The sequence below is a fragment of the Cricetulus griseus genome, chromosome 2, assembly GCF_003668045.3.
Source record: "Cricetulus griseus strain 17A/GY chromosome 2, alternate assembly CriGri-PICRH-1.0, whole genome shotgun sequence".
In the NCBI taxonomy this organism is placed as follows: domain Eukaryota; kingdom Metazoa; phylum Chordata; class Mammalia; order Rodentia; family Cricetidae; genus Cricetulus; species Cricetulus griseus.
Window position 1 is genome coordinate 257,611,941 of NC_048595.1, and position 216,328 is coordinate 257,828,268.

Below are 216,328 nucleotides of genomic sequence, written 5' to 3' on the forward strand. Positions count from 1 at the left end.
AGCCAAGGTTTCTGCTAGTAATTATTTCTAAAGCCACGTGGATAGTATTGGGTCCTCATTTTAATGTCTGCAAACTTCCTCAACGTTGTGTACTCCAGGGAGGCTTATATGCAGAAGGTTCTCAGGACAAGTCCATGCTCAGGCTGCCCCACGTCCAGGCGCTGTGATGGACTCTTCACAAAACAATACAACTTCGACCTTCACTCCCCGACTCTATCACCTACTGAATTTATTCCCAGGCTTGTTTTGAGTGTCCTTTTGTTTTCATTGCATCATCAGGGAATGAAATTTGCTACACAGTTTTCTAAATGAGAATTCTGGGTATGTAAGGCCAGAAGAGACTTAGTTATTAAGTACATGTGCCTCCAAGAACATGACTGCAGGGGCATCTAAAGCTGCCTTTCAGGGTGCAAGTGCGTCTGTAATATCCTAGATGAGCTGTGCTTTGTACCTCCTTGCGTTGTGCACTTGTTTGCTGTAGTAAATTATAAACCCCATTTGTGCCACATACTGCCTTCCTCACTCTGTGTCCTCCCCCATATTTCCTAGGTTGATGCCTGTTTATTAAATCTACTCAATCAGAATACAATCTCAGGTAGATAGTGGTGATGTCCCACACTAGATGCAGAGATGGAAATTTAATGCATGTGTCAGATTTCAGGTTAAACGGAGCTCGGCTCAAATCCAGACTATACGGTTTCATGAAAGCGGGTCATTTAACATCTTCGGATTCCACTTTCTTCATTGATGGAATTCTGATATTCATTTTTATCCTGTTTCTTGAAGGAATAAGCAGGCCATTGCATATGAAGTTCCAAGCAAGAAGTCATAATTCAGTAATAGCTGTTTATAACCATGGCATAAGATGGACCTAAGACTGTAAGCAAACAACATCCGTTAGAGTCATGTTGTGTAGACTAGAACATTCCTGGGGCTTGAGATGCTACATCTGATCCAAAGCAAGGAAAGTTACATTCCACCTCTCACAACATTGCTAAAAGTAGTTGAGATCAGGCCAGTTTTGAACTAATGATAGGATTCCAATCAAAACTCTGGGATTTTGTGCTGAATTAGATAGTAGTAAGGATTGGCCCTAGCATTATAAATTTATAATAGACTCAATATGTGATCTATAATAGAATTAATATACAATGGAACTGTCACTGCTGGCTACATAGTGGATGGCAAAAATCATGCCAGTGCTGTCTTGCCCTTTAAACTCCTGGGTTAAGTCTTTTGAGGATGAAGCTTGGTAAACCAACTTGCTTTTGAAGACCCCAGATGCCAGGTTCTCCAGCAGGTAGGGCTTGTGAAGGGCCAGTCCAGGCAGACTCTTCGCGGGGCTGAGCAGGATGGAGAGTGTCGACCACCCAGACCCCCTCCTAGTCACTTCTGCTGTAAGTTAATAACTGTATATTGTGAAGGGTTTTTATTTTCTGATACATTTTTTGTAACACCCCCCCAACTAAAACCCTACCTATCACATATCCTTTCTTCTATTCTTCCCCTGACTCAACCTTTCTGCTCCCTCATGACCTCTGCATCCTTCCTCTTCTTCCCTTCTCATTCTCATAGCTCCCTTCCCCCTCTTCCCATGCTCTCAATTTGCTCAGGGGATATTGACCCTTTCCCCATCTCTAGGGGACCATGTATATCTCTTTTAGGGTCCTCCTTGCTTACTAGCTTCTCTGGCAGTGTGGATTGTAGGCTGGTAATCCTTTACTCTATATCTGAAATCCACATATGAGTGAGTACATACCATGTTTGTCTTTTTGTGACTGGGTTACCTCATTCAGAATGGTTTCTTCTAGTTCCATCCATTTTCCTGCAAATTTCAAGATTCCATTGTTTTTTTTCTGCTGAGTAGTACTCCATTGTGTAAATGTAAATCTCTATTTCTTTTCTTTTTTCTTTCTTTCTTTCTTTTCTTTTTCCTTTTTTTTTGTTTTTTGTTTTGTTTTGTTTTTTGTTTTTTTGAGACAGGGTTTCTCTGTGTAGCTTTGGAACCTGTCCTGGTACTCGCTCTGTAGATCAAGCTGGCCTCGAACTCACAGAGATCCACCTACCTCTGCCTCCCGAGTGCTGGGATTAAAGGCATGTGCCACCAAGGCATGTGCCATCAATGCCCGGTATTTTCTTTTTATAAGGGAATAGAATGCAAGCGCATGGGAAGAATACAAGTTGCCACTGCAGTAGCAACAGTGTTGCATTTGTCAGCTGATGATATCATGTCCTATTGCTGCTGGGTCCCTGAGGGCAGGCTGGTGAAAATGTCTGAATGCTAACAGTGGCAATGTATAAGAATCAAATGCTTACTCATGATGTATGGTATGGCGCCCTTCATGTAACATTGCTGAACTTAAATGTCTCATTTCCCCACTGAGATTTGGGCATTAGTGAACACACACTTAAGACCACTGTCTTCCATAAATTCTGTCCCATCTCATCCATCCATTCTCCAAACCTGTCATTTAAAAACTTTATCAAACGTTCATTGTTTTATCAAGGCTCAACATTTCTTGCCATTAGACAAAAAGACTAATGTTAGATAGCAGATTTCCTATGTATAGTGAGAAGATTAATATCATGGTGTGATTAGTCAACGATTTGTTATGTATTACATATAAAGATTATGAAAATATAAACTGTTTTTTGTTTAGCCGTTACATATATAACAACTGTTATGAAGTAGAAATAGAATGTAGTCTACAACAATCTTAGAATCTTTAATTTCTCAACCCACACTCCTCCTCTTAGGTACAAACTGGGCAAGTTGACTGGAGGCTCCCAAAAGATGCATTCTTACAGTCATGGTGCCTGAATCTCTTTTGTGCTGATAGAGCAAAATATCCGAGACTGGGCACCACGGGATACAGAAAGGAAAGTTCTCTGGAATATCATTCTATACATTCAAGAGTGCTGTGTCTGCATCTGCTGAACTCTGGAGAGGCCACCAGGAACTTCTGCAGAAGAGAAAGGACACATGACATGACAGGAAGCAAGAGACATAGGAGGACCTTGACTCACACTATGTGCAGGAACCCGTTTTCTCTGGAATTAACTTTTGCAAGACTCAGTCTACAAGGTGGTGGCCCCAGTCATCTAAGTATGTTCCATTAGGCCCCATTTCTTTCTTTCTTCTTTTCCCCCCCTTGGTTTTTTGAGATGGGGTTTCTCTGTGTCTGTCTTGGAATTCACTCTGTAGACCAGGCTGGCCTCAAACTCAGAGATCCACCTGCCTCTGCCTCTCTCAGGTGCTAGGATGAAAGGACTGTGCCACCACTGCCAGGCTTAGACCACATTTCTTAAAGAACCCCTTGCCTCAGCACAGCTGTACTAGGGACCAAGCATCCAGCAGGTGAACCTTTGGGACAGGGTCAAAATATGTCCCACCTGTAACAACAGGAATTGTGCTGTAATTGGATGTTACTGAGAATGACTATGTTTTAGCCTAAGAGAACTTTCTTACATGCTAACTGATGTCACTCTGTAGGGAAAATGAACAACACCAACACTTAGAAGCATGGATTGCTGAGAACATCATGTATTTGCAGAGAAAGGAAGGTGCCACAGAGTCCTGGTCAGCAACAGTATTGAAGAACTCTCACCTGTTTCCTTTTACCTGTGCCACCTGCCTTTGTGCTGTTTTGAAATCAAAGATCTGTACCATAGTTCCTCCTTTGGGTACTGAAGAACAGGACTAACTATTGGGTGACTCTGATCTGTCAGCTGCTGCTCGAAGAAATGTAAAACTAGGCAAAGAAATTCTAAATGGCACTAATAGTAAAAGTGCTGATTGTATACAGGAAATGGAACCTATATCACTATAACTGTCAAAATAAAATTAAAAGTAAGAGGAAGGCCATACTTATTTCATGTGTATTCTTATGTACCCAATGTGCAAGCATGAGTGTGTGTGTGTGTGTGTGTGATGGGGGAAGTGCTCCTTCTGTGGTCTTTGATGGACTTGAAGACAGATAGTTATGGTTATAGTTTTCTCCAGTTATTATAAAAGATAAGTTACCCTTCTTTTTATTTAGACAGAAAAGAGGAGATGATGGGGGAGGTCGCTCTGTGTATATGTTTATCTTATTGGTTGTTGAAAAAAGTACTATAGGCCAATAGGAAAGCAAGATAGGCAGGACTAGGAGTCAAGGAGGATTCTGGGAAATGTAGTAAAGAAGTGGTGATCCAGGCAGGAAGTGACATAGCAGGGAAACTCATATATAAACAAGGGCAAGAAGGAAGTCGTTCCCTTTTCACTTTTCCTCCTGCTCTCTGCTCAGAGTCACCCTGTGAGCCCAGGAAGACAGGATGCTTGTCACTGGCATCCAATAAGATAAGTCTTATAACATATATAGATTTATGATAATTAAGACTGAACTAGAGGCTGAGAAATCCTAGTCATTGGCCAAGCAGCATTTGTACCTAATATAAGTCTCTGTGTGTTACTTGGGACCTTAATGTGGCAGTGGGTGGAACTCTGGCAGCCTAGCCAAAAGTGCCTACATGGCGGCAGGGTTGGGGTGGCTTTGGAGTAAAGACTTATTGTTACATGTGTGTACATGCACGCACGTGGGTGCCTGTGAGTAGATCCACAGTTAATGCCAGGTGGTTTGATCATTGGCCACCTTACTTTTTTTAGAAGACTATCTTAATGATCGTTGAGCAGGGGGATTAGCTAGACTAGCTGGTCATCAATCCCCAGGGTCCTTCCTGTCTCTGCCTTCCCATTGTTTGGATTAAAGGCATATGCCCCACACCCCACTTTCTTACGTGGGTCCTGCAAATATGAACTCAGGTCCTTATCCTTAAGTGGCCAACACTCTTCTCATTGATCCATCTCCCCAGCCCTAATATTTAGATTTGATTATGATGACTGGCAATGAAATTCGTAAGATTTCGTATCACTACCCTCTTCAGAACACAGTTCAAACAAAAGGTAGGCCACACAATCTCAGAAAGAAGCATACTACACATTCTCCCTTATATGGGGATCCTATCCTATAATGTCTATATTTACATATCAATATACATATGTAAACAAATGCACATGTGGGGACAGTATAACACACAGAAAGGAGAACAAAAATGAGTAAACAGGTGATGAGGAAAGACTGATGCAAGTCATGGATGCTTGAGTTATAAAAAAAAATATAAAGCAAATTAATTTTCGAGTCTTAATTATGTAATGGATTTGGAGAATTGTTTTTGGGTTTTGTTTGTGTGGTGGGTGCATAAAAATATTTGATAATGAGAGTGTAAAATCTAATGTGAAGCTCTGCAGCTTCAGAATGGTTGTTCAAACAGCACAAATGTTCTTTGAGATATACAGACTTTGAGTCTGGCCAACCACTGTTTAATATTTTTATCTGCAAGTTATTTAGAATAAAGTTTCATTAAATATGTTAAAAATTAAAATTAAAACAAGCACCTGGGTGATGGTAGTGCATACCTTTGATACCAGCACTTGGGAGGCAGAGGCAGGTGGATCTCTGTGAGTTCAAGGCCAGTCTGTTCTACAGAGTGAGTTCCAGGCAGGGCAGCCAAGGCTGCACAAAGAGACCCTTTCTCAAAAACAAAACAAAACAAAACAAAAATAATAAAAAATTAAAACTAGCAAACCACCAAACTAGTATGTAAGCTGTGGGAACAGGGAGTTCTATACAAATACTTGTATATAAAGTGTTGTCCAGTTTATCACAAAACCAAAGAACTATTATGCTAATAACCTAGTTCATTTCTGACATTCCTTTCTGGCGATGTCCTTCAGGCCTCTATTAAGCTATAAATTAAAATGGTTGGGTAGATCATACATACATAACACACACACAAACACCACTTTAACAAAGTTTATGTCTATATTTTCTACTGTTGTCTTATTTCATTAAAAGAAAATTAGTCAGGCAGTGGTGATGCATGCCTTTAGTTCCAACACTCAGGAGGGAGAGTCAGGTGGATTTCTGTGAGTTTGAGGCCAGCCTGGTCTACAAAGCAAGTTCTGGTACAGCCAGAGTTGTTATACAAAGAAACCCTGTCTCAAAAGCAAACAAACAAACAAATAAAAAGAAAGATTATGATCAACTACATCAGCTTCAAAACCCACCAATAAATTGCACCTTGACACTTAGAGAAGCATTTTGCTATTGTTATAATATATGTTATTATATATATTCAGAGTCTCTGTGTTTACTTTGAAAGTTCAAAGTGTAGACCTCTGAGAAGTATAAAAGATGTCTTGATGTTTTTGCCAAACAAGAGACCAAAGTAGAGACAATTGTGCTTAAAATCAAACTCTGCAACATTTAGAGGCATTGTAAGATTTGCAGAAAGAGATAGAGAATAGATATAATATAAAACCTAGGGGGCTGGAGAGATGGCTCAGGGGTTAAGAGCACTGGTTGTTCTTCTAGAAAACCCAGTTTCAATTCCCAGCACCCACATGATGGTTCACAGTCATCTGTAACTCCAGCTCTAGAGGATATGATACCCTCTATTCTCCTAGTTTCCGGGTCTCCTAAAACACTAGGATACATGTGGTATGCAGACATACATGCAGGCAAAATATCCATATACATAATTTTTTTAAAAAATGTAAGACCTAGATAAGATGTGCTGTACTTTCCCAGGACACACAGATATTCTATCACAAAGATCATGTGTTCACAAAATAGACTAGAAGTTTTACAGTTGTTGATATGGTCATGCTCAGGGCATTCACCACAGGCCAGAAGCCATTTGCTCCTTAATAAGAAGGCCTATCTGAGCCAGGTGGGGAGGCATGGTGCACACTTTTAATTCCAGCACTCAGGAAGCAGAGGCAGACAGAAGCCAGCTTCTATGGGCAGTCTATAGAGTGAGAACCAGGACAGCCAGAGCTGTTAACACAGAGAAACTCTATCTTTTAAAACAAAACAAAGAAGACCTATCTTGTTGGTGAGAAGTCAGCATCTCTGAGTTTTAGTCATGTGTACATTCACACATACATGAGTAGATGGATGCATGCATGGAGGGATGAATGAATAATTGGAAAAGACACTATCTCCTGCTTCTGGGAAGGAAAGCATGCCCCCAAACTACATTTTCCAGGCCATGCTCACTGTATTTTATTACCAGTTCATCTTGGATTTTTAATGATGAAAGACAGAACTTTTCTCTACATTTATAAAAAAGCAGCACTGTGGTGTCCAGGGTAGCTTGGGCTGGAGACTGCTCTTTAATTTTAATTTTTATTAATTTCTTTTGAAAGAATGAAGATCATCACCCTGGAGACCGATGGTCAAAAACAATCAACAGAAGTAAACAATTCCCACAAGTGATGAGGGAAAGAAAGCCATGTGCAGAACTTTTTGCTGCCCTGGAGACAGGGCTTTGAGGCCAGGCAAGGATGCTTGTGTCACAGTGAAGATTTAGCAAGACAGTAGTAAATGGTGGAAACCGGAAGGCATTCTTACGACCTGATCCTATGAAATTTTGATAACAGATTTGTTCACTTCTTCTTATTTGCCTCAGGGCATTGTGGTTTATTAGTAACTTGGATTAACTTAATTACTCTCAGTAAATTCTTTTGACAGTTCAGCCTTACCCTGGAGAATACAGAAGAAAATGTATCCAACTTGGGAAAGCAGTCAGAGATGCTTCTCCGACTCCTTCCCCTCTCTCCCTCCTTTCCCCCTCCTTCTCTCCTTCTCTCTCTGTCTCTATCTCTCTTTCTCTGTCTCTGTCTCTGTCTCTCTCTCTCTCTGTCTGTCTGTCTCTCTCTCTCTCTCTCTCTCTCTCTCACACACACACATTTTTTTTGGCTAAAAGCTAAAAAGTGATCTGAAATAAGCAAGACTGTGTTGATGTCATTTAAGAAAAAATAAATAAATAAGACAAAATAATGACTTGTTTTTGTGGCTGCAGAAGCCAGGGAGTGGGAGTGGCTTGATCTTTTTGAAAAATGAAGGAGAAAGAGGAGCAGGAACATTGCTTGGTGGTGCCAGAACAAACAGGGTGGCAGTAAACAGCAGGGCATTAGTGAACTTCCTAAGTTGACACTGTTCAATTAAGTAGAATTATTTTTAAATCTTGCTTTGGAAAGACATTCCTTGTGGAGTCAAAACTAGTAATTAGTATGAGGTGGTGAAAAGGGGAGGCATCTGCTGAGGTGCTGGAACATGGCTGTTTGGTGAAGAATTTGGAAGTCCTAGCTGTGCAATCCAAATCGGGTGAGCAGAGACTTGCCTAGGGGCTGTCAGCAATGAGTCTTTCATGCCCAGGACTGTGGGAACCCTGAACACTGTGTGGCTACTAAAGCCAACCGTGGGCATCATGGAAGAGACAGGCTCCATCAAGACAAGGATCCAAGGCTATTCAGGGACATTCTTGCTCTACTATTAACCCATGGAAGATTTCTGAGTTTAAGACCAGCCTGGGCTACAGAGCTAGTTCCAAAACAGCTAGGGCTACACAGAGAAACCCTGCCTTGAAAAAAAATTCTTTTTATCCAATGTGAGAAAAATACTACTCATCCTTGAGATAGGAGGGAAGCTCCTAAGCCTCTTTCTCATCTGAGAGTTCTGAATGAACTTTTAGAAGGCCATTTGTTTGGCAAGTTCATGAGTTTCCTAGCTACAAGTGTAGGAAGGACTCAATTCTGAGTAGCCTACACTAAATGTTGTCTTTCTTACTTAAAAGGAAGGTTACATTTTAAAAATACTACATCGCAGTATCATTAGCACTACAGATATAGGTGTATATTTGATTCTAGAAAATGGAGTTACATCACTCAGAAGAAGAAAACATACACACACACACACACACACACACACACACACACACACACACACACACATATATATCTTAATGCCTTTCACATCTGCTCTACAGATTTGAGGATGAGGTTATTCTATGCATCTTAGTTCACCTCATAAGGACAGATTTAGAGTGTGGCTAATACTTCCTAAAATTTAAACAATTACCAAATTACTTTACCCCAGCCATTAAAGTTCCCACACAGCCCTCAATCTCTACCGACAAGCTCTGATCAAAAGAAACAGTTACAAAATAGACCCAGGTTTCTTCATGTCACAATGACTAGGGCCCATTGGTTGCAGCCTGTCTTAGTTACTTTTCTGTTGCTGTGCTAATACACCATGACCGCAGCAATTTATAGAATAAAGAGTTTATTTGGGTTTAAGGTTTCGAAGGATGAGTCAATGACCATCATGGTAGGGAGTGTAGCAGCAGGCAGGCATGGTCCTACACAGTAGCTGAGAGCTTACATCTTGATCCACAAGCACCAGGCAGAGAGAGAGAGAGAGAGAGAGAGAGAGAGAGAGAGAGAGGGGGGGGGAGAGGGGAGAGGGGAGAGGGGAGGAGAGAGAGAGAGAGAGAGAGAGAGAGAGAGAGAGAGAGAGAGAGAGAGAGAGCACTAATTGGGAATGGCTTGGGCTTTTGAAACCTCAAAGACCCTCCCTAGCAACACACCTCTTTCAACAAGGCCGTATCTCCTAGTCATTCCCAAAGATGTTCCATCTACTGGGGACTAATCATTTATATCTATGTTTATGGGGGCCATTCTCATTCAAACCACCATAGTGCAAGTTAGATCTAGGTTCAAAATATTTGTGTAGCATGACTCCAGGGAAGGTATTCAGCCTCCCGTGTTTTAGCTTTTTGACCATATTAATACCCATGTTTCGAGACTGTGTGAATGGGAGATGAAGAATGTAGCATGTCAGGCATGATGCCAAACAGAGTAAATGCCCAACTGCAGATGTTACAGTTAAAATGAAGTTTATTTAAATACCTTAACGAGAAACATTTATCAAATTTTCTGAAAGTCAAGTGTGTCGTCATGATGGTGTTTATTCCAGGGAACTCTCCATGACACAAACAGATTTATTTGGAAGACTACAAAGGAAAATATCCCTGAATTTTCCACCCACTGTTACCTAACACTCCACCACCCTGAGCAGTCCTCTCATTTCTCCGGAGAAAAAGTAGAACATAAAGTTCCTTCTGAACCACAACTCTGAGGTCAACATCAGTTCATTTGGAAAAAAATGCCCGTCATTGTTTATATACCCGGACCCACACATAAATGTACACAACCATATACATACACATTTACACATAAAACACATGGGCACACACATAGGTGTGTATTTGAACTAAATATTAGAAAAACCTTAATGTTAGCATTTAGATAACATAAATGAGTGATGTAGTGGAAAAGAAACATTTATGAGGAGACTTGTTCTTCCTGTTAGTGCTTAACCTCAGTTCTTGATAGACTTTTCTAATGGACATATGTCATACTATACATATGTATAGGATTCGGGGACACACACACACACACACACACACACACACACACACACACACACACACACACACACACACACAGGGGTGGGGTGAGTCAATGTGAGAGGCCATGGATGATGTGTGTGTGACTCAGGCTGGCAAGCTGAGTCAGTTTGGTGAAGCCATTTTTTGTGTGTGCCCAGCACTCTTCTAGACTTCCCCTAAGGGTAGTGATTTCCCTGCCAGGCATGTTATTGGAGTGAGTGGAGTCCCAGCCATGACTAATATTTTCTTCTTGGCCCTTTAACTTCTTTAGCACAAATGTCTGAGGTTAGGGTGACTTTGAGCAAGCTCCTAACAGCATCCTAAAATTCCTGGTTGTTTTGTTGATTTGTTTTTTTTTTTTTTTCTATCAATCAATCCTCAGTGTTTACGACTAACCTCAAGTGCTGCTGCCCTCTGCTCCATTTAGCACTAAAGGTGGATTTTAAGCCATTGGGCCTTTTAGAATCACTGTTCAAGCACTGATACCTCCATGCAGAGCAACGAAATTAGAGCCAAGAGCCTGCACAAGTGAGAACCACACTGAGAGGGTCTTCCGAGGCAGGCTTGTCATCATGGCAGAGACCCTTGGGTTTGGGAGACAGTTGTGTTCAAAAGAAGACCTGGTGCCCAGGAGTCATTTCACATGAACTGGCCATGAGTAGCAGGACAAGTCAAAGCCTGAAAGGTTGTGCTACATGTAGTAGCTGACCAGAGGGAAGTGCCATTTGGTAAGGCACCAGCCTTTACAGCTCCTACCTCCATGGATGCATAAACAACTGAAATCAGGAAATGGTGTATTTCCAGGTACAGGCACCCAACTGTAACCTCAGCGCTCAAAAGACTGAGGCAGGGGAATTGCAGGTTCAAAGGAAGTGACACACAGACACACTCTCTCTCTCATCTCAGGAAGATGGGAAGGAGGAGACAAGAGAAAGAGGGGAGGAGGAGAGCAAGGGAGAGGGCAGAGGACAGGGAAGGAGAGTGAGGGAGGGAGAGGGGAGAAAGAGAGATTATTGAGCAAGGAGACTTTATCTTTTCTGAAATGATCTGCAGAGGCTGAGATGAACTTTGGAGGCCGATAAAAGCTCAGAGTAACGAGGATATTATCCATATGTATGAACATCAGATGATGGAACTTAAGGTTTCCATCACTACACAGTGCCAGTGTGGAGCAGGAAACCTAGACAAGTGTGATACAAGGCAATGACAACACCCCAGGTTCAAGCCAGGTCAAGATAACTATTCCACAAGGACTCATCACCAGTCACAGTTGTTGAGGAAGCGTTGTGATTACAAAACCTAAATTCACACAAAATTGTCTGACTAGCATATGCAAGGACTTTGGGTGTGCTAATAATCTAAGAAGGCTGAAGTGCCTCTTCTTTCCTTTTAGATTTTCATGTATTAAAAATTTAAGTGTGACGTCATTTTGATGTCACATGTATGTACACTAAGCACTGTTCACGTTACTCCTCACCATCTCCCCTCACCTACCTGCTACTCCTGATGACCTGATGACTCCCTGTTCTTCTCAGTTTCCCTCCTACTTTCATGGCTGTTTTCTTGCTGAATCAAATTAGGGTTTCTTGTATGACTGTGGATGGGGTTATTCTCCTAGACCATGAGGCTACATCACAGGAGAAAGTAAAACCCTTCCCCTGGCAGCCATTCATTTCCAGAAGCTCCTGGAGGAAGGGTGTGGCCTCATAAACCCTCAACCATCCATGATGGAATGCTAGAGAGCCCAATTTCAAGTAGATCTCAGGTAGCTATCCATAACTGCTAGAGTGTTTATAATTGCAGTGACTGTGTCATATCCATAAGCTAGTAATTCACAGTATTCCTCCCCATCCTCTGGCTCTTACATTCTCTCCAGTGCCTCTTCTACATTGCTCCTGGGTCTTGGGAGTGTGATATAGATGCCCCGTTTAGGGCTGAGCACTGAACAGTCAGCATTTTGACCAAGTATGAGTCTCTGTATTAGCCACCAACCACAGGAAAAAGATGCTCTCTGAGCAAGGCTGAGAGCCGAAGTTGTCTACAAACACCAGTTAAGTAAAAGGCAGTTTGTCTATACAGCCACTTAGCAAAACAGTAGATTTCTGCCGAGTGAGAGACCTTTTTTCTTTTCTTTATTTTTTTCTCCTTTGTTGAACACTACTAAACATTTCAGAATGCACCTTACTGTTCTATAACAAGGTAAAAATAATGAAGTTAATACATTATAAATTAGCATAATACCTCACAATGTCATTCTGATAGATTTAGTGGCTAAAATACATCACAATCTGCTACAAAAATGGTTCTTAAGAATTTAAATGCCAGGTTACCACATCATTATCACATTTCCTAAGTGAAGAACACTTAGGAAGTTTGAGCGTGTGAGGATGGCACAGCGGGCGGGCGTGTTTTCACTTCCCTCAGGCTGCAAACAGACCCCTTGTTTCTTGGCTCTCTGGCACTGCAATGGTTAATCCACTGCTGCCAAGAGAGCTGGGTGCTAGGCCAGCCACACCAGGTCAGATGACTTCTGCTAAGGAGCTCTGAGCTTCAGAGGAAGGAAAGCATTTTGCACTTTTGTTATAGGAAGTTCTGAATGGTGCTATGTGGAGGAAAGGACAGACAAGAAACAAAGCCCTGGTAAACCAAGGTGTTCTGCTAAGCCCTCGGTAGATAGAGCATTGACATAAATCCAATCAGGTAGCTGTGCACAGAGGGACATTGTTTTCTGAGTCTACACATTCTCTACATAAGACAAAACAGTTCGGAACAGAGACTGGGATATCTCCTAAAGCAGGACTCAGCTCCCCATTGAAACCAGATAATATGCTAGGGACATCGTCCGGTCCAAAATCCTGAAAAAGTCTTAAGAGCTATTTTCTAATAGTGTTGTGAGGCGGGCTTCACCCTGTGCCCCTGGCTGGCCAGGAACTCACTCTGTGAACCAGGGTGGCCCTAAACTGGTGGTAATCCCCCTGACTCTGCTTCCTGAGTATGAGGACTGTAGGCACAGCTACCATGGTTTCCTTTTTGTTTGTTTCTTGAAGTAAAGTTGTACAGTGGTGTTTACATTAATGACCATATATATGTAGGGCACAGCTTATTTTGAGAATAAGCAATGAAGGCTTGGGATTTAGAGAGTCATATCCTCTGCTGTTTAAGGAACTATGTAGGTGGAGTTTTCTTTCCCAGCCACTGGTCCCAAAAGAAACAACACAGAGCAGAACTATACTGAACATCGTATTCCCCCAGTGTTTGACTCTTGGGTTCTTGGTTCATTCAGTGAATAGATACAGTATCAGTGAGTCTTTGTATTATTAATAGGTGAATACTTCCTACTCATGACATTTTTGGAGAATATTTTGGCAGGACTTTATAATCCCTCAAATGCTAAATTTGATTTCCAGGTTGATTTTATATAGAGTTTTCTGAAGTCAGCATTTGTAATATAAAAAGAATGACTTTTCGAATGGTGCTTATTTATAAGGTGTTTACACCCAGAGAAGTATGCAGGTTCCAGAAAATAAAGACCATATTGCAACAGCCTTTATACTATTCTTCACTACATCTTATTTTTAAAAGGAATACACAATTCCTCATCAGTTTGCAATCATGTATGTTACTATCCTATTCTCTTAAAACAGAAATCACTTTATGAAATAGAGAAAATAAAATAAAATGAGAATTAATTTTGATCGGGGTTAATTGCTCTCTTTATAAAAATTGAAAGCAGGTTGGTTTTCTGATATTGGTTCCCTCCCACCCACTCACTCCCACTGGCTGGTTTTGTGTGTCAACTTACTTGACACAAGCTAAAATCATCAGAGGAAGGAGCCTCAGTTGAGGAAATGCCTCAATGAAATCTAGCTTAACATATTTCTCATTTGGTAATCAATGGGGGAGGCACAGTCCATGATGGGTGGTGCCATCCCTGGGCTTCTGGTTCTGGGTTTTAAAAGAAATGGGTTGAGCAAGCCATGGGAAGTAAGCAGCTCCGCTCCATGGCCTCTGCATCAGTCCCTGCCTCTGGGATCCTGCCCTGTTTGAGTTCCTGCGCTGACTTCCTTCAGTGATGAACAGCAATACTGAAGTGTAAGCCAAATAAACTCTTTCCTCCCCAGCTTGCTTTTTGGTCATGGTGTTTCTTCACAGCAATAGAAATCCTAGCTAAGACAAATTGGTACAAGTGTGTTTGGTTACAACACCCAGCTCACCCATGCATGATCCAGAAATCCCTATTCCTGTCTCTGCAAATCCCTCCCACTCAGAGTCTCTAAACAAAGGAAAGGTGCCAAAAAGCCCAGTTCCACATTCTTGGAGGCTACTACAACTTTCTTCCTGAATTTGCCACCCAAGTCTCTGCCTAAAGTGCTGAGCTTTTGGCTATACTTGGGCACAAACCTAGCTTGTATCTCATCATCACGCCTCACCTACAACTTATAAAATATCCCTGCTTTTGTTTATGGGTCTAACTTCTCTGGCCTCAATCTCTGGGACTAGAGAACCTGCCTGGGATTGCATTGCTCAATAAACCTGTAATTACACTTTTCAATTTGGCTTCATCTGGCAGAGAAACCTATTATGGGGGGAGGGGTAGAAAACCTATTACAGAGTGGTGGAGCATTGCTGTGACAGACTTGACCAAGTTTTGGGGAGGATTGTGGAAGGACTTTGGAACTTTGGGCTAGAAAACATTGAGTTTTGAGACCTAAGTGTCATGTTCTGTGGGAACTTGAGAGATAAGAGTATTGAGATAAGTGCAGAGGGTGGAGGCCTGACTTGCAAAGGTTCTCGAGGAAGTTTAAAGACTCTATCAGGGCCATCTGTCATTTTGAACTAAGATCCCGTGATTCTGGTGAGCTGGGGCTGAAGAATCAACTGTGATTAACAGATACCAGAACTACTAAAGCAAAATTTTGGTTGGCTGGGATACTTGATGCTGGTTGGCGGGAGCTGAGAAATTAGTGGTGATGAAGAAGGGACCAGTGTCACTGAGGTGAAATCTTCTGGGAAGTGTTTCCTGAGAGTACAGAGAAGCTGTTTTCCAGAGGTGACCAAGGTTGTACCTCATGCTGGCAGCCAGACCTGGTAAAGTGTAAGCGTCACCCAGATGGAGAGCAGCTGAGGCCTGGCACTGAGAGAGGCCAGGGGAAGTCACTGGTGAAGATGCAGTTTCAGTGGCACCTGAAGGCCCAGGAGTGAAGGGGTCGTGCAGAGAAGTTGAGGCTTTAGACCATGACAAGAACCTATGTGCAGCAAGGGACCCCAGCATTTTGGAGATGCCAGTAGCATAGAAAGACCACCAAGAACAGCAGCAGCAGTGGAGTGGAGCCAGCTGGAGCCCAGAAGATCAACTGTGTTGCAGAGGGCAGAGCTGGAGAAGTGACCCAAGCCTTTTGGAGGAGCCCAGAAGATCATGAATAATGATAAACAACCCAGATAATTGGACATTGTGTTTTTTATGCTGTTGGAGTTTTGTTTTGCTTGGTTCAGATTGTGACAGTGTCCTGGTTCTTCCCAACTGAAGAAGGTTTTTAGTTTTGATTTTTAAAGAAGCCCACAGATGAAAGACTTGAACTTTTAAAAGAGATTGGTATTTTAAAGAGACTGGAATTTTAAAGTGTAAAGACTTATAAAATTATGGTTTTAATGTGAGACCTTGAGGAAAATGAGAAAGGAAGGGGCATAACTTAATAGTGATGTGTTTGTGTGTCAAGTTGACCAGGGGTCTATTATACTGGTTGGTTTTATCTGTCAACTTGACACAACTAGAGGCATCAGAGAGGAAGGAGCCTCAGTTGAGGAAATGCCTGATGAGATCCAGCTGTAGGGCATTTCCTCAATTAGTGATCAGTGGGGGAGGGCCCAGCCTATGGTGGGTGGTGCCATCTCCCAGCTGCTTGTCCTGGAGTCTGTACGAAGGTGGGTTGTGCAAGCCAGGAGAAGCAAGCCAGTAAGCAGCACCCTTCCTTTACCTCTGCATCAGCCCCTGCCTCTGGGATTCTGCTTCGAGTTCCTGTCTTGACTTCCTTCAGTGATGGACAGCAATAGTGAAGTGTAAGCCTAATAAACCCTTTCTCCCCTCATGGGGTTTCATCACAGCAATAGAAACCCTAAGACACCCCCAACTCCTCCCAGATTCTCTCCACCCCCACCTACCCGAATTCACATTCTTTCTTACTTTATCTCATTAGAAAACAAGCAGGTATCTAAAGAAGGAGGAGGGAGATGATGAAAGAAGAAAAAGGAGTATTAATAAAATAAGATAAACTAAAAACTAGCAAACCGTAATAGGACAAAGCAAACAAATGAACAGAAAAAGAGTCAAACAAAAAGCAAAAATAACATGTATAGACAGAGACACACGTTGACATGACACTCAGAAATCCCCTAAAAACATAAAATATAAAACCATAATACATAAGCAAAAGACCTGTAGGATAAGGAACAACAACAAAAACAAAAGCAAACAAGAAAAAAAAACCCACCCAGATAAAGTATTATGAGAACCCCCCCCCCAAAAAAAAAGCATTATTTAGTTCTTGCCCTGCTCCCAACTGTGGTAACAGAACCTAACCCTCAGTCTCATGCATGCAAGGCCAGAATGGCCAACAGAACTGTATCCTTAGCCCTATTTAGATGATCCTTTACAAGTGTCATGCCTACCAGGGTTAGGGAGATGTCGAGGTGGGTAAAGTGTTTGCTGTAGAAGCTCGAGACACCACATAAAAGCTGTGTGCTGTCTGTAATACCAGAGCTGAGAAGAGTGGAGCAGAGACAGGCACTTCCTAAGGGCTCAGAGGACAGTCAGTCTAGCTGATATGGTGAGTCCTAGGTTCAATGACACCCCGTCCCCCAAAATAAAGTGAAAGAGTGATAGACACCTAAACTTGATCTCTGGCCTCCACAGTCCCACACATGGGCAATTGTACCCCCAATACTTGAGCACACATACACTTACTTATAATCACAGAAATTAAAAAAATTCAAATGATACATAAAATCATGAGACGCATTTAGTGTAAAATTCATTCTTTATGAAATAATAGGTAAGCATAGAGCTTTTGGTTATGGCCAAGTGATGAAGATGAGGAATTGTCTTTCAATAGCACATTTAAAGCTACTAAAATAGACAAGAATAATTTTAGCACTCTGAAAAGAAATAACATGCAGCAATCTGAGAAGTATTTAGGTTGGAAAAGCTGCTGAGTGAACTTATTAAAAGTAAGAATCTATGACATTCTGGCCCAAAGCTACTCTCACACATTCCTCCTGCTATCTTAGTAAGGACAGGTTTTGCAGAAGTGGAACAAGCTGAGACTGGCAGCCTCTCTTCCTTAGGCATGTGAGACAGTGACTTCCTTCCCTTCAGCATCATTGACGGAAGTGATAATCTCTGAGGTGTCGAGCAGAGAACACAGCTGAAAGATACTGAAAAAGAGAAAAGCTAGTTCGTCATTTCCCATTCAGTCCTAGAGCTGTGTGCTGTGAGGCTGGAACACATTGGAGGAAAAACATGGACTTTCTATGTGTAACCTCCGTGACTGACACAGAGATCCATTGCAGCAGACAGAAGTTTCACTATCTCTAAGTTTTTTAGCTCAAACTTCGTGTAATTACTCAATGAACTCATGGGTAGGTGGATCCATGGAAAGGGTCTCTCACTGAAGCCGGAGCTGGCTGACTGGTTGCACCGCCTAGCCAGTGAGCACTGGTTCACTGCTCCAGGATTACAGATGTCCACCACTAGGCCTGGCTCTTTAAGTGCTGGGGATTTAACTCAAACCATGATCCTTGCACAGCAGACACTTTACAATTGAGCCTACTCCCCAGCTTTGTTTATTATTTATCAAACTAACTGTGATATTTACAAAGAAATGAGACGATTCAGTCCATATTGGATGGAGAAGGGGACTCAATAGAAACACTCTCTATTTGTTCCCAAAACTTAGATTTTTAAAAATTATTTAAAGAATTAGATATAGTGGCGCATACCCTTAATCCCAGCACTTGGGAGGCAGAGGCAGGCAGATCTCTGCGTTTGAGACCAGCCTGGTTTACAAGAGCTAGTTCCAGGACAGCCTCCAAAGCCACAGAGAAACCCTGTCTCAGAAAACAAAATAAATAAATAAATAAAAAATAAAGAACTAAAGATAACAAATTTAAGTATTTTACAAAACTGCTACTCTAAGAACCAACCAATGGAAACCCTCAATAAGGAGACAGATGCTGGGGTGGGATGGGGAATAACAACTATGAGCACAAATTTGAATTTAAAAACAAATGAAAAACTCACCAGAAGGGTTCAATCACAAATTCAAGATGACAAGGAATAACTGAGGAACTCAGGTGTAGATCAGCAGGAATTGCTGAACTGAAGACCAGGGAGACCGGTGGGACACTGCATATGCTGATATGTATACATCATGGGAGTTCAAGGGTAGTCAGGAGAGAGAAAAGAGCAGAAAAATAGTGTAAGAAATAGGATGGAGAATTTAACAACTTTGATTAGAAACATTAATTTGCACACACAAGAAACTCAAAGAGCAGCAGGTAGCTAATTAAACCCCCTGAAAATCCCCTGGGCATTTTGTGAGTGTCTCTCTCATTGGTCCCCTCATCTCTTTGGCTAGTCTGTGATTTCATTTCTCAAAGGGAGGAAAAATTTTTTCTTGGTGTGTTTTCAAATACCATGTAACTCAGATCTTCCTCTATGCTGCGGGTCTCAGGTAGAAATTTAATGCACTTTCAGACACCATCAGTAAAGGGACTCACAATTTACAGCTTGGCTTCTATGCCTCCCCTACCTGACTAATAACTTAAATAGCTCTGTGGATGTTTTCCTACCATGCTTGGTGTAGATTAGCCATTGTTCCATTGGTCAGTAGCAGTTGAACCAAGCAAGGATGAGCAGTAGCAGATCAAATCTCAGAGGCTTGACATTTCCTGTCCCTTGGCTTCCCTCCGAAGTGGCAGTGCTGCAGGCCAGTGTCTCCTTCCTGTTCATTTCTGGGATTTCATGACCTGCTCACCTGATGGTTCCGAGAGCAGTGATTAGCTCTTGATTTCCTTCTTTTAATCCATCCATAACTGTTTTTTATCAATTCTTTGTTAGTTAAATTTATTCTTTTATTTTACATCCTGACCAAAGTTTCCCCTCCCTCCTCTTCTCCCAATCTCTCCTACTACCCGCCCCCGCCCCCACCACTCCTCCTGTTTTCTGTTCAGAAGGGGCAGGCCTCCATGGGTATCAACAAAGCATGGTATATCAAGTTGCCTTAGGACTAAGCATTTCCCCTTGTACTAAGGCTGGGCAAGGTGACCCAATATGAGGAATAGATTCCCAAAAGCCAGCCGAAGCACCGTAATACAGTTTTTACAGTCCTAAGCACAGTGCACAGTTAATAACAATGAAAAAAAGATTTCATAGCTTTGTATGGCTGATAAAAATAAAACTTGAAATTCTTAGGAAAAGATTCCTCCCCCCCCAGCTGTATTTACCACTTTCCTTGACCAGCACAAATTTCAATTGTGAAAGAAATCTGGAGATTGTTTTCAATCCAACTGAAATAAACCACGAGGCATACATAAAAAAAGAAAAAAATGGCCAAGAGGAGGCTTTTTCTTGTGGGTGGAAACATGTCCCCTAACAACTTGTAAATGTTCTAAGAATTAACATTATGTAAGTTTTTGGAAGCCTAGAGTGGCCACATCAGCTCCAGGGGATGAAAAGTTCCGGACACGTGGCCATGGAATATGGCGAGCAGATGGACAGGCCGGGGGTGGAGCGGCTGCCCCCTGGACTGTTCCAGCAGTTCGAGGCTAGAAGATAAACTGACGTGATCTTCCCAACAGGAGCCTACTGCCCATAAACAGATACAGATGAACGGGACTTCTAGCACACTCGGAGGAGGCAAGCAGAGACTGGGGCAGGACTACAGGCGTGTTCCATTTAGTTGTTTGAAGCCATGGAAGAGCTTGCAGTTCCCCAGAGGATGTCTTCGCAAGCCCTCAGAGGTCCGGAGACCCCTGATGACAGGAATCTAGGGAGTTCTGACAAACCCGCAGTTGGTGGCTTTGTTTGTATACGCATGCCGTTTGTTGCGTGTACAGAGCTCAGCCAGAGAGTGGAAAGCACTCTGAACATTCTACAGCTTTGCTCATGGAATAAGCTGTGTGGAAGTTGCAAATCAGGTAACAAGCATCCTGCCGCTAGTTGGTGTGGGTCCAATTCTGTAGCTCAGCCTCCCTCTCTCAGTGTGTCCATTCAGTCTATGAATTGCAATGAGTTTTGAATACATAGCACTCAAATTCATGAAGGAAGGATAGTGACTCAAGATAAAGAGCAGGAACAGGAACTAGTCAGAACAGAAAATAGAGATACAAAAACAAAAACCTCTAGTTACAGCAAAGAAATTATCAAGTTTCTTCTCTCTGCTGTCAGTCCCTGTACCAGTCAGAATCAAAGCAACTGAAATTTCTGTCCTATTTTCTAAAGCCATAATCTTTTTAATTATCCCAAATTTCATATTACTTCCCCTTCTCTCAAACCCGCCAAGGGCACTATTACATGCAGAAATGCAAAGTCTAGGTAAGTCAGTGACTCAGGGGCAGCAGCTTATGTCATCACCAGACTCTGCTGGGTGTGGTGCATTTCCACCACCAAACCAGTAAGTTAGTAACATGCACACCCTTTAAAAGACTCCTCTGGCCCGGTAGTGGTGGCACACACCTTTAATCCCAGCACTCAGGAGCCTGGGGTAGGCAGATCTCTGTGAGTTCAAGACCAGCCTGGTCTACAAAGTAGTTCCAGGACAGTCAGATCTACACAAAGAAACCCTGTCTCAGACAACCAATAAATATAAATAAATAAATAAATAAATAAATAAGGAAAAGATTCCTCTGGACATCATGGCGCTCTCTCTCTCTCTCTCTCTCTCTCTCTCTCTCTCTCTCTCTCTGTCTTTTTCTGTCTTGTTCATTCTGTCTGTCTGTCTCTGTCTCCCTTCTCCCTGCCCCCGCAATAAACCTCTTGCTTTAGATGTATTTCGTCTCTTAGTAGCTCACCTTGGCCCCTCACCTGCCAAAGGTACCTTTTCGAAGTTTTATCCTAACAGCAAGATCAATATTTTCGAAAGAAAGGACAGGAACTTAATCTAAAATAAAAACCCAGATGTTTGAACACAGTGTAATTATAGGGACTGAAATTGATATTTTTTTCTTTAAAATGTGCCAGCAAAGTACACATATTACTCAGGTAGTAACGTAGTAACACTAGTTTTAAAATAATGCTTATTTGTCGCATAACATTTAGAAATTATGACTATTATGCTTAGATAAGCAAGACTTGCAAAAATTCACTCCAATATATTGTTTAACACTGTGGCTTGTATAACATTCTCGCATTCCACTCTAGACTATCTAGGTCAGAGAAAGCCTTTTCAAGAAAATTTAACATTACAAGACATATATTTTTAAAGTTCCTTTCTAAAGCAGTTTTATTTTATGGTATGATCAAATATAACCAGAATAAAAGTCTTCCCAGATTCTAAAGCAACTGATATCTGATTCTAAGTATATAGCAAAGACACTAAAATGGGAAGCATGATTCCAAGAGAGACACTTATACCTAGTGGTTGTTGAAGTTTACAGGAGGAATTATTTTAGTTTGGCACTGCATTTAGGTCCAGACTAAACCCAAATAGCCATCCATGGTAAGTGCTTGAAAGATCATACTGGACAATTCAGGAAGCAAGTAGATCCTCCAACAGTTGGGATTACCTGAAAACAGAGTCACAGTGGACAACCAGAAGGAGCCCAGCCTTCTACAGCCTGGTAAAGACATCCCTGATGCCATGACCTTCATGACCTTGGGGAGCCCTATTCTAGCCAATTGGCTTCTTTAAAAATATTATTATGATAATTCCTTGTTCCCACCTCACAAAAACCAAAGGCTCTGTCGTGCCCACTGCACACTGTTTCATTTTAAAGAAGAAGTAGTGGCCCTTGCTGGAGTCATAAAAAACTGATTAAACTAAACTTGTCAGAAATGGTCACTCCTTCTCAGAAGGAGTGCAGGCGGAAGGAAAGGAAGTAATTGCTTCCCAAAGAGCAATATCTTTTGTGGTATCTGGGCAGAGTGTGCATTAAGAGAACAACAAGAATAACCTCAGATGGAAAAAAGTAAGCCCACCTAACTGTAGGGGTGTGGGACACATTTCTTTTCTCTGCCCTTTAAAGAGTTAAATGGCAGGAAGGAAGTATTGCTGGAATTTTGGGGGTATCCCAGGAGAGCCATTGTATGATACCTCAGACACCAGGGTCTCCTCTTTGGAGTTCTTGGTCCCATCAATAAAAGATTTTAAGAACGGAAATAATCTGAAAGCTTGAGGGCAATTTATTAGAGTTTAAAAGGCAAACCTCAAGGCAGGCTAGCTGCAAATCTCACAGCTGCCAGGGAGGGAGAGGGAGAAGGGAGGAGACAAGGAAGAAAAGCTCTGAGGAAGAGATAATGCTGCAAGGAGGTCATCCCTGGGTATGCAGTCACTAAGCACCGAGGAATTCAGTTTAGAGACAGAGTAAGGACCCCAGTGCATAAGCTAGGGAGCTTAAAGGCATAGCTATGCATGCTCTGGCCAGCACCCTAAGGAAAAAGACAGAAGAGGGCAAAAGCACTAGTGATTCCTTTCTGAGTCAGGCCTCAGAAGGATGGACAGACACAGCCAAACCCCACGCTGGCTCTGAGGGACTTCGGTAGGAGGCAGGGATTCTGAGAAGGCAGAGTACATTATCTTAAGGTGAACCTGCTTTCTAGAGTAGTACCCTAGCCGGGTTCCTGACATCTTCCACCGACACCCCTGCCCAGGATTAACCCTTACAGGAGGAGGCAAGGGCCTGTCTCCACACGGAGGTTCTTTACCAGTTGTCTTTAATTTACTGGAAAGTAGCAGCAAGAGCTTTGACACTTTCTTTCTGTGGGTTGGTGTGAGAACCTACAAACTCCACATCAGGATGGTAAGGTCGAAAAGTGTAGTTATTCATCCAGTCCACAACTGTGTGTGAGGCTGAGGACATGAAGCCACAAAGTTAGGAGTTTGTCCTCAAGAACATTAGGATCTATCTACCAGTGGGGACAAATGTGCAAACAGACTAAAACAATGATCATTAAGTAAAAAGAATATGGAGAGAGAGAGAGAGAGAGAGAGAGAGAGAGAGAGAGAGAGAGAGAGAGAGCAGCTGAGATATGGATGAATATAGCAAAGAGGACAGAAGTATTTTGTAAATTGTTTCATTGTAAGAGGCAAAGAATCAAATAATGCAGTTCCAATGATATTTAAAAATTTATGGAAAGATAAATTTACAAACTAAAATAAAGTATATCTTTAAAGAATACAATTTTGTAAATTATTTGGGGAAAGATGCAGGGTCAAGAATGAGAAGAGCCTGCCTTAACTGAATTTTCTGCTTTAGTAGACCCTGGAATTTTTAAACATTTTAACTTTCCGCAGCCTTGCTCTCCTCATTTGTGAACTAGAAATTGTGTGCATCACTAAAAGCAGTTAGTACAGAAGCAACAGCCACAAAAGCAAGCAAATACATAAATGAAGGAAATCCCTGCAGAAGCAATGGGAAGCAGAAGGCAGCCTGCAAAGGTCACCATAGCAACCAGGAATAGACACTTTCTTGTTGCCCTATTTCAGCCAAGATAGACCTGCAGACCTAATTGTGAACTTCTAGCAACTTTGACAGGCGAAGGGTTTGACAGCTCTTCCCTGATTGGTCCTGGTTTTCACCTTATTTGCATAGACATATTCATTGTTCAGTCATCACCCCAATCCCTTTGTTTAATGAGTTTCCCCAGCTTAGAAGCCAGGACTGCTGCTTGACCAATAGAGGCAGCAGAAAAGGAAGGCTTCAAGACCCACGGTCCACCTGCAGGTTCTTCTTTTGCTCTGCTTGAAGAAGCCAGAAGAGTCTGAGCCTAGCAGCCAGCTGACTTGCTCATTAAAGGAGGAAGACTGACTGCCTTCACAACTGCTGAGGACAGACATGACTGAGGCTGCCTCCACCTGAGCTGGCTGGATCAGTCTCCAGGACTCACCAGCACCAGTAGGTGGAAGAACTTCCTACCTCAGCCTCTCAGACTCACAACTTGGTTGGGCTAAAGGCAATCCAAGCCTACATCTGCTTCCAGCCTCTGAGACCCACTACGTCTGAGACCATTGACTCCAGACTACCTGCTACACTCATGACTCCATCCTTTGAGATCTGCTGGACACAAGAGGCCCGTTCTGCTGTTCTTGGTCACCACTCAGAAGCCCTCTGATAGCTTTTTTGCTCTACCCCTTCTCAGAGCTGTGACAGCTCTCTGGCATCCTACAGGTACTGCTAATAGTTCAAACCCATTTTATTTTAACCCTGCTGGGCAATCTATTTCAAGTTTTATCCCTATTAAAGGTTGTTAACCCTGTATTGACAATAAAACACTCCCAGTGTGAACTCTTCCCTGCATGCTCTCTTCATTCTTGGAGAAGGGTTAGAAACTGGTTAGAGACATGGTCTCCAACAGCCACATCACCTAGATGGAAAAATGTTAAAGCACTTCCCAAAGCCAAACTTAAGCCAAAAAAGTCATGTAGTGGTGGCCTGCTGCCAGTCCTGCCCACTACAGATTTCTTTTCTTTTCTTCTTTTTGGTTTTTCAAGACAGGGTTTCTCTGTATAGCCCTGGCTATCCTGGGACTTGCTCTGTAGAGTAGCCTTGAACACTGCTGTTTTCTGAGTACCTGCATAAGCATTAAATCCGAGTGGCATGGGTGGGATGCAATGAAAACTGCAACACTTGCAAGCAAGAACTGGCTAACACAGGGCTCAATCCATAACAATGCTCAGTTTAGCATAACCAACAATTAAATAGCTAAATTAACTGACTTGTCAAATTTTGCCTCAACCACCATATTCACCAACCATTTACCAACATCTACTTCTTCAAACATCTTAACAACTTTGCAGAGAAAACACTTCCACACCTTTAAGATGCAGAAAATGCTTTTCAAGAGATCATAAAATGTCAAAGAATTTATTTCTGCACTATTATAATAAACAAGTATTTCTCATTGCAAAAAAACGTAGTGATTGTAATTATTCCTAGTTTGATTAATAAAAAAATGTGTTTTAGTGTCATTTTGATGATTTAAAATCCACAATCCAATACTGGGATTCCTTTTGCACTACTATAATTAAATTGTATTTGTAAATTGCATTTCCTTGATTACAGAAACAAAACAAAACAAACATGTTTCAAATTTTTTTGTCATTTCAGGTATTACTGCATGCATGAGTGTGTGTGTGTGTGTGTGTGTGTGTGTGTGTGTGTGTGTGTGTGTATGCCTCCTCATGTCTCTTGCCTATTTTTCATTGGGTTGTCTTGCATATTTTGTATGTGCATTAGAGACAGTACCTACATAATACAGTTTTTTATCCTATAGCTTGATTTATCTTTGTTAATTAAAGAAACCTTGATAAATAGAAATTCTGAATTTTAACAACCATGATTACTAGTCTTTGGCTCTGTTCTTGGTCCTGTCTGTGTTTTGCTTCATGTGAACATAATCTGCTTCTAAGTCCATCTTGTTACGAATTTTGGTTGCTTTGACCCTTTTCTCTATTCTCACCCCAGTGCTACAGTCTTTAATCTTCATGAAGAAAGACACATCGATTAACATCTAACACAGGAAATTCTTTTTACTGTTTACTTCCTACTCAAGGCTACATTGTTTATATCTAATTTGCTAGATTTTTTACATATTTTCAGTATTTTTTAAAAGTTCATCCTTTTTCTCCTCTTGCTGTCTCCTTTCTCTCTCTCCACACCCACCCACAGGATACACACAACACGCAAACATACACACATATAAAATAACTGGTATTTGAATTGTATTAGTTCTTAAAGTTTACTTTAAGGAAAATAACATTTTTAAAATTTTCAATTCTTCCAGTGTGCCAACATAATACAGACTTTCACTTATTTGTGCTTTGTTTCTCTAAAATGTCTAAAATGTTTTCTGTTTCTTTCACAACTTGAACACATTTATTCTTCAGTTTTAAACATTTTTCCTTTTAGTATAATTTTCCCACTTTATCTTTTCATCATAGAAATGAAATTTTAAAAATCCACGGAGAGTAGCTGGTTAAAGGTGCTTCCTGGTCTTTGGAAGACTCCCCCCCCCCCCCCCCGTTCAGTTCCTAACAGCAGTATCAGCTAACTCATAATCACCTGTAAGTCCAGTTCTAGGGGATCTGGTACCTCCTTCTGTCCTGCAAGGATCTTCTCACACATATGCCAGACATTTACATATACACACAAAGAAAATATAGGGGAAAAATCCATGGATAATTACTAGAATTAAGTGGGTTAATAGGCAAAGTTACTGGAAACAACCTTACTAAGTCAACTTGAAATCCTATGTATAGAACTTCTGATATTCTCTATATGCATTACCATATCAGGTTTTTATTTATTTGTTCTTTTATTTATTTATTTTCTTACTATATTAACTAGGGCATAAATAAAGGTTCCCTAAAAGTGCTGATGCTACCATGTTTCTCTTATTTCTGATCACAGAAAGAAAGCTTTCAGTATTTCTATTGTCTGCTGTTGGTGTTTTGTAACTAGCTATCTTGTAGTAGATGAAAGAAGATGGCTCAGCCAGTAAGGACAATTGCTGCCAAGCCTGATGACCTTAATTCCATCCCTGGGACCCATGTGATAGAAGGAGAGAACTGACTTCTGCAAGTTGTCCTCAGAGCTCCACACATGGGCCATGAAACACGCTAAATAATTAAATGCAAGAAATAAAGATGTTTCTTCTATTCTTAGTTTGCCAAAATATAGTGTTGTAACAAGAGATTCTTGGCCTGCCAGCCTGGTCCTACTGCTGCCTCAACCCCAAATAAACACACAAATGCTATATTAATTATAAAACTGTTGGTCGGTGTCTTAGGTTTCTTATTGGCTAGCTCTGTCTTAATTATTAACCCATTTCTATTAATCTATGTATTTCTATATGGCCTTATCCTACAGGAGAACATCTAGTGCGTCCTACCCTCCCCAGCTCCACATGGTTACTCCTCCTGGCCTACCTTTCCCAAAATTCTCCTCTTCTCCTCGTCCCTCCTATCTCCCTGCCTCTATTGGCCACAGAGTTTTATTCATCAACCAATAAGAGAAACATATATACAGAAGGACTTCCCCCATCATAGTGTTTTCCTCATATAGAGATATTTTGAACCAATTGCTTTTCTGCATTTAGTAAGATAATAACATGGTTTTCTTTTCTTTCTTACTTTGTTAGTGCAATAAGCAACTGTGCTTGCTTGTGGCATACAATCCTTTAAACACATTGTTTGTCTTGGCATTTGCTCATGGTTTCAGTTGCCCTGATGTGTTTTCCTAAACTTTACTGTTTATGTTTTGATATCACTGTTAGGCTGGCCTCATAAATTCAAGTGGAAATTTTTCTACATTATTCTTTTTCTAAAAAGGTATAAGATTAGGGCATTTGCAAAAATAGATAATAGTGGAAGAAACATAAAACTACATCAGGCTGAGTTTATTGATACGGGGCGGCTGAGGGGAGATTGTTAGTTTGATATAGAATCTTGAACAGTTAAACACGGTGTTAAAAGTTTGTTAATTGGTTGGCTGAAGCATTTGTCAAAAGATGTCCTACTTAAAGGAACTGGAGATGTCTGATATTACTTGGCTAAGTGTTGATGACGTGTTTTAAGACTCAGGGAGCCGGGCGCTGGTGGCGCACGCCTTTAATCCCAGCACCAGGGAGGCAGAGACAGGCAGATCTCTGTGAGTTCGAGGCCAGCCTGGTCTCCAGAGCGAGTGCCAGGATAGGATCCAAAGCTACACAGAAACACCCTGTCTCGAAACCCCCCCCCAAAAAAAAAGACTCAGGGAAATTGCAATGCTAGAAGGGTATGCTGTGTAAATCCTGGTTCTTCACAGTGGACACACCCTTCACAAATCCTGTAAGATGGTGAGGAGCACCAGCACATTTGAAGGACTTTATCATCACTCTTTTCTTTATGCCAGACTTTAGACTTGGAGTGCTGTATTTAATTTAGATGAATTAAATGCCATGGGTTTAATTGGGCTCTGGAGTATCAGAGACCAGGTGTCAGCACTGAATAGCCAAACACAAGGTGGTTGTAGTTATCACAATGGGCAGTATACGCAAGCAATCTTTATAATGGCCTGAGCAGTGAAGGGCAGCACATGATGGCATGACTTGTATGGACCTTAGGTACTGGCTAATCAGTCGTCGTGTTTCCAAGCATGAAATAAATTAGAAACCTATTGTATTTTTGTTGTTGTTGTTGTTGTTTCAAAACAGGGTTTCTCTGTGCAGCTTTGGAACCTATCCCGGCACTCGCTCTGGAGACCAGGTTGGCCTCAAACTCACAGAGATCCACCTGCCTCTGCCTCCCGAGTGCTGGGATTAAAGGCCTATTACTTTTTTTGTTTGATTTGTATAAGCAGAAAAATTCTCAAACAAGCGAAAGGTTACACTGATTGGATCATGGCAAAAGGGAATCTTGGCCTGTGAACCAACTTCCAGACTTAAGCCAGTTTACAGACCCAGACCCCTAGAATGAAGGGAAGCCAGGTTTCCTGAGGAAGAACCTTGCATATATATCTAAGAATTTTACTATTAGCTTTTCTCCAGTCCAGCCCCACAGGGACCTACAGCCTTTTACAAGGTAACTGTACACAGGGGGCAATGGAAGCAATCAGATACTTGTTCTGAACTGATGTTGCTGATTCCAGGAGACCTCAAGAACATGGTGGCCTTCCAGTTAAAGCAGGGGCTTATGGAGGTCAGGTAATTAAAGCTCAGTCCAACTCACAGTGGATCCCCAAACTCATCCTGTGGTTATTTTCCCAGTCCTAGAATGTGTATCTTAGAAGTTGGCAGGATTCCCAAATTTGTCCCCTGACTTGTGGAGTGAGGGTTATTATGGTTGGAAAGGCTTAATGGAAGTCTTTAGGGTTGCTTCTTCCAGGGATGATAGTGAATCAAAAACAGTATCACATCCGGAGCAATTGCAGATAGTAGTGCTACCATCAAAGACTTGAAAGATACAGGGGAGGTAGTTCCCATTGTATCACATTTAACTTACCTATCTAGTAGAATTACAGTTGACCATTGCAAGCTTAACCAAGTAGTGACTCCAATTGCAACTCCTATACCACGTGTAGTGTCCTAGCTTGAGCAGATTAACGTCTCCTGGTACATGGTCTGCAGCTATTGACTTAGAAAATGCCTTTCTTGGTACCTGTCCATAAGGATCACCAGAAGCAATTTGCTTTCCCCCAAGATGACCAGACAGCAACCTGATGGCAGGTTGACTATGTTGGACCTCTTCCTCCATGGGAAGGACAACACTTGTCCTTTCTGGAGCAGATACATATTCTGATTATGGATTCACTTTTCTTGCATGTAATGCTTCTGCCAAAACTACAACTGTCCACTGATGGAGAGCCTTATCCACCACCATAGTATTCCACACAGTATTGCTGTTGACCAAGAAACTTACTTTAGAGCCAGAGAAATGTGACAGCGGGCTTATAAACATGGAATACACTGGTTCTACCACAGCCCCCACTAGCCTTAAGCACCTGGTCTAATAGAACAGTAGAATGGCCTCTTGAAGATACAGTTATAATGTCAATTAGGTGGCAGCAGCCTGCAGGCCTGGGGAAGGGTTCTTAGAAGGCAGTATATGCTTTGATTCAGTGTCCAACGTATGGTACTGTTTCTCCCATATGGGTCCAGGAGTCAGGAAGTAAAAAAAAAAAAAAAAGGAGGGGGGGAATGGTTCCATTTTTTGTCATCCTTAGTAACCTGTTAGGAAATTTTTTGCTTCCTTTTCCTAGGACCTGAAATTCTGCTGGCCTATAAGTTTTGGTTCCAGAGTGAGTAGTGCTCCTACCAGGAGACACAACAAACATTCCACTGAAGTTCAGGAAGTGTAGACTTCTCCCTGGTTACTTCTGCTGCCCTAAAGTCAACAAGCTAAGAAAGGAATAACGATAGGAAGGTAATTGATTGAGATCACCAAGGTGAAATTGGATTACTTCTTCACAGTGGAGGTAAGGATTATGTCTGGAGTGCAGGGGGCCCTTTAGGGTTTCTCATGCTGCCACCATGATTTACAATTAAAGTCAATCAGAAGCTACAACCTAATCCAGGCAGGATGACAAAGGGTGCAGACCCTTCAGGCATGAAAGCATGGGTCACTTCTACAGGAAAAGAACCAAGACTAGCTGTGGTGCTTGTGAGAGTGGAGGAAATACAGTTTGGATAGTAGAGAAAGGGATTTCTAAATACCAGCTAAGTTCATGTGACCAGTAGCAGAAACAGGACTATAACTGACACAAGGGCTTCCGTCATATTTTGTTAAGAATGTGTTTGTACAGATATGTGTGTTCTCTTTTCTCCATTTCTTCATCTTGCAATGTTCCATCAATTGAGATATCGGTATTTATCACATTAAGTTTTGAGACACTAAAAAATGTCCCTGAAAGGACATTGCCACCTATTCTAAAATATATAATGTGTTTGTGGTTGTACATGGGACAGTTACATCATGTTAGGTGTAATTATGACCTGGTTTTCATTTGGAAATTAAGAATGACATAAGAAGATACAATTATGTGTCAAGGTGACAAGGGGTGGATTTGTGATGGCTATTCTTGGTTGTCAACTTGAGTACTTCTGGTAGTAACTACACAGTTCAAGATGCTGGGAACATCTGTGAAAGATTTTTAGTTAATTGGATTATTTGAGGAAGGAAGGTCTACCTTAAATCTAGATCACTTGAGATCTGCCTTAAATCTGAATCTTGTGAGATGGGAAGACCCACCCTAATCTGGGCCACACCTTCTGCTGAAAGCCTCTAAGGACCAGAAGAAAGAAGCTTTTGATCTTTGCCTGCTTGCCATCACTCTGGTTAGCAAGATCTTTCCCTCACTGGCATTAGAGTCTACTACTTCAGGATTCTGGTGTATAGTAAAGACTGTCTGAGACATCCAGCCTGGTGGTCTAAACAAATATTGAATTCTCAAATGTTCTGTTGGGAGACAGCCATTGTTGTACTACCTGGACCACAGCCTTTAAGCCACTCTAATAAATCCCCTTTAATATAGAGAGATTCGCTCTAATCCATTGTGTTCCTCTAGTGGACCCTGACTGATACAGCCCAGGATGCTTGTATTGATGGAAACCAGCTAGGCTTTGATCAGCTGAATAGAGTATGCAAATACAGTGAAAAAAGGGGGCTACCAGGCAGTGGTGGCACACACTTTTAATCATAGCACTGGGGGTGGGGGGTGAAGGGGTTGCGGGAGGAAGGTGGATCTCTGAGTTCAGGGCCAGTCTGGTCTACAGAGAGAGTTGCAAAACAGCCAGGGCTACACAGAGAAAATCCCCATCCCCACCACCAAAAAAGAAAAGAAGAAGATTGGACCAAACAGAGGACAGATGCCAAGCACAGTGAGGAAGGGAAGAAACCCTAGCCTTCCAAAACGTGGCAAAAATTCGAAATCAGCTCCACAGGTCTCTGCCTCTACAGTGATGAGAAAAGCCAGCTAACTTGTTGAAGAGCTCTGCCACTCCTGGAGCTAATGCTGTTCAGCTGGGAGTTTAGGTTTTATCAGCTAAGGCTTTTCAGTTTGTTTTTGTGGCCTCTTTCCTCTCAGAGTCTAAGCCTGCTGGCTTTCAGAAAGCTCTGTTTGAGGGAAGGAGGGACACCTACCCCTACTGTAATCATGCTAAAAAATTATTTCCATAAAAATGGAAAAAAGTTGAGGTTCAATACATTTTTATAATTTTTGGAAAGGTGAGAAAAATCCTTCTGTATTGGTACACTGTGATCAATAATTCCATTATGGTTTCTGGTTTGGTTAACTTCTGCAAATTAGTTGATGGACTGGTCAAATTGAATTTTACATACTCATGGGAATCTATATAGTCAGCATATCATCTCCTGCTCATAAATGAGTAAATAAGTTTTGTTGATTTTAATTCCAAGTTTCTTTTACAGGAAGAGATAGAAAAATTTAAAATAAGTTTACTGGAGAGCCACAGTAATCCCAGTTAGCAACAAATGCCACAAGTTATTATAGTGTCTAGTACTTTGTGTCTTTAGGATCAGTTCTAGCAGCTTTTAGATATTTCCACTGTTGAAAATTTTTCCTGAAGTAATATGTCTTAGTTTGGGTTTTTATTACTGTCAAGAGACACCATGACCACAGAAATTCTTATAAAAAAAATCATTTAATTGGGATGACTCACCCATAGTTCAGAGTTTCAGTATTATCATCATGGTGGGGGGAGCATGGCGGCACGCAGGCTGGAGTGGTAGCTGAGAGTCCTACATCTCGAAGGCAACAGGAATTTGATTGAGACACTGGGCAGTATCCTGAGCATAGGAAACCTCAAAGCCCGCCCGCCCCCACAGTGTCACACTTCCTCTAACAGGCCGTACCCACTCCAACAAAGCCACACCTCCTAATAATGCCACTCCCTATCATATTCTGGGGACCAATTACATTCAAACTACCACACAATGTCAACAAAATTTCATTGCAAATTTCTTTAGGAACTGGTAAAATTCTCCAGAGCTTGAAATAGCTGTGAATGATTAAGTTCAGTGCAGGCTCATTCCACATCTCCAATCCCTGTGCCTCTCTATAAGCCAGTGTTTAAATATAGACACAGAATAAATAATTGCAGTGTAGTGACTATCAAAATGAAATGACTCAATTGTTTATTCTCGAAATAAGCAAGTGTCTGGGAGTGAACTTTCTTTCCATGCAGAACATAATATTTGTTATAGAATGAGCACTGATTTTAGAAGATGGTGGTATTCGTATTGAGTATGGCTGCCAACTTAGTAATTGCCTCAGTTGTCCAGCACTTATGCCTACAAAAGTTTGGCTTTTGCTTCTTTTTCAAAGTGGAGTAGCACCAGCAAAGTTACAGAACTTTTGTTGTGTAGTGGTGCAAAAACTCAGACTAACAAACCACCTTTTATTATTATTAGTTTGGGGGAGGGGTGTAAGGGGCTTCTTCATGCATGACAAGTGCTCTGACACTGAATTATAGCCCCAGCTACTTTTCAGTTTTCTATACTCCAAGCTCCCCTCTGTCTGTTCGAGGGGTGAGTGATGCCTACTGTCCCATCCTCAGCATACCACTTGCTGGGTGACAAGAGGAATCAACAAACTCTCTTTCTTCCAAGCTGCAGGCCCAGTCCTCTTCTGAAATCAAGGAAGTCCGAGTCATTTTAAGAATGATAAGTGGCTTGTTGATTTATTTCTGGAAACACTCATAAAACAGACAAGTTACACACATACCCCACTGCTTTCCCTGGGCTTGCTTACAAGAGTCCTTACACAACCCTCATTTTTGGCCTGTAGATGGGAGCAGTGGGTGCTGCAGCTCACTCTGACAAAGTGGGATGGGCAGCCAACTAACTGAGAAGGTAAGTTTTAAGATCGCACACATCTCAGCCGCACCACTCGAAGTGCATCCTGGGAGTTGAAATATCAACTTGCTCACTGTGTGAACACAAAATCTGAGAAATTTAATTAAGGTTGGGGTGATTCATAACATGATTCTTAGCACATTGTACCCATGTGGAATTTCTGGTTAATCAGTTTTTTAAAAGGCAAAAATAATCTACGGTCAGCTATTTCAAACTTCCAGTACTCTTATGGATGTCACATAACAAGATGTAACAAGTAAAATTATTGGGGAAATCATCTCAAATCCTTCTAATATCTGACTTCCCATTAGCTGAAATTATTGTGCCCGGTGTATTCTTTGTGCCCATTGACAAATCTGGTCAATGGAATGGAGTTATGCCTTTCTAAATAATGACAAAATAAATAGGAGAAATAGCGATTAGCTGCTTCCTGTTTGGTTTTGTTGATGGGCTGATGCTCCCTCCTGCTGCAGCAACCGAGGACGTTTGTATTGTTACCCTCTGTAGAGAAGCAGGAAAGAGCCTGAACTTTAAAGTTGTGGTGTGTTTGATGGCTACTCTGGCCTCCACGCAGAATTCAATGCCCAGAGGAAAAGATCTGAACTCACACCAAAAGCAGGAACAACAGGACTGGGGGGACAGGTATTTAGCACTTGTTGTCTGTAGGTTTGCTTGCATAATTAAAGAACAAATTCTGTCTCTCAAAATCAGGGACTAAAGTATGTTATAATAGATTTTTTGAAAACTAAGCAAAAAGACCAATGAATAAAGTAGGACAGCAATAATGGGTGCATTGATAAGAAACTGCATTTTTGACTCAATCAGCTATTATGAGATTGCTTTGTAGTCTCAACTCCACATATCCTGTAATCCAGAGTGTCCCCTGGAAACCAGGTCTGGTTCTTCCAGCATGTCATCTACTCAAAGTCCTGACAATGCACCATCTTGCAAACCCACCTTTTCTGGAAGGTAGAAAGATTGTTTAGAGTGAAAGTTCTGGCCTCTCCAGGTCACAGCTGGGGTCTCTGAAGTTTAATCTGATAGGTGTTCTTTAACTCAACCCCACTTTCCCTTACTTATGGTTCACTCGATAATAGCAAAGAGGGAAGAATACACGAAACATCTGCTTAAACTTTCCACTAGGACATAATCTGGTTAAGCCTGGGCTCACTGCTGTTTGTGCCTCAAGGGCCAGAGCTTCTTCCGTGGTGGGCTATGTACTGAGTGATGGAGATAAACCAGGCTGCCTTGGTGAAGGAAGGAACTGCACAAGCTGCAGGGACCTGTCCACTTTTCTGTTTCTTTTTGTTCATTTTCCTCGTGTTTACTACATTTACCAGAATCTTCAGACTATACATTTTTTTCTTTACAGAAACCCATCTATTTTTATTGAAGTTAGTAGGCCTATGCAGGAGGCCTATATAATTGAAAATCATATAAATGACTCCCAATATCATCTGTGTGAACATCATGAGAATCTAATGCATGACTAATGGCCTATTTGAAGAGTTTATTTAGGGCTGTATTTTAGTTTGGCTTCTCTCCATCTACTTTTTCCCCCTCACACACACTTTCCCCATTTAGACTATGACACATTTTACTTTTCTTTCCATTAAGTCTTCACCTAAATCTCTGCAGCTCAGTACCTTTTCAAGGACTGCCCAACAGGCTTACATTTGATGAATAAAGAGAGAACCTCCCAGTTTCTTGGCCAAATGAAGGAGGCCCTGAGTCTGACTAAAGTGAGTCAGGACTTGGCTGCCTCAGCATCCACCCTGAAGACACAGGTTGCCACGACACTAAACGAAGGCACAGGCAGTGCAGAGACTGATGGCCACCGGTACCATGAGGGCATCCTTTAACTTTATTGGCAGGATACTGTAACACTGTTGGTACAAGCAGCCTGTTTGATAGGTGTGTGTGTGTGTGTGTGTGTGTGTGTGTGTGTGTGTGTGTGTGTTCTCAAAGGAGGAACTAGGAGGTGGAGACACTTACCTCATATTTCCTTCTCTTTTTCACAGCCTCTGACTCCTTGGGCTTTCTGCCTTTCTCTTACTAAATATCTAGGATGAGGCCTATCTCCTGGGTACCACGGTGATAGACACAGAAATTAATTTTAAAAAGTATAAATGGATTATATGTTGAGGAAGCAGCATTATGAAATAGATAGAAGTCTTTAGGCAAAAGACAGTTCCACAACGTGAATCAGAGCGTGACCAAGTCTGAAGATTTGAACACTGCAAGAGACCGTCTGCACACCCTACACAGAATATTAAGTTTTGTGTAAAAAGCAGCAGATGAAAAGTACAAGACGACAAACAGCACATTGCTTTATGTAGTTGCTCTAATCTAAAAGAGAGGAACTAAGCCTATTGCTGAAGCCTGCCCCTGGACTAAAGGGATGCTGAGTCCTCTCAGGTCACCGTTTGCAGATGCACTGACCCAGGATGAGGATGCACAATACAACTTGCACTTGTGCACAAGTGCTGTGCTTGTACTAGTGGTGTTCTGGGTGTACAAGTAGTGCACATGTGGTGTGCATTATTTGAAATCATCCTGACCACGCCCCACACCTGCTGAAACAATGTTTCAAAGTGAGGCCTCGGAAATTGCCTTACTCAACTGGACTTGTTCTTTGTACAAAATCCAAAACCTCTTTACATTGAGGACTCTGACATCTGGGAAATGCCTCTGATGCTACCAAACATAATCCTGGGCTAGCAGAAACCAGGATTTCTTCTCTTCCTTGGGTGAGTTTCTTTGGTTAAACTCTACTTCCAAATCGCACAGCATTAAATTTGCTCTCCAACTACCACGCAAAGGAGTCCTGATTATTCTTCATTGGTGTCCTGTGGTACAAATATAAATTGGGATCAACTGAGGGAAAACTAAAAGCAGGGAAGTAGCAGCGTGTACACAACAATTTTGGCAAAATGAATGGACAGCTCTGACCCCCAGAAGGGTGATTTGACATCCAAAGGGAAGAGAGAAGAGCAGTGAGTATCAAATGTTGAAATCTCAGCTTGTTTTCTTCAGGCTGTTTGAATACCAATGAGAGGGGACCAAGGGCCCTGGGGCCCACCTGGTGGTCGTCTGCTACTGGCACTTCCCCAAGCCAGGTTCTCCTTGTGTTTTACACACATTGCTCACAATCCTCAGACACTCATACAGGCCAGAGCTATGTGACCTCTTCCCAACCTGCTACTTGGACGCAGCTGTGTTTACCCTGCCTTTTGAGCACAGCTCAGAAAAGTCACAGAATCAATTCCAGCAGCTATAAAAGGGGGCGGGGTGAGGGTTCCACCTGAGACTGCTCAACTTTGTTGTAACCAGTCTAAACCACCAGCTCCCATTAGCTAATAAGACAGACAAGGGAAAGAAAGCAAAATATCTTTGTCTCGGGATCCTGCATGCTGTTGCATGTGTCTTGGCTTCAAGCCCAAAATTAAAGAAAATCCATCTACCTGACAAAGCAATGTATTAAAGTCACATCAAAGTGGTCACAGAATTAGCAGGAAAGGGTAACAGCAGACAGCTCTGAGACCTGTGTTTCCTGTGTAATTGGGAAGACATTCCGTGAGGTCCTAGAGCAACAGGGAGGAGAGCTCTCAACTGTTGAATTCAGATTCCCTCAAGTGGGTAAGCCTTTTGCTTCACGATTCGCTTCTGGGGGTTATTAATGAGACTCAGCTTTGCTGTGTGGGGCGTGGAAACAACATGGGGCCCAGAAAGAAGGAATGAGCCAGTCAAATCAGCCACTAAAAATAGCTACTCCTTAGAGAAGCTCGTGGAGATAAATTGGGACAGAGTGAGATGTGAGAGGCAGACCAAGAAATGAGTCCCAGGGAAGAAGGCATTATAGTCACACACTTTCTGACAAAGGACACTGTGTATTTCCCCTCATGGAAAGCTCACCCAAAACTACAGCTTGCCACCAACTTGCACTTCTCTTGGTATACGAGTTTTTTTTTTTTTTTTCAAATTGAAAGCTGTGCTTTTTGTAAGTTTCCCATTATTTTTGTAAGTTTCCCACTATTTTTGTAAGTTTCTCATTATTTTAAGTCTATTTTAAATAGATTTTAATGCTTCAGAATATTTTAATATTTTGTACTGTTCACTACAAATGAAACACCACTATGTTTAGAAGCAAAATGAATGGAATGGATTATAATAATATAAGTTTTGGAAACTGATGAAAATAAGCACATTTTGTACAACTTGCACAAGTCAGTTCTCTCCTCCTACCCTGCGGGTCCCAGGGACTGAACTCAAGGGTCAGGACTGACAGCAATCACCTTTACCCACTGAGCCATCTCTCTTGCCACTCTCTTTGCTTTTTTGTTATTACATTTGATTTATTTATTTTGTGTGTATGTATGCATGTGAATGCATGTGACACAGTGCATGCATGCAAATCGGAACACATCCCATGGAAGCTGGTTCTTTCTAGCCACTTTGTGGGTCCAGAGACTGAACTCAGAACTTCATGTTGATGGCAAGAACCTTTACCTGCTGAGCTAGATCTACAGCTCCCCATCTTGTTTTTTGAGACAGTGGCTCTCCCTGGATTGAAGCACACCAAGTAGGCCAGGCTGGACAGTGACCACCAGGTGTTTGCCTGCCTCTAGCTTCCCAGAGCTGGAGTTTTCAAGTGTGTGCACTGTGATTTTATTTATGTGTACAGGTGCTCTATCTCCATGGAGAACTGTGCACCATGTGCATGTCCGATGCCTGTGCAGGCTAGAGGAGGGCATCAGATCTGCTGGAGCTGGAGTTACAGATGGTTTTGAGTGACCATGTAAATTTTGGGAATCAAACCTGGGTCCTCTGGATGAGTGACCAGGGCTCAACCACTGTACAATTGCTCCGGTCCCACCCCTGGCTTTTTTTTTTTTAATTAATTCTAAAGATTGAAGTCAGTCCTCATGTGTGCACAGCAAGCATTACTTAGTATTTCCACAGCTTGAATAAGAATATTGGAAAACAAACAAATATATATATATATATATAATATATATATATATATATGTCATATATATATACATATATATATGATACCCATATCATAGAGCTATAGTTTCTTGGCTACATTTATAGTGAAGAAATATTTATTATCAAGTGTGGCATAACTGCACCTTAGGGTAGGTCTATTTCTAGCTTTTTTGGGGAACTGCCACACTGATTTCCTTAATGGCTGCACTGTTTTTCACTTCTACCAGCATTGAAGAGTTCTACTTTCTCCACATCCATGATGTCAGCGTTTTCTGTCATTTGTTTTTCCTGTCTTAGCCATTCAGACTGAGGTAAGCTGAAATAGCAAACTAGTTATAAATTTGCATATTCCTGATGGCTCAGGGTGTTGAACAATTTAAAAAATGTTTCTTGACCATACAGTCGTGGTGCATGCTTTTAATCCCAGTACTTAGGAGGCAGAGGCAGGTGGATCTCTGTGAGTTTGAGGCAAGCCTGGTCTACAGAGAGAGTTCTAGTACATCCAGAGCTATACAGAGAAACCCTGTCTCAATAAATAAATAAATAAATAAAATACATAAATAAATATAAAAATAAAAAATATTTCTTGGTCATTTGTGTTTCATCTTTTGAGATATCTCTGGTTTTTTGTTTTTAATTTGGGTTGTTTGCTTTCTTGATGTTTAGTTTTGTTCGGTTTTTTCTTTATTTTCTTTTTTGAGAATCAGCAACTTCTGGACACAGATGTGTACTTGTACATATGAACTCATAACAGTCCTGACAGCATACACAAGATCTTTGCAAGCTTGAGGCAGACAAAATCCTACCTGGAGAAAGAAGTCTGTTTTCTTTAAAAGTATAATCCCTAGTGGGCCAACCATTCTCCAATGGAAGGCCACACATCCAAGATTATATGCATCACAAATTGGACTTGATGGGTTAAAGATAAACTAAGCTTTAAAAGGAGACAAAATTGGATGGGTTGGAAAGGGAGGTGGATCTGGGAGGAGAGGAAAAAAGGGTGAATATGATTAAAATACATTGTCTGAAATTCTCCAAGAGCTAATTAAAAATGAGAGCAAGTATTTATGAGATGCATCATTCTTATTGCATTCTTTCTTTTTTTTCTGGATGATTGAGTATTAGTTTTACTACCTAGTTAGAAAGAGAGGCATCCAAATTAGTTGCCCACATAATGGTACAATGATTTACTGTGATTGGATATATCCCTCCAAGATCAGGACCTCCTACTGTATCAATAATACGGCCTTACCAGCAAGTGGGAAAGGATGCGCTTTTATGTTTCAGATCTGGCTAACACCTGACAAGTACTGTCACATTACAAGGTAAATGGAAAGAAAAGTTTCCACTGACTTCTTTGAAAAACACTGCAAATGCCGGGCGTTGGTGGTGCACGCCTTTAATCCCAGCACTCGGGAGGCAGAGGCAGGCAGATCTCTGTGAGTTCAAGGCCAGCCTGGTCTCCAGAGGGAGTGCCAGGATAGGCTCCAAAGCTACACAGAGAAACCCTGTCTCAAAAAAACCAAGAAACCAAACCAAACCAAACAAACAAACAAAAAAACCACTTCAAACTGGAGACTATAAGCAAATATTAAAACTATGGATTTGATACTCAAATTTCAGCAAGGTAAAGGCTCCCATGAACACTCTCTTACATCTCCATTGTGCCTTTCCTGGAGGATCCTTTATCTATTCTCAAGGTTCAGTCACTTCCTGCAGGTAGTCAGGCAAGGACTCTTCACAGCCAAGAAGCAGAAGTGCCCTCTCCAAGGTGTACCGAATAACAGTCAAATCTTAGATGCTAGCTTTCTGCAACCTCCTTCTGCAGTTTCTCCTCTTTTGCACAGTCTCTCTTTTCTTTCTAGATTAGGACATGCATCCGGTTATGTTTTAACAGGAGCTACCATCACTGCAATTGCCATCTCTATTCCAAACTTTCATGTAAACGCATTGGTAGTTGAGAAATAGGAGACTTGTTCCTATATGAAAAATGTCAGGTGTTATCACATGATGTTTTAGAAGGACAAGCAGAGTCCTAAAAATCATCCTGAGTTTATGTAAATGTTTCCAAAAGTGAATCTTATTGAATGAGGGTGGGGGGATGAATTACTGTTTCATTCTTGAGCATGGTGGAAAGGGTGTGTCCCACCTTTCTACTTCCTCTGGAAAGCCAACTGAAGCCCATAGACAGAAGCTACATTTAGCAGAGTTGCCTTAAAGCCCCAGCTGCTGAACTCTGAAATATGGCTGCTCCCAGTCAATGGCTGTGTGTGGTGATATATTGTTTATGATCTAATAAAGCCACTGGGGATCGGAATGCAAAGCCAGCCACACTAGTTAGTTATAGAAGCTTGGCAGTGGTGGCACATGCCTTTAATCCCAGGACTCAGGAGACAGAGGCAGATGGATCTCTGTGAGTTCAAGACCACCCAGGGCTACAGGAAAGTGAATCAGTCCAAAAGAGAAATAGAGCTCATGTCTTTAATCCCAGAATTAGAGAGTGTATAAGGGGCTCAGTGTAGTCTCAGGGAGCAGTCTAGGATCCTGAGGTTTGGTGGAGAACACTTCAGTCTGGAGATGCTATCTGAGGTTTGGTGGTTGACCCCTTCAGTGTAAGTATTGGTAGAGGTCAGAACTGTCCAGTGGCTGGCTGCTTTGCTTCTCTGACCTTCAGCTTGAACCTCAATATGTGTTTCTGGGCTTTTATTATTTGTGTTACAGTGTGTGCAGGGACACGAAAGTAGGTTCATTCCTGTGAGACAAGGGATTCTAATCAGAGACTGGCTTAAGAACCACTGAAAACCCTTGACTAACTTTTCATAGAGCCAAGCAACATCTTCAAACACAACTATCACTCTACCGTGTTGCTGTCATTTTCTTCTTAGGATATCAGAATAGTGGCATCACTTCTTAGGTGCCTAGTTATCATATTCTTTGCAGACACATAACAGAGAATTCAGATATAGGGTCAAATCTACAAAATGGTTAAACCACTGATTTTCAGTCGTATATATTGCTAGTAGCTTGTTGTCATTCTGCAGTGAGGTCTCTTGAAGGGACACAGGTTGTTTCTATGTACTGTTTGGGATCAGCTGACTACATCTCTGTGAAAAGATCTATGAACCCATCCATAAGCTGAAGTCAGAACAAACCACACTCTGTTTTCTGCCTTCCTCCTGGTTTCCAGGCTCAATCTGAACTCTTCAGGGTAAATTTCAAAGACTTATACAACAAAGTGGGTTATTGAGACAGATAAGCTTTCAGCACTGACTCTCCACTTTACATCTGAGTTCAGTTCAGCTGGGAGTTTTAGGACAAAACTTCAGGATTTTGAATTCACAAAATACAAGGGAGCAACAGACATTGTCAGCAACCTCTGAGCCATGGCTTGGAAAGGCAGCAGCATGACATAATGCTTCAGGATCTGGGGTCAGATAATAACCTCTAGCCAGCTCCCAGTTGTATCCCTTTCCAAGCATCACTAAGTTGATCTCAACCTCATTTATTCAGTGTTAACATCCCATCTAGCTGTACTAGATTCTCTTCTAGAATTATACTACTGAACAAAACAAATGAACATTTATGCCTTCAGGATATTAAAATTCTGCAACATGGAGACAGACAAAACTACACATGCATGTGTAGTTTCATCTGCATAATAAATAAGGAACTGTTTATTAGGTGGTAAGATCATAGGCAGAGAGAATCAGAGTATGAGGGACTTAGCAGCATGTGTGCATGTTGGATATTCTTCCTTGGAAGAACTGTGAAGATTAGATACATTTTACATGTTTGGAATGGCATTTCCCATATTAAGCTTAGTGTCATATTGAGAAAGCTACTGTATCTACAAAAATGGTGGAATCTTCCAAAGTAACCCTAAGAGTAAGGAAGTGAGCTACATCGAGAATTTTTGTTTTGTTTTGTTTTGTTTTGAGACAGGGTTTTTTTTTGTGTGTGGCTTTGGAGGCTGTCCTGGAACTAGTTCTTGTAGACCAGGCTGGTCTCAAACTCACAGAGATCCACCTGCCTCTGCCTCCTGAGTGCTGGGATTAAAGGCATGAACCACCATTGCCTGGCTCTGCATCCAGAATTTTAATCACATGTCCACATTCAATTTACTTTTAGAAGAACTTCCATGTGGGCCAGAAGGCAGATAGCACAAAGATGCCATAGCCTGCCTCTGGTACACATTCCTGTACTTGAATGTACTGTACATCAGAAACAAATATTTTAAATGGAACTTGACTTAACATTCCTAAGCATAGATCAGATAAAATGCAAACTGATCTTGCCTGTAGCTCCAGTCAATTCCTGGAGCATTTTTCTATAATAGCCTTCATATAATAACTGATGTCCATTTACATCATATTAGACAAGCAATGACTTAAAAAGCATAAAATAGTTCTACATAGTGAAGTCTTACAGGATTTAGTAAGATAAGCAATCACTAAGTGCATATGTTGTCAATGATTCCATGTGCTCAGCTTCTTGGGAAATTGAGTGGAAAGAACACTTGAGCCCAGAAGCTTGAGGACTGCTTGGGAAACAGGAAGTCACCATCTCAGGAGTAATCATCACATTTTCTCTCAATGGGCTGAGAATACAGCATGATGACAGTACTTGACCAGCCTGAGCAAGGCTCTGCGACCACTAGTACTTTTTCCTTAACCAAAATAACATTATCTTATAAAAATGCAAACCCAACCACACTTAGGTCAGAGGGGGATTTTTAAAGTCTTTTAATTAAAAAAAAAAAGGAATTCAGGAAACTTATCAGAAGTCAAGAAAGCGATAACTGAAGAGAGTTCAGCCAAAGTCCTAGAGATTTCCACATTATTCTTCTAGCCATTTATCAGAATGACTATTTGTTTGGGCTATAAGTAACAGTAAGGTTAAAACACATACAATGGGACCAAGTTCAAATTTGTTCCCATGACCTCCTAGTCTAGAAAACCCCAAATTAATTAAGAAGGAAATCTGAGGTTGAGGGGTTGGGATTTAGCTCAGTGGGAGAGCATTTGCCTGTAAAACACAAGGCCTTCAGTTAAATCTGGAGCACTTGAAAGAAAGAAAGGAAAACCAAGAGAAAAAAAATGGAGAGAGGCAGAAGCAGGTGGATCTCTGCGAGTTTGAGACCAGCCTGGTTTATAGAGTGAGTTCCAGGACAGCCAACAATACACAGTGAAACCTGTCTTGAAAAACCAACCAACCAAACAAACAAACAAAACCCAAGATAAATAAAAAAGAAAACAATGTAAACAACAGAGGACATTGAAAATAAGATGAAAAGAGTGCAAGCTCTATGAGCTTTCCTTATGGTGTTCCTCTTCTTAGAAGAGAGACAGAATTCAATATAAGCATATGAGGCTATAATTTTGGATAATTATAGTGAAAATACAGAACAATGAAGCAAGGGAAGAGATTAGCAAGTGAAGGGGTAGAGAAGACACCTTAAAGGGCATGTTGAAGAGCTCGGTGGGCGTATGAGTTCTGAAGGGAAGAAGACTGTAGGCAGAGGAGAAGCTGTGGGCAGAGGAGAAGGTGGTACAAAGGCCCCAAGTAAGGAACATAAACGGTCAGATCAGGTGTTACTCTGCAGCATCTTATTTTCATTTTATTATAGAGACAGTGCATGGCAATCTTTGTTATGCACCTATAGGTGCATCTTATTCTATGATTTTCATGTTCTGTGGTCTTTCATGTACTAGTCTTCTATTGATAAAGATATTAGGCTTTTTCCTGCAGAAAGTAAAGGACAATGAAGAGTCAGCAACTACAGCATGGTGCATTCAAACTATCAGAGCCAGAAACAACTCATTTTCTTTCTTTCCTTGAATCACATCCATCTCTTTGTTATTGACTATTTAAGCCCTAGAGACAACGTGGAAAACAGCGTGGTCAAAGTGGTGGATTTTGCAATAACCATAAATTCTAACTGAATGTCCCAAGGCCTAGACAAAATGAAATAAAAAGAAAACAAACAAAAGCAATTTTGGTACAGAGAAATTCCTACCAAATGAGTTAGAATTAAGTAATGTCTTCGGTTTCTAATATGTCTTAGTTATGCTGGTTCTTGACAAATAACATACATGCATACAATATTTCAATGGGAATATATATTTTCCTTTCCTCTGATTTCATATACACACCCTCTACTACACAGTAAAGGTTACATAGTCTTTCCTTCAGTAAAATATCCCCTGAAATACTGGGGGCAGTGTAGTGAGATATCCACCCCTCCCGCACCCGTAGCACTTACCACACCTGTTTGGGCATGGTCACAGGTGAGGATGTGGTGACTGACTGTCCAGGTAGCCTGCTGTTTTTGTCTTCAATGCACCTTTTTGAAGTTGCTCGCCTACACTTCCTGCCTACCCTAGTATTGTTATCCTCCTTCTCAAGTCTTTGATGGGGTTCAAGATTAGACTGTCACAATTATTGCTCTCTCTTCCTAGATAGAAATATTAGGATTAGATATGTAGTTCTTGCCTTTTGCTCTAGTTGCTTCACTGGCAATAGGTTCTAAGTGTGTTTGTTCTTACTTTTCCTTCTCCTAGAGCACACTTGATATTTGCTATCTTTGTATATAGTTTTGTATCAAGCCTAAATCTTTTTTCTTTAGACTAAAAGGGGAATTGTAGTGAGATATCTACCCTGCCTGTACCTGTAGCACTGCCCATGCCCCTTTGGGCGTGGTCATAGGGTCATAGGTGAGGACATGACTGGGAGTGAGGTTAGGTCTGGGGTCCCGGCAGGTGGCTCTCTCTTGCATCGGGTGGGGGGTCCCGGGGAGCAGCCTGTACGGATCCTTAGAGTGGGAACCTGTGGCGGCCATCTGCTTCTTGTGTAAGTGACTTCTCCCTGAAATAAATTATATTTAACCTGTATTTAAACCTAGTCCCATGAATCATTATCAGTGCCTCCACAGGACAGGACACGGAGGGACAAGGGTTAGGTAGATAAATATTCTCAATAAAAGATAAGCTGGCGTAAAATTAAAAGGTAGAGATCAAATCTCCACTCATATTAAACTCTATATGGCCAATAGAAGACGTATTATTCTTAATTTATTAACAACACATCACTGAGCATTTTCTTCCCTGTTTTAGTATCCATTGTTTCCTGGCTCATGTTCACATAAAATGTACAGATGAATGTATATTTATTTTCAGAGTAAGTTTTCCATAGCTATATACACTCAGCATCTTTTCTAAGAAACTCTCTTAAAGCACCGGTATCCATGCTGAGGACAGAGCAGGCAGATAGGACAAGTATGCAATATTTCCTTGATTTACTCTGTGTCAGATGCCAGAGTAAGTTTGTCATAAGCTTAAGCAGAGATACATTATATTCAGTGAATGACTGAGATGGTCACAGATTCTGCCTCATTTACTTAGGAAACCTGGATTAATAGTCCACTGGTCAGTCAACGTCTTGGGGAGAGGGAGACAAAGCACACAGATGATGCCTTCAGCCCCCATGATGCAGTAGGAATGAGAGCCATTAGCAAACCAATAGAAGACACAGTACCAACTCCAACATTCTAGCTCTAGGCTATGTATTAGTCCAAGCAGGTGGCCACATCCAAAGCCATAAACTGGGTAGCTTAAAAACATAAATGTATTTTTTTATAGTTCTGGAGAATGGGAAGACCAATCAAGGTGCCAGTGGTTTGCTTCTGTTGAGACTATTGACGCTGAGGGTTATCAATGCACAGCGTTTGTTGATTTCTGTTACTTTGTTGTTATGGTGTCCTCCCCCCTCCCACCCCAATGCGCTTTTCTGATTTGCTGGTCTGGGATTTATTCCCTTTTTCCTGGGTATGCTAATCCTCTTGAGTTTGAAGTTTTTCTTCTAGCTCCTTCTATGGATCTGGATTTGTAAGTTGGATTTGTTGTGGAGTGTTTAATCTGTTGTCTTGCTAGTTTTGTTGGGTCTAGTAATACAGGCACGTAGAAATGAATGTAAGGGAAAGTGAGTGCACACACACACACACACACACACACACACACACACACACACACTCACACACACACACATACCCACACACACACTCACACACACACACATCACACACACACACACACACATACACACACACACACACACCACACACACACACACACACACACACACATACCCACACACACACTCACACATACACACACTCACACACACACACACACTCACACACACACATACACACACTCACACACACACACACACACACACACACACACACACACACACTGTCTTCTAAGCTTGCTATCAGTGGATTTGTGTATTAATCTACTCTTCCCCCTTTTGTTGATTCTTTGTGAATTTCACATTGTGCATTCCATCCTCACTTATCTCCCGGTCTCCTCAGATCTGTCCTCTGCCCTTGCAACCCCCCGCAACTTAAAACAAAACTAACAAAACAAATAAAAACAAAACAAAACAAAAACAGAAAAAAAAGAAGAATCTTGTTGTCACACAGATTACCCTTTAGTCCATTCATCTTTACTTGCAAATGTTCACTACGACAAGTCAGAGGCCTGACTGAAGGCCTCTGGTTTCTGCTACACCACCAATAATGGGCTCTCAATGGGGCTCACCTTGCATATCCTGCTGTTGTCCAGTATCACGGAGATTCTGCTGTTTTAGATCCATAGTCCCCTTTACATGCTCCAACAGTTCATAGATGAGGTAGGTATTGGGCTGGGCTCACTCATAGTCCTAGTTCTGGGCCTGGGTGGTAGGAGGGTTGGGCAGCACATTGCTTTCCCTCATCATCACTACCCAGCTCTCCAGCACTGTCTTGGCTAGCTCACCCAATGTAGCCTACAGCAAGGAGTAAGGGCAGTTCTCCTTCTCTTGGTTCCTCAGATCGGGTCCCCCCTCACTTGTATCTCCAGGGCCAGCTCTACTCTTTTGCCCAGGCGAGGTGCAGGTCCTCTCTCCTGATTGCTGTAGGGGAATATAAAAGGGTGGTGGAGTGAACTCTCCTGTTCTCATGGCTTCAGGGCTGGCTCACCCGTGCCCCTGACAGGGTCAGCTCTAGTGTGCTGCCCAGGAGGGGTGCAGGGTCCGGTGTCTTGTGTGCTACAGTTGGTGTGGGGCGAGGCTAGTTCTCTCACTCTCTTCCACCTTCCACCCTGTGCTCTCTCACAATGGTGCCTAACCACCCAGTGCCAGGGCTCTTAGTTGGGCCACAGGTGGTGCTTGGTTGAGCGCTGCCCATTCCAGCCACAGGAATGGTGGAGTTGTTGCCTTTCCTCCTCTCTCTGATGCCTGGGCCTAGACACCTCAGGCAGCACTCGGTAGGTTGGTACCTGATCATCTGGTGCCCGGCAGGCTGCTTGCTGATTGTGAACTCCCCAGACCAAGTCCGGGGGAGCCCCATTTGTGTCCTCTGTTAATTAAGCCCTAAGTAGCGCCAGCGGCTCCTGGTTGATTGTGCCCACCCCCAGACCAAAAAGATCGGAAGAGTGCCATCAGTATCCTCCTCCAATTCAGGCCTGGATCACATTAATCTGCTTTAAATAATTAAGTGCATATATTTTAAGAATAAAGAAATTTTATTTTGTTTTTGTTACTTTGTTGCTGTGTTTTGTGTTTTGGTTTTTTAAGACAGGGTTTCTCTATGTAGCAGCCCTGGCTGTCCTGGAATTTGCTCTGTTGACCAGGTTGGCTTTGAATTTAGAGATCTGTTTGCCTTTGCCTCCTGAGTCTGGGATTAAAGGCATGAACCACCGCCACCCAGCAGAAATTCTGTTTTGTAAGAACTGGATAGTTATCAGATGCAGGGGTGTTGGATTTTGTGAAAGGATTCTTCAACATCTAATGAGATGATCATGTGATTTTTTTTTTCTTTCAGTTTGTTTATATGGTGGATTACACTGACAGGTTTTTGCATGTTGAAACATCCCTGTATCTCTGGGATGATGCCTACTTGGATTTGGTTTGTGAGTATTTTATTTAGTATTTTTGCATGTACACACATGAGGGAAATTGGCCTGTAACTGTAAAGTACTTTGTTGAGTCTGTGTGTGGATTAGGTATCAGGGTGATCGTGGCCTCATAAAATGAATTTAGCAATGTTCCTTCTGTTTCTATTTTGTGGAATAATTTGCAGAATATTGGTTGTTAACTATTCTTTGGAAGTCTGGTAGAATTCTGTACTAAAACCTTCTGAACCAGGGCTCTTTTTGGTTGGGGGGACTTTTGATTACTGCTTCGATTTCTTTAGGGGCTATAGATTTATTTAAATTCCTTATCTGATCTTGATTTAACTTTGGTAATTGATATCTGTCAAGAAATTGTCCATTTCTTTTAGATTTTACCAATTTTGTGGAGTACAGGTTTTTAAAGCATGACCTAATGCTTCCTTGGATTTCCTCAGTGTCTGTTGTACATTGTCCTTTTTGTTTCTGATTTTGTTGATTTGTATATTCTCTCTCTTTTAGTCAGCTTAGATAAGGGTTTGTCTACCTTGCTGAATTTCTCAGAGAACCAACTCTGCTTCATTGATTCTTTATAATTGTTTTGTCTTTATTTTGATTTTTAGCCACAAGTTTGATTATTTCCTGCCACCTACTGTTCTTGGGTGTGCTTATTCTTTTGGTTCTAGAGCTATCAGGTGTGCTGTTAAGTTGCTAGTATGAGATTTCTCCAAATTCTTTATTCAGGCTCTTAGTGTTGTGAACTTTCCTCTTAGCACTGTTTTCATTGAGTCCAGTAAGTTTGAGTATGTTGTGCATTCATCTTCATTGAATTCTAGGAAGTCTTTAATTTCTTTATTTCTGTCTTAATTCAGGTGCAATTCATTAGGGAGTTTTTCAGCTTCTATGTATTTGTAGACTTTCAGTTGTTTCTGTTGTTTTTGAAATCCACCTGTGGTGGTCTGTTAGAATGCAGGGGGTTGTTTCCATTTTTCTTTTGTATCTATTGAGACTTGCTTTGTGACTCAGTATGTGGTTAATTTTGGAGAAAGTTCTGTGAGGTGCTGAGAAAAAGTATATTCTTTTGTGTTTGGGTGAAATGTTCTGTAGATATCTGTTAGGTCTATTTTGTTTATAATGTCTGTTAGATCCAGTATTTCTCTGTTTAGTTTCTGGCTGGATGGGATGTCCATTGGTGAGAGTGGGGTATTGAAGTACCCCATTATCAAAGTGTGAGGGTTCATGTGTGGTCTAAGCTGTAGTAATATTTCTTTTACAAATGTAGGTCTCTTGCGTTTAGGGCATAGATGTTGAGAATTGAAACATCATTTTGGTGAATTTTTCCTTTATGAGTATGAAGTGTCCTTCCCCCTATCTTTTGATTAATTTCTGGTTTGAAGCCTATTTTGTTAGGTATTAGAATGACTACACCAGCTTGCTTCTTAGGTCCATTTACTTGGAAAATCTTTTTCAACCCTTTACTCTGGGGTAATGTCTATCTTTGATATTGAGGTGTGTTTCTTGTATGCAGAAGAATGATGGATCCTGTTTTCACATCCATTTTATTGGTCTATGTCTTCTTATTGGGGAATTGAGTCCATTGATACTGAGAGATATCAATGACCAATGATAATTAATTCATGTTATTTTGTTGTTATTGGTTGTTGTTGTTGTTGTGGTGGTGGTGGTGGTGGTGTGTGTGTGTGTGTACAGTGTGCTTCCCTTCTTTTGGTTTTGCTAATGTAAGATTATTTATTTCCTATGTTTCCATGAATATAGTTAAACTCCCAGAGTTGGAGTTTTCCTTCTAGTACTTTCTGTAGGGCTGGGTTTGTAGATAGTTTAAATTTGACTTTATTATGGAATATCTTGTTTTCTCCTTCTATGGTGATTGAAAGTTTTGCTAGGTATAGTAGTCTGTGCTGGCATCTGTTGTCTTTTAGATTCTGCAGCCTATCTGTCCAGCCCTTCTGGATTTTGCAGTCTCTCTGTGAAGTTGAGTGTAATTCTAATAGGTCTTCCTTTATATATTACTTTCTATTTTTCCCTTGCAGTTTTAATATTCTTTTTTATTCTGTATGTTTAGTGTTTTGATTATTATGTGATTAGTGGACTTTCTTTTCTGTTCCAACCTATTTGGTGTTCTGTATGTTTCTTGTATCTTTATAGGCATCTCATTTAGGTTAGAAAATTTTCTTTGATGGTTTTGTTGAAAATATTTTCTAAGTCTTTGAGCTGGGATTCTTCTCCTTCTTCTATTCCTATTATTCATAGGTTTGGTCCTTTCATAGTGTCCCAGATTTTCTGCATATTTTGTGTTAAAAAATTGTTAGAGTTAATATTTTCTTTGACCAATTTATCTATTTCTTCTATCATAAGCTCAACACCTGAGACTCTTTCTTCCTTCTCTTGTATTCTGTTGGTGATGCTTACATCTGTCATTCCCATTTGCTTATCAAGATTTTCAACGTTTAGGATTTCTTCCGTTTTAGATTTCTTTATTGCTTATATTTCCATTTTCAGGTCTTGAATCGGTTTTATTCATTTCCTTCAACTTTTTTGGCTTTCTTTAAGGTATATATTCATTTCTCTCAGTTTTTTGTCTTTTCCTTGATTTATTTAAGCAATTTATTCACATCTTCTTTAAGGGCCTTTATCACCTATCTCCATAATATTGGTTTTAAGGTCTTTTTCTTATGCTTCAGCTGTGTTGGAACACTCAGGGCTTGCTATAGTAAGACAGCTGGTGGTGACATACTGCCCTGGATATTGCTATTGTTGATTGTGTTCTTACTCTGTCATCTAGGCATCAGGTCTGTGATGATTATAGGTCTGGGTGCCAGTTTCTGGCTTTGTCTTTGTTGGACGGGTGTTTGCTCCTTGGTTTCTGTTTCTTCTCTAATCTTCTAGCCTGTATAGTCCGTGGTTGAGTGTAACAATAAGTCTTTCCTTCATCCACCAGAGCCCCGCCACCACTTTTGGCCAGGCTGCCAGAGTTCCACCTGCCACCACGTTAATGTCCCAAGTAACACACAGAGACTTATATTTGGTACAAATGCTGCTTGGCCAATGACTAGGATTTCTCATCTGCTAGCTCAGTCTTAATTATTATAAATCTATATATTTTATAAGACTTATCTTATTGGACACCAGCAGAAGCATCCTGTCTTCCCAGGCTCACATGGCGACTTTGTGCTTTCTCCTACCTTTCCCAGAATCCTCCTTGACTCCTAGTCCCACCTATCTTGTTTTCCTATTGGCCAACAGTACTTTATTTATCAACCAATAAGACAATCATAGACACAGAAGGACCTCCCCCATCAGTTGAGCAGTTGGTGTCTGGAGTTCTGGTGGCCTGTGTGACTTCTGATCTGAGTTGAAGACTGGTCTTCTGGTAGGTGTGGTCTGTGGTTGGGCTGGGAGTGTATGCCTGAGGGAACCAAGAGAGTTGGGGAGGATTGCAGGACTGACCTACCTAGTCTTCTGTTGATTCATCTTTTATTCATCCATTCAAGAAGTATACAATGATCATTTTATAAAGTGCCAGACTAGATTACATGAGATACAATTCCATTATCAGAAATAATCTGTGTCCTCACTTAGTTTGTAATTTAATAAGAAAGGTATCAAAAAACTACAGTTATAGTAAGGACTAAAAAGAAGGGTATGATATGCACTGCAAATGTATAAAAAGCAGAAGGGTCTAGCCCAGTATAATCACTCAAGGGTATCCTAGGGAATGTCACTTTCAAGTTGAGATAAGTTGGCTAGTAAGACTGAACTGGGGAAAGGGGTACTAGCATAGAGAAGTTCAGCAAAACAAACTGTATAAAAAGAGCCAAGGAGACTTGCAGAATATAGAATCTAAAGCTTAACAGTGGCCAGAGGAGAGGAAAAAAGAACAAAGTTGATCTCAGAGAACTGTCTTCTTTATCCAAAAGCATCAGTCAGCCACCAAGGGGATTTTAATCTTAACCAACAGTACTTATCTGATTACTCCAGCCATGGTGTAATGGAGGGATGGGAGGCTCAAGAGTAACTGAGAATGAACTAAAGATAAAACAGGTCTTAAGAGATAACACAGGAGATGACATGAGCAGGAATGCTCTCCCTGCCTATCACACAGTGGGCTACATAGTCTGGATTCATAGGAGTGAGGTCAGGGCTTCCAGAAAGCCCTAGCCATGTTCAACGGGAGGAACAAGAGTTTCCCAGTAGGTCCTCAGAACTTTCACCTGTGGAGATGAGGCTGCCCAAGCCCATTCTCTTTCCCTCTCTGCAACCCTACACACACATGCTGACTGCATCAGAATCTACCACCACTCTACTACCCAGAATCCTCTGTCTCTTGGGGCATTTTTAAATTTTTATATCTGACTAGTATCCAAATTAAAGTCACATCAGAAACAATTTTGCTTCTTAGGTAGTTGCCTATAAATGCTATCAATTAAGCTGGAGGAAGAATGGCTGTGAAATTGTATGAAAAGTGTGATCATATGTTATTGTATATAAATGACTCCACTGGTACCCAGCAGAATTTATCTTGGCATCCTTCTGTAGGGGACAGTGTAAGTCATGCCTGCTAGAAGCTGGGTACAGGTGTGACTGACCATGTCTGTCAGGGCGTGGTCAAGATGAGGTCAGGATGACGCATGATAGGTTTTTAAGGGGCTGCAAGGCACATGGGAGCCCCTTCTCTCTGGCCTACATGCCTTGCTGCCCCTGGCATGCTCTGGCTTGTGTTTGGCTGGTGTTTATCTAAATAAATATGGATCTTCTCCTAATATCCTTCCATACTCCAAGGCTTCTCTGCTGCCTGATGGCACAAGGAACACTGCCAGGATTCATTCTTGAGCAGAATTTTTTCCTGACTGAAATTCTATGCTAAAAGTAGTAAAGGAAACTTGTTCCCATTCATTTATTTTGGACTTAGATGCACAGACTGGGGGAGGGAGGAGAACAATAGTTCTTTACACTTACTTCAGTAAGCTGGTGAAAGGCTAAACAATTCTCCACTTGACTTCTTGGTCTGAACTAGAATAGTCAAGAAGATAATTATGCAAAGCAAATCTTCAGCAGGAGAGGAAGGTAACAATGTGTCAGAAAGCACTTTAGGACATTGCCAAATATTATGCATGATCCTCAAAATTCTAAAAATTCTCAACTCCTCACTATTGTGGAGTGCTATCAATAAAGGCAATAGAATTATATATGCAGAAGTTAAAGTAAATTGTACAGTTGACACAGGCTTTTCTTTAATTTTGGCATTTATATGAATGCCCAAATATGGTAGGAAATGAATATCACATTCCTAAAGATTATTTAATATTTCAGAAATAGTAGCAGCCATGCAAAATGCACTACTTGATACACACTATCCCAATGGCTTTCTTATTCCTCTTATTGGGACTTTGGATCCTGCAGTGCTATGGTACCCTCTGAAAGTATAAGCCCGATGCTCAGAGCTACATACTAAGAGCAGAAAGTCCCTCATGCAAGACCAGGAGGTCTGTCCTTGATTACTCTCTCCTGTGGCAAGTAACTTCCCAAACATTTGCACATCTTTCTGGAAGACTTTATAAATAATTCCTAAATTAAAATAAATGATCAGTGGATCACCAGTTTACTAAAATTTCGCAACTTTATTTCCGTTTAACATTGCAAATTATCCTTGACCAAAACACTAGTAACCTTAGAAAACAGGGCGATGCTTTAGGCCACACTTTATTTTTTCAAGCTTAATTCACAGTCTAGAATTAGTCACTTTGATATTAATTTTTTATTGGGGGTGCTGAAGAGATGGTTATCAGTTAAAAAGCATTTGCTGTTCTTGCAAAGGACCTGGGCTCAGTTCTCAGTACCTACATGGTGGTTCCCATTCATCATTAACTCCAGTTCTCCGGGAGCTGATGCCTCTTTTGACCTTTATAGGCACCAGACATGCATGTGATGCACACATATGTATGCAGGTAACACACTCACACACATAAAAGAAAATACATCTAAAAAGTTTTGGATTTTTTAGTTTAGTGGTTTGTGTGTGTGTGTGTGTGTGTGTGTGTGTGTGTGTGTGTGTGTGTGTGTGCATGATGTGTGAATGCAGGCATGTGTGTGCCATGGCATGCATCTGAAGGCCAGAGGACATTGGACTTGGTTTTCTCCTTTCACCCCCTCAAAAGTTTCAGGGACTCAACAAAGGTCACCGGGCTGAGAGGCAAATGTGTTTACACCTCTAGGCTGTCTCACCGGATTTAATCAGAGTAACTTTTAATAATATGCATGCCAAGATTAGTTTATCCCTAATTCTCTCGGGTAAGAAACAAAAAGATGCCATAGTTTCTTTGAAGTTTTGGAGCTATTATTGGGTGAAGTTGAATGCAGAAGAAGCCCCCCCCCAACTATGTCACTACCCCTTTACCTCCATCACCACTTCTTAGCTTCACTTTTATCTTGACCCTAACCTGTATTTCTACATGTATCTAACATGAACCTAATCACTCCATACACAAACATGTTTGGATTGTGCTTTCCATTGATACAAGCCACCCACCCATATTCTTCAGTAACATAGACACACACCACTTGTGATGGCTGCTTTGGATCCGAGATTCAGTAACAGAGAAAAGCTTTAGATAAAAAAGAACATCTCTGAGGATTTCAGCAGGTTAGGTTTTCTGTTTGTTCATATCTTCCTCCTAAAATTCCCACTTACACATCAAAAACTATCTCCATAACATTAGCACATTAGCCGCACCGTGGTTGTACCTGCCTTTAGCAGAGGCAGAGGGCATAGGCAGGCTAATCTCTGAATTTGGGACCATCCTGATTGAGCTACATGGAGAGTTTCGGGATGATCAGGGCTACACAGAGAAACCCTGTCTTAAAAACAAAACACAAGAGCCCACAAGCAAATAAAACCAAACAACAATGAAGCCATGAGCACACATGCATGTAACTAGAGTGCATATGCATGTAAGCAGAGCTGACATACTTGTAACGATACTTAAAACTCTGCTCAATTTTCTGCCTGTTCTCATGGCTGGCAAGTGTGACATACATTTCTTTTGCTTTTTTTTATTCTTACTCTGATCCCTATTAGAGTCAAGAGTTCAAGCAAGAGGAACTTCTAAAGGGAAGACTACAGCACTGATCCAGGTTGCTTTATACTCTTAAAATTCATGGGCCACAAGAACCAAGTACTTTCTGTTTATATTAGTCCTAAAATGTATGAGCTCAAATTCTATAAAAACCAAAGTCAAGATTCTTTCCCCCACTGCCTGTCTGCGTCCCTCCCTCACTCCCTCCCTCCCTCATTCCCTCCCTCCCTCACTCCCTCCCTCCCTTCCTCCCTCCCTCCCTCCCTCCCTCTCTCCCTCCCTCCCTCCTTTCCTTCTCTTAGAAACTTCTCAGGGTTAAGTGTTGACTTACATTTCTAGTTTACCATACCTTTGGGCACTTTATGCTCACGGTTTCTAAAGATATAAGTACAGTGAATTGGTTCAATTTTTGTCAAAACCAGAAGAGGGAGAAACTTCACACTGCTCCTCAGGAGTGAGACCTCTCTTTTCCTGGGGAGCATAAACGGCACACAACTATATTAGTGAGGCCTAACTTCTCTGTCTCTCTTGCAAATGAAATTTTGTCCCTGGCATGATGGTGGGCATGCTCATTCACTTTCTAAGCTTCCCCTTCCCCGCTATACTTATTACTTGGCATGTGCTGCCTGCCTCGTGCAGACTGATGCTATCCTGGGAAGAGTAAACCTCGGGAGAATCATTCTCATGTTCAGTTTGTTTCCAAACTAGGAAGGATAAATAAATCAGATAATGAAGAACTCGAAACAAAATCAAATAAAAGAAATATCACAACAGATGTGTAAGCAATACCTAAGGCTTAAAAAAGAGAATATATCTTGACAGTGTTTCTTTTTTCTTTTCAATTTGGTGTTCAATGAATGGGTAGAGGAGGAAAGGGCTCTCAATTTTCTCTGGATCATTTGGAAAAATACAAAAAGATCCAATGTTTCATTGGAGAACTGAAATAGCATGAGATAAAAGTATTGTATGAATATTATAAATGTAATACTTATTAAATGTTTTTTATATTTTGTTATTGGCAATTGCTATAACAAGTTAAAACAAATTTAGTAACTTAGAACAACACAAATTCATCATCATACAGCTGTGAGATCAGAAGTCCAGAAGGGTTTCCCTGGACTGAACTGGAGACATTCATCATCAGGGTTTCCTTTCTTCAGGGCCTCTGGGTGAAGGCATTCCCTTGATCTCTCCAGCTCCTGCTAGCTGATGGCATTCCTTGACTAATGGTGCCTTCCTCCCTCTTCAAAGGCAGCAATGGAAGGTTGGATTCTTTACCTATTGCAACACTCTGACCCTGTCTGCCAGCCTCTTCTACTTTAAAGGCTCTTTGCAATACATCATTGGGCCCACCGGAATAGCCCCACTTCAAAGTCAGCTGATTAGTGACCTTAGTTCCATCTGCAACTTTAGTTCCCTGTGAAGGTAACATTTTCACAGGTTATTAGGGTTAGGTCATTTATGCCTTTGGGAGGAGCGAGAGGAACACTATTCTATTTTGCCTACCCTTCTTGGAATGTGATGAGTTTCCTGATTACTCTCTACATGCACTGTGGGCCTGTTAAGGGTGGGAGCGGCTTCTTTTATGCTGTAGTTGTCAACATTTACACTCATCAAGGAGTTGCTGAAAATGCTCCTGGTTTTAGGATACCTCAGAGGAGAATGAGGGAAGGATTTGTTATTCAAGAAGTTGTCTTTTTGTTTGAGGATGGAGCCAAAATGAGATGTTGAGATTTGCAATCAGCTTCTGATTTTAGAGCTATTCTGATATAGTTTATTTTTTCATATCCATTTACAAATATATCTACCATTCCAAGATACCCTATCTCCTCAATCTTTTCAAGAACCATATGAAGGGCTTTTGGGTCCTCTTTAATGCTATCATTAATATGCCTACACCCCAGAGTTCAATAAAAAACCTGCTTTGTAGGTTATTCAAGTTATTTACACTAACATATGACCATAGGGACATTTCTATTTTAAAAGGAATCTGTTGGCACCAATAAAAATACAGTTCACAAATTATTTTTAACTTGGCTAATAGTTAACATTTTTGGCTAATTTTAACACTAGGCCTTTTATATAAACTTCCATATGCTAAATTTACTTAAAATAGGCATTTTCAATAATTATGAGATAATTATTAGTTTGCATATTTTAAAATATACTTAGATTAAAAGGAATAATATCAAATATACCATCAAGGCAGTGTCTAATTCATTTATTAAAGCAAGTACCATGCTCCATAACATGAGTCCTACTACTACAAATTAAAATTTTGACTGAATTTTAGTTGTTTACATCACTGTTCAAACTGTTACTGATATTTTATCAGTTGTTTTAATATTTTTCTTAAGCCTTTTGTTATTGCCCATCGTGTTCCTAAAGATCCCCCCACTGATGCTGCCTAGATTTTTAGAAGCATTCCGAAACTGATATATCCACTTTTAATTATACAACCTTCCGTATGATGATTCATTTTGTTTCCTGACTCAATTCATGTAACTTTACTTTAAATCCTACCTACCTCAATACTCTAACAGCCACAGGACTGATAAAGGCATTTATAATCATTATATTTAGCCCACTATCATTTAACACACACATTATAACAGCATAACAGAAAAGGTTCTTAACTGTCACATCCCATTTTGCTGAAAGCATTGCACCCAAGAAATGACCCTGTCTTTACCTTTCAGGCTGGCTCTACTCCTGCTTGTGATTTGGTTTTTATATTAAGGGTATTTTGTCAGCCTAGAATTTGTTTGACTTCCTTTTCCTGTTATAATCTTATTTTTTTTAAGTTAGGATTTATCTCAAATTTATCTTCCCTTGAATCCTAAGACAGTTCTATTATCAATTACAATCATAGAAACTCCCTCCTCTGCCTACCCAAAGTCCTTTGCTTTTATCTCTTGGTGCATTTATCATGTGGTGTTTCAATTATTTATTTCTCTATCTTCTCCACAGTGCCATACATCCCCAGTGAACACATACTCAGTATCCTGTATGCAGTAAGAATTAACAAATGTTTTGAATTTATCGTGTCTGGAAAGAACAAATGGCATGTGCCTCTAGTCTTGGGTGTTACTGTAATCGGAGGCAGAGCTTTTCTTTTGTCCTGACAGCCTGGTCTCAAATAAACACACAGAAGTTTACATTAATTACAATATTCTCTGTCTATAGCTCAGACTTATTACTAACTAGCTCTTACAACTTAAACCCATTTCTATTAGTCTACATTTTGCTACATGGTTGATGGCTTTACTCATCCTCTAGGAAGTCTTGTTCCTCTGGAGGCTGTCCTGCATCTCTTTCTTGACTCTAGGTATGGGAGGGTGCCTCAATCTAGAAAAAAAGAAAAAAAAAACCCTCCATAAGATAGGGCTGTAGACAAGCCTGTAGAGCATTTTCTTATGTAGTGATTGATGAGAAAAGATCCAGTCCATTGTGGGTGGAGCCACCCTGGGCTGGTGATCCTGGGTTCTATAAGAAAGAAGGGTGAGCAAGCCATGAGGAGCAAGCCAGTAAGCAGCACCCCTCCATGGCCTCTGCATCAGCTCCTGCCTCCAGGTTCCTGCAGTACTTGAGTTCCTGTACTGACTTCTTCCACGATAGACTGCAATGGATGTGGAAGCATAAGCCAAATAAACCCTTCCTTCCCAACTTTCCTTTGGTTATGATATTTCATCTTAGCAATAGAAACCCTAACTAGGAAAACGACAAATCATTCATTCAATCAATGAAGACAACATTGCTTATGGATCCTTAGGGTGCTATTATTCAAGATACAGATCCTGGAAAATGTCATTAGAAAACTGCAGCAGTTACTCCCAGGTTCCTATATGTTGCCTAATTATTTCAAGAAATCAGAAAAGCAATATGATATAGCAGAAAGAGCTCTGAGGTCAGGTAAACCTATGTTTCACTACGAATTAGTTAACATAACATACAGAAGCACATTCATCTTTACAACAAAGTGAATTACTTCTAGCCATGGATACATTTAGCATAGTGCATATTATTTGGCAAAAGTTCAATAATTATGAAGCTTTCTACTGATAACTGGAGGAATGAATGATGGTCTCTTTCCAAATCAGCCTTCGTGTTCGAAATAGGCATGCATAGAATGTTTGCTTACAAACCAAAGGAAGTTACAATGTAATCTTAGAGCCAATGATTTCACAAGGCAGAGTTTTCACATGAAGAGTTACGACAACTGAGGTATTAAATTAGATATCAAAATATTAGCTTTTTCATATTGAATTAATTTTTATTTGAAAAATGAATGACCTTGATGAACTTTCCTTTAAAACAGAAGGGCTCTTTGTTTTTATTTATTTATTTTTGTTTTTGTTTTAGTTATAAAGGTCTGGTTGTTTTAAAAAGGTTCTTTGACTCTGGAACTGTACTTATATTTTTGAAAGTTGCTAGTATTTTTGTAAGATTATATATGAGGTCTAGAGTTTTAATGAATGGTAACTAACACAAATTCATGGAACAATCTTTAAAGGGTTTTGCCTATTCATTTATGCCCCATATAGAGAAAATACTCAGAAAGATTTTACCTTGTATGAAATTTCTGAGCCTTGGGATTTGGAATGTTTCAAATACAAAAGCCATATTTATGAAGTGGCCTCCCTATTAAACTCAGGTATCAAGCCATCTAAATCTCTATGTTTCATAGTGACTTTAAAATACTTATATAATGTGCAAATGTTTTTTTAAATTACTTTACATTATTACTTTACAAAAATATAGTGGGTATCCGTGAATAACCATTTATTTTTTTAATTTTATAAATAGTTTAATATTCAAATTTTGCAAGTGACATGTCCAGCATTGCTGCATTTAGCTTCATTCTTCTTTCTGGAGTTTTTGTAATATATTTTACATCTGTGAGTTTCTTAGTGACAGTGCATAACATTTGGATCATCGTTTTTATTTTATTTTTATATTCCCTGCAGTTTCCTTTCCCTCCTTTCCTACCAGTCTCCCCTGCCTCCCCTCTGCTTCCCCCATGCACTCCTCTTGTTTCTGTCCAGAAAAGGGCAGGCCTCCCATGGATATCAATGAAAACATGGGATATCAAATTGCAGTAAGACTAGGCATCTTCCCTCATACTAAGGCAACCCAGGATGAGGAAAAGGGTCTCAAAGCCCAGCAAGGAGTCTTAGTTAGGGTCACACTTATAGATTCCTGGGAATTTCCATTGCCTTAGGTTTCTAGCTAGTCTCCCAACTCCAGTTGTCTTTCCTCACACCTGATCTCTCCTGTCCCTATCCCCACCTCCCCAGCCAACACCAGCTATCCATCTGAGACGTTGGATCATTTTTTTGATATTATGTGAGGCAGTAAGTACTTCTAGTAATATTGTCCTTTTCAATAAAGAATCCCATTGTTCTGTCTCTATAAAGCATTTATAAGTTGTATCCCTGCTGTTTCTTTGTTCACTGTTTAATTCTAGCAAACCTACTTTCCTTCTACATGATGCTGGATCTAGAAAACTGTCCAATCAAACTGCCCCACAATGGAATGTTGTGTGCTCTTCAGTTTAGCAGCCACCACTCAGATGTTGCCATTCAGCCCCTTAAAGGAAGTGAGAGTGACTGATGAGCTAAGTTTTTATTTCTCTTTGATTGACATAAAAATAAAAGCCACTCGGGGGTGGTGGCTATTCTATCAGACGGATGTAGAATCAACAATGAACAGCTGGCGTCATGTGCAAACGTGCCTCCTGTGTTCCCAGCATCCACCTCTCTCCAGCTGGTCAGCCCTTATCCAAAGTGGGAACCCAGTCAAAGTCCATTTCCTCCATGAAGCATACACTGAATACTCTCATCTGCATGGATGACTTTGTCTTTGAACTTCATGCCCTTAACGCTCTATAGGACATCATTAAGTCGGTCTATAAAACTGTCATTAAAATGTGTGTAAGCTTCAGCATAAGATAAAAGTAATATTGCTAATTGAAATCTTATAATTTTAAATACTTTATACATCATTTTTTATTTTATTCATCTTGTGTCATCTTCATATTAGGGTTCTAAAATAGGAATGATGATTTCCTTTTTAAGTATAAACATTCCTTTAATATCACTGATTTGTTGATTGTGTGTGTGTGTGTGTGTGTGTGTGTGTGTGTGTGTGTGTGTGTGTGTGTTGGTCAGAGGACAACTTGAAGGAATCATTTTCTTTCTTCCCTGTTGGTCTTGGGGATTAAACTCATCCATAGACTAGGTGGCAAGCACCTTTCCCTGCTGAGCCATCTTGCTAGCCCATAATTTCTTTTTTATTAGGAAAACGTGGCCTAGAGAGGTGAGGTGACTTGTCCAGGTCAAATAGCCAATGAATGATGGAGCTAGAATTTGAACCAAGTCCATGACCGGGGGGACCTTGTCAGACTAGGCAGAACCAAATGGTACACTTCAGTCTGATGGTTACTGGAAAATCAAAATAAAACTAATCCTGTCTAAAATGCATCTTTAAACAATCATAGTTTAGTGGGAATAAAAATTGTGGGTCAATTTACAAGAATCCAGTTCTAGCATAGGCCCATTATCACTTTCTAAAGGACAAGTGGCTCCCTCTAGTGAGAGTTGATGGGAATAACATAGGTAACAAATATTTAAAAGTGAAAATATGTTTCCTAGTGTGGAAGAAATAAAGGGCAGTATGTTTGTGTGTGTCTTTCTTTCTTTCTTTCTTTCCTCCTCCTCCTCCTCCTCCTCCTCCTCTTCTTCTTCTTCTTTTTTTGGCCAGAACTTCACAGAAACTGGATTACAATTTCAGAAGATCTGGTCAGGCTTAATCTACAGTGACTTATGTGAAAAGCATAACTTTCTGACTACGCCGTTCATCACACAGCAAGCCGGCGACTCCCTTGCCATATTAAAATCGCCATTACAGTGACCTTTATGGTAATATTGTTATATTTTTATACTTATGTGTGCAGCTAGGTTATATTGTCTATGAACTTCACAGCAAGAAGGTAAATAATGTTTTGGAAATATTTGTTATACAAAAAGATGACATTTGTTCTGATAGTTTTGACAAAATACTGAATTTGAGGACCAGGCAATACTACCTGCTTTTTCTCAAAACAGAAAGTGTTAGACCCCCGAAAGTATCCGGGGTCTCAGGCCAGGTTCGCGGTCACCCCAATCACCAGGCGGATTCGAGAGCTTGCTGCAAACTGCACGAGGCTTTATTGTAATTTAACGAGCTAACCCCATGTTAGCTCGGGTCTTTTACCCACCCGCCATGGCGGACAGCTAGAAAAAGACGGCTCCTAAGGTCTCCCCAAAGATCTTATAGGGCAGCGTAAGGGGAGTGTCTAGGGGTACGCACAGGCTCATGATTGGTGTGCCTCCAGGCTTGGAGGGCTTGCCCTGTGTTGATTGGTCAACTGGTTGTTATGGCTCATAGGCCCTCCCAGGGTGGTTGCTATGCTCTCTACGTCATTGCTGTGCGCTTGTCCGTAAAGCACACCCAGGGTCGTAAAGCATAGCGCCACCAGCTAACTTCTGATTGGTTCCTTGTCACAAGACAGGCATCTGACCTCTAAGTGACCAAGGCAGGTATATGGCAAGCACATGTTCGGCTGTTATGGCTGCCAAAAGGGAAGCCGGTTCCTTCATTCCCCCATTTTCTTTTTTGTAAATTCCAATCATGGAATTGCTGTCTCTCTAGCATCCCCATCAGGGAGTGATAGATACTGTCATCCCCATGCAAGGGAGTTCCTTTTGACTTAGCATTTTAACCAGGGAAAATGGACGGCGAAATTCTTTTCCAAACTGCTTCCTGCTGACTTTGGGACGAAGTTAGGGACCCCAGAAGGTTGAAATGCTAGTCAAAAGCAAAAAGGAATTTAGGCAATGGGGAATTCATCAGGGGCTTCTGGTTAGCAGACACTGTTGCAGAGACAGGGGGTGTCCATATCAGCTGGACTGGTTCACATCCACAGCAAGTCCAGGGCTCGCAGTCTACTTAGAACAGCCTGTAGTTAGCAACTGATACTCAGATGTCAGCCAGAAGCAGAAACCTGTTTAAGACATGTTTAAACTAGGAACAGAGGTTAAAACTTATTTACTGAAGCCCACAGTGCAGAAAAAGCAGATATCTGGATATCTGTTTAAACAGCAGGAACATACTTAGCAAAAACTACAGATTTGGGCTATAAGCATGTACATTTTTCTTCTGTCCAGAGTGCCAGGTATGGATTGGACAGAGGTGCCTTTGGCCTGATGAAAAGCCCTTTAAGTTTGTACTTAGATGACAACCAAAATAAACTTAAAAACTTTGAACTTGTGCCTGAACAGTAGATAGTTACTATTTTATTAGCTAACATACTGACTAGTCTATAGTGGATCTGACTGCCCGATGCTGTCAAGCTGACAACCAGTAATATTTCAGAGATCTGAGAAGGGTATACTTTATTCGAATCTACTAAAAAGTGACAGAAGCCAGTTAGAAGCCAGTCCATACCCAAGTTTCTCCATTACCGCTGGAGGCAGGTGTCTCAAAGACCAGCAATCTTCGCCAGGCCTATACTGTGAGAGTTTTTTTCCTCTCTGTGGAAGAGGGACATGGAAAAGACTGACCTTGTTTTGTCTAGGCAAAGGGGTACAATCAATTTTCCAGTGTCCAGCAGCTTTGTCCACATTCTCGGCCAGGTTCTGGCAGGCGGCAGGTTTCACATCTGAGCATCTCGCTCACTGGTCCAGGTGCAGGAACTGAGGTGCCTCGTAATCTTCTTTGGAGACTTTGGGTCACTGTCCGGATCTGGCAGTCTGTCTGACATTATAAACTTTAAAGATAACAATTTAAATGTCATATTCTGAAGATCTCTGAAGCATTAGAGGTCTGTTTGTCTGTTTTAGTTACTTGCCTTAAGCACACATTAAGCATACAGGTGGCTAGGTAAGGTCTTATTTCTGTAAATGATTTAGTCTGACTGTAACTGGTTTTAACTTAGTAAAATGTTTGAAACAGCACAGCTGAACTTAAAACTGTATAGAGCTACCTTATATTTCTTAAACAGTAGCTTAACTTCTTTCTGAGGCAGGGTTTTTCTGTGACTTTGGAGCCTGTTCTGGAATTCGATCTGCCGGACCAGGCAGGCCTTGAACTCATAAAGATCCATCTGCCTCTTCCTCCCGAATGGTGGGATTAAAGGCGTGTGCCATCTACACCCTGAGCTTAAAGGTGTGTGCTATCAACATCCTAAACTTAACTTCTGAAAACACAAACTGTAACAGATTAGCATCTTTTATAAAACAAGAACTTTACATTGTCAGGCTTTGCTTAGAAATAATTCTAAATTGAAGCTCTTTAAGTACAAACATTAATAAAAACAAACATTTGAAAACTGGTTTTAAAAAGAAATTTAAATTCCCTTAAGGTCTTTCTGTAATATATAGAAGCATTAACATTTTAAATCTTAACTGAAAACTTGTTTCTAAGATGGTACCTCTAATTTCCATGTGGTCACCTTTAGTCAAGATGGCGGTTTAAGTATTCTTTTTTTAACTTTAGCAAAATGGCGACCAGTCAAGTCATGTGACCAGTTACAAAATGGCCGTAACTTGCTTTGCTTAACATGCTTAAGTTTATACCAGGAAATAGAACATTTTTAAAACAAGTATATATAATTTACTTGAGAAATAAAGAGGACTTTTTAAAACAGAATTAGCTTAATATGGTTAAAATTTTAACTTATATTATTATTTTTAAAATTTATTTGTAGACATGAGAAACCATAGCACAGTTTACATTTTTTTTAATTTGTAACAACCTTTTCTCTGACCTTCGACAACTTTTCTCTGACCTTCTACAACTTATTTTAACCCTCTATAACTTTTACCATTTGCTTTAACTCTTTTTAATCTTTTATTTTATTTTTTTGACTTTCTTAGACATTTTTAGACAATTTTTTTTCTTTATTACTTAAGTCTTTTACATTTTTTTTTATTTTTTAGTTAACATAAAAATTTTGTCAAAGTCCCTTTTATAGTCCTTAATAACTTTAAGGCCATTTAGATGTCCGGATCAGGCCAGATAAGTTTATACGCTCGAGCTCCATGTGCTCAAGGCAGAGAGACCTGGGGTAGGGGTGCTGCTGGTAACCCCAGACCCTAGGCCAATCCAGGGGTGGGAAAAAGACTCCTGCGGCCCCCCTGCATACCATGTGTGTAGAGCACAAAGAATGCCGGGCAGCTAGGCAAATGGCAGGGACCCACGGGACCGGCAAGTGGGGATAGGGAAAGACTCACCTACATGGGCCAGGCTCAGCTGTAAGGGCTGCAGCAGTGGTTCGAGTTCAGAAAAGCAGCATCGGGGGACTCCAACATAACACATTCTAACCCGTGACACATGGCAGAACTCCTTTCCCGTGCCATGTGCTTAGGGCAACAAGAAAAGACCCCTGACCCATGCATGCCACGTGCATGGGCAATGTGGGACAGAAAGAGATGCTTAAGAAACACATAACACAAATGACAGCACATTAGACAGCACAAACATTAGACAGGACAAACCGCGGCAAAGAAATGGTGCCCCAAACCAAAATTACAACCAAACCTTGGACTTTCATCCAGGGTGGAACCAAGGGTCTCACAAGTCTGCTTACCCTATGGTTCAATTACAAATTCTGCGCAGATCAAATACAAATTACAAATTCTTCGCAGATCAAATCAAGCAACCCTCGGACTTTCATCCAGGGCAGGACTTCAGGGTCTTCCCCAGAAGTCCGAATTACAAATACAAATTCTGCGCAGATCAAATACAAATCATGGCACCAAACCAACACAGCAAGAGACAAAACAAGAAACATAGAACATTGAACATATATAAATTGCGAGCTCTAATCATCTTACCTCCAAGATCGAATCCACTCAGGTGAAGGGTGGTCGCAAATCCAGGACGAGCCCCCAAAATGTTAGACCCCCGAAAACTCAAGTATCCGGGGTCTCAGGCCAGGTTCGCGGTCACCCCAATCACCAGGCGGATTCGAGAGCTTGCTGCAAACTGCACGAGGCTTTATTGTAATTTAACGAGCTAACCCCATGTTAGCTCGGGTCTTTTACCCACCCGCCATGGCGGACAGCTAGAAAAAGACGGCTCCTAAGGTCTCCCCAAAGATCTTATAGGGCAGCGTAAGGGGAGTGTCTAGGGGTACGCACAGGCTCATGATTGGTGTGCCTCCAGGCTTGGAGGGCTTGCCCTGTGTTGATTGGTCAACTGGTTGTTATGGCTCATAGGCCCTCCCAGGGTGGTTGCTATGCTCTCTACGTCATTGCTGTGCGCTTGTCCGTAAAGCACACCCAGGGTCGTAAAGCATAGCGCCACCAGCTAACTTCTGATTGGTTCCTTGTCACAAGACAGGCATCTGACCTCTAAGTGACCAAGGCAGGTATATGCCAAGCACATGTTCGGCTGTTATGGCTGCCAAAAGGGAAGCCGGTTCCTTCAAAAGGAACTGAATGTTCTGTGTTGATGTGTAAATTGTTAGTAGGTTTGTGGACGAGGTGGGGGGGGCACATGAATCAACTTGACATGGGCTATGCGTTTATGCTTTTGTGTGACAGTGAGGTCACATCCTGTTCAGAGACCACCAGAGACCAATCTCTTGGGCTCTGATCTGCCATTCTCTATGGGATTTGGTGAGCGGCTCAGTTTCTGCCCGCCTCAGCTCCACGGGGGGGGGGGGTAAAATGGATGTGGTGTTTATCCAGTGAGAGCAATCATTAGTTACAACCGCAAACATCCTCCAGAAAACAGCAATTCCTCCACAAGCTCACAGAGCCTTGTCCCCCAGGAACGTCGGGGGCTAGAAGTGAATTGTGTTTTTACTATTGTTTCGAGACGACCGCGGCTCCCCGGGTAGCCCAGGTTAGCCCAGAGGGTCGGCAGTTTTCGCTCCTGGCTTTTTCGGAGGCCAGGAGGTATTTTTACCTTTGCACGTAACCGGAAAGCGGATGCACTTGTCGGCCGACCTTGGGCAGTCGGCAGTGTAAAGGACCGTGCGGCCGCCGAGAAGCCTGCAAAGTCCTGCAAGGACGTCCGCCTACCATGACCGCCCAGCCGGGCGCCGCAAACTCTCGCGAGAGTCGCGGGCTGCGGCTCTGACGTCACCGCCCCGGAGACGGGGAAGGGGCGTAGCGGGAGCTGCGTGGGCTCACTCGGAGGGGAGACGCGTGTGCCTCGAGGGTGACGCGGCCGGACCCGACATGGACGGCCCGCAGCGGGACGAGGGGACCCCTGTGCCCCGCAGCCGCGGCCTGCGCGAGGCTGACAGTGTCCCGGCGAGCTCGGCGCCCGGGGCGACAGGTGAGGGCCGCGCGCGGACCGCGGCCAGCCCGGCGTCCCCGGGTGTCGTGGGGCCTGAGCCCCGGGTGCGGGTGACAGCCGCCGGGCGGGGAGCGGCTCCGCCTCCCGCCGAGGGTCCCGCGTCGGTGGCTCCGGAAGAAACTCGGGGCGCAGAGATCGAGGCCGCCGGCGTGGGGGCCGAGCAGGGTGCGGTCGCGGTAGCCGCTGAAGACGAGCCGTGTCCAGTGGCGGCGGAAGGAGAGGAGGCGGCGATGGAGGAGGAGCGGCAGCCCGCGGGTGAGGACATGGAGATGCTAGAGGAGGAGGCCGGGCCCTGGCATCTGGGCATCAATCTCCGCATGAACCCCCTGGAGGCCATCCAGCAGGAACTGGACACTGTGAACGCTCAGGCCGACAGGGCCTTCCAACATCTGGAACAGAAGTTTGGGCGGATGCGGCGACACTACCTGGAACGGAGGAACTACATCATTCAGAACATCCCAGGCTTCTGGATGACTGCCTTCCGGAACCACCCGCAGCTGTCCTCCATGATTAGGGGTCAGGATGCAGAGATGCTAAGGTACGTCACCAACCTAGAGGTGAAGGAACTCAGACACCCGAAGACTGGCTGCAAATTCAAGTTCTTCTTTCGAAGGAACCCCTACTTCCGAAACAAGCTGATCGTCAAGGAATATGAAGTTCGATCATCCGGTCGAGTGGTGTCCCTTTCCACTCCAATCGTATGGCGGAGGGGACATGAGCCTCAGTCCTTCATTCGCAGAAACCAGAACCTCATCTGCAGCTTCTTCACCTGGTTTTCAGACCACAGCCTTCCAGAATCCGACAGAATTGCTGAGATCATCAAAGAGGACCTGTGGCCAAACCCACTGCAATACTACCTGTCACGTGACGGAATCCGCAGACCCAGACGTCGCCCAGTAAGAGAGCCAGTGGAGATTCCCAGGCCCTTTGGCTTCCAGTCAGGCTAACCTCTGCCTTTGAAAATACAGCTGGAGCAGGCCTCTTCTCACCTGTGCTTGAGCAAAGGCAACGGTATGCAGTGTTCTTGGTGTTTCTTTCCTTGTGGCTTCTGCATCTGCTGTTTGAATAGTCTCTCTTGCCCTCAAGATGAAGACTGTGGACATGCTGCTGCTGTCATATGACCTCTACGCTGTTCTGTATTAGTGTCTGCTGCCTCGTCGTGGTTCAGACCCTTTCTAAGCTTAACACGCGATCCTGAAGATCACACTGCTTTTACAGTGCTTGGACCCTGTTGTTTTCAGTCTGTTAGCTATTTGCTGCCACCTTTGTCTAGGGAGCCCGTTCTATTTACCTGTTGAGCATGTGGCAGTATGGACATCAAGTTTGCAGACAATTGCTGGGAATTAATGATATTGCGGGAGAACAGAAGTGGGCCACCTTCTGTGTGGTTTTTGTGACTCTTTCTGCACCACCTTCTAATACTGCTTGCTGTTGCATATACCAAGCTCCATTGGCGCTTGTCAAGGTTCCTCACCCTCTTCCACCTTCTTGTTATTTTAAATAAAAAGAAGTAGTTCCGGAACATCTGCAAGATCAGCATTTGTAGTCCATTTAGACTGGTAGCATTTCCAGAGAGGATGCTCTGCCAGAGAGGCTGCAGAACTCTGGCTGCCTCTTCTCTTTTTCCCAACCCCCCAGCCAGGTTAACAAGGCCTAACAGGATAATAGAGAGATGGAGCTAGGTGGAAACAGGTGAGATCTTCCTTATAATGTATGGAAGAACTAAAGAGATTGTGATGGGTACCCTAAGCAGGGAAAGTGAACTGAAATGGATTAGGACCAGATTAAGTCAGATAAAAATTGGGCTGAAGATGAAGACAAGGTTGACTAAGAGCTTTCAAGTCCAATGGTGATGTAAAGAGAAATACTTTCTCAGGATTGCAACAGAAAAATTATAGGGAGTTTTGAGTACTAAATGTTGCCTAGATAATGGTTCTTTAAAGAAATGGTACAAGTTTGGGTTATTTTCTTCTTTTTATATGTGACCTGATGTATCTGAAAGAGTAATATTGTGCCCATATTTTACCAACATTTAGTAAAATGCTACTTGTTTCTATTTACTAGGAAAGTTAAATTACTTTCTTTTGCATTTATTTGAAACCATTTGGAAGAACAATAGTCTTGACACTATTGAGACAAATGAGTATTCATGAAAATTTTCAATGTTAATCTAAATTCTTAGAAACGTAGTTTAGATAATTTGGTCTTTATCAAGTTTGTCCAATTACTGTTGTCATGGAAAAATAGATATGTGACTTGATATTCTTGGTAGCCTCTTAAATTACACAATAGTTGTAAAAGTGCTCTGTCATATTAGAACTGTACTATGAAGATATTTGTTGCCCTTTATATGTAAGATGGTGAATAAAAGCATAGCACTCTCTTCGATGTTTTATTTTTCACCCTGACCATTAAGTGCCTTAATAGGTTTGTATAATTGACAAGATTATGGAATTACAAAATTTCTTAAATGGACACAACATTATCCCAGAGGTCTGACAAGAGAGCGCAATACTGTATCTTCCAGGATACAAGCATAGTTGCTACTGTCATTGATTTGTTGTGTTAAAATGTTGACAGTTAACAAGTGCTTACTGAGATGTCAACTTTTTTCCACAAAATTTGTGCAGCACCACCAAACCCCTCACTTCCTTGGGAGTCATAATTTCTGTTGACGTCCATGGCTCCTGATGACACCAGAATCAGAGATTGGGCTGCACAGAGTTGGCCTTGCCCCTCACTGTCTGTAACCCTAGGGAGAACTGGTCTGGCCTCTCTCTCACTGGCTGAAGCACACAGGAGAGAGGGCCCTACATCTCACCTGACCCTGTTCACAGGGGCATAGACAAGCTGGCCCTGAGGGTGCAAGGTCATGCCCCTCTCATCTGCCTGTTGTAGTGTGGGTGAGAGAAAGGTGCCCTCCTCCCCTTGCCCCTCAACACCTGCAGCAGGTGGGGGACCTGACCCTCCCCCCCACCAGCTGCAGCACTCAGGAGAACAGGCCCTGTGCTTCATTGGAGCAGCACAGAGTTGAGTGAGCCAGCCCTGAGGACGTGAGAGGGGCATAGCTGGTACCACCTCCCTCATGTGTGGTGTGGTGGCTGGGGCAAAGGAAAGATGCTCTCCCACCTTGCCCATACTGCCTCCAGCTGGCAAGGCAGGTGGCCCTCCCCCTTACCAGCTGCAGCCCTGGGGAAAGTGGGCCCTACACTGGAGCCAGCCCTGTTGACATGGGCACAGGTATGCTTGCCTAAGAACGTGAACATGGGAGAACTAGATCCACCCCTCTTCTGCAGTATGGCAGCATGGGTAGGGAAGAGATGCACCCCCCCCCCCCATCAATGGCTGAGGTAGGTAAGAATTGGCCCTGAAGTCATAATAGCAGGATCAGCTGCAGCACTCGGGAAAGCAGGCCCTGTTCCTTGCCTGGATAGCACAGTCGAATCTACCCTGTTGGCAGAGGTGCAGATGAGTTAGCCCTGAGGGTGTGAGAGTGGGATAGCTGGCCACACCTCCCTTCTCTGCCATGTGGTGGTGAAGGTGAGGGAAAGATGCCCCCCATTTACCCTGTCATCTGTGGTGGGTGAGGCAGCTGACCCTCCCTCTTACCAACTGCAGCACTAGGGAAAGTGGCCCCTGCACCTTGCCTGGGCATCCCAACAGAGCTGACCCTGTCTGCGAAGGTGTGGATGAGGCAGCCCTGAAGTTGTGAGCATGGGAGAGCTGTGCCCATTACTCATCTGTCAGGTGATGGCATGGGCAAGGAGAGATGAGCCCCCACTCCTGCTTGCCCCCTCCTGCCCCCTACCCATTAACACCTGAGGCAGGTGAGAGAGCTGGCCCTGAGGCCATTAAGAGCAGGAGAGCTGTCCCTGCCCCTCATCAGCGGCAGCACTCGGGAGAATGCCACGCCTGGGCAACACAGTAGAGCTGGCCCTGAAGGTCTAAGTATGGGAGAACCTACTCTGAGAATGTGAAATCAGGAGAAATGGTCCCGCCCCTTGCTCATCATTACAAGGGATGAACTAGCTAGGGCAATGCTGGAGAGCTCACCTTGGTGGTGAAGATGGGATGGGGGGCGGGGAGCCGGCCAGCTTACCATCCTTGCAACTACCCAGGCCCAGAACCAGGGTTCTGCATTGGCCCACTCCAACACCTACCCCATCTGCTGGAACACAGAGGGGCTGGGGGGTGGGCAAGGATCTGGTCCTGTGGACCCAGGGCCGAGTGATCTCCATGACACAAGGCAGCAATGGGATGGACAGGAAGAGTCCCAGTGAGGGCCCAGCACCCACTATGTAGCAGACACCAGGGACCTCAAACCAGACCCATGATTCTTTGCTATGAGCGATTGCATGTAAAGATATGTGGGTAAAGGGGTTTACTGTGTGATTCATTGTGTCACACTACGGCTTCCATGAAACCTTCCCCCCCTTTTTTTCTCTTAAATTTTATTTTGTTTTATTGGGGAGGGCGTGGAGGTGGGTGGGATTGTGATATATGATGTGAAAGACAGAGAGAATAAATAAGAAAGTTTTAAAAAAGATAAAAGAACCAGAGAAATAATAGTTGTTTAAGCTTTTAAATTTTCATTTGTTAGTACCAGGCCAAAACTGACCTTACTGAAGAGTATTTTCACTTACAAATTAAGAGATTGCAATCACCTGGTCATTGTCATAAGGCCTGCTCAGGGTCCTCTGCCTTGTAAATAGTATTGGTTTACTCATATGTACTTTCCCTAGGGGACTGCCAAGAATGTGGGTCTTCCTTTCCATTTCTGAGCATTGCAATGTTTACAAGACAGCTCCCTGACATCTTCAGCTCCAATCTGTTTCTATCACCCTAAAGCAATGATTTTTTTTTTTTTTTTTTTTTTTGGTTTTTTGAAACAGGTTTCTCTGTATTGCTTTGGAGGTTGTCCTGGAACTCACTCTGTAGATCAGGCTGGCCTCGAACTCACAGAAATCCTTCTGCCTCTGACTCCTGAGTGCTGGGAAAAGCAGTACATTTTTAAGGGTAGCTCCAGGCTAGCAGTATGAATAGTGTATGGATCTTACTAGAAATGTCCCATTCTAGGCTGAAAGAGAAACTCATGTTTGCTCATGCTCTAGGTTTGAGATGTTCAACTATTTTGGCTTCTCTGGGTCATATTAGACAGAAATTAGCATTTTGGGGGGACAGGGTTTTTCTGTAGCTTTTGAGCCTGTCCTGGAACTCACTTTGTAGACCAGGGTGGCCTTGAACTCACAGAGATCAGACTGCCTCTGCTTCCTGAGTTCTGGAACCAAAGGTGTGTGCCACCACTACCCAGCTTTAAGAATTATCTTAAATTGACTGTTAGATTGAAGATTTATATGTTTCCTTTGAAAATTGTACATATTTTATGTTGATTAAAAATAGAGTTGTAAATTTACCAAAATACAATTTCCCTAGAAATTTTGAAATCTGTTTTCAAGCTATATCAAACTGAAAAGCAAGGCTACATGTTTTTTTTATTGTGCACAGAACTGTTCAGCCAATGTGTTGAAATACATAAAATTTTCTTAATTTGAGCTTGTCATAATTCCAGTTTCATTTGTATTTCTATTATAATTAGAAACATTGCATTGATGAGTTAGTTTTCATTTGAATACACAGACTTAACCCACTTAAGTATAAAAATATTAAATCTCTAAGCTAGCTTTTATTATTAAAAAGTCTTTAAGCCAGTATTCATATTATTGTTATTATTATTATTATTACCTGGCACAAATTTAGCTTTTGCTTCCAAAAACAACTTGATAACATGTCCTAAACCATAAAATATTTTCAGTATTTGGTCTTAACTTGGCCATCTTACTTTTGACAAGATGTCTCCAAAGTCAACCTCAACACTTTAGAGGAATTCCTGAATTGGTTCTGATTAGTTCCTTGGCTCTTATAAGATTCACAAGTTGGTAACAATATACTTGTTCAAACAAGAATTTGAGAAAGTGGTTGTACTGTCTTCTGTTACATTACAACCCCGCTCCTTTATCTATTGTCTCCAAGGCATTATCAGTGACTATACTAGATATGTTGACAATGGACAAAGAAAATCCCTTTAACTTGTTTTTTACTGCTTGGTATAAAATCTTTTGAACTAGTTGAAAAGCTGTTTCTTCAGGAACATGATGGTCATAAATACCTTTAACCACAGTGGCAAGGTGAACTGTGTTTGTGGCATCAGTGTGGCAGCCAACATTAAAGCACAAAATGTAAAATTTACTTCTCATAGTTAATTCCACCCAGTTTCCTAAAATTGCATGTTTATAGTCTGGTGAGACAAACTGATTTTAGAAATATTACTCTTAGAGGGGATATCAAACCATGTTTCATTCATGATTTAATAAACTTACCACCCACCAGTAGATGGTTCTGATATTTTGCCAATAAATATGCTAACACATAAATAGATTTTGTAATTGAATCCATCTGAGCTGCTACTTAAACAAATTTTCTGCTGAAAACACAGATTTATTTTTTCAGTTCAGTGGAACACAGTGAATTTGATGGCTTGTTTTTGCACACAGTGTCTGTCTTCTCAAATTAAGTCTTTAAAAACTTGTACAAAATTCCCTGCAATTGAAGCTGAGTGCCTTGAATTCATCTTTTTAATTTTTTGTAACAATCCTCCTTTGTCCATAATTTTTATTTTTCGATATTGTAGGGGCTGTGTGGGAATTGAAAAATAATCGACAAGAGATTGTATTTGCTTATATCATGAAAAGTAATTGATGAGAAAATAGGAAGGGTTGGACCCTTTCACATCTCACATGTGGGTGTGGCCTGAAGCAAAGGGCTGACTGTAGTGCATGATGGGTGGGTGATGGGTAGATTTCAGTGAGGCGCCAGAACCCCTGATAAACATAGGAGAATATCTTCAGTGAGGTGCCAGAACCCCTAATTAATAAACATATGAGAATATCTTCAGTGAGGTGCCAGAACCCCTAGTAAACATATGAGAATATCTTCCTTTCTTCTAAACAGCTCTAGATGCCTATTGTTTACACTAATATTGATAACTACTGTTGTGTCACTCACCAAGTCACTAGGGGCACATGTGACATATGATGGTACCACTTCAACTGTCTGCACATACAAGATACCATAACTGGAAATGCACAGCACCATAAAACTGAAACCATTCTAATCACATTCGTAGCTGTATTAACAATTTACTGTATGCTCTTATTTTGTAATTCCATTATTTCCGTGTCATTATTTCCATATATAGGCTCATATTTTCAATATAGGTTCGGCAAAAAAGTGTATGTATTACCCAAGATGTGAGGAACAGAGGCTGTATTCATTTTCATTTCAAGCTAAGACACTTGTATTCTATTGTGGCAGCTTCTAATTTTGCCATAAAATATATCTGAAATTCTAAATATGTATAGTCTGATCTTAGTTGAATGTCTTTCCCAATCTGCTTATGATTACATTTTTAAAAGGGGATTATGTTTATAAAGAAAATAGAGTGTCTCCAGATCCTAGAAGACTGTAACTGTTTCTTGTCATTACAAATGTAACTTCTGGTGTTTACTGGGCAGATGAAGTTGCTTGGCTGCACTTTCCCTAACTTATACTTTAACATGAATAAGCTGTCCACTAAGAAATGCAGACTAGAGCTGGTCATGGTGGCACATGCCTTTAATCCCAGCAGAGGCAGGTGGGTCTCTGAGTTCAAGGCCAGCCTGGTCTAAAGGTAAGTTCCAGGACAGTCAGAGCTGCACAGAGAAATCCTATCTGGAAACAACAAAAACAAAAGGAAATGTAAAATGTGTACATTTTTGGTTTTAATCAATGGAATGATAACTTTTTTAAAACATAATTTTTATTGACTATTTTGATATTTCACATTACATACCCCAATTCTGCTCATTTCCCAGTACTTCCATATCCATATCCACCCCGAATCCTTGGAGCCTCCTTCCCGCCTAAACACCCCTCTGGGCAATGACCTGCCCCTGTATCAGCTGCATCATTTTGGAGTTCCTGCATCTCCATCACACATTTTTTCATTGTAGTGGCATTCCAAGTTGCCAAGTACCACATATGTATCACATATACTTTTGCCCAATCAGCTTTTCTTTCAAATATTTATTGCAATTAGTCATTAGGCTAGTTCAAGGCCTTTGGCTTCTGCTACAACATCAATACTGGACCCTCAGAGAAACTCTCAGATACCCTACTGTAGCACTGAGGCATGGAATGATCCTACATTATGGATTGGTAGGGCTGGTCCCTTTACTTGCTGTAACAGTTCCTCAATGGGGAATATGTCGGGTGGGCCAGCTCAAAGCTCTGAATCTGGGCCTGGATGGCAGTTAAATTGGTCAGCCTGCCAGGTCTCCCTCATTCACACTACCAGAGCCAGCTCCCCTTCTGCCAGGTGAGGGGTGGGGCCAGCTCTCCCATGCCATGTCATAGGGGCTGGCTCTCCAGTGTCTCCACCAAGGCCAGTTCTCCCACACTGCCCAGAGGAGGGGCAAAACCATCTTTTCAGCCAGTAGCATCAACAAGAGATGGGGCCAGCTGTCCTGGGTCCTAAGGCCTGCTTTGCTGCCCAGGTGAGGGACAGGCCCTGCTCTTCCAAGTAGGTCAGTTAAAGAGGTGGGGGCAGCTCACCCACATCCAAGCAGTTGAAGCCAGCTCTCCTGTGTCACCCATGCGAGGGGCAGGGTTGGCTCTCCTGCACCCATGCTGTTGGGCCAACTCTCCCAAGCCCATGTCACTGTTGGTACCACTGTGTGCTAGTGCATGGAACGATGTTAAAAAAAAAACAACAAAAAAAACAAACAAACATTTTAGTTCCAACAATGAAGCCGTTTCTTCCTAATTAGCCAGAAATCACACGTGTCTGGAATCATTGGTAAACAATCAATGAGAAAGGAGTATTGTGGCTAAGTACTTTGGTTTCTAATCTTTGATCATTTAACTTGCATTCTTGGTGAAACTCAACTCTTTTCTTTCCCAAGTTTTCACTTATTTTCTTCATTCTATACACTGCTATAGCCTGTAGTTGTTGTATAATAGAATTTGATATTTGTACTGCCTGCAATATAGTCTATTTACTATAGGTATTCTTAGTATAAAAATAACGAAAATGGCCCAGTTGTCTTTTGCATATCTCAGTTCAGGTACCTTTTTCCTTCTTTATGATAGTTCTGTATGTAAATGTTATTTTGTTCATTTTATACAAGGGTACTGTGGCTTTGTCAAGTGAAACAACTTACCCACTCCAACCAATTTGTTAACCAGCACAACTAGGACTTGACTCCACAGTTTATGTTTTGGACTGGGGTCCTGGCGCAGTGGTAGAGAGCTTGTCTCACTTACTTGTGGTCCTGAGTTCAAATCCCAGTGCGACCACTACCACCGAAATAACAATTAAAAAAATCAAAATAACAGAGTGTATTTGCATAACCAATCCAGGTGTGAGAGGGAGGTCATCCAGTCAGGTCTTTTTCTCTTTCATTCTTTCTTTCTTTCTTTCTTTCTTTCTTTCTTTCTTTCTTTCTTTCTTTCTATGCATTGGAGAAAGCAAGGGCACATGAGTTTTGTTTTATTATTTTTAATGGAAAATATCACAGGGAACTATCATAAATACAAAAGTCTAAGAAAAAATTTTAATAGTTATAGGTTAAGTAGAATAAGGACTATATAGTTTAGCCTTTATAGTAGAATTTAAATACTGAATTTATGCTGAAAAGACATGCCACAGTTATGTCAATGAACTTATGATCTAAAATTGCCATAAATATTTTCTTCAGAATAGAGAAAATTCTACGTCAAATGCTGACAAACTAGAGCTAGATTTTTTCTCAAATTTTTGATTTAAGTTAGAAACAAGATTGTTTTACATGTCAATCCCCTCCCCTCCTCCCCTTCCCCCCACTAACACCCTACCTATCCCATACCATTTCTGCTCCCCAGGGAGGGTGAGGCCTTCCATGTGGGATCTTCAGAGTCTATCATATCCTTTGGGACAGGGCTCCCCTGTGTGTCTAGGATGAGGGAGTATCCCTCTATGTGGAATGGGCTCCCAAAGTCCATTCCTATACTAGGGATAAGTACTGATTTACTACAAGGGGCCCCATAGATTTCCAAGGCCTGCTCACTGACACTCACATTCATGGGGTCTGGATCAGTTCCATGCTGTTTCCCCAGCTATCAGTCTGGGGGCCAAGAGTTCCCCCTTGTTCAGGTCACCTATTTCTGTGGGTTTCACCAGCCTGGTTTTGACTCCTTTGCTCATCAATCCTCCTCTGCAACTGGATTCCAGTTCAGTTCAGTGTTAAGCTGTGGGTGCCTGCCTCTACTTCCATCAGCTGCTAGATAAAGCTCCTGGATGGCATATAAGTTAGTTATCAATCTCATTATCAGGAGAGGGCATTTAAGGTAGTCTCTCCATTGGTGCTTAGATTGTTAGTTGGTGTCATCCCTGTAGATCTCTGGACATTTCCCTAGTGCCTGATTTCTCTTTAAACATATAATGGCTCCCTCTCTTATGGTATCTCTTATTTTGCTCTTCTCTATTCTTCCCCCTATACAACCTTCCTGGTCCCTTATGTCCTCCTCACCCCTCTTCTTCTCCCTTTCTCATTCTCCTAGTTCCCACTCCCCTCCTCCATGCTCCCAATTTGCTCAGGAGATCTTGTCCCTTTCCCCTTCCCCGGGAAAGGACATGTATGTCTCTCGTAGAGTCTTCCTTGTTGCCTAGCTTCTCTGGTGGTTTTGATTATAGGCTGGAAATCCTTTGCTCTATGTGTAAAATCCATATGTCAGAGAGTGCATAGCATGTTTGTCTTTTTGTGACTGGGTTACCTCGCTCAGGATGGTTTCTTCTAGTTCCATCCATTTGCCTGCAATTTTCAAGATGCCATTGTTTTTTTTTTTCTGCTGAGTAGTACTCCATTGTGTAAATGTACCACATTTTCTGTATCCATTCTTCAGTTGAGGGGCATCTAGGTTGCTTCCAGGTTCTGGCTATTACAAACAATGCTGCTATGAACATAGTTGAACAGATGTCCTTGTTGTATGAATGTGCATCTTTTGTGTATATGCCTAAGAGTGGAATTGCTGGATCTTGTAGTAGACTGATTCCCATTTTCCTGAGGAATTGCCATACTGATTTCCAAAGTTAGAGCCAGATTTTTAATATTATCTTAAAGGCTGATTCCTCCCAGCTAGGGACCAGGAATGGAAATAGCTTATGTACAAGTGTTAAAACAAACAAACAAAAAACAAAACCAGAATGTGTGTTTACCACTTCTTAGTTGTGGGACTAATTATGGTTATTACAGTAAGTGTGTGTGGGCATTTATAGGAACTTCAGGGATGCTTGTCACTGAGACCATTCCTTCTATAAAATTATCACCCAGTGTTAAGCCTTCCCATTGACAAGACGTTTTCAGGCATGCACAGCACTTTGCACATGAAGCCAGAAATGACACTGTTTGAATATATGGCACATTTAGAATAATTTCCTGATTCATCTACACTAACACCATCGATGGTGAAACACACTGTATGTGAAACTAATCTTGTTTGCGCATTTTTATTTTATTTGGACAATTGATTTATTTTCTAGCAGGAAGAGGTCAATCTGAATATCCTGTCTTTGAGTAGGGACAGTTAACTTTGGATTAAAAAGAAAAAAATCAAACTGAATGATATTCCGTTCATTGTTCACCAGAGACTTTGTCATCACTTTCCAGTCTTAGTTGAACCAAGTACCACCACTTTCCTCACTAGAGTTCTTGGGGGAATGCTATTTTTCTTTAAACTCTTATTTCCAGAGTTGTATTTGAGCATAACCATACTCTGGGGGAGAGTCAATTAATCCCCCAATGTAAAGAGCTTGTTCTAATAGGAATTGAAACATTAAATATGCAGAATTTTAACAAACTAAGAGACAGTGTGATTACAAATAAATTCTCTAAGTTGACTTAAATGCATGACCTTTCTTTTTTTTTTTAAGTAGCTACTTTAAAGAGACAATAATTCAGCTGTCAAAAAAAGTGATAATTGTTTCTACTATTACAAAAGCAAATTTGGGCAAATGTTTGTTGGCTTCATATCCATGAAGCAGAAACTAAGATTATAACCCAAGACAAAGGAGCATTAATATGCATCGTTTTAGAAATTAAAGTCCTCTGAGATTGTATTTCCTCCAGAAATACCTAAGGGCTAAATTTGTGCATATGGCATTCGTGTGGCCACCTGTAAATAAGGAGCAGTTTAAACTATTCGTTTAAAAGTGAATAAATATCCAATTGCTTCATAAACGTTGGTCAATGTATACAAACATCAAAATGGTTACAGAAATTGAAATGTATCTTTTGACTGTCTTGTTTGCATGAAAATGGAAACAGTAACGACACTTCCTTTTCAAAATCAGATTCTGCGCAATTCCTCAGTAACCGCCATGACTCTGTGTCCCAAATAAGGAAGGCCTATGAGATGGTGAATTCGCTTTTCTATTTCTGAGGAGCTCGATGAGATCTGATTTTATTAGACAATAGCTCCTATTTTTTAATTTATTGCGTTTAGGTACTGTCGAAATTAATTCAGAGATTTACGAATACACATTAATATAATTCTGCATCCATTTATGTAAATGAACGCAATGTCCCAGAGAAGATTAAATTTACAGCATCTTATAAAAAGACAAAAAGAATACACTTGATTGACAAGCATAATTACCTGGGTAGCGAATTCTCGCGCTACAGTTAGCCGCAGCTGCTACTCTGACGTCACAGGTTGCCATGGTAGCAGCAGCCCTGAAGGAAAAGGGGTGGAGCTAAACACTCACTGCGGTGCTGCGCTGCGTCTGCAGAGGACAAGGAAGGCTCCTCTGCAGGGCTGACATCTTCCAAAATGAGCGGCCTGGATGAGGGCAATGAGCTCCCTCTCACTAACACCACGACCCCTGCCCCTGCCCGGGAAGATCTGGATCTGAATCAGGATCAGGGGCTCTGCGAGGAAACTGACGCAGCAGCGCGGGCGATGGAGGCTGCAGGTGAGGCCGGTGCGGAGGGAGGCGCGCCCCCGGATTCCGAGCACTGCGGACCTGCGCTTTGCCCTGCAGTGTCTGAGAATCATGGTGCTGAGGCGGCCGGAGAGGGGCTGGAGGATGCTCTGTCTCCATCAAAGGGCGGGGATGGAGCCTCAGCCCCTGCGGCAGTTGATGACAGCAATAAAAATGGCTGTCAGCTTGGAGGGCCGCGCAGCCCTGCTGGGCCGAAAGCTCTGGAAGCCTGTGGTGCCGTGGGCCTGGGGTCTCAGATGATGCCGGGGGTGAAGAAGACCAAGGAAATGATGGCGACGAAGTGCGCCATCTCTGCGCCCGCGGGAAAGGAGGGAGAAGCAGGGGCGGCGATGCCGGAAAAGAAGGGGGTACCGAAAGAAAAAAAGGTAGCTGGAGGAGGGAAGGAGGAGAATCGTCCTAGGCCCCCGAAGATCAATAATTGCATGGACTCGCTGGAGGCCATCGATCAAGAGCTGTCAAATGTAAATGCGCAGGCCGACAGGGCCTTCCTCCAGCTGGAACGCAAATTCGGGCGGATGAGAAGGCTGCACATGCAGCGCCGAAGTTTCATCATCCAAAATATCCCAGGTTTCTGGGTCACCGCTTTTCGGAACCACCCCCAGCTGTCACCAATGATCAGTGGCCAAGATGAAGACATGATGAGATACATGATCAATTTAGAGGTGGAGGAGCTTAAGCACCCAAGAGCAGGCTGCAAGTTTAAGTTCATCTTTCAAAGCAACCCCTACTTCCGAAACGAGGGGCTGGTCAAGGAATATGAGCGCAGATCCTCCGGTCGAGTGGTGTCGCTCTCTACTCCAATCCGCTGGCACCGGGGCCAAGAACCCCAGGCCCATATCCACAGGAATCGTGAGGGGAACACGATTCCCAGTTTCTTCAATTGGTTCTCAGACCACAGCCTCCTAGAATTCGACAGAATAGCTGAAATTATCAAAGGGGAGCTATGGTCCAATCCCCTGCAATACTATCTGATGGGCGATGGGCCACGCAGAGGAGTTCGAGTCCCACCAAGACAGCCAGTGGAGAGTCCCAGGTCCTTCAGGTTCCAGTCTGGCTAAACTCTGCCCTTTCAAGAAGCTCCTGCAGGAGAGTCCTACCATCTCCTCGGCTTGGCTAGCAGCATGCAGCCTTCTGTCTGCTTTCTCTTCCTGTTGGATTGTGTCCTTTGGTTCTTCTAAGTCTCCAGTAGTTTCAAGACTGTGGCTTCCAAGTCTGTGCTCTTCTTTCTCTAGGCCATCATGACATTCTGCATAGTGTTAATGGTGTTCCAAGTGCATGGCCTCCGAACTGCTTCTATGCCAAGCTCACAGTGCTGTAGTGTGTACTGCCTTCCTTTGCATGGCTTGGTTCCTGTCTGTGACCATGTCTTCTTCCAGTTTTGAAAAGTGGTTCTCTACCACAAGAAAGCTTGACACATCCTTACCAAGAACTAGCCAGGTTTCATACTGTGTCCCTGATGTCTATGTACTGTGATGAAGTGTGACTTTCACCACTGCAAGATGGAACTGTATCCCAACCCAGCCGTCAGCCCAACAGGACATTCCAACTGATTCTAGCTGTCTTCTTGGGCCTTTGCTCTTTGCCCTGCTTGTTATTAGTATAAAGGCTGGTGGGTGACTACTAGTCATGAGTGAAGTAACAGTCGAGGAGTGTTTTATGTTTCCACATTGGTCTTGTACCTTTGGTTACTGTGCATCGTGATCAGCTACTGGTGAGTATGAAGACCTGTGCAATTGCCCACCAGTTCTCTTCTGGTTGAGCTTTGCACAGGCCAACACTGTTCCTCAGGAACTAATGACCTAAGCTCCTAGGCAGCACACAGGATCACTTACAGTATGTAGCATTGCTCACGACTCAGTTGGCTATTGGGCAGGATGTGTAGTCACATGTGGCAGTGCCCAAGGCAAACTGGAGTGGCTCCCTTCTAGCAGTTAGTTTCTTCTGAGCCCTAGCCAATAAATTATTCCGAATCCAGGCAACTTTGTTAGGTAACCCCCCTCTTCCTTCGTCCACACCCACTCTGATTAAGTCCAAGCTGCCTAGGTCAGGGTGGTTAGAAATCATTTGTGGCACACAGGGTTTGCTGTGTCTTTCTCTCACTGACTCTTCTCTCTTTTTTTTTTCCCTGTTCTTTTCTCTTTGAAGCAGTTACAGCCAGAGACAGAAAAAACTGGCAGCAGGGTTTTTTTTTTCCTCCCTCCCCCATTGTTCACAGGCAGAAAAAAAAGGTACTGTAGTGTCCAAATCTCTTGCTGCCCTCACTATTTCACACTTCTCTTAGCAACATTTGAAAATGTCAAGGGAGACAACCTCCACTCTTCCCTCCTAACCCTTTCTACCATACGCTGTGTATTTCTTAAGCTCTAGTTTGAGAATCTGGGAGAAGAGAAAGAACACTTTCAATGACAGACTGTACCTCCGTGTTGCAGAATGTGAACGAACCAGCTATGACTGCACCTGTTTCTAAAGCCGCCTGGTCTTTGGGCCTCAGCCTGTAGAATGATCAGAGAGCAGCCATGTGTGTCATTCCTGTTCAGTTTGTCCGACCTTGGCCCTTCTTTATCAGTTTTTGAATTTCCTTCCTTGTTTCCATCCTAACAAAGGAGGGAGTGGGCTGTAGAGTGCATTGTGGGAGACTCCAAGCCTCTTCTGAGGGATGGGGGATGTGAGGAGTCTGGGTTTACAGGACATGCTCCAGTAGGTACACAGCAGTGACAGAGGCTCCTAGTTCTGAGCCTGCAGCTGTCACCCTCATCCATTCCCTTTCTGCCTTAAAGGACTTGTCGGAAGCTCCTCCAGGTCTCAGGAGATCTGGATACCTTCGTGGAGGCTGGGAATTTAAGCAGAGGACTAGAGGGAAAGGGAGCATGTTACAGAGTGAGTTCTAGGCCGGCTGTGATGACTTGCAGGAGCAGGGTTGGGGGCAGGGTTCCCTGAGGCACATTCCAGGGCGGAATGGGGAGATCAGATGGGTTGGGATTTAAAAGGGATGCTTGGAGGATTTTCCTATAGCTTTTCCTAATTCTCAACTGCACCAATAGATCTTTTAAAAACAGATGTAAGTCTGGGTGGTTTTTCCCTTCAGATTCCAGGAGTGACCTTTGTCTGTGGGAGATCAATGGTGTGCACTCCTTATCCCATTATGCTTGACCAAACCCTATTACTCCCTGTCAGCTGACTGGCAGAATTGATGTTTACAAGCCTGCCTTTTGCTTATAATTGAAACAAGTGCAAACATTTGAATTTCTGTCCTTTGCAGTATGAAGATTCCTGTGAATATTCATTACTAGATTAACTTATTCTGGTGTCTGTCCATCTATAGCTGTATTCTTAGAAACACAATCCGCACAATGTGATCTTTGACGTCTGAAGATTTTGAAAACTGTTGCTGTGTCTTGTAAAAGTGATTTCAAAAGGAAAAATGTAACTTGTCCTACTGGTATTTCTTGCTGTAGTAATACTTGACATTATGTTCTTAACCAGTGTGGGGACTAGAATTGCTATCACAGTAAATGAGAATCTTAGTCCTTTGTCTTTTCCTGTGTGCTTGAAGGAAAACTATGTTACTGTTATGTTTCTTGTCTTCACCAAAAAGAAATAAATGAATAAAGATGAATAAAAGGCTCTGTGCTGTCTGGGCTAATACAGGCTGGGCAGTGATGAAGGTCTTCACTTCTGTTCACTGGGCAACATGAACTGAGCAGACCAAAATTATTATTATTTTTTGGCCAGCAGGTGGGAGACTATCTGAACTCATTTTGAGGCTGCACAGAGAATAACTAGGGGAACTGGGTGTGGCAGCACACATCTGTGACTGCAGCTCTGGGGAGCCTGAGGAAGGAGGAGCTGGAATATGAGGCCAGCTTGGGCTACAAAGCAACTCACAGGCAGCTGGGCTGATTATATATATATATATATATATATATATATATATATATATCCTTTTATATAGCCTTAATACAAGATGTATATATGGTATATACATGGCACTCATCTATCATCTATGACCTATCTATCTATCTATCTATCTATCTATCTATCTATCTATCTATCTATCTAGTATTAAGACTGTATCAAAAGAAGGAAATTAAGACCTAAAACTGAGCAAGAAAAAAATAAATTCAAGGGAATGGAGCAGGGGAAGGGCTGTAGGAATGAACCGGCTGTTTGGCAAGTGACGTAGATAGGATGTCAGAGTCTAAATTTCACAATAGATTAAGCAGAGCAGAAGCCATGTTACCCTGCAGCGAGGGAGTGGCGCTGTCTCATCAAAAGAAGGAATACCTTTGTTAGACTAAAGCTGAAAATAAAGGAATGGCAGTGTACAGTGGTATGCTCTGGTTACATCTAGGATAGGAAAAAGGCAGAGGCTGCAACAGATGGTTAACCTGCAAGAGAAACCGCAGCTCTCTTCCCAAGCCCAGGAATCAATGTCAGCAACACCTGCATGTAGGAAATGGGCCAGGTGCCAGCAAGTTCAGACTATCCAGCTACTTGATAGTTTTTAACTAAGCAGAAATCTTGGTCCATTTGTCAATTTTTTTGCTTAGATGGCTAAAATATTTGGTTATTCATTTTCATAAACCATTTAGCATACATACCTTTCTTAACACAGATAATGCAGACGTGTTTAGCCTCTAAACCTTTATGGAATAGTGGCTGGGAAAACCATCACTCATAACTGAAGTTATGAAATATTTTAAGTGTGTCTAGATATATTCAGTCACATGCTTATATTTTGGGTGTTCCTATTAACCATTTTGTCCTTTGAGATGGTGTCACCATGTGTGTAGTCCAGGCTGGTTTCTGGCTCTTGATCGTCCTGCTTCTGTCCCCCTAAGTGGCAGGATTACAGGTATGTAGCACAGAGCACTTCTTTCAAAGCAGCACACTGTTTAGGGAGATTATTTGGCACTCACAGACCCCATGATGTTTCTTACAGAGGCTATTTTAAGCCCCATAAGACTCAGACCGAGGGAGGAGCTGTTAGCATAAATGGAAGCAAGGGTGGCTCACAAAGAGTATCTTTCCAATGACAACCATATTATAAGTGATAAAAATCAGTATAGGTCCTAAGCCGGGCATTGGTGGCGCATGCCTTTTAATCCCAGCACTCGGGAGGCAGAGGCAGGCGGATCTCTGTGAGTTCGAGGCCAGCCTGGTCTCCAGAGAGAGTGCCAGGATAGGCTCCAAAGCTACACAGAGAAACCCTGTCTTGAAAAACCAAAAAAAAAAAAAAAAAAAAAATCAGTATAGGTCCTTAAGTTATCATAAAAAACACACTGGTTATGTTAGAAAGTTCCATGCTTTTTAGTATATATAACTATGAAGGAAGAAACACGGGCTGGAAAGATAGCTCAGTGGTTAAGAGCACTGTGGCTCTTGTAGAGGACTCCAGTTTGGTTCCTGGCACACACATCTAGTGGCTCACATTTATAATCCAGCCTCAGGGAATCTAATGCTTTCTTCTGGCTTCCATGGCAGTTACATACATCTTCACATACAGATAAGCAGGCACACACATAGATAACAATGATATCATAGAAATGATAAACAGCTTTTTGTTAATATTCAAAAAAGACTTAATCATTTTATGTGTGGGTGCCTGGTGCCTATAGAGACCAGGAGGCCAGAAGAGGGCTTCAGACCCCTTGGAACTGGAGTTACAAGACAGGTCTTCTGCAAGAGCAGCAAGTACTCTTAAACTTGGAGCCACCCACCTCTCCAGCTCCCTCTTTTTAATTTATGTGATACTATTTAATGTAATATTTTTATCATTGTGTGTATCTGGGCATGTGTGACACAGCATACGTGGAGGGATGACAGAACATGGAAGTGGGGCCGGTTCTTTCTTTCCACCTTTTCTTGGGTTTCAGGTGATCAGACTTGGGCAGTAAGCACTTTTACCCACAAAGCCATCTTGTCAGCCCCATGTTTATCTTCCTTATTCAGTTAGAAACACTGGCACTTTGTATGAACCAGGACATAAAATCTAAATGTAGCTTAATAAGGAAGCACTCACTAGAGTCAGCAGTGACAAGCCGGTGGGTGTGTTACAAGGGGAAAGGTGCTCCAAATTCTGACTCCTCTGTAAGATGGAAAAGGAGAGGTCAGATAAGCTGCTGGTGCCTCGTCAAGGTCTTCAAGTGGGAACTGGGAAAGGACTTTCCACCTGAAATTACTTTCGTCATATTCTTCAGTGGTCTAAAAAAGTATTTTTAAAATTTGGGCTTCTCAATTCTTATATCAACAATCATTTATAAGCAATGAAACACATATTTTTGGGCACTTACCCCAAGTGTGATGACCTGAGTTTAATCCCTGGGACATGCATGTAGAGGGAAAGAAACACACACACACACACACACACAGACACACACACACACACACAAATGCAATAAGCATTCTTGTCCAGTAACACAAGAAACTCCCATAGGGAAAAATAGCTTTATTTTAAAGCAAAGTGAAATTTCTACTTAAAGCATACAATAGACAGCATCTTTTATTTGGCCCTAAGCTTGATTGTGAGTGCTCAGTATAACACTCAAATGACATTTTGGATATCAAATACATCACTGTGTATGTATACTTATTGACCAACATCAGAGATATGGATGATAAGAAAAAAAGTTATCCTTTTAATTACCCTGAGACATGCATCCTCATAGTACACTTGGGATCTATCTGAACATTTACAAATTTTTAAAAAATAGTTTTTCAGTGCATATGTTAATATGCTAAATTCTAAGAAAACATAACAGTAATGTTTTCTAGTCCTGTCTATTATGGAGAGTGAGGTTAACAGGCAAAAGGGGGCCAGGAACTTACAAACGTCAACTGAATCCAAACATCTTGTGTGAACATGATCTGATGCAAATGGTACTAATGTAACTAACTGAACCTACAGAGGACACACCTACCCTGACCTGGAGTGGACTGATAACACTCCACAGAGTGCTTCTTTAAGCCACTTAGTATTCTCTCTTCCCAAGGACAAAGCTGAAACTGAGTTTAATAGGTAAAAATTCAACTTCTTCCTAATGGGAAAAATTGATACTAAGGGATAAGGCTATATTATCTCAAGAAATCGTGTCTCTTTATTTGTGCATTTTGAGAAAAAAAGAAATAGCAAAAAGTTCAATATCTTGGGAAAAAAAAGGAGTTTTACTAGACTCGTGTTTGGCTATCAATTCTGGTTAAACTTTTCGATATGAACATAGGAAAGATATGAATATTCAGCTGTATTTATCCATACAAATCTATTTTATAGCACAGGGTGTACTCACTAGGTCTCAATCACAGTTGAGAACCACATTCAATGGTAGGCTAGTTCAAAAGCCATTGCTGGGCCCTGCTCCTGAAACTTCTGATTCAGGAAGTTTGGAACACAGCACTCAAATGTGCATTTTGAAGATCTATGTTGCTCTGCTGGTTTGTGGACCAGGCTTGGAAACTGTTGGACTAAGGAGATGTATAAATATATGCTTGCATATGTGTTAGTTATCATCTAGGGAGAATCCTCAAAACTACTATATAGAAAATATTAATCATGTTCTTTTCTAGTTTAGGTTACTAAAATTTTTACTATAACAAGAACTGTTAAACATTAAAGTGATTTATATAAAATGATACATGTTTTTAAAAAGACAGATTAACAAGTACCCATTTGGTCAATTTTCATTGAAAAATTGTTCCTATAAAACACCTGTAGTTTTTGAAAATTAACATTTTCAACAGTATGTCTGTTGCACGTACGGTTGGTTCATTTTTCAGTAAATACTATTTTACTGTCTGTGTCTTGAGAATACAAGGTATAATGAACCAATGGATAGTAACCAGCTGTTTTTGAACTGTTTGTAGAGAATCTTGTAAATTTGTAGTCCAGGGGTAACTCTGTGAAGGAGGGAAGGAAAAAAAATGAATGTTTTATAAGCTCCAAAGTCCTTCCATAAATACAAACAGATTAAAATTCAGCATTTCATGAGCAGAACAAGGACAACAATAATAGTTACATTAAAGTGAATGGGAAAATGACCCTGAAGCTTCCACACTACACAAAGAACTGCAGATAACAGGGAATGCTGGGAGTGGGAGGCACTGGGAGGTACTGAGAGGCTCTTCCCTGGCAGTGCCCAGGGAAGAGCACAGCACTTATTATCCAGTGCCCAACTGTTAACCTTGAAAACAGGTACATACAAGCAGCATTATGCAGACAGAGTAGTTTGTAGTTATGTATTTAGGAATATATATGTAGATACATATATGGATGTTACAGCAATTAATGAAAAAGGCCATGTTTCTGAAAGAGCAAGGAGGGATACATGGGAGAATTTGGAAGGAGGAAAAGGAAGGGGAAATGATGTAATTATAGTGTCAAAACAAAAGTCGTAGTAAAACTATTCATTGTTTCTATTTTATCGGTAATTTTGAAACCTGTGCTACAGACAGCTTGGCACCAAGGTTATAGAGTATAGGGTAAGTATTAAAATTTACAATATGATGTTTGCCAAATCACATTTACATATACTACATATAATCCCCAGAACTCTGCCCAAATTGTACTTTCTATTAGGTGCTACAGAGAGGCATCAAGGCTCAAGCAGTTAATCTTTATCAGATAAAAACTACCACTGGATATGAAGAGCAAACATTGCTTTCTTGATGTCAGAGAAAGCCACGTTTACTGTGAACAGGAAAACCTGTAACACAGTAAACATCATTTACCCTGGATTCTGGGTATTTAAATATGAATGACATTAACTAAGTAACATGCAAAACAGCAATGCTACTTATAGTAACAACAAAGCTTTGTTATTATTAAGAAATATGGAGGTGCTAGGTGGTGGTGACACACACCTTTAATCCCAGCACTCGGGAGGCAGAGGCAGGTGGATCTCTGTGAGACCAGCCTGGTCTACAGATCAAGTTCCAGGACAGCCAGGGCAACAGAGAGAAACCCTGTCTTGAAAAACAAAAATAAAGACAAACAAAAAATATGGGGGCTTGGGTTGGAGAGATGGCTCAGAGGTTAAGAGCATGGGTTGTTCTTCCAAAGATTCTGAGTTCAATTTCCAACAACCACATGGTGGCTCACAACCATCAGTAATGAGATCTGGTGCCCTCTTCTGGCCTGCAGAGATACATGCAGGCAGAACACTGTATCCACAATAAATAAATCTTTTTTTTTTTTTTTTTTTTTAAAGAAATATGGGGGCTGGAATGGTGGCTCCACAATTAAAAGCTGCTCTTCCTGAGGATTTGGATTTGCTTCCCGGCATCCACATAATGTCATTCACAAACACCTGGGTCTCCAGTTTCAGGGGTCTGATGCCCTCTTCTGCCCTGCCCCCCATCATCTTAAAAAGTGGGGTTGGTTGGAGATAGCTCAGTGGTTAGGAACAAATACTGCTCTCACAGAGGACCCCAGGCTAGCCAACTGGTCAGCAGGCTAGAGAGCTGTCTATACCTGGCCTCCCCTTCCCAGAATCCACATCAAATGGCTCACACTGATGTAACTGCAGCTCCAAGAGGATCTGATGCCTATGTGGACACCTGCATGCCAGTGCACATCCAAGCAGACACAGATATACACAGACACACATATTTAAATTAATAAAAACAAATCTCAAAGAAGGAGAAGAACTAGAAAAAGAAAAGAAATCAGGGAGCTGGCGAGATGACACAGGGGTTAACACTGCTTGCTGCTTCATCAAGAGGATCAGAGTTCAGATCCCAACATTAATGTTAGGCAGCTCACCAACACCTATGCCTTTGACTTCCATGGTATCTAAAGCCCTCTTCTGGCCTGTATGGGACTTACACATATGTGTGTACACATAGTTATACACAATGCACTAAAAAGAATAGAAAATAAAAAAAAATATTAACCCAAGGTTGGGGAGGTGGCTCTGAGTTGGATCCCCACAACCCACATTGAAACCCCACTGCTGGGGACGTGGGTATAGACAGCTCTCTGGCTTGCTGACCAGCTAGCTAGCCCACCCTACTTGGTTACTTGGTGAGATCCAGGCCTGTGAAGGAGAAAAGTGAAAGTGGATGTGCGCGCGCACACACGTATAGAAGAGGTAAACTAAGGTTAAAGTTAAAGATCACCAAATTAGGGATTCATGAGAAAATTGCATCAGCAAGAAGGAAACAGTTACATGTGCTGTAGGAAGTCACTGATGGCAGCTGACTCTCAGAACAAAATGGCAAAGAACTCCCTTCTCCTGATCTTGCTTACTGTAGCAACCTTCTCTTCAATTCTGCCACGAATACACAATATCAGCCATACTATCCCAATTATGGAGTGATTAAATGAAGTGAACCAAAATGTATACATTCCCACCCTGTAAAGCAACACAGAGAAACAGAATGGCTCCTGGGACTTCCACAGATATCAGCAGGATTTGAATCCTAAAGGATTTTGCCTTTCGCATGTGTAAATTCACGGCCATCACACTTTTTCTTCGAGCTGCCTTTCTTATTCTGAGGTAAGTAATGCAATGGTGTCTAACTACCCAGTCTGTGGCTGACATAATCAAGCCAGGGGTGTGTAGGAGACACAACTTATTCCCAAGAATGTGATTACCATGCTACATTGTGAGGAAGTGTCTCCCACATCAGAACAAATAAGGTACAACCCCTGCCCCCCTTCCCAGCCATGAAACAGGGCTTTTTTCAGTTTTGTTTGACAAGAGCATTAGCTCTTCTGAGAGAAGCCAGCCCTGTGGAGTTCTCTCCTAGGGTGTAGAGAGAAAGCATAAGAAAGGCAGGCCTGAAGAGATAGATGCTGAGCTTCAGTCCCTGTGAAAATGTGGTCTCTGCCTTAATTCATTACAGCAGAGACTGACTGCAGGAGTTGGCCAGGCCCATTATCTCTTCCAGTTCCTACCTTAGAAGGTACAGGAGTTACTGAAAAGTTTACCCAACCTCAGTGGACTCTTTGGGGGAAAGCAGCCCAAAGCCATGTTCATCTTACCGGGCTTCCTAAGCATCTTGTCCTGGTGATTCTCCCAACTTGTATCCAATTTTTTCAAACAGATTTTTTTTTGTAGTTGGGTCCAGAAAGGAGTGTGTGTGTCAGGCTGCCATATTTAGAAGCTCTTTCCCCTAAAAATAACTCAGTATACAGACTGAGTAGGATATATTTAGGAGTGTGTGTGTGTGTGTGTGTGTGTGTGTGTGTGTGTGTGTGTGTATAACAATTAATGAAAAAAGAGGCCATGAATTTGAAAGAGAACAAGGAGGGGTGTATGAGAGGGTTTGGAGGAAGGAAAGGAAAGGGAAGTGAGAAATGACGTAATTAAATTATAATCTCAAATATAAAGGAAAAACCAACAATGTCTTGGAAGACTCCTCCTTTTGAGACAACACAGTTAGGATTTAACAGCTACTACCTTTGACAGGGAGGCTTCCCAGGTATCCTGCATTACCTGCAATTGCTTCGAGGCTCGGAATTGCAATGGTGCTGTAGGTGCTGATTCTCCTAGAGGACCACGTATAAACCAAAGAGTCTTCTGCATTCCCTCGTCTTGAGACTGAGTCAATAAAATAGGAGCCCCATTTATTAGATAAGGAGTTTAGAGGCTTAACCTTTGGTGGCTGGAAGAGAAAGAACAACTGTGATTAGAATGGGATTTTGCCGTGAACTGGTCTTGTAAGTGTTTTCAGTCACTAAACAGAAGTAGGGAAATGCTATAGGAACACATGAGCCCAGTTTGGGAACATAATACATTTTTGCAAAGAAAGTAATAGTCCCTTATTATGAGGGCCTTTTAATGTGACCCAGAATTGGCTCTTTAGATGGTCAATTGTCACAATCTGAAGACTATCCTTAAGTATATAAGATATTTTCCCTATGATTAAAATAATTCCAATTTACCTATCATTATTACTAGTATTATTGAAGGATAATTAAAAAATCTATTTTAATAGAGAGCCACTATGGGCTTAGAGAGAAACCTGTGCTATAGTAACTCCCAAGAATCCACAAAGAGGACCCCAACACAGACTCCTAGCAATAGTGTAGAGGATGCCTGAACTGGCCTACCCCTGTAATCAAATTGATGAATACCCCAATTATCATCATAGAGTCCTCATCCAGTAACTGATGGAATGAGTCATAGAGATCCACAACCAAGAACCAGGCCAAGTTCTGGAAATCCAGGTGAAGAGAGGGAGGAGGGAATATATGAGCAAGGGAGGTCAAGATCATGAGGGAGAAATCTACAGAGACAGCTGAACCAAGATCATGGAAACTCATGAACTCTAGACCAACAACTATGGAGACTCCAGGGGACTGAACTAGGCCCTCCATATGTGGCAGACAGTTGTGAAGCTTGGACTATCAGAGAGGCCCTGGCAGTAGGAACATGATACAAGTCAGGTACATGAGCTAGCTTGTTGGAGCCCATTCCCTATGGTGGGATGCCATGCTCAGCCTTTATGCATGGGAGAGGGGCCTGGCCCTGCCCCAAACTATTGTGCCAGACTATGTTGGGTCCTCATGGGAACTCTTACCTGTGAGGAGGAGTGGACTGTGGGTGGACTAGGGGGGTGGGGTGAGGAGGGGACTGTGGGTGGACTGGGGGGGTGGGGTGGGAGGGGACTGTGGGTGGACTTGGGGGGGGTGGGGTGAGGAGGGGACTGTGGGTGGACTAGGGGGTGGGGTGAGGAGGGGACTGTGGGTGGACTGGGGGTGGGGTGAGGAGGGGACTGTGGGTGGACTGGGGGGGAGGGGGACTGTGGGTGGAGGGGGGTGAGGAGGGGACTGTGGTGGACTGGAGGAGGGGACTGTGGGTGGACTGGGGGGTGGGGTGAGGAGGGGACTGTGGGTGGACTGGGGGGGTGGGGTGGGAGGGGACTGTGGGGGTTGGATGGGGTGGGTGGAGGGGACTGTGGGTGGACTGGGGGGTGGGGTGAGAAGGGGACTGTGGGTGGACTAGGGGGTGGGGTGGGAGGGGACTGTGGGTGGACTGGGGGGTGGGTGAGGAGGGGACTGTGGAGGACTAGGGGGGTAGACTGGGGGGTGGGTGAGGAGAGGACTGTGGGTGGACTGGGGGGGTGGGGTGAGGAGGGACTGTGGGTGGAACTGGGGGGGTGGGGTGAGGAGAGGACTGTGGGTGGACTGGGGGGGTGGGGTGAGGAGGGGACTTGTGGGTGGACTGGGGGTGGGTGAGGAGACTGACTGGGGGGGTGGACTGTGGGTGGACTGGGGTGGGGTGAGGAGGGACTGTGGGTGACTGGGGGGTGGGGTGAGGAGGGGACTGTGGGGTGGACTGTGGGGTGAGGAGGGGACTGTGGGTGACTGGGGTGGGTGAGGAGGGGACTGTGGGTGGACTGGGGGGGTGGGTGAGGAGGGACTGTGGGTGGACTGGGGGGTGGGGTGGGAGGGAGAACTGTGGTTGGAATGTAAAATGAAATAAAAAAATAGAAAAAATAAAAAAATACAACTTCATTGGAATTTTCTCATTTAGTATTTGCTTTTTAGAAGAGTGAGGACATGAAGACTTATTTATTGCTTTCAATATATTTGAGACATGAAGCCAGTATATCAATAAAGGTTTAAATTATTATTATTTATTTATTTATTTTAGATAGGCAGTCTCACTGTGTATTCCTGCTGGCCTGGAACTTACTCTGTAGACCAGGTTGGCTTCAGACTCACAGAGATCCGAGTGCCTCTGCCTCCCCAGTGCTGGGATTAAATGCATGCATTACCATGCCTGGGTTACTCCTTTGTTTTTTTCTAAAAGAGTATTTTCTAGCCTTCTCTGAGAATACTAGAGATAATATGCCCATTTCTAAGGCTAACCACAGACTCTTTCTTTCACAGGTAGACTGTGTATGGATTTCCCAAAGGGTAGGTATTTACATCTGTGTGTGGATATGTGTGTTCAGGACAGACGTCGAGGTTGAGCATCTTACTGGAATGGCTCGGTCTAACCCTTACTTTTTGAAACAGGTTCATTGTGAACATTGTGCTCACTGATTTAGCTAAAGCAGCTGGACAGCAAGCCCTGTGGATCCTCCTGTTTCCACTCCATACCCCCCCATAGGTATTACAAACAAGTGGCCTCAAATCTAGCTGTTTAAAAACATGGGTGCTGAGGACTGAACTCAGTCAGGTCCTTATGATTTTGAGGGAAGCACTTTACTGACTGAGCCAGTTTTCCCCGGCTCTGTTTCTTCTTCTTATCATTCCTTACAATGAGGTGACTGTCTTAGCTGCTTTTCTATTGATGTGATGAGACACCACGACCATGACAATTTACAGACGAATGCACTGGGGGCTTACAGTTAGGGTTAGAGTCCAGGAGCATCATGGTGGGAGCATGAGAGCAGGCATGAGGCTGCAGCAGCAGCTAAGAGCTTACATTCCTGTCTTCAAGCAGGACACAGAAAGCTAACTGTGAATGGCTTTGGCCCTTGAAACTTCAACGCCCACCTGTAGTGACATACTTCCTCTAACAAGGCCACACCTCTTTATCTTTCTCACATAGTTCCAGCAGCTTGGGGTTAGGTATTCAACCGATGGGGATCATTCTCATTCAAACCACTAAAATTAGAAAAATATATTCAAACTTTTCTTCAATAAACATGACATGTGTTTTACTTTCTGGTCTATAATCCCTCCAGAGGTTATTTTTATGTAAAGAATGAGGAAGGAGTTCAAAGTATTTTTCTCCTCCTTTCACTCCTGACTGGAATGTTCTGTTGGCTCCTGCATGTGTGATAAGTGGCCTTGTTTGGCTGCTGTTCTCTATTTACAACATTCCTCTTGACATCCCGGGACCAGGAGGTTACTTGGATTTTAGAATTTTTCAGTATTGAAAAATCCATCATCTGAAAATTCAGAATTCAAAGACTCCAGACACTGGAATTTTTTGAACAACATCATATTGGTGTTAAAAAATTTCAGAAACTGGCCAGGTATGGTGATTCATCCATATACTCCCAGAATTCAAGAGGATGAAGCAAGAGAACTTCAAGCTTGAGGCAAGCCTGGGCTACATAGTGAGGCTCAGACTCAAAAAACAAAAGTGTTCACAGATAGAATTCTGGGTTAGGTATGCTCACTTGGTACCAAGTCATGAGTTTGAGAGCGAAAAATTAGTACAGCTTTGTAATGTGGCTAAAAATCCCCATTTCCTTACCCATTTCATTTTCTTGGTCTTATGAGTGTTGACTCTTCTGTCTAAATACTGAAAACCTGCCCAAATCCTCCCAGGACTTTGCATAGCATCACATCAATTTTGTAAATAAACCCTACCATACCCTATTAAGTATATTTCTTACATTATGTAGGCTTGTATTTAAAAACTTTAACAGAAGCTTGCTTAAATTTTACAGATGTGTTTGGTGGGTTACTTCTTATGTGATGGGTGGGCTACTTCTTACAGTTGTTCACTTTGTTGTCTGTGTAGATAATTTGCCTCTCTCTACAGCTGTGACTATGATTGCTGTAGAGAATAGCTGTTGGCTCCAGCATTCTGACTGAACTTTCCTATTAATCTTGGTACCTTGGTGATTCTCTGCTAATGGTCACATAACTGTAAAATATGACAATTTGCTAAACTGCCTTTTAATTTTATTCCACATTATTTTTTTTTTTGTAATCAATAAGAGGTATACTCAATAAGAGGTATCCTTGTCTAGCTTAGAACCTGGAAGGAGACCTTACTGAGACCTGCCTGGGTCTCTCTCTCTCTCTCTCTCTCTCTCTCTCTCTCTCTCTCTCTCCACACCCCCCCAACCCCCACACCCACATTTTTCCTCTTCCTTCATTTTCTTCAAATATCTTACATTCCTACTGTGGATTTAGTGGACAGCCTTTCCTTAGTTAAAGGATAGTATCTTCTTTTTCTTACTTGTTAAAAATGTTCGCAAAGCAAATTATTTTTAACCTAATTTATAGATACAATATTCTAGGAAGTATGCAATTTCTTTTTGTTTTTAGTTAAAACAAGGAATAAAATTATAACAGTGACAAAGGAAGCCATAGGAGAGAGCTCCTCATCCCTTCAATACAAGGCTAACTGTATGGCACAGAGACTCTCCAAGTAAAAATCCCAGTCTCAGGAACAGACCTTTGGCCAGGCGTTGGTGATGCATGCCTTTAATCCCAGCACTGGGGAGGCAGAGGCAGGCGGAGCTCTGTGAGTTCGAGGCCAGCCTGGTCTACAGAGCGAGTGCCAGGATAGGTTCCAAAGCTACACAGAGAAACCCTGACTCGAAAGAAAAAAACAAACAAACAAAAACAAACAAACAACCCCCCCCCCCAAAAAAAATCCAGACCTTTGACTGGCTGATTGTTTATGATATATAAAGTAAAGAAACTTATTCCTCGGTCACTCTAATAGCCTTGCTAGTCACTAACATGTACCACTTTTCCTCATCTGTCACCAAGCTCTAACAGAAGAGTGGATAATCAGCTTATGTATCAAGATTATAGAAGAGAACTTTTGTACAAAAGCTTGTCAAGTTCCTTCCATTTGAGATGTCCCTGGACCTTATGCTTCCTGTCACAAATCCAGGGAGGAAAAAGTTGTTATTGTTTGATGCAGCTTTAGGCAATAAAACATGAACCACAGAACTCAACAAAACCCACGTGGAGTTTATTGGGAAAGGGAGTGAAGGGAGGGGTAGGTGTTGTCGGACCAGGAGAGGAAATTGAAAGCGAGAGAACCGGCTGGAGGCCCTTGCTTAAAAGGGAAAGCTTGCACACGCATACAGAGTCCTTACGCAGCCACTTAAGGCATAAGTAACGCAGGGCCCTTTGAACTGTCTAAGCATCTGCCTGAATGCTGATGTGCATACCCTGCCAGTTGTCAGGGGGCAGGGCCAGCATAATGCCAGGATATCAAACAAAGTGATCTTCACATTCCAGGTGGACTTTACTTAGTTTGGAAAGTATTGCAAAGCATCGCAGAAAATGAGTTCAAACAGCAAAACAAAAATTGGATGGAATGATGATGGCACATACTGGGTTCTTAAAAGCAGATGATGCAACTAAGTTGGCTATAGCTATCTGCTTAGTCGGATAATAGTGACTCAAACATAAACTACAGAAACATGGAAGTATTCAGTCAGACCCTGTTTTTTGAAACAGGGTCTCATGAAGCCAAGGCTGGGGTAAAACTCATTATGTAGCCAAGGCTAGCCCCCAGATTCTGATCTTCTTGTTCCATTTATCATGTGGTGGACTACAGGCATATGACACCATTCCTAGCTCATTCTAAAGTCAGGTAGCATAAGGAGACTTCAGCTTTAAACACCCAAGAAAAGGCTAGATGGGATCCTTACCTCGTATTTTCCTCTCTTCTCCAGAGGCTCTGCTTCTTCAGCCTTCACTTCTTGCCCTCGAAGCTCCTCGAGAATGAGGACTGTCTCCCAGTTACTATAGTGATGAGCTGGGAAAATGTCTGAGTGCATGCTGTCACCAAAGTAAACGACCTGTGATTCAGACAGAGAACTCTGGATGAGTCATGGGCATGAGACTGGTGGCCACTGCACAGAAAATGAAAAAAAAAAATGCCAACAGAGGAGGAGAACTAAAAGTGGCATAAGCGACTTAAACATCCATAAATAATTTCATGGATGACCAATTATCTGTCCTATTAGATTCATAGGTTTGTGGAAGGAGGTAGAAGAAACATTTTTATTTGATTTTCCTAATGAAGAAGTGAGCCTGTATGTTTTCATGTTTATAATTAAATCTGCCTCTAAAAATGAAAACTGATAACTTATAGGGATTACTTATTATTAAGAACACATACCATTGTGGTGATACATTATTTATGATATATTAAAGCTTGCCTGAGGATTCAGAAAAGCAAAGCCAGCCTCAAGCTATAAAGGTCAGGCAGTGGTGATATACACTTTAATCCCAGCAACCAGAAACTAGGAGGTGGTGGTACACACCTTTAATCCTAGGACTGAGGATTAAGAGGATCTGTGAGTCAATGGCCACCCAGATCTACACAAGATTGACCCAGTCCTAAAGAGAAACAGCTCACACAAAGATGATCTCAGCACCTTGGATCACACACCTTTAATCCCAGCACTAGAAGGGTATAAAAGTTAGGAACAGGGTCTTCAGTAGTCAGTATCAGGCATTCATTCTCCAGCCACATTGAGTATAGGAAGACAATGAAGTCTCAGGATTCTCCAGCTACGCGAGGAGAGGTTACAGGATGAGGTTTGGTGGAGTCAGGATCACCTTCCATTCTGAGGTAGAGTAAGAGCTAGTGACCAGCTTTGCTTTTCTGATCTTCAGCTTGAAGTTTGAACCTCAATATCAGTCTCTGGATCTTTTATTTTTCCTGTTACACACCCTGAGAGCTCACTCTGGATCTGCTGAAACAGAACTCATGAATGTATAGCTCCAGCATGTAAAGTCTGCTGATCCAGACCACATCTCTCAATTCACAAAAGAGTTATGAGGTTAAGGGGTAAGAACCGAGGCTCCTCCCTTATCCAGGTCTGGTGTCCAGTGAACCCCCGACCAGTTCTCAGGAGGCTAAGGAAGCAGGTACCAACGGACCAGGGCTCAGCTACCCAGTGATCTCTCCTGCTCTTTGGGCTTATGGTATACATCATGCAGAGGAAAGGATTTTGAGTAAACACATACCAATGTCCAACTTTGACAATGTGACCAAGATGCAAGCAATACTTTAAGGGAAAGCTGGTAAGCCACTGTCATTTCAGTCACTGCTTACTTTCCATATAAAATAGTCTTTGATTATTAAAGCACCATGTTTCAGGCATCCCATGTCTGAATTATGTACTTCCTAAATCTGTGGCCTCTTTGGAATTCTTGTTTTTCTCTGTCACAGAAAAAGACCAAGTATCTACCTAAAGTCAGAAGGAGAAGGAGGAAGAAGAGGAAGAAGAGGAGGAGGAGGAGGAGGAGGAGGAGGAAGAGGAGGAGGAAGAGAGATACAGCAGGTTCTCAGATGCATATAACCCACCAAGATACTGAATCGTAACGATTTACAGACACGGTTTTGTTCACAACCATTTGTGTCTGCAGGCGGACATCAAAGACTCTGCCTCAATCAGAAATTACCTTGGGTTCAGGCTTGTTAGTCATTTTCTTCAGAAGCTCATAGAGGTGGGCAGCATTGCCTTGGGAGTACCAGCCAGGTTTATCCAGAGAGGGCAGCTCCTCCTGCTCCTCATCGTTCTCTGCAAACATGGTGGACAACCACTCTTTAGTTGGACTACACTCAGGGCCATATATAGACCATGTACAGAAGGAAATCATGTGGGAAGATGCATGCACTTAGTAAGCTCTGTGTTTGTGTGTATGTGTGTTCACATGTATGTATTCATATATATATATATACATATATGTATATACACATATTTATGTATATATATGCATGGTATGTATATATGTATATATATGCATGGTGCATGCATGTATGGTGCACATTTGGAGATCAGAGAACAAATTTCAGGAGTTGGCTCTGTCCTTCAACTCTAGGGTTCTATGGATTAAACTCAGGTTGTTGGGTCCTCTGTCTTGGCAGGAAGTACCCTTACCTGCTGAGCCATCTTGCTACCCTGCTTCTGCTTAATAAAATGGTTCACATAGTGAACATCATAATGGAAACCCAATTAAATCCTGTCTTTTGGGAGAGGAAACAGACTGTTATCAGTGACCTGCTAAATCCAGGCTTAAAATTTGCATCCTGTTCTAGCACTGAGAGGCGGAGGTGGACATGGGTCCCACCCCTACCAAAGAAGCTATCTGCAACTCCTACCTGCTTGCAAAGGAAAAAATGGATACAGGCTGGGAGTTGAAGATAATCTGCCTGTTTAATAATGTTTAAAGAAAAAGATGATATGTCATCAAAGACTCCGGAAGCCATTAGAACAGTTTTGGAAACTACATGAGAGGAAGAAGCCCACTTTCCCAGGAATGCAATGACTTTAGATTTCAAAACAGTTGACTTGGTCTTTCCTGTGGTTTTTGTTACCTTTGGCCTCTTTGCTGTTTCAAGAATAGTTTCAATGAGACACAGCTACATGCTATATACAAAGGGCCTTCTTTTAGAGAATGAATACCAAATTGTCATCGTCTCTACTGGGATCTGAGAAGGATAACTGAGGGGTTCCTAAAGCTTAAGTTTTGTTAGCTTTGCTATAAAATTAACCTTGGAACAGGACAAGAGCTTATACAGAAGGGGAAAAGCTATGTAAGTCAGGTATTAAAACCACATCTCTAATACTGCGAAATACCTTAAGCTAAAATTTAATTTCTATATGTAAAAGTCATAAGCAGGCTCCCCAGATGTGTTCTCAGCTTGTAATACAAATCACCTCATATGTGTATTGGTAGACTAAATGATGGTCACTGCAGCTAAATGGGAAGTAATTTATTAACTTTACAATGACAAATGAAATTTACATCACTCTAACATGAGGAAAATGTGTATCCAATCTAAACTATTTTGGACAATTCTGAAAGTACAAGTATAGATGATTAAAGCTGCATATACAACTGGCAGCTTATGGTCAAGGACTCTTGCTGTCATTCTAGAATCTCTTTTTCGAATTTTTCTGCACAATCCAATGAAAATCCTACTTTCCAAAGAACAGCTTGAAGATCAGACCATCTAGCAGCCAAACATTAAACCCTAAGAAGATTTAACCTGTCTCTTGGAGATGTATACCAGAGTGATCACTTCTCTCATCTATTTTTATTTAGTATGTCTTACTTTGTATATAATGTAGGCTTGTGGACAAGTGGTAAATACAGTGGTATTTTTGGAAGTGGACTTATATTTGACATGTAAATACTCACTTCTCAAAGTCAGTGGAAATCTTTCTGGTGCTTATGAAGTACAAAAAGTCTATAGAATTATGGTTTCTGAAATGTTGCATGCCATGTACATCGCTCAGTGGTAGAGTACTTGCTCAGCATGGATAAGGTTCTGGATTGATTTCTTGCCCAGAAAAAAATTTCCTGATTCAAATGGTGAGACCCAGTCATCTAAAAAATGTGAGATAAGAGAGCAATTGATTTCTGCTTCCATTTCAGATTCTAATTCATTCCAAGGGTATGAAAAATCTATTTGTAGCCTTTTCCTTGTAAAAGTGGAGGATTGGGATATGTATTTATAAAAGTAGCAGGATAAAATTATAGTTAGTATGTATCAAATGTTTTTAATAAGCAAGTCTGCAGAATACCATGAGGATTGTGCTTATATTTGAAAGGTAGAGGTCATGATGGATGTGTAGTCAGCCTGCAAAGACTCATATTTCCTGAACCTCCCCTTCTCCTTTGCACTGAATAGCCAGCCAATTATGGCAGATTATGAAATCAATCTCCAGCCAATGGGATGAGATACAGTCACTGCCCAGGCAAGGATAAAGGATGGGACCCATCCCAAGAGCTACCCAAGTGCTTGTTAGCCTGCTTTGAGCCATAACATACCCCTTTTACATAGATATTTTATCTTGATCATGTGTTCCTTTGTGTAACACTGAGATTACCCTTCCTCTATCTCTATAATACTAAGTGATGGATTATGATTTTAAACCTAGTTGGAAGTCTCACCGTTTCTAGGATTCCTTCCTATATGTGAGCCTTGATGAAGTTCCTACTGAGTTTCATATAACTTTGCCACAATGTGAGCTAGAACCCTTCTACATCCATTGTACATTTTCATAAGTCTATGTATATTTCTTCTTGCCATGAAGGGGAATGAAAAAGTTCAAGCAAAATATCTATTAAATGCTAATTTGTGTTGGAAGTAATGATAGAACAACTATCCTACTAATGGCTCCATTTCTAAAGTGACATGGCTATTGCCTTTGAATCCTTAGCAGCTGTGGGTATCATTAAGAGACAGGAGACGTGCAGAAGATTGGGTCCATTAACTGTCCTTTTTCTGGGGGAGGGGCTCATGTAGTCCTACCCCTTCCTGAGTATAGGTAGTTAGCTATTTAACTGATGAAATAATTTTTTTCTTTTAGTGGTTTACTTACAGTAGGGCTCCTTTCTATAAGTACTCCTAATTAGCTCACTAAATCATTGCTACAATTATTTCTTCATTTCTGTTGCCATCCTGACTAGAGTAAGTAGATTTTTACTTATGTGTTCTCACAAAAAGTTCACAAAACAGGGGGTATACCGGGAAAACTATACTATTAAAGAAAACAAACAGCTTGCTAGTAAGTTGGAGCAAATTCAAAAGAACAGAAACAGGAAGAGGGCCTGGGGAGATGGCTTACTATAAAAAATGCTTCCTGAAGGACCTTACTTGGGTCCCCAGAGCCCACACAAGGCCCAATGTGGTAAGCACATATCTGCAATCCCACTGTGCTTAAGGAACTGTAACTGTTATGACAGATTCAGTCACTTTCATTCATTAATGTTGCAATGTTATGAGCACAGTGCTAAGGACAGCTTTCTAAACACAGCTGCTTCCCACAAGAGGCACATCTCAGTGGGAGACAAACCTCAGCAGGCAAGGCCCCTATGATGCTGAGGAGGGAACTGCTAAGGAGCTCCAGGGAAGGACCAGAAAGGTGTGACCTGTGAGTGCCTCAAAGCAGGGGTAGGGAGTCACCAGGTAGAGGAGGGGATGCTTCCCCTGTATTGCCTTATCTCTGAGAGTGTCACCTTCTGAGCTTAGAAAGGCTTCACAGTGCCCAATGAACCAGTCTCCATTTTAACAAGAGCCATAGGTGGTTCTATATATACATTAGTCTCAGAAGCAGTGAGAGAGAGCAGCCAGGACAAAAACCTGGATGAGGGGTAAAAGGCCATGTTTTCAGCAGAGATACTGTGATCAGTACTCATTAGGCAAGGGAAGGAAATCTTACTAGCCAAAGGATGCTTATATGGAGTGGGAGCCTTCATTGATTGTGTAACTGTGATTAATATATACTGTGCCTGCCAATAATTGAGAAACTGGAAAGACACTGCCCTGCTTAACAGCAGACAACAAATTGATGCTAATGTAAATGAAAAGCATTAGAAGAGAGGTGGAAGAGTTAGAAAGAGAGCAGCAGGGAGAGAGATTACATAAGAATTGCGCAGCGATGGGACAGGGTGAAGTTAAGGGGCTCTGGTAATTTCATGGTTAAGTCGGCATGGCAACCACACAAGGTTATTTGATTCATCAGCATGCTTGGTTGTCTTTGTTTTCTAGGTGGAAGGAAAACAAATGTTTAAACCACCCAGTGCTGTGCAGAAGAAAAATATACGTGAGAGTCAGGAAAGGAGACTCAGCTAGGGAAAGATGGCGGAGTCCATATGTTGACAAGAGCAGAGGCCGAGAGACCAGAGATGTATGTTGAATTTACGTAATGGGGCGGGGAGTGAGTTGGCAGTGCAGTGGTCACACAGGAACTGAGTCCGTCTGAAATTTATTATCTTGTAAGGCAGAGATCCTCCTTCTCCCCCAAACTTGGGCACTGGTAAGGGCTGGGGTCTCCCTTTGCATAGTGTGGGGAAAAGGATGCAGGGAGAATGCAGATTCTGCCCACGTGATGCTTCTCGCCCCCACACTTTTCTTAAGGTCAGCAGGGATCGGGCTGAAGGAGTTGCTGGACCCCCATTGGCCACAGCAGCATCAGCTCTTCTTAAGTTACCATGACAACCACTGACGTCAAGCACATGCCACACACTGAATACAGAGATTGTCTCCTGGGATTTTCTATTTCAGCAAGGTCACTGTCTTCATTTTATTTCTCTGCCTTTAACTGTTTGGAACAAAGATTTAATTTACTTTTGTCTATTACAGCAGAGGCCTGATCTGATGGGCGTCATTAACATGGAGTGTGGTTTAAGGGTTGCGCAAAGCTGATGTGGGCTGGAGCTCGGTGACTGAGTACAGTGACTCAAGAATACTGCAGTGCTGCGTCAAATCACATGAAAGAAAATGAGGGCAGAGGTAGGAAGATAGTGGCAAGCGGAAGGACACGTGTAGAGCACGGTGACAGAGAATGACTGCGTTTTCATTATTTTCATAAGATCTGTGACTCGCAAAATGCCTAAGAAATTATGGACTGGCTAAGTGGCAGGGGGCTGATGAGCTCCTATGAGCACCCCAGGTTTCCAGACCTCCTCTGGGGTGTGGAAACTGTAAAAGACAAGCTACATCTCTGTACTTTAGAGAACAAGAAATTGGAACCCATCAATGAGTAAGTGACAGCAAAAGCATCCACAGAGCCGGAGGCCCACAGAGAAAGGAGATCGGCACACACAGAAGGCTGGGATCGTTAGCATGAAAATGGGAACCGGAGAAGCGGGGTGCACTGACACAGATGGTGGGCTGGAGAGAGCAGAGATTACAGGAAATAAATTCAGCAGCAGGGCAAGAGCCGCAGGCTCTCCAGGAAGGGCAATGCCATGCTCTGTTCGCCATTCCTTCTCTTGCACTCCCAGGCATCTCTCTGAGTTAAATCTCCAGACTTCAGGGTTCTTTGTATCTCCCATTTAAATGTTTTATATCAGAAGTCCAGAAAATAAGGCACCAAAGAACCTTGGCCACCCTCGGACAATGGGGCATTTCTAAACATCTCGTGGTATAATTTATAATTGAGGTACCTAGGCATGTTATAGAAGTCACAACAGGGCTCAGTTCAATACCAATCTAGACTTTGAAACAGTAGAATAGAATTACAAGCAAGTTTCCTAAGACTTTTCTGAATTCCAAAACCAGAGCTAATAAAAGTAAAAATGGATAAAGGGTTACATCACACTAAAAAGCTGCCTTCTACACAGCAAAAGAAAGTCAGTGGAGTAAAAAGACAATGTATAGGAGGAGAATACATCTGCAAACCCCAAATAAGGGGTTAATATACAAAATACGTAAGTGTTGGAACACATTCTGGGAATGGAGCTGTGTGAAGGACTTTGAGAGCTTGTGAGAAAACTCCAAGAAAACGAGAGTCTTGTGACCTCAGTTTTTTCCAAACATGGAGTTGTTCTTGGAATGTGTTTCTGTGTTCCTCCCAGGTATAGTGGATAGGAGTGGGTTTACTTCAGATTATTCATTATCGCTTGCTGTTATTATTCAATTAAATGTTTACACTATCCATCATATTCTTTGGAAAAACATGTTTTGCCACCTATGACCTGTTCTTGTGATTGTATAGGGATCGAACTTATAAGAACTTTACTCACATGATTCTTCTTAACCCTCAGAATGTAAACTGTCTAAGGCTCTGAATAAGGTTGGCTATTGCATTCATTATTTATGTAGTCCACCTCATTTTTAGGCTTAATTTTCCCAGTTCCCACTGCCATTAGAGTGGCAAACAGGTAGTGCCACAGATCAGGGCCCTGCAGTCATCTGTGAGATAAGACAATGGGAAGAGTGAGCATAGTGGGGCCGAAACCAGGGAAGGCTTTGCCTTATGTTCAGCTAGGGCATCTTTTTTGAAAGAAAGAAGAACACAAATATTAAAATCACAACTATTAGATTACTTGCAAGTTGCTTATAATTACAATGCCTGGTTTCCAGAAGAAGGAACTTTAGACGTAAAAGTATGGGATAGAGTCCAAAATAATACTGAAAAGGCATATAAACTAGAAGAGATCCCTGTTCAATTTTGGGTCACTTAGGGGTTAATTCAGACTGCTATCCAAATATTTAAGGGCGATAAGGAAGACATTAATCAGGAGGGAGAGATGGTTAATTCTTAGAATGAATATAAACTAGATGATCAAACTTCAAAATTGGTAAAACTTTCCTCATTCAGGCCGAATCACAAGTAAAAACAGTTCCATCGGTAGCTGTGCTGGTGACAGCTCCCTCAGTTCCTTCACTGGAGCCCCCTTTAAATAAGTGTCCTCCACTGCCTGAGAATTTCCCTGAAGCACAGGGTGAGGAATTCGATAAGCTACTTTTTGATGAGGACTTAGAGAGCCTATGAAAAAGCTAACTTTACAACCTAGACAAGCTAGGGCATGGCAGGGAAATGGAATTCTTTTACCAATTCCTCCAGCCTCATGAATTGTGCTTGGTATTTCTAATCTATTTACAACTCTCGGAGAGGTGGCTTTGGACAGTCTTTGCATGAGAGGCAAGAACAGAATGACAGCTATTTGAATCCAGTCTAAAAGAGGCATTTGTGTATTGTGTGGACCCTTCACTGCCTTTAAACTTATTTTCTCCACTGAATTGTCTCCTACAGAGATAATAGCACAAGAGTATAGACCTTTGGGATGGATTTATTTATGTCACAAGGGCCATAAAATACTAACTGCTTCCCTTCCTCCAACCTTCTCCTATCCCACAGGCAGACACTCAAGTGTATTGATGGTTCACCTAAGGGTATAGGAGGAATTCATGGTTCAGATACTCATCAAACTATTGGAACTGGTTGTTCTGATTCGCTTATGGTTAATTCATAAATGCTTAAATACTGTTTCAGATTCTGCTATGTTGCAGGATTATTTCTAGCTATAGACTCAGTCCTGCACATTCCAACCTCCCTGTTTTTTTTCCCCCAAGAAGGAAATACGAAAACTGACACATTAACCTGCCCTATGTTTACTTCTCCAGAAGAAGCTTGGGAAGGAGCATGCATCTGTCATTGCAGACGGATCAACTGCAACATTATGGATTCCTCTCTGGCTCCGCTGGCCCTGGGCCATCAAGGACAATGACGGAGGTGGAGGAGACGGTGGAAGTCACCAGAAAGATAGCAAAGTTTGCCTATCTGGGGCCAAGCCAAGGCCCTATGCATCAAGGAAGAAGCAAACCCACAGAGCCTATGTCACTTGAGAACCACTTTCTGACAATGCTAGCTGCTGGGACCTGTGCTTCTGCAGTGAGAGCCTCTGAGCACAAGCACTGGTCTCACGCTTCTCATTCCCCGTTGCTTCCACTTGTAGATTGGATGGATCTAGCTCCTGTTACCTTTCCTGATGACTAAGTGTTTAAAACTTGACCTTGGGGCTATCTGTAACAGACTCATTCGTTCTGGAGAAGGTCCTGCATTTAATTTTTCTTGGGATTTAAATAATTTATTTGCATAGGCCACCACAACATTTGTGTTTCTATTAAAGGCAAACATGGGCTTACATTCTACAAGATACCAGAGCTAATCATATGGGTCTCTTTTCAAGTTATTCTCTACATTTTTCCAATCAATATAATAATGTAATCAATAGTACTGGACATAGTTTGGACCCCTGTTCTTGGTGGCAGAGTGTTAGACACAATGTTTTCACTGATCTACTGTTTGGAATTTGCTTGCTTACAGGATACGCATGCATTGAATGATAACTAGATTTATCTGCAACATCTCAAATCAAAACTGCTATGGAATCCTGCATTTAAACAACAAAAAAGGAAGAGATGTTGGAACGTGGTCTAGGAATGCAGCCATGTGAGGAGAATTCTGACTGCTTATGAGGAAACTCCAAGAAAACAAGACAAGGGTCTTGTGACCTTAGTTTCTTCAAAACACAGAATTGTTCTTGGAATGTGTTTTTTTGTGCTCCTCTCAGGTGTAGTGGATAGGAGTGAGTTTACTTCAGATTAATCATTATTGCTTGCTGCTGTTATTTCATTAAATGTTTATACTATGCTTTATATGCTTCTATGGAAAAACATGTTTTTGCCATGTGTGGCCTCTCTGTGTGATTGTATACAGGTTGAACTTTGGAGAACTTTGCTCATGTGATTCTCCTTAATTTCCAGAGTATAAATTGTCTGATGCCCTGAATAAAATTGGCTATTGCATGAGACTTTAGTCTACCCCGTTTTTAGGCTCCCAAGTTCCACCACCAGACCAGTAAACACATAAGGAGCCCAGTATAAAAGTAACAACCTGAGTGACACAAAGGACCTACATAAGCATTTCTCTAAAGACATAAACATGCCCAATAAATCTATGAAAAATTAATCATCATTAGTCAATAAGAGAAAGCAAATCAAAGGTATCACTTCTATAAAGTTTTTTTTTTTTTTTTTTTTTAATACTAGAGTGACTTCATCCGGCAACCAATGGGAACAGATGCAGAATCCCACAGCCAAATATTAGACAGAGCTTGGGGAGTCCTGCAGAGTAGGGGAAGGAAGGATTGGAGGAAGAGGAGGGAAAAGGGACACCATGAGAACATGGCCCACAGAACTCTTGGCTGCTTGTGAGAGCCTTTTCCTCCTACTGGGTCACCTTGTCCAGCCTTGATATGGTGGTATATGCCTGGTTATTTTTGTAGCATTTTATGCCATATTTGGTTGATGTCCTGGGGAGGCCCACTCTTTTCTGAGGGGAGATGGTGTTGGGGGCTGGAACTGGGTGAGAGGGGAAGTGGCGAATGAGAGACTAGGAGGAGAGGAGAGAGGTGAAACTGTGGTTGGGATGTGACACGAGAGAATACTAATAATAAAAAAAGAACTTCACAAACAGTACCTGTTAGGGCAAAGGGAATTCCTGCATACCATTTCGTAAAATAAAACTACTATAGCATAGAGGTTCTTCCAAAAGTTCAAAATAGGGCTGGGGCACCAGTGAGCTTAGCATTATGAAGGCTGGGGTCTGATATGTGACGCTGCTAAACACTGAATTACCATATGATCCAGCAATCGCACCACTGAATACATATTCACAGAATAGAGATATCTACATTCCCATATTCATTTCAGCATTTTCCTAACAGCCAAGATGCAAAGCCAGCCCACATCAATGAAGGAGTTAGGAAAAACATATATAGATATTTATCCTTTGGCATTCACAGGAGGCTAGTTCCAGAGCCACCCCCAGAGTCCCCAGCATAAAACACCATGTATTTGCAAATCATCCATATCTGTCTACTTTCATATATCTTTTCTAGTTACTTATATTACTTAATGTTTTGTAAAGGTAACATGAATAGTTTTATAATGTGTTATCTAGAGAATGACAACAAAAAATCTGCACATGTTGTGTTTGGTGCTTATGTAATTTCTTTGACTAGTTTAGACCTGAGGCTGACTGAATCAACAGGTATGGTAGGTCAGACATACACACAATGAAATACTGCTCAGCCTTAGGAAGAAAGAAATCTTATTTGTAACAGTATCAATGAACCTAGAGGATATAAGGCAAAGTGTGATAAGCCAGGCACAGGCAGACTAATGCTATATGATTGCACATATATGTAGAATAAAAAAAACAAAACAAAACAAAACTGATCTGGCAACAGACTAAAGTCATGGCTAAAAGAGGCTGGGTGAGGGGGAGATTGGAGAGATGTCAGACAAAGATGAAATGTAGGAAGGATGAGAGCAAGGGATCCACCAAATCGCCTGATGACCCGCCTTAATGAGAATGTAATGTACATTTGAAAAGCAGGTTTTAAGTACGATAAAATGTATATTAAACTGCCTGAGTTGTCCATTACACAATGCAGACATATCTTAAAGTACCAATGTGTATAACATAAATATATAATTTCAGCTGTTAATACATAAAATAAAACTACAGTTAGGGGAAGTATAATGTTTTTTAAAAAAGTTTTTATAGAACCACAAATATGATAACTTTGAAAAGTGTTATATTTAGGCATGAACAGCACTATAAAGTTAAGTCTATCCTGTTCTACTGTTTGAGTTCCAGAGCAACCAGGGCTACGTAACGTGTCTCTACTTAAAAAATAAAACACACATATTGTTATGACTTAATTATGTGCACCACCTGCATGCAGTGCCCAGAGACGCCAGAAGAGGGTGTTGGACCCCCTGGAACTGGTGGTGTCAGCAGCAATGAGCCTGGGGAATTGAACCTAGTCCTCAGTAAGAGCAGCAAGTGTTCTTAACTACAGAGCCACCTCTCTAGGCCCAGTTTATGTATATTTAGGATCTGTAATACCTTCATACATATGTTTCATGAAGAAGACGCTGAAGTCCCTTGATAAACATAACTGAAAGCACAGTTCATGTTATCATTTTTATCACACCAGGCTGCAAATCCAATGGTACCATAGAACTAGAGAAGACACCCCAGCGAAGTCCCACCAGGAGAGCTTCTACAGAACAGCTTTTAAACAGTCTCACTTTTATCTCTGGATACTCAGCAGTTAAGCAGAGTGACTGAAAGTCTCCCAAAAGTTAGTATGCCACCAAATATTATGGTGTGGATATTAAATGCTACCAACAGCTTGTGGTGAAGACTTGGTTATAGCTAGTCATGCTACTAGGAAGCAAGGTTTTTGGAGGTGGGGCTTGGAACAATCAGACCCTTGAAAATTACATTAGGACTCCATAATGGTGGTTTTTTTTTTTTTTTTTTTTTGGTTACTTCCATAACTGTCTACTTTGTTATAGGCCCAAAATAACAAGGCTGAGTGACTTGGGCTGCAATCTCTGAAACTATCTCTTTTTAAGATTTTGTCAGAGACCTACAATAGAAAAAATATCATTAAAATGATCCCTAATGATATTCTGCTACACTCAGATCAGTGCCTAGTCCAATGGTCATCAGAGAGGCTTCCTCTGGCAGCATATGGAATGGGTACAGAGACCTACAGCAAAACAGTAGGCAAGAGAGAGCCCAAATTGGAGATCTCTATCAGGTTCCTCTCCTTGGAGACTGGGAGGAAGAATTGTAGGAGCCAGAGGAGTCAAGGACACCAGAAGAACATGGCTCACAGTATCAATTAAGCAGGGGTCAGAGGGGCTCACAGAAACCGAGAAAGCAATCGCAGAGCCTGTGTGGGTCTGTGCTAGGTCCTCTGCATATATGTTATGCTTGTTTGTTTGGCGCTTTTGTGGGTCTCCTAACAGTGGGAGTGGGTATATCTCTGACTCTTTCACCTGCTCTTGGGACCTTTTCCTCTTACTGGGTTGCCTCTCTCAGCTTGATATGAGTGTTTGAATGTAGTCTTATTGTAACTTGTTATATAGTGTTTGGTTGATATATGTGGGGGGCCTGCTCTTTTCTGAGGGCAAATGGAGGAACAGTGATCTGGGGGAGAAAGGATGAGGGGGACTGAGAGAAGAGGAAGAAGGGGAAACTGTGGTCAGAATTAAAAATAAAAAAGATTTTGTCACAGAGATAAAAATCTAAGTAACACATTTTACTCTCTTGAGATCTAGACAAATAACAGACACAGAGATGACAATAAAACTTTCTGCCATTCACCTTGCTCAGTCCTGTTGCTCCTCTATCCTGACCACCTGTGAGGGGACAGCTCACGTCCATCATGCTTTCTCCACACTATCAGGGACAGCTCACATCCATCATGCTTTCTCCACACTATCAGGGGCAGCTCACGTCCATCATGCTTTCTCCACACTATCAGGGACAGCTCACATCCATCATGCTTTCTTCACACTATGAGGGGCAGCTCACGTCCATCACTCTTTCTCCACACAATCAGGGGCAGCTCACGTCCATTGTGCTTTCTTCACACTATCAGGGGCAGCTCACGTCCATCACTCTTTCTCCACACTATGAGGGGCAGCTCACGTCCATCATGCTTTTTCAACTGCAGAGTGTCTGTTCTTTTCATGCCACCTTGTTTCTTCAATCTCTTTCTATACCACTGTGATAATTCTCACTAACCTTCTCTGAAGGCTTGGCCTGTGGTAGAGAAAGCCTTTGTCGGTGTGCATGTATATATGAGTTTATATGTCTGTGTCTGTGTGTGTGTGTGTGTGTGTGTGTATGCATATACGCCTGTGTTGTTTTGATCTTTGTGAATTCTGTAGGGACTTCTGCTCCCCAAATGGTTGACTGACTTATTAACTTATTCCCTCAAGCACTTACAGTGTATTACTTATACCATAAAATTTCAGGTGAGATCCATGCCCTTTGTCACTGAAAAGAGGGAGAGGCTGACATGTAAACAAATGATTACCATATGAAGTGAGATAGAAAAGAAAGCTAAGTAAAGTTTAGTGTAAATAGGTTTATATTTTGCTTCCCTTCTCGAGGAGACAGGATGCTCCCTATATAACATAGTGTTTTGCACTTGGTGTTAGTCAAAGATACAAATGAGAAACAGCAAAACACAACTTACCGAGTGTGTGGAAAGGCCTCTGGCTTGGGAAATGTGAGAAGAATCCAGGTTTTAATGCATTTGTAATCACAATGTCAAAAAGGTCTGCGAAATCCTTCCTAAAAAGTAAAGTAAATTTCCCTTATGGAATTAGAAAAGTTCCATAGAAAACAGAACTTAATCGTTGCCTGTGCATTTGATTACAGCATCAATGTTCATCTTTTGATCAACTCTTACATAATTTGTACTTATCTTATACACTTTAAGTTGGAAGCTACGATGGAAAGAGAAGGTGGTTGGGTACTTGCTAATTCTTCTGAACATATGACAATTACTAAAAGAACAAATATGACAAAGAAAAGCAACTAAAGAAGAAAGAATAGGAGAGAGAGGGAGGGAGAGAGGAAGGGAGGAAGGCAAGAACACAGAAGCAGTGCTGACCTAGATGTGGAACTCACTCTCTTGTGAAAACACCTTGGCAAGCAAGAGACTCTCTAGCAGCCCGAAATAGCCCATGTTTTCAAACACGAATTCATCTGTACTTATTGTCTGAAGAGTCAATAGATTTGGTTCTATACAGGTCCCACAGAATGCAGCATTATATTGAGCCCAGTGGCAGTTTTTAGAGTACTCAAAACATGAGGAAGTTACTTTATTTTGAAAACCAGTGAAGTCCTGTAACAATTTTTAGATGACAACATCAGTGTGTATAGAGTGCTGTGCTAAGGCCTATCTGATGAATGGTGGCTCTCTCCAGGGCTCACCGGTACCCTGGAGGACAGTGCTTTGAGATGTGTCAACAATGAAATGTACCGACAGAAATTAATATGAGAAGCAGGATTTCAGTTATCCATGCTGGTGGCAACTGAAAGCCCTGTGTGTTCCAATGCACGGTCCTATACCAGGGTTGCCAAGGTCTCTCAAAGAAGTGCCCTCCCCAGGACCCCTGGACGCCAGCTTTAATTCACTGCAAGGACAGCTGCCTACATATTTTTCAGGAAGCAGAAAACCAATCCCCAGCTAAAGATGCCACAGAATAGACTAAATCCGCACACATGCCAAAGAACACAGAAATTCTGGGCCTAAAGATTATTGATGGAGGTAAGGGGAGGGCTACAGCTTGGTTCACACTCAGGGCAAGTGTGTTTGCTGCGACTGGAAATCTTAGAGGAAATCTAACAACTCTCTGTGGAATCCTGCTTTGACTATGGGCCTTCCTTGGTGCTGCCAAGAATGACATGTATTAATTTACCAATCATTAAAGTTTACCAGCTATTCTGCCCAATATGTATGGGTAGCATGTACTGTACTATTTAAATATTCCCTTATATTAATAAAGAAGTGTTGTCCAAGTTTAAGACAATAAAATTAAGGCTCAAAGAAGTTATAAACTGTACCCCAGGGCACACAGATTGTTGTGAAGGAGGGCCTGAGTCATCTTGATCCCTTTTCAAAATCTACTGCCCTGATTTTATGTTAATCCACCCCTGGCTTTGCTAAATGGCACAATGCATATATCTGCAGTAAAATGGATACAGGGGCTACACCCTACAATCTGTCAGGGAATATATTCTTTTTTTCTTCTTTTTAAGACAAATTTGAAGCAAATTTATTAAATACTGGTCAGGATGATGGACACTGGCTAGGTATGGACACTGGCTGGGATTCCCAGAGAATGGCTGTGAATTAAGTTTGTCAGCATAAAGGCAAAACCCACAAGGCTACCTACTTTGCCCAACTGGGGACAAGCATACATCCTGACATACTTCCTGCCTACACAGCTCCTGTCTATGTGTGACCAAGCACGATCTGTGAAGGTGGGGCAGCCAACCTTGTTATAGAAGCATTCCAGAAGATATCCTAAAGCAGAGCAATGCAATCCATGAAGAACAGCTGGTTACTTACCCAAGGATATAAGTGCCAAGAAGTTTACAGTAATCACTGTGAGAACTGGTGATCAACATGGTAATTTTTCCAGCATCCTTCAGCTGGCGAAGCCACCTTTTCACAGACTCAGGACAGCGGTGCACATACTTGCCTAGATTTCTCTTTATTTCTGGAAAGAAGAATCCACAATTTTCTGAAAAGTAAAAACAGAAAGGCAATATCTTCAATAAAAATGTTTTTAAAGTTAAACTCAGACAAGCACATGTCTTCAAAGCTGCAGAAAACTAAAAGGCATAAAGACTAGGTTCAAACAATCTAGCCATTATGTCAATACTAACTACTTTTTGTTTGTTTGCTTGTTTTTGGAGACAGGATCTCTTTGAGTCCTGGCTATTCTGAACTCACAGAGATTTGCCTATCTATGCCTCCCAGTGTGGGGATTAAAGGCATGTACCGACTGGCCTAATTACTTTTAAAAGCAGTATTTCTGGGGCTATTGAGATGTCTAAGTTGTTAAAGAGTGTGGAATGCTCTTGCAGAGGACTTGAGTGCAGCCATCAACTGTTAGGCTGTCAGGCAGCTCACGAACTGCCTATAATTCCAGCTCTAGGGGCCCAATGTCTTCTGTTGTCCTCAGTGTCTTCACTCAGCTACAGATATCCCACACAGACATAGACAGACACAAACAAAATGGAAAATAAAAATAAATCTTTAAAAAACATTATTTGTTTACTTAAAAATCATGATAATTGATAATGCTATTTCATGAGAATCAATATGCTATTAAAATAATAAAATACAGTATTATCAACATTTCAAAACAGAGAAAACTTAGTGTATTTTAAGTGAGCTGGTTAGTTAATGTGGAACAAATACTTACTGAAAGCAGATAAGAACCAAACATTCAGATAGTACACCGTCTTTGTCATGAAGCAACTATCCAGCCATCTGTGTCCTTCAGAGGCACAGTTGTGTCATTTCAGATGGAATACAAACCTCTATTGCTTGATTACAGCCACTTAAAGGTGCCAGAGCAAAGCTGCCACAGAAGGCAAAAGGCTGGAGTGTTATAGTGGAGCTGCTGGCCCTCGCCCTCATAGCATTGGGCAACTGTAGATTTTGTTGAAAGGCTACCAATTCAAGGGGCATTTTAGAAAGACTGTTTTCTAAGCATGGCAGTACTACCAATCAGAGAAGGAAATCTAAGTTCTTAATTTCTTAAACGTTAGAAGAACAATGCAAAGACAAAACAAGATGTTAAACTGTACTGACTCCGTAAGTATGGGCTGCCCCTGCAACTCAGTCCACAGCAAGGCACATAAAATAGCAGGAATGGAGATTATATTTTAAGAATATCAGGACACCAGGTTAGAAGAGTCTCTATGTGAAACAAACAAACAAAATGAAGCCTGGGGCTGGAGAAATGGCTCAGAGGTTAAGAGCACTGACTGCTCTTCCAGAGGTCCTGAGTTCAATTCCCAGCAACCATATGGTGGCTCACAACCATCTGTAATGAGACCTGGTGCCCTCTTCTGGTGTGTAGATATACATGGAAGCAGAATGTTGTACACATAATAAGTAAATAAAATCTTTAAAAAAAAATGAAGCCTGAAACAGTAGAGGATAGCTCAGGTCCACTTCACTTCTTTGCTTGAGAATACTATAGTTTGTAAGAAGTTTCATTTTTCCTGTCAGGGGCCCTGGATACCCAGCAGAATCTCCGTGTCTCTGTCCACACACACAATAAGAATTCCCCCCACTTATCAGTGACTTTCTTAGAGATGTGCAGAGCCCCATTTGTGCCAAATAAGTGCCAAGGAAAGCAACACAGGGGAGGGGACGCTGGAGCACTGCATACACTGAGAACAGGGTGAATAGCCTTCACCCACTACTCAACTTTGCCATGACTTCAAATCCTACTTAGATTTGTAGGATTTGACACAAAGAACAAGACAGGGATGGGAGGAAAGAAACATGAGGGACCCTTGGACTCCTGATGACATTAGTGGGCCTCAGGGAAGCCACTGAGTTAACAACCCTCTAGATGAAATTTGCTTCGGTGAAAGAAACTCAATTTAGTAACAGCCTACACATTAAGAACACCTGTTATGAGCAGCCCTAAGCATACTGATGAGGAAAACAATACATTGTTAGGATGTCACAACCAGACTAGACCGTAGCGTAAGAGTGGTCTACATCACAATGAGAAACCTGTCAGATAGCAGAAGACCCAACGTAAAGACAGTTCTTTCCACAGTTCTCTTCGTATTTGGTCCCACAAGGACACATGTGCAATTCTCTAGATGACAAACATTTCACCAGCTACTCAATGATCCTTAAAAATTAAAATATATTTTCTGTCCTTCAGTGAAGAGAAAGTTCTGGTAATAGAAGGATGTTAAGGGAAACAACAAATGCAAATGGCTAGGAACACAACAGTTTAACAAGTATTGTCACATTAAAAGTGGCATGTACTTTTGTAATCTGGGAAACAGACTTGTTTCATGCATGATACTGAAAGTATTTACAGACAATCTTTTCTGTATTTAGAAACTATTTTTCTTGGCCATGTGTGCCTACTGCCCTCTAGCGATCAAAATACAAACTGCTATTAAAATTAGTGTTAATTACAAAGGGGTAGAAAAAACACTGTGTAATTACAAAGGGGTAGGAAAAAAACTATATATATAGATATATACCACAATTTAAATTCATTGTCTAGATTAATTTTATTAGTAACTCTTAGGAAGTCTAATCCAAGAAGACAAGTATACTAACTTAATCAGGAAGGTCATTAACACTGGGATAACACTTTTATAAGCCACTGAATAGAACAGATTAAAAAACACAACACCGTTTGAACAGATGCCAATGGTAGATTTCAAGTTGCATGTACTATAAAAGATCACAGACTGACATACCTATGTAACCTCAAAAAAGTGTGTGTGTGTGTGTGTGTGTGTGTGTGTGTGTGTGTGTGTGTGTGTATTCAGAAGCCAGAAGACAACCTCAGATACATTTTCAGCATCATTCACTGGCCTGAAGATCTACAAGTAGGTTAGGTTGGTGGCCAGTGATCCCCAGGGATCCACTTGTATGCACTTCCTCACTGCTGCAATTATAAGCAGGCATCCCTGTGTCTGGCTTTTTGTGTAGGGCATGGGGTGGGAGGCAGGGATGGAACTCAGGTTCTTGCAAGGCAAGGATTTACCAAACCATCTCTGTAGGCCCCTCAAATCACACCATTCAACACATTTTAAAATTACATTCATTTATTATATGTTATCACACACTTATCATGGCACACATGTAGTGGTTGGAGGACAGATCAGGGGAATTCTCTCCTTCCACAGCTGATTCCTAGGAACTGAACTTGTCAGCACTGATGACTAAAGCCATATCTGCCCAGCCCTCTCTACAGTCCTCAAACCATATTCTGATTAAGAGAGAATTATAGTTTTCTTATTAAATGATTTCCCCAAGAGACTGAACTTTGAAGACAAGAAATTTACCCTTCTGCTTGGCATGAAGCTGACAACCAATGCACGAATGCCGGATTAGTGTAGAAGAAAATACAAGAACATTTAAGTCTTTATATTCAAAGTAATATAACTAGGGGTATGCTGCCAAACTGTGCATAACAAATAATGTCTATATTCACTATGAGCTGTCACAATCATTTGTATCTGAAGTACTGGTTCTCACCATTATAAGATTACATATAATACAATACCAACTGATCACCACTAATTGGACAAGACAGGGAATTCAGATCTAAGGTGGAAAGCAAAGGTCTTGTTTATTCTGAACTTGCAAAGAAGTCTGCCTTTTTGCTTAAGCCCTGAGAGAATTCTGTTTCACTGCCACTTTCTGTAACTTATTTTCCTGGCTTTTCCACCACCCCTCTTAGCCCAAGATGCTGTTTTCTGTGTCCAGATGGAAAGAAAAGTAAATTTCAAAAAGTGGACTTTAAAGAATAAAAGTTTAGCTGAATCGTGTTAAAGATTTGGTTGACACAGTGTCATGGGAAAGCCACAATGCAGAGAGAGTCTGCTGGGCACAGAAGACAGCCTGCAGGAATCAGGCAGAGTTGGGAGACCTCTTGTGGCCAGAGAAAACTAGTACAACTCAAACACTGAAAACTGTCAGTTCCACAGACTTGGGCCATATCCTATCATCCCTGAGTAACAGCACCTTATTCTATCTCTGTAATTTAACTCATATACCTATGTCTCATTCCCAAGACCTGACTCAATTGGCCTGGGCTGTCATGTAGTATGTCTGAAGACCCTGGAGTATTTAGGCTAAGCAGTACTGCTCTGAATATGCACACTCAGGGTCTTTCTGCGATTATCTGTGTGTTTTGCATGTGCCACTGGAAATCACAGGCTCTCTGAGCAAGGGCATTTTAATTTGAAAGTAACTTTATAGGCTAAAGTATACCTCTGCTTATGACAAAGGAAGCACACACATATTAACTGCTACTTATTACGTTTTGTATGTCTTATTTATTTGGCACATAGGGTGCAAATGCTACAGAAAGGCCAACCTGTGGGAGTCAGTTCTTTCCTTCCACCAAATGGGTTCTGGGAACCGAACTCAGGGTTATCAGGTGTGGTAGCAAGTATCTAATTTATGAAATATCGAGCTATCTTGCTGGCCCAGCTGTTGATTATATGAAATGTTATTGTGGCTAGCTATCTTTAAAATGTTTACTCTTATACACATTAGCATGACATTCTTTGTTTAATTGGGTATTCCTATTTGTTATCTAAAACTGGAGAATCCCTGGGGTAAAAAAGGCTGTCACAGGGTTCCTTTAGAAAAATTATTGATATAGTTCAAATGAATTCACTGATAAGCCAAAGATACTCCTTTATGTCACCAGAGCTGCTGCCTTAGGTTTCATTCTATTGCTGTGATGAAACACCATGACCAAAAGCTACTTGGGGAGGAAAGGGTTTATTTCAGTAATCCATCTGGAAGAGAAGTCATGGCAGAAACTCAATGTAGGACCCTGGAGGCAGGAAGTAGAGCAGAGGCCATGCAAGAACAAAGCAGTTCACTGCTTCACTCCCTCCTCTCATGGCCATACCTTCTGCAGACCTCCCAGGACCACCTACCCAAGGTAGGCACCACCCACCGTGTGCTGGGCTTCTCACACCAATCACTGATCAAGAAAGCAGCCCACAGGCTTGTCTACAAGCCAATCAGGTGGAGGCGTTTTCTCAATTAGATTTCCTCTTCCCAGATGACTCCAGCTTGTGTCAAGTTGACAAAAGACCTAACCGGCACAGCTACCAAAGGGTTAGAAAGTCTACACATTATACGCATGATTTATAAGCCCTTGAGCTTCAGTGTTTGGGTAGGGTTACATGTTCTCTGATAGCTCACCACAGCCTCTGCAATACCTATGAGCTTCACTTGACCTAGGCAATTCACTTGTTAGCACTGGAGTTTACAGCCTGTGTCTCCCATGACGACAAGACGAGTTTTTGTAGAAGGACAGGGTTTGCTCCTTCTGGTATGTTTACTGTACAGATACTGAAATTCTCGGAGGAGAAAAAATATGAATCAAGGTTTAGCTGACTTAGATGACATTGTTTTGTGATAACCTGATTTTCTACAAGGTAATATGTATGTCTTCATGTGTAGAATCCCAGGCACACTGCTACCGTCCCTCCACTGTCTCTGGTCTCATCTTTTCAATAGTATACTCTGTGGTTCAGGAATAGTCACTTCACTCTGCCACTTTCTGAAACATGTATGGAATTTTAAAATGATATATCTAATTTTGCCTTCTCTGTGCCTTCAGAATTCTTATATACTTTACTTTTCAGGTTCACTTGGTGCTCTTGGTAATAAATAACGGGAGCTGCAGCAAGAAAATGTCATCTCAGGGCTAAAGAGCTGACAGCTGGCAATATTTCCCTTGCTAACGTCAGAGGAAGTGGGAAGCTCCAGACAGCCCATGTTGACATCATTAGAAGGATGTAGAGAGCTCCACTGCTATGAATAAAGTCTTTTCTGCTTAAATACCACCTATATCATACCTGTACAAGAAACAGGGCCCCCAATAACTCCAGAACAATGGTCTAATGATGCAGAACAAAAAATGGGACAGGTTTGGGGGCTGGCCTCAAGAGCTCTATGGGTTTCATGCCCAACAGTTTTCCTTTACAAGACACAAAACACCCTGGAGGGTGTTGTTTTCAACAGAAGTTGCCCACTGACTGATTATCCTGATTTGAAACCTACCAGGTCCTTCAGAAGAAATGATCTAGAAAAAAAAATAAAAAAAAAAAAAACAGGTGAACTGTAGCGAAGTGCCTCTGGCACAGTGGATTCAAGTGTGCTAATTCTATTCCCCCCAAAAAAGAGTCAAGTTAATTTCTTCAGCTCTGGGGCACAAAAAAAAATCAGAAACAATAACAGGGACAAAGAATCACATTCTAGATATTACAGTTCACTTACTGTAAATTTTCAAAGGAAATTTGCCTCCCACTGAGGACTCAAGGGCTCAATTATTTAACCAACAAGAGTCCTGAACAGTACAATCACTGTGGATTTTACAACCCTTTTCTTCTGGAGTTTGTAGACCAAGACAGCCTCTTGGTAAAATGTGAGAACTAAAGCCCTCAGAGAACATAAACAACAAAAATGGACCCACCAGCAGCACCTAGTCTACAGTCTACACTGATCGCGTGTGAAGCACAGAGGAGAGAACCCAGGGGTAATGGGGGTGGCCATAGCTTTTGCCTTTACAAACCCAGTAGCTTTATTGTCTGTTAGCACAGCTCAGAGCCTGACAAGCCTCAGCTAGAAACGGCAGGCACCTCAGCAAAAGGGCTCACAGGTGAAGTGGCTGAGCAGGGCCAGATTCCAGGGAACAGCCTGCTCTAGGGAGGGCTTCTAGCTCAACCCTCTCTCCCCCCCATTCCACTCCTTATTTTTCTTCTCTGGCCTAATTTCTTTTACCTTTTCCACACTGACTCTTCGAATGCAATAATACTCCAGTGTTTCTTCATTTATTCCCCAGTACAACCCCTAAACTGAACAACAGATTATGCTCCATGAATGCTGTTGGTGAATAGTGACCAATCCCACTCTCTACAAGGAACACGTCCTTGTACAGCACTAAGCACACTTTGGAATACTTGGTATCTAACCTTTCTAATGCTTTGAGTACTCACGGACACACGGACACACGGACACACGGACACACACACACACACACACACACACACACACACACACACACAATTCCCTTCAACAGGTGGGTTTTTTTGTTGTTGTTTTCGTTTTATTTTTTTCCTTTTATGTGGCAGGGGTTGGGGGTGTCAGTCAGTCTGAAAATTGGGAATGAGTATATTTGAGGATTATTGTAAGGGAGCCTGTGACCTCAACTAGCAAAAGACCTCAACTAGTCACTACTGGCTTTCTCCAAAAGTTGCATTGTGATTATCATTATGGATACTGAAAAGGGAAAATACTCCTGACAACATAAAGTATCCAACCATTCATATGCCAAGGAACACCTTGGAGAAGGTGAAGCAGTCACCGAACACTCACATGCACACTGTCTCTACAGTGCAGTGGATCCATTTTTAGACAGAGGCCAGAACAACTACATGGGAAGTACTTAAACTACATGTGAATGATGATTACGAAGGAACTCAATTATCCCGAATCTACCGACTGCACAGTGGAGAAGCTGCAGTACATGGATAGAGACACAGAAACATACAAAACCATGCAAAATTAGTCCATGGTGTTAGATGTCTCTCTAGGGAAGATCTCCAGGCTAGAAGGAACATGCAGGGCTTCCGGGGCAGATGAAAGTTTTATTAGCTAAAACCATGTTCACGGTTACCAACAGAGTCTAACAAGTGCAGCGAGAGAAAACTGACTCAATAGTTATGTGACCAGGAAAGTGAATCTGAGAAGCAGACTGAAAGCAAGTGCTAAACCAGTCACGAAAAGGTCACATGGAAAGAGCCAATGTAAAAATAAGTCAAATAAAACAATCCATGTAACACTGTAAATCTGTTCACATAGAAACATTCCCGTTTTCAAACCTAAGAAGTGGTTTTTGATTTTATAATCTATGGGAGAGAGTTGTGTACTAAACAATGAGAACCATGTGTCTTAAGAACACAAACATCATATGAGGAGAAGTAGTTTTCTTAGGGAGATTGGTCCCCTTTTCCTCTTTTGTTCTTCCCCATTGACCCTGTAATACCTAATGCCACTGCCTGGTCCTCACTCCTGGAGGGCACTCTCACTAAAGGGAGTTCTCAATCTCTCACCTTTCCGGGTTTCTTCCACAGAGTTCCTGAATCTAATTTAGTAACGGTGATGGAAACAGCTGTCACTGTTTTAGGAGTTGGATGTTTATCTGCAAAGTATTTATGAATTCATAAACCACACTTCCCCTTTCCCAGACTATAATCTCTGAATTCCATTCTTAGCCTAATGGAAATATCAAGAGGCTAGATTCTTGTCTGTCTCTGTAAATAACATGTCTCTGAATTTAAAGTGTCACTGATCTTTGTAGGCATCAAGTAACAGACCTGCATCCGTAAAAGAAAATAGTTCTTTGTTTTTAGAATGAAAGAAATAACCTCTGCCAATAATAACTTTGCAAAGGGTCAGCCTCTTGGAGATAGAACTGAGGACGTACGGGCTCTAAACCCCTGCCCGCCAAAGACTGTGAGGACTTTAGTTCAGCAACCTTCACTTCTTCGGAAAATATATTCTCTCAGAATTTTATATAAATCTAAGCACACCAATACATTGATCATATTTCTCTCAATATCATTTCTTTGAATTCTTATTTTTAGAGACAGGCTCAAGAATTTTTAAGCTTCAGGCTGAAATGGGTCAAAATGAAACTAAGCTCTGTTCCTCGTGTGAGCTATACAGCAAACATTTTAAGAATAATAGGGTCTGCGAGAGAACCGTTTTCCTCAAGATGACTAGTGTGCATAAACTATGCTGGCACATGGGTCTGCGCTGTGATGGAGGATTCCGAGACTCTCTAGGCCTGTGCTCTAGCATGCCATTTGTCAAAGGTGGCTACTTAAAATTAAGTAGAAGCAAATAAAATGGGAAAGTCAGTTTCTGCAACACTTGAGCCATATTTCAAGTGCTTGAGAGCCACGTGTGGTTTAGTGGCTACCACATTGGGCAGCACAGATATAGGCCATTTCATCATGGCAGGAAGTTGTGTTGACCAGCCCTCTCCCAGGGTAAGTTAACTTCAGTTCACAGTTCTTAAAATGATCAGCTGTGGCTACATATGACAGTGTGGTCTTGGATCAGAATAACAAGTAAATCGACCTGGTCCAGAAATAGAGCATTTTTAAAATCTAGGAGGAATAATTATAATCCTGAAACTATTTCAATGCTTCAGCACAGGTTAGTAGGGAAATATTCCCAGAATGGGTGGTGGTGTCTTTACACCTGCACCTCAGACAGTCATGTTACCTTCCCTGCCCCAACTCTGGGCCCCCTTCCAAAAGCAGCCATGTTACCTTCCCTACCCCAACTCTGGGCCCCCTTCCAAAAGCAGCCATGTTACCTTCTCTACATCAAGCATAGGGATGGGATGCCAAATAAGCTTACTCGATATGAATTCTAGAGAGTATTTGTGTATTAAATGACAATCCTAGAACATCATTCTGACAGTTAATCTTGTCAATTTGATAGGATTTAGAATCACCATGAAGCAAACCTCTGAGTGAGTCTGTGAGGGATTTTCTGGATTCCATTAATTGAAATGGGAAGACTTATCCTAACATGGGCAGTATTATTCCACAGGCTGGATCTTAGACTAACTATAAAAGGAGAAGCTAGCTGAGTTCAAGCAGTCATCATTTGCTGCTTCCTGAGTGTGGCTGCAATGTGCACAGCTACCTCATGCTACTGCCACTATGGTTTCCCTGCAATAGTGAACGAAAGCTTTGAAGGGTGAGTTAAAACAAACCCTTTATTCCATAAGTGGCTTTTGAAAGGTATTTTATCATGGCAGTGACACAATAACTAATACAATCAGTAAACCTGACTCTGGCAAACATTCTCCTCACTGAATTGCTCAGAGATGAAAGCCCTATGGAGATGATTCCACAAGCCACTGGTGATTTGTTCACCAATGTTACAGAATATTATTCTCTATACAATAAAATAATTCTGGATCAACTTCTACAAAGACCAGTGTACATACTTTATATAGTGCTTTGTGGCTATAATCTACAAACGACACCATTCCTGAAAATACACATGGTATAATGTAGATTAATTTTTTAAACACTTAGACACTTTCTGGCCATAGCCAGAAAGGCAAAAATATCAGGGAAGTTTTATTCTTGCTAAATTGTTCTTCAACTGTATGCTCATCAAGAGAAAAATCCAAAAGACTGTTTCTGTGTTTGACTTCATGAGTTAATCTATGAAAAATAAAACAAGAAACCATTATGGTTAAACAATGTAGATCTTAGTTGGCAAGGTTGTCTGAGGACTCTTATGTACTGGACAGAGAAGGAGGAACAATCTTTAAAATGAGCGACTTGAGTCTAGCAGGTCATGAGCAACACAGTAACTTCCGTTAGGTGTGGACAGTTAGGGTGAATGGTCCTGCAAAGGGAGGAACCTATACCTGTGCATTAACCATTAGTTAATGGGCATGCCATCTGTCACCTTCTGGTTTGAGAATGAGTACTACACAACAGTGAGATGGCTGGAAAATCTGCCAGGGAATGAGGGAACCTTACTAAAGAGATGGATACTATCCAGAAACTGTTGTTCACTACTTGTGACTCAACTTGGAAGGAAGTGAGTGACCAAATCCCTGTTTGCTGATGTAGTCATTGGCCACCCAGTAGCTGGACAAGAGAAAGAATGCCTCTGTTTACTGGGATCTCTTTGGAAGCTTTAGGAAAAGCTTGCTCATTCCTGGTACTAGTAAGTTAATGAAGGCCATTTTCTGAGCAAAGCTCAGGATCCTGGAGCTGTTAATTGCCATTGCCTCATATAAAAAGCTCAGAGAGCACAAGGCAGCAGTATTATCTGGTGTGAATCTATTTGTGAAGCATCTGATGCAGTGGACGTGGGAATGAGGAGAACTGAATGCACCAGAATGTCTGGTACACACGTGTACATCAGTGGCAACAACAGCAAAGGCTTACTTAGGACCTTCCATGGGTCAAGCTCTGCACTAAGCACTTTACATGCTGTCTCACTGAATCCTCACAACTCCCCGATGCGATCAACACCATTCATCAACAGGCTAATTTTCATATGTAGAATTCGAAAGTAGTTGTGTCAAAAGGCCAATAAGAAACAATATTAATAGTAGTAGATCTGACATTTCAATATCTACCAATGTAATTCTATGAGTTGGATTATATTTATTATTGTATTAGACTGTTCCAAGACTCTATTACAATCCCTGAAGATAACTAATCACTATATCTGTCTGTTAAGTTCTTAAGTCTTGAGTGGTAGATGGTAAGGTCCATGACTGCTAAAAACTTATCCACTCAATATTTTATAATGACACAATCCCTTAGCTTTTCAAATCCAATAAGATGAAAATCAAGAGATCTATAAGGGCAAGGCCTTGTGCGTTTTCTACAAGGTTCAGTTTTAAGTGTCACATGCTTTCAAGAAAGAGGATGGTGCCAACAAACTGTGACCATTTTCTGATTCAGGATCAGAGTGACATGTATATCATAATCATTTAAAGCTGATCAGTGGCCCAAAGCCCACGAAGTCTTGTATCTACTCAAGGAATCGAGAGACTGTGGAGGCGAGTGTGACAGCTCTCCATGCCAACACTAGAGAGGTGATGACAGGGTAGGCAGACCATAAGTATCCACCGATGGCTTTTTGCCACCAATACTTAAAATATGCTTACATCAAAGTAATGTGTACACAGCAATAATTACTTTAAAGATGTACAGTGAACCATAATAAAGAACAGCCAGTTCCAGCTTGGTACTTGATCTCATTTGGGATAGTTCACCAAATTGCCACTCAGAGTCACTTACTTTATTTTTTAAAAGACTATTTTTTTTTACTTAACATATACAAGTATTTGCCTACATGTACGTGTGTGTACTATGTGACAGGTGACTAGAAAGGCCAGGAGAGGGTGTTAGATCCTCTTGGAGTTATAGACCATTGTGAGCTGCTATGTGGGTGTTGGGAACTGAACCTGGGTCCTCTGCAAGAACAGTAAATGCTCTTGATTGCTGAGCCATCCCCTTGAATTATTCATTCATTTTTTAAACTCTTACATTCACAATTCCAAATAAGATAATAATATTAAAAATTCTTAGTTCATAAGCTATGGATAATAACAACTGACCTCCAATAAGAGATGAAAATTTACTTAACCCACCATTATACTTTATTTTTCATCCTCTCTCCACAAAGTTTATGCTTATGGCTTTATTACTTTACTGTTTGCTATTAACTTTAAACAATATACTTTAAGTTCTATTTGTTGTTGCATCAATTTGAACTCTCTCCAAGATAACCTAACCCATTAGTGATTCACACACTAACTCTTATGTTCTACACACTAACTTCCCCCTAAATTCTCAACTAGTCTTTCTATACTCGGTCTACAACTTGTTTCTAAAACCTGACGTCATGTCTAAAACAAGATCATTTAGATTACTGCTGTATTCCTGTGCTGGACATGTGTTTATGTTGTTATGAATATTCTTCATTGCAAAAAATTTAAGTAGAATTATATTTTTACTTCAATAATCCATTTTATTCCTTCTCCAGTTCTTTTTAAATTTTTTATATATTTGAATTACAAACAAGATTGAATTACATGACATCCCAGTTTCCTTCTCCTTCCCTTCCTCCCCTACCACCCCCCTAACTAAAATCCTACCTGTCATATGTCCTTTCTTCTAATCTACACCTGACTCAACCTTTCTGCTTCCTCATGACCTCTGCATCCTTCCTTTTCTTCCCTTCTCACTCTCGTAGCTTCCTCCCCCCTCTTCCCATGTTCTCAATTTGCTCAAGGGATGGTGACCCTTTCCCCTTCTCCAGGGTTTGTCTCTTTTAGGGTCTTCCTTGTTTACTAGTTTCTCTGGCAGTGTTCTCCAGTTCTTACTCATAGCTATGTAAAACAGCATATTACTTAATGAAGACAAAGTGTTTTCTTTTAAAAATATTTATTTTATGTTCATGCCTGCATATATGTACATCATATGTTTGCAGGTGCCCTCAGAGGCCAGAAGAAAAGAAGCACTAGACCACATAGAACTGGACTTCATAACACCATGTGCACAACAGCACTCTCTATCTACCAGTGATTTCTCTGTGCTAGCGATAGAGAGGCCCTCACACATTCTAGACAGTCACTTTGCCACTGATCTAGCCTCTTTACATGAGAAGCTGCTACTATGCTGCTAGTGTTTACTATTTTCAAGAATAGTCACTGTAAAAGGGATAAGAATTGTATGAGCTCAGTCATTTTCTTCATACATTTTACTTCATCTTGATTCTGTCCTAAAACAAGATCCCAAAAGACAAACAAACAGACAAGCAAACAATAGTAAAAATAAACCCACAAGAACTCAAAACCAATGATTGTAGCTTGCAGGAAATAGCATAACTGGTTTGAATTCATCTCTGATAATGTTTCCTGTCCTCTTGCTGGGGACAATAAGAACCAAACAGTCTAAGCTTCCAAAATACAGGTCAATCTCTCATCCATCCATTCATCCCTCCATCTTATTTCTTATTTCCTTCTCTCCCTCAAGTCTCTGTGTCTGTCTGTCTGTCTGTCTGTCTGTCCGTTCCCCCCCCCCACACACACACATGTGCATGCCAGGAGAAATATCCCAGAATTTAGATGTTCATTCTGAAAACTTACATAACCTGGATCATGCATCATCACTAAAAAAAAGTTAGGGGAATTCAATAGAAGTTTCTTTATCACAAATACTGACTTTATTTTCCTGGTGCACTGCACTCTATGTAACTGGTGGTGGTGGGCACCCTGAGGAGATGATTATTCTCATGTTTAGTTCATCAAATGACTTTCAGTTGGACAGTGACTGCTAAGGCTATTTCATCTCACAGAACTGTAAGTTAATAAGTGTTAGAGCAGTACATGTAGTGCACACACAAGGCTTCCATACTATAAATGTGTTTCCTTCTTTTCTCTCCTAGAATCTTGACCTCACAGCTTTCCTTTTCTTAAGAGTGACATTCTCAAGGACCTCACACACTCTTCTTGCATTTTAAAGCAATTTGATCTGTAGTGTTGATCAGAGTTTGCATTTTGCAAAGGAAAACGAAATAAAGGAAAGTTAAGACTCTTTATTTTCCTTTCTTGGTTTAGCATGTTAACTTTCTGGGATGAATAATGTGAAGTGATCACAAATAGGCACTTCATTTTCAAACAGTGGCATCTCCTGCCTTTGGCTTGCAACTGAGTTCAGAAACAAGTCTGTCCCCAACTCTAACACCAATACAACTTTGGGGATGGCTTTGGCCTGTGGACATTAGTATCCTTACTGAAATAGAGATCTGGAGGTAATTTCAAAGCTCTTCTAGTGATGTAATTCTAAAATTTCTCCCTATTTTTCTATACAAATAGGTGAATCCACTGGAGAGGACCCTACATAAGGACCACACAAAACTAATCCCAGTGAAACCAGGAGCTTGTCTCATGCATATTGGGTTTATAAAATGCAGCAGGCCTGCCACTCACTCTTCAGGCCAAATGGATTCTTCCCTTTCACATATCACATGGTTCTGGAAGCTCAGCTGTCAAGAGTCCAGATACCACTACATTTTTTGGCAGCTTTGCAGGTCTGAAGTCTTTCCTGTTTGACTTTACTCAAGACCCAGTAAAGCAGAGCTGGGTGATAGCAGTGGCCGTTCCCACCTGGGGGCTGTTATTCTACAACCACTATCATTTAGATGCCTCCCAGCAAGTTCAGTGTAGACAGTTGGGGTGTGCTCTGATTTCTCAAGATACCACCTGCCACCAACCCTTTTCTCCTATTGTCCTCCTCACCCCTGCTCCTCATTCAGTAACTATTCACATCTCTCAACTCCTACACTGGGTCCCCTCTTTCAAAATAAGAACCAACAACAATTTCACTTCTTTTATCAAGTGAAAATAATCTTGTTTTCCAAGGGACAAGACAGCATTTCACAGCATAATAAAATAAAAATTAGGCAAATTAAACAAATACTGTTTTTTCTCAGGGAATATTGAATCTCCAATGTAGAAAAATGTGTGGACACAAAAAGAGGAAAAGGAATATATGCTAAATATGTTAAGCATTTTATACATATTTAATACCTACTAGAACCCTTGTGAGAGATACTGCTAGATTTATGTTACAACTGAACAGAGTAACTGAGAGGCAGGGAATTGTTTACTCTTTTCTCAACAGAGTCCATGGAGTCTATTCTATCACTGCATTGTCACTGACTAACAGCTACTGAAAAAAATAATGTACATTTCATTACTCATTGAATTGGTTTTAAAAACTCCCCCATAGGCAAATGTGCACATGCTGTACAGTATACAATAAAAGAATGCTGCACTTCCTCTGACAGGAAGCTAATGAGCACTTGGCACTTACCTAAGTGCTGTTTATATTACTTCATGTCCCCTCCCTTCTGCATATAAATGGGTTTTTGTATCCATCTCCCACTAAGGATGCAGTTCTATTAAAAATCATTTTCTTCACCCCTAGAACATCTTGCCATAGCCAACTATAAATATTTACTCTCCTCTGACAGGCAAGAACCTTTTTAAAGGAGAGAAAAACAGCATCTTGGGCTGAAACAGCTAAACTTAGCAGCAAGAACTGAAGAAAACCATGGTGTCATGAAAAGCATCTAGTGTTAGGCACAACTCCTACATGTGACTATTCATTCATGTCTTCCTCTTTCATGTAAAAAGACCTCAGGTACTGGGCACAGGATGCTTAGAAATAGGGCAGACATCCATAAAGAACAAATACATCAACCTGAGGAAATCATCACAAAATATTGCCAAGGAAAAAAAAAAAAAAGCAAAATGCAAACCTAGAGTAACACTGACACCATACGTCTCCAGACTGAACTCTGAGCTCACTAGCACTCAACACGAGGGCCATAGTTAGAACGACACAGACAACTATATAATTCTAACACCAAGAAAAAGAAGTCCAAAAAAGAAAGGTAAAGCTTTCACAAGAACTTACTCATATAAGAAATTTCTCAAAAATGGTAAATTTAAAAAGTGGCTAGAATTCCAAGAGGAAATGTCTTCCTCATGAGCACGGCCCTGCACCTAGTTTTACTGTATGCTTGGAACAGCATTTGTAGAAGGGCGGGGAAGGCAGCCCAGTAGGAAAGTGCTGACTGTGTGGACATGAGGACCTGAATTCAGATTCCCAGGACCAAGGCACATGGTGGCACATGTGGGACCCTACCACTGCTTGGGGGATAGGTTGAACCAGATGGAGAGAGTAGACTGCTGAAGCTCACTGGTCAGCTAGCCTAGCCAAATCAATAAACTCCAGGTTCAGTGAGAAATGCTGTCTAAAACAGAAAGGCACAGAGAGTGCAGGATGACACTGTAAGACCACCTCTGGTCTCCACATGAATATACACACAAGAATAAGCACATACTCCCACACCCCAACTGTAAGGATACACAACATTAAAAAGACTCCTGTAATTGAGAACATGCAAAGCTTCCACTTCCAGGGTTTTGTATAGAATCTGTTTTAAATACAGCAATGTCCTAACACAGCAAAGGAGGTTTGTGTTTTATCTTACCTATCACACCTATAAACACAGAGGCTGTACTTTAAAACCAACCAATCTACACTCCCACCAGCAGTTCAAGGGTGTCCTTTGCTCCACATCTCCAATAGGCACTGACGCATTGGACTCTTTGAGGGATTATGGACAACTGAGATTTAATGAAATTCCCCCTATTTCTCAGGAGCATAAACACATGCTTTACCTTATTCATGTAGACTTGCTTTTCAAGCATGTCCTCCCTTCTCAGTTTCTTACTGCCTCATGCTTTCTTGTTACTGACCGTCTTACAGAACTCCTTCCTAATTCTAGATATACATCCTTTGTGACAACACACATTCCAGACTTCTCCCATCTATCTATCTATCTATCTATCTATCTATCTATCTATCTATCTATCTATCTATCTCATTACCATCTATTCTTTTTTGAGAAATGGAGGTACTGAGTTTCACTCTTTGTTGATTTGTCTACTTTTCCTTAAAGATCAATAGTATTTGGCACTATAGAAATTTTGTACTACCTTCAATCATTGTTCTTTTCTCATATTTTTTATAAGCTTCACTGAGTTGTATTCATGCTTAAGCCTATAATATATATATATATATATATATATATATATATATATATATATATATATTTAGTATGCTGTGGAATGGGGATGAAGTTTCATGGTTTCTCTATAAGGGCTGAACTCCTCAGGCACTATTTACAAAAGCCACCCTGCTCACTAACCTATGATATCACTCTTGACACCACACACTAGCCTGGATATGTACAGGGTCACTCATCTACCTCTCTGCCTCAATTCACCTTGTCTCAATTACTATAACTAGGAGAACTTTTGCACTTGAAGAATGGGCTCTAAACTCAGCTTTTCTTCAGGAGTGCTTGGCCCTCCATGTTTTGACATCAGCTGAGCTTTTGATTAAAAGTGTACTCAACTCACACGATTATTTTGTAGAGATGATTTCCCTAAATACTGAGCTTTCCAATGTATAAAATGATGTGTCATTTCACTTATTTAGTTCCTTTTATATTTTCTCTCAATATTTTATATTTTCCCATGCCTGTAACAGTTTTTTTCTTTAAGGTAAATACTCTTAAGTACTTGGTATTTTATAAAACCACCAACAAATGGTACTTACTTAAATTTTATCTTCTACTTGCTTTTGATTGTGCTCAAATTATTTAGTTATACTTATATAGATGACTGCATTTTTATATATCACAGTTTTCATCTCTATAAATTTTTGAGTAAACTTTAGCTAGTAAGTTTAGAGGTATTGCAAAGCATATGCTTATCTGAAATGCACACTGTTTAAAAATTAGATGAAACTACCTAGGCAATGGATAACTGAGTCTCAGCCGTTTAAACTTATGTTCTTTATGAAGGTCTGTCTGGATAGAATTCTGTAAGAAGATGCATATTACACACACACACACACACACACAGAGAGAGAGAGAGAGAGAGAGAGAGAGAGAGAGAGAGAGAGAGAGAGAGCAAAAAGAAGCAAGGTCAGAAACAGTTTAAGAGGCTAATTACAGATGACCACAATAATGCACACTTAACAATCTCAGGACTTGGAAGGTGTAGGCAGGAGGAGAGTCATGAGCTTTAGGATAGTCAGGGCTATAGAATAAGACCAAAAATCCTAAAGAAAAAAAAGAAAAGCTAACTATTAATTCACAAATATACTTTATCACTGGCTCAAACCTGTAATTCCAGCACTCAGGCTAAGGCAGGAGGATTGTATGATTTGGAGGCCAGTCTGGGTAGTGTGTTGCAGGCCAACCTGAGTTTCAAGATGGGAGCATGTTTCAAAACAAACATGATCGATTTATGTAAACAATATTTTAAATTTAGTGGTGTAGTTCACATTTGAGAAGAAAATCCACATCACTAAAAAGGAAAAGCTCATGATTGCTGTCCAACCTACTCAGAAATGAAACAGATGGAAGCCATTTATATCATTGAGCGCAGTGAGCTCCCATGGCAAAAACAATAAAGTCTAGATTTTACAGTGGCACCTGTCTTTGGATGCATTCTAACTAGTTTTTTTCTTTAAGATTTATAATGTGCACGAATGAAAACATAGTTAATTGAAAAGGTATGCCAGGAATGTGACACACACTTAAGGGGAACAGCAGCCAAAATGAACTGTGAAGACTCAACTTCACTATCTGCATTGAAAACTTGTTGAAATGGAAAGCGCCCATTACCAAAGGACTTACATTTTTATAGTCTTAAGCAGGAACTCAATTCTGTGAGACACCTTTGAGTTTTTATACCTGTCCTAGTTAGTTTTCTGTCAACTCGACACAAGCCAGAATCACCTGGGAAGAGGGAACCCCAATTGAGAAAATGTTTCCATCAAATTTGCCTGTAGGCAAGTCTGTGGAGTCTCCATCAGATATGCCAATAGGCAAGTCTAGTCTGTGGGACATTTTCTTGGTTAATAATTAATGTGAGAAGGTCCAGCCTAATTTTTTTTGGGGGGGGAGTGTCACCTCTGGAATAACTGTAAATGTTGCTCCTCTGAGGTTCACTTTCTGCCCTGACTTTCCTCCATGACAAAGTATAAATTGTAAGCTGATAATAATTTTTTCCTTCTTAAGTTTATCTTGTTCATGGTGTTGGTTTTTTAAATCATAGTAACAGAGAATAAACTAAGGCAATGCCCAAACTAGTCCACACATTGTAACAGAAGCTGCACTAGAAACAGGAACTTTACATTTTATAGTCTGCATGTACATGCATCAGTCTCAATTCAATTAAACACAGGGCTGCCTCAAGCTTACATCTATTTTTTTTTTTTTTTGGTATGACTATTCTGCCTGCATGTATGATTACGGGATAGAAGAGGGGATATCATTTGCAGTAGGGCCTAGTCCCTCTCCCGTGTATCTAGGCTGAAAGAGTATCCCTCCACAGGGAGTGGGCTCCCAAAGTCCATTCATGCACTAGGGATAAATACTGGTTCCACTGCCAGAGGTCCCATAGATTGCCTAGACCTCCTAACTGACACACGCTTTCAGAGGGCATAGTTGGTTCCTATTCTGGTTCCCCAGATGTCAGACTGGAGTCCATGAGCTCCCACTTGCTCAGGTCAGCTGTTTCTGTGGTCATCACTCCTCATTCTCTACAACTGGATTCCATGAGTTCTGCTCAGTGCTTAGCTGTGGATCTCTGCTTCTGCTTCCATCAGCTACTGTCAGCCCCTCATTCTTATAAGTTTTATAAAATTAAATATGGAAAACAAACAGACCCCAGACTGCACTGTTAACTCTCCACTGAGGTTGCCTTCGGAAGGGAAATGGTCTCTGCTGGCACTGAAGGCTGTCACAGTATTCATTCATTGAAACAAACAAAACAAAAACATTTTTTACAAAAATGTCAGTATCTTGAAATAAAGTTGGAAGTAAGATTACATTTTTGTATTGAACTGAAATGATTAGTTGAAAGTATTCTGTACATTACATAATGAGAATTTCTCTATTCTAGGTTTGCTGTTTAATATTACAGAGATCCTGCAAAAAAAAATCAGCCAATTTATTAAATTTGGAGATCCTACCATTTTATGAGCTGACAGGGAGAAGAAAAGTATATCAGGAGCACAGCAGCACACCAGGAAGCCAGTGAGGCCATGAGGCTTACCTTCTCAAACTGTAAGCACCTGTGAGCCTGGTGTACCCAGGATGGCTGCTGGATTGGAGGTGGGTTTAATTGGCAGAATCTGTACACTCACTTATTATACACCTCCCTGTGTCCTCTTGCACATTCTCAACACATGTATGTATGTATGTATGTATATATGTATCTCATGGTGTCTTTTAAAAAACCTAATTATACAAAGTATATTACACATGAGTTAATTAGTAAATTACCATTTTCAAGAACATTATGGTGTTTTCCAATTTGGGTCAAATCACAGGTAACAGGAAAATGTACATAATGAAAGGCAGGTGTGAAATGGAGTGATAAATTGTGCATTCTCAAAACAGAAATTCTAGGATCAAGTTGGCAAAAGACAGCACCTGAGACTCTAACTCCCAAAGTTCCTATGTAAGAAAAAAAGTTTTATTTTCTCAAAATCTTTTCAGTATATACTCTCAGCTGTACCTTTCCGTCAGTTCCCAGAAAACCCAGAGTATGGATTTTCTTAGACTGTATGTAACTTGGTATTCTCTCTCTCCCCCACCCACTCCCTCTCTCTTTCATACTTTAAGCTCTTATGGGTTGAATTGTCATATAGATGATTTTTCTCTCTGATAGCACTAGATATTAAAAATTTACAGAAATATCAGAATACATAACTGGTAATCAAAGAAAGTCAGGATCTTGATCACACTACTTCTAAAACAAGCATGGTGATTTCATGTTCATTCCCCATCTCACTTTCTTACAGCATGCCTGAGACACTGATTCAAATCTCATAGCTGCAAACAAGATAGACAGGCAGACAGTTGTGGTGCTAATGAACTTCCTTGGCATTTAATATTTTTTTATGTCTCTTAGTATTACTCTTGGGATTTCTTTTCTGGAAATACTATACAGTTACAAACACAGAAAACCTCTTGTAGAGGAATAACTTGGTAAAATAAAAAATAGTTTAACCAAATTAAGACATGGTATGCTTTGTTTGTGTTGTTGTTCTTACTTTACCTGTATGAGTCTGCATGTATGTCTGTGCCATGTGCATGTAGTGCCTACAGATACCAGAAGAGGACACTGGGTCTTCTGAAAGTGAAGTTACAGAAGGTTGTTAGCTACCATGTTGGTGCTGGGAACAGAATCCAAGTCCTCTAAAAGAGCAACAGGTGCTCTTAACCAATGAGACATCTCTCCATCTCCAATCCATTTATAATTAAATGCAATCTAATTTTTTAATTTATTTTATTTTTTACTTTTATTTCTTTAAATAATCAAAACACCTTCATTTTTTATTTTTTAAGGAAGCAGCCAATTAAAAAATGTTAAAGATTTAAAGTGGTCGCTTAAAATATAATGCTACTCTTAGAGCTGTTTAGACGTTTAAAACAAGGTCATTTATATGAGCAAAACTGTCTTATATTTCAAAGTTCAGGTTTCAAATATAGACACTATCTGAAAAACCATTTGGGACAGGAAGGTTATGATTATGTTACCATTAATGTTTAGAAAGTACACTGTGGAAACTGTAGTGATGAAAAGTATTATATTAACAAATAGAAATTAGCTGCCACATATAGTAACCTTGGAAAAAGCCAACTTCATACTCTGGACCACATGCCAAGCCGGGAGGAGTCAGACTACCATATGACAGTGAACTATACAAGCAGAAACCATTTGATTGTACGGAACAGTGAGTCCACCAGCCCAAAAGACTTCAAGAAGGTGAGGTGTTCTTGTGGGAAGAAGGTTTGGTCATAAACATTTCTGTGGGAGATGGGTACATATGCCTCCTACTTCTTCAGACCCTTCATGATAATGAAGTGATTCTGTCAGGCAGCTAGAGGAAGGGCAGTGAGTCTCCACAGGGACCTGAAAGGGTGGACTCTTATGGGGTGAAAGATGAAAGTTCTGTCCTGGGTACCAAGCAGCTCTGGGCCAAACATTACATGTCAATACAAAATATAGGTCATCTCCTGCTGGAAGGGATCAGGAAACCTCTGTCCAGTGTCAGCTATAGACAAAAGGGCAGCATCTGGCTATCACAGGGAAGAAAACCAGGTGTGCAGAAGAGGCCCATAAATCCAGGCCCCTTCCCTGCTTGTCTACTCTTGGCTCTACTTCTAAAAGAAGAGAGACACACAGTGGCAGCCTTGTGCTGGGCAAGAACGTGAGTGCAGAGATACAGACTTGCAGTGGTGGACATGGCTGGCACAGCTTACAGGTGAGTGGAGCAGCAGTACTGATGGAAAAGTATCCAGTACATCAGGCCTAAGCACCAAACAGGGGCAGCACCGCACCAATGGAATCTGAACCCCAAGGTCCACCGAAGGAATAAAAACCCCAGTCCCAGTCAACTCCCAATGAGATGGACTGAACCTCACATTTCACTCAGCAGTCACCAAACAGAAGGCGCTGGCTCACCTCATAGTACAAACAGTGTTTATTTCAGTACTTGAAGCCCACACCAGGGCTGGCTCTCAATTAGGTCTTAGGATTGACACATTAAACAAACAACCCCCTCAAGCCTCTCACTGTTGAGAAAAAGACTCGGAGATGATGCATATCCTGGCTCTATCAGGAAAAGACTAGGATTAAAGTATTAAAGGATCATTAGATCATGATGATGGTTTATTTTGTACAGAAACGGGATGTATCAGAAGCAAGAGAGGTAGGTATCAGAGATGAGGACCTTTCCTTTAGTGGGCTCACTGAAAATCTCATGTAACTAAGATTTGTCAGAGACTGTGAAAGAGTCAATCAAGTGAAGAAAATACCACAGGGAGAATGAAGAGGCCATTATGTGCTATAGGACATTATCAAATGGCACTGAAGCACTAGGGAGTAGATATTTGAAGACACAATAATCGAGAATTTCCAAAAGAAAAATAATGAATGATATCAACCTCAGACCCAGACAACTCCTGGAGAGATAAACATCACTCCATTCACTATCTACCACGTCATAGACAAGCTGCTGAAAGCAACTATAAGGAGAAAAGCATGAAGGCAGCAAAGAAAAAAACATAAACACTAGTTTTTCCTAAAACTAATCTAGATTGGCAGGACTGGCATCGATTGCCGTGGGAATGGAGGTGGGAGGGAACATTCTGGATATGCTCTGTATCCTGATGGGCAGCAATTCTGTAAGTGCATAAACACAGCAGGGTTTCCTCAAACTGTCTGTAGTACACACAGCTTCAACAAGGTTAAAGCTGGTATACCTATATTGCCAACCCAATTTCCTAATTTTCACACCAAATTTTTTATGATTCATATAAGTGATTATCATGCTCATAACCCACCATTTGAAATAGGAATCAAAAGGTTATTATTATTATTTTACAAAACATGACTTTGCAATATTTTTTAGATTAAATTTAAAATAGTAAGAAATGCCTAACATTGAGTTAAGACTTACATAATAGTTACAGACCAGACTATCAAAAGTCAAAAGTGAGACCAAATTAGCCACACCTTCTGTTACCAGCCAGTTAAAATGGGGATGGTAGAGGTGGAACCAAAAAAGGTAAAGGCAAAATAAATTCACAAGGATAGAAGTAAGGTGGCTTAGGAATCTCACTGAAAATAGTAGAAGGAAATGACGAAAACACCTGGTCTACTTTGTTTTCATGGGAGGTTTTGTCATTAGGTTTACTATGAATAAAATTAAAAATAGGTAATGTTTTGTTTACTTAATACTTGCAATTTGAGTTTTATAATCATTACATTTGGTCATAGATAGCTTTAAGTTGCTTGTTTCGCTGAGTATGCATAGTACATTTTGCCTGAAAACAATTAACTCTGGCCAGTAGTCTTACTGGTAGGGTCAAAGAGCAGGGGATCTAGCCTGGAAGAGTGCCTGCCCAGCACAAAGTCCTGGGCTTGATCCCCTGCACTGTTCAATCTGGGCTAATGTTGTCTGCCTAGCATTAGAAACATTGAGGCCAGCCTGGTATATATGACACTGTGCCTAAAATAAAGGAGGTGGGAACAATATTTCCATAATGTTTCTTATAAAGTATTCCCAATAATTTTATTTTCCCCACTCCAGGCAGCAGATTGATTCCAGTTTCCCAATGTGACCTGGACTTGCTAACTTGCTTCCTAGAGTAGAGTTTGGAAAGTAACAAATAGTAATTTTGAGGTTCTTTTTGTTTGTATTTACATCATGTGCCAGTGTCTGTGAGTATATGCCACAGGTGTGCAGGCATCCACAGAAGCCAGAAGAGGATGGCTTAATTCCTGAAGGTGGAGTGACAGGCCATTGTGAGCCATCTGAGGTGGCTTCTTGAAATTGAATTTGGAAATTCTTGAAATGACAAGTACTCTTAACCACTAGGCAATCTCCCTAGCCCAGAAAATATTAACTTCATGGCCAAGAAGCCCAGTAGAGGCTCTGTTGGTTAGATCATCAATGTTAGCATTACCAGAGACACGCTGACAGCTGGGATCCCTGGTATGAGGTGATGACAGGGCACTTCATTTCTGGGAACGTCTTCCTTCAAATCAACAACTCCAGTCTAGTCATGGGGAAAACATCAGATAAACCCATACAGAGGGATAGTTTACACAATACCTGGCCAGCACTCCAGGCTGTCAAGGTCATGAGAAATCAGAAAAGAATGAGAAGGTGTCACAGACCAGAAGGGACTACTGTGATGTGATGACTAAATGTAATGCAGGGTCCTAAAATAAAAAAAACACTGGGAGAAAAAGCTGGTGGAACCCGAAAGGGCTCTGTAGGGTCATTCACAATAGCATCCAGTGCCAAGATGTTGCATCAGAAGGAGCTGGGTGAGGGGTATTCTGGATCTCTCTGGATTACCTTTTCCTGTCAATCCAGGGGTTATCTCATTGCAAGCATTTCATATAACAACACATATGCTGTGTGGGGAAAGCTGCAAAAGGGTGCTCTCCCAGGGTCTGAATTCTCCCACATACCCAGGTGCTCACTCACTTTCACCACTCTCTAGAACACTCAGTGTGAATGCAGCTCACTGCTCTGCAGGGATGGCCAGACTGTCTCCCCTCTTAGCAACACAGCATTGCAGTATTTTATTCCACTGTCCAAAAATCACTTGGCCTGGAAGAAATGTCAGGCTGTACCTAATCCACGTTCAGGCTAAAGCTTTTTCAGTTTCAGGTCATTAAAGGCAAATGTTCTAATTTCTTGTTTTTAATCATATTTTTCTTCCCTAATTTTCAAATTTTGCTGCTCTTTAAAACAAAATATGGGGAGCCTTGTTATGAACTGCAAATGAGTGGTTGGTTAGCAGTCCCCATGAATTCAGGAGCATGCCCAGTTCATTCTCAGATTACACTGCTAAAGGGCTGTGGTTTACTCTCGGATAGAGTGTTTTGAGTTATTAACTTTACTACACTGCATTTAATTTATCACCATAATGGATTACAAAAAAGAAAGTACAAGGGCATAAAATCTGGACTTAAAGAACTATGAAAAAACATAAAAAATAATTAACTCTACAGGTTCACCCCAGACAATTACATTTGTGAACTGAATTCATCTAATGGAATATCTTGTATTTAAACAGCAGGATATCTCAAGACATAAAGATGAACTTTATCCTAACTGGCTTCCTACCCTGCAGTGTGACAGGGCTTTGAGCTAAAGCCTCATATTGTCTACTTCACCTCACTTAGAAAACAAAGGAAGGATAGGAGGGGTGACTCTTGGGTAGCAGCCCTTGTTGCTATTACAGAGAACCAGAGTTTTGTTTCCAGCATCCAGAAGCAGCTCATAACTACATGTAATGCCAGCTCCAGGGGATAGAACATGGTCTTCTGACCTTGTAGGCACCACCCATACATGTACACACAATGATCACACACACAATGATCACACACACAATGATCACACACACAATGATCACACACACACAATGATCACACACACACACACACACACACACACAGAGAGAGAGAGAGAGAGAGAGAGAGAGAGAGAGCGAGAGAGAGAGAGCAAGACAGACAGACAGAAAGAGTTGTCTAATTTAAATTTCAAAATCCAAATATTAGGATATGAAAACAACAGTATTTTGGTATTTTTGATGCCATGACAAATAAACCTTATAAATACTTTAAAGGCCCCCAACACTAATGTGTTCTTATACAACTAAGCTTCCATCTACATAAAACATAAAGAAGATACTAAGATCTTTATAAAGTACAAATATTAAGGAAAATAATATAATCCATTAATGAGATCTTCAATGCAAACTTTAACAAAAATGTGCACTTATTTGTTAAGCCTAAAACTACTTATAGACTACAAAATCCAAGAAACTATTGAAGTCTCTGTGAATCACTGCGTTTTGTGGAGCAGGTTCACAAATGGGCAATGTTAGAAAATACTTCACATGTACAGACAGGGTGAAAAACAGCTCAAGATTTGTGGAATAAAGGGACAGCATTGGGACAGGAATCAGCTTTCACTCTTCTTTCAATATCAGAACACTCTGAGAAACCATATCTTCACACAATCACTATCCAAGGAGTCTCCGTGCCTCAGTTGCCAGTGAGGCCCCCTGCTCTCATGGTGAGAAAAAGCCATAAGGTCAAAGAATTTTACATTCATTTTCAAACTCACATGTACACCAGCAACAGTAGAGCAGAGTGGAAAACTATGGGGGATACTGGAGAGAACCAAGCACAATCAAACGCAGACTAATGCATTGGTTTTCAGTCTGTGGGTTGAGATCCCTTTGGAAGTTGAATGACCCTTTCACAGGGGTGGCCTACCAGACATTTACATTGCAATACACAACAGTAGCAAAATTACAGTTATGAAGTAGCAACAAAATAATTTTAAGGTGGGGGTCACCATAACATGAGGAACTGTCTTAAAGGGTCACAGCATTAGGAAGGCTGGGAATCACTGGACTCAAGTATCCCCTTTCCTTGCTTCCTAAACCACCTTGCTGTACGATGGCAGTCTACTCCCCCTTTCCCCAGGACCTCCCAGCATTCATAATGCCAGGCCATGCTCTACCTCCCTGCTTATGTCAGGCCAATCTCCAATCCCAGGACCTCCTCTAAAATCTACTTCTGAATTCTGTTTATTATCACAACAGTAACCACTTTCATCACCACTAACACACAGCATCACTTCTTTTATGAAGAAAGTATATTCTAAATTTCTGGTAACTAGATTACAAAAGACCTTTTGGAACAGTGTCTGGTCCTAATTCCTGAGCTCAAAGTCTGGGCACAAAACAAAGCACTTCAGAGTCTGAGCAAAAACCACACATTTATTTGATTTCAGATTTGAACTCTTCTTAAAATAATCTTGGTAACTGCCAAATTAAGCCTAGTGGTTACAACTTTAATATATGCAAAGCTGTAACAGTGGCAACACTTATATAACAGGTAATTTGTATTTAAATTAACTTTCATTCAATAATCTCTTAAATGCTTACTACAGGTCTATGGTTGTACTGGGGCATAAGAGAAATTCCCCATTCTAATGCCGTTTCAGCTTGATGAAAAGAGACAGATGCAGTATCCTTAGAGACAATGGCTTGGAAATTTCCAAAACTACCCGATTGCAGTATATATACATTTGAGAAGTCCTGAGAATACCAAGGAAAACAAAGGAAATCAATGATATTCATTTATATCAGAGTAAAAACATAAAGTAGATAAATAAGTTGTCTGGGCAAAACAGATCATGGTTTTAAAAACAATCAGACAGACCATGGGTTTATCAACAAGCACACAGGAAATGAAGACAGTGTGCACACAGAGCAAGCACACAGAAAAGAACAATTAACCTAAACTCTCCCCAGAGAAAATATACTCCCAGAAAGAATCCAAAAGAAAATATTTTTTAAAGGTAAACACTTATCAGGTAGTATTTAAGTATTTAGGAATATACATTCATACATACATCCACACACATACAAAGTTAAAGAAAAGGATGTCATGAGTTTGAAAGATAGCAAGGGTGGTGCATGGAAGGGTAGAAGGAAGGAAAGGATGCAATTATTTTATGATTACAAAAATAAAAAATTGTTAAAAAAGAAATAATCTACACTATAATTTTTCATATTTCAATTGAGTTAAATATCATCATTATCACAGCTTGGCAGTTTTGTGAAGTAGTCAATCAACAATGGCCAGCAGGTGAAGTGGTGCATGCCTTTAACCCTAGCCCTCGGGTGGTAAAGGCAAGTGGATCTGTGTGAGTATGAGGCCAGCCTGGTCTACATAACCAGTCCAGCATAGCCAGAGCTACATCATAGAGACATCCTGTCTCAAAACAAACAAACAAAGCCCCAAATCATTGCATTTTCTAAGTAAGTCCTACTTTGCAAACCCTTGAATATAAATATCGTTTATAAACAATTCAAAAGAATTAAACCACGGATGGAAAGTAGAGGGCTAAGAAAAAAGGAAAGAATATTAAGTCCTAAAATATCTGAATTTCATCACAAGAAATTCTGCAATTAAGTGAAGCTGAAATTACGTAATTTTTAATTTTAAAAAGTTTTCTATGTGTGCTTGACTGTATATGGTGCTATTACATATAGGCATTTTCGTACAAGTATTTCCCACATAAGCCTGGCCCTTCCTTTCTCTGTGCCCCTTCCCAATACCCCTGTGCTCTCCTAGATAGCTTTGCTTCTACTTTGACTTCAAATATCCATGTATTGTTTTATGTATCTATATAAAAGCTGGGAAGCACAGACTCCCTGAATATGGTTATCTCCACTGCATCCATTCTTTTGTACGAGACATAGGTTCTTTCTTCTTTCTGGCTGAAAATTTCACTGTATATATATTTCACATTTTCTTTATTGTTCTGTTGTCAGTTTTTGGGGGAGGCACAGAAAGACAAATACTGCATGTTCTCATATGCCAAAGTCAAAGCTAAGAAAAGTTGATCTCACAGGTAGGACAAGGGCCAAAGGGGGACAGACAGAGGATGGTAAGCAGTTCAGGGGTGTAGTGGGACAGGAGGAACAACTAACACACAGAAAGATGATAAATGTCTGAGGTGATGGACATGCCAATTAATGTGCTTTGATCATTACACATTGTATATGTCTCAAAGTACCATGCTATGCAACATAAATATGTACAATTCTAGGAGTCAATTAAAAAGACAATTATGTTATGCATCTTTGTTTTGAAGGGCAGAAATATTTGAGCTAATTTTACAAATGCTTTTGGAATACCGTCTCTAACTTCAAATCAGATGCATTTTGTTACACATGAAAGTCATGAGTGGTAAAGGTGTGCAAATGATGATTCAAGGGTAACTGAATGTTCTCATTGGTCCAAGTGTGAGTTAATCTTGAAAGCAAGCATTTCTCATTCATCTTTGTAAGTTCTACAGTAAGCTTCACATAGCAGATTCTAGCACATGCAGACCCAAGCATAATTAAACCACATTCAGATAGGAAAGAAAGGCTCAACTGACACACACACACACACACACACACACACACAAAAAAAAAAAAAAAAAAAAAAAAACAAACAATTCTCAATTCAGAATCAGAACCACACATGAGTTTCAGTCATTTCATCTTTAAAAAGGCTATTCTAATCATACATGTGTGTGAGTGCATGACTGTGTGTGCATGCATGTCATGGCACATGTGTGGCAGTCAGAAGACAGTGTAGTAGTCAGTTCTCCTCTCCCACCTTCATGAGAGCTCTGCAGAGCAGGTGCCATTACCCATCAGGCCCAAGTGCTTTTATGTCTACAAAACATCCCACAATGAAGCTGACTGCTGGATTATCACATTATCTTTCACCTCTTCTAACTACTAGAGGCAAATTGAGAGCAAATCCCCATGAATTTAGTAGGAAGCTGGACAGTTGGCTCACATCTGTAATCCCAGCACTCCAGAGGCTGAAACAGGAACACTTCTGAGAGTTCAAGGTCAGCCTGTGCTACAGAGTGAGACTGTCTCAAAAAATAAAGGCAAACATGAAAATTTGGTATAGATTTCCCATGGATTTTTGACTATCACTGAACTATTTTCCAAATCAGTGTTTTGCATTTATTCATGGAGATAAGGACTTTAATGTTTTTAGGTATGCTCCAGGGAGCATAAAAAATACACAGGCTGGAGCTGTAGGCTGAGATTATGTGAATTAGTAATTAACTACTTGTATGATGTAAGAAAAGCAGCCAGGCAGCCATGATGTTAGTCATCGCTAGAATCCTGACATTCCAGAAAGCTTGATACTTTCTGACTACTGCACAACATAGGACAAAGGAATGGCCAAAAGAGTGGGTTAGCACAGACTGGTAAACTGTCAAATAAGAGGGAAGAAGCATGCAAGACAGGAATAGGGCTAGAGGGTTCATAATAAATGCTCTTTCTCTCTGTATAAAAGAAAATCATGGTTTTCTGATTTTTACTATGAGTAAATACAAAGCTGGGATAATTTTAAAAGAGGATAATGTAGAAAAACATCAATAAAACTACAAAATAGTCACATGTCATCAAACACCTCACAAACAGCACTGATGGCAGGGGATGGTATACGGACACATTCATCTGTGCAAACTGGCTAGCATCACTGGCTAGTAGGCAGATACACAGAGTAATTTCCCCCTTTAAAACAAAAACATCCTTTAGATCTAATAACTCAAAGAACCCAACTTGTTTTCAACCATCCCCACTAAGAGTCTGTGCCAAGGTGTCTGTCATTCCATCCTTACAGTAACACACGGGATCAAGCAAGTGAGATTCCCCAATCCCCTGCCACGTCTCAAAGAGTCACTGACTGCTGGAAAACAACAGAAATTGATTCTGTCCTGGAAGTGAACCAGAAGACAGACCATCACTCAGTAGCCAGAACATGATTCAGCAGAGCTTTGTATAAAAAGCAAAGTTCAGAAACAACCATGGGTTTCTGCAACAGTGGATGGCATAGGTTCTTCCCGGAACCACTGCCATCAACATCCTTATTCCTGATTGTTGAACAGAAGCCCACAGCAGCACGGCAAAGCTGCCACTAGCAGCAGACAAACACACAGGGACTCTCGGCAGATACAGGTAGGAAAAAATTCAAATGTGACAACTGGTTCACGTGATCACAATGTGAACAAATAGAAAACAGGGCATGAACATTAGCTGTGACAATTTAAACAATTTCAGAGAGGAGATAGGGCATATGTCTTTTTAAAAAGTGGAATAATTTTCTCTGTGTCTCATGAGACTTCTAGAGTTGCACCTTTTTGTCTTCATCAGGTAATGATTAAATAAGAAGGCAGGTCATTTACCAGCAACATATTTTGTTTTTCTGGATTGGAGGAGACGTTGGAGTAGGCAACTGAAATGGAAGGGAGAAAGCATCTGTGCAGATGGGCAGGACTAGTGAGGAGGCCAGTGTCCGGATGCCTGGTTCTCTCAACGAGGTTGCCCTTTACAGTACTTTCATAACTGCGTCTACTTCTGGGATCAACATCTCTCAGTAAAGAGGGATTGTCTGTGCCATGACTTCTAGACATCAGGCAACACAACCTGAAGTAGAGTTGTTATAGCTACTGAGAATAAAAGTTCTTGCCATTTTAGAACAATTGCTTTCTTCCGAGTCTCAAGTTGTCAGCGAGATATGCTTAAAAGGGTGAGGGGTGGGGAATGTCAAGACTGGAAACAAAAATACAAAATTACCCATAGAAAAACCAGCTTCCATTTTTCTGAACAGTCTTATAACTGACGACGCATTTAGGTTTTGCCCTCGAATGCTCCTGCTAGGTTAAGCATGTGGAAGTCAAGGATGAAAAGTCTGGGAAGGATCCTCCGTAGCTGGGCCAAGATAGCTAGAGTCCTCTAGCCCTGTACAATTGAATTCCTAGAGACCGATGTGACTCCTGACCTTCCTCCATCTTCATTACTTCAACATTTCCATTTACACCAAGGCTTTCTTCTTCCTTTCTTCATTCACTTATTTATTTGTTTGGTAAAGAAAAAGAATTCTGAATTCTAGGAGAGTAGGGAAGATGCTCTCCCTTCACACACTTCTTGATAGTCTACTGAAAATTTTTAAAAGTGCAGTTTCACATACACATGATCCCCCATTGGGCTCAAATCTCTCTTCAGCAATGCATGCTAATGTTTTTTGAATTTAAAAACTATTTGATTTTAATATTTCAATATTAGATTTTGGCAGGCATTCCTTTCAACAGTTTCAGCTCTTTGAACCTATCACCACACTTTATTTTCCTACTGCCTGCCTGAGCTTCCAAGCCAGCAGCCGCCAAAGAATGGAAGGCTCACAAAATTGTCTGTCCAGAGTTCCACTGAACACATCCACTCTCACAACTGACTGTTCTGACATAGTCGGACATTTTAAAAACTGGCTGGTGAGCAACAGTTAGTTCAAAAGAAACTTGAACTTGTTCCTAAACCAAACTATTCAAGAAAACAGATGAAGGGAACTGGTGTGGGGTGGGACAAACTCTAGGGTGCCTATAGAGTTTAGCTTTGCTCTTGTCATCTACTTTCTTCTAAACAATCCAGGTCACTGCGTCCAATACTAGTAACCCCCTCTCTTGTTTGATGGAAGGGAGGTGGTGGTGCACTATGAATATACCAGGGCAAAAAGAAACAAAACAGCAGAAAACAGAATGCAGTTTGTGACGAGGATGATGCAGTAGGCCTTCCTGTCATGGAGCCAGCAGCTCAGGCCTGCTGCAGCTGTTATACACAAACTGTAGTCTGGGGAGGGAACCCGGATTGTGAGGAGGTGTGCTGTGATAGGCCAGAGGAGAGAGAGGATTGAAAGCCCAGTGTTACTGCATCTGACTGACACCTTCATCCGTCTATAGATATATCTGACTTTATTCTGAACCCAAATTCTTATTTAAGGTACAATGTCATTTCAAAGCCAATACTATGGGGGCATGATAAGACGATCTGTCTCCTTCATGTCCACATTCAATTTTCTGGGCAACTCTAAATTCCCATTATCTTCAAAAGATCTCCTGCATTCACAATCCATTAGCATTTAATTGTCCCCTCTCTCTCTCAGAGTGCCCATGCCTCTTTAAAAGCACATTCATGCTCCTGCACACACCACAGAATTCTTCAATAGATACACTATAGGTAATAAGATAATCTCAAAAGTAGAGATCATGCGATATAGCATTAAATCCCAAAGTTTCAATGTAGTATTAAAAAACCCAAACAAACAAACAAAACCCCCAGCCAGTTAAATGAGAAAGTTTTGAGGGAAAATCAGATTGACAAAAAAAAAAAAAAAAATCAGATTGATGCAGAAGGAAAAAACAAAAAACAAAAACAAACAAACAAACAAAAACTCCACATATTGAAGAGCTAAACCAGGACCCAAAGAAAAAATACCATTTTCCTGAATGAGAAATATGAGAAATGACAGTGAACAGGATAGCAATGATATTGTTTTCTTTTTCCAAAGTAAATAAATATTCATATTCAAACCAGTTCAAGAACTTTAAGCAACTATGTAGTAAGTAGATTACTTACTATTATGTCCTGTATTTCTTTACAGGACATAAAAGCTATTCTTGAACTTCATTAAAATGAGTGCAATTTCTTTCTGGCATATTCTTGTTCCTAAAACCTAGGATTTCTTATACATGTTTCCATCATTTCTTTGCATACTTACCCATCTTCATCTCGTTTTTACAAAAGAAAGCATCATTTTTATATCTGTGCATCCTAAGGTTTTAAAATTTATACATCTTGGGAATCCTAACATTCTAGCATCTACAGAACAAACTCCTTTTTTGCTTTTGAGGAGAACCATATGATTCCCTTTGTATGGGCACAAGATGGTTTATTTACCCATTACCTCCTAGAAGAGCATGTGCCTTGCTTTAATGTAATGGAAATGTGGTAATGGATTACCATTCACGTGTTGTGTTATTTCATTGATGAATTGCATTATTGATAGGTAAATGCATTTGGGATTTTTTATTGATTCAAAATTATTTTAAATTGTTTCTAATGTCATTTTATCTTTTTAAAGGGCATTTCAAGCTTTGTAAATTGGCTTTAGTACATTATTTATTTTAAAAAGATAATTGCAGAGATGATGATGAACTCTGGTCATTCAGAGGGTCTTCTAACAGTGCCTGGTGTTACTACACATGGAAAGTGCTAAAGGAGTTTGTCATTCATAGTAAAAAAGACTGTCTCTCAGATCAGCCAATGTCTGGAGTAGTTTGGAAATTTTAGAAAACTGTACAAGATACGAGTATGTTTGTCTGTTAAGCTCTAAAGCAATGAAAATTCTATAACCTATAAGCCATGCGAATGAAAAAAACCCTCTGATGTCACATCACAGACAGTTGCCAACACAGGAAATTTGATATATCCAGTCAAGGACAAAACTAAGGTCTATTCTGTCAGTCCCTTTACTAATCAACAGGGGTAAAAGAAAAAGGGAAAGAACAACGTAGTTGTTTGAAAAATCCTGACTGTTGCTTTGTGTTTATATTGCTTACTCAAGAGAAAAGGTATTTTATTTTTATTTTTTTATTATTTTCTTAATGGTATTTTATTTTTTAAATCATATTTTTCCTCACCTCCAATGCATCACCACCAAGCTGAGGAATGGAGTATGTTATCTCTGGGAAGAGAAGAATCTCTTAATTAATAATCCCGAGGCATAAACAAGTTAAATTTGGCTTTATTTTTAGACTGGTGGATAAAATAAAACACAGTAAATAAGGAATTATTTAATTCACCATCAGAAACACCCATGGATTTCTCAGGGAGAACCTCTCCCTTCCATAATTAAATCAACCTGTAAATTTACCAAATAAACACACGAACGGTGAACTTTCAAACTGTTAAAACACTGCCTCACTGTGCTGGCATTTCTTAGGCAAATACAAAGTTCTGTGTGTTTTTCTAATTATCATTTTGCTAGGGGACTTAAGGCTACATGAGCACTCCAAACCAAGGACAGGATCACCTGTAGCAAAGAGACTAAGTGTTAGGTGAATCTGCTGTCAACGAGTCAAGGCCATGTCTGCTTTGGAGAAGACAGCTGGTCACCGGGGCAGCATTTGGAATGGAATGGAAGGAGATCAAGGCTCAGTGACAACATTTTAGTTTAGCCAAAAATATTACTTCAGATATTTTTCTTTTTCTTTTTTTTTACAATATTAAGCATGTTTACCACAATATTAATTTCAAAATTTTACATATTTTCATTAAACATCAACACTACCAGTACACAATCAAATGTAACTGCTGATTTTGGGAGATGATCTAGCAGTAAAGAGCTTACTACACGGTGGGGGGGATGGAACACCCGAGTTTGGTTTGGATCCCTATAACCCACAGAAGGACCCTAGGCAGTGGTGCACATCTGTATGTGACTAGTCTACCAACCTTATCGAAAAGTAAGCTCCAGACACAGAGACCTATCTGAAAATGCATGGTAGAGAATGAGTAAGGAACATACCTGAGGGTGACTTCTGACCCTCATGCACAGGAACCTACTCACATAAACACATATACCTATAGAAATACACTTGTGTATATATATGTACAGACGCACACACATCACACACATCCACAAAATAAAGAAACAAAAATGCTGGCCTGGGCACAGGAAGATTTGGTGGACGTTGCAGAGCCCCCGTTGAGGGCCCTACCCTGCCTGGGGAGTGGTGGGTGGATAGGGTAGGGGGTAGGCTGGGGGGGGAGGAGGGATGGGGGTGAGGAGAGGGAGAGGGAGAAGGGACTTACATGTGAAACAAGCTTGTTCCTTAACTAGAACTAATAAATAAAGAAAGAAAAACCAAAACATTAAGAAAAAAAAATACTGGCCTGGGAAAGACAAGACACATTATAAATCTGTGTTGATGAGAAAGCTATGCTTCAACGTCTTGTCCTATGATTTCAACTAGCACATCATCAAACTAAATCTAGACATGCACGGCTTTAGATATGCACATGTTATGTTCAGTGATGTACCCTGCATTTCCCAAACACTGTGTGTGTTTGCCACTTAATATGAAAAGGTAGTTGGAAAAACATTTGGTATGTCACATGGCTTATCACCCCCAAACTTATTTTTACCAAATTACATTTCTGTATACATAGCACCCACAACATTCCAGAGAAGACAGAGGGACAAGTCTCAAGGTCAGTTTGAAAGTGTCTCCATGGTACTACCCACAGAGGTTCACTGCAGAGAACACAGAAATGAAAATCACTACTAATAAGAAAGTCACTACACTGAGTCACAGCAAACTGCTGTTATTTGAGTGTTTTTGACACCTGAAGGTAAATGGCAATACCACATGGGGTAACCAAAAACCTGAACAAAAGTGAAGGATTTATCGATAGCTGATGATGATCTGACTAAAGGAGACTGAAAAAATGTTTAAAGTAAGTGAGTTCTCACCTGACATTTGATGGTAGGGCTGCGATAGGGTCACATCCACCTCAAGCTGTTTGTGAAAACTTTGGAGCTCATGGCTGTGCATACTTTGTGCAAGAACATATTGTTGGTTGTGAGCCCAGCCTTTGAAGGCTGAGCCATATCTCCAGCCCGCAAGAACATATTTTGAAAATGTACCAATCTTCATATATATATTATATAACAAATCTTACAAATGGAGCTAAAAGCATGCAAGGTCATAATTTTGATTTTAAAGAAACAATTCTCAATTCTAATTAACTCTTCTACTCAAAACTATTTATATGTGCACTCTAGTATGTATGTGTGCATGCATATGCATGTATATTTATGTGTATACAAAGGTACATGAATCATTTCCATGTGAAAATTACATTGTTAAATGTGCACAGAACTACTTCAAATCATTTTACTTGTTTTCCAAAGCAATGCAGTTCAGCCACCTAGTGGTAAAGCACAAAGCGACACCTTTTCTACTTTTATTATGTAATAAGACAAGCAGCAGTACAGAGTAGCACAGCTGGTTTAAATTTACTGTTTCTTTCCTTTGGTGAACTCATTGAGTAAAAAAAATCCTGATGGATTTTCTTCCCAGACTTTAAAAAAGTCATGTTTAAATTTGAATCTAGTCAAGTATTAGTTTCAAGTTAATTCTTCATTACACTTCAGTGAGCTGAATGTTTATAAAGCATCTCCCCAAAATCCCATTACCTTGATGAGGAAGGAGATTTGACACCAAACTTGCCAATACACTCTGTAAGTCTATGAGGGATACTGTCTACAGGGAATGAGGCTAGACATACAAAAGCAACAAAGCAAAATAGTGCCATTGTAAGGTGCTGCAGAAACAGAGAAAAAAGGAACACACCTCACCGTAGCGTCTTAGAGGGGATTGTATGTGTGTGTATGCGCGTGCGCACACAAATAATGGGAGATAAAAAGGAGAATTCACCATAAGTGTGGAGTATTCCAGACATTATAATCCATGTGAATAACGACAAGGGAAAAGGAACACAGCAAATTAAAGGCCTCCACATAATTTGTCCTGGTTACAACCAAGTTGGCATGGAGATGTGAAAATATCCAGAAAGGATTGGAAACACATCCGTTACTATGAGGAGTAGTGACCTTAGTCTGCTATGCTTTGTGCTTCCATGTCTCATGCCTATCTGCACAGGTGTTCCTTTCAAATTAATCATGTGCATATGAGCCCTCTCTCTGGACTTCACACATTCAGTTAAAGACCAGCAGATCCTTTCAACTCTGCACGCTCAAAGACAGAAAGGTCATCTTTGACAGTTCACTCATTTTTCTCATCCTACCTCCCTTACTATATTCTAGAAAGGCCTAACTTCTCTCATTCCGAGTGTAGCTATATAGTATCTTTCATCAGGTAATAGTGTCCTGACTCCCAGCTCCCTGTCTCTATTAAGGTTCTAACAGTGTTCAAATAAGGCTGTGGAACAGAGGTGAGGAATCCTACAAAGAGGCTACGTGAAAAGAAAGCAAGAAAGGAAATGGTGAAAGACGTCGAGCAAGGATGGGGAAGAAGTCCAGACACATGACTTTTAGAAATCCCAACACTCATGAGGTGAACAAATCAGAAGTCAGGACACAGAGGAAGAGGAAACCCACAGTGGGTGGAAAAGCAGAGAAGAGCCAGCTTTGTGACAGGATGACCCATAAAGTTAGGTGTTCACAAGAATGGCAGAGTGACTAAAGGAAATGGAAAAGTACAGGCCAGTCCATGCAGGAAAGCTATGCACGGAGGGAAGCCAGGAGGAAAGAGAAGGAATTGTGGGACTATAGGCATTAAAAGTCTCAAACTCAGTAAAAGTTCAAATAAAGATCTAGAAAAGACAAGAGATTAAAAGTCTCAGGGAGATGAACCCAGCATACAAGCACCAAACTGCAATGGAGAAACAGACCCCGAACTCTGTGACCAGTTGTGTGCTAGTCAAAGGCAGAGAAGAAGTGAAAGAGATAGCTAATGTTTTCCTTTCTTGAATTCTGAAACAAGAGGCAAAAGGATCTACATCAGGAAGTGGAGGGCATTGTAAAAGTGATGGAAGTTAAATGGTAACCAAAACTGAGTTTGAACCCAGAATGAACAAGCCAAGCATGGTGGTGCCTAATTGTAATCCCAGTGCTAGGTAATCAGACAGGTAGCTCTTTGGGGCTTCCTTGTCTCAAAAAACAAGACGGATAGCTCTTAAGTAATGATACCTGTCATTGGTCTCTGGCCTACTAGCACGCGCACGCCCACACACACACACACTCTCTCTCTCTCTCTCTCTCTCTCTCTCTCTCTCTCACACACACACACACACACACACACACACACACACACACACACACACACACACTCACACACACACACACACACACACACACACACACACACACTCACACACACAAACTACCATCACCACGACCAACAAAAAAGTAATCATTTACTGAGTCTACCTTTAAAATCTTATGACCCTACTCATGGTCTGAGGAGATGGCTAAGTGGGTAGTGGCATGTGGGCCTGAGTTCCAATTTCTAGAACCCACATAAAAATACCAAGCATGATTTTGCTGCACATGCATGTAACTCCAACATAGGAGGCAGAGAAAGATAGATCAACTAGCCAGCCAGCCTAGCCGAAATGGCAAGCTTCCAGCTCAGTGGGAGACCCTATCTGAAGGCAATAGGACAGACTGACAGAGGATGACACCCAGCACATTGCTCTGGCCTCCACTTGCACACAGGTGTGCCCTCATATGCATATACCTCCCCATTTACACAAATACCATTGTAATTATTAGGTAAAGAAGAGTCAAATAGCACCTATACTTTTCAATCATCTCCAATCACTGCAAATTCAGAAGCTTTGATTAGATTAACACTTAGATTAACCAGATTAGTTAACTGGTGTCAACTGTAAAGTATAATAAAAATGAAAAAGGGACACAGAGTGTCCTCTGAAAGCAGACTCTGTAGTATGATGAGTTTTACCATCTCAAAAATTTCCATGTCTCTCTTTTGGAAGGAGGAGTGGAGCAGAATCAAGCAGGTCACTGTAATCCTGCATCCCTGTCAAGGGAAGTTAAGTGCCTTAGCAAATAAAATAGTTGTTTTCAATAAGGTTGGCACCAACTACTCTCCTAATAACACGTCTTTACAAAGGTCCACAAGCCAAAATAAACACTTTGGTGTTCCAGAAACAAAAGAATATTTGACAACACAAAACTATCAGCTCATAAACCTCTCAACAATTGAGAAAAGGGTTGCTGTTCTTTGCCCACTGTGGAGAACTGTTTTGTGGTTGCTTATTTTTAAATTTAAAGTATATCTGCTGTGGGAACCAAAGTCAGTATTTAATATGGACAAGTTGAAATGGATGCCCTATCCCCATTGTAAGTGGGAAGAATATAAAATGAGGTTCCAATCATTCTGTCTTATAATAACTCTAAAGTTAATGACCCAGTAATTATGTTTTTCCTTTCTGTGTGTTCAACATCACTCAACTTTAAAAGCATACCAACGTATCACATATAGATCATTAATACTGAATTACTTTATGTTAATGAACTTAAATAAGGAACAGTATGTAAGTGCTCAATATATCTGAATAATGGGATGAATGGAATACAATTTTTGCCTACAAATGTTTGTAACTATATAATCACTCAGCCTGTGGAAATCAAAACCAGTGTAAATGTTAAAAGGATTTTACTTCCTCTGTAATTTATTCTGAAACCAAATTATCTAAGAAAAGTATGCATTGAATTTGCACTGATGCATGAGATTCAAGGTGAATGACAAGCTATGAGAAGGCCTTGAAGATGAGGCAGAAGTGGAGGAATGGGACACACAGGTGACAGTACAGGCATGCAGGCTGGGATGACCACCTCTAGTTGAGGTAAACAGGGAGCTGAGCAGGCTGAAAATATTGTAATTAGGAGCTGCAAATTCTAATCCCTGAACAAATTCAGAAAGTTATACAAGTCCGGAAAGTCAAGCATTCAGTCTACAAGACAACACTTTTAAATTCCATAGGGCCTTCAAATACCACCTTATTTATTATTCCCTTATTTAGTAAGCCATAAAGCTACATACATGAAATATTTATGATTATAAATTTAAATGCTGATTCAGCACCCTATTTAACTTAATGTTAAATATGAATTTGTAAACATTACACAGAAATTTAAGTAATAATACCAAGCAAACGCTTGAGAATCACTAGACATAAAATACACCAAGTCTCCTCAGATTCACAACAGAAAGATAATCTGTTAAAGGTATAATGGCAGACAGACAGGTATAAAGAACAAATACCTGAAATCAAAATAAGCTTGCCAAATACTGTCCTATTAATGCTTCAATCTGTACAGAAAAAGCAAAGGACCTATAGAGCAACTCCTATCAGTTTCCTCTGCCCAATTCTCTTCTAACACACCATCCTCTCGGTGACCACTCATTCCCTCAGTATGCTCTCCAAATTGCTGCCAGAGGAGTTTTAAAAACAATCAAACCTCCATTTGTTTGGGTCACTCTTGTAAATAAACTCCTTTAAACCCAGCCTGATAGTGTTCTTTTTCAAAAGACCAGTCTTTTTTAACAGGCTGAACAAAACTGTCCCTTGTAGCTCAAACCATCCTGGGCTTCAGTGCACAAGGCCCACAAGCTTTCTGTTCCATAACAGTGAGGAGGAAAGATATCAGAGGGAACAATGGTATAACAATGTGCTAGCTCCTTCAACAGCACCTGTTTGGGAGTGGGACAGGGAAGGGACACTGAACTCTAGGTAACAGCCAGGAGTCTAAATCCCGTTTCTCTGTGTAAGTCTAATACCACCTAAGTTTCTTCATCTCTACAAGAAACAGATGGGCCAAGAGCCTTCTGTTTGACTCTACAGTCTGGTCCCAAGGTTCTTTCACCACTTATTCTACACGTAAATGCCACACCCACACGCTTTTCATCAGTCGCTATTCTGATTTGGTAAATCAACGATTTCCACGAGTTCCTTGTCATTTCTGTGTCAGCACAAGTCATTTGGACTCTTCTGGAACATAACTATTTCTCTGAAGTCTAGATACTCATGGCAGCTCTCCCAGGGTGTGATATGCTGTTCACTCTTCATACATCACAGTGGTTTGAAAGCTCCATCTCAAACTTATTATCCAACTAAAGTAGCCTTGACTAGGTCAGTGTTCTGTTAGCACTGGCACAGAAATAATTTAGGAGACTCTAGTCCTAAAAATGTAGTCAACCCAATGTCTACTTGACTTCCTGTCACATGCAGTGGGAAAAAGCATAAATTAGTACATTAAAATAGCTGAAAAACTGCAATGATGAAAAGCTACCTAAGCTATTAATTATAGAAAAGTTCTTCATTTAAAATTGAATATTGTGTTGAATTTGCTAATAATATCATTTACACCTTCAAACTGTGAGCCAAATATATAATTACCTAACATGCCCGGCCGGGTAAAATATACTTCTGAGAACCTTCTTGACTTAACATTCACTGTGTTTATCCATGGCTCACATACCTGTGCTAAAGAAAGCAAAATCTAAGAAATGTGAAAAGTGAACTAAAAATCCAAAGGTCTAGTCAAGTTTGGGAAGTACACTCGATTCCCAGCACTGAGATGCTCAGTGGCTTTCTGCTATAGAACCATGAATTGGCTCTTTAGTGGAAGCTGTCATTGAAACACCCAGGAGAAAGGATGGCCAAGTCCACTGGGCATGCTACAGGTTGACACACCCACCTGAAGAGTAAACAGCCAACCTTCCTTGGTGACCTGCATAATTTTTATTTGATCAATTCATTTTAATTACATTCTAGATTCAAATTTTAAGATTCTCTAGGTTCACTTGTCTCAATGATTTTCACTGCCTCATATTCTACTCCAAAGACTTTCCATACAAAATACAGAAGTTTCCCCTAATCAGTACTAACTACAATCATAAGGGGACAGGACAGGGCAAAGTGTGCCATGTAACTGTGATATGAGAGGGAAATGGAGAACAGGAGACAGATGTCCCCCTGTTCTCTGCTGCTCTCAGGAATAAGAAAGGGAGGAACAAGTCTGCCACAGCACTCGGCAGAGAGGCTAGACTTCATACCTGATCAAAACAACTATTAAACATAGACCTGGAAGTATAGCTTAGTGATGGAGTGTCAGATAGTGTACTGAACCCCTAGGTTCAGTCCTTACCACAGCAAAACAATACAACTGACTGACTGACTGACTAACTGACTAACAAATCAATAAAAGTAACCAAACTCAAAGCCCTGGAAAGGTGTTTGGCGCTTTTAAATAGCATCTCTCTCTCTCTCTCTCTCTCTCTCTCTCTCTCTCTCTCTCTCTCTCTCTCTCTCACTCTCTCTCTCTCTCTCTCTCTCTCTCTCTCACACACACACACACACACACACACACGTTAAGAAAAGTTAAATTACAAAAAAATTACATGTGATTGGTTAACAATTTTCAACTCAGTCATAAAATTATTGTTGAACATAAAATAGTATCCTGTAAAAGAATAATTGCTAAAAAGCTAAAATAAACAATTAATTTTTGTGTTTCCATGGGCAGATGATACAAATTTGGTATTTAGACAGCTGGAACTCAATGGCAGCTCTACAATATTGACAGTAGAAGACACAACAAAGTAAATAAACAAATATTAGATAAGAGCTGAAGCAAGAATGATCTCAATAGCAGGACTTCTAATAAACTAGTAGGACCCATGTTACAATCTTAAATGAATAGACAGCTTGTGACTGTCCTGAAACAATAATATAACAATCTCTGTATTAAGAGATAATGTAAGGATAGAGAAAGTTCTGTATTTTGAAAATCAGCGTTTCTTTTTAATGTTACTAATTTTTCTTTTAGAATTTCACAGTGAAGAATACTAAACTTGAATTAAGTGACATTGAGTAGCCAAGTATTCTATCATAGCTCATCTTTCCGAACAAATGTATTTGGCTACATTAGTCATCAGCAGTTATTACGTGTCCTCTAGACCATTTTGCAGAGCATGAAATTTCAAAGAGCAAGAGGGAATATTTTTATATATTATAGAATTTGTAATCTAGTGCAACGTCTCAAGCTAGTCTACTGGATAACTTTCCTAGTGTGCTAAACTTAAAGAGCCCTGTATGTCTGCCATGCTAATCAAATCTGTACATGGCATATTCACTGACCCTGAGAATATGATATTTCAGTATCACATCCTAGCTGAGTTCTCTTGAGGTTTCATACTCCTATCATGCATATTTGCCTGGGACATAGAGAAAGAGCTGTAAGTCATCAGTGAACAATGTTACTAGTTTACCATTCCTGATGAACAGTCTTAAAAACAGTTTGCTTCAATGTCTGGTTGTAGACAACAAATGAAATTCTAAGAACCTAGTTACTACCTTACTGGAAGTCAAGGTTAATATAAATACACACAAATATTTGAGTTCTAAACTTAAGAGTCTTATGTAGGTAATACAGAAAACCAGCTCAATAAATAAATAAATAAATAAATAAATTTAGCAAGAAAAGCTGATGCTCTCCTTAAAATTCACTACTACTACAAGAATAAACTTGCCATTTGTATATTCTGTTATATAAAGGATTGCAGTTACATAAGAAAGAGTGTTTAAATGGAAAATGGCTGATTGAATTAATACATGAGCACTGTGTATTATTGTCATAATACAAATGTGGAAAGTCATGATAAAAAAAAATCTCCTAATGATAAAAACAAAACAAAAACACTCCTATTTGGGCAAACTGTTAAAGAATTAGAGACATTCTCTCTCTCTCTCTCTCTCTCTCTCTCTCTCTCTCTCACACACACACACACACACACACACACACACAATAAGGATAAATCTGTAGAGCATACTTGGAGCTTACATTATTTTCAGTGTACACTAAGTTTATGCATTCAATAGAATATTCTTTACTTTCTTAAAGAGGAAGAAAATCCTATCATTTTCACTTACATAGTCAAAACTGGAGGACATCATGTTAAGAAAATAAGCTGAGGCACACATAGAGAGATACTGCATAATGTCACTTACATATGGAATTTAAAGATGTCAAAGCCAGGGAAACAGACTACAATGGAAGCTACCAGTGTCTGAAGGTGGGAAATGAAGAGATGCAGACTAAAGTGCACAGTGCTGCAGATTACAGGATAAACAGGCTCCTGAGATTGAATGGCCAGCAATGATGGCTGTGGTTACCAACAACTGATTGTATGTTTGGCCCATACCATCTGTGGATTCAGTTGTGAATCAAAAATTTTGGGAACTCTGTGTCTTCACTAAATACTGAACTGTGTATTTCCCCTTGTCATTATTCTCCAAATAAGAAGAGTATATCAATTATCAAATAGCATCTACACAGTAGGAATTTTAAGTACTATAGAGATGATTAAGTAACATCTATGAGAAAGACACAGACATGTGTCTCAGTGGTAGAATGTGTGCTGATAAAACATGAGACCCTGTGTTTGATCTCTAGCCCCTGCCTACACACGTGCACACACACACATATGTTTCCTGAAAGTACACAGGAGGACACTCATATATCACATGTGAACCTTATGTTATTTCATGTTAGAGCCCTGAACATCTGCAGATTCTGGCATGAGGGAGTGGGTACTAAGGGAAGACAACGTATTTTAAAATATGCTAACAAAGTTTTAAAATATACTAAGTAAACTTTATGTGTTCTCACCACATTCACAGACACAATTGGTAACTATATGATAGACATCTCTAACTCGTTTCATTCATAACCATTTCACAATACATACCTATATCAAAACATCATTGCATGTCTTAAAAATATAAAGAATAGTGGTTGAGGCAGGAGGATTACAAGTTCTAGACCAGTGTTGGCTATAATATTGTAAGGCTATATATAGGTTAGACCATCTCAAAAAAAAAAAGAGAATATAAAGAATATACATATTTGGTGTTTCAATAGTGATGGAATTTTTTTTAAAAGAGAGTGTCAGTAAAAGTATGACCACAAGTATATATACTGATCTACTGGCCAAATGCCCTACATTTTATTTTATTTCATTTATCATCATCATGATCATCATCATCATCTTTTTTTAACATTTTATTTCATTTATTATCATCATCATCATCATCATTATTTGATTTTTTGAGACAGGGTTTCTCTATATACAGGTCTGGCTGTCCTGGAACTTACTTTATAGATCAGGCTGGTCTCAGACTCGAAGAGTTTAATCCCAAGTGCTGGGATTAAAGTTGTACACCACCTAAAGCATTTTAATTGTAGATTTTGTTTTCAGTTTAAATAAAGTACAAGAAAGCAGAGAATCTGCCAGGGATGGAGGCGTACGCCTTTAATAATCCCAGCATTCAGGAGGCAGAGGCCAGCAGATGTCTTGAGTTTGAGGCTAGCCTGGCTTACAGAGTGAGTTCCAGTACAGCCAGGGCTACACAGAGAAACTCTGTCTCAAAAAATAAAAAACAAAACAAAGACAAAAATAAAAACCAAAACCAAAAGAAAAAAGAAAGAAAGAAAACCAAGGAATATATTGCGTATAACTTGCAGACTGCTCTTTGGGTGGGGTACATCACATTACTCGCTAAAGGATGGGATGGCACATTACCCAGGATTTTAATGCGAGAAGAGGCTTCTGTACCAAGCTACTTTTGCTGGATAACAGGAAACCTCAGGGCTTTGCTGCTGCTATCAATAAGATGTGAATGCAGTCATAAAACCTGGGTGCTCTCAGGAGATCACGAACAACAAACATCAGAACTCTTACAACAGCATTGTCATCACAGGTCTTCTTCCCCTTACTGAGCACAGCAAGCCCTGCTTCACTAGCTTATGCACAGACAACATTAACTCCCTGTCTCCGTTCTCCCAAAAATTTGCATTTCCAGTGTCTGTTTTCCAGTGACTCTGAATGTGATTCTTACGTTTTTCATCTTTTGAAGCCCATTATTCTAAAACATCTATTCAACACTCACCTCTCATCCAATGATATCTCCTGCCTTTAAAGGTCACGCATTTCCCACAGACAAGGAGTTGAGCCGGGAAGGATCAAATGCTGCCTGCAATCTAAGCTTACCACACCAAGAAACTCAATGGCTCTGTGCCTCAAGTAAATGAGATTAAAGATGGATGAAAAAAATTGGGAAATGAAGTAAAGCCATGTCTAAAAGTCATTTGTTAATCTTTAATGGCCGTTAGGTTTCTAAGATGTTTCAAGAAATTCCTTGAAATATCAAAGACCTAGTTCCTTTCTTTGTGTACACATGTGTGTGCACATGTGAAGCCAGAGGTCCATGTCAGTTGTAAATGTATGTGGAGGTTCATGACAGTTGTTTTCCTCAATCCCTTTCCACCTTCTTTCTCTGAGTTAGCATCTCTCACTGAACCTGGTGCTTGCCATTTTGGTTAGTCTGGCTAGCTGGCAAGCCCCAAGGATCCTCACCACTCACTCCCCAGCACTGGGAACACAGACCACAGCAGGCTTTTAAATGGGTGCTGGGAATCTGATTGCAGGCTTTGCCTGAGCCATCTCTCTGGTCCCTGAATTCCTTTTTCTCCTTTGTTTCTTCTCTTTGTTTGATTCTATCTTAGCTCTCAACCTCCACCAAGCCTCTTACATCTAAGTTCCTATCATGATCATAGCTACCATGGGAAAAGTGAACACTGAAATTGTAACCTGGTAGCCAACAGAGCAACCTGAGGGGCATAATCACCATAATAGCAATTATTTGCTAATCTGTGAACACTGCTTTTGAAAGTAGTTGTTGACACTTATAATTCCACTGTTTTAAGGTCTAGCATAGTTGAACAGTACAAAAGAGCACCGTGCGAATGACTCTACCTCTGAATGCCTACAAGTGTAAGAGAAACTGCCTATACCCTGTAAACACTGCCATCTGGTCTAAAGCTCTTAGCTTCTCTCTGGGAGCATCACACCAGCACCATTCCTCAGCACTGTACTTGTGGAGGATAGGACTCCAACAAGTAAGAGCCAATCACCTTTGAGTCACACTCATCAGTATACAGTGGGATGAGAAAACACCATTTCATGGGCTGGAAGGTGGGTTCACACTGGCAAAGCCAGAGCTGGTAAGAGGCTATGTTGTGTGCAAGCTCTGGGAGACTCATGCTATAGCAGGAAGCTCTCCTGAGCTGTCTGTGGAGTGGAATACAGCAGAAAGTCAAAGAACAACTGGAAATATTTGTTTTGTTTTGTTTTTGGTTCTACGAGACAGGGTTTCTCTGTGTAGCTTTGGAGCCTATCCTGGCACCTGCTCTGGAGACCAGGCTGGCCTCAAACTCAAAGAGATCGGCCTGCCTCTGCCTCCCGAGTGCTGGGATTAAAGGCGTGCACCACCAACGCCTGGCCACAACTGGCAATATTTGAGAAACCTGATCCTCCTGTTTATCCACATCTCACTTTGCATTTTAAGGTATTTTCCCAGTAAAATTAAGAGAAGGTAAGATTAGGCCACATAATGTTCTCCTTTGTGCTGAGTTACTGTGACTTTCAAAGGGCTTCATGTAATTGATAGAATGTCTAACAAGGTCATCAGAGAAAAGTCATTATTATTAACAACCATTACACCTCTGTGGCATATAAATTTTATTTGGCTTGCTCTTTCTCTATGTAGGAATCACCTTTAAAATGCACAGTAAAGCAAACAGGTGTTCATAGATTTTCCAGTGAGGAAATCAGATACAAGAAGGCCAGGTGACTCTCAGAGGATTGTATCTACAGCAGTGTTTCTCAACCTTCCTAGCCAGGACCCCTTTACACAGTTCCTCATGTTGTAGTGACCCCCCAACCATAAAATTATCTTCGTTGATACTTCTTACTTCAATTTTGCTACTGCTATAAATTGTTATGTAAATATACAGGATATATGACATGAGACCCCAAGAAAGGTTCAGAAACATTGACCTACAGCCACCCACATTCAAGGGCAGAGGTCTGTTACCCAGGCAACAAAGTTGTTTGATTAAAAACTAAATAGACAAGATACCAGCATTAATGACATAAAAATCTCTGAGATGGCTTTGTTCACATTAGTAAGTTCAACAATTGTGAAGTCCCCAGGGTAGATTTCTTGGTCTATGTTGCCATGCAAAGCCTACCATCAGGTACCAACAGTTACTTTATAGCCTATGGGAAGTCATGTATTTTGTTTACTGTAGACTGTGACTACAGAGTTGTTCCGAGGCATAATAAATACAGGGGCACAAAGAGTCAATTAAGTGCCACCCTATGACCTCCATAACACTGCAAGTCTAACTTATTTCTCCTCACAAGTTGGCAGACACTGCATGAGGAGAGTTTCTGTGGCTGTGAAGCCACTGGGAAGACCTGAGCATCTGAGGTGAGGGGCCAGAGAGCTCTATATTTTTAACTCAATCAAGTCACCATGGAAAGAAAGTGATGTTATTAAGTGCCAGGTGCAAAACCATAAGCTTACCATAAATAACACAGCAATTTAAGTATAACAAAAATTAAAATAAAACATAAAGCCTTTGTCTGAACTTAAGCGACTGTGTCTTTTGACCTGACCTGAAATTGCAGGAGGTTTTCATAAACACCTGTTTTTATGCATGAGCGTCTCTTTCCAAGCCCTCAGAAGCTATCTAACCACAAAACCACCTTAGACTATTTACACAAACAGATCATTCCTAGCTTTTGACTCTGTCACAGCACCAACAAATGTCCCTTCAATTTTTTTTTTTTTAAGAGGAATGAGGCATGGCACAGTGGCAGTGGAAGCTGTGGGTCCTAGAGGGCCCTAACTGAACTTCTGGGAGCATTGACCATTTCCACTGAAAAAAGCATGAAGTAAGAGAGGTACAGGAACAACAGTGTCCTGATGAGTAAGCAGAAGAGGCACAAGCTGAGTCACTGGGCCTTTCCCTCAGTGGCCCTGCCACTGGCAATGCTCCCTTTGGAAACCAAACCCATACAAGAGCAACAGGCAAGCTAGTCTCTCCACTTAATGAATGGAACACCTGCTCCCCATGACCTTTGCTCCCCATGGGCTTCATAGCTTATAGTTTATAAGAGAATCAAAATGTTTGGAATCAAAATGCTATACCCCTTAAAAGAAAGCTCTGCACATCAAGTGAACTCCCTAAGCAAACCCAAAGATGCATCCCAGAAGGGAGAAATACATGTATGCTCTTACTAAAATCCCAGGATTCACATCCCTAAGCCCGGGAAAGTGTGCCAGCGATATGGTTCTAATGTGTATGCATCTTAGCCATATGCGAAGAGGCTCTACTTGTGAGATGTACGAAAATACAACTCCATCAAACTGCCATTTTTACCTCTAAGTTGGGTCAAAGCCTAAACAGTCAATAATAAAATCACAAACATATTCTGTTTATAAGGCTCTGAGTAAGCAGAAAGAATACTTGAGAGAATATACAAAATGATCTAGTATTGGTGGAGGGGAAACTGATGATATCTGAGAAGATTACATATCTGTGTTTGCCTTCTGACCCATGAATCCAAATTTTAAGAGTCTCTTCCAAAGATATTTAGTCAAAAAATTACATACACAAAGTTGCTCACTATAGAAGTATTGTTTTAGCAAGAAAAATATAGATAATATAGCATAGACAACAAGATAATAAGAGATAATAAGCTAGACAAGGGCGGAAAACACATTGGTAAATTCATATAGTGGAGTAAAAAAGGATCCAAGATCATCTCTGTGTGTGTATGATTTTCATGATGAACAGTTACATAAAAGTGAAATAAAGTGGAAAGTCCAATGACATTTATCTAAGAAAAAGAGAAGAAACAGAAATGAGTTATTTACAAGAGGATAAATTAGCTTTTTATAGGGCCTGGAGAGATGGTTTACTTGATAAAGTATTTGCCTGTCAAGCAAGAGGATGTGAGCTAGAATTCCCTAGCACCCTCATAAAAAGTCTAGTGGGGGAAACAAGTCTATAATTCCAGCATTAGGGTGTGTGTGTGTGTGTGTGTGTGTGTGTGTGTGTGTGTGTGTGTGTGTGTGTGTGTGTGTGTGTGTGTGTGTGTGTACTGAACGGAAACAAGGTCTGTGTGTGTGTGTGTGTGTGTGTGTGTGTGTGTGTGTGTGTGTGTGTGTGTGTGTGTGTGTGTGTGTGTGTGTGTGTGTGTGCTGAACAGAGACACACAGATCATTGAGGCTTAATCACCTGGAAGCAAGCTCCAGGCTCAGTGAAAGACCTTGATTCAAAAAATAAGATGGAGTAGAGAAAAAGACACCTGATGTGGACTTCGGACCCCTGCATGTGGACATGGCTGAGTGCGCATGCGAGTGCGAGTGCGCACAAACGCACGCACACCCTACAAGAGAGGCACTAGGTGGTTAGATGGCACCAGATGTCTCTAAGTCTTTGTTTTACATATCTGAATTGGGAAGGGAGCAGCTTGTGCCTAAGCTGGCTCCTTCTGGCTCATAGAAAGCAGTCAGGTGGCCTGTGAGCCAGCTGTCTTTACCTTGGTAGATAGAAAATGGTGTTGGTTGGCAATGTTTAGACTTTGGAAATCAGCTAACACACAACTTCTGCCCTCACACTGAATTTGTGCCGCATTCCAAAAGAAATGCAGAGACTGCAGGAAAGTTCAGAGAAACTCACAACTGTGCTAAACCAAACCAACCTACCAGGGAATGAGTGGGCAGCACTGCTACCTCTCAATGAATGGTTTCAAGAGAATTCTAACACAGTAAGTTGATTTCACAGATCTTCTGTAAACAGCAAAAAGAACTGCAAAAATTAATCTGTTTAGCAGTTTAACTGATTTCAATGTCACAGTATGAATGCTGGCCTTCTATTTTGAGAAAATTATTAGTATCACAAAACATGCTAAATAAATCACTACATTACTGCAGGAGAGCCAGGATATTCAGGTGGGATTAAGGAGTTAAGAGATGCAAGTTTGAGTCCATTAAGCAAACATCCAATGGTGCTGAATCTGACCTGCCAATATTGTTCCTATTAAGCTGATATTTCAGTTTTTCTCAATGAAAAAGCTGGAAATAAAAACAAGGAATGACCTAGGAATACTGGGTATCCAAAGGACCCTTGCAGCTGTACCCAAACTTCAATTTCCAATTTCTATTCCCCACTAAAAACAAGACTTTAAAAGAACTGTCTTATTACAGATATGGGTCAAGGAAAGCACAGACTGTTGGAAGGGGAAAAAAAAAACCTATCAAAGACAACTGAGATGATGTCAAGGGGACTCAGGTGCCTGTCTGAGGATGTTCTCTCTGTATAAGGATGGAGAAGAATTCTGAGCACCAACAAACTGTGATGGATTGCACAAAATGCATTGAAATCCGTGAGTTTATGGTGATGCTTAAACATTCATAAACAGACACTGGCCAGGCCCCTCTAGACTAGGATGCTAAGAAGAAAGCTCAAGACTTTCCATGCTGGTGAATGCAATTTGCTTTTTCTTTCTTTATAAAGTGTACCCCAGGATAAACAGCTGATCAAGACCTTTCTTCCCTTATACAAATATCTTGGCTGATGCAGCAAAAGAGGAATTATAAAAGTCACATACATATCAGCATTTTATAACCTATAATGAAACAATAAACCTGGGTAATCATCCATATCTAATAAGAACAGAAACAACCAGCAACTGAGAGCCTCCCGACAGACACACCACACCACTCTTTCCAAAGTAGCAAAGTGTTCTCGACAGAGAAGAGTTTTGTTTGTAGGTGAATGCATTTATCTCAAAACTGCATCCCATCAGCACTCTAGATCAAACGTTCAATCCGCAGAGGCAGACTGCAGGTAGGTGCACACGACAGATGACTCAATTTTTCAACAAATAAACTGCTAGTGGGAAAGAAGAGATGGGGATAAAAAAAACTATTAGTCAATGGCACCTCATGAACACTATTGGAACAAATGATAAACCAACCACTAAAACCTACATGAGGATATCTGTATTTATACCTGTCTATAATACACATATGTGCATATATATGCATACATATCTACACAGATGTCTCTACATGCATGTGTTGTTCCTAAAAGGTAACTAGGGAAACATGAACAGGTTATAAAGTACCTGACATTATTGAGAAATAACTATTTTTTAGATACATTTTTAAAGAATTTGTTTTCTGTAGGTAGCTATTAAGAGATGTACAGATGAATTAGCACCATACATGTGATTTGTTTCAAAATTTAGAGGGTCAGGGATGAGTGGAAGGTAGACTGAGTGATAGTGAGTTAAGACTGGGTGATTCCCTGTCTTAGATAAGATCAAATTTTTCTATAATAAGGCATAAAGTATGAGCACAAATAAAAAGTTAGGTACCTAATGTCAGAAACTTTGAAAATGCTATCAGACCACATGTTCCATTCAGAGTCTATCATGGCTGTATGGGGGAGAGTTGTCACCTTAATAAACTCCAAATATTAAGCAATCTGTGTCATATCCCACAGGACTGTGGCAGTGGGGAGAGGCTGAGAACCACTGTGTAAACACCTCAAGGGTAGGAATGTGCATTATTAACACAGTGTTTACCCAGTGTCTAACATTTAAGAGGCATTCAAGAAATATTTGGTGATGAATGACTGACCCAAAGTACGAAATGGCAGCTAACTGCTACATGTGCAAAAACAGAAATTCATATTTGATATTGAAACCTCTGGGCTCACTGGGTTGAGAGGGTAGGACCTTCTGTTTCAAGTAGAATGGGTTTCCTTCATAAAGACACAGACCAGTCAGTCCGAACAGCTTTGAGTAAACACCCAGAATAAAAATAGTTTCATACACACAGCTAGGTGTGGGTGTGGCTAGCAAATACTCTGATTCTACAATCTGTTTTGGACAAGGCAGTGCTTCGTATGTGACTAACAAAGCAAACGGTAAGCAGAGCCTGTGTGCTGAAATAAGCACAGTTTGCTAAAAGGACTGAATATCCACTTTGCCAGTAAAACACTACGCTTCTCAATGCTAGAGAACACTGAGATACTCACATACATTCACACATATATCCCCCAAAGAAGGCACATAACCACCCAGCACGAACCCCATTTTTCTTTTTCTCTATATAATACGAAGTGGATTCTGATTATAGGGGGGCAGTAGGAGGAGATTAAAAATCTCTTGGTACAAATATTTCGTTGTGTTGATGGAAAACCGGATGGGTAGAAATGCTAAGGGAGAAGTTCTGAAAACACTAGGAGTAGCCACAGCTGGACAACTTCACAGGGGCAGATTTACGAGTATATAGCTGAATACTACCCTGCTGCGTGTTCGCAGAAATGACACTTAACCAGATGCAGCATCAGTCTCAAGCAGATGCACAGGTGTGGATATAAGCGCTAACACACACACACACACACACACACACACACACACACACACACACACACACACACCCCTACTACTACTCAAGATACGTTTCCACATCCTAGCATGCAGATGCAGCATGTTACCTTCTAGTTCAGAACGGTCTCCACCGAGCATGTGCAGAGGAGGGCCTTGAGTTCTCACTTACCTTTTGTGGTCTCTCAGATGCAGTGCAGCTTATATTACTATAAAAGCTGTTTTTAAATGGTTTCTAAATGATAAAATGCACACCAGACTATCAACTCTCTGGGTCTCCTGATAATTTAAACTGATTTTTAAAAAAGCCATATTTAAAACCAGGTATGGTGTTACACTCCTGTATTCCCAGTACTCGTGAGGCTGAGGCAGAAGGATGTCTGTGAAGTGAGAGGTGCCTGGACTACACATAAGGATCAGGCTAGCTAGGGTTCTATACTAAGACCTCAACAAACAAAAGCAAAACTTCCAAAAGAGTGGTATTTACATGTACCTGAGCATGACATAGAAACATACATGATAATGTCGTATGTGTGTGTGCCTGAGTGTATGTATGGCACCTCATGCTAGCAGAGGTGGGGGCGGGTCAGATCCCTAGGAACTTGAGTTAACAGGTAGGTGGTTGTGAGCTGCCATGTGGGTACTGGGAAGAGCATGACAGATCTTAACCACTTAGCCATCTCTCCAGTACCACAATAACACAGATTGCTAAATGTGGCAGTGAGCCAAACATTTAAAAGAAGGGAGAGGAAAAATGAATTATGCATTTGTATTTCAACAACTGTACAAGGATTTGTTCAAACATACATAGGAGAAGACATGGAAGAGAGTGAGGAAGATGAAAGGACAAGCTTTTATTTCATCTTCTAAACAGTCAATATTCTAATGACCAATGGATCACTCCTGGTCCCACACTGCACTAATTCTAGCTAGATGCAGAAAATGATGTATTCATGCTGTGTACTGAATTTGCTCCAAGCCTGCTCACCTGCAAAGCTGATCTGGCTCAGAATCAAAATGATGACATTAAATGGGATACAAAGCTTGGTCTCAACTCCTTACTACTACATTTCCCAGGATCCTGAAAGCTAATAAGTTCTCTAAGGCTGTAAGAGAGAAAACCAATGACTGGAACTGATGGGGATAATGTTGACTTCTCTGGGAGAAAAATGTTTCTAATCTGGATGTTTCAAGATCCCTGTAGGGAACTGCATCGTTAGTCAACCTTATTTTTTAAAAGCAAAGTCTGAGGATCCTTTTCCTTTAAAAGGAATATAGCGATCTTATGTAAATAAACACATCATAGGGTTATCAAGGTAACAGCCTTTTCAACTATGAGGTAAAATGAAAATTTACAGAGGAAAACCTAAAGCCACTGATTGTGTAGCTATGAATAAAGAATTTAAACCCTGCAGGGAAATTAAACAGTCAATTTGCACAAGTCCAAGATATCTTGTACTTGTCTCAAAATTTAAAAATACTTAAAATGAAAATATCTGCTATTTCCCCCCATACTAACCTCTAAAAGCTTGCCCTAAAATTCTGATATGCAAAACAATATTACTTACATTTTTATTATTTTCCTCTTTACTTCAAGCCCTCAAAATTAGCAAAAATTCAGGTCAGCTACTTTTATAAAACTTTTTTCTAATAACTGAAAGATTAACATGATGATTTAAATCCATATTCTTCCTAAATAACTCTCACATTTTTCTACCAAATATTTTCAATCAACTAACACAAGAATGTACTTTTTAAAAATATAAAGGACAAGCCATCATTCCATCATGAACAAACACTGGAGTCAGAACTCCTAAAATGACATACAGGAAAAAAAAAAAGGTGCACAGTTAAAGCTATTAATATATGTCGAAGACAAAGAGTTTATTTTTCAATAAAAACACAAGGAAAAGAGAACCCAGCTTGACTTTGTTGGCCTGCCCAATAGCACTCTCCACCGTAATTAGTGCTGACCAGTCCTGAGGGGTGGAGCTTAAGCTCAGGGTAACCTCATGCAGTAAGTGAAAAAAACAGTATAAATACCCAGGGCATCTGTGAAAGGGCACCATCCACTGCTCACAGGGCAGAGGAAGCCAGGCAAGCTGCCCACACATCTCCAGGAACTCCCAGCACCAGGTAAGCCTGGACCAAGGATCACCGGGAGACATCCTGGTCAGGTGGCTAGGAAACAAACTGCAATCAATTACAGATATCATGGTATATGTGCATGATTTTAAAAGTGGCTTTCTAGCAAAGGGCAACCAGACAGGTTCCTGTGTAGTTAACTATTTAAGGTATTCTTAATGAAAAGGACTGTACAAATTTGCCTTAATGTGAATTCCAATGTATCTTGAAAGTTCTAGCTATTTCAGGTTATGCCAAAGATTCTGGATTATTTAATACAGTTATCTAGTAAGGTGATTATTTGGTGGGGTTATTTTTAGAGCATTATTTAAATGCAGCTTCTCAAAACTAGTAAGATGTGTATATATTCATGTAACAAAAACTTTCCTATTATTTTATGGAATATATTCAAAATATAAAACTTTGGCCATAAAAAAGATAACTATATAGTGAATCAATCTGCAGAGCATCACAAAAATAAAGCAGATCAGGCATGGGCTGCGTGTAACTGTTCTCTTCTGTTTTTCAGAATCATCTGAAAATATGCTGCCACCAATAGCCTTTCTGCTGCTAATGTCCCTGACCTCGGTTCATGGGGTGTTTTATGCTGAGAGATACCAAACTCCCACAGGCATCAAGGGCCCACTTCAGAACACCAAGACACAGTATTTCATCCCATACTCCATAAAGACTAAAGGTAAAGTCAGCTGTGCAATCTGCTCTACTAACCAGAGGGCTGGTGTTGTCAAGTATTAATGATCAACTCCTTAACAAAATACTTCCCAGCCTGTTCTTGTTCTATTGGCTCAAGTTACTACAACAAAATGATGTGTGGAAAAGACAAGTCTGTATATGGGAACATGATATTCCTGGAGAAGCTGGTAGAAGAGAAAGACACACCTGAGGAATATCAGAGACTATGTATGGGGAAGGCTTTTTTCCCTTTCAAATGATGGTTTCATGCAATTAAATAATTACCCAGAATCTAGAAATATTAATTCAGTAATATTAAGTTAATTTAAACTAAAAACAATTTCACAGACTAGGAATTTTATGTATCTAATTACTTAAACATTGCTTTAAAAACCCTAGCCTGCACATATGAAAGAAAAATGGTATCAAATAAAACCAGACAGCCCTCAATAAAGCTAATGGGCAAAGGAAGTAGCAATTCTCATAGTTACTTACACATTCACATATAGTGCACTGGTTAAATGTACAGTCATAACTAACTGCTAAGTGCTGGCTGTGTGGGCTCAGAGTTCCAAGGGTTTCTGTGAAGTTTAAATGTGCCTACATCTGATGAGTGTTATGTCTTGATATTACTACATTCAAGCACAGCTTCTTCCTTCTACTTCTCCACTGGGACAGCCTGAGACATTTCCTTTCCTTGGGAATCTAACCCTCACCTATCTGGCTTATTATATGAAGGATGCCAAGGCAGCACATGTAAAATGACATGAGATAGTCACAGAAGGGCCTTTGCTAATGGTATCCACCAGATCAGACACGAAAACTCCTGGTAATACAAACTGTTCTCAGATTTCACCTTCCACAGTATTTTTCACTTTATTCATAGATTTTTTCCAGCATAGAGCAAAGGCACGTGTTGTAATCTTTAAATGGTACTATTTTAGACAGAAATATCTTGAAAACAATCAAATGTTTAAGAATGTCTTTTTAAAAGAATTAAATATTTCACAAAAGGCAACTTAATATTTAAAAAGTATGAAAGACACTCTTTTCATGAAGAGTAGAACCCTCCAGGGAGATGTTTCGGAGACTCAACAGAAAGTGGCCCAAGCGATGCAGCATAAACATCCCTGGCAAATATCTCAGTGGGCCCATGGGACTGAGCAAGGGCAAAGAGGGGGAAGGGACTGTAACTTGTTTCTTTTTATAAGGAAGAAGATCTGAGAGGTACTCTTGACGTATGTCTCATAACATATATAAACTGAGGAAAAGATAAAAGCTAGAAGGAGAGAGGACAAACATATTCTACCTTAAAGCAGTGAGTGTAGTCTGAAATGCCAACGGCCAGAAATGGGTTTGGCACTTTGCCCTAATTCAGAGTTTTTAGCACTTTACCAATATCACAAAAAGTGCTGGAGTGAAAACGGAACACGCCATTGTTAGAAGGTTAAACGTGTCTCTGTCTTCCCATTTAAGGCATGATGCTCATCATTCTGTTCTTACGGAACAAATGGAAATACCTTCTTAGTAGATATAAAATGCAGAAGCTGTATTTTAACTATTAAATCTACCTAGGTCTCCTTTTGATAATGAACAAATCCCACCCACTGCCAGGTATCAGTGCCCTGTAACAAACACACATGCCTACATCAAGGTGACAGCAGAAACCCAGAAAGTTCCTAGGTAATCTCTGGGCACATCTCTGCACAGGCTGACAGAACAGTCAAACCACGCTCAGTTGTGCTGGAGGGGAAGCTACTCTGCCCTCAGTGCAGCCTGCAGACACTTATGAACCTTAATTGAAGGCAGCTGCTGTTCATGAGGGACTGTGCTCCTCCTAATTGTACTCTTCTAGACTAGGAACTGATGGCTATCCCTCAAATACTCACAGAAGCCAGACTCTTTTTTGCACTGAGAGGTTTAGGATCTTAAGACCAACAAAGACCCTGTCACTGGAGGGCAAGTTTCCAAAGTGTCTGATTCTACCCTTTCCAGTAAGACATGTTTCCCCCTTTGTTTCGACACTAAAACATATTTTCATAATTCCACAATTTTTTATATAAATATGATCCTTGTAATTCAATGCTACAGTAAATTCTGCATTTGAAAACTATGCTACTTTACTCCAAATCATTAAAATAATCCCTTATTTATTCATGAATTTTATTTTGTCTGTCAAAATTTATAAACACATATCATGGATATACAACAAAGTTAATCTCAGGAGGTATCTTTAAGAATATTAGTAACCACTGTTGGCTGGCTACTCTTTAAGTGCCAGATATTTAATAGGAGAGATTTTTTTAAAATTAACGTAATTACATACTAATGGCTAAAGGGAATGGTATTCTTTTAAAAAGTTATCAAAGATAATTTAGAATGGTTAATAAACATTCCCTAGTCTTTATTTTGGCTTTTCAAACCACTAAGGTATTAGGAATTTATCATACTAAATGTTATTGTATTCAAAGTTAGCTAAAAAGTGATAGATGTATAGTTAGGAGTTTAGCTCATGGTAGAGCACTCGTAGACTATGGGTAAAGTCCTGGTTTTGAGAGTAGGACCGATCTCTCTCTCTCTCTCTCTCTCTCTCTCTCTCTCTCTCTCTCTCTCTCTCTCTCTCTCTCTCACACACACACACACACACAGACACACACACACACTCCAAGAAATAAATAGATCATAGTTAAACATCATTTTTACAGTTTTGAGCTACCTACTGTCACATCTACTAAATCAGCATTACTATGAACTGCTTTCCAACAGTCCAAAAATCTAAAGGTTTCTGAACTCTTATTAAATAAAATGAATAAAAATTGTATAAGTAAATATTTTTTAAAAATCATCTGCAAATTTATGGTCATCCTTACTCATTATATATAATTTCTCTGAGGAAAAAAAACTTTGTTTTATGACATTTACAGTGACTACTGCCAATAGACAGAAACAAGCATGCTCTCCATGGCATATGGTAGTATCGACATTGCAGGCTGTCTCTCACTGCTGAAGGGCTTCTTATAGTAACTGTCACACTCTATCCCCGAGGCAGTAAGTCACATTCTGTTTCACCCCCATCTGTGATCTAATAGTACATTCTGTCACAGGCACTGAATAAGGGATTACTGAAGAGAAGTTCAGCACACCAGGGACATGTTTTAGTTAAATGAATCCACAGCATTATGAGATTAAGCAACGCTGACTACATTTTCATCACCACTTTGAAACTATTCTGTGTGCTTCAGCAATGCATTATGTCTAGTCCTGTCCTTCTTTGCTTCAATTTTAAGCCAATGAAGGAGAACAAAAGCCCATGTCTCTACAGAGGTGACAATGAGTCTAAATCAAAGAACGCTGCTCAGGCTTAAGTCTCTCATCTATGCCTTAGAGGATAACCTATGTGAAGCTAGACTGTATAGTTCTTCCTTTTCTTTGCTTTCCTTCCTAACTGGATGATTTTTCTCAGACAAAGTCATCAACTCACCTCCATGCTATGTTTACCTTAGAGGGATTCCTCAACACCAGTTTATTTTTATTGCCTCATTAGGATGACTCTTTAGTCATGGTAGCTGTGGCTTTGCGAAACCACCTTCTCCAGAAGTCTCTGAACAAATACAATGCCCATACCATCCAACCCACTGAAGACGGTTGTGTGGAAGATTTATCTGAAATGCAGAGACTACCAAACTCTGCCTTTACTGTGCTTTGAGAATCTCTGGCTGCTTTTACTGTTGCTTATGTTGGGTGTATGTTGGTGTCTTGCAGGAATCCCAGTAAGAGGAGAGCAAGGAGTTCCTGGTCCACCAGGCCCAGCCGGACCCCGAGGACACCCAGGTCCCTCGGGACCTCCAGGAAAGCCAGGCTATGGAAGCCCTGGGCTCCAAGGAGAGCCAGGGTTGCCAGGACCACCAGGAATATCAGCCACTGGGAAGCCAGGCCTGCCAGGCCTGCCAGGCAAACCAGGGGAGAGAGGACCACATGGACACAAAGGAGATATTGGACCAGCTGGCTTACCAGGACCTCGGGGCCCTCCAGGACCACCTGGAATCCCTGGCCCAGCTGGGATTTCTGTGTCAGGAAAACCTGGACAGCAGGGACTTACAGGTGCCCCAGGACCCAGGGGCTTTCCTGGAGAAAAGGGAGCGTCAGGAGCCCCTGGTGTGAATGGACAGAAAGGGGAAACAGGATATGGTGCTCCTGGCCGTCCAGGTGAGAGAGGTCTTCCAGGCCCTCAGGGTCCCATAGGACCACCTGGCCCTCCTGGAGTGGGAAGAAGAGGTGAAAATGGCTTTCCAGGACAGCCTGGAATCAAGGGTGATCGGGGTTTCCCAGGAGAAAGGGGACCCTCAGGCCCACCAGGTCCCCAAGGTCCTCCTGGGAAACAAGGACGGGAAGGTATTGGGAAGCCAGGAGCTGCTGGCACCCCTGGGCAGCCAGGTATCCCAGGAGAAAAAGGCCACCCAGGAGCTCCAGGAATAGCTGGGCCTCCAGGAGCTCCTGGCTTTGGAAAACCAGGCTTGCCAGGTTTGAGGGGACAAAGGGGACCTGCTGGTCTTCCTGGGGCCCCAGGTGCCAAAGGTGAACAAGGGCCAGCGGGTCATCCTGGGGAGGCAGGTCTGACTGGATCCCCTGGGAATATGGGACCCCAAGGACCTAAAGGGATTCCAGGGAACCATGGTGTCCCAGGTGCTAAAGGTGAGGCAGGTCCAATTGGGCCTGTAGGGCCACCTGGGGCTAGAGGAGCAAGGGGTCCCCCTGGGTTAGATGGAAAAACAGGGTACCCTGGAGAGCCAGGTCTCAATGGCCCTAAGGGTAACCCAGGGTTACCAGGCCCAAAAGGTGATCCTGGAGTGGGAGGAGCCCCTGGTCTCCAAGGTCCTGTTGGCCCTACAGGAGCTAAGGGAATGCCTGGACACAATGGTGAGGCAGGTCCAAGAGGTGAACCTGGAAAACCAGGTAGCAGGGGTCCCATTGGGCCACCAGGTACCCCAGGATTCCCTGGAGCTAAGGGTGTCCCTGGAAACCCAGGTCCTCCTGGTCCAGCTGGCATAGCAACTAAGGGCCTCAGTGGGCCCACTGGTCCTCCAGGTCCTCCTGGTCCAAGAGGACACAGTGGAGAGCCTGGCCTCCCAGGTCCCCCAGGTCCCCCTGGACCCCCTGGCCAAGGAGTCATGCCTGATGGCTTCATAAAGGCAGGCCAAAGGCCCAGGCTTTCTGGGATGCCTCTTGTCAGTGCTAACCATGGAGTAACAGGGATGCCTGTATCTGCTTTTACAGTTGTCCTCTCTAAAGCTTACCCAGCAGTAGGTACCCCCATCCCATTTGATGAGATTTTGTATAACAGGCAGCAGCATTATGACCCGAGAACTGGAATCTTCACCTGTAAGATCCCAGGAATATACTATTTTTCCTATCACGTGCACGTGAAGGGGACTCACGTTTGGGTAGGCCTGTATAAGAACGGCACCCCCACAATGTACACATACGACGAGTATAGCAAAGGCTACCTGGATCAGGCTTCGGGGAGTGCAATCATGGAGCTCACAGAAAATGACCAGGTGTGGCTACAGCTGCCCAATGCGGAGTCAAACGGCCTCTACTCCTCCCAATATGTCCACTCCTCCTTCTCAGGGTTCCTTGTGGCGCCCATGTGAACACTAATACCAAGCTCATCTAAATCCTCTGCTTCAAAAGGCTTTCCCCAACTCCATGGCTCCCACCCTGGAGATGCATATGGAGGTAGGCTAAAAGTAATGTGAACAGTTTAAATTTCTGAAATGCACTCCGCGGCCAAATTTCCTCCTATAATAGTGAACAGCAATGGTGACCATGTGAGGACTCTCTTGAGCACTCAGCAAGTCCAGAGCCCTCAGGGGTTCTGTGAATTCCTTTAATATTTAAAATTTCTACCATAAGCTAAAAAAAAAAAAACCTCACAAAAACAGAAATAAGGTTCTAACTCACCCTGAATTTCATTTCAGAAGTGCAGCATTTCTTTCTTTAAAAGCCTGTTTTTAATAATTAAAAGGAAAACTTCTAGGAAACATGCAGGAAGTATCACATAATTTTATAATAAGTACTTGAATATTCAAATGTAAATGATACTGTATCCCCTGGGATGTCTCTGATGGTGCATCACTCTATGGCTCGTACAGACCCTGTCATCAAGACAAATTCAAAAGCACAGGTGCATATATACTTTTGGAAGCTCTCATAAGAAACCAAAATATTGCATTTAAATTAACTTGAAGTACAAGGTGCTTCGTCAAAAACCTTTTCAAGCTTCTCTGCAATTGTAGAAAGTCCACATGCCTGGTGCAACTTGGAAACAGTTGTTTGACCTAGTCTTATGTCTGTCACACAGTGTGATTACTCCAATTTAATCCTGCTGCATCTCTGTAAAATGACTTTATGGGCTTACAGAACAGGAGCATGGAACGCCTTCCATTCCAGTGAAAGTATAATTAACATTAAAGGTTTCAAAATCAGACTAGAAACAAAAAGACATTATTTATTTATGCTCTGTACTGTATTTTTATATTACTGTTTAAAATTGTTACGCTGTACCTCACTTATGAAAGCATGGAGTGTTTAATCTACTTGTTATTACAAAACAATAAAATGACATGAATAGATTTTTCGTCTTTGACTTTACTTCAAAGCCAACAACTGGCTGTTCTCAATCGTGCTTTTCCTTGGAGAACACTAATGAGAAAATACAATGAAGCAGTGTGTGACTTCAAAGAGGTCATGGGTCCGTCCCTCTGTCAAGATGGACATTCCATGCACCATGTAACTATGGAGAGGTTAAAAAATAGCCTTTATGAGCCAGGACCAAGGCTGATGAGCACCCACAGGAAAATAAAAATATATAAACATCACTTTAAAACACTGGTTTTGTCTTGGAGGGAGAGAAGAAGTTGTCAGAGAAATATCAAATTGGAACAAATATCCTGCAATTATTATTTATGGCCTTAGCACATTTCAGTCATAATATTTAGAATTATTTTGATGACTTTATTTACTGAAAGGGAGGCATGTCATTTTTTTGGTGTCAATCAGCAGGCAACATATTTTAAAACTTAAGATTCTGCTGAACCCATCAGCCCACTTACTAATCAAGCCAGCCTGACTCAGTCACTAGAGTTACGTAACATAAAGGCTATTTACTCCTTCGAATAAGACCCTCTGTAAACCTGCAGAGAAGAGCAAAAAGTCCTAGCTTGAGGTTGGCAGTAACTTTGTCCCTATTCTGGGTCAACCACTCCAATTCCTTAAACAAAGAGAATGAAAGGAAATTCTATCAGCAGGGACTTCATCGTCTCTCTGTCACTACTGCACTGAGGGTTACAGGTGTCACCAGCTCCTGTTCCTAAGCCAGGAAACAAGGACTGGGACTTTGATTCTAGGGAATGCCTTCCAGTCTAGCCCAGCTGCATTGGAGACAAGTGAAGGAAGACAGCAGAGCAGACTGGCTCAGACGCCTGACGACTTACACAGCAGACTTACGACTTACGCGCACCAGAACTAGTTTCACAGTAAACATTTCACCAGAGCAAATCCCAAGTAAGGAGTGCAGCAAAAGACGCAGCGTCGATCTAATTCAGTAGACATGGGGCATTTAACAACCCTCTACCAGGAAGCCCCTCTTCACGTTACTCACCCTTAAAGGCTGACATTTTAAAATTGTGTTGTATACCAGCAACTACATCCTTCCAAAAATCAAATGTTTTTTGACCTCTGTTCTGCTAAAAGAAGAAATTTCCAAATGTAACAAGTGCAGTAATTCTGTTTCTAAGCATAGTGGTAAGCTACAGCAAATAATTACGTGTACTGACTCTAAGGTAGGAATTCAGGTTTTACAAAACATGACAGATTAATACAGAAATATTCCTCAAAAATCACTGCTGCAAGTCAACACATAAATAAATAAACATCACTAAGTATGAATGCAGTTTACATAGCCCAAATAAGGTAAAAATGTCCACTCCTACAGCCTAAAGTTACAGAATATTTAGACATACAAAAAATTTACCAAGTTCTATAGCTTCTGGAATAATGGGATGTGCATGATGGTATAACAGGGCCCAAAGCAGGGCAGTTCAGAATTCACTGTCCACTTAACCTGCACTTCCACAAACAGAAGTGCAAAGTCTCAAATGTCAATCATCTTATGGAGAACTTTGCAAGCTAGCAAAAAAATTTACACTCAACTATACAACTCTACAGCCCTTTGTTTCATAGAAACATCAACAGTGTTTACTTTCTATATGAAAAAAGATTATTAGATATTTATATATAATTATGTTCACTGCAAAATACTACAGGCTGATGAACTGGGGTGAAGTTCAGCAGTAGAGCCCTTGCTTGGAAGTGGAAGGACCTGGGTTTGATCCCCAGACCTGGAGGGCACTCGATATTTTTCCCCCATTGGTGTAAGTTAAGAAACGGGTTCCATTTCGTGCTGATAAAATCTACAATGCTGGGGATATACCTCAGTGGTGATGCCCTTTCATACTCTAGGCCCCAAGTAAAATCCCCAGCACCTAAACCAACCCAACCCAAACCAAACACCTCTCCTGCTCAACGGAAACTTTCACCAATGCATGCATGACTTTAATTCTCATTTCAATAATAAGCCACTTATACACTTAATTGTGTTTTTAAAATAAAATGGATGCAAAAAAGAAAAGTGATACTGGCACACAAACCAAGTTATATTCACAGGTCTTAAGTTTAAGTATAACTTGTCAAACTAAAGATTTATTTCATCTGGACAGTCACAAAGCAAATGATAAATTTTTAAAAATTGCTACATTTTCCTGGTTTGATATTTAGAGTACATCAAGACACATGGAATTTTTCTTAATTACCTGTACTTTTTTTTTTAATCTGCTAATGAAAGCAAGAAAATATTTGTCCAGAGCATATCTTCTGTTTTCTTTCTCTAGACTTTTACACCCCCTACTGGAGAAGGGGGTGACTTTTGCCTAACCAAACATTTTTTAAAGGTCACTCCTAATTTTCCAAAAATTCTTGATAAATTCACCATGTGTACTTCCTCAGTCACCTCTGAAACCACCGAAAGCAAACAAAGTGACATCTCAACTTGAAAGTTACACGTAATTAACACCTCTTATGACTAATGCAATTTTCGAAAGCCAGTGCCCACTCACCTTTGTTAAGGAGTCCACCACCCTGGCACACAGAAGAGCCCCCGGCAGGTCAAAGTAGTTATCATAGAAGTAACACTTTCCTAGAACAAACAAACAGAAAAGAATCAATGCCTCCTGCTTGTGGAAGAGAGAGAAACTTGTCTGAAGGAAGCCTGGGTGCTCATTTGATTATCTGAAAAGCCTCCACTTCCGTTATCCCTTGTGTCAGAGGTGGGGCCAGTGGTGTGTGTGCTGCCTGTCTGCAAGTGGAGGCCAGAAGACAGCCGGTGTCATTCCTCAGGCACATCCACCATTTGTTTGTAAGACAGTGTCAGTCATTGGCCTGGAACTTGTCACATAGGCCAGGCTGACTGGCCAGAGAACACCAGATTCCATGTGTTGCCACCTTCAAGCACTGGGATTACAAATGTAGATGGCACCTTGCCAGGGTTTTTCATCGTAAATTCTGGGGACTGAACCTAGGTCTTTCCTAGACTTTTTAATGTTTTGTTTTAGGGACATTTCACTTGTGTTGCACATGTCTTTGAGCAATGGTACTATTAGCTGGGTATGTAGAGAACTTTCCATAGGAATTTCAGTGAAAAGACCCATTTCAAATTAGCATTACTACAGGCTATCCTTTTTTTTCATATTTTAAAGATTTACTTATTTTATTTTTTTATTGAGTATGTCTGAGTGCTTAATCTACAGGTATATACATTCTACATGGGTGCCCGGTGCCTGTGGAAACCAGAACAGGGTGTCAGAGCCCCTGGGACTTAAGTTACAGACAGCTGTGACCTGTCATGTAGGTGCAGGGAACTGAACCAGATCCTGGGCTAGACTGAGTGCTCCTAATTGCCGGATCCATCTCTCCAGTCCCCATCCTTATCTTTTGAGAATGTTTAAGTTCTAATGACCCTAAAAGACAGCTGAGACAGGACATCTGTAAGTTAAGCATTTTATTAAAACACATTTCAGTTGCAAAACAATATATAACCTCAAGACAGAATACATTATCACTGTAAAATGCAATATGAAGAAGCCACAATATATTATTAATGTGGCCAAAACAGTTAAATAATCTAACATTAGAGTCCCATGAATTGTCCCCTATAAACTTCTCTAATTAACCCATGTAGAATACTGTGTTCTATTTTGCACCATTTAAGACAAACAGGAAAACTTGAGAACAGCCAGGGTAATGACAGGAATAAAAACCATGTCATGTGAGTGTATGGTGGACTGGATCAGAAAATCTCAAGAGTATCGAACAAGCACATTCCAGGGTCTCATGGGAGAAAAGGATTAAGGTTTATTCTGTGTGGTCTTGGGGTAAATTAAATCCAAGCCCTTCCTTGTCCATTTATCATTTCTGGATTTCCATGTCCCAGGCAACACTTCTGCTGGCCCACATCGCATCTGACTCCAGCTGTGGTGCTGAGCAGTGTCACATGAGACCTAACAGAGTCACTTGCTTTCACCCACGGCCCCAGAGCCACAAGTTCAACTTGACTAACAAGCAAGTGAAGCAGGCACCCCAACATCCTTTCTCTCCAGAAATCTCAGTGAAATCCAAAGTCCCCTGTCCCTTCTTTCTATAATATTATTAAGGTTAGCAACCATATGCTCTGACAGCTTGAATGTAAGCATAGTCTAAGTTTCAGAGCCACTGGACCTTCTTTCGTTCCTCCTTCTCCACACTTAAAAAAATTTATGTGTGGGGTGAGAGAAGGCTCAGTGGTTAGGAGCATGCACTGTTCATCCAGAGGCCTGGACTCAGATCCCAGCACTCAGGGCAGTTCCACCCAAATACCTGTAACTCCAGTTCCAGGGATCTGACACCTTCCTCTGTCCTCTGTGTGCATCTGCACTTAAAAAGTTTTATCGTTTTAAAGAGACAGGCCTTCACTGCGTATCCATCTGACATCCCAGGTTCTGCACACCTGGATGGCAACTCTGCCCCACAAACCAGATGAGATGAGACCAAGATGTTTATGGGGACTGCAGCAGTAGGAGCTGTCACTTCTAGGCAACAGCACCCTCTGGTGGGATAGGAGTGAACAAACAAGCCCTCATAACTGGGTACCTGCTCCTTCTCAGAGCCAGGGGATATTTTATCTTTAAAAAATAGTCCAGATTTTGATTGAATTTCCAAGTGAAGCACTTAGCTCTGAGCCTGGCGTTCCTGGGGAAAGGGAAGAAGTTACTTAACAGCACTTTTTATCACTGGGAATTGAATGGATAACTTCACATATACTAGGCACCCTCTCTCTACAGTGAGCAATTATCCCAGCCCGAAACAACAGTTTATTATCATTACTTGGGAAGAAAACTTTTGACTGAGACGCACAAAAGCACTCTATACTGAGCTCCACAGTACTGTCTTTCTCTTATACACTTACTTTGTCAAAAACACTCACACCTTCTAATACTTTCAAGTCACCAGAAAGACTTAAACAAAACATCCCCAAAGAAGGTAAATGTAACAAGGAAACACAATAATAACAAATAAGTGTTAACTATTTTCAGCTTATCATATGTCTGAAAGGGAAAGGGCACATTTTAACACTACAGTGTGGTGGAAAAAGCAGGGCTTATGGCAGAGAGAACAGAGAAACAGTATCATTTTAATGAGGACTTCCTGCCCATAAAAAAAGGTCTTAACCACTCCAAATCACCCCACCCACACCTATGTCAGTGAATAATTTCTGATATATTGCTTCTTGTTTCACTCTGGTAAAGCTCTTTACACAGACTTGAGGAGAATTGCGGAATCATTTTATAATAAAAGTCAGAGGCAGGAGACAGGACTGTCAGTGAGGAAGCAGGGTCTAGGGAACAGGAATGGCAGGCAGTGGAAATAAGAAGCCCCGGGAGACAGAGAAACTGAGGATGGAGCATGTAACTGCTATGTAAAAAACAGACCCCAGCTAAGGAATGCATCATCTCCAGGACAAATCTTTCTACTCCAGAAGAAACACGGGGAAAAGGAGATTCAAGCAAACCTTCCACAGCAGTGACAATGTGGGAAGCACACTCTAATCCAATGTCAAACAGAAAGTAGACACACCTGAAAAGCAAATACTGTTGCTGCTATAAAGCCACAGCCATTCCTCTGGACACCTTGCTTGGCCAAGGGACAGACAGGCCAAAAGTGAGGCAGAGGAGCCCTACCTGAGCAGCAGGGAATGTCGACGTTCGCTGCACAGTGTCTGTCTGTCGTACAGTGCCTCCAGTCCTTCTTGCCGTAGGTCTCCACCAGCTCCTCTGGAGTCATCATCCTGGTGCCGTGGCTTGCCCTGTTGGGGAGGACTGTAGTGCTCACTAACAGTTCCCTTGACTGCCTCTTCAGTAACACGAGAAGACTGATCCCCATCCTCTGGGGTTAACATAGCTTTGTGTTAATTTTTTCTTGAAACAGGATCTTGTTATATAGCCTAGGATGGCCTCGAACTTGTGAAACTCCTGCCTCAGCCACCTGACTGCTACCCATGGGCTGTCATGCCCAAACATTGTTTCCCTTTTTTGCATATTTGGTTTTCACTGGGTTGATTTCATCTGGTCTGGGATTCTAGAAGCACTTTACGGCTATAGTATAACAGCCATGATACTAGGCCCTTTAGGCAGAAAACAGTTGCCTAGGCAACAAAAGTAAAAGCAGGCCAGTTCTAAGATCATCATCTGGATGTTCTGGGGTTTCTACCACAGCTGTGGCTCTTCCTCTTCTAGCCCATCCATTAGCAAGTGATGAGGAGCTGCCCTATGTGAGAAATGCATGCTGCCCTTTCCTAGAGGAGCTGTGGTGTCATCAAAAGATGAGAAAAAGCTGGTGTGGTGGTGGCACATGCTTGGAATCCCAGCTCCTCAAGAGGGTAAGATCAGAGGGCCACAAGTTCAAGGCCATTCTGGAAAACTTATAGAGAGACCTTGTCTCAGACATAAAAGGAAAAGCAAAGCACTGGGGATGTAGATTGGTGGTAGGGAACTAGTCTAGCATATGTGTGGGCCCTAGATTCTATCCATAGTAGCATGCACACAAAGCAAGAGCAAAATACGTATTCCTCTGGAACAATTAGGAAACAGCCATGTAGACAGAGTGGGAAGGGTGACAGGCAGCCATGAGGATGCAGGTCCCCAGGAGTGGAAGGCACCTGGCATCAAGGGCCTGTGGAGACGAGACTGGACAATCCACCCACACAAGGACACATACACTGGATCAACAAAAACACTGGAAGCACATAGGAACTTGCCAAACATAACAGGGTACAGGAATAGCTAGCTTCTATACTCAAAAATCTGCTCTTCTTCACTAGAGCCTTGTAGAAAAGTAGAGAGCTGATATTTTAAATAGCTCATTATAAGAACATATAGTGTATTTCATTTTGGTAGGAAAATAATCTAAAGGGGAAAATGAGGAAATGAAGGAAGAGCCGAGAGGTGGTGGCACACACTTTTAATCCCAGCACTTGGGAAGCAGAGGCAGGAGGATCTTTGTGAGTTCGAGGTCAGCCTACTCTACAGAACAAGTTCCAGGGCACGCTCCAAAGCTACACAGAGAAACCCCGTCTCAAAAAACAAACAAAGAAAGAAACAAAAAAAGAAAGAAATGAAGGAAGAACAAAGAATACACACAGTTCTTTTCTTTAGAGGCTGACCCTTCAAAATCAAGATGGAGGAATACTCCGGGCATACATGAGCATGTAGGATGAAGTCATCAAGGAGAGGAAGTGTGCAAGAGAAACTTCAGGTTATTCAGAAGTTAAATTGAGAGATACAGAGACTGAGCAGACAGACAGACAGACAGACAGATAGATATTAACAACTATACAATGAATGAAGACTGCCAAGAATCTACTTGGACCAGAGACTTACAGATTAAAGGTAATGGACATAGCTGGGTGTTGGTGGCACACGCTTTTAATCCCAGCACTTGGGAGGCAGAGGCAGGTAGATCTCCGTGAGTTCGAGGCCAGCTTAGTCTCCAGAGCGAGTGCCAGGATAGGCTCCAAAGCTACACAGAGAAACCCTGTCTTGAAACCCTCCCCACCCCCCAAAAAAGGTAATGGACATAGTATTGTTTACAGATAAACACACTCCCTAGTTGCCTGAAAAAATAATAGGCAAATAAATTACAAAACAGTAAGAGATAAGGCCATCCCTGTTCCTTACAAGACCTTAGGGGAGAGGCTGGGGAAATCCACCTGATTACTGATTAATGATGTATCAAAAGTGCCCAAAGAGGGGGTGTTTACCCTGGTTCTGTACTGAGTCTCCTTTGATGCTGACCAACTGGGTATAAATAATAACAGCGTACTGCACGGCCATGTTGGTGTGACTATACTGTTAGCACGAGGTGGGAAATAGATCTTCACTGCACGGTGCTTGCTGGAGACTCAGTAGTGATAGCAGCTAGTTACGGAAAGTTCCCCACACCCTGCTCAACCCCTGAGTGGTCTGCATGCACTCGGAGAGAAGGAATGGAAAGGAAACCAGAGTGTGGAGCTGACAAGGTCCACAAGGAGCCTGCATGAAGGAAACAAGTATGCTGTAATGGGGTAAAAACAGACCATGGACTAACGGGGTATACACAGGCCATCGACCCCTACCCAGTACCCATCTGCGTCTTATTTAATTAAAGGATCTTTGATGCTATTATAATTAGAAAAAAAAGGCTAGGCAATGTCATGAGGCATGTTATTTCCTACTGTATTTCCTGCAAATATTTCTAAGAAGTTGAAAGTAGTACAGAGCTGTTATCTGCCATCTGGGTGACTAAAATACTAACCTCACCTTGTAGATTAAGGACTATTCACTAGTAATAAAGTTTCCTGGAAGAGGCAAGACTCTAGCCACAATTACATCTGATTACCTGAGCACAGTGCCATCAGCTGCAAGTTTAATGAAGGTTCCATCCTCCAGATCCAAGGCCAAACCCTTGCAACTAAAATGGAAAAGTCTGATTATCAACCAGCTCATATACTTAGTTATCCTCAGAGACAAAATTCTGCATTTTCAAATGTTACAATGTTAAAAGAGCTTTCCTCCTCAGCTAAACAAAGAATATGTGTACCAATAAGAGAGAACATCCAAGAACAATGAAGTTGATTATCACTTAAAAACGGGTACATAAGGAAAATGGCCAGGAGGCAAAGGGCAGCACGTAGCATGTTCAGCTTATGAAGTCTTTAGGCTTTTGCAAAAGAGAGAGCAAGCCACAACTCAAAAGAGAAAATACTAAATGAAAATTATCCTGTACCTTGCTAAAATACACAAATGTTTTCCATTATCTAAAACGCATGGGCAGGTGACATGGTTCAGTGGGTAAAAGTGATGGTTGAGCAAAGCTGACAACCGGAGTTCAATCCCCAGTTCCATGGTGGAAGAAAGGACAGACTCCTGAAAATGGACCCCTGACCTTCACACAGGCGTGCCTGTGCAGGTGAGCAATCATGAAAATAAAATTAGAACACATACAAACAGAAAGCTCTACTTGAATATCCATACACATTTACAATGCACAAGCGAACCTCTTTGCCTGGGTGTTTTCTACATTATTTTGAACCTACCTCCATATAATTCTACTTATAAAAACTTACCTTCTGGCCAAGGTATATTATTGAAAACCAGCAAAAGAAGTTCAAATACTAAGTTCTAGGCTCTTTATTATAAAAAGAAAAAAAAAAAAAAACAAACTTGTGGGAGCTGAACAAAATGTATAGATTCACTATTACGAATAATAACATCAAAGCAGCATACTTTACCACAACCTGTCTAAACTGAATAATTTATATTGATTAAGCTTTTTTTTTAAAGATTTTATTTATTTATTATGTATACAACATTCTGCTTCCATGTATATCTGCACACCAGAAGAGGGCACCAGATCTCATAACGGATGGCTATGAGCCACCATGTGGTTGCTGAGTATTGAACTCAGGACCTCTGGAAGAGCAGCCAGTGCTCTTAACCTCTGAGCCATCTATCCAGCCCTGATTAAGCGGTTTTTTGTTTGTTTGTTTGTTTGTTTGTTTTGTTTTGTTTTTGTTGTTTAAATGAGGACAAAAGACAAAGAACTCCCTTCGTGGGGTTAGGAATCTTAACCTCAGGAAGGGATGAACAATACGAACCAGAAAGGAATATTTATTCCAATGTTCTAACTCAGTCACTTATTTTAACATGATGACTCCTCTTTTTGGCTCAGAATAACAAAACTTTTTCGTTTAGATGTAAATTTTAGTTTTTAATAACTTGTCAACCTCCTATGCCTGACTGAAACTGCATATAAATATCCTACAAGCAGTCACAAACTAAAAGCTTATTTTCATATTAAAGTCTACATATGTTTCAAGTACAAAAGACTTTAACTGATTAACACAAAACTTCTAGTATAGAAGGAATTTTGTCCTTTGACTCAATTTCACATTCCACTGTCCGCCTTCATAGAAGAGGAAGCACTAAGAATTTATCAGCAACAATTCTGATGCAGCAGGGGTGTACCTACTGGCAGAAGGGGACAGGGACTTACCAGAAATCCCAGTCCTCTGGCGTCAGAGTGAGCAACTCCTTATCATACCCTTTCTCCTTGACTAAGAACTGAGCAAAGCTGTTATAAATGAGCTGCAAATAAGGGAAGCAAACAGAGAGATTTACCATAAGGTTCACTACCCACTCTTCATTTCATACACCTGAAAACATAACAGAATCACTGGTGGGGCCAGGTAGGAGGGAACATTTATAATTGTGAAGTTCTGCCATTTAACACTGTCCCCAGGTGATCTATCAGCCCCAAAGAGCCCTGAAATTAGATCATCAGTACAAAACTATATAACCAAAGACAGGCATTAATCTTACACCCAGGTCCTAATGGATTGGTGCTCATCATTAAGACCTGACAAAGCTCTGCCACTACCAGACTGTCACCAGGACAATCAGCACGCTGGCCACTCTATCATTAGCTCTCACTTGGTCGTCAGTGCTACAAAGGCCTGGGCTGAGTGGAGACTCAGTAAAGGTACATCCAGCCAGGCAGATGAGTTAGGAGGAAACATGAGGCCTCTATCAGACACAAGGAGCCTCTTATTTGTCTACGCAAAGAGAACAACTAAGCACAAAGCAGGCGGGAAGCCTTTGGAAGCCTGCGCAAGAAAACCAAAGCTCTGGTTGTTGACAGACCTGATTTCTCAACAGTTTTTTTTTTTTTTTAAATTAAAATACCCTTATTTAATAAGCAGTGTGATGCTTCGGAGATGACTCAGTGGGTGACATGTCTGCTGCACAAGCATAAGGACCTGAGCTCAGATCCCCAGCATCCATATAAAATCTGGACATGACACCCATTTGTAACTCGAGCACTGGGGGTCAAAGAAAGGGGGCTCTCCAGAGCCTGCTGGTCAGCTAGTCTGGCAGAATGTATGAGCTGAGTTCAGTGACATACCTCCACCTAGAAGGTATGGTACAGCTGGGGAACCCAGGGACATGGTGGACCAAGCATGTGTAAACAGAAAGCGGCGTGTTCTCTGCTGCAGCTGGGGTGGTGGGGGCTGGGTGCTAGGAAATGAGAATGGAGAAAGCAAAGACTCCCATCAAATAGAGCTGCTCTCTGTCTAAAAGCCCAGTAAAAACACTCAGTGTGACTCCCAGCTAGTGCAGAGTTACCTTCATCTAGGTCACACCAGATAGCAACAGTTCTAAATCATGGAGGTGATTCAGAGTGGCTGTTACCTCTTAAAGCCACTAGACTTGCAGGGAAGAGAGAGGCCCTGGTGGGTTCCTATGCGATTCCTTTTTTTAAATTTTTTTTAATAACTCTTTTAAAACATGATCCACTATATAGCCCTGGCTGGCCTGAAGCTAGGAGAGCTTCACCTGCCTCTACCTCTCTAATGCTGGGATTAAAGATGCATGTACTCCACCATGCTCAGCTCCTACAGGATTCTTGAAGCCTAGGAACCATAGACATACAAGGTGAAAAAAAATTTTTTAAATGTACTGAGTCACACCAAGATTCAAAGTAACTATTACAAACAGTAGATGAGTATCTGTCCTGACCCTGCCTGCAAGGTCTATTGCCAGTCTGGGGTTAACAGATGTAAAGCTTAGGGGGTACTTGACACATAGGCAAATTTGGCAGAAGCATTTGCTATTGTTATCAGTCCTGTGTTAGTTATACACCAAACCCACGATTGACTGTAACACCTGCCCATGTCCACTGTATAAACATCCCTATCCTGCCAGCGCACAACACAGCTTTGGCTTCTACCAGAATCTGCCAAATAAAGAACGACGAGGTAAATCCAAATGCTAGATTAATAGCAAATAGTTTTGCTTTTTCTGATAAGCATGTTCCATGTAATAGCTGGGTGTTCACAAAAACCAGGAATGCTTCTGTAATCTGAAATTCAAACGAACTATGTGCCCTGTGTTTTAATTTGCTACACCTGGCAACCCTATAATCCTGCTGTGTTGGAAAATAAGGCAAAGCTCCCGAAATGGAAAGGTTTTCAATTATTTCAGATTCCCAGCTTACAAAGATGAACTAGAAGACTTGGCAGGACTAGAAGACTGGAGTGTGGCTACTCCTTTAGATGGGGCACACATTCTCAGTGTCAGACACCCCCCCCCCCCATTCTCCCAAAACTGGTGAGTGGGTGTTCCCTGACCTTTCAGTCTGCAAGCCAAAAGAACATAGGTGTCAAGTGTCATGTCCTCTGGGATGCTGTTCCTGATCCCTGGGGGAAGGGACACCAATAGGCTCACATTTGCATAACACCATGCACTTGTTACATGCCCTCACTGAGAAAATTGCTGATTTCTCTACAAGTGGCTGCAGTTTCTACTTTCTGAAACTGCAGAGCCTCTACAGTCCTTTGCATGCTCCTTTCACCTGACACCATCCAATTCCAACCCCATGTGGACACCCTGCCCTGGGAGAGGGAAATGAGAACTCAAGCCTCAGCATCATGCTGAGTGATCCAAAGATAACAGGGTCTGCTAAGGATGTAACCTTTCTGTGCTCCGTGGTTACCATTTCTTAATAGTAACATCTAGAGATCCCCCAGAGAGGCTGTAAGGCTCCAGCCAATCTGGTCCACTGGCTGGATTTGGAGACACACCTCTAGGACTGTCTTTGAGGGTGTTTCCGAGAGATTTAGCTGGGGGGTACAATGTACCCCAAAAGAAGGTAGTACCATCCCAAGGGTTGGGGGCCCAGACTGAATGAAAATGGAATAAAAAGCCAGTAGAGGGGTTGGGAGACAGCTCAGTGGATACAATACTTGGCACACAAACACCAGACTAGCTGGAAAAATGAGCTAGCTCCAGGTTCAGTGAAGAGTCTCTGCTATAAAAAATAAACTGGAGGGGTTGGAAAAAAGGCTCAGTGTGAGACATGCTTGCAGCCAAGTCTGTCAACCTGAGTTCAATTCCCAGATCTCACATGGTGGGAGATAACCAATGCCACATGTGCACACATCATGTACACACACACACACACACACACACACAACACACACACACACACACACACACAGACATACATTCACACACACAGATATACACTCACACACACATATATATACACTCACACACAGATACAGGCACACACACACAAAGATATACATTCACACACATAGACACAGGCACACACACACACACAGATATACACTCACACACACAGACACAGGCACACAGACACACACACACACACAGATATACACTCACACACACATACACTCACACACACAGACACAGGCACACAGACACACACACACACACAGATATACACTCACACACACACACATACAGATATACACTCACACACACATACACTCACACACACAGACACAGGCACACACACACAGATATACACAGACACAGACACAGACACACACACACACACACACAGCCAGCAGAGCACTAACATTTATCTCTCTGCTTGCTGACTGTTGATAAAATGTCACCAGCTACCTAATTTCCTGCTGCTATGCCCTAGATGCCAGGATGGACTGAAACCCTAGAAACAATGAACCCAATTAAATACTTCCTTAAGTTGCTTCTTGTCAGGTATTTGGTCACAGCAGAGAGAAAAGTACCTAATACAAACTCAACCTATTTACATAAGCAGAATGCTTAATACAATAGCGGCTGTGTGAATCCATAGTCCCAGTGGGCTTGCTGGCTAGCAGTTCCAGCTGAAATGGGGAACTCCAAGTTCACTGAGACACTATCTCAAAAGATAAGGTGGAGAGCAGAAGAGGAAGAGACACGACATCAACCTCTGCCCCTCCATGTGTGAAGCATACCCACACATACATACACATACACGCATACACCACACACAAACACACCACAACAGAAAAAAGTGACTGTGCTATCCATATTCAGCTACTAAAGTTCTTTAACACCAACCACATTGTAATTTACTGAGCCCAGTACACTCAGTGCTAACACTCAGGGCACAGAAAACACGGTCAGTATGATGCTAACACAACTGGGGGAGGAGTCCAAAGAGTAACTGGGAAACGTTAAAACCTTATGGTGAAGTTAGGTTTTGAGGAAAACTGGAGGCGGTGACATGATAAACTTCAGAGGTGGGAAGGGAAGGACTCGAGGTGGTCTCATAAGGGAGCAGGACTTAACCTGAGGCCCCTCGTGAAGAAGAGAGATACTATGAAGAACAGACAAGGGCCTCCAGTAGCAGGACAGGCAGTAGCATGCAGCAAGACAGCAAAGACTGCCTTCTCTTTGAGGATGGAAAAGAAAAAGAACTACTTTACATCATCTTTCTACAAACAAGCTGCTGCCCACTGAGATGCTGCCACGTGCGTGGGGTTCACACCTGTCTCCCTAACTATGTCCTGGTGCCAACATGCTGTGAGACTTTTCTACACCAAACATAATCTAAGCCTCACCAGGGTACCTCTTTCAGCCTTTAAGCAGCACGGAGATGAAAAATCCACAATAGAGTATCCTGTGGATCTTATATTCTGACATTTTTTATGCTCATGCATGCACACCATTGGCTCTTAACATGACAGCAGTTAAACAACATTCCCCCCAAAAAACGATGGTGATTAAAGATGAAGTACATGAGAAAACAAAAACCAGACAGGGATTTGAAAGGCTGGAAGGAAAATAACACCCAAACATCTATGTGAAGGTGTAGCCAAAGGATCAAGACTTACAGAAATGCCTTCAAACTGTCACTATGAGGAAGGATGTGAGATCCGTGTCACCAGCAAGCAGAACAGTTCACCAGCAGGGAACACACACACACACACACACACAAAAAAAAAAAAAAAAAAAAAAAAAAAAAAGCATATGTATACAGAAAGTACATCCAAGTGATTCAGGAACCTCAGTACCCGAACAATTGGGGCACTGACAGGATTACACTGAATAGCACTGGCTGTTGTCTGCTCTAGTGATCCACGGCTCTACCCCAACACTCTGGGTGCAAGCATAACAGCAAACAATAGTTCTTTTTCCAGCCACAAGCTCTCAGCACCACACACCCACTGCCCACTTAATCCTGGCAAGGGCAACTAAGAAAGAACCCAGTTTTTTTGCCCAGCATCACAGGGCTAGACACTTGGAGCTGGTGTCCCAAACTAGGAAATCTAGCTGCAGGGTCCTGCTTAGATCTTTCCTTGTACTACTGTTAATTCTTCAGTTTCATGTAAAACCAGAGGGTCAGAGAAAGTAGGGCAACTAAGATGAAGGTACAAGTCTACAAACACAGCAATTCAGGGCAGTGAGGACCCAGATTCCACTGAGATTACAACTTTATTTAAAATGCACAGAGCAAGTAGTGGGTGCACAATAAATGTTCGCTTTCTTCTCTTGGTAAGGGCAAAAGTGGGGCTAAGACTTTAATGACTTTTCGGGTGGTGTTTCTTGCAATACTATTACACAATCTCTCCCTAATTGCATTGTTTAAACTCTGGCAGGTGATAATTTGGGCGTGCAAAAGAAAAGATGCAGCCACGTTTTGTAGAAGTCCCAAACAAGTGGCTGTACCCACTCAGCTGGTGCCCAGAGGAGTAGGAAAGAAAAGCTAGGGCCTAGGACCAGCAATTGACACCCAAAGTTCCCCGACCCAGGCTTTCCAATTCCCTAGAAGCCGGGTCCTATGTTCCATCTTGCGCTATCTTCTGCCCCTGGTTTCCTCCTCTGTCCCTGCAGGGCCCTAAAACCACACTTCCGCCCAGCGCCCCGGGACCTACGACTCTGCGCAGCCGCCGTGGAGGCCGTGCGCCTGGTGCTACCCGCGCCACTCACCCGGGCGCTCTCGGGCAGGTTATACCGGCACAGCGTGTGGTCAAGGTCGAAGCCCACCACGTCGCAGGCGGCCAGGGAGAAGTGCTGAGCCATGGCTGCGCAGCGGAGGGTGCCGAGACCGGAAGGCTGGTACAGCGTGTCGGCAGGAATTGCCAAGACCCGACAAGCCAGGCTCGCAGGGAGGAGGCGGGGCAGGGCGGGTGGGCGGGGCCTGACTAGTCTTAGCCAGATTAGAAGGGTGGGGCGTGTCCTGGTAGGGCGGGGCCGGTCGAGTGGGGCGGGGCCTGGACTCTTCCGACCAGAGAGCCGCAGTCCGTCGCCACAGGCCCCGCCCCGCCTCTCCCGCAGCTCAGCTCTGCGGCCCGCCCACCTCCCGGAACGCGGCAGTTTTGCAGGATGCTGCCGGCAGCCTTCTTGCCTTGCTTCCACCCTATGCAGTGGAGCCAGCACTGCACGGGGAGCTGGTGTCCGCCTTGTACCCTGCGAGCAAATGTCTCTTGCTTAAGGTTACTCAGAACTAGTCGCAGCCCCCAGTCGTGTTTCAGGTGTGACACAACTAAGCTATCCTAGTGAAACCTCATCCTTTATTCTTGACTGTGGAATAGTGCGAGGTGGACAAATAAATAGCTGTTGGACTCCTTTAAACATATAGCTTGGTAGTTTTGCCTTTTGCTTTTTTTCCCTTTCTTTCTTTCTTCCTTTCTTTCTTCCTTTCTTTCTTTCTTTCTTTCTTTCTTTCTTTCTTTCTTTTTTTGTGAAAGGCACTCCTCCTTGCATCATTTCATCACTTGGAATGCGCTAGAAAATATATTAGACATTATCAAGAACCATCTTGCCAAACGACACTAAAGCTGGTGGTTATGTGATGACCCTGCTTTTAGTTGAGCTTTTCTACGAAGACATCAAAAAACTTGTATATGAATGGGGTATACCACACAAGACAACCTTCTGCAAGCAGGAAGCACAAAGTGATCTGAGTGACAATTTGTTCGATTAAGATGAATGGGAGAATCCAGTTGGGAGAAAGGATGCCAGAGACATTTAGCTCTTCCAGCCTCCATGTGTGAAAAAAACTAGTATATTAAGATCTCTACCTCACAGCCCTTTATTTAAAAGAGAAAACACATATCTATTATCTTTATACTGTTGCTCTAAGTTTAAGAGAACGCTTTGTCTAATGAGAGAGAATAATCTATATGACAATTTTACTACTGCTTGAGAATTACGTTTGACCCCAACAGATATTCTTAGGATGTGACTAGGCCAGTGGAGGTATTAGTGTGGTTCAATAGATAGTGCAGTTGGTTAGGATGCTTGTAACACCTAGTAGGCTCATTTGAAAACCAATTATTAACTTTTCTGCCGTAACAAGCCTCTAACAATTCTGGACTAGCTAGGAACAGGATAAAATCCTCTAGAAAATCAAGCAGCTCACAAGTCAGAGCACAAGGACCACTGAGACGCTCCATTCTCTACTGTCTGTGAAGAAAAGGGGGGATTGTTTTGTATCACACCCATACAGGAAAAGGGGGGTTGCAGTCCTTGAGTAGGACAGAGGCATCCTAGCTTTAGGTGGGCTTTAACTCAGGAGTCATGGTGCCACAAGGTCACAGTCAAGTAAGACTTCTACTGAAGTAATAGCTCTGGGTTCTTGTCTCTCAAATTCAAAGACAGGAGATGGGAGGGCAGGTTTAGGAAGGAGTTTTATTCTAGGATTATAGATGGGAGCTTAAGAGAAAGGGGGAAGGCAGAGCTCCCATGTCACTGGAGCGGGTCCCAGGGATGGAGGACCACCAAACCACTAGTCTGTGGAATTTTCATAGGATTGATGGCAGAAGCTGGAAGACACCTAGAAGGCCAGCCACTCCATTCATTTGGCTCGCCCTTGACCTATTCAGGTGTTCCTCAGTTTGAGCCATGCCATCATATACAGCATCCAGGCAGTGGTGCTCATCTGGATAGTACAGAAAGATGGCAGACCAGGACTCCTGGCTTCTGTCTGCTACAGAAAAAAAGGAACTTTTGTTTTTACATCAGGCCAGGGACAAAAATCTTTTGAGGTACTTATTGGACTAGTTTCTATTCCTTGTTGGGTTTTGTTTTTGTTTTGTTTTTGTTTTTTGTTTTGTTTTGTTTTTTTGTTTTTTGAGACAGGGTTTCTCTGTGGCTTTGGAGGCTGTCCTGGAACTAGCTCTTGTAGACCAGGCTGGTCTCTAACTCACAGAGATCCACCTGCCTCTGCCTCCCGAGTGCTGGGATTAAAGTTGTGGGCCACCACCGCCCGGCCTATTCCTTGTTCTTATCAATAAACCTTCCCTCATGAGAGTTATTATTGGAAGCACAGACCTCCATATGCTTCTCCAAATCTTCAATGGAAGGAAGGCCTACCAAATTTGACTCCATTTTATTTAAACTTGAAGGCTGCGTGTCTCCTTAGGGGAGAGAGAGAGAGAGAGAGAGAGAGAGAGAGAGAGAGAGAGAGAGAGAGAGAGAGAGAGAGTTAATATGCACCTTAGAGATGATTTTCTTCCTGTGGTCACTGTTCCAGCACTCATGGCTAGGACCGTTAAAAGACTGGTTTCTTCCTGGCACCAAGGAAATTCCTGGGAATCCACACAGATGACCCCAATTAAGACCCTAAGCAATAGTGGAGAGGGTACCCGAACTGGCCTTCCCCTGGAATCAGATTGATGACTACCTGAATTATCATCATAGAACCTTCATTCAGTAACTAATGGAAGCAGATGCAGAGATCCACAGCTAAGCCCTGGGCCAAGCTTCCAGAGTCCAGTCAAAGAGAGAGAGGAGAAACAATATGAGCAAAGGGGTCAAGACCATTTTGGGGATACCCACAGAGATAGCTGACTGGAGCTAGTGGGAGCTCACTGTCTCTGGACTGAGAGCTGGGGAACCTGCATAGGACCAAACTGTGCCCTCTGAATGTGGGTGACAGTTGTGTGGCTTGGGCAGTCTGTAGAACCACTGGAAGTGGAACCAGGATTTATCCCTAGTGCTTGAACTGGCTTTTTGGAGCTCATTCTCTTTGGAGGGATACCTTGCTCATCCTAGATATAGGGGGAGGGCCTTGGTCCTGCCTCAAAGAGATATGCCAGTCTTCGTTGACTCCCTATGAGAAGCCTTACCCTCTCTGAGGAGTAGATGGGGTGGGGGGGGAAGGTGCGGAGAGTCAGAAGAGGGGAGGGAATGAGAACTGGGATTTGGTTTGTAAAATGAGAAAAGATTACTTTAAAATAAAAAAAATTAAAACAAGATTGGCTTCTTGGTGACTTAGCAGAAGCTTCCCTTTACAAATCCCCCTGAATGTTCTGAACCAGCTACAGGAAATTCTTTAGGGGAAAAGGGAACATAAGTCATTCTTCAAGAGAACGATCCCTCATCTGTAACCAGGTGGCTCTGAGCTGGAATTGGCTATTAGACGTGTTCAGTGGCAATCCAATAATAATCCAATCCTTGCTGGTCAGCCAGCATTTTATTTCTCATATTCCTCATGTCTACTCAGAGAGCCCTTGTACTGTTGTCCATATTATTTCACTCAGTGGAGAATTTTACTAGGTACTTAGTTTCTTCACTGAAGATTGTTTTCTTGAGCCCCACCTACCTTTTGCTGTCCACAGTCTCAAACCTCATCTAGCCTCCTCTGAGAACTTGTTTCTCTCTTTTGTTCCATCCCCTACAGAACACCAAGCTTAAACATAAATGCTCTAGTTCATAAAGCTTATTGTTTTTAGATAAAGATATGTCCTCTTTTTTTTTTTACATTAAACTTCAACACAAATAACACAGATTGCCTGCTATCAACTAAAAGCTGAATCTGCTTAAATATTGTAATAGTTTCTTTTCGACATTGCTGTGATAAAAGCAACTTATCTTGCTTGACAGCTTGGGGGTACAGTCCATCACAGCAGGGAAGCTGTGGTGGCTAAGCAGATCCAGCTGGGGTAGCAGGAGTAAGGTAGCTGGTTACATTTCATCTGTAGAAAGAGATGAATGCTAGCGTGCAGCTCTTTTTTTTTTTTTTTTTTTTCCTGTCCAGGACCATAGCCCATGGATGGTGCCAAACATATTCAAGGAAGTTTTCTATCTCATTTAAACCTCTCTGGAAACAGCCTGAAAATAAGTTCACAGGTTCATCTCCTAGGTGACCTCTGATCCTGTCTTGTTGTTGATGCAGATTAACTGTCACATACACAATCTGTTTCTTTGATTAACATGTTGAATAACAGTGTAATAGAGTGAGTTTTTTCCCTTCCGAGTCATTTATTGGAGCCATATCCTATAATATGCTGGTATTCAGAGACAGGGCTTATTGGAAGGTGATTTTTGTTAAGTAAGGTCATAAGCTAATGAGGGTGGGTCCCTTCTCAGATGGGTTTACTGTCCTACAATAATATGAAGTGACATCAGAGATCTCAAGCACAGAAGAAAGGCCATGTGAGAATCTAATCAGGACCAGCCTGCAAGCCAAGGAGATAAGCTTCTGTGGAAACTAACTCTTATGGCTCCATGGTCTTAGTCATTGCCTACACAACTATGAGGCAATAGTCTATTGTTAGGAGCCTCCTAGTACGTGGTTTTCCGAAGACAGCCTAACTAGACTAAGACTGTGAATGACGACATCAGTCTGTAATTGATGTGTTGGTGATTGTAATTGATTGTTTGCCACTTCAAAGAACCACAAAGAAAAGGGACTTTATGCCATTTGTCAATCTTGTACAAATTTAGATACTTTAAAAAGTATCCCATTTACTGAGTTTTGTAATGACAGTTACATAATAATTTAGAAACAGAAATAGTTTGTAATATTGTTGATACACTAGAGTTGAATTTCATCATAAAAATTCATCCCTTTCCTCTCTCTTCCTGACACTGTCTTGTTATGTAGCTCAGGCTGATCTCAAACAAATTATTCTCCTGGCTGATCCCAAGTGCTAGAATTACAGGCCTATAGTTAAAGCCTCATACCCCACCTGGCCTTTTAATAAGAGTATCACTTAGCCATTGTGGCCTATAGCTTTTACTTACTTGCCAGTATTTACCTAAATAATACTCAGATTAATTAGCTTAAGTTTTAGGTTGTGAAACAACTCATTAAAATGACCATTTATGAGTGTAACACACACATACACAAAAGACCCAAGACAGATGCTGGGGTTCAAACTTCAAGCTGAATATCAGAAAAGCAAAGCAGCTGGCCACTGCTTCTTACCTCTAGAGGTAAGTGCTTCTTACCTCTACCTCAGGCTGAATGGGCTGATCCTGTCTTCAGGAGCTCTCAACCAAGCCTCAGACTGTAGCCTATCCCCATCGTGGCTGGAGAATGAATGCCTGATACTGACTACTGAAGACCCTGCTCCTAACTTTTATACCCCTCTAGTGCTGGATTTAAGGCATGTGATCTGCTACTCTTTTAGACAGATTCAATCTCGTGTATCCCTGTGTGGCCTTGAACTCAGAGAGATCTATTTACCTCTTAATCCTGAGTCCTAGGATTAAAGGTGTGTTCCACCACCTCCTAGCTTCTGGCTGCTCGGATTAAAGCTGCATACCTGGCTTCTATGGCTTGTGACTGAATTTGCTTCCTGAATCCTCAGATAAGCTTTAATAAATCACAAATAATATGTCACCACATATGAGTTTACAGTGTTATCTTAACAGAAAAATTGCAAACATAATTTGTGCAAGTATTCTTTTATACCGAGAGGTATATGGCCTTTCTTAAGTACATGGTCTTCTTTTCATTAGTTTAAAATGTACTTTTTTCTTAGTCATTACTCCTATTTAAGCACTGGAACATTCAACATTTTATATGCCTTAAGATAACCACAAGTTCTATGCCATACATAGCTTGATTAAATTGTATTAGCAAACTTTATTTAGAAAGAATGAATACATTTACAACTACTTCTTAATCTTTATGGCACCTCAATACTAGCTATTCAGCTAAGAAAAAGCACTCTTGCACTACTAGATAAGGCCGCTAGGTGGCAGTAGCTCTGCATGGGACTATTTTCCATTTTCTTTTTGCTCTTTAGATGTTTATATTTCTTAATTAAAAACCATTTTATCTTGGGGACTCTGGTTCTGATATTGCAACAAAAAGAGAAAAGAGAAACTGACTTAGAAATTTCACTGAGGTTTTCGTGTTTGTACTTACTTTTGATGGTGGTGTTTAAAATATGAAATAAGCCTATCTCGAGGAGACAGATAAAACATTAAAAGACAGAACTGTGATTCAAAAGGATCCCAAAGGGTGCAGCAATTGATTGAAAGGCAAATATTAAGTTTTGCTTGTAGGTTCAAGTGACCAACTTTAACAACATAGTGCAGAATCTTGATTCACTAGCAGTAAAGTTGGAAAAGACAAGATCAAGTTTTTGGCAGAAAAGTTTTTTTTTAATTTTTAAGATTTATTTTTAATTATGTGTCTCTGTGTGTATCTTTGTGTGGGTATGTATATGTAAGTGCAGTTGACCTTGGAGACAAGAAGGGGGACATCAGATCCCTGGAGCTGGAGTTATGTACGTGGCTGTGAACTGTTCAATGTGGGTGGTAAGAACAGAACTTGGGCCCTCTGGAAGAGCAGCAAGTGCCCTTAACTCTTTCCTGCATGAGACATCTCTTCAGATCCTATGTTTTTTATTTGTGGGGTGAGTGTGTGTGTGTGTGTGTGTGTGTGTGTGTGTGTGTGTGTGTGTGTGACAGGATGCATGTGGAGGTTTGGGGACAACTCTACGGAGTGTCTTGACATTGCTTGGGTTCTCTGGGTTGAACTCAGGTCACCAGGCTTGATTTTGGCAAGTGCTTTACATGATTAGTCAACTCGTCAGCCCTGAAAAAAAACTTTTAGAATTTACTTTGTTTTACAAAGTCAGAAATTTAAAATCGAATGTACTTTAGTGTTTATTATGAACTGCAATTGTTTCAGATGATGGAAACTTAACCTTTATGAGTTCATAATGTGACTGTAGTTGAAGATAACACATTTGAGGAGGTGGTGAGGTTAAAATGGGGTCAGAGGGTGGCCTCAAACCCCATCTGGTTGGCATCTTTATAAGATGAAATTTCAAAATATAATTCCTTGCACACACAGGAAATGATCTCGTGAAGACACTGTGGGAAAGAAGGCAAAATTAAATAAGGAGACAGAAGGCAAGTGACAACTGTCAGCTAAGTTGGCCTCAGAAGAAACAGAACCTAATGACACTTTGACTCCCAATATCCAGAACCCTTAGAAATGTGTTTCCTTGGCTGGTCGGTGGGGCTTGCCAGCATTCGGGAGGTAGAGGCAGGAAGGCCTCTGTGAGTTCGAGGCCAGCCTGGTCTACAGAGCTAGTTTCAGGACAGTTAGAGCTGTTACACAGCAAAACCCTGTCACAACAACTCTACCCCACCCCCCAAAAAGAAATGTGTTTTGTTTTTAAGTTGCCTCATCTGTGGTATTTAAGGCTGGCTAATCAACATGGTTTTCAAGATTGTTCTGCTCTAAGAGTCCAGTCCATTCTGAAACACAAAACAAAACACCATCACTTTTTTCTGTTACAGGAAATTTGCCTTTGAGTGATAGGCTGAGAAGACACTGTTGCTGTTTTCTGAGCAGTAAGAAGAGCTCACCGAATTCTTTAATATTATATGTTATGGGAGCAAATGATAAACAAAAACATAACAGACACTCCCGGCATTCTTATGTGGGATTGGCATTCCTAAGGGGCTATGGAAGGTTTGTGAGATGGTTTTGGAGTCTGATGGGTCTTTTGGTGATAACAGTAGCAAATAAAATTCGAGACTGAGATGCTTCTTAGATCATGGCCCTACATTCCTCTTCTTCCAGTTACATCTTGATTTAAAGATTTTTACCATTTAAGTGAGTTGAAGTTTGGAGTCTTCTAGAGTAACCCAAAAAGAACATATTTTAAAAATCTGTTATAAACTGGTTTCTTGTGACTCATTCCTGAGTCTGTAGCTTCTTGTCTCCAAACCTGTTGAGCAGGATATTCAGTCTCATTACCTAAGTTACTTGAAGGCACCATACGAGAGTGAGTCACATTAAAGGATCAATCATTCATTTATAAATTTTTACCAAATTTTTCAAGCATTACCCCTGGCTTTGCCGACTCTGAGCACATGGATCCCACCTACCATGTTCACTAGAGTTGAGAACTGAGTTCCTCTCCGAGCTGCCACATCTAAGAGGAAAGCTGAGCCTCTCGCTGTCTTGCAGACGAGACTAAACACGGGTCTAAAACGCCACAACCCATGTTGATCGCTTGTGGTACACAATCAATGCACGTGGTCTCCTGAAACAAAACAGAAATGCTGTATCATGGGTGGTTTGTAACACTCATTTCCAACTCCCTCCCGCCTCAGAAACCACTGGGGAGTTTTATTTATGGGAAGAGGAGGTTCTTATGTGCAATTATCTTTTCTGCAAGATTTAGCAGATTTTAAGGCTTTTTGCCTCATCACTGTGAATCAAGGTGCTCACGTCTCAAGTCTGCTTTATGAAGATTTGCATAAAATTCATACTGAAAAGTTTCTCTGGGATTTGTGTCATTTTCTCTGGTGGGCTTCCTTTACCAAGTGTTTGAAAAAAAAAAAAAAAGACAAGGCTATAAGTGATATATTTGGAAATGATCCCATAAATCAGGGAAGAGAGAAAAGTGACAGTGGATACAATATAAGATTAACATCAAGGTCACTAAGATTAACACAAGGCTAGATATTGTTCAATACTGCTAGGCTGTCCCATGAAACACAGAAGGGCCTCAGAACCATAGCTGGAATGAGGAACGGCTGAATATTTATCTACTAGCTCCTTTTCTGTCTTGACTGAGATTTACCTACTTACCAGCTTTTCAGGCTGTACATGACCTTGGGTTCCTATGGCCTCAGAGTTAGCCCCTGGGTACCAAGAATGAGGACTGCTCAGAGATCTATTGAGGTGGGCTGTTGCCAGTGTGCTGTGCATCTGAACTTGCATGCAAGTAACCATGTCTGGACTGTGCCTGAAATCAGAACTGGTGTGAAAGGTGGAGGGTGGGACACCAGAGCCATCTGGTATACCACCCATTCTTGTAAACCTTAAGCATTTCAACATCATTTGCAAAAATTTATTTCACTAAGAATGTATCTGGGAATGGTGTCTCCATCTGTTGGTCAGTCTGTTTGCAACCCACTTTTCATCCCATCTTCTCTTTCTGTCCATCTGTGATCTTCTCTGTGTTCTCTTTCTAAATAAAAACTAATAAAACTTAATGGGAGATACCACAAATGTTTTAGCCCACTGCTTTCCAAATGCGTTGGCATTGTGCGTACATAGAAACTGGCAGTGCTTATTTAATATGGTGGGGCAAGTGGGAAACCTGGCCCAGCTAGGTGGGGCAACTAATGCTCATGAAGTTCTCGTCATCCTGTTTAGACCCTAGGAAAGGGCCAATAGGTATCTTATTATAAATATAACTGAGTAATGACAGGACACACTGTTTGAAATACTCTATTGAACCCATTGTTTATTTTTCTTTCCTTTTTAATTGCTAGTAAATTCTTAAGTTCTAACTTCTTAATTCAAATGAGCAAATGTTTACTGTATCTCTCTTCTGTGCTAGACATGCAAGAGCTACTAGAATGTAACAGCAGACAACAGGGCAGCTTCCCTAGGAGAGCCTGTAGTTCAAGGAGAAAATGCCTGGTGATTTGACAAACCCAACAAAACACTGCACATCAAAACAGTCTGTGAGCTGGCTCAGGGGATGAAATGCCAGCCAGTCAAGCATGAGGACCCATGTTCAGATCCCCAGCCCCCACATAAAAAGCCAAGTGTGGTGCCCATAACCCAAACACTAGGGAGACAAGGACAGATGGGTCCCTGATGTTTACTAGCTTTCTACTCTAGTCAGTGAACTCCAAGTTCAGTGAAAGGTGGAGAGAGGAAGACATTGTGGAATGTTTGTTTAACCAGGCAAAGATATGTTACATTTGTTCACGCTGCGTTTGTTAACTGTGCAAAGGTGTGTTGCATTTGCCTTAATTAAATAAAATTAACCTGGGCTCAGAGAGGCAGGGTTAGCAACTGGTTGACAGGAAGTAGCTTCTTGTGTTTTTTTTGGGTGGGGGAGGGGTGGTGGTGGTGGTGGTGGTGGTGTAGGTGTAGAAGGGAGTGGCTTCTGGACTCCAGCAAAGAGAGAAAGTTAACCAGTTGCTACTCTGACTCGCTCAGCTTTCAGGTTTCACTACAGTCTTTGAATCTTTTATTAGAACTATGGAGATTTAGTTAGAACTACCTTTAGTGGCAGCAACAGAACCATGGTCTGGGGGAACAGCACTCTCCCCAGGCTACGGCTTCTTAGTAGTTTAAAGCACAGTCATGGCAATGAAGGTAAAACAACAGGAAGACACTGCACATTAACCTCTGGCTTCCACATTCATGATGACACATGTGCACATGTATGCATGCATACATACACTTAAATGAGTAAACTAGAAGAAACAACCAGGCCAGTGAATCTTCTATGTTTAATGTTATGTGGTCATTCCGACATAGCTCATCCCTTTTTTATTCTTTTATTTCCATCCCTCGTGTTACTCTTAGAAATGAAGGCAGTTCTAGCTGCGGGAACCTGAAGATGTCTCTACTTCTAAGTTGTTGCATTAGCATCTGTTTTTATGACAGCCTTCTCCACTGGCTGTAAGTTATTTTGGACTAGGTATTTTGTCTCATTCATCCTTGTACTTCAGCTGGGCTCACAATGCCCATTGGATGAAATAGTGGCCATTTCTTCATTTCTGTCTTATCCATTATGAGTCTAGAATGGCTGCAGAAAGCTATTACTTAGGGGAAGAGATGCCATATTTTACTGAAGCTCCACAATCTATGTTGCCAGTAATCAATTGGGGCCTATATGACACAGGCATCAAGGATGTTAACTGTGTACAGTCACAAAGCAGGCAGTGTTTTGACAAAGGCTAATTTTTCATTCTGTTAAATACTAGGATAAGTGCATCATCTACTAACTTTTTATTTGATTTCATTGCCCACATTAAGAACTCACATACAGGTAATATTAAGATGGCTGGTGCCAGCACAGTTGGAACACAATAGTTCACTTACTTTTGAAACAGTACTTACCTTAGGAACAATAAATATTTGATGAATGCAGGCTTATATATTTTATGATATCTCATAGGGTTCCCTTGGTTTCTTTGAATGCATTTAGCCCTATGGGGATCACAGTGTCCCATTAAACCATCTTTGTTACATATGGAGACTCTTTCTAATAGTCCTTTGAAAACTTCTGTAAAGAGAATGGTTGGATAAAAGTTATTTATAGCAGGTATTGATACGTGCAGAATCTTTAGTCGTGTTCTAGACAATTAGGCAGGCAATATAAATCCAAATATGTTCATTTTCTCCCATTTCCCACCAAATAGGAGATCACTTTAAGAAAGAATTTAAGAGCTACAGAATACCCGTGTTTAGTTTCCCTTCTCGGCTAGTCTCTGTGAATACACCCTCCCACCCAATGGAATTGCATGGAGGTGGTGCTTGCCAGTAAGTGGAGGAATAATAAAGATTATTTAGCTCTTTCCATATAGAAGAAGTCATATTATGAACATTAGAAGGAGCTGAAGTAGGGGCTCAGCAGTTAAGAGCACTGGCTGCTCTCCCAAAGACCCTCACTTCTGTTCCCTACAACCAAAAGCGGGGCTCACAGCCATCTATCACTCCAGTTCAGGGGATCCAAGGATCTCTCCTGGCTGCCTGGGCACTTCACACACCAGGTGCAGTGGCATGCATGCAGGCAAAACACTCATACACATAAATGCAATTATTAATTTAACAAAGAACATTAAATAATGACTTCATTACTACACTATGGAAATATACAGGACACATAGGTGTACTGAGTTCTAATCTGTCGAAATGCCTGACACTTTCTTAAAAGCTTTTTCACTTTTTGAGGTTTCTTTTTAAAATTATTTATGCATATATGAGCATTTAATGAGACACAAAACAGCAAAGAAAATGAATGTGTAAATCCTCTCATTATTTTACATATTTGTCATTCTTGTTTTCAGTAGTCACTGTTACTGACAATTGAGTGAATGTTTTATAGACCTTTTCCAAGACATAACATGTAGATATGTGTTCAAGCTTATATATTCATATTTTAAAAATTTGAACATGCAAATACTTCTTTTCCTTTTGGTGTGTGTGTGTGTGTGTGTGTGTGTGTGTGTGTGTGTGTGTGTGTGTGTGTTTGTGTGTGTGTGTGTTGCATATACATCAATTTACCTCAGTTTTCCTCCAGTTTTCACATTTCCCATTCATTGAAGATTTTAGCTTCTTATAATTTTTCCATCTGTTCTAGTTTCTGTTCTGTCGATGTGACAAAAAAAAAAAAAAAAAAAAAAAACCAACCAAAAATGACCTAGACAGTAAAGTAAATTTGGCCTATAATTCCAGGCTATGATTCATCATCCAGTGTAAGTCAAGGCACAGACTAACCACTTCACATCCATGTTCAAGAGCACCCACGCTGCCCATTTGCCACTTGCTTCTAGCTATCATCTAGCCTTTTCCTGTCTTATATAAGATCTCCTCCCTAGGGAATGGTGCTTCCCACAATGGCTCTTTCTACACTAACTTACACTGAAGATAATTTAACACAGACATACCCACAGACCAAGATTTAGACAAATCCTTAATTAAGGAAGTCTTTTTGGGTGATTCTAAATTGTGTCAACTTGACATTTAAGACTAACCATCCTACCATTCCATATATCTTAATTTTTAATGATTCCAGTGTCTTTGCTTCTCAGTTCCTTTAAGTCTTCCTCTAAGATGACACTGCTGTCCACACTACCTTAGTTACCCATTGGAAATTACCCAGATAAGCAATCTAAACATCAACATTCCCATTTCCACTTCCTCCATAATATCAAAAGCAATTTATCTCAAGACTGTTTCATTTTTCCATATTTTCAGGTACTCAAAAATTCCTTGCAGCCAGTGGTATCTGTAATACTGATTAGTTAAGTCTTACCTTTAAAAATCATCTTTCAATGCTATTAAGTTCTCACTTCTTTTTGGATATTCATGGCAACCATAATCACTTCCTTGACACATCCTTAATTTTCATACTTTTCTCATTTCTTTGTAGAAAATCACAATCCTTATATTGGTAGATTTTTAAAAACTAGTCATTATTCTTTCTTCCTGTTTCTATGCACACTATAGCTCTGCAACCCTTCTCATTAAGAGATACCTTGTTTCTACATTTAAAAATAGATTGATCTGGCCTTGTGATTTGCTTTAGTTGACCATATGCTGCAAAAAGTGACATTTTACCAATTCAGAGCATAAGTCACAAGACATCTGGGATTCTACGCTTTTTTCTGGGCAGTCTCTACTGTCATGTATATGAGGCTGGGCTCTGTTTCTTCTAGAAGCTAGAAAATATACAATGTAAATATGGATATAAGGATCAAGAAAGAAGTTAAAGGGTAATTACATACAAATAAATAGAAGGAGTGCTTACTAGAATCAGAAGTCATAATTTAGAGAAAAATCATCCCACAGAAGTTTAAGATGAATGACTTGGGAGGCAAGCTATGGTGCTGAACTGCCATGTTTCCTATATGATGAATAAGGGGTGATCTTCATAAAGGGAAAAGTAACCCTGTGCCCCCAATGGGACTGAAGAGCTATGAAGTCGAAGGGAATACTTTTATAGACATAAGACAGCCCCATAGGAAACTGTTGGGAATATTAATTTCAGGTGTGTGACTTTTGTTTATGCTGCATTTGCTTAACTCTGTGAAGCTGTGTTACTTTGCCTGTCTAAAATACCTCATGGTCTAATAAAGAGCTGAAGGCAGGAGCAAGGATAGAAAGAGAAAGGAGAGGAGCAGTGAGAGAACAAGGAGAAGAGGACATCAGGGGCCAGCCACCCAGCCACCCAGCCACCCAGCCAGTCATGGAGTAAGAAGGAAAGTAAGATATGCAGAAGTAAGAAAGATAAAAGTCCAGAGGGAAAAGATAGAAGGGCTAGAAACAAGCCAAACTAAGTCCTGGCATTCATAACTAAGAATAAGCCACTATGTGTGATTTATTTGGGAGCTGGGTGGAGGGCCCCTCAAAAAAGAATAAAAAGTCAAAAGAGTAAAGAGCAAAACATCACACTAAAAGGCAACCCATACCAACAGTAGCATAGAGACTTAAAAACCTGCCTGCTTTAGGCACCTTGGGAATGTCCCTTACCTGGGATCCTGGGGGAAGTTAATCAAGGCTGTGTTTTATGAGATAGTGAGTCACAGTACTTCACATGAAAACACATAAAAAGGAATGCGTAATTTGCCTCTCCTTTTGTATGAATTATCTTATTAATTTAAATGTGGAAATCACCTACAATTTTTGCTTTTATTCCTTTTGTGTTAGAAAATATGGATATATGGATAATTTAGAATTATCCTTGAGTGATTGAAATATGTATTAATTGGGAGATAAAAATTTTAAAAGTGTGGATGCAGCATTAAAATTAATTCACATTATCATGACCCTCCTTTTCTTGATCTTCCCAGTGAGTGTCTTTTTATGAGAGATTCAGATTAAAATGAAAGTCATCCAATGGTCCTTGTTCATTATTATTTTTGTTATCATTATTATTATTATTATTTAGAGAAAACTCAGGACAACAGAAGTACAAACCCTGTCTTTTCTGTGGGCCATTTGTGCAGCCAGATCACAGTGCCACAGTAGGCAGAGAAAAGTGCGTGAAAGTTGATTTAAAATCTGGGGCGGTTTAGTTGTTAAACTACTTGCAGGGAAAGCATGGTCTCTGATGTTGGATTCCCAGCACCCACGTATCAGTGCCCTATGCCTGTTACCCTGAAAGAAAAAGAAATACTTGCATGTTCAAATAAAAAAATGCATGTATATGCTTGTACATACATCTGCATTTTATGTATTGGAAAAGGTCTGTAAAGCATTCATCCAGTTGATTTGGGGAAGTAGACACAAGAGGATCTTTGGGCCTCATTGACAGTCTAGTCTTGCTGGACTCTGGGAGTCAGCTCTGGGTTCAGTGAGAGACTCTGCTCCAAAGCAAGCAAACAGATGGGTAGATAGTGATAAAGATACTGTGGCAGTCTAATGAGAAATGTTCCCCATAGTCTTGGAGATTTGAACACTTAGTCCCTAGTTGGTGCTCTTTGAGGAGGCTTAGGAGTTGTGGCCTTGTTGGAGGAATTATGTCACTCCAACTCCTAGTTTTCTCTCTCTGCTTTGTGCTTGTGGTTCAAGATGTGAGTTCCAGTTTGCTGTTCCTGACACCATACCTATTTCCTGCTTCCAAGCTATCCTTGGCATCATCACTGTGAATTGTCTGAAATGACTATGGTAACCTCATCTAGTTCTGACTCCATTTGACATTGGCTTAGACGGTTCTCACTGTCCCTACCCCAACATCACCACCATGGTCATGTTTGTCTTGTCGACACCTTTGAGATTTTCATGGCCTTGACCCTGATCCAAATGAGTTAAGCAAAATAATTAAAGTAATATAAAATAAACAGAAAAGCTACAAGTAAAAAAATAATTGGCATGCCATGATATGTCTGAAATAATTACTGTACTCTGCCAGGAATAAACATTTCAAGGTTACTTTGACCCAAATCTAACTTTGATGTAGATTATGGTCTCTTTAAAAACTTTGTGCTCGTGGGCTTGGGTGCAGCAATACTTTTCAGAAGCATAAGCCTGTTCTTCATCTGGCCATCAAAAAAAGAAAGGACTTAAAACTTTTAATTAGCTAGATCAGTATGGTTGTCAATCACTGGATCATTTCAGTCTCCCTCTGAAACTGTAAGCCCATTTCAACTCTTTCTTCCATAGGTTACCTTGGTCACAGTGCTTTGTCATGGCAACAGAAAAGTAGCTAATGCAATGTATTTTACTCAACTTCAAATAATTGATATTGTTGGGATTGGAAAGATGGTTCAGTGATCATGTGCACTTGCTGTTCTTGTAGCAGACCTGGGCTCAGTTCCTAGTACCTGAGTTCAGTTCTTAGAAACCCATGTTCAACTGTCAGAATGGCTAAAATCAAAAATACCAATGACAGTTTATGCTGGAGAGGATGCAGAGAAAGGAACACTCCTCCACTGCTGGTGGGAGTGCCAACTTGTACAGCCACTTTGGAAATCAGTATGGTGACTCCTCAAGAAAATGGGAATCAGTCTACCACAAGATCCAGCAATTCCACTCCTAGGTATATACCCAAAAGAAGCACATTCATCACATTCATATAACAAGGACATCTGTTCAACCATGTTCATAGCAGCATTATTTGTAATAGCCAGAAACTGGAAGCAGCCTAGATGCCCCTCAACCGAAGAATGGATAGAGAAAATGTGGTACATTTAGTAGTACAATGGAGTACTACTCAGCAGAAAAAAACAATGGAATCTTGAAATTTGCAGGAAAATGGATGGAACTCGAAGAAACAATTCTGAGCAAGGTAACCCAATCACAAAAAGACAAACATGATATGTACTCACTCATATGTGGACCTGCTTTATGATACATAGTAGTGACCGTGCTTTATCAGAGCTGTTTTTAATGATGTTGCTCAGAATGGTTTCCTTCCAGATGATTATTGAGAAGCTAATTAAAAAAAATGGTGCCAGATACCACAAGAGTAACAGAACTGTGCTGTTTTTCTGGGATTTTGTTTTTTACTTTTTTTCTTTAAATGGAGAGTGCTGGATGTCTCTGTAATTCTGTTCAAAGGACTGCAGAACCTGGAAAAGCTGTTGCTGCTATTGATGTATAACATACTGCCATTATTGGTATTTTTATATAAATATATATATACATACATATATATATATATATATTATATAATTTGAATTTTTGGAAACTTTAGTTGTGCTGTCAACTTTGGAAAAAAAATATCCCAGTTTACTGTGTTGAGTTGGCATTGTACAAAAATTAACAGCCAGATTGGTCTAGAAATGTTGAACTTAATTTTTTTCCATTTGTACAGGGGTAACACACTGTATTAAATATGTAAGGTCTTAAAAAAAAAAAGAAGGGATTTTGAGAGCCCATCCCTTGTGAAGGGATGCTCTCTTGACCTGGACACATGGGGAAGGGCCTAGGCCTGGCCCAGGATGATATGGTAGACTTTGGGGAGCCCCTTTTGAGAGTCTTACCCTGCCTGGGGAGTGGAGGGTGGATGGCTAGGGGCAGGTGGGATGTTGGGGGGGAGGGGAGGGAGAGGGAGAAGGGATTGACATCTGAGGCAAGCTTGTTCCTAATTTGAACTAATAAAATAAAATTAAAAAAAAAAAGAAACCCATGTTCAAGTTGGGCGTTGGTGGACCACGCCTTTAATACCAGCACTTGGGAGTCAGAGGCAATCGGATCTCTGTGGGTTCGAGACCTGCCTGGTCTACAGAGCGAGTTCCAGGACAATCTCCAAAGCTACAGAGAAACCATGTCTCGAAAAAACAAACAAACAAACAAACAAACAAACAAATAAAAAATCCAGAAACCCAGGTTCATGACAGTTTACTCTAGTTCCAGGAATTCTGACACCCCCTTCTGGGCCTCTGTAGCCACCAGACACACCCATAATGCACATACATACATGTAGGCAAAATACTCACATGTACAAAGATAAATATTTTAAAATATTTGGGATTATCATTCATGTCATAAATGAGGATTCCCAAGTGAAATCACTTGCTAATGTCAGAGAGCTGGCAAAGAATACTATATCATAATATCCTTTTCTTTTTATCTGAAGGTAGGGTCATCCCTCTAACTATTAAAGGTGGAGCAAAAGATTAGCATCTAAGTCCCCAGGTAAAGGAGGTACAAAAGAACCCCAAGATATTCAAAGTAGGTCAAAGAAAGAAAGAAAAAAAAAACACTTTGTGCCATCTTTTAAAAGCACTTTACAACTACTACCTCATTTAGTCATAACAATAATTTTTATGGTGTAGATTCTTTTGTTTTCCTTATTTTGGCTGAAGAGAAATTGAGCATAAAAGGATTAAAAGAAACACCTCGAACACGTCGCTGATAGGAAGTAGATATGGAAAATGTAACATCTGGAGGATCCAGCATGGTGTTGGCTTCTGGCTTCACAGTGGAGAAACAAGGCTGGTGGTATAAAAGAAGCACTGGCTTTGAAGGAGAAAAGATATCTACAGACAAGAAGAATAGAATCAGATGACCTTGATACTTGATTGGATTCTCCTACTCGGTACTCACGGATATGAAGGGATGAGTTGCTGAGCCCTACCTCATGGAAGTTTTCATAGCATCAGCAAGTTTTTATATATAAAATCCACTAAAATATATTAAAAAATAAATACCTCAAGTGTTTAGCTCAAATTTAATTTTGATTCCTGTGTATCTGAATACTCTAGGAAACACAAGTGACTGAATTCATTTTATCATTTACATAAAGGCATTTCTCATTTTCCAGACATAAGTACAGTAGCCCACTGTTTGAATCTGCCTGGGTCTTAGCCAGTTTTAACACCGAAAGCCCCTTGTTCTCCAGTAAGCAAGCTGTTTACCATGCCCTGGTAGCATAAAAGGCATCTAAATAAAAGTACCTGTCTTTAAGAGTCCATGTGGGTCAGCCCCAGTCTTCTGGATTGTGCTTTTTCAGGCTGTAACAATATTATTTCTTTAACTCTGAGTTGATTTGTCTTAGGTGAATACAGAGAAGACCTTGTACATCAGGTGTCTGAATCGTTGGTTTGAAAAGTTGCTTATCCGTCCTATGGAGAAGCCAGATGCCAACTTGTGCAAACCCTCTGCATTGTAGTCCTGCTGACCAGGCATGTCTAATGTCCAGCAAGTGCTCTGCTCTTGGCTCCTTGTGTGTTGTCGAGGAGGACAGAGACAAGCAGACTCTCAGACAGCTCCCTTCAACTCTGTGGCAGGCAGGAGCCCAGACTTTGAACTCTGCTGTTAGCCTTCTTGGGAATTTCCTCTTGTCCTTGACATCATAGCCAAATATAATTTTAAGCTCTCAGTCTGTCGACTCTGGATAATTCTTAGCTATGTCATAGTGTTGTGGTGGGAATGTATTAATATTTATGAACACATTTAAGTGGAAAAGTGCAGTATAAATATTACTACATGCATTGAAAAATTGTTTCCTACATAGTATTTTGCACAAAGAAAATAATCCCACAGACTGTAGTATTCTTGGAACAATTTTTAAGTGGTGATCAATTATCTGTGTTCCCCCTTTCATCTTTTATACATTTAGTACTTTTGTGATTTAATGTTTTCAACAATGATTTCTGCTAAATCTATTTTTTTATTGTTGTCATGCATTGATTTATTTTGTTTCCTGTTAAGTTCAATACGTCTTTCTATTTCCAGTTACAATTTGTAAATCATTGACTGTGATTTTCCTGCTTTGAAATGTGTCCAGCATACTCAGGACATTTGTCATTACTTAAGACTGGGTATGGAAAACACTTTGCTGAGGAGAACAGATATTCCTCTACTTAGCTTTATTGTATATAAAATTGCTGTGATGTAAATTCTTGGTGCATATTTGAATTTGTAAGCATAAAATTAGAAGTAGACTTGATTGAAAAAATGGAATTTTGAGCATAATAAAATTACTCTTAAGTATTTGGTTAAGTTTGCAATTCATATGAGACAGAAATAATACATTTCTCCTAAAACATGAAACATATTAGTGATAAGCCTTTTTTTTAATGCTGAATGTTAAACAGCATAGATCAAGACCATTTTTGTTTTGCATTGAGGCAGGTTCTCAGGAAGACCATATTAGTCTTAACTTACTATCTCCTCAAGTATGACCTTGAACTCCTGATTCATCTGTCTCCATCTTTTCAGTGTTGTGATTACAGACATTCACTGTCATGCCTTGCTAGAAACATTACTCAAAAAATTCCTCTTGTGCTGTTATAGTGGTGAGATAGTTGTCATTTTTAATATTTAGTAACTTCTATATTGTCTTAGTTGGAGTTTCTATTGCTATGAAGAGACCCCATGACCATGGCAACTCTTATAAAAGAAAACATTTAATTTGGGGGGTGGCTTACAGTTCAGAGGTTCAGTCCATTATTATCATGGTGCGACATGGTGGCATGCAGTAAGATATGGTGTTGGAGAAGTAGCTGAGAGCCCTGCATTTTATAGGCATCAGGAAGTGATCTGAGGGTAATATTGAGCAAAGCTTGACCAAAAGAGACCTCCCAGCCCAACCCCACAGTGGCATACTTCCTCCAACAAGGCCACACCTACTATAGTGCCATTCTCTTTGGGGGACAATTTCTTTCAAACCACCACATACATCATGTATATTGTACCTGTGTTCCCATAACTAAATTGTTGCCACACTTTGATTACATTAGCAGAGACAGTTACCTGGTCTTGTACACTGTGTTTCCCCACAAAATGTTGTGCCACATAAAGCTAATAGCTACTTAAGACCTGGTGTCCTACCCCATTAGCACTGTAGTAGAATCAGTCCTGATGCAGGGCCCGATCCTCAGTCATGCACATTTAGAATCTGTGAAAATTAGATTGCCAAGAGATTAGTGTCCATACTTAGAAAATATATTCTAGATAATAAAGTTCATAAGCTGATGATTAAACACAATTTTAAAATATTAACTTCTAATAACAAACATATACTGGACAGAACTAGTAGATGTATTCAGAAATCTAATACAGAGAACAAAAGTTGCTTAATGAAGAGAGACGCTGATTGGGAAACCAGATATCACCAAGTGGCTGATAATCTAATTATAATACAAGCTTGAATATGACCCTTTCTCATTCTTACCAAAATTCCACAGAAATATCTGGTAATTAAAACCAAATGCATTAGAGACACATTAGTATGCTATTTTGAGGCAACGCTTCTTTTTTCAATATTTGTTAATTGGTCACACAAAATCCTTCTTTCGTTTCTAATGAGCCTCCTCATGACAAATAGATTCCATTTTAGGCCCAGCATCACAGGGGTATTTCCTTTTTCAGGGATGTCCTATGCTTTTAGTGCAGAGACTTAGGAAACACTAGCCTTACTGGAATTATTTAAAATCCTAAAATATTCTCTCTTCTGCTTACCACAGATATCTAACCTTATGTACGTCATCAGCAGTGTTAGATTCAACTCCTTTAAATAGCTCATAAATCTGTGAGGCTGAAACATCAGGTTATTCCTTGATTAGGTCTTTGATCTACTGATGGGGCCTCTCAGGGTTTTCCTTAACCATGGATGTAGGTGAATGCATCATTCCTCCCTAGAATGCTGCCCTCCTGGAAGGGAAAGGAAACACATTCAAATGCACATTTCCTTCTGGAAGGCTTTTATCTGGAACTGATAGACATCTATTCTAGTTACATTTCATTAGCCAAAGCAAATCTCATTGCCACACTTCTGTTTATAAACCGAAAAGGATAATTCTGCTTTGAAAGGGGAAAACTGGAAATACTCTAAACAATAAGACATATTATAGCTAAGTTAGATGATTCTCTTTATTTTTTTTCTATTTTTTCTTTTTTAATTTAAATTAGAAACAAGCTTGTTTTACATGTCAATCCCATTTCCCTCTCCCTCCCCTC

The 216,328-nt window shown here is 41.2% G+C and overlaps 4 protein-coding genes and 2 long non-coding RNA genes across 7 annotated transcripts; 3 read left to right on the forward strand and 3 right to left on the reverse strand.

Moving 5' to 3' along the window:
- Positions 1–17,350: 17,350 nt before the first annotated feature.
- LOC103162856 lies at positions 17,351–64,462 on the reverse strand. The gene is made up of 7 exons (XR_004768437.1): positions 64,402–64,462; positions 55,397–59,262; positions 53,798–53,851; positions 47,492–47,843; positions 19,183–19,367; positions 18,632–18,745; positions 17,351–17,766 (listed from the first exon to the last, which is right to left on the reverse strand). It is a non-coding gene; the product is annotated as an uncharacterized LOC103162856 (long non-coding RNA).
- A 59-nt stretch (positions 64,463–64,521) lies between these two features.
- LOC113834278 lies at positions 64,522–66,888 on the reverse strand. Its single transcript, XR_003482677.2, has 2 exons — positions 66,189–66,888; positions 64,522–64,723 (listed from the first exon to the last, which is right to left on the reverse strand). It is a non-coding gene; the product is annotated as an uncharacterized LOC113834278 (long non-coding RNA).
- Positions 66,889–68,039: 1,151 nt separating this feature from the next.
- Positions 68,040–70,648, forward strand: Tspyl1 (TSPY like 1). The gene has a single exon (XM_027402131.2). The coding sequence runs from the start codon at positions 68,145–68,147 to the stop codon at positions 69,210–69,212; it is 1,068 nt and encodes a 355-aa protein (XP_027257932.1). The 5' UTR covers positions 68,040–68,144; the 3' UTR covers positions 69,213–70,648.
- Positions 70,649–79,354: 8,706 nt separating this feature from the next.
- Tspyl4 (TSPY like 4) lies at positions 79,355–84,987 on the forward strand. Its single transcript, XM_027402132.2, has one exon. It carries the CDS (start codon positions 81,169–81,171, stop codon positions 82,396–82,398), a length of 1,230 nt encoding a protein of 409 aa, XP_027257933.1. The 5' UTR covers positions 79,355–81,168; the 3' UTR covers positions 82,399–84,987.
- Positions 84,988–87,773: 2,786 nt separating this feature from the next.
- Positions 87,774–194,868, reverse strand: Nt5dc1 (5'-nucleotidase domain containing 1). 2 transcript variants are annotated; one of them, XM_027402134.1, is made up of 12 exons: positions 194,674–194,868; positions 188,921–189,012; positions 187,265–187,336; positions 184,570–184,694; positions 181,414–181,493; positions 179,901–179,982; positions 115,206–115,380; positions 113,322–113,419; positions 100,413–100,531; positions 98,648–98,797; positions 92,776–92,944; positions 87,774–89,233 (listed from the first exon to the last, which is right to left on the reverse strand). In XM_027402134.1, exons 1-12 carry the CDS (start codon positions 194,764–194,766, stop codon positions 89,103–89,105), a joined length of 1,386 nt encoding a protein of 461 aa, XP_027257935.1. In that variant the 5' UTR covers positions 194,767–194,868; the 3' UTR covers positions 87,774–89,102. The 2 variants fall into 2 exon arrangements, with proteins under 2 accessions (XP_027257935.1, XP_027257934.1); XM_027402133.1 differs by having other exon boundaries at positions 179,901–179,985.
- Positions 172,091–177,891, forward strand: Col10a1 (collagen type X alpha 1 chain). The gene is made up of 2 exons (XM_027402135.2): positions 172,091–172,244; positions 176,003–177,891. The coding sequence occupies exons 1-2, from the start codon at positions 172,091–172,093 to the stop codon at positions 177,889–177,891; spliced, it is 2,043 nt and encodes a 680-aa protein (XP_027257936.1).
- Positions 194,869–216,328: the final 21,460 nt, after the last annotated feature.

Excerpts from the sequence above, each read along its gene's own strand:
- Tspyl1 (XM_027402131.2), top strand. The coding sequence starts at position 68,145 with ATGGACGGCCCGCAGCGGGACGAGGGGACCCCTGTGCCCCGCAGCCGC.
- Tspyl4 (XM_027402132.2), top strand. The coding sequence starts at position 81,169 with ATGAGCGGCCTGGATGAGGGCAATGAGCTCCCTCTCACTAACACCACG.
- Col10a1 (XM_027402135.2), top strand. The coding sequence starts at position 172,091 with ATGCTGCCACCAATAGCCTTTCTGCTGCTAATGTCCCTGACCTCGGTT. Across the intron at positions 172,245-176,002 it reads ATACTCCATAAAGACTAAAG|GAATCCCAGTAAGAGGAGAG; the intron begins GTAAAGTCAGCT and ends GGTGTCTTGCAG.
- Nt5dc1 (XM_027402133.1), bottom strand. The coding sequence starts at position 194,766 with ATGGCTCAGCACTTCTCCCTGGCCGCCTGCGACGTGGTGGGCTTCGAC. Across the intron at positions 184,695-187,264 it reads GCTGATGGCACTGTGCTCAG|GGCAAGCCACGGCACCAGGA; the intron begins GTAATCAGATGT and ends CCTCCCCAACAG. Across the intron at positions 181,494-184,569 it reads CGACATTCCCTGCTGCTCAG|GAAAGTGTTACTTCTATGAT; the intron begins GTAGGGCTCCTC and ends TGTTTGTTCTAG.